Raw genomic sequence first — 232,324 nt, 5'->3', positions numbered from 1 at the left:
CAAAGAACTACCAATAAATTCTTTGTTCTGGATTCATTTGGTTTATAAAACAAACAAGTATTAAAGCGTTGACAAGATCTGCTGGCTAATTGTACGAATTATAATTGTATCAATTAAATTGTTTCAGCTTCATGTGAGATAAGAATCCACTGAAACGGATCCAAACCCCATACTTTTTTCCTTGTTTTTTTATTCTTTGTCATCTAAACCATACATATAAATAATATTGAATGAAGTACAACATAACCAAGAAGTCTGGTTACTAATCTAATCTAAAATATTACGGTAATTAGCAGTAGCAATTTTGTTTACTAAAGTAAAAAATCGAAGGATCTCAGTTTCTTCTATAGACTGCATCAAAAAGACTCTTTTTCTTCTGTGTTTTGATCCCAAGGGAATGGACACGACATGGAATCATGTCAGGTGTTGCAGTACTTTAAGCTAATTCATTATTAATTCTCTAAAAGTCATTAGGGATGTCAAAAATAAAAGTCTCCCATAAACGTGCGGTGCTGGTTAGTGGTACCCTTGCGAAAGATTGAAATCGTTGGAGGACTGGAAGTTGGCTCCCACTACCTCAGAAGTTTGTGTCTTACTGAGACTTCTTTCAAAATTAGATTTGTTTTTCAAATATATTGGAGTGATATGCATATTTGAGAAAATTATTCGATAATTATAAGTTTAAGCTGTTAGGTAATGAACTAACAATATGTATCATATTTTTTTTTTTTACTGTTTTAATAAAAGTTAAGGTGATTTTATTTGTAGGAGCGAAATTGATCAGCAAAGGTTTTCAGTGCCTGAAAACTTGCACCTATGCAGAGATGGTGTGGAAAATGTGAACCATATCTATCATATGTTCGATCCTCTCTCGCCTTCGGATCCTTCCTCGGCTTAGCTCATGAATGAATTTATCGACTAGCTAAATTATTTCCGAAATCCCCAATACTTGTTGCAAATTTCTGGTGGAAATTGTGGCAAGAAAAGAATAAGAGAATTTTTCTATGAGGTATCCATACCCATTTCTCTCAAAATATAATGGATCTCATATTTTTAGGATATCGCTCATGTTCGGCTCGATGGAACACATATATGTAAATAAGATTTAATAACATATTAGATAATCAGTTGACTTAAAATTTTAAATAATTAAATAATTGATCAACAATGCATATCATACTTTTACGAGTTACAGGTGTTGGTTAATTTATTTGGCACCTAAAAACTCTATTATCATTAGCCGTTCTCTTTCATATGGCATAAGATAGAATGAAATCTATTCCTCCAAATAATCCAAGAGCTATCCTATTCCTTCAATAACTTTGAAAAATTATTCTTAATTCCTCTAAAACCATCTTCACTTTTGAAGGCACATTTGAAGTTTTAGTATTACAAGGCATATATGCATTTCTATCTCTCAGAAGCAACACATGATATATATATATACCATTGATCACTCCATGCCTCACCTAGTGATGATCGCATAAAAATTCTAACCCTTAAACCAAATTATCTCTCAACAAAACTCTCTTCTCTCTCTTTCTCAAACAACTAACCTAAGTTCATGAGCAAAGTAGACAAGAAAGAGAACATCCAATTCTTCCACTACCAAACACAAAAAGGTTACAAAAAAAACAAAAACAAAAAAAAAAAAAGAGAAGAAGAAAGCCTTCCTTATGTCCAAAGAGACTCTCTCTTGAGAGGCTCCTGAGCTACATTGCTAGGAGATGCAAAGTTCATGAACTGGGGCATCCCACTGAACTCATTCTGCACAATATACGACTTGTCGCCGGCCGCCGCCGCCGCCGCCACCATCTGCTGATCGACTACTGGCATCTCCTGCTGCGTCTGGATGCAGATGATCTCCGCCTGAGCAACCGCAAGCTGCATCTGCAGCTGAGACACTTGGTTCTGCAAGAACGAGATCGCTCCGACGCAGCCGTACACCGGATCCCTCATCCTCGCATTCGCCTCGTAGACCAAGCTGCTCACCGCGTCCGCCCTCTGATGAACCGGAAGTTCCTGCTATGCATATCATACCTTTAACCGCAATACTAAGAGTTTCGACACCACCTTAATTAGATAAAAGTTGACCCAAAAGATTTAACCCTCAAGTAATGAACTAAGAATATATATATCATACTACTGTTAACAAAGAAGATTGTATTAAAGACTTCTTTCTCTTATTTAGCCAGGAAGAATTTGAAATAGAGGATCGTTATAAGCTAAGAGATGATGAACCTTGAGCATCTTGCTGACGTTGCTTGCGCCGAAGACTTTGTGGACGATGGCGAACTTGTGGGGGTCGTCGGAGGGGAAGAACGGGGCGAAGATGCAGTCCTCGGTGCATCGCCGGCGAAGCAGCTTGCAGGACGCGCATGGCGTGTTACCACCCATGTTTGTAAGTATAGTTGGCCTAATCTTGATGAGGAAGAGGAGGAGGAGAAGTAAAAGAGAGGTGAAAGATGGAGGTTGGTTTTGTAAAAGAGCTTCACAAGAGGGAGAGAGATGAAGAGGTGTCTCTCTATTTATACTGACGACTAGTGCTACTAGTTGGATATATATATATACACACACACACATTATGTCTTTATGATGAAATAAGACTACATTAAGAAATAAAATGGATGTTAATTTTTGCTTAAATCTGGATAATATTCTACTGCCAAGCTAAACATCCCTCATGTTTGCTTTTCTAGCTCCTTCAAAGTATGTTCATCATTTGTTAATTATAAAAAAAAATTTATTCAAAACACTATTTTGCCATTATTATCTTTTTACACATCTTTGTATCCCTATATTTTCCTTTTTCTTGCCTCAAAAATACTCTAGTTAATTTTCAGCTAACGACGACTAATGTAATAGAAAATATTTTAGTACTTTTGAAAATAAAAAACTAAAGTACACATAAAACACCCCTAATTTGTTCTTAAAACTTGGTTTATCTTTTACTCTTAATACCCAAGAATATTAAAATTCTTTTATATCTATAGTTAATTTAACTCATCTATACGATAATTATATGTTAAAAAATTAAGCAGTTGAGTGTTTTTGAGGCTTTAAAAGCAAAATGCCAATAGTGTGTTTCTTGATAAAAAAAAATTTTCATTACCGACGAGCATAAAAGTGAACATAATGAATCTTAATTCAAACTCAACCAATGAATCAATGAGAAATTAGTAAAGTAAAGTTTTGGGAATATGCTACAGTATATGCACGTTTTTTCAAGCACGTGTCCATGTGATGAAGCACACTATGTAGTCAAAATTAACCCTTGTAAACCCTAGAATTCTATTCACACTTGCATTTGAGTTTAATTAGACTTTGAGCATAGGAGTAGATTAGACTTCACTCTAATCATATGCCCCCCAAAACAATTATTATTATTAGTATAGCAATTTATTTGCAGTCCTTTAGAATTCCCTTTTCCCTAGGTCCTTTTTCTTTTCAATTATTAGGTCTAATTTATTCTAAGTAAAACTTTTTGTCTTTGTTCTTCTCGGGGTTGAAAAATTAAGTTAGCAATCATAGATATATTATGTGAAGTCCCTTTCCCAGGTTGTAGAAAGAGCTTACAGTGTTATATAGATGTATGTAAATATTGTTTTTGTTCATTAATTAGGTTAACTTTCTATTATTATGAAGGAAACCTCCTTTTGTATTTCTTCTTCTTCTTCTTCTTCTTCTTCTTCTTCTTCTTCTTCTTCTTCTTCTTCTTCTTCTTCTTCTTCTTGTTTGTCGACAGAAGTACATAGTGGTACTGATCCCGAATTAATTAGCCATTAATAGTGCAGCAATTCCTAACAACGACACCACTAGATTCTTCGTCTCTTTTTTTCGTTTACTATAACCACCATGTGCACTGCACGAGATTAAGTAGAGATGAAGTAATAAAGGAATCGAAGAGCAGATAGTGTACTACTTTTAATATCCTACAAGTTTGCAGTTGCTGGAAGGAGTTAATTATTAATTCCCAACTTATATTTATATATATTCTAAGTGTCGTGAGTGGTGTTGACCAGAGCTACAAGTGACTCTCTCTCTCTCTCTCTCGGCCTCATCTCTTGGATAGGTTTGGTTTGGTTTGGCTCTCATGTTGCCGTCCATCTTGACTAAGTCTTTACAATGATTCCCTTATCTCCTCTCACGTATAAAGAGATAGAGAGAGAGAGAGACAGAGACAGAGAGGTTAATTAAATAGGTTGTGTAAAAGTGACACAAAATTCTAACCATAAACCCTAGGGGGAGGGGGAGAGAGAGAGAGAGAGAGAGAGAGAGAGAGAGAGAGAGAGAGAGAGAGAGAGATGAGAGAGAAGGGCTCGACGTGAATGTTTGTTGGCAGACATTCACGTGGGCACGTCTATTTTTTTGTTCTCCATTTCGAAATGGTAAGTCTAGGGCTTCTTCTTCTTCTTCTTCTTCTTCTTCTTCTTCTTCTTCTTCTTCTTCTTCTTAGCTCCACACCCAAGACAAATGATTCTCCATTGTTTAGCATTTCTCCCCCGACCCAAAAACAAGAAAAACTAATAAGGATTCCATAGTGTAATCCATGTGTAAATAATGCTAACATGCCAAGCTATTTAGAAAATAGAATGATCGTATATATCATCAGTATTGAGCTCAAGTTATAGTAAAAGATGCCAATAACATGACTCAATCTTGAAACTTCTTTTTTTTCGTTTGTGTAGCACTTTATGATATATATATATAGGGAGGCCACACAGTGGCCTAAACTATAGTAAATTCAGTAAATATCAATCTAGTATTTTCGAAGTAAATCGAAGCCATGATCTTTATTATTATAGACTTATAACCACATTATAAAAAAGAAAGAAAGAAGAAGAAGAAAAAAAGATTAGACAAGTTGCAAGCTGTGCCAACCTATGATTGCATTAACAATTCACCCAACAGAATCAAATGTAAGAGGGTCTTAATGAGCCCTGACATGGCATACATAGAGATTATAAAAAATAAAACAAAAGCAAAAGCCCATCTTCAGTTGAAACCCACAAGTTTCCACTACCCAAGTCCTATGCCCACAACCCATGCATTAAATGCTCTCACATGCATGACAGCCTTCAACACCACTCTTCTTCATCTTCTTCTCCTTCTTCTCTCTCTCCCATTCCAAGAGAGACTAATTGCACCTCTCATCTGGTGCTAGCTTGTCATGCCCTGGTGCTCTTTCTTCCTGCAGTCTTACCTATTAAAAAAAAGAAAAATATTTAAGAAAACAAGAAGGTTTTGTGGGGGGCATTGGAAACTCTTCATCTTATAATGTTTGCTTCCAAAGCGAGATACCTCTCCTTCAATTGTTAGCTCTAAGCACAAGGAAGAGAGAAACAGACATCTTTTTGGTTGCTTGGGGAGAGAGAAAACATGGCGACCTCCGATGCAGCAATAAATGCATCGTTGTGAGGAGATTCGTTTTGGATTAGCCAACCATTTTTATTTTAAAGCTTTAGATGGAAGAGTTAGTTTTTGTCTGCTTCATCGTCACAGCGGTGGGGAAATGGTAAGAGAGAAATGGGTGGATGTTACGTGAAAAAGATACAATGTATCTGAGACGTCCTTGTGCATCGTGATTGTGGCACCCTCGCATGATGAGCTCAATGAGTTGAATACTCAAAAGGGGCTCCATTTTATTATGGAATAATATAAGCTTATTCTAGCATACTAACCAAACAATAACAGTTTATCTCAATACTAATTTATTATTATATATTTCTATCCGCTCTAATTTTTCACTATTTTGCTTTCGAAAAGATACCACAATCAACCATCATTTCAACAATTATCTTTTCTCTCTTCTCTCCACTCTCTCCTCATCCATCCACTAACAATTTGTATTTTGGTTATCTAAATTTTAGCCCCTTAAACTTGTGGTGCCACCCTCAACCCTCAATAAAAAAATAGAAGTCCCTCTTGCTCCCTCTAGCGATCATTAGACAGACCTCGAGCCTCAAGCTCCACATCCCCCACCTCCACCTCGCACTCTCCAAGCAAGGAGCTCCCCCGATCCCACTCACGAGGCTGGAAATTTGTCTCCTCTGACCTCATGTCCTAGGCCTAACTCTTCAAAAATGACTGTGATTATCGATGCCTAGCTATCAAGGGTGTATCACCCTCGTCGGGCTCCCTCTTGTAGAAGGTTAAGGGGAGTGCGGCTGGGTCGGTCACAATCAATCCTGATCCGTTAGTAGTCAGTCGTGAGAAATGGCAGTTCAGTCTTATTGGTGAGTTCATAGGCCACCCCCTATATTGTTATACTTAACCAAGCATCAATAGGCTCCTCGTAGGTTATAGATATGGTTGCGAGTTTTTTTTTACTTTTAAATTCTTTAATAAGGATGAAATAGTTTGTGTCTTAATTGGTGGCCCATGGACTTTTTGGGGGCTTGTCCTTAACCTCAAACCTTGTGAGCTAGATTTTTAACCGTTTCGTGAAGAGATCACTATGGCCCCTATCTTGATTCAATTTGCTGGGTTATATTTTGATTACTGGCCTCTAAATATCCTCATGGAAGTCGCCTCTAACTTCAGGAGACCGATAAAGGTCGATTCTTATATCCAGGCCAAGGTCCATGGTAGATCTTTTAGGGTCTGCATCAAAGGTTGGCTTATCTCAACCTCTAAAGTAAGGCACTGATCAAGGGCCCCCAAGCTAGCAATTATTCAATCTTCAAACATGTTGCCTATGAGAATGTCGTTACGTTCAATAACGTTACCCCGCCTCATCCAAGCCATGGTAAGGACATTGGCCACGCACCCAACTTTTCACTAATGTCTCGGGCTCCCACTCAACCCCTCTCGTGCAGTGGGCGGGCCACTTGCTGCACATGTGGCAGATCCGTCACTAAACGTAAGTTGAGTACTTCGAGACGTGGAGTTAGTGGAGAATTTCCCTCTCCTCCAGCTTCTAATGAAGCCACGTGTTCTCAATTGAGCACCCCAATATCTTCAACTGTTAGCAAAATCACCACATACAACCCTAAGTCATGTCACCCATACTTAGTCACTCGCTCCTTCACATCTCATAAATGTTGGTCAGACTGCCTCGTGCTTAGTCCTCAGCGATGCACGATTGTTTCCCAAGGGATCCTAATCCCTTTGATTGTCCCTATGGAGCCAAATGCATGCTAGGTGGCTATGCCTTGTTTAAACTCATCGGATACTAGCGCAGATTCCTGCCACATGCCCTTCTTAGATTCTATTCCTCTCATCCCTAACTCTAACTCTCATCCCGTCAACCGCTCACCTTCCCCGATTCATTCCCCATCTTTCTGCTCTCTCCCTCTCAACCCTCTATGATGTCTCCCACTGCCAACCCTTTCACTTCATATCATGGATGAGCCGACGGACCCAATCCTTGCCTTCCATTTCAATGGACGTCTCTTAAGCAACACCTTGCCTCCCCCACTAATTGTCAACCTTAATGTTGAAACCTAAGCCCAATCCGAGTAAGTTCAAAGGTCACAAGCTCCAAGTTGCTAAAGAACTGCTTGGTTCTCACGTTCTCCCCTCGTCAATTACTGCCTCTGACCACATGGTTTCCTAATGAAGCTCATCTATTAGAATTATTACAGCATCACCAAGAGAGAGGGTCGCTTATTTTTCTTAAATTTGTAATCTATGCACTCGTCTGATTTTTTTCGTTCGTCTTGAGACTCATCTCATTGACCGCGAGTCTTGATTCTTTCTTCGTAGGCTCTGGCCACTATGGGTTAGAACTTTTATCCTGGGAACTAGACTACAAGCGTCATCATAATCAATTGGAAGGAGACTTTCGCTCAAGTTTTTGAAGTCCTTGCCTTTGACTGGGCCATTCATATTATTGTCTCAGCACCAGGTAAATCTCCTTTTATGCTCTCGGCCGTGTATGCTAGTACTACTCCTTTGATTGGCTTTAGCATAAGCTTAGCTTGCTTAATGGTTTTAACCTTAAATTATGATAAGGGATTTTAATTGTATGAAAATTTGCATAGAATACCCTATTTTAAAAATAAAATTATGGTTTATACCCTATATTTTTATTATTTGTAAATCAAGTCCTATAATTTAGTGAATATGTACAGAAAACACCTTGCTATGAGATCAATTAGTTTTAACCAAATCTCTAAGTTAAATTAACTATACTAAGAAAATTACAAAAATACTATCAACCAAGTCATTAAAGGCATTTTAGTTATTTAAAAATAATGATATTTTAGTCATTTGAGAAATAAAATCTCTACTTGACGGAATATTCGCACAGTGCTAGTTCAATTCTAACCTAGTGTATTTTATGCATGCAAATAGCGAAAATATATGGTATATAAGTATATTATAAAGCAGGGTTTTATTTTCTCTTAATTGTATTATAAGTGCTGAGGACAAGGTGGGGTGGGGAGGATCCATGATTTCTAAAAATAGCATTATTAATGTGGGTTTCTTTGGATCCTCTTATACTTAATCTGTCATGGGGACCAAAGAATTTTGAGTAGACTTGATAGAGTTTTCTTTAATCCGACTTTTCTTGACATTTCCTTGACCTACTATGTTGTGCATCTTTCTCGGATTGATTTGGATCATTGTTCGATTATTGTTTCCCTTGATGTTTTTGATAAATCCAAAAGTGGCCCTTTCAACTCAAATAGTTTTGGTTTAATTATCCGGAGTCTTGCGGACCTCATTAGGTTCCTTGATTAGTGTGATTTATCAACATGGTGCCTACCATTCCACTTTGGCTGCCGAAACGCTCAACCTTTGTGAGGCACTTCGCTTCCTCCACTAGCACGGTGTATCTCACCTCATCATTGAAATTGATTTTCTTTTGCTTGTCAACATTTTGAAGGGTCGCCATCCGGCTCCTTGGTCTAAACTGCAATTATTGATGATTGTTTGTATCCTTTTATCCTATTTTGACTGTTGATGTTGGTGGAAATTACTGTACAAAGGGACTTTTCTTTTTTAAAACCAAAAAAAAAACTATAAAGACCATTTTAGTCATTGGGTAAAAAAAGTATCTTAGATTTATTACTTTTTCATGTCACATTATATTATACACCTATACTAAGATTACAACCAAACACAATAATATTTTAAACCAGGATAATCTTTTTTTTTTTCTACAAATGTAAGAAATGAGTATAATAAAATAATTTAAAAGTTATTCCACAATCAAAGGCCGTTTCAAGATTTTATTTTATTTTATTTTTTATTTTTAAAATAAATCGATGCAAATGAGAAATCGATGCAAATAAATTTGTTTATATCTTTCTGTTTTTCTTTCCATTAAATGTTGAGAATCAATTTTGACAGCCACTGAATTGAAGTAAATATTAAAATAGTGCATATGAGTCTAACTTAGCCTTTAAAAGAAATTTTTATGAGATCTATAAACTGAGAACTAACTTTTATAAATACAGTTATTTTAAATACATGAAACCAAAAGGCACCTCAGAGTTCAAAATATGTTTTGATGGTTTTGCAACCAATCACAGGCTATCAAATACCCCAACACTACTAAATCCCAATATTTGGGTATCATGGGATCTCTCAGAACACAAGGTTTGCAAATTTTGTTCAGAACTCAGTTTTTTGCTTAAAAGAAAAAATCGATGTTCATATTGAGATATGGATTTTTATTTACCCAAATGCACATATACTCAAACAGAGGGAGTCCAATATAAATTTTGAATTGCTCGGGTCAAAATCAATCTCTAGCACACGATAATTCCACATTCCAATTTCCAAACAAAGCAAATCCAAATCAATAAGGATGCTTCTAAGACAAGGTATATCTGAATAATAGATTCATAGGATAAATATTGCATTGCGAGAAAAACAAAGCATATTATTAATAGGCTTTCATGTCAAATTGACCAGGCCTACAACCAAAGGAGAGGGCAAAAAGATTTCACGCATGATCCAAGGCCAATACGGCCAACCAAGGCCTGAATAGACTGCATATAACTTGAATCACACTGGCCACCATCACCACCAAATCTCACATGCTACCAAGACACATGCTGACAGCGCGAGTGAAAAAATGACTACGCACAGCAGTCAAAAGGATTAGATGGAGGCACCACAATGTGAGGTTTTCTATGAGTATATCAAGAATTTTGTGGAGTGGAAGGGAACTAATTGTAATGCAGCCCAACAAGAGAGAGATAGTACTACACCTAAAAAAAAGAGTGATATAGTACTACAAATCTCTATTTTCCGGCCCCAACTAGTCATGTCATGGAGAAGGTAGGATAAGGGTAATAGGAAATAAACTCAGGGGTCTTAAGAACACAAGGTTTCATTATTGCCGCTGCGAAATGATCAGTGCTTGATCGAGAGTCTTTTCGGCACACTTATAAAATCCCCAGGCTCACATATGCCAATTCTATCACTTATTTGGACAGCCTAAAAGGTCTGAGAGTGCCCCAAGCTTGGCTCTCCAACCTACATAATCAAAACAGAAACAGCAATTTTAAGTTCAGCATGAACTATTGAGATATAACTATTTGGGTAGATTCACCAGCAGTGACCTATATTGCATTTTACAAGCATACCGTATGCTTCAAGAAGCTTAATTTACAGTTATCACTACACTGTCCGCTGTCTAAGACCTTATACTTTTAAGCTGAAGCTAAAGAGAGAACATTTTGTAATCTACTGAATCACATTCAGGTTGGCGTGTAAAGTATAATATTAAGCGGCACAAGCAAAAGCAATTCGTGACTGAAGAACATGCAAAAATGCATTTACTGCAATAGAATGATCAAAACATGAAGTTGCATGTAACATGTGAATAATAGGAGAGGTCATGCAAATCAGTGAAAATTCAAGAAAGAGCAGAACTCACCTGGAAATCTCAAACCTACCAGCAATTTTTCAAGATTATATCCACCTGCCTCCAGGAAAACATTGACATAATTCAAATCAATTTCAGGTTTAAGGAACTAACACTCATCAAGTCCCAGGAAGAAGAGAGTAAAGCTCCCTAGGGGAATATGGCCAGCCTACCTTAAGCTCCTCTATGATTACAACTTTGATGAATAGGAATAGTAACAGATTCTCATAGATCAAACTGTTAAGTGCAAATAACGAACATCTTTTCAGTATGGACGTGAGCGCTGCCCCCCTCCATAGTTTCTATCAGGCCCTGATCCTCCACCATCATTGAAACTGTCCCTGCGCCTGCCACCACCACCACCACCACCACCATAGCCACCTCTCCCGCCCCTGTTCCAGAACAAGCAGATTAAACAAAGAAGGCCAACAATCAGTATCGAGCATTAATGTGATAAAAATATAAAATGAGCAATACCATAAACAGTGAGATCCACAAATATATAGCTAATCACTAGAATCAAGACGTAGCATAAAAAGAAAAGTGTGCAGTCAGGGGCAGGCAAATAAATAATGCTCTGAGACACCAACAGAACAATCAGATGAAAATATCAGCATTTTCTGTGGAAGAGACAACACTCTGTCTGCTACATAAATGATTTTTTAGATGTGGTACAATAGGCTTTTTTATTTACCAGAACTCATAAGTTAAATGGGCTAAGACAATACAGGGTTATCTCTCTCCAAATACAAGTTCTAAATGGGCTGCACCATCCATTCAACATCACCACTACATCCTGCAATTTCCACAATCCACATAAACCCCCAAGCACACTTGTTGCAGGAGAGAATTTGAACACATGGTTGGGGCTACCCAGAACTCATGCTTTGCTATTAAGACACCACCTTGGTGGTAAACATGACATAAAACTTTATCTGACAAAATAATATTTAAATTTTTGGAGACAAGACATCCAACAAATCTTCCTTAATTAGATCTTCAAACCATAACCAAAATTAATATAAAAACTAAAGACAAAGTAAAGAACACTTTGCTACAACATTAGAGTGAATAACTTGCTCATTTAAAAGGATAAGACACTCATTGCCATAGTACCAAGTAAACTTATTCTTTTGACTAGTGGAAGAGATACCTGTGAGAAAAAGGTGGGGGAGCTTTAGGTGCAGATTTTGCGGCCATTGCAACACCTATCTTATGGCCTCTCAAATCATAATCTAAACAAAAATAACCATTTGTATACATCAAACTGAAATTCAATGAAAATGATTGGCAAGTAAAACATAACTACGGTCATGACAAAGATTACTGTTGTAAAATCCGCCAGCTGAATGTGCTGCAGAGGGATCCTCATAAGACAGCACAGCATCTCCTTTATTTCTTCCGGATTCATCGGTATATATTTTTATATTCCAAGGCCACTGATCCTTGTAGCCACGTTTCTGCTTGATCCTTCCAACCTTAGAAAGAATATGAATTTACTCAAAACCCATGATCAATCTAATCTGAAATAAAGTTCTGCCGAGATACAAAACAAAGTACCTTTAACAATAGTTTGTTTCTAGTTGTGGGAAATGTAACTAAATCCATATTCAGTGTAAGCATTACATATGCATTCTAATTCATATTTAGGAAAAAGAACTCTATCAAAGCATTATGAGTAAATAAACAAGGGCTATGAACTGTGAAGGAAAATATTAACAAAATGAGATTCAAACTTCAAATAAGATTCAATTTTACATATTTAATTTGATTCTACAAAGTGTAGACTACCCAAGATTAGATTTAAGCTGGATTCAAGCTTGATTTGAAATACGCTTGAATTAATTTATCAAGCAGTTCAAAGTAGGCTCGAGCTCGCTTGAACTTGAAATAGGCTCAAATTAAAATTAATCAATTCAAGCTTGATCTTTTGACTTAGGTTGAAATTAATTTCCAACAAAGCATGAACAAAGCTAGGCTTGATTCCGCCCCTAATTTTATATGAGACTATTACATGTGCAATTGACATTCGAGAAATTCTTCTTCTACTGACTTTCATAACAATGTCCATGTCAAGTGGCTCATAATTATAGTTCAAGTTCCAATTTCATTCTAAAATATGATTAAAGAACCATCTAGTCCTGTAGAAAGTGTCAAGATTACTAGAAACTTCTAGTGCATGTTGTGATAGAGCAAAGCGCCCTCACGAAAAATTCTAGTGAATGTTGTAATCATGGTTCCAAGTTTCGGCAACTAGTCTACTGACTGATTTCGGGCAGATATCGACCAATCCCGCCTGATACGAGCTCTCCCTCTCTCTTCTCTCACTCTATCTCTTTTCTCTCTCTAATTTTTTTTTCATTTCTTCTCTCACTTATGCCCCATCTCTCTCATTTCTCTCTACTCTCTCCCTCTCTTTTCTCCAATCTCTTTCTCTGTCTGTCTCTTTCTCCTATAATCTCTATTACTGCAACTAAAAATCTACTACAGTAAGAGTGAGATAGAGAGACGAGAGAGAGTGGAGAGAGGGAGAGAGTGAGGAAGAGATTGAGAGGGAGTAAGAGAGAGAGGAATAGATTGAGAGAGAAAGAGAAGGGACAGAAGAAATGAAAAAAAAATCAGAAAAAAATTACCTCGCGATAGTAAGAGAGGGAGGAAAAGAGTTAGAGAGAAATAGGAGGGAGAGAAGAAATAAAAAATTAAAATTTGCCTTATGACAATAAGAGAGAGCAGGTAGAGATAAGAAAGGAACAAAAATTAGAAACAAAATAAATTTCCCTTGACAGTAATTGAGAAATGGAAGAAGAGAGAGAAGGGTAAAAAGAAGGGAGAACCAACAACTCAGTATTCATCAAAGTTTTAAATAAGTTAATATAATTTTTAGCTTTTAGACTTCATATATAAATATTTCTTATTTTCTGATCATTTTCTAAATTTTTTAAAAAAAAATTCCTATTTTTAAATCATATTTAGAATTTGTATGATCTAAACATAGTCCGATCCAATACGGGCAGCCAATACGTATTGTTTTTCTAAATGACTGATTTTGATTCCGATTCCGATTCCGATACCGAGTTTTAAAACCTTGGTTGTAATAGAGCAATATGACCTATTTACCTCTAATTATTTTGGTAACTACCATACAAGTAGCAATTGACTATAATACCAACACAAAAAAAGGACAAGCAGAAAAATTAATTTGACAAGAGAAACATGTTATACCGAATGTACCTGATATATAATTATATTTCACTATATTAGGTAAACTAAAATATTAGAAGTCATTTTCAAAGGTGCTTCTAATCAAAAGGACATGATCATGCCAATAGGAACATAATGTCCAAAGAATGCCCCTAAAATAAGGATGTAAAGTAAAGTGCCAATCACAAGGACACAATTTCCATATCATCAAACAGTATTTGTAAGGCAGCAGAATTATTATAAATTATTAAAGCATTGGATCCTAAAGCCTAAAATTATGAGACATGCTATATTCTAACTTCTAGATATAAGCTCATCAAGCCCAATCCTAACATAGAAAATATACAGCAGATCCTAGCTCCCCACGTTAATCATTTTCTTAACCACAACAGAGAAATAACTTAAAACCTTTCAGAGATAAATTGAAGTCAATCATTAATTCATTACCACATAAAGCTGAAGACCAGAACTAATACACAGACAACCAATACTACAGTAGGAAAAGAAAGCCAAGAGATACCATACTTGTCCAATCCCTCCAAAAAGCTCATGCAGCTCCTCAATAGTCACATCTAGCGGCAAATTTGAAATGTAAATCCTTGAATTGTCACATGAGTCATCACAATTTTCGTCACACTGCTTAACCTTGACAGAGGGTTCAATAGAAGCATCTCCATAAGGAGCCGACGCACCACCACTGCCACCACCATCACGGGCACTAATTCCACGACCACCGTAACCTCCACGACCAATAGCAGCCTCACCACCATAAGAGTTTTGAGGTGGAGCACCATAGCTTGGAGGAAGAGAACTATTCCCACCATAAGAGTTTGGTGGAGGCGGATAGTTCCCAGCCGAAGGTGGAGGAACCTGCGAATAGCCCATGCCCTCCCTATCCGGATTCCCATAACCACGCTCTTCCCTCCCCTGGCTACTGTCGCCGTAACCCCCTCTTCCGCCGTACCCACCACTCCGACCACCACGGTTCTCATCATAACCCCGGCTTCCACCACGGGAATTATAATCTCCACCACCTCTATTATATCCACCACCGCCTCTGCCTCTATCGGAACCACCGCCATTGCCGCCCGGACTTGGAGCACCACACTTATTGCATTCTACTCTTCTAGCAAAGTTTACGTTCCCGCAACTGATCCAAGTACCAGACTTGGTTACACAGCCGAAAGAAACTCTAAAACGCAAAGATCAAGACATATTTAAAAGACTGACCTTGAATTAGGGCAAACCCAGTCCCCATCACGGTCACCTCCACCGCTACGGCCGCCTCCACCGCCTCGATATCCGCCTCCACCTGTAGAGATTAATATTTCTGAATCTACTTAGTTTGCCAAACCCTAATTCCAAGAGGAGAAGGGATTACGAAAGGTGGAGAAAGGCCGACGGACCCCGATTTCCGTAACCGCCGCCTCCACCTCCTCTGCCGTATCCGCCGCCTCCTCGCGGTGGCCCCGCGTAATCGCCTCCTCCGCCGCCATACGCACCCGACATGGATTTTAGGGTTTTAACTTTTGAACTCCCGAAGAGAAAAAGAAGAAATTTTTAAGATCGAACAAGGAGCGGAGGGTTTATGTATTATGAGAAGTATTTTTTACATTATACACCCTAGCAAATCCCTATTTGCGTATACGTCCTTGTAAAATTTGGTAATTAACCCTCTGGATTACTGCATTCATGTTTAGGTGCTTTAACATTCGTCCAAATATTACCTCAAATTTAATGATACACACACTAATAAATATCCGTCCATTATCTCACGATGTAGATCATCAAACACACATCATGCACGTAATAACCATTACAAGCAAAAGGAAAAAAAAAACCACTTGCAACTCCAAGAACACCAAGGATGTCAAATTTCAGTTCACCAAATTCTTCCCCGGCCCTGAGCCACCACGGGCAGCAGTCGACGATGGCCCCAGTGCAACCGGCGGTGCGCCGGAGTTGTTCACAGAGGAACCACAGTACCCTTGGAGTATGTCTCCTTCTTGGGCCGTGAGCCCAAGGCCCATGAACATGGCGTCAGCAGCCCAACAACGGTGTTGGATTACCCGAATGGCCCGACAGCAGCTCGGGCCGAGGTAGGTCTCGCCGTTGAGGAAGAAGAGGACCATCTCCCCGGTGCATGATCGGAGCTCCATCAGAGCGTCCCAGCACTGCATCACCCCGGCCGACTGCAGCCGGCCCACTAGGGTTTTTGGGCTGGGTCGGGCCACAGTCAGGGGCGGCATGGAAGAGAGAGTGCAAGCTAGCAGCAGTGATACAGAGAGGAATAGCTTGAGAGAAGCCATGAGGACAAGTGTGGGAAGTACTTGACCGAATGAGGTATATTTATAAGGTTTCAGAATTAATGATAATGTGAGAAGACTTGCGTTTAAGAATGTGGAAAGGTTTACAAGTAATAATAACCTGTTTAATTTTTTCAGAGTGATATGAGAAGTGGAAGAGAAACCAATGGAACGAGTAACCCCATATGGAACATGAGAAGTTTCTATGCAGCATATCCAATAATGTGAGAAGACTTGCCTTATGAATCTAATATGGTTTTTGGTTGGATATTTCAAAGAACAGAGGTTATCAAAAGAAGATATATAAATGGTTCTCAATCTAAAGAATTCGAGAATATTAATTAGTCTATCTACATATGAATGGTAGAAAAAGAGAGGAGAACAAGCTTACAAACTCCACAAAACTGACAAGATTTGATCACACCTGAAGATATAAATCACAAATCATTGAGGAAAATCATTATGAAGTGAGAAGCAATACCCAGATCTCAAATGGGCCAAAATTATCGAAACTTCTCTAGAGTAGAATATTTCACACAAAACTTTGATGTGTTTGTAGAAAGACAGGAAACCAGTCAAGCAGAAATATATGGACTTCTTATTTCTGACTGAAACTGAAAATTAGATGTTGAAAATCCTAACCAAGAACAGATGGCATATCGCAGCATGAATATTGTTTGTTAGTATATATCCAAGAAAGTCTTTTTCTTCTTAGAATAACAAATAGTTCAAGATAAATGCAACTGATTATTTATCGAATCCCCTTAGCATGAAGATTCAACTGCTAAAATCCATCACAACCAACTACAAGCAGGAAGCTTGAGAAAACGTAGTTGGGAGAATTAAAACAATCTGAAATGAAGTTGTAATACAGCTTCTACCAGCACAAAGGCTATAAAAAAGCTCTCCTTAGCAAATAACCCTGACCATCACAAGCAGTACTTGTCCAAGTCAAATCAGTATCATGAGAAAGTAAACAGATAAAGGGAAACAAAGGCACTTAAAAATATTGTAAAAAAAGGAAATTTCCCCTGAACAGAAGTAGAGAAGGATGTGCGCAGTGTGATAGAAAACGTGCAGTCGCCTACAGATGGATCAACAGTAGTTATCAAACCGAACCCACCAAAACTGCAGCTATCTTCGCTTTGATCATGCTGCTGATAGTAGTTGTTGAATGCATAAGATACATTCTCAGGCCAACCTATCCCAAAGCAAGATCCTCCAGGTGACATAGCACTGCAGTCTGCCTTGGAGCATGCCTCTGAAGCACTAGCTGAAACACTTGACATATCCAAATTGTTGTTTACCACACACCATTTGGGAGCAAGATACTCCACATCATGAGCATTGACAAGACTTTTTGAACCCTGGCCCAAGTCCATATTATACTTTGCCTGGCCATCGAAGGTGAAGATGCCCCAGTGTCTCTCATAGTTTCCAGTTGCTATACTACGCTGATCTTCATCTAAAAGACTGAAGAGATATGTTTCAACTGGAGGCCTTTTCGGCCTAAGTGGAGTACCAGATTTGCTCTGCAAATGATTGACTAAACCTTGCATAAAAGTCTGGGCAAAAGGAGACGTGGCATTTACTGCTCCATCTGTAGGCCATCCTACTCTCCCAACTATGATGTCCATGTTGCCAAACCCAATCTTAGACAAAGATGAGACCAATGCGTCGATGCTTGCATCAAAATAGTTGTTATACTTATTATGACCATCAGTTATAGGACGCGACTTTAGTTGGAAGAGGACATAGTCCATGGAAATATTCTTCTTTGGTTGAAGGCTCGAAAAAGGATTGATGTCAACCACAAAGGGTGAACCATGTTTACTGAGAAAAGCAAGGAGCTCGATCATGGTCTTGTTAAGATCAGACCGGAAGTGACCCTTTGAAGGGAGATTAGATTCAGTCTGGTACACATCAGAACTGCAAGGTACAATAACTTTCATCTTGTCAGCTAACTTAGCAGCAGTCAAAGCTAGCTGAATGTTTGTTGCTGCACCAACTACAAAATGTTGGAATTGTTGCCCATAGCTGAGGAAGAATGGCTCATCCCCGACGGCAATGTACCTGTAAATAGTTTGCTAGTCCACTGAAATGGTTCATTGTGTAGTAGTACTTTAAAGTTTGCATCCCTACCAGCGAGTGATGACATAATATGATACCTTCTATCAAACATCATTTAACAAGATTATACTAGAAATGGAAAATATATGAGCAAACTGGCAATGAACACATAACACTTCAACAGCCAAGATATATTGGTAATGGTCCCAATAGTGAATCATAAATAGCGCAAGCATAAGGTAACCACAACTATAAGCTGCTTAGAAACAAAATACATAAATCTGACATAACAATCATTCCAACAATGTCAACTGACAAACGTATATGCTGACAAGAGGATTTACATTTAATCAATACCATACAAGCTGAATTACAGAAGAAAGAAGTTCCATAACATTAAAGCTATCTCCGGTCATTCGGTCTTACAAAAGATATACTACAATAATTCTGAGTTTGAGATTGACTAGAAATTATATAAACCAGAAGAAAATAGTTCATATAACACCTTCCAAATTTACGAATTTCAAAAATCCAGCCATATTCAGTTATAATAGCAGGTCCATGATCCAAGAGAAGTCTTTTATTTCCAACAAACTAGTAACAGAAACATTTGAATATCATTTTGCAGCAGTAATTGAAGTTTTACGGTGAATGAGAACAGCATTGTCTAGCTATTAGATACTAAAAGCAGTGATGTTCAACTATGAAGAATTGTAATAAACCACGTTGACGTTTGGAGTGTCATATTTGCATCAAACTCTTAAAAGATGGCATAGATCTGGAGAGAAAGTCCTATCTATAACTGAGATACAAGTATATCGTGCAAACAAAAATCAAGAATAAACTTTTGAATATTCCATTAACATATCATTCTACATATATAACTAAGATTAAAAGCATAAGTCTCTTAGCCCAGAACTTTCTTGCATGAAGGATGTTTAGGAAGTGGGAGAAAACAAAGTAACAAGTAATTTTTTTCTGGAAAAATCGCACTTTTAACAACTGTAGTGCCATAAATACCAAAAGAGAAAATAAATAACCAAATTCTAAAGTGTCCTACTTCGCAGACATTTCAACATAAATTTAAATGACATAAATGCAAACAACGCAGGAATTTCTAAAGATCCAATCGAAACCACAAAGCCATTAAAATAACCCAAAAATCTAACAAAGTGAAAACAGAAAAGGGTACAACCAAACGGAGAAGTAAAAAACCTACTTACCTTTTTTACCATTTCCCACCAAAAGCCCAAAACCTCACAAAAATCTTCAGAAGTTAAAAATAAAGAAAACTAAATGCCTTACTCGATCCGAACTCCTCCGCCGGAGCCGCCGGGTGGTAAGTACCGGGTGACATTATCGTGGACCCAGCTCGCGGCGGCCTTCTTGGACGCACTCAGTTCTCGGAGCATCTCGTTTCGGACCCCCACCGCGACTCCAATGCCCGAACCCGAGAGGCTCTCGAGGACGGCCGGGTCGGCGTCGGCGAGCTTGATACGAGCGATGCCGTTGGGGAGGAGGAGGCCGGAGACCACCTTCGACGGGGGGAGGGGGTGCGAGGAGGCGGTTCCCCAGTTCACCCCCAGGACCGTGGATTCCGCGAGACGCCATGGGAATGGGGAAGAGAGAAGTAGGAGAATGCGGAGAAGGAGCACCGGGCGGTGAGCGGACCGCATTGAAGCCCTCCCCTTTCCGGCTTTAGACAGTGATGCTGCTGGTTCCAGACTTCCACCGATGTGCTCATGTGCAGTACCTCTAGTCGACAGGAGTGAATGGGTAAAAGCAACATTTGCATAGACGCTCCTAAAAATTTAAATATTACGATAAAGGGCTTTGTTTGTGAACCTAAGTTTTTTAACATAATTGCCACTGAAGAATGAATACTATTACAAAATTATAATCGTCACCGTATTATATTTTTTGGTAATTAAAGATAAATTTTATTACCTAAATAGGGCATAAAATAAAAGTACTTTAGGAATCTCAAATAGATACCTAACCTCTCGTTTACTTCAGAAATAAAGTTAATTTTAAAATATATATTCTTCTTTGTTATTTTTAAAATAAAATTTTTATTTTAGAAACATTTATTTATCTTTAATGTGATATAAAGTGAATAAAAAGGTAAAATAATAATTTTTATTATTTTTTATGAAATTAGTATGAATAAATTTTAATTTGATATAAAGTAGATCGATAGGATTAATAAAGATAAAATAGTAATAGTATTTATATTCTAGAATGTGATTATTATAAAGCGAAAGAGAGATAAAGTATTTCAAGAAGAAGAAAATGGTTGAATTTTTCACAGGGGAAAGCCAACCAAATTATTGATATGGATGTAAGCATCAGATCTAATATTTGAATGGGAGATGATACTCAAGTGCAGGTACAAAGGTAAAGGAACTGTGTGCATCATTACAAAGTTTCACAAATATATGTGAAGACTCTTCTATCAATCCAGATAGAAGGTATGGTCATCTAAATTTTGCCACATTGATGTTTTTGCATAAGAATGAACATGGTGAATGTGAATGATTTACCTTTAATATCAAAGAGTGGCAAATTGTGTGGAATTTACATCAATGGATCTATAAAATGCACTTGGAGAACCCTTTTTAAGTTAGTAATTAAATCATGGAGAGCAAAACAACTACCAATGTTATCAGTATGTGCATGCAGACACATGCACAGGCCCTCACTTGCTGGAAAAACTTATCTTTTATCATTCATTGAGAATATCTTCGTTGTTCTCTTATAGGGGACCTTTCTAAATTAGTTCAGTAATCAAATATTTTTTTTTTATATCTAATAAAATTTACTCTTTAAAAAATTAAGACTAAAAAATAAGATTAACTAATTGAGTTCGAGACTTAGTCTCAAATCAAGCAAACAAGGCACTAGGCTGGCAAATAAATAGGGTGGCAGAGTAAGAAAAAATAGAACTATTGGAAACAACAAGATGCATGCTCAAAGACAAAGAATTCCAAAGCCTATCTATTAACTAGATCTGACACAAAGGCAATAGATGACAGAACTCCATATAAAGCATGGTATGGAAGAAAGTCTATGCTTATATACATGAAAAAAAGGATATAGACTTTATAATCCAACAAAAGAAAATGAATTGTCTATTAGTCGAGATATTATTTTCAATGAAGACGATGCTTGGATCTGGAAAGACTATGATGCAAACGGTACTCGTTTGATTATTAATAATGATGATGGTGATTTTATTCCTATGAATGAGCTTCAAGCACTGCCTTCACACAGAAAGTTATTCATCTAAATCACCTCCAAGGAGTGTAAGAAGCCTTTCTGATGTTTATGAATCTATGTGGCTTTGCCTTGTTTTCTTAATATCCTCTTATTTTTTTGAAGATGCAGCAAATAATACAGCATTGTATAAGACAATGAAGGAGGAAATAAATGTCATTGAAACAAACAAAACATAGAGAATATATGATATATATACATGTACTTATTTGCATTATTTCCTGGGTATGCAAGTTACTAGTGGCATATTTCTTTCTGAAGAAAAATTATTCTAAAGATCTTTTGGAAAAGATTGGTGTGTAACATTGCAACCTAGAGATAACCCTAATAGAAAAAGCTCACTTTAGAAAATGACATAACAAAAGCAGATGGACAAGCCCACAGAAAATTAATTGGAGGATTAATTTACCTTAACATACACACAGGACTTGGTATAGTGTTTGTAATAAGCATCTTATCTAGATTTATGCACAATCCAGCTAGACAACATTTGGGTCCAGTGAGAAGAATCTTTAGATATATTTGTGAAACTTTGAATTATGGGATCAAGTAGATAGTAAAGTGAATGATTTTATTCTTGCTTATACTGATAGTAATTGCGCAGGAAAAAGTACTCTAGGATATGATTTGAGATGATATCATGGGCAACCAGATTGTAAGATAATATTGCATTATTAATTTCTAAAGTTGAATAAATATATATATATATATAAGTATTTCTTGTGCGCGAACCAAAACACCATCTAAGATATCTTAGAAGTGTTGCAAAGCTTCACTCAAGGGAACCAACCACCATGACTATGATAATGTCCACAGTGATAGGGCAATAAAAGATCTTCTCTTAACATGCTATACCCTCTCCCCTTCAAGGTGGATGTGAAAAAAGAAACTAAAAGAATGGTTAAATATATTTTTACCTGGCCTCTTGTATTTTGAATGAAAATTATTTTATCGTCTAAATTTTATTTTATATTACTAATCCTCTTGAACTTTTTTATGACATTATAACTACAAAATGCTACCAAGAGAGATGACAAAATGACTTCAATAATTTATATCTTAAATGCTAACAATTTCTAAGATAAAAAAGCATAAACTTTATTACTATCGTACCGCCAAGAGGTCAGGAAAAAAGAAAGAAAGAAGAGAAAGAAACTGAAACCAAGAATTAATAGTCTTTTAGTCAAAAAGAATGCAGCTGTGCCCTTTGGATGCTGCAAAATGTATGATATATGCTGCACATTGCTGCTCAAGTACTTCATCTCAGACTCCAGTCAGTCTTCTTTTCTTCCTGTCATTAAACTGACTGCTTGTTGTCTGGAAAGACAAAAAATTCTGTTTGTATATCGCCGCCTACAGTCTTGATTTCTTTTATTATTAAGTGATAGAGATCCCATGAACTAATCGATACATAAGTTGAAAATATAGATCAATCCTCCCAGAAAGATAAAAACATAGATGGATTAAATTACTCCACAACTAAAATAAACTCGCAAACGTTTAATCTCGTAATCTCCTGTTATTGATGGATATATTCTTGCCATTATACTGCAGTGGTGGTCGTTCCAGTCTAATCTTATAATAAGAGTCGTTTTCCTTAGTATATCTATGAATCCTTAGTATATCTATGAGTTGGCTCTTCTTTATGAGATATATTTGTAAAATGGAAACAGCACTGAAAATTGATTCTCTAAGTATATTTTTTTTTTCTCATAAAGACTAGAAGGAAGAGGAAAAGAATATGACCTTAATGTTAGAAGAACAGAAGATATCTAGCAATTAAAGATACTTTATTGAAATATTAGTAGATAGATTTTGACAGAACTAGAACTCCCAAATTTCTTTTACTTATCTAGTACACTTCAAAACGAAATACAAAACTAAATGTGTTTTGCTATGTTAGTAAAATCGTTGATCAGATCGATGACTTCTTGATATAAATTGCTAATCAGGTTAGCTATTGATATGAAAATTTAAAACTATTAAAAAATTACTAAGTCTTAGAGAATGAAATTTTCATACAACTCATTTTTTGGTTCAACAATTTATATTTTAAAGTAGTTTAATCAAAAAATAACTTATATAGAAATTTCTTTTCTTAAGACTTAGCATTTTTCTTAATAGTGTTCACGTTTTTATATAAACTACTCGTTCGGTCAGCAACTTATATTTGAAAGTCGTCATCTCAAAAAGTAAAAGGTTGAAGAGAATGCTTCTATAAAATATGAAACTTATAAATAATATTTTATTCACACCGTTATATATTCTAAGTCATGGGTCAAAGAAGTCAAATAAAAGACATAAAATATTATTTTTTTGTATTGTTAAAAATATTAACTGAGAGTGATATTTAATAAATTTTTTACTATAATATTATATGCGTGTAATTTAATCTTATTGCGACTCAGTTATCTAACTTATATATTGACAAAGAATTAAACAGTAAAAGTATAACAAAGGAGCACATTAGATCTATGGCGACAAAAAATAAATATATAAATAAAACTCAAAAAAGCATAAGGTGACCTAATGGAAGCAAGACAAGTATCCCAAAATCCAAAATCTCCAACCATGCCAAAGGACCTCAACAACCATAAACAAACTAGAAAATGGTTGGATTCACCAACTTAACAAATACCATTCCTCCCCAAACTTCCAAGTCGCCAATCATCCCAAGGACTTGAACTACACTTTAACAAAAACCCTAATACCACGCTACACTTTGACACTTGGATCCAAGTATCACCTGCACACTTACATGTGGGGGACAAACCCCCCTCGCCAAATCTAATGCTCCAAATTCCAGACCAACCCCCCTTTCTTTGACTGTCATCCATCCCAAGAAACGAAAAGCCTACTTTCTTTAGGAATAATGTTTGGGGTACCCCGATCTACCCCAAAATGCCGCTATTCCTTTTGTACCCCAAAGTTTTAGTTTTAATTTAAGGGTATTTTATGACATACCATATATTTAATAATTTAAATTGCTAAAATACTCTTAATAGTATTTTTCTTCTTTGCTCTTCCTATAAAGAAGGCAGGAGTAATTTAAGTATTTTATAAATTATAATAAAATATTTCCTGGTACCATTTAAATTAACGGAGGGTGTTAAATAAGAAATATAAGGAAAAAGTAGGAGTTGGTTTAAAATTTTTTTAAAGACGGAGTATGAATAACAAAATAGATAAAATATAGGGTGTGATTTATAATTTTTTTTTAATTTAAAAATCCTCATTAGATATAAAATTATAAATAATTTGATAAGCATATAAAGTAATATGGACTTAATTTCAGATTATAAATATATTAAACAGATCATCAGTAATTTAATGAATGCATTGAAAACTTATCCAATCATTTATAACTTTGTTTCTAATAAAATATTTAATTTTATCAAATAGAATAATATGATATAATAAAATATAAATTTTCTTAAAAAATAAATATCTCTTTTTTACTGGGATAACCTGAGTTGATCCATTCAATATTTGTAAATAAAAATAAAATTTTAGATGGTTTATTTTTCTTCCGCTCTCTCCCTATTTCTTTTTCTTTTAAAGTTTTGTCAAATATAAAGGTTTATCTAAACAAAAGAAAATTATTCTTTTTATTAAAGAAAAAGTTAATATTCTAGAGCTAAACTTGTGGAGGAGTTTGCTTGGAGAATAATATGGGACTCCTTTTATTCATAGTTTGTAGTCATGCATGGTCTAAATTTAGTATAAGGTCAACATCTAATTTATACCTATTTCACTATTCTACTTGGGCTATTCTACTTAGGCCTAGAATAAGAGAAAAATATTTAATCTTATTTCAGTTTAAAAATTACAAAAACAAATTGGTTTAATTCAGGATAGCTTGTGGACCTTGTGGTTGTTCCATTAATTTTTTTTTAAATTTAGTTCTATTTTTAATTTAATAGTAAAAAATAAAAATATAAAAAGAAGTGGTACACTTTGGTGTATTCCAAGCTATATTTATCTTTTAGTCCAACGTTCTAAGGCCCATCTCCTCTCTGACCTTTCTCTAATTCCAAAGAGAGTCAAAACCCCGAGAGGGACAACCTGAGCTCCGCTACACTCGCGGAGCAACTTACCGCCCCCTTCTCCTACTCCTCCTCAACTCTCTCTTTCCCTCACCTGTCTCGCAAACTACCCTCTTTTTACTCACTCCAATCACATCCCTACATCTTACCTTACCTTTCCCGATTCACATCGCCAACTTCTTCTTCTTCTTCTCCGATCACCTCGTGGGTTACCGTTGCCGACGTAGTGTTCCCCAACGTCGCCGGCGCCGATGAGCTGAGATGGGCTGCGTCCACGGGAGAGCCGCCTCTCCTCCTCTTCCCTCTCCTTCAGCTTCTTTAGATCGGAGGAAGGAGAAGCCGCATCGCCGCCGCGAGCCTCCGGCGGCCGTCGAAGCCCGCGTGGCGGATCCTGCCCCGGAGAAGGTACAGGATCCGGATCCGGAAAGCAAGGAGGTTGCGCAGCCTCCGAGGAGGCCGCGGCGGCGGGCGCCGAAAACCGACCCGAGACTCGGAAGCTTCGCAAACCATCTCCGCGGCGAGCAGGTCGCTGCCGGCTGGCCAGCCTGGCTCTCCGCCGTCGCCGGCGAGGCCATTAATGGATGGACTCCACGAAGGGCGGATAGCTTCGAGAAGCTCGATAAGGTAGAGCTTTCTCTTTTCTTGATACATTACTGACTTCGTGATTTGGGCTTTTTGCTAAAGGTGGGATCTTGGTGACGTTTTCTTTTTGGTTTCTTTAGATCGGGCAAGGGACGTATAGTAATGTATATAAGGCCAGGGATATGTTGACCGATAAGATCGTGGCGTTAAAGAAGGTACGATTCGACAATTTGGAGCAGGAGAGTGTGAAATTTATGGCCAGGGAGATCCTTATACTGCGGCGGCTGGATCACCCCAATGTGGTGAAGCTGGAGGGTTTGGTTACTTCTAGGTTGTCTTGTAGCTTGTATTTAGTGTTTGAGTATATGGAGCATGATCTAGCCGGGCTGGCCGCCAGCCCAGAGATCAAATTCGCAGAGCCCCAGGTTAGATCGTACCATAATACACTATTTACATGGCATTTCTGGTTTTAAGTTTTCATCTTGGAGTTGTTATACGAGCAGGTGAAGTGCTACATGCACCAGTTGCTGTCTGGCCTCGAGCATTGCCACAACCGTGGTGTGCTGCATCGCGACATCAAAGGTTCGAATCTTCTGCTTGACAATGCCGGTCTGCTGAAGATTGCAGATTTTGGGTTGGCAAATTTTTTTGATCCGAACCATAAGCAGCCGATGACTAGCCGGGTGGTCACTCTTTGGTATCGGCCTCCGGAGCTACTCCTGGGAGCAACTGATTATGGGGTGGGTGTGGATCTTTGGAGTGCAGGCTGCATTCTAGCAGAGTTATTGGCTGGGAAGCCTATTATGCCAGGCAGGACTGAGGTAAGCTGTAGCATGGTTCAGTTTTGCAATCAGTGAGTTTAAGATTCCTCAGGTAGCAGGCTTATAAAATCTTGATCTGCATCTTCCTATTGGTCCAAATGATTGTAACTTTGCCGAGATATATTCTTCGATGACATATTGGATATTTTCTTCTTTCTTTTTCCAATTGTAGAACCTTATTTAGTGCGAGATAAGAATGAAGACAAATAAAATATTTGATGATAAGAATGTTATTAATTATAAGTTATCATCTAGATATTTTGTAACAAAAAAGTTATCATCTAGATCCTATAGTTGGGAATTATTTGACCGACGCATGAGGAAGAAAAAATTGATTAAGGGAATTTAGTTTTGTAGGTTCTAGAAGTTTAATAGGTTCATGTTCTCTGGGATAATCAATTTTTTTTATTCTCACTGGAGTAAATTTCCTTCACTGTTTGCAGACTGAAGGTAACACTCAGAAAAAAATCAAATAGATATTACCTTCATTGTTGTATATTATCTCACCTACCCTAGTGGTTACCTATGGAGAACATAAAAGTTTTAATGGTGCTGGTATGAGATCCCCTTTCTCATTTTATTGATGTACAGTCTTTTATCATGGGATTTTATATAAGATAATGAGCAACTTATCTGATATTTTTCTGTCATACATAGATTACCATGTCCTTGTGCTGAGAGAAAGCTTTGTAATATTTACTGAGAGTTATGAAAGAAGACCAGCATTATTAGGCTTCCAGGCATATTATGCTTCCAACTTGAATTAAGAAGTGCCTAAGTCAGGGTATATGGAAAAGAAAAAACAGAAACTGAAGATCTTTAGAATGAAAAGCCCAAGTATTCATAAATGCAGCTTCAAAAACACTTCAGAAATAATATTTTCTCTGCAATTCACTGTTCCTCTCAAGCACTCTTTTTGACATCAAATACAAGCGATAATGCAGAATTACTATTTTTCTTGTTTGGATCTATGTAGTGTTGTGGTCTCTTCTGCAGTTCAATTATGTGGTTCCACTCAGGCATTTTCTAATGATTCCAAAATACTCAAATCTTGTGACAGTCCCTGATTCAATTTAACTTTACGATGCTAAAGGCTGATAGTCAATAAAGTTCTTCATAATGGAATTTCTCTCATTACAAGTGCATACATAAACTTACAAATCTGTAGTATGTTTGTAACCATGTCTACCTCTATTAGGTGGAGCAGCTGCATAAAATTTTTAAGCTATGTGGCTCCCCTTCAGAAGAATACTGGAAGAAATCAAAATTGCCTCATGCAACAATATTTAAGCCCCAGCAGCCATACAGAAGGTGCATAGCGGAGACATTTAAAGACTTCCCTCCATCGTCACTTCAATTGATTGAAATTCTTCTCTCAATTGACCCAGCCGACCGTCAAACAGCCTCTTCTGCACTAAAAAGTGATGTAAGTTCTTTCTGATTCATCTTGGTGTGCCCTTTCTATGTCTATAATCCATGAAATTAGGTGGAGTTGTGCAACTTTTGTAGAAAACGAGGTTTTACTTAGTTGTGGTTCAATGCAGTCATCTCTAAATCTCATTCTTTGGGCTACTAGACAGTATAGGTTAACTTTAGAATAGAACCTCTTATGATTCCAAGTTATGAAACAACATTTAATATTCTATTCATGTTCTAAAAAGTTTTTTTTGTGGGCTGAAGTGGTTCATTTGAGTAGGAATAAGTTCATTTAATTATAGAAAATGTACAAAAAAAGTTCTAATGAGCAATTGTCTGAGTTCTCACTGTCAAGTTCTGGTGGTTTCAAAAATTCATATTTTAAATAGATTTTAGTTTCAATACTTAGTCATATACGCCTTATTTTGTAGTCTAGTTCATATTTTAACAGAACATGTGGAGCAATATTGAAGGTAATGCTGGTGAGAAGAAGTTACCTTTGCTTGGTCAGTTTCATCATGTCTTTTAATTTCTTTTTTGTCCAATATTCCTCATATTCTCTTTTTCTTTCATGAATCTCCTTTTTCATGCTGAATCTTGCTTCATTCCCAACAAATCTTTCTCTCCCTTCCTATATCCCAAGTATCAGCTCTGAGTTATCAAGTATGAACATTTTTCATCCAATTCTCTTAATAATTGGGAAGTTTCACTTAATAACTCAACCTTTGGACTCATTATAATCTAGGCCTTTCTTTTTTTCTCTTATCCAGAATGAGTAAATGACCAATTTTGTCTTATTTTAATTTCCAAAAAACATCCTGAGTTAAACTTTAACCACAATTGAGAATGGCAGGTGATAAGAGAATATCGTGTCAACTTTAGAGGAGAAAAGTAAGATTAGCCAATTGCAATTGGGTTTGTAAAAGACTACTGGTTGGGCAATCACAAGAGGATGAGGGTATACTTGACATTTCTCGTCCTGGTTAAATTAACACAACATTTTAGTTAGCTTCAATCTGATCTTTATGTCCCTCCCTTGGGCCTATGAGGGAGGGAAGGCATTGAACCAAACAAAAAAACAACTAGCAGTAGCCACTGGCCATCAATCATTGAGATTATATCAGTTTAGGAAGTACAGTGTCAAATTTGGTTTCTGTAACATGTTTTGGCACAATAAGTGAACCTGGGACTCTTCTTGTTAGTTTTGAGAGGATTGGCTTTTTGCATTTCATTAGATATATGTCATACTCGACTGAAAAATCTTTGGCTACCTTGCTTTTACATAAATCTAGTAGCAGCAGAAATAATAAATTTGAGGCAGTCAGGAGTCAATTTTTTTAGATTGCAATAAACCACATTGTTTTTTAACCTACATGTTCTCTTCATAGAAGTATACAATTCATGTTTGCTTGCACTTCTTCACAAGAGCTTATTTTCCTTCTGATTTTTCTTTAGAAAACCATTCAACATGGATTGGGATTTTGGTGGACACATTCCTAACCTTGATAGTGCCAAAAGGTTAGGGTAGACCTATCCAAAAAGAATTTTACAAATAAAACAGACAAGAGAAGAACCTTAAACCTATCATCCTATATATCGAGCAAACTGATAGATAGAAAATGGAGTCACCGACAATATAATTTTTTCACATCCACAAAAGACAGAAAATGTAATGTTAAAATTAGAACATCTAGTATTCAGAGAAACAGATAACCGATAATAAAATGTATTCCTCTTTGTATATTTGACCTTCAGATTAAAATGGAACCGTATCTGCATTGCTCTCAAGAACTAAAAGCCTTGTCATATTGTAGCACAAAGTGTTCTTCAACTTATCTGAATATGTAATATGCCAGTTCAAATTGTCAGTGGACTGAATAAAATTCCTGTTACCAGTGAAATCCCCTGCTAATCCTTTCCTGTCACAACTTTCACTAAGTTGCCATTACTATTAAATTTTTTCAAGTCTTACCTATTTTTCGTCTTTCCTACTCTCGTCTCTCTCTAATTTGCTACAACTAGATGGACATCCTTTAATTTCAAATTAGACATGAATATTTTGAAACTATCTTAGCAAATTTAGATCATCAATAAGACTTATAGATGTCCTGTGAAGATGAGCAGCCTAGAATAGTTCGGCATAAGTGCACATGAGCGGAAGGATAGTTAAGAAACTAGACGGGATGGAAGTGGTAAGGGAGGATACAATTGATTAATTGATTAAGGGGTTAATCATTTATTATATTAAAGTTAAACGATTATGGACATATCAAGCTGAAAGTGATTGTTCTGATTGAATGCTTATTGTCTGTTTACTACTACCACCCTTCTATTCTAAATCATTTACAGGACTTTCTCCATACTTGTGTGACTTTCTTCTTTTTAATGCAGTTTTTTACAACCAAACCTTATGCATGTGAACCATCAAGTCTGCCACAATATCCTCCAAGCAAGGAGATTGATGCTAAACGAAGGGATGAAGAAGCAAGAAGGTTCTCAACTGCTGACTTGTTTGGTTCTCTAATTGCATATTCACATGCTACTTTTTGAAGTCTTGTTGGCTCTATTTTGCTTTCTATATTTTATGCAACATCTTTAATAATCATCTATTAACATCTTGATGATCCAGGAAAATAAATAATAAGGACAAAACATAGTATTACATTATAAGCTTAAGCAGTAGACTATCTGACCACTTTTCTCTTGGGCATTTAGTTTTAATTTAATGGTTAACCATATACACCAATTATGAACATTTCTTACTACCCTTTAGTAGGGTACTTTGTTGTTTCAATTTATAGTACCTCTAGTAGGTCTTGATCCTTGTATATGTTTATTACTTGTAGACATGAATTTGCAAAATTTTATAAGATTTTTACATGCTAGCCAGAAGAGTAAGCTGAGAAATTCAGAATAGAAATATATTGGCATGTACTTATTGGGTATCTATATTTTTTATATTTGCAACAAATTATATGATTATATCTGCTTAAAATGAATGTCATTGAATTATTTAGGTGTGTGAAAGGTAATTTCAAGGGTTTGAGAAGAATATATGCAGTTGTAAATTTAGGTGGGCTTGTATACAGTTTTATCTTTAGAAGAATAAATAACTATTGAAAATTAAATCTGCAAATATTTTTCTACTCTCAAAAGTTTGTTAACTTGGCTTAGTAAAACAAACAAGGGGAAAATGACAGTCAAATGAAAAAAAGGACTGATCAAGTATAGAGTGGGGGCAGCAAAACGAATTACTGAAAGGAAATTGATGTAAAGGAAAAATAGAAACCCTGGATACATGCTTTGTACATAAGATTATAAGAAGTTAATCTACCTGTTGAAAGATGATACAAAGTTTAGAATATTGATACTCAAATTCAAGAAAGTAAATGATTAAAATATTAAATTGATATTATTCTCAATGTCTATGTTGAATGTCCACAGTAAACCAGCCTAGGAAATTGCTGATTTATGTAATTTCTGAAGTTATTCTCTATCTATCTATTGCATCCATGGCACTCATTTAGCTGACTTCTATCGAAAGGAAGTGAGCTTCTCACTTCTAGTAATAGCATAGTTCCAAGTTTCAGCCGATCTCGATCCATGGCCGAAACTAGTCGTTAGTTTTGACCAGGTATCGGCCAATCCCGCCCAATACAGGCTCTCCCTCTCTCTTCTCTCTTTTCTTTCTCCCTCTCTCTTTATTTCTTCTCACTCTAGCCTTTCCCGCTCTCTTTTCTTCCTCTCTTTCTTTCTCTAGAGTTAGATAGAGAAAGTGGAGAGAGGAGGAAGAGATTGAGAGGGAGTAATAGAGAGAGCGAGGAAAAGAGAGAAATGGAAGAAAAAAAGGAAAGGAGGGAGAGAAGAAATGAAAAAAAATAGAAGAAATGAAAAATGAAAAAAAATTAGATTTTTTCTTTTGCCTTGCCTGTAATAGAGAGAAACGGAAGAAAAGGGAGGGCGGCAGGTAAGTTAATGCATTTTTTAGTTTTTAGACTTCAGATGTAAGTAATTATTATTTTTTTATTATGTTTATAAATTTTCTTGTATTTTTAAATACTATTTAGAATTTTACGTAATTAAAAAATAGTCCGATTTGATACGGGCGACCAATACACCCGATATGTATCGTTTTTGTGAATGACGGATTTTGATCCCGATGCTGAGTTTTGGAACTTTGAATAAAAATTTATCCGGTTTTGAGAGATAATGATCACAGGATTGGAAATTATCGCAGTTTTGGATAGTGAGAAGTGGGCGTTAATCAATGTTGTAGAGGCTTCAAAAAGAGAAGAAATCACTGGAAAAGGGTAAAAAGAGGTTAGAGACAAAAGGATGGAAATATTTTCTTGTCTGATGTCTCGCATCCAGCTCTCCAATCCACTTCGCGTGGCAAAATATGAGATAATAGGCATAATGAAGTTGAAGTTTTGTTTGTTCATGTCTTTCAGTTGCACCATTCTCTCCTTTATATAACCTATACAATCTAAAAAGGAGACAAAAATGAATAGGACAACAGAAATAAAAGGAAAGTAGCATGATCTCCCTGAAGTCTTCCTTTTCTTGTTATTTCATATTATAGCATAACAATCTTCAGTAGCTCCTTGATATCTTCTGATTCTTCTTAAGGGTCTTTCTATGATCTTCTCTTTGTTTCTTTTCTTTTGTATTGACTAATTCTTTTTCCTCTCATTTTGGGCATAACAATATTTGGTCGACCACAGCAGAACCTTTATCAACATTATTCCACCATTTCCATCATCCCATTAAGTTCTGTTACGTGACAACATATTCTATGATGCAAGACCTCCTCTCAATTTAATGATAAGCATAAATGTCAAGTAAGGACTCAAATAGATCAATTAATTTCCCAATTATTCATCAATATGTGGTATATATGGAAGGCACTCACTCCAATTTAACTCGACGACTTCTTATTGCTAGAGTAATAATGGGAACAATAAATTTCTGGCAAATAAATATTCAAACTACGTAACTATCTTCTTGCTTAGATATGTTACTTCCTTTCTAGTCCACATTATAGGATTTATCTTTTGTCTGTTGGGAAAGAACTTGAATGACAAAGGATAAATAGGACGTCTCCTATAATGTGGATAAATCTTGTTGTTTAAGGAACATGCCGGGAGGTCAAGGGCTATAGACATTGAGAGGCATATAGACAGTAAACAATTTTAAATTAGGTTTCCTTTTACTGGTATTTGACAGAAATTTAGATTATCTTGTTGTCATATAGTTGCGCACTCAGCAAATAAAAGTCATGTCATGTGATCAATTGGCTGTAGTTTGACCATGTCATGCATACTCTTAATTTAGTCTTTGATGTACTCCTATATTTTGTATTTATTAGCCATGAAATTTTTTTCTGATTCTGAATGTCTTCTTGGAAGTGTGGCGTTTATGTTATCTGGGGGACATTTGTGCAAGAACCCTTAAGTTGCATATATATAGAAAGTTAATATCTTGCAACACATGATATGTGCTTGTTGAGGTCATTATCAGATCAGAGAAATACTTGTCAAAAAATTATCATTTCAGTTTCTTGCATTTTTGACATGATTCTTACTTCTGATGGAGTTTGGCATATATAACATATATGAACGTACTAGGCTAATGTTTCCTAGCAATGTAGGTTGAGAGCTGCTGGTGGAAGGGCTAATGGTGATGGAGCAAAGAAGACGCGGACACGCGATCGAGCTGCTAGAGGTGTTCCAGCTCCAGAGGCAAATGCTGAACTACAAGTGAACCTTGATGTATGCCAGATTAAACTTCTTTCCTTTTTTATGTCATTTTCTTTAATTTGCTGAGCAACTCACTGAGTCATTCCTTTGTTTTAAGTACATGAGCAGTTCTAGAGCTTTAGTTCTTATTTTCTTAGAACAGCAATCCTCATTAAGTACATTAGAAAAGGTCACAAAAAAAAGGAACCACCTGAAGTAAAAGCTTACAAGTGGATCTAAAACCAAGATGCTTGCATGGCTCAAGGACTAATGGTTCTAGAAAGCAGTTGTTTATTATACACAAACATGCTAGATGCTTATTATACGAGTGCAGGTACCATTTAGTGTGATGGTAGGCTTTGCTACTGGGCAACCATGCAGGTTTAAGTCATGAAACTAGCTTCTTCAGCAATACACGGACGTTGACACACACCTTGACTTTCCTAGACCCAATATGGGTGGTATCATCGTGCGTTAAGACTTAAGACGTTCCTTCATGCAAGATTATGTGCACATGCTCTTAAGCTGGAGTATTCTCTTACACATCAGCTTCTACTAAGAAAGATGATTGATTTCTTGCTTTTGTTAGTTGGATTTTAATGGAAAATTGATTGAGTGATCAATTAGAGTATGAAAATTTTCAAGGGCCCTGGTTGCAGTTTGTGGGGTTGGTGGGTGCTGTAGAGTGAAATTGTTTTTACTTCAGCTATATGAGAACTTGTAACTATTTTTGGTTTGGATTATCTTGGCCCATTCTCTAGTATAGTTGATCATTTACGTTATATTCATTTCTTTGCCTTAGGCTAACAATCTGCCACAACAGATGTATTCTTTTCCTTTCCCTTCCCTGAGCATATGCTGTTTTGTGTTAACTTCTCAATATCGCTGTTTGTTCATCTAGTGTATGATTTACATTCACTGACCTCGTTTCCTTTGTGCATCAACAGAGAAGGCGGTTAATCACACATGCAAACGCAAAGAGCAAGAGTGAAAAGTTTCCTCCGCCACACCAGGATGGCACCGCTCCAGTGGGTTCTTCGCATCATATGGACCCTACATTTGATCCCTCGGAAGGTCCATATAGCACAATATTCCCCTGCCACAAAGGCCCTGTGTCAACGTGGTCTGGACCGTTGGTGGATCCAACGAAGCGGAAAAAATCTAATCGCTCATCGAAACAACCTGGTACTGCCCGCGTTCGATAAACGAAGCTGTCTTTCAGTTGGCACAATTGACAACAAATATATGTTCTGGAAGATTCCTTTTTTATGATATATTTCTCCATTTTATCCATCCACACCCGGAAGCCTGTCAGCAGTTGGTGAGGTAAACATGATTTTTCAAGTAACTTCTTGTTTCCTTAACTTCCATGTACTATTTTTTGAACCGCAATGTATAGGCTGGATAAGAAGCTTAATTAAGTTATTATGTATATTAGATTCTCTTCTATATTCTTATAGGCAGTCCTTTAGGTGTTAGTTTGATTTCAATGTACAAACCCTTCGGATTATTTGTACTTGTGGACATCTTCCTGGTACCTTTCTGCAATTTAATTTTAATAACTGGTTAACATCATCCCTTTGTGTAAACAATTCCAACAAATTTGGAAATGGTTCTCTATTTGTCATGTTAGGGCTATGGAAAGGTAAGGTCCCTTCAAGAAATTCTTCTCTCAATTCACTCTTCTTAAAACACAAACAGGGTTACAAATGTCACTGACACTATTATTTGTCTCCTTGCTTAGTATAAGACATAACTTGTGGTTTTCTTGTTGAGAAGAAAAGGGTTATGAGATTAGAATGTACAAAAGGAGAGAGTTACAGTAGATAGGAGAGGAGAGTAAATTCCCACTTCCTCCTTAGATGTGCTAACACAAGGAAGAAACTTTTGGCGCCTAAAGCTGATAAATTAAATATTCTATTGTGTTGCTTCTCTCTCTCTCTCTTCAAGTTTTCCATCAAATTACCGCTAATATCATGACATCACTTATGCTTAATATCTATGTAAAAAGATATTTTAAAAATCCTGCTACGAGCATTTCATGATTAATGTAACATGATTTTACTTTGGGATAATTTTATTTAGACTCTCTAAACTATCACTATATTTTATATATATTTTATGAACATTTTTTTATCACATATACTTTCCGATTTAGAAAGGTTTTTGACTTAAATATCTGTATAGGTTTTTTGTTCTTAGTATAAGATGTATATATGTATATATTTTTTTTTATTTAGAGATATATGTGGGTAATAAAAAAGTTCTGAGAGTGTATTTGTAAAATAGTGATAGTTTAGATGGTCTATATAGAATTATTTATTTTACCTAGAAAATACTTGGGACCCTTTGTAATGCCCTTTAAACGGTGTCTTAAGTTGCAAGATTAAAACAATAAACAGTCTTATTAACTCATACACTATACACTTGGTATTCCAATTAAACTGATACCTCTTGGATTTAAACTCGGATTGCTCAGCCTTTTAACTATCTAAGAATTGTCTCATTTATAGTAGACTAAGCCTCCTGTTTCACTTAGGCTGTTCACTTTGTGAAATAAGGGTGGAATAGATAACAATTCTATTTTTTTTAATATTAAAAAAAGAGAGCTAATATTAGTATAATTATTTTAATGTTTAGCTCAATACCAAGAGTAATAATTATATTTGATGTGACATAGTATTGATATTAAAGTATTAAAGAATAATAAAATTGTATTATGGATTGGTTTCTAAATTTAATGACGAAATACCTTGAGTATATGTTAAAATAGTAGTAAATAGTTTTTTTTTAATAATATTTTTTTTATTAAAATTGCGGAAATACTTTGTATATTTGCACTACAAAAAAATAACTATACACTGCAGGGTAATACAGGGTTATAAATTCGCACTATAAAAAAATATCGTCGCACTCTTTATATAAAATAACCATGCATTAGATAAAGAGACATTACAGGGTAAATACCGGGTTATAAGCCCACACTAAAATAACATTGCACTAGAGGATATAAAAATAAACTACGAGGTAATGCGAGGTTATAAGCCTACACTGCAGTGTTTTGCAAGGTTATAAGCTCGCACTTTATGTAAAATAACTATACACTAAAAAAATAGATAGGCACTGCGGGTTAATAAAGTGTCATAAGCTTGCACTCGTGTAATGTGAAGTTATAAGCCCGCACTCTATATAAAATAATTATATACGAGAAGGAATAAATGTGCATTACGGGTTAATACAGTATTATAAGCCCGCACTACAGTGTAATGCGAGATTATAACACACTCTACGTAAAATAACCATACACTAGAAAAAAATAAATAGGCACTGCAGATATATACAGTTTTATAAGCCGGCACTAGAGTGTAATGCGAGGTTATAAGTCCATAAGCACTATAGTGTAATGCGAGGTTATAAGTCCATACTCTATGTAAAATAACCATGCACTATAAGAAATAAATAAGCGTTATAAGTTAATACAAGATTATAAGCCCACACTGTGGTGTAATGCGAGGTTATAAGCTCGCCTTGTGAGAAAAGTGTGCGCGCTTGATATTTTTTATTTTTACTTTTGCAGAATTAACTAGTTCGAAAAAAAAAAAAAAATCTCAACTATAAGTAAGATAACTAATATCTAAAATAAGAGATAGATGAGAGAAAACCTAATTTGTAACTGAGATGACCGATATTTAATAGAAGAGATAATTGAGAGAGAATCTCAACTGTAGCTGAGATGATGTGTAATTAAATATTATCTAATTTAAGAGCAAAATAGTAATTATAAATTATTATTAAATTATTTTTTAAAAATTGTATGAAATAAGATAAAATAATAAATTACAATAGCTTATACTAATATTAGCTCTCTTCTTCTAGTATTAAAAATTAGAATACTTATGCCTATTCCACCCTTATTCTACAAGTGAGCGGAGGGGGCTAAGATAAAATGTTATTTAATTACTACACCAGATTTAAACTTATCTTTGCATAATTAATACATAAATCTCTCTCATCTTCTTTTCTATATGATACTTTTAAAATTTTAGCAATTACTATCTTACCTTTGAAAAAAATATCCCTTCAATCAACTAACATTTCAATTACTCTTTCTTCTTTCTCTCTTCCTCATTTATATATTATATAAAGTATTTTAACTATTTGTCAAACAATCATTCAATTATCACATCAAATATATTATTACATACTAGGTTCATATACAACTAAACATTAAAATAAATTATACTAAAATAAACTTTTTTATCCTAGTATAATAAGATAGAATAACTATACTAGTATTAGACTAATTCCACAAGAAAATGAAGCTTGCATGTCATCAGCTGCTCAGATGTCGGCCCTAAGATTCTGCTAGCAAATCTACAGAGAGATATGCTCTTTCCCACACAAAACAGTGAGTTAGCAACCAGTGTCTACTCTCAGAAACGAATAGCTAACCAAATTGAGGCTTCCACTGCTTCTAAACAAGTAATTAGATTGTGTATGCCCATCAATCAGCCCATGATATCCATGTTTAAACAAATTGCAAACCAACTAAATGAAAGAGAAAAAGAAACATATTTTACCCTTCAAAATACCTATCAATATCCGAAAAAGGGAGCCCATGTCTCATGATAATATCCAGAAATGGCAATGCACTAATTAAGGCATGGCAATGAAAACAATAATATTCCAGTTCTCCTCTACAAGTGTCTAATACTACATAATTGTGGAGAGGAGAGGGAAAAAGGATAAACACAAGAAAGACTAAACTAGTACACACAGTTGTACATATCAAATTTCTTAGGCCAAATCAGTATTCAGATAAATATGTGAATTAATACATTACATAACCACACTACATCTATCTCTGTCTGAATAGATAAGAGTACACTCACTCTGTCACTCAGACATGCAATTTAATAATCATTCCTAGTATTTTCATAACAAAAATGTTACAAAATAATCCAAATTTATTAGGTGGACTATCATATCAAATCATGAAAGCTCAAGACGTTGGACCTATTGTGGAGGCCTTCAAAATCTCGCCTCACCAAATTGGAAGAAAACAACTTCACGCCATATTTCTCAGTAACCCCTTTAACATAAGTTTTTACCCAGAAATTGGTGCAGGCATGCAGCATCAGGCTGGCTTAGTCCTCACGCTTCTTGAAGGCGAAGCTCTTCTAGATCTACTGTAAGATCTAGCCCCATGGTTAGCAAGGAAGTGACCATTCTAGGGATGTCAGTTCTTAATGATTCTGCTACAGCCTGGTCATATATAGAAAAGGACGAAAAGTTTAAGAGGGATTACGGAAGGAATTGAACTTTAAAAGTGATGAGCTCTTAAGCAGTAGTCCCGATGCAAACTAGAGGAAATAACAGAAATATTATTCTTTAGTGTCAAGAATCACAGTTCTACTTTTGTCATTAGACCGATTACATAGACATACTTACCACTGTCAATGTTGATTTTGATATCTATATCTAGAGGTACAAATTTCTTCGAAGCCAAATCTGTTTTGAGCATCCCTAACATATCAAACTTATTCAGGCATGTTAGTAAATTCCGGCGGTCACCATTATTCCAGCAGAAATCACCAGGGTTTATTACAAGCTAAGAAATTATGGATCAGACTTGTTGCAATTAATAACTCATAATTAGAAATTAACAGGAAGAATAGAACCTCGCCTAATAAGCCATGGAAAGACCTAATAACTTAAAGAACTTCATTACTGAACTTCGTTACTAGAAAATCAGAAGATAATATATGACTAACTATAAATAAATTTTCACAAAGTTAATATTATGACCGAACTTTTGGGGATCTAATTTGACATTGTTTTGCAAATAAGTGGCATACCAAGAAGATCAAGTTGTACAGTGTCCTGAATTATGCTGTGGAATTAAAGTGCTCTTACTTCATGTTATATTACTTGTAGCACTAAAATACCCAATCAAAGTTACCTTTCTTTCTTCTTTTTTCTTTCTTTTTACCACCTCCAGTGGCCATTCACTAATAAGCTTCTGAAGCTCATCTTTGACATCTGGTTTCTTCCGGTCAGACAGATTCTGCATCATATATCGGTCGATTTTCACAAAACATGAGAAAACAAAATAAAATGCAAATGGACCTGACCCACCATATTCACTGAATTCTTGTTTTGTCAACAAGAGATGTCGCTTTCTTATTTTATTTTTTGACATAGTAAACAATATATACATATTTCTAAAGCCACAATCAGATTAAAAACACTACAGCCTTAACCCTTGCATTGACAGGAACACCCAGGAGTTATTAGAACCTAAATGAAGACTGAAAAAAATTTACCTAGAAAATCTAGTAAAATTTGGCGTTACAAAAATTGAAATACAAAAAGACTAGTAGTATTCTAGGGTCAATCAGGGCTTAAGGAAAAACAAAACAAAATATGAGAAGCTTCCTTAGTTCTCCGAGGATCAAATCCCAAAGCTAAGCAATACATAGACATGGTTATATGACTTTACGCTCAATATGTATGCTGTAATTCGTTGGATATAAAGATAATCAAGCATATGAATTTCAGTATCACCAACAAGCATTTCACATATTAAAATAGGGTAAAATGATTCAACCTGGTAGAGAAGTTGAATGGTCGCAGCAGCATTCTCCGGGTTACGTTCTAGAAGAAATCCCTACAACAATTAAACAGAAGTTAATTGAAGCTTATATAGCCTTATGAACTAATCGCTAATAATTTCTAAATTGATATGTGAAATTATATTGTTGCTCTTCACATAGGATGATGACACACTGTTGAGCAGATGGACTTTGATAGAGCATAGCATGAAGTCTGCAAAAGCTGCAGAAATGTCTAATCTTAAAATAAACATTCAAACTATGTGATGTGACAGACATTGAGGAGAACCTACATTCTAAATGGCAAAAGATCTGGAAGAAATCAAGCTAATGTGTGGTAAACTCCCGAAATGAAGAGGAAATAATCACAACGTTACTCGAAAATGAACATGGAATATGAGCAAAAACAGGCATTGCTACTTTATTCACTTACCCAATATACCATATCCTGTGCATGAGAACTGTATAAAGAAAAGAAGTGACAACAAAGGAAGCAAAGGGAATACTTGCAATAAATGATGAGGCCATATACTGGCACGTGAAAATATGAAATGGCAAGGATTGTGCAACTTTTCCTTGTGCAGAACACTTTGTCTCAACCATAATTGATCAAAATGCAGTCTACTTCTATTAACCCGTGGCAGCAGTGACTATATTCATAGAAGAATGACATTACTAGCAGAGTATCTCAAGTCAAGGCAAGTTGTCAGGTGCCTGATATGTCATAATTATCAGTCATATGCAAGTTTTTCTAGAGCCCATAACATTGACTAGTTAGGTTTTCCTAAGAGAAATTCAGAGTAACATTTATGAATCTACATTAGTCATAAGAAATTAATTTAAAACGACAGAAAGGACAAATCCAAAGATCCTTATTATGTTATTGCAATAATAGGTCAGATAGTTGAAACACAATGGGCGGTGGTTATAACATCACAAAATTGAGGAACATCACGAGAAGAACATCAACCTCTGGGATAACATCACTATTGGAAAAGTACATTAATAATCCAACTAGCTCAGCATTATGAGACCTCATTTGGGCAAGAATATGCATGGAATTGATACCCCTTAACTTCCACATCTTAACTTATACGGCACACCATTAACCTTAACAAGTTAATCTGGAAAATTACCAGAATATCTGCCCAATCACCTTACTGTATGTGATTTGGACACAGGAAATCATGGATAACCATGTCTAATGAATTTCTGATCCCCAGTCTTTGAACAGAGAGCAATTAAAAAAGTAAATGCTTTCTGTAATTACCACTTTGAATATATAGCTCGAAATAAAATTTAATCATGAAAGCATTTTTAAGTTACCAGTGTGAAAAGTGATCACAAATGTGCTCAAGATGTGATGTGGACATAGTAGAACTATACCAAGCATTCTTGAGACATAGGATTGCCGAGTATGCAAAAGAACACTGACCCTCATAAAGACAGTGTTTAAGTAGACATTCAAAGAGAAAGGGTTCATCATTTGTTGGTAATCTCACATGATTTTACCAAGAAACAAGATGTAATATCTAGAATCTCGGTAGTAATGTGTGGATACTGTTTAGAATGATTACCTTAGCACATGCAAATCCAGTTCTGAGTGTATGCAATTTTACAGACTTCGATCTTATCACATCAATCTGCCATATAGATTGAGAATCTCCTGTATCACAACAGCAAAAGATAATTTATGTCTGCAAACTATATTTTCTGAAGTTTGCCTTTTATGATTAGGAATTCCTAACTGAGGGACATCAGAACTAATAGATGTAAGTATCTGTTCCCTGAAAACAAGTTATATATACCTAATATTTTATCTGTTAATTTATTGACATCAGCAATCCTTAAATTTTTCCTATTACATTCCAACACATGTTTTTCCCTTCAAATATACTAAAGTGCGTAAATATTAGTTTCTCTGTATTGCTCCTTTATTCAATTAGTTTCCAGCATGATCTACTTGAGGGGTGAGGTTTACAATTCACAGTTTACACAAGAAAAGTTAAAGGATAAAAGAAATTAAACTTCAAGCAAGAATCAGAGGGCAAATAAGAATGAGGTTTCCAGATGTGACCACATCGGGAAGTTTTAAGCTGACTATATTTAGACAACTAAAGAACAATCACCAAAGCTTTAAAATTAAGCCGTAGTATGTGAGAATATAATGGGCCTGGCCTCAAAATGTTCTCTATAAAGATCGATAGTAAAAACCAATAATCTGGTTCATGACAGAATTGTGAACTTTTTGAATCACTTGATGGCAACCTGCAGGAATTGCATAAAATCATGTAGCGCACATCAAGAAAAATTGGTGACTTTGCTTCTTTCTTATATGCAAATAAGTAACACGGCTAATGAATTGGAAATAATATCATGAAAGAGAAAGAACCAGGTAGAAATTTTCAATTGTAACCATACTTTCTCTAAGTATTGGTGATTTTGTTGATATTTGGATTGGAAGACTTGAGGGTACGTGGATCGGTAGAAGCCCTTCAGGAAACTTTGCTTTAGATGATTTGTCTTGGTTTACAAATGAGAGAAGCCTTACCTTTATAGGCCCTCAAATAGCAAATCCACTACCCAATTAACTTGACAATTACTCGTGAGTCTCTTTTACAAAGAAATCTTTATGTTGCCTTTCATCCTTATGTTTCTCATGTATTTAATAGATAAGTTAGAGAAGTTTCTCTTGATGTGAGAGTTAAAGTGCACTTATTTCTAACAAATCTCGCACTCACTATGCAATAGACATTGTTGAGTACTAGGAAATGTCATTTTCTTCCAGCTAAGGAATTAACTGTTTTTACCCATTTTTGCAGCAAACTCCATCCAAATGTCAAATGCAGTCCGGTGAAGTTTCACGCCAGCCTTTATAAACCTTCTTGCATATTTTGAGAGCAAATCCCATCTATCAGAGCTGCAACATATGCTGTAGAAGGCAGCATAGTATATGATTGCAATAAGAAAACCGATAATAATCTAGAAAGTATGAAATAACTATGAAAATAGGAAAAAAGAAGGTAACATATTACCTATTACATTATGAAATCTAGTCTACAATATGAAAAGGTTTTGGAAATGATTGCTATTAACATATACTGCCATTCAGACAAAACAAGTGAATATTCTTGTGGAGGGATTCACCTATATGAGTAAGGCATTTTTAACCAATGAATCTACTTATATCGAAATTATATCATTCTTTCTCAAAACCATTTTGAGTAGCATCATGCTTCCTTTATGAGTACCTCAACTAGGGACTGGAGGCACAGGACATGCACTACCCTTCTCCATTTACCATTATGACAATAAAAGTAAGAAAAAAGAACAATGGTACTGATCAAACAAAGGGAGGGTCCACAAACAAAATAACAATCGTCCTTTTATCACTTGCCCTCTAAACAATATAGACATGCCATTAGCCATTATCACTAGGATGTTAGATAACATGTTGTCTCATTAGCAGCTTGAGTTCCACTGCTTTCTAGCTCGGCTTGAGCTTGCTTGTCTACTAAATGATCTCGAGCTCTGACTTTGAGCTTGCTTAATAAAGAAGTCAACCTCAAGATTATCTCATCAGCTTATCAATACATATGAATTTGTTAACCCAATAAAATGTCAGTTAGAAGGAAAAACTTCAAAATTTGGCTGTCTGCCTATATTGTACAAAAGCCGAAAAGCAGTTAGAATGTATACCTAGCATAGCAAGGACATTAATCCTGTAGCCTGTAGTAGATATGAGGTTAAATAGAATAAAGTTCACAAGCCAGTCAGAATAAAAAAAAATTCTAGTGATGGAGCGCTACTAACTAAGAAGCCACTCCCAACATCATCCAATTGGCTCCTAGAATTGCATTCGACAGAGTAGAGTAATAATTAAGGATAACTCAAAAGAACAAGGACATAGATTGATGGAATGAAGGAAGGAGGGAGAAGGCAGCTCAAAGCAAATTCAAAAGGACTTGTGAACGTTAATCAACTCAAAACTCAAATCAAAAAGCAACTTATTTTGTTAGAATAAGCAACACTATGATTTTATAAAGAAAAAGAGCTATACTAAAAAGATTTGATATATCAGGTTTCATATTCCTGTAGCTTGATAGGACACCAAGTTCATGGTAGTATTAACAAATCCTAATTCCTAAGCTGAGTTTTTAAGTTTCTTCCTTTATGATGAAATCTCAGACTATATACAAATATAATCTCAAAGTATCTCACATGAAAGCTAAGATTAATAATTGATATGATAAAATTAAATTACCCAAAGACTATGTCAGCTGTACCCGGTTGCAGTGGCAAGAAATTCTTCTGAAGAACTTGCATAATCCTTCCCATAAGTTTAGTGTCATTGTGCTCTTTTGCATATAACTGCATGAGACAATTAGTCACAACTTAACAAGAAAATGCCAGACCAACCAATATCATTAAGTACCAGTAAATAATGAGCAGAACCGATGGTTGGAGTTAATCCATAGACATTATGCTTCCATAAAGCCTTCATCCCTGTACATATGAAGTAAAAGCTACATTAAGGAAAAAGTCCTAACAATATAATAGGTTAAAATAGATAACAAGAGCTCTCACAATTACCATTATTAATCTAATCCTCTCTATGTGAGCTATTTCAAAAAGAATAAGCAAAATTCATGATCTAATTAAGGCTTGTCGAGCCTTTTTACTATCGAAAATGTGTCCCCCCAAAAGGACCACCCTCATAGATGCTCTTTCATGTGGAGAAGCATCATCAGATCCTCCGAGGCTTTTTTCACTGGGGTCATTTTCTATCCGGCTGAAGGGAACTGGACCAAGTTCTGGATGGACGAGTGGGAAGGTGACTTCCCTCTTTCGACCATGTTCCCAAGGGCATTCGCTGTATCTTCCTAATAGGGCATCTATTTCCGGACAAAAGGTCTTTTCGCTGGCCCAGAAGAGTAGATCAAGTGACTTCCTCAAATTCTGGCTCTTGAAGGTCTTCTAGCGGTGCTTCCTTCTCCCACTAGGCTTCAGCTCAATCCTATGGAGGTTCGGTACTACCAATGCTTTCTTTTTCAAGTCCTTCTACAAAATCCTAAACTTTGGATGCACCCTGTTCCCTGGTCCTAATCCTTTGGTGAGCCTTGCCCCATGACAAGGTTAGGATCTTTCTTTGGTTGGCAACCATGCCAAGGATCTCCTCGCCATCAAGAGAATACTTGAGCCCCTTGTTTGCCCCATGTGCAACAGGGATCTCAAATCGATTGGCCACATTAATTCCAATTGCTCCTACAGATCGAAGTTCTGGGCCTCAACCCTCTCCAAGCTAGGGACCTCAGTAAAACTGGACTCACTCGTTTCCTATTGGATGGACTGGTGAAAACTAGTTATCCCTCGTTGGTTTAGGATGGCCGTAAATTTGCTTTGGTGGTTAATTTGGAAGGAGAGGAATTGAAGGATTTTTAAGTCTGAGCCGCGCATTCCTTCTCTGGCAGAAATGGAGCTCTCGCTTTTCCTCAGCCTCTCCTGTTGACTTCGACTCCTCCCTGTTCTCTCTGTAAGTATTAGGGTTTTTGCCCAGATTTTCCTCCTTTCCTTTTAATAAATCTAACTGGGCTAAGCTCACTTATTCTCAAATTCATGATCTAATTATACGTGCTGCAAACTTTATATCCATTTAAGCCAAGATTGCAAAGATGTTATGGTTATGCGAAAATGGTGGATTGAATAAGCAGAATGGAAGAAGAAGAGTTTTATCTCCAAAAGCTGCATCCTAACTAAGAAACCCAACAACAGGATTAAAGGCATACCAGATCTCTTATCAGAAAAAAAGTACATCCCAACAAAGATGCACAATAACAAGAATGAAAGCACACTTTCTTATCATCAGTTCTTTAACTTCTCTAACTTCTCATTTTATCAAGTTATCAAGAATCAAAATTTAGACTACAAAAAATTACAAGTAACGCGACTTACCGTAGTCAAGGGCACCTACACGTGCACAAGCCTCAGAAACTCTCATACAAAGATGACAATTAAAATTTGCATGTATCCGAAGATTTGATAGTCTCTGCATCCAAAAATTTCTTATGGTAATTATAAGTCCATTAATATGCAAACAGAATATTTCTACCTACAAATTTGCATGAGCTTTACAATGAAAATGCCATAATTCTCGAACACTTTCAAATCTAGCAAGCCACAGACAAAAACAAGTTAATGATCCAAAAGCACAAGGAATTATGTTACTCATCAGCATTTATCTAGGAAGTATGGATACCTCTATATTGAGCCATATCATATCTATCGGAGACCATATCAGATATGACACTCGTTGGACACTTACAAGATATGTGTTGAATACTTCCTTTACATATCCAATGTTTCAGAATAAAATTAGAAAGACAGATATTCTTGGATACTTATAGGATAGTTGGATACTATTGAGAATACAAAGCTAAATCAAATTGGAGATCCCCTATTATGCAGGGAAGGAACTAATACAATAAAAGTAGACTGTAAATATAATTTTATTCTGGGTGACTTATGAACTTAAAGAAGACCATATTAGGATTTCAAGCCACATACAATTCATGATTTAGCAAGTAACAATTTGTTATAAATGGTAGCTTTGTCGATGAATAAATTGGAAATGTGCTTGGCATATACTATCACATGTCATAATTCAATGTTATACAAGCATACAAGAGTATATTCTTTTTGCAGAGCATATGTGTGTATGTGTATGACATATCATTTGAGTATCTTATTCTTGTTTTCAAGATTTTTCCATATCAATGTACCTGTATCGTGTTGCATCCATATATTTGTATCTCTATGCTTTATTGAACTCAAATAATTCTGACCATGCTAATTTCTATTACAATTGGCATTTTAAATACAATGTATTTTCTGCATACATGGTATTACCCAAGGTTTTGAAACTCGGTATAGGGATCGGCCGTTAGAAAAAAAATAAGTATCGGCTGTATCGATCGTATCGACCGTATCGGTTGTATCGGCCGTATTGACTGTATCGGCCGTTCGTATTGGATCGGACTATTTTTAATTACGTAAAATTCTAAATATTATTTAAAATACAGAAATATTAATAAAAATTTATTAAAAAAATAACAGAAAAATAAAAAATAAAAAATAGTAACATATGAACTTTAAAAACTAAGAAAAATGTCACTTAAAACTATAATGAATTTCGACTTGAATTAGATAAATTTTTATACTCGTAAATTATTACTGCAGAACAACTCTAAAGAGAGATATTTCTTCTCTGTTGTTCTATGACAATAAAGAAAAGAGGAATTAAAAAGTTGGTGAGAAAAAAGAAAACAAATAAAAATAAAAAACTCATCCGAGTTCACCAAAGTGTGGATTAGCCAAAGGGGCTCATCGGCATGGCCACTAAATGAACTCAATGAAGTGTGATAGTGAGAGGAGAGTATGTGTGAGAGATAGAGAGTAAAAACTGAAAATTTAAAAAGAAAGCAATTGATGACATCAATTATTAATGTCCCCTGGGTTAGATACATTTTAGATTCTACCTGAATCTTAAAAAAAATTATTTTCAGCCAATATTATTGTTTTCAGCCGATACGGCCAAAATTGGCCGATACTGGCCGAAGCCGACCAACTATCATGAAGTTGAAATACTACTGTCTTTTAAAAAAGATATATCTCATGTGAGATGTGAGTGTTGTCACTCTTTGCTCAATCTGGGGAACTTGTGACATACATATATATAAAAAAAAAAACATGATATCAAGTCTTAAGTAAGAGATCAAGAGTTTGTGCAAAGAAGAATGGTTATACTTATAAAGAAGATGGAACTAACAAATGTTCTTAGTTTCTGCAGTATTTGAAATAGAAGCTTTATGTCCTCCCGATTGGAACAGTTACTAACGAGTGACCACAACCAAGCATTTGGAGGCATGGTTCGGGCTTCAACTGATTTTAACATTTTTTGGTATAGCTCCTGTACAACTTCTGCATGATAATAAGAAAGGCATTAGCATTGTAACTGAAAACAATCACAGGATAAACCAAAAGGAGATACATCTCTGCAACAACCAAATATGTAGCAAATCAGCTGAAAATGTAAACCAGCTGGTGAAAGGATGCACTATTGATAATTAGTCACCAAAAGAATAAGTTAACAATTAAGCTAAAAGTACTGAAATTGACTTCAAGGTAAAAACAGAGTAAAAGTAAACCAAATTAAAGATATTTCTTTTGATAGTCAAAAATTTCATATAGATAATTAGTTTATTATCAAGTGGTATGATCATAAGGATGACCTAAAAACTTCCCTAACAATAGAAAGAGCTGTCTAAAACACTGGTAAATAAACACTACTGTGCAACTGCGGGAAGGCCCACAGTTAGAGGTGAAAACGGATTGGATAATGCTCAACGCATATCTGAATCTATATTTTTGGTTCAGATACGGGTTTGAATACGAATATTGAACAAATAGCAAAATTTAAAATCATATTCTAACTAAATGGATACGAATAATTTTCGAATACAGATCGGATAATTTTTTAATAGAGAATCAGATCTTAAACAGATGCAGATTGAATTTTAAAAGAATTATGACATTTCTTTTGGAGACAATTAACACAAAATATTAAGAGTTAAAAAAAATTATTGCATGTCAAATATATATAAAGTTAGCAAAATCAATTTCTACAAATTATATATAATACATTATTAGTAACAAAATCAACACTCACCATTTAAATAAGCAAACTAAAAATTGTAAATCATTCAAAAAAAATATGCGAGTAAGCGGATATCCGAGGAAAATTATATTCGACATGTATTCGTATCCAAATCTATATTTAATTTTTTTTCAAAAATTCTACTTGTATTTGCATCCGTATCCAAGTTGGTAGGAATTTTTACCTAAATCCGATCTGAATCGAATTAGATAGCCGATCGGTCAGAGTTAATCTCACCCGATTTCACCTCTATTCTCACTAGTGATATACGGTGACAGTCTGACAAAATAGCAAACAAACCATTGCACGTCAATAGTCATATTTGCATGAAGAATTCTACTATGCAAAAATTGGTGAGGTCAAATTCAGGGCTTCAAACATTAGTTATAGTTCAAGTCCAAATCATGCGTAGAAGTTGCATATATGAAAGTTAGCATATAGAGACATTTTGAGAAAAATTGTAGATAATATAGTTCCAAGTTTCGGTCGATCCCGAGTAGGATTGACTGAAACCAATCTACGACTAGTTTCGGATAGGTATCAGCCGACTATTTTTTTCATTTCTTTTCTCATTTCTCTCTCTAGCCTTTCCTTTTCTATTTCTTTCTCTCTTTCTTTATCTGCATGTCTCTCTTTTAATCTGCTGCAATAACAGAGAGTAAGATAGAGAGACGAGTAGAGAGTGGGGGAGAGGGAGGAAGAGATTGAAGGGGAGTAAGAGAGAGAGAGAGGGAAAGAGAAAGGAGAAAGAGAAAAAATATAAAAAATGAGAGAAAAAAATTAACTTGTGGCAATAAAAGAGAGAGGAAGAGAGAGAAAGAGGAGAGAGAAGAAACGAAAAAAATAAAACCAAAAAAAATAAATTTTGCCCTGCATAAGAGAGAGAGGGGGAGAGACAAAGAGAAGGGAGATAGAAGAAAGGTAAAAGAATTAGAATTTCTTTTTTGCCTTGGCAATAATAGAGTGAGGGAAGAAAAAAGAAAAGAGGGTAAGAAAAGACGGCGAAATCAAACAACACCTATTTGTGAGTTGAGGAAGAGGAAGGGGTTTAGGAAAATGAGCAATTTGGTTTCCATAAGTTGGGAGTGTTGGCAACTGGCTAGTGTGATTGACCAGCTAGCCTAAGCACTAGGCTAGTGTGATTGATGGCAGCTGGCCTAAGCACTAGGTTAGGGTGATTGATTGCAGTTGGCCTAAGCACTAGCTTTATACTAGTGCACCTATTTCTAGGAGAAAACACCCTCATTTTTTTCTCTAATTATTGAGCTTGCCAAAGAGTAGGCTGCAAATTTCTCTATCTAAGTGCTGAATAGTGTGAATTTAATAGTATAATTTAATCTGATTAATATTAATTAGTCTAATAAATTTACATATAGAATATATTATATCATATCTAAGTATATTTAATTGTTTTACATAAAGAATGCTAGATCGTCCGCAACCTGCGGCCGACTTTCAAAACATTGTTTAAAATTAAAAAAGTCAAACGAAAATAAACATAAATGGCACCTCATCAAATTTCCAAAAAATTTAATAAATATTAGGTGATTTTCTAGAACTGCTTCCGAAAAGATAATAGTAATTAAATCAGGAGTCCAAACTTTAGTTCAATAACTTTAATCCAAAATGGCTTTGAAGTGCACAATCACCATCCTTCTTGGTATGCAAAGCATAGTAACATACTTTGAATTTACAAGACAAAAACTACAGACCTAAATCAGCTAGTCCTTGGCAGTATATGCACCTTTCGATGCAAAGCCTGTGCAAGGAACTGTTGATTGTTGCACATGCTCATCTACTAATGACTTGACATAGGCTAACTTCATATTGCATTTTGATTCATAACTAACTTCACATATACAATGCAAATGAAAAAAATGAAGGATATGTCGGATACAATCATACAACTCTATATGTCCAATAAGTTGATACTACTTTATAGCAGGAGCATTATCAAGTTATTGAGGATACCAATAGAAAGAAAAGCGACATCAACTGCAACATAGAAGATTCATAATAAGAAATTAACCTGTAGGATCACTGGTCTCATTACTCGCCACTGAAGAGAAGGAAGCCCCAATCACTGGAGAATTTATAGGATAACTTCTCTGTTGCCAAAATGCAATGGTTGGAAGAAGCAATTTAGCATGAGTAGCGCCTAGAATACATAAATACATTGTTAATGAAATGCAACCAAGAGAAAGTACTTGACTGGAGGCTAACATAATCAACCTTTTAGGTTTCAAAATTTCCTGTTATCACCATTTTAAATTAGCAGCCACAACTCATGCATGTGTTTTATTACAATATCAGGTGAAATAAAAGTTACTTAGGTTTCATTATCTGATGATATCAAATAAAAGGAGATCAAAAAAATGAAGATAAAAAAAAGGTTACATATGATGGATAAGAAAGGCAAGTACCCAAACAGAAAATATTAGCAATCAAGTGGCAAAATTTTCTGCTCGGTCTCTTTTACCTACCTTCATTTACCTCAAGCAACGATACAATTCATTGAACTTCTACTCATTAGTTAGACGTCACTAGTATATCAGTTCAAGTAAAACAAGTTTTCTCGTTCTAACCAACAGTAGTTTTGCCTGTGGTTTGTTTTTCAAAACTGCCTGGCAAAGAGAAAGATTAAGGTGAACTATCTAACAGATGCAAGTAAGGTAAAGAATTTCTATAAATTCCACTATCATCCCAAAATCCTACCGTTGAACTTGAATCAATATTGTAAGAGGATTAGATGCATGATCAGAACTTTCCACATAAAACACTATAAATAGACCATTTGAGAAAATTTATTGTACCCAAGAGAACAAAAGGACAGTAATAGAAAGTAAAATGACCACTCAATGTTCAGAGAGAGAGAGAGAGAAACAGAAGGGTTTTGGCAGCCATAAATCACCAAACAGTTTTAGATCATGTAATCAGGGTGTACTCCCTAATATTCTCACTGCACCTCGAATTATTTCAGCACATGTCAGGAAGAATAGTAACTTGGTATATCAGAAAAGGAAGTTACTTTCCAATACTACACTCATAACTCATATAAAACTCGTCCCCGTAACAACTTATACACAAGAAATGGAAAAACGAAATGGGCCACAATTATTAGCAACAAAATCCCAACTTTGCAAAGAAACCAAGTAGATGGATTCAAGAAAAGGTTCAAAAAAGGACAGGAGAAGAGATTTACCGAGGGAATGGGGAGGCTGAGAGGAGAAACTCCTGGGCCGAGGACACTGCCCAGAGACGGGAAGGACGTGGAGGCTCTTCTCGATGTTGCCCGAGGAGACGGCGAAGTGGGGGCGGAGGAGAAGGTTGGAGAGTCGCGTAAGAGTCACTGGAAAGCGGCGCGCGTTCGAGAAGGCCTTCATCATTTGGCGGCGGTCGGCGGCGGAGGAAGATGAGATCGGCCGCGAGGGTGAGGAGGAAAGAGGAGAGAGAAGACGAATAGGAGAGGGAGGAGGGAGGTGAGTAGTGAGCGAGGGACGAGGGTTTTAGTTTGCGGGCCGAGGTGGGGTTTTGGTCTATCGGTCGAGTCAAAAGAGACCGCGACACCAAAGCCTGTCCGTACATATCCAAACCAACAAAGATCGAGTCAAAATCTGGCCCAAGCCTGCTTTTGGGCTCGGCCCGATTCGATCGGAAATTCTATTGAACTGGCTCAAATTGAGGGGTTCCAAAACCCGGTCCAACCCAACCTCGTAGCTCTCGACCCATCCATTAGAGCTCGAGTTGATCTCATATGTAATGGCCCCTTACCCTACGCCCACGGCCCACTTAGGACTTTAAGATTTGAATTTCTAAAGATTTATGTAGATGGAAAATGGCAACGTATGGAAAGGAACAAAGTATTACGATATCTTCTGATATTTATTATTAGTTAATTTGATGAGTATTCTTATGCTTACAAACACTTCACAAATATTCTACAAATACTCTAGTTTATCTCTCCATTTTATAACCATCACTATTAATAGTTGTAATGATGCCACGTCGTCTATTTTTAGAATATTTGTAATCATAATATTTATTCTAATTTGGACTCTTGATTTATATGCTTTTATAGAGTTTTTGATCAAATTAGTTCTCCTTATAACTTTATTTATCAAGATAGATTGCACTCTAAATTTAATAGCAAAATATATTTATTTTTTCTAGCTTAGCATCTACGTCATCAACCTAATAATAAAATGTTGAACTCGTCGTAACTTTTCTTTTTATGAAAACATCTATTAATTCAACTTCTCTATTTTTTTTTATTAATGATCTAGTCAGCATTTTATATGTGGCCCACCAACGCAACATCTAAGTTAGAAATTAATAAGTTAGATGTAAGTATTGTTGGGGTCAAACTCTTACACCCTATCTAAACCTAAATACCGATTTATGCCGAAATATATTTGAATCATAAATAACTTAAATAAAAAACTTTACCTAAATTCATAGAAGTTCCATGAATCAATCCAATCTTTTGAGAAATCACCAACCGTCCTCGTAAGCATAGGACTCGTCTCTAATGGCAAAAGACTAATTTTATCAAAACACTAGAATAGATATTCCAAGACTTCGAGATATTGCTCTTGAGAAATTATCTCCAGATTTTCTTATGGATCTCTCTTTTCTCTCTTAGATGGTGTAAAAGAAAAAAAAGTAATAAATCTTGTATATATATGAATAACCTTTTAGATTCTATCTTTATATTATCTTGTGCTTCGAGGACCAATCCATTCAAATATTAGTCTCTTAAAATTCTAGAAGTTGACTAAGTTGACTCCTCTTATTTGCAAATCTCATAATCAATATATCAATGATTATATTTTTGCCCAAATAGGTTTATACATATATGAACCGTACCCTAATAAATACATAGAATGCCAAATAATTCTTAATCCAAATTGATCACTTTAGTAAGATAATCATATATGACAGTATGCAATTCATAATTATATTATATATTTGCCCGATGTTGGATACTATGATCCAACAATCTCCCATTTAGGCAATATGTTAGACCTTTTAATTATGCAATGCTTAGACCTTATGCGTGCACAAACTTCTTTGTCAACTTTATGTATTTATAAACCAATTATGTCCATCAATTATATTAACAAAGAACCAAAGTAGCTTTTATTATATTTATTCGTAACTCAACTGACAATGATCACATTACTGATATAAATGAATGACATGATTCATGATGTGGATGTGTAGCATAGAAATTTTACAAAAGTATAATGATGATTAATATATTTTTGTGTAAGGAGGAGTGTATTAGTCCTTTGGGCATGATTGTGAAATCGAATATAGAGTGTAGGGCGTGCATAATGGTCTAATATAATTATGATATTTAAAGATGACATTGATGATTAAGATATTAAGAAATGTATTAATTTTATTATATTTATATATATGTGTGTTTATCAAATAGTTATCGTGCATTATATGTTGTTACATTGAAAATTGTCTACACTCGATCATAATTGACATGTATCATATGTTATAATATTTAGTAATATTATATTTTAAATACACACACACATATATATATATATATGCTCATTCATACATTATCCCGTATATATTTTACTTTCTGTTTGACATCCTTAATTTAGAGTAAGATTTATTTACTAAATTTTTTTAGCTTATGCCTTCCCTTATTTTTATAATTTTTAAATATATGGTACATGATAACAAAAAGAAGTACCATGAATCAATATTGCATAGCAAGGATGATATAAGTTAGAAGTTAAATGATAAAGATGGCAGTGATATAGAGATAAATTTGTATTAAAATTATATTTTTGTATCTTACTATGAGACTATGATTTATAGAATAGTGACATTATACATGTTGGAATATATTTTTATTTAACTAAAAGTCAAAGCAAAGTCATAATTGCCTAAAAATAGGTATTACGTCAAAACAATCAATGCTTTAATTGATATCTCTTCCACGAAAGAAAAACTAGAGGATAAAGCTCAAATACTTTTTTTTATTGTGATGACTGATGAATGCTAATTTTGTGAAATAATAAATTATATTTGGAATAATTTAAAATATGTAGAATAATAAATTTTATTAATTCTGAATTTTGCAATTAATAAGTATTAATGTTGAAAATAATAGTTATAGATTCAATAGCTATTAACTATATATTCCCAGACACTAACTAAAAATTCTATAAATAATAACTCTAAATACACTATGTTATAAATAATATAACTCATTTTATGAAACTCAATTCTATATATAATGACTAACAAAGGATTTTATAAATACTAAAAGCATCTCCAACCGTGGCTCCATATTTGGAGCCCAAAGACTCTAAATATGGAGCCAAAAATGGAGCAAGAGCCCGGTGCACTCCAATGCACTGGGCTCTATATATATTAAAATAATAATATAATATATATTATTATATTAGCTATTTTAAATTATTTAATAGGTCATCTTAGCATTATTATTTTTTAATAAAAAATATATGGTTAGAAAACTCTCATCGAGATCTTTAAAATAAGACTAATATTTAATAATTTTAAAAGTATTTTAAATTACTAATTTTTTAATTAAACGCATCGAAATTATATTACACGAAATAAACATCGAAATAAGCATTACATGTCATTAACTAAAAATATTAAAATTACATTACATAAAATAAGTAGAAATTAACCAAACATAATAAAAATAATAGATGTTTAATATTCTGGTAAGTCATCTCCGTAGCCACCTGTTCCGGTTCCGTAGCCAACGGTTCCGGTTTCGGTTTCATTTTTAATGTATTTCATATTTGATGTATTTCATATCTAATATATTTTAATATTAAATATTTATATTGGGAATAATTTTGAGTAATTAAATTTTAGGACACATAATTTATTAGACTCATTTTTATAAATAATAAAAATTTAAAATTTAAAATTTAAATTAACTAAAAAATAATTTAATATGACCCATTTTAAAGGTCTCGATGAGATCTTTCCAATTATATTATTTTTGTTAAAAACCGATTAGTAAAACTAATTATATACTCAGTTTAACTAACTAAATTATTTAATAAAGGATACAAATAGAATTAAAATTATTAAATATAATAATTATTGAGTAATTTTGGTATTTCAAAAGGTTGAAATGATAAATGGAGCCGGGCTCCATTTTCATGGTGGGGCTCCACTATTGCTAGCTCCAAATTTGGAGCTAGCTTTAAAGCCTCATAGGAGCTTAACCGGACTCTAAATTTAGATTTTGGAGCCCGGTTGGAGTTGCTCTAACTCTACACTACGGAATACAAATTCCTCTAACACAACTTGCAAAATACTATAGGAAAGTACACATGTCCTGCAACATAAAAATATATATTATCTAATACTTATAAATATGAGTTCTAAACAATAGATATAATGTATTAAAAAATATATTGATAAAATATATATATACAAATTTAAAACTTTAGGTGGAGAGTTTTACTTTAGTGTATGCTCATGATTGTATATTTTAGTAAATCTAAGAATAAATTATAAACAGCATATATTAGGAATATTAAAATATCTATGAAATTCAGAATTATAACTATCGAATTCATAAATATATATGGAATATAAAGCTAACATTTTACATAATCTAAAAATATAGAAAATGTCTTTAATTATGTTAACTCAGTTTATATGTAAAATCATAGACTATTACGGATCAGAGCTGGACCGATCCGAACGTAAGCAAATTATGAAATTTTAGCTAGTGGTAGCCTCATAAGATATGATTCTTATGACTTTAGTTTCATGTCAATCGAATTTTTGAATGAAAATATATAATTAAAATAGTAAAGTCAAAATGTGATAGAACGATAAATATTCGATTGCGGCAGTCGTTGAAGGGTGGCTGCTGAAGATGATGGTGGCTATGGGTTAGAGGTAGAATTATAGTTTATAACTTATATTTATTTATAGAAAAATAAATGATTATGATTAACTTAATTCTACTCTTAGATTATTTTACTCTTAATCCTAAGATAAACGTAAGAATAAAATAATTTCTCAATATTTAGATGCTTGGATGAATAAACAAAAAAGCCTAGCCCCTATATATATAAAGGTCGGGTACAATAAGTCATTCTCGAACTTAGTCCTAAAGACTTATACAACTCAAATTATGATTTGCCTTAAAGGTTTACATGACTTAATTAAATTTATCTTAGTGACTTACATGATTTAATTGAACTTGCCTTAATAGCTTACATGACTTAACTAGACTTGTTTTAAGGGCTTACATAAGTATGAACCAATTAAATATAAATAGACGATTCAACTTGAGTTGATTTAACCCACATAGTTGGATCATGATATGGGACGTCATATGTTACCAAAGGAGCCATGCCCTCGGATCAAAAATTATTTTTTCCCTCTGAACTTTGTTTTGTATCACTACGACTCTTTATTCTCTTGATTAAATTAAAAATAATAAATATTATTAATAGAAATAATAAAATAGCTTATATGGTTATGTTTCTGTAAAATTGTTAAATAAATATGTATATAGAGCTTAGTAATATAATATAAAAGTTTAGATGGATAAGATTTTTTTTAATTAAAACTAGTAACAATTTTAAACTAAAAATACATGAAATCTTTAATTTTGGATATAAAACGTAATCACTAAAATTTAGTCAAAAAGTTTAGGGAGAGAGGCATAATAATTCAAAATAAAGTTCAGCAGATAAAAGTGATTTTTATTCAGACTTCAAGCCCTGTTCACTTTTGAAATATTTTTTTTTCCCAATTTAAGAATATAACTCCTTATTCTAAAATAATAGCTAAACATTATAATAACACAATCATAGAATATAAATACTATTCATAAAAACTATATTTTGATATCGTAGGTACTAATCTAATTATTAATTTACTCTTAATTTGACTAGAAGTTTTTCTTGAATGTCTCATCATAATTTATTATTTTTTTATCTCTTTCAAACATTTTATCAAAATTTATCACTTATCTCTTATCTCTTTTAAATATTCCATCAATGTCTCATCATAATTCATCACTCTAATTATATATATCATATGATATGATATGTTTGTAATATAATGTTACTAAATATGATAGTATTATATTTAATTAGACATATGATAGTAAAGACAATGTAAGATAGGAGTTAGATGATATAAGTGATAGTTATATATGAATTGAGTTGTAGTAAAATTATATCTTTGTCTCTCACTATATGAGACAATGATTTATATAATAGTGACATTATGCATGTTAGGATATATTTTTACTAAACTGAGCTCTTGCTAGGGTGACAACCAGCTCACTAATCTCTCATATCTTTTACTTTGTACATCATAAAATCATATCCATAATCTAATGTTTATAATATTTTTTATTTTAGACTAAATATATAAAATTCAACTTAAACAATATAAATGTTATAATTTAATATTCCATGGAAATACGTATATTTTATAAAGTATTATTATTATTATTATTAAATATTATTTAAATATACTTATTTAAAGTATAATATTAATAAACCAATATGTTATCAAATTAAATATTTATTCAAAGATAAAATAATATATTTACTAGTATTAATCTAACTAGATCTTTCTTTTTCTGAATAGTAAAATAAAAAAATTTAGAAAAATAAATAAATATGTACAAGTTTACATATTTTAATATTATTAATGATCTCATATTTTAAGATAAAATATAAAATATATGTAATTTTTTAAATCACACATTAAATTTTATCTATTTTGTGATTCACACTCCGTCTTTAAAAATTTTATAATTAACGTTGACTCAATTACTAAAATAGTTACACTGCCCTCTAATCTCCTCGCTATTCTTCACCATCTTTCTTCATCTTCCTCGACCATCTCGTCTTGCATACATAGAATATATTAATATATTTATTGTTTATTCTATTAATCTTAAGGTATTTAAGTTTACATTTACTTTATATAACATTAAATATAATTATTATATCCTTATTTTAAAAAAAGTAAATATTAAAATAATTATTTGTAGAATAAATATGTAATAATAAATAAGAATTGCTTTTCACCTCTATTCTATGTATGCGAAGGAGTCCTAAATAGGGGCAAACTATTTATAACCATTATAAATTTCATAAGAGAAAAGGATACTTTTGTCATTATAAGAAAAGAATTGAGTGATTAAGTCCTTTCCCATAGTTTAGGGTTTATAGCTACCGCTGTATCACACATCGAAAACCCTCTCAGAAAGGTTGCTCTCTTCCAGGTAAGTGTCGCGTCCTCCACCTCGATGTGATCTCAACTTCGTTCATTTTTTATGATTTCCGTATTCTTATTATGATTGGTTTGAAGCCAAGGAGAAGTAAGAAAAGGATAATCCAAGGAGCTTCGCAGTAGTAGAAGAACCAATGAGGTATTGGATCTTATTTGTTGTCACTTTACAGAATCCTATTTTTATTATATTTCCGATTGATCTTTTTGTTGGTAGATCTGACTGTACGTAGTTACTTGCTAGGTATTGGCAGTTTAAAATAATGATTGACTGGAGAAGGAGCTGGCATTCCCTCTAAATTAACTATCTAGTTGAATTTACTAGCTTGATTGATTCCTAAAGAATGTATTAGTTGTCTATCTCATGATTTTATGGGTTATTGTTGCTATTGTGAAAGTAATAACGCTGATGGAGGCACATTTTGCAATCTGATTGGATTGCAACAATGACCTTATTGATTGATCCTGAAAGAATTTATTACTGATTAACTAATATGATTATTCAGATGCTCATAACTGTCTCACTACATACTTGTTTTCACTCTTTAAGTTGATAGCAAGCTTTGCCATCGTTTTCTTTTAATAAATATGATTTCTCTGACTAGGGATTTATTTAGGTTTAGCTTTCTTTAAAATGATGCCAAAACATGGTACTTATATTTCCACTGTCATTAGAATGTGAGTAACATGAAACATGATTATCATGTTTGTATTTTCTTTCATGGTAATTAATATGCTTCTTAATACCCTGTTTGGAATCTCCAAATTGGTGGAATCTAATTGATATGGAATTTCATGTTCTCCAAATTCGTTGTTTGGACAACTAAGTGATGAGATTTCAATGGATTTGAATGGATTTCAATACATGTTGTGAAATCTGATGATTTGAGGTTGGATTTGGATAGAATCTAGTTGCCACTTAAGTTACTTTTTTCAAATCTCAAAACTAACCCTGTAACCCTTATCTGGTTACATTCTTTTTATAGCCCATGGGTATAATAGAGAAAAGGAATGCAATGAAATGAATTCCTACCCCGTTCCAAACAACAAGAATAGATGAATTTCATTTCAATTTCATTATTTTTCCAAACAGCGGAATTCATTTCCAAATGAAATTAATTGAATTCTATCTGAATGAAGTCAAATGAATTATAGCTCTAATTGGTTCCAAACATATCCTAATTTTTCTGAAATGTTTTTGCTAGTCAGATGCGCCCTCACTGCTTATAGGAGTAGAAATTGAGGATATACTGCAGGAGTTTCAGTAGTTGAATAGAGTGGAACATTAATTCTAGTGGTTAAATGGCTGGTTTTTGTCTTTGTAGCAAGCTGCAGAGTGATGTGTTAAAAGAGGCTATCTCTCAGATTGCTAATGATTCTCGGGAGAAAAAGCGCAAGTTCACGGAGACCATCGAGTTGCAGATTGGGCTAAAAAATTATGACCCACAGAAGGATAAGCGTTTCAGTGGTTCTGTGAAGTTGCCTCATATTCCACGTCCAAAGATGAAGGTTTGCATGCTTGGCGATGCTCAACATGTGGGAGAGGTAATATGACTTGTAATTACATTAGCTGTTAAACTTTTTCTTTTATGCTAAGTTCTTATACTTCCTTTGTGAAGAACTGGACATTCATCGTTGCACCATATAAGACTGAATAAGAACAAAAGCACATTGTGTTTCGTTTGCTCTTCTATATGTCCAGTGTTGCAACAACTTCCTTTGTTGTATTCGTCCTAACATGAAGAGTATTCTGCCCATTAGATTATTTTATGTTGGTCGGGTTCCACTTCTTTATTTTCTTAAACCTTATGATAGAAGATGTGCAAGAATGAGAAATATGAGTTACCTTGTCCTTGTTGTCTTTTGTATGAGTCTGCTCAATCTGAAGGATAACTAATTGTAACTTTATAGATTTTGTTAATCATTCTTTGCATATACGTATATGATTTACAGAAAGAGCTCTGAGTTTTGCAGGCTGAGAAAATTGGATTGGATTACATGGACGTTGAAGGGCTTAAGAAAATGAACAAAAATAAGAAGCTGGTCAAGAAGCTTGCAAAAAAGTATCATGCCTTTCTGGCATCAGAGGCTATTATTAAGCAAATTCCTCGACTTCTTGGACCTGGTCTTAACAAGGCAGGCAAGAACCTCTTTTCCTTGGTTTTAGTTATAGTTGAGTAGTGATTTGACATTTCTCTTAGTTTTAATATAACGATTGTCAAGTAGAATGTTACTTGTTTGTCTAATTTATTTTGAAGTTGTAGTATGTTAGATTAAGCCTACTAAAAGTTAATCCATTATTGTGACTTGGATCTTACTTTAAATTCACGCCAATTAAATAAGCTTTCTCACCAATCTGCAACACATTGATTCACATTCTGTGTTGGAAATGATTTCTAGTTGTGATACTAATTTAAACCTGATATATGGGGATTTGTATTAATAATTGTCAATAGACTCCATTCTGAAGTTACTCATTCTTTTCTTAGAAGATAACAGAGCAGTGATATCATTCTTAATTATATGGATCTCGGTTCTCTTGGATCTAATTGTGATATTAATTTAAACTTGATATATAGGGATTCATATTAACAAGTTTCAATAGATTCCATTATGAAGTTACTCATTCTTTTCTTAGAGGATAATAAAGCAGTAACATTCTTAATTATATGTATCTCATTTCTCTTGAATCTATATTCTTCTTAATTTTTTTATTGTTTCAAGTATCAATTTTTCTCTAAAACCATATAGTATAATTTTTTCATTTGGTTCTAAGCTATTATATTTATCCTTAATAAACACTTTCTTTATAAATGTATAATCAATGATCACTTTCTTTATAAATGTATAATCAATGATCACTTTCTTTATAAATGTATAATCAATGATGGTTGTGTCGATCGACATGGGGTGTGCTAGTTGGCAATTACCATGCCGACAGCGTACAGGCACGTGGCACAAGGGGTGCTGTGCAACACCTCTCCTAGCAGCGATCTGCTCCTTGTCGAGCTTTCGTCGCCACCGACCTTGCCGCCGCCATTGCTCGTCGTGCTGGAGAGCTCCGTTGATGAAGGCGTTGTCGCGTCCCACGCGGGGATGCCTTCATCTCCGACAGCGAACGATGGCGGCGAGCGGCGATGACAAGGTCGAAGAGTGAAGCGTTGCTAGTCTCCCTCTTTTTCTCTCCCTCTCTTGCGGCACGGATATCCATGTGTATATAGATTTTAGGCTCACATATTGGCATGTCAACTGTCTCCCAATGGGTTTAGGGATACATGTCTTTTCAGTTGGCAATGCATAACCCTCACGAGCTCCATATTTTGTAACCAACAAACTTTACAACCTTGTGCATTTGTTAATTAGTTATTTGTCCTGAGCCGAAATCGCTAGTTTCATGTGTCTCATAGGTCAATATGTCCAATTTTGCACAAAGAAAATGAAAATTGTGAAAGGTGTTTAATTAAGAAGAGGATGGTTCGTACTTCTTGTTTAAATTAGGTTTAAGAGCTAGGTTCATGAGTCGAGCCAAGCTGGATTTTTTAGCTCAAAAGGTTAATCGAGCTGAGCCGAGCTAGAGTCAGCTCGCTTGAGCTCGACTCGAATAGGCTCGATATATAATATGTGAGATGATATATATATATATATATATATATATATATATATATATATATATATATATATATATATTGAAATAAATGTATAAATGTCATATAGCATAGTTGGCTAAAACAACTTCTATTAATCCAGCCGACTTGGGTTTAAATCTTATCCTATACCATTCATTCTCTATTTTTTTTCCATAGACTCTTAAATGTTTAGTCCCATAACGGAAATTGGGTAATGTAGATATGCCTTTATAATTATCTTTCCCTTTAAATGCAATGAAATTGGTTGCTAGATTAGCCTAATATAACACTTAGATTTTGGATGGAGCCGTTAGCCCACGTAAGCCCATTAGGCCCACGAGCCATCAAGTTGAGCTCGAGCTCAAGCTCAAGTTGAGCTGAGTTTTTCCACCTCTTGAGCGGAGCCGAGCTGGGCCCAACCCAGCTCATTTACACCAGCTAATTATGCTATTGGGTCATAGATTACTTCGAGGGCTTGCTTGGTTAGATGGAATAATGCCTTTATTTCGGAATAAAGCCTATTATTGTGGAATAAACATGTCAAACACGGGATAGGGTTTTGGAATAGGAAAATGGAATAAACACCTCTTATTTTGGATATTAATTTTTTTTGGAATAACTCACCCCACTTATTCCAAAATCTAAATAACACATTTGCCTCTTGATAATATATTGGAATATGGTGATATATTATGGTTTAGATTCAAGTTGAACAATGTACTTTGACTATAATATAATATTTGTAGTAAAAATATTTTGATATAAGATGCCTATTTATGATGCTATTTGTGATGATATTTATATTATGTAAATTGTGATGAATTAATAAAACATTTTTTGGGCAAAGAATTGTAAAAATAACCATGTGAAGATAATAGAATAGTTGTTAAATAAAATTTATATTTAATTTTAAATCTATTTCCTATCTTTCTTAATAAAAAAAGAAATAACAAATGTTTACTTACATTAACGTACTAAAGGACAATAAGTTCAGTTTGATCATTTTTATTCATTGTTTCAATTATTACAACTAAATACTAACTTACCTCATATTTTTATTCCAGCGCTAATCCCTTTTTTTGCACCCGAATATCAAATTGTAACTGGGGTATTTTTTTCCTAAATGAGTTCTTATTTTATTCAATTCTAATTTTTCTTTATTCCGCCACCAAACAAGCTCCTATATAATTTTTTTGGTATAATGCACTATTAAAATTTCTATATATGCTCTATGTAAAGGCCCAAATACAAAGAATGAAGGTACGACAACGCTTTTTAAAGGCCAAAGGCTAGGTTGGTAGGTAGGACTTCGATTCTTTCTTGCTTTTTTGATCTATGGAACCTTGTGGATCATTTTTCTTGCCCTAAGATGATCCTTGACCATTCTATGAGAGCTAGACCATGAAATTAGGGAATTTTCTGAGGGTAGACCACGAAATCAGGGAATCTTAGCACACTCAAGGAAAGCCTAAGCTCGGGATGAGATCGTGTTGGATTAACTCCGACTCGACACGCTATTAAACCCTATTCGGATCGGATTCGGGTAAAAAATTCTTACCCGACTCGGATATATTTATGGGTAGAATTTTTGAAAACAAATTTGGATACGGATTCAAATATAGGTAAAAAACTTGGATACAAATATAGGTCGGATAAGAATTTTTGGATATAGATATCAAATATCTGTTTATCCGCATAATTTTTGAATGATTTACAATTTTTAGTTTGCTTATATAAATAGTAAATATTTATATTGTTATTAATGATGTGTTCTATATTGTTTATAGAGATTGATTTTGCTAAACTTATATGTATTTGACATGTAAATAAATTTTTTTTGAAACTCAATATTTTGTGTTAATTGTCTCCAAAAGAAATGTCGTAATTCGTTTAAAATTCATTTTGCATCCATTTAAGAGCTGATCCTCTATCCGAAAATTATCCGATTCATATACGAAAATTATCCATATCCATTAGTTAGAATATGGTTTTAAGTTTTGCTATTCGCCCAATATCTGTATCTGAACTAAAAATATAGATCCGGATATAGGTTGAGTACTATTCGATCTGTTTTCACCCTAATTAGATATGATAGCAAGATAGGCCCTTAAGAGAGTGAGATTACTGCCTTGTTGTATCCCTATTCCCAATTTCACGGAATCCTCCAATTGTGGAATCATACTGCAAGAAAAAATCTTTGGGACCAAAAGAGTTGTGATATGAACTGTTATATGAAATGCAATTGCTCGATGAGGATCCTTCGATTTTTTTTGAGGAATTTCAAATATTACCCTTATATGGTATAGAATTAGTTTTAATTTTTTATATATTAAAAATGCTAGACTGCTAAGACACCTGGATATGCGTTTGTATACCGCCTAAGCGCTATGCAGTATGGTGACCACCTGCATTCTATGGGTGCGTTTCAAAACATTGGTTCCCATCCTATGTGAAGTAAATTTTATGTAGTAATAGTGTTCTCATCTTGTATTCTTTCAGGGCATCTTTTGTGGTCTGCATTTTAACCATTTCAATCATCATTTTGATGACCTATTTTGTTATATTATTTGAAACATAGGCAAGTTCCCTACATTAGTTTCGCATCAGGAATCATTAGAGGCCAAGGTCAATGAGACCAAGGCAATGGTGAAGTTTCAATTAAAGAAGGTTCTCTGCATGGGAGTTGCTGTTGGGAATTGCGCAATGGAGGAGAAACAGATCCAGCAAAATGTGCAGCTCAGTGTCAACTTCCTCGTGTCTTTGCTGAAAAAGAATTGGCAAAATGTAAGTTTGGTTCATCTTTCAGTTCATTATGATTTCTGGTAGGTACAACATAGTTGCTTGAATCAGATTTTTACCCCTTAGTGTGCTGTAGGTTAGTGACGCACAGAGCGATTGGGATGCTTTTTGGTATTATTACTTTGATATAATTTCTTCATGTTTTTATTAATTTATATTTAACCAATTCATGGTTGTTCCGGAGGCAAAAAGAAAAAGGGAACTATGACTATCTTGTATTAGACCAATTGGATACTTCACTATGAGTTTCCATTGAGATTATACAAGCTGGAAGGTCACTTTCATGATTCATTTGCATTCCCTTTTCATCGTAATGGCTTTCAATAATCAATATTTGACTTGTTTTCCAAAGTTCTCACCAGATTGTCATTTGCTGTAAAAAAAAGAAAGAATTTTCCTTTTTGAAGGGGATAATGCTGATTTGGTTCGTGATCCTAATTCCTCTTTCAGTATATATGAGTTCTAAGTTTTCATTTTAATTGTTTAGATTTTTCTCATATCCAAATCTAACTTGGCCGTGCCTATGAAGTTTTTTATAACATACAGTGAATCGAAAGTTAAACTGATATTGTTCCTCTAGTCAAAATTTCTCTTTTGAAATCCTGGGCACTTGCGCAACTTTAGATTAGTATAACTTGTTTTTTTGTGACTATCTCTGTTTGTTAACATGGAATATTCCATGAATATACCTAACTTTGTTTTCAATGATCCAGGTAAGATGCTTGTACCTGAAGAGCACTATGGGCAAGCCATATCGTGTGTTTTAAGAAGCTCTGTTCCATTTGATAGTTTCAAGAGTTCAGAGGAACACTCGAGCTGCTTATTTTGACTGTGTTGAGGGTGTTTGGTCATTTTTCGTGTGTCAAAATTTCTTTTCATCAAATGTCAGAGATTGTGTAGTTTATTTTTCTGCTTCTGGACTTGTTCAATTTTATCAATTTCTTCACATCTGCCTATTAGTATAATACCATGGCATATCAAACCGGGCAGCATTTACCAGTGAAATATGTGATCATATTTTCAGATGGAGTATATTAGTTTTAAGAGTTAAATATATTTTATCTTCACGTACTTATGTTTAAAATTATTTTATTTTTATATATTTTAAAAAGTTTTGAATTAGTTATTATATTTACAACTAAAGGGAGGTTCCCTTATATATTTTTCTCTCTTTAAAGAATATTTATATGTTTTCTTCTCTTGTTTTTCCACCAATGAGGTTTCTAGGTTATGCTAACTAGCCAACTATATCCTAAGTATTATTAAACTTCGGTTTTTATGAAGTTTAGGTAAGTTGTATCTTCAAAGACAATGAAGATGTGTTAAACAAAATTTAGATTAAATTTTTTTTATTTTAGTCGTAAGTACAAGTAGATTAATTTTAAGTATATAAATATAGGAGGGTAAAATATATTTAACCATAGTTTTAACTTTCTGAATGAAAAATACTTTGCCCACAAATATTTTATTTGTAATGAAATATAACACAAATTAGATAATTTTGTTAAAATATCAAAATATAATTAAAAAAGCAAGTTAAGATAGTTTCTTTTATGATGGTTTAAAAGCCAAGTAGGCGTGATTGTAAGCAAATACAAACTTTGCAACATAAAACCAATATATCTTATCATTTTAAACGTTTTTTTAGAATAAAAAACTTTACACTTTGCTTAGAAATGAAATAATATAATATTTGTTATGCAATTAAAATATGTTAGCTACTGATGTTTAATCTAATACAACAATTGTAATGATTATGAGTTTTCTAAATTTGCCAAAAAAATGAATTAACAATGATGACATCAAAGTGCAACCTCTTTTAACCACTCATTTTGGAATTTGGATGCAATTGTCACAAAAGACAAGTGGTTGTTTAAGATACTCATAACTCGTCTCCAAAAAGTATTCTGAAAGCAATCCAAGAACAAATGCCTTAGGTAACAGGGTGGGGAGCTTTCTGATACAAACTTTAGTCACAATTTGAACGTTCCAAATGATCCAATTGCAGATCAACTGAGCAGGGAGCAGATGGGCAGGAAAGCATGATAATAGAGCAGGCCATAACCATACCATTATGGTTATCAATCTAGAATCATTCATCATGGATCAAATTAATGTGTAAGGGGATAGCAAGAATAATATCAGAAAAAAAATAATTCATAGGATTGAACCACAAATTTAAGCGCTCATGATTTCATACACCATTGCAAATAAGTTCAATGATTCTTTTAGCACATAGATTACAATCCACATTTCATATATATTAAGAGGTGCTACTTTGTTTTAATATAAGGAAGATGGGGAAAAATTGGTTTTCTTAGTTGTGAAGGATGAAATGTGGATCCATGTAGAGGTTAGGTGAAGGTTTAGAATTATTTATTATTATTTTTTTTTTAAATTTTGCAAACCAGAAATACTTTTTACGTTAAGCGAATGAATGACTTTAAGTGCACTAGAATAAAGACGTTTAAACTTTTAGGGGTTGTTTAGTTGGATGCATTTCTAGGTGCTCAATATATATATATGCAGTATTGAACTCAAAAATTATTATTTGGTTTAGAGCACCCAACCCAAAATATAGCATCTTAAAAATACTTAATTAGATGGATGTAACGTTTTGACACCAACATGACCGAAGTGGATGTTAAAAGACTTCATCTGGCTAAGCTTTCACTTCTATCTCTTAATATCAAAACCTAATTATTTTCATCCCCAAGCTCAATGCATCTCACTTCTCCCGTTTTCATCACAACTCCAATCCATCTCTCATCTCTTCTCATTTCTACCGGACTGTTCTTCTTCGTCGCTGCATCGCTCACTCTCACCCCCCTTTATGGCTATGATAAGTGTTGTCGTCCACTTGAATCTTTTGTTTAATTAAAGAGAAGGGAAGAACTTAGTCATTTGTGTATTATTTATTTTGCTTTTATTTGCTTTATTGGCTCTTATAATCTCTATTTAACTACTTTGATGGGTGGTGGTGGTGGTGATGATGTTGGAGAGTAGTGGGTTTGGTGGGATTAGTGTTAGTGGTGGTGCTGAGTAGTGAGATTTGGGTACTTGTATTTTATTTTGTTTCTTTTTATTTTCTCTTCTCTTCTTGTGCATAATTTATTTGTTTACCTGAAGTCAGTCCAGTATATATCCTTTCTCATGTTTGATGATATTAATTTATCTACAAAAGAGTTGCAAGATTTGAATCTTTAGTGTTTACTCTGAATACTCTACTACTTTTTCCATTGGATTTTTGTTGGACTTCATACATGAATAATTTCTTTTTTGACTTTATAAAGCATGAGATTAGATTTAAAATCATTAGAATTATATAGCTGAAGCAAAAGAAATATGCTAGAAATTTGAAAGAAACATTCAATACCATTTAAGGCATAGGGTGGGATGAGAAGGAGAAAAAAAATATACAGTAATAAATTATATATATATATATATACATAAATTATTAGTTTTAAAATTTACTTACTTTTATGTGATGCTTATCTTATAATGTAATATCTTAATGTATATGAAATAGTAAAGATGAGACTTTATTTAACAAGCTTATTGAAGATTATGATTTGTTAGCTATTTTTTGTGACAATATTTATGTCATCAATCTACTTGGTGGAGGATTAGAGAGCCAATTAATGATGAACCTATTGGAATCCCTTCAAGACCTAATGAAACTTGTGATGAAAAATTACATAGCATGGAAAATGAATCGATACAATCCGACTTCTCCAGGAAGGGCAAGAATTTGAAGAGATTTACATATGCTAAAATAGATGTAATGAAAAATATCTCAACATAAAAGGGCTTATATTAGTAGAGTACAAATCTCCAAAGTAATTTATAGCTATTTTATATTACAATCTTCTTTTTTTATGGAGTAGTATGTGTTTTATATTATTAGATAGTAAAAAAATTTATGAGAATTTATATAATTATAATGTTCAAAATAATATTATGAAATACAACCAACCAAATACTTGTTTACCAAATATATTATTATGAAATACAACAAACCAAATATGTGTTTAATAAATATAATATTATGAAATATAATTAACTAAGCAATTCATTTATTTCTTTAGATATAATATCTAGAGAAACATTATTTCTTAATACATATGTACTTCTAAATATAAGAAACTAAACAACCCTCAGCACTTTTAAAGATGCTTAAAATTTAAGCAATTTTATAATAAGTCTCCAGTTTATCGTTACACTGAACACTTTCTCTTATATGGGAAAATAAAACTCTAAAAATATAAATAGTTTAGACCGATTATTAAAACAATAAAAAATCTCTATAGATAGCCCATCTCAAGCTATTGGAAGTTTGAGCTGTAAGCCTAAAGAAAAAGTAAAATGACTTAAAACACTATTATGCAACATACCTATTGTAATATAATTCAATTGGATTTGGTCAAAATTGGTTAAGTAGGATTTTCTTTTTTTCTCCATTTTTTTCTCTAATTAGTTGAATAGTCAAAAACTCAAAATTGAGATTCTCAATTCAAATTACAAACCTGATAACGAAAAAAAAAAATCAGGAAAATAAGTCATCGAAATATATTATATCAAGCCAAAGGCACAAAAAAGATATTAGAAAGCACACAACCTGGGTAACAGCATAGACACAAAGAGTGTATGTTTAGTTGCTCTTTTGCGACTATTGTAAATTTGGGCATGCGTAATTTGTGGAGCTCTATAAGAAAGCTGCAACGAGAATTATAGACATAAATACTAATAGGAATTTTTACAAATTATATCATATATTTTACTTATTTTATGATTCAACCCCATCTTTGAGGATTTTGTAATTTTTACAAATCATATCCTATATTTTACTTATTTTATAATTTTATTTAATATCCTAACGCTATTTTGAGTAACTAACGTCGACCAAGTTATTAAAATACCCTCACTATTCGCTCTCATTTTTCATATCCCTCCGCCATCTTCCCCACCTATGTTACGATCCGACCACATGAGTTAAGTCGAGTCAAGTTAGTTACTTAGCTTTATCTTACTATTTTGAATTTCAAATAAATCGGATAATTCGCATGTGGATTAGATCCGCTAGGGATTTTACTCCTATAAATAAGAGTGGACATGTGTTGATAAGGAGATTGAATGTAATTGAATGGAATGTAATGAATCTGAGTTTAGCCAAGTTATTATTTTCATTCTTATTTTTTATCGTAACCGTTAGATCGTTTTATCTTTCTAGTAGTAGATCATAGTCGTAGAAGTATTTCGATCTTCCAAACCTTAGCCGCCACCTTTCTCCAGCAGCCACCCTACTATACGGCCGTCCGCCACCCTTCGATGACTGCCGCATCATCGCGTATTTACCGTTCTGCCCTCTCTGATCTATCTCCACTATTTTATTTTTAATTTTAATTTTGACCTCCGATTTAGGTGAAACTATAGTCATTAGAATCCTAACTCATGAAGCTACCTCCATCTAAATTTTCAATTTTCTTACGTCCAGATCAATCCACATCGATCTAGATCTAGTTCGTAATAACCTACCTCCTCCACCATCGCCACCTTTCCTAATTTCCCCCCTCCTCCCTCTACTTCTTTTCTTCTTTTCTTCTCCTTCTTCATCTTCATCTTCTTCTTCTTCTTCCTTTTCTTTGGAAAGAGAAAAGAGGGTAAAGAAGACATATATAATTTATGTATTTATAAATTATTTTATATATTATAATAGAATATTTCTTTTCTAGTATCGTCTAAGTTAACCCAAGGTGTTGAAAGAGAATTATAGAAAAAAAATGAGAGATCTAGTTAAAAAATTATCAAAGATGAGATATGAATCACAAAATAAGTAAAATATAGGGTGTGATTTATAAAAAATCTCTATACTAATAACACCATTAATAGTTTATCCATAGTAAGGGGAAGAATAATATAGATAAGAGGCAAACAAAGAGATATGCAACAATAAAGAGGATTAAAAAAACTTTCACTCTCCAAATCCAAAGGCAACCCAACAGAAGACAATAAAACTCTTACGACTCTCAAACCACCATCACCTCTTCACTTATAGAGCCCATATCCCTTATGTTAGAACCAACAAGGAAAAAAATGGCAGTGCTCGAGCTCCTAAGGAAGGGGGAATTTCTCATTAGACTCTGACACCGCAACAAACTTGAATATGAGGAAAAAAAGGAGAAAAGGAGTGGAGGGAAAAGCTAGAGAGACCTCATAGGAGAGGAGAAAAATCTCTCCCCTCCTCCTAGCTAGAGTGGCTAGGGAGCATGAGCATATAGGGAGGTCGACATTGTGGTGATGCATGGAAGATCTCTCACAAGGTGGGAGGAGAAATGAAGCCCTAGTGCTTTGCTAGGGCCAATAATTTGTAGAAATAAAGGAGCTTAGAAGTCCAATTTCTTCATTCGGTCAATTTGCATTACCTCTGAATTCTAATAGAATTAGACCTTAGCCACATTTTATCTAATAGATCATGATCCCGTAGACTAATATAAGTTAGATAAAGAGGCTAGTCCTTTCTAATATATATATTGGATAACTAGTTCAATCTTTTCAAAACAGATCATAAAAGATTTAAACTATGCGCATATAATGCTCAAGTAGAAAATTAATTAAATAGCAACCACAATATCTACATGGGTAATCAGATTCATAATATTTGTCATAGTTTGATAGAACTCAATCACCATGCGACATCGGTGGAAAAGCTAACTCAAATCCATCTTGGAGCCAAATTACAATTAGACCAAATTGAATTCTAAATAGTGATAGGCTAAATTAACAATGATAGACTAAATCAATCGAATCATTCAATCATGCAAACCATGTTATTGGTCAAAACTAGTAAATCAATGTAATTATAAACCATAAACAGTACTTCATGAATAGTAAATCAACTCGATTAGGTTTGAGATGCTAATTTAAATTAGTCTAAATACCAAATAATAAGGTATTTGGTACTTAGACTAATTTAATTTAATTTGACAATATCCAACTCTTGTTGGAACAAAAGAGTTAATAATTTCATATTACCACATTGTAACATTAGTTATGCCATCAAATTTGTGCTATCATCTTCTTCTTTGTCTAGTAGATTTTGAAGATGAAAATATAAGATGTATATTGGATTTGTTGCCTTCTATTTTGTATTTCTTTTATTGGGTGGGCGAGGAGGGAATAAGAGAATAAGAGATATGATTTATCCTACTACCCAAATTACCATAATTTTAGCAAGACATATATGTAACAAAATTCATGTCACAGATAACCAATTACTCTACAACTCAAGACACCAATGTTCATGTTTTGGTTCTTCTGGTTCAACTTCTAGCAAGAACCAACTCTACATAGTGCAAGCCACGCCATAGAGAAATGGAATTAGTGACCTTAGTAAGTAAAAATACAACCTAATACTTCGTTTATCCTTCACATTATTACTCTCTTTCTCTCTCTCTCTCTCTCTCATTGTGATCTGATTGTTTACCCTTGGTATCAAAAGGGTGGCCCACCTGGGCCAGGTGGACCTGGAGGCCCACCAAAAAGTGGGCCACAGCATTCTTGTAGCAAGCAACAGCAGCAGAGGAAGTAGAAACTGTCAACAAGAAAAAAGAAAAAGAAAGAAAAGAGAAACTCATGTTAGTTCCTCAAAATGATAGCAAATTCCAATCAAATTGCAGTAAGATGTATGCAATATATACAAATGATTCATGCAAACAAGCTAAATAAGATGCAATAAAGAACTACATACAAATATCAAATTTATAAGAACCATACTCGTAAGTATAAAGAGAATTCCAAGGAGTATGCACACAAAAGGCCCTCATTTAAGCACCAAATTTAAGAAGAAACCACACAAGATTGTTAAAACAAATTACTGGGTCAAATGAAACTAAGGTTCAAAGAGAACAAACCATGATGGAAAGAATCCACCAAATCCAGGTCCCCAGAATGGCCCTCCAGGTCCAGGTCCCCAGAATGGTCCTCCAGGTCCAGGCCCAAAGCCAGGAGGACCTCCAGGTAGAGGAGCCCAGCCAGGTCCTCCAGGTCCTCCAGGTCCCATTCTAGCTTCCAACACACTACTAACCAGAAAGAAGAAAGCAAGGAGAAGAGGAACTCGGTGAACAAATTGCTTTCAAGTTTCATCTATCCTTGTGAATATTTATATGCCTTTGTGGACAAGCACCACACGATTCATGGCTGTGCATGAATAGCACTACCATTCTACACCATCCAAAGCCTAGCTGCTGTTCTACAACTAACATTCAACAATCTTGCCACTTAGTAGTAAAAGTGGCAAAAAGTATGGCACAGTTGCAAACTCTATTTAATTGGGTATGCATCCTTTGAATATAAATATGTAGGATGGAAAATTAGAGAGCATCAAGAGTTGCTATCACACTAGAAGATGTTGAGAAATGAATGAAGTTTCTGGAGATTACCTACTATTCCTAGAAGCCAAATTGTCAAGTACACATATCCACTAGAGAGATGGATCTAATCTTGCTTTCAACTCCTCATTTATTTTTTGTTTCATTTTGACATCCTAACTGTCTAAAATCACCTAAATGGAGGATATATTATGTGGCTAATTTTATGCACCATTGGAACCCTCGTATCCTTATTTTAGAGGAAAAAGGGAAAAGATAATTAGACAATAAAATGGTCCTTAGATTTTTTTTAGATAAATTAGAGGAGTCTAAATGTAACTAAATCTTATATTATTATGTTAGATAACTTCTCACTACATGCATAGAGCAAGCTATATAAGATGCAATAAAGAACTACATAGAACACCCAAAATATGCTGAAATATAGAAATCATTTAATCAAATATTACATAAGCATACGAAGCTATGTTCATTTCTAAGTTAGCTTTATGAATTGCTACCAGTAAATATCATAATTTATGAGTTGTTATCGGAGCTTTTTTACTTGCCTACTTGTCGGATCCATAATTTCAGATCCATATTCGTTTTCAATCGGATTATGGCCTAATCCTCTTTATCCAAGATCTTACCCGTCTCCAAGTCGAAGTCCTTTATTAGTAATTATTAGGACTTTACCGACCCATCAATGTTCTTTGGCTCGCTAGTCGCTAGTCTCTAGTTTCTACTCCAAGCTCGCTGCTTTGCCGCGATCCTCTCTCTCATGGCCATCTCCTCCTTCTCCTCGACCAAATCCATCACCATCCCCTCCCTCCTCCTACTCTCGGCTGCGTTCTTCGCCCTCCTCCTCTTCCTCCTCCTCACCTCTCTCTCCCCGTCTCCTTCTTGCTCTTGCCCAACCACGACTTCCACTTCCACCACCACTACTACCATCACCACCACTTCCTCGCCCAACCCCACCCCCGTATCTACTACCCAAGAGGACATCTCCTGGCTCAAGTCTCAGCTCTCCCTCAACTCCCTCCGCGACCCCCCTTCCTCTCCCGCCGCTTGGCATTCTCTTCGGAAAGGCATCAATCCCCGGACTCGCGCACAGCAGCTCGAGGATCTCCAAAGGTTGGATATCCAATTCGTTTCTCTTTCCTTTTGATCCTACTCATCTGTAAATTTTGGATCTTGGACTGTTTCATAGATTTAGAGCCATTTCCCGCAATCAAATGGGAATGATACTCCTTTCTATTTCATTTAGATCGAACCTATCTCGAAAAAATTGATCTTAACCTATTTTTTTTTTTTCCTTTTCAATGGATTTAGAGGCATATTCCACTACGAGGATAGTGACGGCGCTCGTCTCTTTCTTTCATTTGGATCAAACACCATTAGATCTTGGGCTTGTCTGTCTTTGATTTGTAGTCATTTTCCAGCATGCTGTTCCACTCTCCTTTTCTTTTTATCAAACCCTCTCTAAGAATTGGATCTTGATTTTGTTTGTTGTAGATTTAAAGGCATTTCCCACTATGAGGATGGTGTTGCCGTGAACCACACTGCTCTCCCCTGCCCAGGTGAGCTCCTGGTGGAGGAACACCACAGTAACTATGGGGAGCCGTGGGCTGGTGGCCGCGATGTCTTTGAGTTTCTTGCAAGCGCTTCCCGCATTACCCCTGCTGATCATGTTCTTGAAATTGGCTGCGGCACGCTCCGAGTCGGTCTCCATTTTATCCGATATCTCGATCCTGGCCGATTCCATTGTCTGGAACGTGATGAGCTATCTCTCATGGCTGCTTTGCATTATGAGTTGCCTTCGCAGGGTCTTCTTTACAAAAGGCCGCTGATTGTCAAGGGGGAAGATATGGATTTTAGCAGATTTGGTGATGCGGTTTCATATGATCTGATATACGCAAGTGCTGTGTTCCTTCATATGCCTGATAAGCTTGTTTGGTTAGGGCTTGAGAGGCTAGTGGGTAGACTAAAGCCTGAGAAAGGTCAGATCTTTGTGTCCCACAACATCAAGTTTTGTTCCAGGTTGGGTGGGGAGGAATGCACGAGGAGGCTCACAAATTTGGGATTGGAGTATGTGGGAAAGCATACACATGATAGCTTGCTGTTTAACCACTATGAGATTTGGTTTCAGTTCAGAAGGCTTAAAGCCTAGATTTTGGTTAGGTGGCTGTTAGATTTCTTCTCTCTCATTAATTTCTCGGAAGTTAAGAGCTGAGTCAGCTTCAGCAATATTCCGTAGTTTGGACCTTCACCACAGACATCAGGTTGCAGTTTCACTTGCTTTGTGGATTATGAATTCGCTTTGATCTAGAAGTTGTGATCTTCAATGGAAAGAAAGGGAGAGCATTCAAAACTCGACCAATTTGTTGCGAATTGCACTTGGTGAGAAAGTTGGTCCTTGATCTTTATCTTGTTTCTTCCTAAACATTCAGTCAAATGTAAGTTTTGAAGTGTTATTTTCTGTTGCATGAAATATGTGCAGTAGAAACTGATATGATTAATAGTGGATTTAGCAATTTAGAGATGTTGTCTTCTTGTGGCTGTGAGGGATGGATATGCTCACTATGAATTTGCTCTTTATTTCCTAAGAAAACATAAGCTTTCTTGGGTGTGACTATTACCTGGTTTCTCCTTCCATATGTGGATATTCAACTTAATAGATGAATATACACTATCAGAAGTAAGAATTCTCATTTAACATGTAATAGTTCACAGCAATGTTCTTTGCTATCTTAGCTTGTCCAATTTTACTCCATGCCTTGATAATTTTATGAGAGCATCATAAAGTTAGTTATCCTGTAGCAGTCAGTTGCAATTTAAATACTGCAGATTGAGAATGGTATAGCTTGATAAGTATAGAGCTTGATATGATGATCTTTGTAGCATAAGTTCAATGGAGGGTACTGTTGTCCATTCATGCGCAAATCTGTTTATACTTTTGAAGTTTCTTTGCAAATATATGTACAAATATAACTTTTAGTCTTCCTATTCCTTTTTCAGTTTCAATAAATTGATCTGGTTTTAACAAGGAGATATCACAAATTTGTTATCCAAGGTCCAAATTGTTTCTCATTTTTGGCCTTTTTAGTGGATCGACTCCAAAACAATATAAACATACTTCTTTTAAATTCTGTTCTTCGAAGATCCAAAGTGTTTTTTTATTCATGCTATTTTTAAGTGGACTGACTCGACCAAAATATAAATTATGATTTGGTTTTTATATTAATGTATGTTCATTTTTTGTCCGGTCTTGTAGAGTGTAGAGATATTTTTCAGGAAGTAGAGTGTAGATATTGCTGCCCTAGATTATGATGAAAGCTATGCTTTCTCTATTCAGCTCTATTTCCATCTTGGCTAATGTCATTTGTCAAAATAAGCATTTATTTTATCACCATTTTCAGCTAAATTAATGTTTCCTACCTCTCCTTTGGAACGCTTGCCACCTTAATTGAATCAATAGTCCTTACTAGTTCTCTATTCTCTCTTTGTTGGAAGTGTCTGATGTATATCTTCTCGCTTTTACCATCAAAACGTGGGTTCTTTCCTACCCAGAGGTAGAGAATAGCTCACAGGAGAACAAAGAAATACAGTCAGAATTGATTAGCCTCGTAGTAAACAAAAGTGGACCTTGATGGTATTCAAATTAGAAATCGTAGTTTGGATATTCCTCAATAATGTTGTAGAGCCACCGTGCAAGATGCATCGTCTCCATTGATGATGTCAACCAGGGCTTTGCAAGCCGATTCAATGACAGTGGAGTGGACATTCTTCTCCAAGCATTGCGAGGAGTAGTGAAGCCTCTGCTTCAGCACACAGGTAGGGCCAGCAGTGATCACCAGAGCAGCACCAGCAAGAAGAGGGGAGCCGCTGGCGGACAAAGCCAACCCCACCGGGCGGACAGCCATCGAAGTGAGCTCCGTCACAGTTGAGCTTAGTTTGATACCTCTCAGCTATCTCAACTTAATATTCTTTTGGTATCTTTCTAAAAGACAACTTGACAACCATACCAGTATTAGACCACAATTGCATTCTTAACCATTATAGAAGTTTAGAGGGCTTGCTTATATATTTTTTCATAGTCGATGCATATTTGATTATAAAGAGAGCATAAAATTTATATATGAAATGCACTGCTATTAGGCCCCTTCGTCTGTGAATAAGAGGTCCATTTTTTGCGATAAATGCTGGTCAAATTCCTCCATCTACTTTACACTCCCTCTTGATCCAGCATAAGCGAGTTTCTTGTTGTGCAACCAAACATAACCTCATTAAAGAAGCAACAGAGTGAAAAAAAAAAATGTTGCTAGGGAAAGATCTCAGACTACTAATTCATCAATCTTTTGTGAACCTCTACTTCGAATGGTTTTCACACTGACATATCATGATTATTTTTTCTTGCTCGATTGAAACTTGTTAGTTGTAACCTCTCAAATATATACATCAATACCTTTTGGTTGGAGTTATATATTGATAAGTTTATTAGATTGCATCTCTCTTGCCTCCACCATTGTAACTCTGAAAACCCTTTCAATCTAGGAGGATTTATTGGTAGCGTTTTTCTTTTATCTCCAAAGAGTTGTATTTCTTGATGCAACTACTATCCATATTTAAATACTTTTGATGGAAGGAAATAGATAAGTTGAAGAGGAGACCGACATAAACAACAAGTTAACATCTCAATAAGTGACATCTAGGAGCTGCCATGAAATTATCATTTGCCCTGTCATATTGCTATTTGTTTTCCTCAATCTTTTTTTTTCTCAAAACGTGTATGAGATACCGGAGGAAATCCAAAAAAGTAGGACAGAAACTCAAACACCAATAGAATTAATACGTATCTTTTTTATAATTAAGGAAGTCATAGGTTTAACTCCAATTCCAAGTAATACCGAAAAGAATTTGTTTGTTGATTTAATAATTTGATTTAATTTGATTAACGACTCGATAATATGGAAGAATAGATTTTTTTTAAAAAAAAAATACTCTTTTAAAAGAAATTAATTATTGAGTAAACGAGTGTTGTAGCTTTATTAGAAGATGCTCTCGACCAAATTTACAAGCTCCGGTCTTTCCTCTGCCAGGCTAGAAGATGGTCTGCTCTCCCAATTCTTGCCCAGCCATCCCATCTCTTATCACCTTGGAAAAGAAATCCTCCAATGTATCCTTCCCGTAGCTCGGCGTCTTCTCGGCGCTGTACTCCCCTGTCTCAGGGTCCAGAACAAGCATACTCTCTGCGGCGTAGTACCTCCCGATTTTCCCAAACTCCGCTGCATCCTCTAACGAAGGGAACGCCTTTGCGAGGAAATCAAGCACCCCGATTGCGAAATCCATCACCCCGATTGGCACTTTCAAGAACTTGGGCTCCCGGCCTAGTAACCGGAAGAGGATCTCCCCCTGTTCCATTGGCGTCAGCGCCTTCCCTGGGCCACCAATCGGCAGGATCTTGCAGGCTTTGTCGCCGTCCATGACGCAATCCACAATGAATGCCGCGAGGTCTTCCTCGCTTATCGGCTTGCAGGCGCAGAGCCGCCCGTCCCCGAACATCACGTAGGGCTTCCCGTCCTTCACTGACTCCACCTGCCCGCCTAAGCTCTTGAAGAATGCGGTTGGCCGGACGATGCTGTAGGTGAAGCCGGGGTCCTCCGCCGCCTCCTTCTCGAGCTCGGCTTCGAACTTGAGCTTCGCCTTTTGGAACTCGAGGAGCGGCTTTTGGACGCAGATGGCGGAGAGGAGGACGAAGTGGGAGGCGCCGAGGCGGCGCCCGGAGACCAGGCTGTTGCGGGTCGCCTCGTAGTCGATCTTCCACGAGTCCGAGATACCGCCGTTGCGGCTCGCGAGACAGCAGACGACGGCGTCGATGGGGCGGCCGATGGCGTCGAGGGAATCGTTCAGCGCGGCGGCGTCGGTGACGTCGGAGAAGCAGACCGTCGCGCCCGCCAGGTGTTTGACGGTTTGCTCCCGGTCGTTGCGGCCGCGGATGCCGCTGCGCTCGCGGGCGACGGCGATCACGTTGAGGCCCCGGCGGAGGAGCTCGCCGACGACGAATTTGCCGATGTAGCCGGTGGAGCCGGTGACGAGGACGGTGACGTCGCTTGGGTTTCTGGTTCGGAAGGAAGGGGAGGAGGAAACAGAGGTGGGTTTGGGAGTGGGAGGGGTTTGGGAGCTGGAGGTACGAATTGAGAGGCGTACATTTCTGAGTCTGAGTTTAGAAATGGGAAGAGTTGGGATGCGGAGTGAAGAAGGGAGAGGAGAGAGGAGAGAGAGGTGGGTTGTATGGTAACGGAGGAGAAGGGGGTGATGGTAAGAGGAGAGGGACATCATCTGGTGTTCGATGAATGGCCTGAATGAGTTTGGAGTCTGAAAGAGGGAGTGAAAAGGTTTTGCTTCTGGCATCTGTGGTGGTTGTGGCTTGCGAAATCTACTTGCGTTTGTCAGTCCAATGGATCCTCCACAGCCACTAGACTACAAAAAAATTCCTATTGGTAAATGGAATCATACTATTTGCCCATCAAGTGTGATAAGTTTAGCATTTTTACTCCACATCTCCACGTTAATCGGATAACTTTGCTGTTATGGAAAAATGGACTATCATAAACTAGTCGATTAGAGCATTTTCAACCGTGGCTCCACTAAAAATGGAGCAAGAGTCAGGTGCACTCCAATATATATATATATATTAAAATAATAATATAATATATATTATTATATTAGCTATTTTAAATTACTTAATAGGTCATCTTAGCGTTATTATTTTTTAATAAAAAATATATGGTTAGAAAACTCTTATCGAGATCTTTAAAATAAGACTAATATTTAATAGTTTCAGAAATAATTTTAAATTACTAATTTTTTAATTAAACGCATCGAAATTACATTATACGAAATAAACATCGAAATAAGTATTACATGTCATTAAATAAAAATATCAAAATTACATTAGATAAAATAAGTAGAAATTAACTAAACATAATAAAAATAATATATGTTTAATATTCTGATAAGTCATCTCCGTAGCCACCGATTCCAGTTCTGTAGACACCGGTTCCGGTTTTATTTTTAACGTATTTCATATTTAATGTATTTCATATCTAATATATTTTAATATTTTATATTTACATTGAAAATAATTTTGAGTAACTATATTTTAGGACACATAATTTATTAGACTCATTTTTATAAATAATAAAAATTTAAAATTTAAAATTTAAATTAACTCAAAAATAATTTAATATGACTCATTTTAAAGGTCTCGATGAGACATTTCCAATGGTATTATTTTTTGTTAAAAACTGATTAGTAAAACTAATTATATACTCAGTTTAACTAACTAAATTATTTAATAAAGGATACAAATGAAATTAAAATTATTGGGTAATTTTGGTCCCCACTATTGCTAGCTCCAAATTTGGAGCTAGTTTTAGAGCCCCATTGGAGCTTAACCGAGCTCCAAAATCTAATTTTGGAGCCCAGTTGGAGTTGCTCTTAGAAGAACTTTTCTGTAAAATAGATTTATTTTTCAGACTCGCTTTGCAAATAAGTGACTACTCACCCAAACTATTTGCAAAAATTAGTAAACCGCTTTTGGTGAAAGATTTTGGCTCTCAAGGTAAGTGATTTTATACACATAATTATATGACAATAACAATATAAAACAATACGAAGAGAATATCCAAGCACCTAGTTGCCCACTTAAGATAATTCTCTGGAATCTTAAAATCCCTTCCAAAATCAAAATCTTTCTCTAAAAAATTTGCTGGGAAAAAATATCTACCAAGATTTATCTAAACTACCTCAAAATAACTATTGACAATCTATGCCCTTTGTGATCGTTGGAACTGGAAACCATCCCCCACTTATTCTTCTCTTGTAGGGCTGCTATTACCTTATGGGAGCTATTGAGAGTAAATCTTAGTGTAAATCTCAATTTTTGGGATGAGTGGGTTAATTATTTCTAACTCTTTGAAGAAAATATTCCGGATACTAGAACTATGCCTTGGATGAGAGCTCTTATTGCGGTTACTTTATAACAAATATGAAAATACAGGTGATCTTTAAAAATGAAAGGGAAGAGATTAAACAGGTATGGAAGCGTTTGGTCCTTTTGACTAATGAATACTTTGAAAATCTCTCTGCTGGCACCACAAACCCTCCTAACCCTGAGCACTTAATGCGCTGTGAACTTCCTCCGCCAACTTGGATCAAGGTCAATTCGGTTTTGATAGTCGAAGCTGCTGCTATGCGGGAGGCTTTGCTGTTTTTTAAAGATAAAAAATTCACCAATATCTGCTTGGAATCTAACTCTCTCCTTCTCATCAACATCATCAAGGGCATCTCTCCGGCCCCATGGTCGGTGGAATCCATCACCAATGATATCCTTCTATTAACTAACAATTATCATAATTGTGAAGTTAAACACATCTTTCGCGAGGCCAATTCCGCTGTTGAATGGCTCGCCAACTTGGGTAAATCTTTAGGTTATGGCTATACTTGGGGTAGTGGTTTCCCCAATGATCTTTTGTCTATTTTGGTATCCGACTCTAACGAAGCTTTTTGTAACCGTGGCTGATTTATAAAAAAACATTTCCTTTTCAAAATAAAAGTTTGAAAGAATAAACATAGTTCCCTAAAAACTTCAGCATTAGAATTAATGATAGTTCATACAGTGTGCTTATCGGTAAATACATTGTCAACATTTTTAGGAAAGATTTTGCATTTTATCACAACATCTTTTGTGGGAATAGAAGGTTGAATGGATGATGCAGGATGCCAGAATGCAAATCGAGTACTTATCTGTTATTTCTTGGGCATGATATTGTTTTCAATTTCATAGAATTGCTCATTGTAGTTCTAGTTTTACCACAAAGAGATAGTATTAAGCCTTATAAATTTGCAACTTCTAAAATTACTCCCTATGACCTAAAGCTATCAAGAGTAATAATTGTGGTAAAACAAACCATATGCAGTGTTCCTAAGTTTGCAAATCCCATAGATCTCTGTTATAAAAATGAAACTATAAGAATCAACTACATAATGTTGCAACACACATGGATCTCTACAATAAAAAGAGTAATGATATACCCAAAAACACTTTACAAATGTTCCACGAACAAGATAATGTGGCAATATTTTATCCATTGATAGTTATCTCTCCATCTCATAGCCATCACTATCAATGGATAAAATGATGCCATATTAAAAGTATTTATATACCAATCAACTCTAATAGAGTTGGTAAGTACCTTCCACATGACCAAGACGATTATAAGTTCGACTCCAATCCTAAATAAAATATTATAAAAAAATTATTTAATAATTTGGCTCGGCAATGTGATTAGCTTGGAAGAACAACTCGACAGCACAACAGCTTAAAGTAATGATATACCTAAAAACACTTTACAAATGTTCTATAACAAGATAATATGGCAATATTTTGTCCATTGATAGTTTCTCTCTCCATCTCATAGCCATCGCTATCAATAGATAAAATGTTGCCATATCAAAAGTGTTTATATAGTATTTGTGAGCATAGCATTATCCTAATAAAAATATAACCATATGAAATAGTCGCAAAAACCTGTAAAACCACATGGATTTATTTACAATTTTTCCCTTTATTGCATAAAAATTGCTTTTGAAAATGTTATGGGCGAAATCATTGCATTGATCATCAGTATCATGGTTAATCATCAGTATCAATATTTCCATAATCTTCCTCATCATCAATATCAAATTCACAATTCACATGGGCATCATGAGGGTTGGCCTGCATCTCTTTAAAATGGCCAATTACATTTCTTGCTTCAGAGATGAGAGCAGCCTGGGCAGCTCTAAGGACTCCAGCTTTTGGTTCGCGGTTGGCCTTGCTGGGCGTTGGAGTGATCAATAATTTCCCAGTCTTAGCATGAGTTTTTCTCCTTGCTTCTCTACAATGCAAGTGGTCAATGTACTTCTCGTGCAGTGCGACATTCTTGATCTGCTTCAGAACATCAGGACTGGGGTCTGTTTGGTTTGTTCTGAATCTTGACATCACTTTCTTATGGGCTGACGAAGATCTCTGGTTGCACTTCTGGAGGAAACCACAAGACTTCAACACAGAGCCGGGTGTTCCTGGAGAATCCAGGAGTGATGGATCTTGCGATGTTTCAAGCACTGAGAAATGGTCGACCTCCTCACTTTGATCCATGAGGCAGTGCTTCCTCAGTATATGCCTCACTGTTTTCTGTGCAGCAAGAGTCTTTTGTTTAGTGCTCCTATTCCTTTTGGGTTTTGATTCCACAGGAGCAGGATAATTACAGTCTAATAAGGTGGCATTTTCTGCTGGAGATATCTCCACTTTACGTAATCTTGTACGAGGTCGAGTTGGAGGTGGAGTCACATGGTCTTCATGGATTCTGTTAAAGCATTCTTGCATAGACTTGCCAGGTACCTGCAGATGTTAAAAAACTGTCAGAAAGTAGCTCATTACTTGAACAAATCTAAGATTAGTACTCATTTATGGAGTGCATGCACAAGTACTGCAGCAACACATCAAATATGCAGTAAATAAACTGTTTCAAAAGTCCACGATGCAACCAGGCTGCTCTGCCAGATCATTTAATTATAGAACTGAAGTCCCAATACTTGAGTAACATGTCACCATATGGTTCACTCAGAGCTGCACAACACCACAAGTTTTAAAGTAACAACATAGAGTATAAGACCACAAAATGCATTAATGTTCACATCATCATATTGTTACATTTTATGACAAGGCAAGAATAGCGCTGACAGAGTTATTCAGGCAGCTATGGTTGTTTGGTCATCAGGAAAATGACTGTCTTTGATAATAGAAGTGGACCATGAGGCGACAATCTCATGTGTGTGAATAAAGTGGTGAACCATTTAACGGATCTACCATCTCAATCACTTTCTTTGCTACATATATTAGAGACATACATCTTGATGAGGACAGGGAGCAGCAGGATCTCATGTACTGCATGAATTGCATGCTACCAGAAGCACATTTATGTGGGTGGCTGCGGATCACATGGGCCAATCAATTCCCACATTTGCATCTTGATACAAAATAAATCAATTCCTTCTCTAATAGAACATCTTGAACCTAAAATACTGTCCTATTTAAGTATGTTATATGACTATATTTGTACGTCAGTATCTTTGTGTCTTTTGTGTGCATGCATGTAGCAAACATGCATGAAGAATATGAGGTCTACAGAACATGCATACCAATACAAAAGAATATGCAGACATCAGTATAAAAATCTTTGAAGCATATGATACAAGTCTGCAGGTATGTGATTTAGTTGAATCTTAAGATAGTAAAAAATGAATAAACCATTACTAGTTTGTTCTTCATCAATTAATTTAAGTGATAATCCACAGGAAAATGTTCAACACGCTATGACATCAATAAGATGGAATATCATACATGCAAAAGCACCTATAAATCGTGACAGTTAACTCAATAGCGAAAAAAACCCAATTAGGAGCATTCAAAGTCATTAATCATATATCTTTCACTGACAACTACATTCTGAGGTTGATAAGAAATGTAAACTGACATGAGATCATGTTCAACGAAAATGATGATTAATCAGATGAATGGCAAGTCCATTACCAAAACACACTTTCCTCTTCTCACTTAAATTTCACATTTCCAAAGAGATCAGTATAATCGCTATTACTTTCATGGTGCAAAATGACGGCAAGCCTTTACTGTCGTGCATTGGACCATTTCCCCAAATATCCAATATGGCAAAAGGAAACTGTCCCTTGAAGTGACCGACAAACTGTGCCTAATCATCTTCCAAATGTACTCAATCTAATGTATCAGTACCAGATACTATATATATATATTTGATTTGGATAGCATGTGAGTATCCATGTTTCATAGCACCTAACAATTTACAAAACGAGATCTGGCAGAGAACAATGACAAATTGAGGTCTTCTCCTATGGTATATCAGTCAACGCCCCATAAAGTGCATCTCTGAAATACAAGGTTTAACCAATTAATTTGAGGACTTTTTCATGTGCCTCCATGCAGGAGAATACCAATTTAACTCTTATAGCAACACATGGATAATCCTTTAAAGGAGCAAAAATGTTTGAGGCAAACCTCCCTGTGGGAAAAGTTTCCGGTACCGGCCCTTTTGTGTAGGAGGACCTTTAAGGCAAGGTAAGTCATGAAACTAGAATGATTTGATTCACCAACAGTACATGAATGCAGTTTCACTTTTGTATGGCATATCTAAACCATATGAGAAATGGAGCACTTGGTTCAACTAAATCAACCTAAATTTGGTAGATCGACTCCTGCAAAGCTATGTAGTTTGGTTGAATAGTGTTCACCAACAGTTGTAAGTCTGGTTGATTTAGATACCTTAGATAAGATTAATCAGGTGATCAGGTCAAATTTAAGATGGACAAACTCTTATCAAGCATGGTTCTGAACTTCAGATAAATGTGGCAAAATTTCGTACAATGACTGATCCATGGAATGATAAAATGCTTGTTGGATAATTGTGAAAAGGCATGATGTAGGGAAAATCTAGGCATTATGGTAGGATAAGGGCAGTGATATTGTTAAGTCTAGCATATAAGATAACAATTGTACTTTGAAAGTCCAAATACAATGGTGTAAGGTATATTTGTCCAAACTTCAGTCCTGAATATACACATGCTTTAACGTTAAAATAATTCATGTCCTAGTGTAATCTGCATTTTACTATAAAATGCAAATGACAGTTCAACTACATAAACCAATATCTTTAAAGTTTAATCATGTTTGTTTGCTCTTCAGCATGTTGCCATGTCCTCATAAAGGGCATATATTTGAAGCTAACCTAAGTCAGATAAAGTCTTCTCTAATAGATCCTTTTATAAACTTCCCAGCTATAAGTTTGTTGAGGAAGAAAGAGAATGCTCCAACTTCTCTTTCTTCCAACATTATGGACAAAGTACAACATTTACATTTATATTGAAGATCACAAAGAGCATATTATAATAATTAGTAAATTGTTAGCGAGCACATTAGCCTGTTCAAAAATAATGAATGTGACCCTTACCATAACTCTCCAATGAATTGCCATGCCATAATCGAGTATAGAGACATTAAATGCCACTATGTCAACATAAGGGAAAACAGGCACTTTATTTGGATAATAGGTTAGCTGGTCCCGAAAAAACATATTGAAATGAAATATCAGATATGGCAGTCTGTATTATCTGTATTCGACAGAGCTGAAACAAAAATAAATTAATATTTTAGAACAAGAAGGAAAACAAAAAATATGACAGTGGCGTAATTCAATCAAATGAGCAAGCTTAAAAATTAGTAAGTAGAACTTGTAAGACACTTATGAAGGTTTGATAACTTCTAACAGAGATCAAACACTGTTAGGAAGCTATAATACTTGTAATAAACAAAAATAATTATGTGAAACATGTAAATGATAAAAGGGACATCTAGAAAAATACCATTTTAGAAACCTTCTTCCAGAAATGTGGTGAAGGCCTAGCTAAAAAATATGCCTTCTGCAATGCCATGTCTTGCTCTTTTGTCCATTCCTCAGGAGCACAACCTTGCTCCATATCTCTTGTTTCTGTCTCAATCTCCTCTCCAGAATCTGCCACTCTCTTTCTAACCCTCTTCACATCCACTTCCCTGTTCACCAAAATCAAGGGGCTACCTTCATTTCCTATTTCTTCTTCCTTAGCCTTCTTACTATCCAACCCATCTACCCTGACCTCCACTTTGTCCACAATTCTAGAGCAACCTCTCCTATCTTCAAATTCTATTCCACAACCGGTACTTCGGCTGAAAACACAAGATGAATCAGAAGTTAACCTTTCAGATCTTCTTCGATTAATGCAGCAATCAGCAGCACGAGAAGATGCTAAATCAGCATCTTTCTTAGAGGCCAACCTCGCAGATCTTCTTTGAACCCGAGAACATTCATGACTAGGAGCCAAAAATGCCTCTTTTGTGACCTCATAAAACTTAGATGTCGAAGTTTCGTGAGCCGGAGAGCATTCTACCATTTGGGCATGCCTCAAATCGTCATCAGAGGCATTAACCAAAACAGTTGGTGGGCATCGCTGAAAATTAGCCTGAGTTTTCTTGGCCATGCCAATTTCTTCTGAATTAATCGATAATGTCCTACAAGCTAACCTTAACGACCTCCTTCGGCTAACACAACTCTTGCTACTTCCGGAATCCTTGGTTTTGATACACTCCAAAGGTTTCTTCTTGCTTCTTGTGGAGAACCCGTGTTGGGTTTTCTTGGCAGTTGGGGTTTCTTCAGGATTTGGGGAAAAGGAGGGTGATTTGATGTGGATCTTCTCTGAAGAGGGTCTTTTATCCTGCTGCTTCTTAGAACTGGGTCGCTTCTCGACGGGAGTCTCACCCTTTTGAGATTGGAATCGTGGAGACCTTCGAACAGCGGTGTTCTGAGAGCGGAGACATCGACTACTACTACTACTACTGCCACCATGAGCGGCGGAGTTGCTACTAATAGGAGCTTTCTTCGACATCTGGGTTTTGGTGTTTGAGGGCGAGAAATATCAAATGGTTGGAGAAGAGGGAAATTTGCCTATGTCGTGGAGTTCAAAATCCTTAACCCTTCGAGGGTGAAGAAAAGAACCGGGTTTTGATTCTGGCAAACTGAGCCAAGTAAAACCGGTTCAGGATTTACTTTCTGCTTGCATGATAACTTGCAATATATATATATATATATATATATATATATATATATATATATTAAATACATTTTATCCCACTTTACCTCCTAAAATTTGTGATCTTATAAAATAACTTAAATTGCTCAGATTTTTTCTGTTAAATAACTAATATATTCAAGAAAGTTTAGTGGCTTAGTAATACAAAAATATAAGTATGAAAAAATAAAAATAAATTTTGTTCAAAATAAAAATAAATTTTAATTAAAAAGTCACAACACTATTAATTTTAGTTGGAAAACATAATAACTATAACTTAGTTAAAAATACAAGGAGGCATAATAATACAAAATAAAGTTAGATAAGTAGGTTAATTCTCCTGGTCATAATAAGCTCAAAGTATATGCATATAGTAAGAAATAGACTAGAGAAAGAAGATAACTCTTTTATCGCATAGCATAATAAGCACTAAAAGTTTACACCACTGTCCCTTAATAAATTATTTAGAGAGACATTAACCTTCCACTAATACTGTGAAGCTACACCAAATGGAAGTCCCTACGCTTAAATCATTAAGAAATGGCCTAACTCATCACTCACTCCATGAGATATAGTCTGCCATAATGGACCGACAGGTCAGACTACCTACAGACTTTCGAGTCAGATTAGACAGACAAAAGCTAGCGATTTCCTTTGAAGACTAACTCTCTTAGGCTCTCTAGAAGGGCTAATGCGTTTCCAACCAGCACACTTTCGTAGTTATCCAAAACAATAATTTGTCCACAATAAAAATTAGTATGGATTTGACGGCTCTAATTATATTTAAAAAAAATAATAATGGAGCATACTCCAATCTGCCGAAGCCACGCCAACTCTCTAGATTAACAAGCGGACAATTTGCTCCTGTTAAAATGAGTGACAGATCCATCATTTTAACGGTGAGAATGGTAGCTCCAGAAGAGCAGACGTTGAGAGTTTTGGACTGGTAGAAGGGTTATCAAAGCACCAAACAGGGCCTAACCTACTCCATTCCTCTATATATTAACATTACCACCTCCTAATATAACATTTAGTTTCTCTTAGCAAAACACACACACACACTCGTACAGATAGAGAGAAATGGGACCAGGAGGGCCTGGTGGTGGACCGGGACCCGGCGGGCCGCCGGGCTGGGGGCCGGGACCCGGCGGTCCGCCGGGCTGGGGACCGGGACCCGGAGGGCCGCCGGGCTGGGGACCTTGTGGCTGTCTCGGCTCTTGGTGTGTTTAAACTCTTCTTTCTTTGTTGTTTGTTTTTATGTTGTCATCTCTCCTCAAGGATTGGTTTTTGGTTATTTGATTCTTGTTGAAAGAATTGAGATTTGTGAGCTGTTGTTGTTGGTATTTGTGGTTGCAGCTTCTACTTCCTGTGCTGCTGTTGCGTGCTGCGGGAATGCTGTGGGCCATTCTTTGGTGGGCCCCGCGGACCACCAATGTGATGGGGCTCGCTAGGCCGTTTGATCGATGAGGCTACGTAATATGTAATAAAGGGATGCTTAGTGCTAAGTTTCATTTGAATATGTCTTTGTATAAATCTTGAATCCTTTCTCTAGGGCCAATTTGCACACACACACAAAAAAAATTGCAGTAAAATTAAGCTCTTATAATTGACTGCGTTTATTTATTTATTTATTTTTACATTAGATGCACATCTTTTTATAATAATGAGTGCATATAATTTAATATATTTTTATTATTTTAAAAAACTAAAGAATTCCTTTTTTTTATATTATACAAATGCCTCCTTTTTTTCAGTACCCGTTTAATGGAGGTAGAAGTCTTTTATTTATTTTTATTAGAAACAGATCTAATATCAGATATGCCTATATTTATTTTGTGAATGTATAAGAACTTATTATATAATTACTGAATTATATAGACGATCAGTAAGTAAGTATATGCAGTAGATTAGAGATTGATATATCACTATTTTAATAATATTTTAAATTAAATGATAAGTGGATATATCAATTTGGATATTATTTTTCAACCCATATCTATATCTGCATAGACTATATGAATATGGTAGGAATTCAGAAATACATATACATACACTCCAATATAAATCTAGATCATATTGAATTTAATACGACTTGTTTTCACCCGTAGTCTATAGTCTAGGATGATCTATATAGTAACTGTAAATATGATTTAAATTGTTATTTACTATCTTCACAACTAAGTGTTATGCGCTTTACCACTCCATGTTTGGGTCAAGTTTAGGTCTATTTTTTTTTAACAACTTTAGTGAAGACTAATTTAATTTTGTATTCAAACACTAGTTTAAGGTAATATGGGTTCAACACAACCTAATTAAATACATTCTTCTTTGTCGTTATTCTTCTATCCAATTATGTTTTATTTACCAACAAAATCCAATTATATTTTTCCTCGAAAAGACATCACTTCCATTTCAACTGTTATCTCCCTTTACTATTGTCCAACCATTCTCTCCTTCTTTGCTATCTTCTCTCTCCTCTATTATGAAGTCCATAAGGTGTGTTTTAGTTGTTTGACATAAAATACTTCCTAAATTCTATCTTTCATATCGCATTACTTTTATTATGACACCACTTGAATTGTGTACAATCAAACACCCAATTTTTGGAATTAGTTTAAGGTTAACTAGGCCAAAACAAGTTTTCGTTGGCCTCTTTATACACTGCTATAAACTATATAAGCACCGATGAAAACTTACACTAGCATTTAAATAAATATTAGGTAAACCTAAAATACCCGTCTCTAAATGCATGTGTTTATCACTTGAGTAAAACCTACGTGGTTTCCACGATATATGTTGGTCAATATTTATATATATTATATAAAATAAAAGCTCAAATTTTTTACAAATAACTCAAGTAAAAAGAAGTCCAAAATATCATAGATTATAACAAGCCCCAAAATACATATATATACACTCCATCTGATACTAATGCCCGTGCAAAGGGCTACAATCCATCGGCTTAATTTACAAAAATAAAATAAATAGCTGAGTTATAAATAATCCTCACCAGCTCCTCTACGAACTTGAGATTATCTACTAATTTACAATTTGCCCATTGTCCATAACTAAAGGTTACATGTATTAATAACAATAAACATGTTATGCATTATTCCAAGCTATCAAATTCTCTTTGACTCAAGCTCACGTAGAGCCACAACTATAATAACATTAAATGCTCATATTGAGCAACACAATCGAGGAGGAAAGACATCTAATGGTGTTATCGTCTGCTCATTATCCAAAGAACAACTAACTACTTATCTATTAATGTAGACTAAGTATCTCCACTATAGGCTCATCACCATCACATGGATCAGCATCACATGCACCCAAATACTACCCACACATGCCCCAACTCATCATCACCATCATGGAGCACTAGGATCAACGCAACCATAGAGCACTGAGCTCACACAAGCGCCCTCACCTTGCACCCATCGGATACCGCTAAGTCCAACAACCCCTATCCCACAAACATAGTTTATATATCATCTACTATCTAGTTTTAGTACTCAATAGTTTCATGCCTGCTTAAACTAGCATACGTGATGACTGATAGTCCCCTCGGAGACCTAACGACCTCAGACATTAGTTAATATAGATATAGGTAGAAGATATATTTTGCCTCCTAACATTTGGCTGAAAAAGTAAAACGCATTACCGAGGCAAGACTTAACTATATGTTCATGTGTAAGTAGTGTAGAGGTTAACATCGGCAATCATGTGACATACAAATCATAGTTATCATACCCAAGAATGTATTTAGTATTTCATCCATAATTATAAAGCTCTAAATAAATATAATTATGTTGACACATAAATAAGTATCTGCACATGCATAGTATGGATGTGATAAAACTATAAAATAAATATTACCTTATTAGTAAGTACTCCCAAACTATGGATGATTTACTTTGTTTGACACTGTTTCTCAGTTAACTTACTTTTTTTGCGCCTCTCGTACAGTAATGGATCAACCATGATAATGAAAGTAATAGAAGTATAAGCATAAGATTTTATCTGAAACTAATTATTTAAATGATCCATAGGCTGTCGCTATAGGTTCAGGTATGCCCACTTAAATTTTTTTTATTTATTGCTCAAGTAAAATTGTTATAGTAATAATAACGATTTATCATGTCATTAAGAGTAATGAATACAAATACATTCATATTCAATATTACACTAATTATTGCCAATTAATAGTAAATATAATAGATAAAATTTAAGGGCCCAAGTTGACATGGTTAATTAAATAAAATAAATTAGAACAAATTAAAAAGCAACTAACACACTTTGGCCAATCCGATGCATAACTCAATGGTTGGGTTGCAACCAACCCAAACTCCACAACACCACCCCATTAGGTTGGTCAAAAAGCCCAACCCAACCTATGCTAGGTCGCAACCCAAACAAAGGCAAAACTAAGTTGGGCTAGCTACAACTAAATCTAACCCACCTTAGGTTGAACCACACCTAACCAAAGTCAACTTAGGGTAGGCCCAACCCACCCTAACTTGGGCTAGGCCTCACCCAACCTAAGCCAACTTGGGCTGAGGTACTTGTAGCCCCACTCGCCACTTGGGTTGAGTTGCACCCAACCCAACCCAAGCCCAACACCACCTCTCTCTCTCTCTCTCTCTCTCTCTCTCTCTCCATAGAAAATAGCTAAAAGAGAAAGAGGTGGCTACTAGCAATCACCGCCACCAATAGTCAGGTCAGTCATCGACAACTTCCCACATGCTAGGGAAGAAAGCATGAGGCAACAACTCCATCGGAGGTGAAAAAAGGGTCTCACCTCAAAGAGGAGAAGCTTGATGATGAAGAGAGTTGTCAAGTGATTTTTGCTATCGACTATCTCAATCGGCGACGTTGAACCCATTTTGGTGACAATGATGGTTAGATTCACCCTCGAAAGCTAGCGGAAAGGGATCACTTGGTGTGGCCTATCCCAACGGTATGAAGAACCCAAGAAGGACAACGACCGGAAGAGCCTCGCAAGTCGAAGCTCCTCCGACCGACATGACGTCGAGATGAGGTTATTGATCAGCCAATTTTTTTAACGAAGGCAAATAAACTAAAGGGAGAGAGATAAGACTATTTGTGCTAATTAAATAAAATTAAATAAAGATGAAAATTGGGGACTCTCCCATGGATCACTCGGCAACATTGGCATACTCTAGCAACGACAATTGCATAGCGAGAATGAATGGGAAAAGGAGGGTTGTAAGATGAGAGAGAAGGAAAGGGGGGTGGGATGTCACACACGTGCCCAACACTTGTGCTATTTTGCGGATCAGTAAACATTTTTGCCAGTATTTATTTGTAAACATTTCTTTACTAGCGCTTTTACACGTCGGCCAAAATGCTTTCCCTAGTGGTTAACTACCAAAAGAAATATATTAGCCAACATATGTATACACCTCATAAGGTACAAAAATGTTTTACCTGGTGGTTAACTATTGAAAGAAATCCATTAGTCGACACATGTATATACATCGACAAATAGACACACCAACATATGTTGATTGATGTTTATTAAACATAAAAGATTTTTTCAGTAAATTTATATGCTATAGAATTTATATGCCGATATATAAAAATGATAACATATGTTGCTTGACAAGTATATAAACAATTCAAGACAAGTTTTGAATTTTTTTTATACATAATTAAACCAAATATAGTACTAGGATAAATAATTGATACTTCATATTACTTACTAGATCAACAAAATAACTAAATAATGGCAAAATAACTAGTCGCTCTTAATTCTAACAATTTGTGTTGGCATTTTTATACAAACCCATTATATTCTATACTTTCCCATGACATTTCCTACATACTTCAATCTAAACGCTATATACTCTTCCATTTGCCTTAATGGTTTTTTTTTCTTTTTTAACAAATGCTAGGATATCACTAATTAATACCAGCATCTCTTACAATTCGTGTGCCACCGCATATACTAGAAAATATGATGGACATTGCAAGTTAATTATTTATACCTACGTTCTTTGCGATCCACCAATATAATTTTTCACTGGCATTTATATGCTACAAAAAAAATATATATATATATATATATATGTCAACGTATAAATATGCTACCATATGTTGCTCGATAAGTATAAAAACAAGTCAGACAAAAGTTTTGAAATGTTTTTCACATAATATAAATAAATATATTAGTAGGATAAATAACTAATACTTTAAATTACTTACAAGGATATTGCTAATTTATTCCGGCATTTCTTGCAAACGTGCGCCATCGTAGTAGTATATGCCAGAAAATATTGCAAGTTAATTATCCGTACTGGTGTTCTTTTTGATCCACCGATATAGATATAATTTGATTTTTGAAGTTAAAAAAAATATACTAGCCGGTTGTATTTTAGTTCGGACCACAAAAATATTAAATACTTATATTAAAATTATAAAAGAAAAATATATTTTACACTCTCGTAATTTATTACTTTGCCCTCTTGTACTTTAAAAAATATTAAATTAGTCTCTATAGTTATAACTAAACTGTTAAATTTTTTTATTAAACTTAATTTAATAATGCCAAAATATCAATATCATGTTAGTTAAAGACAACATACAGATTTTAAAATAATATAGTTAAATGATCAAAATAGGCATAAACTAGATAGACTAATTTTTTGAATTAGAGGAGGATTAAGTGATTAAACTGCGAGATCAAGATGATAAAATGAAATTAAGCAATTTTGTAATTACCGGATGCGACACGTCGAGCCAAAGCCTAGTCTAGAAACGGGGACAGCACAGCATGGATGAGATTCTTTAATGGCACCATGATTGCCCAAGTTGCGTGCCACCTCAACCATTGCCCATTAGTGACTCTACTGCGTTATCCATAAAAGAGAGACCCGCACTCCACCTCCTCGGCGCGCGGCCAATTGGATGTTCGGGATCTACAGAAGCCACACTGGATTATATGTGCGGTACGCGGATCCAAGCAATCAGGCCGGAGTTGTCAGATCTTACTGTCCTTCCGACATCCCTTCTACATGACAACAAACCAACCCTAAGTTTGGACTTGGCTTCGTATTTCCACGCTTACACCGTCTACAACAGCCCGTTTGGTAGAGTCAAATAAAAGGGGTTAAGTTATTATTATCCACAAAAAATTCTATTTCGGCTATTCCCCCTGGATTTAGTAGATAAGATCAATAATTTGGATATATTATTCCATGCCCCAAGGTATCTATCTCTAATAGAATTTTTCAAAGCATCAAAAACGTGGCTTCAGTATTCCAATTTGTACTGCCAACCGCTTCTCGGTGTGGTCCAATCTTTCAACTAAATCCATCATCATGTCGGACTGCCACCTCATCCTCACGTTACTCTTAATGTCGCGAGGATTCTACGTGGAACAAGTAAATAGCCACGCGTCGGCTAGCCATCGGGCCGTAGCTTAATTGAGGCCGAGTAGCAGATCCGCGGTAAAAACCTGTCAGAATCTCCATGTTATCCTCCACCGTCCAAAAACCACTTCCCACGACGAACATAATACAAAACAAAGAGATGTTAATTACCCAAAACGCCCACGTCCTCAAACAAGAGGAATAGCGGTAGGACCCGTTATTAAGACAAAGGCTGAGGGCATAAAAAGAAATAAGCAAACCCGTGGTATTAAGTGGAACGCAATACCATACAAGCCCTTTGATTTATTTGCGGCTAAGGATGAGCATGCCACGTGGCCTCCCATTTTACTCTTTTTTATATCCGCGACCTCTTCTTCCTGGCCTCTCCAAACGCAAACCAAACTACCAAATTCCCCAAATCGAATCGAATCAAATCAAATTAAATACTTCCTCTTTCCCCTCACCCTCAATTTTTATCTTTACATCCCCTAATTTTTTATCTTCACGTCGCGTTTTCTATTCTTCTCTCTTTGTTCGAATCCATGGAGGGTGTATTGATGAGGTCGACGGAGACCGTGGCGAAGCCGGGAGCTCTTCCGATGAGGAGCGTTGGCTTCTCCGAGTCGATTCGGATCGGATCGATAATTAGGAGAATTGGATTCGGATCCGCAAGGAGAAGGGCGACTCGAGTTGGGCTCAAGAGCGTTCGAGCGGAAATGGTGGTGGAGAAGAAGAAGTCGCCGCCGAAGAAGAACTTGGTAATCCTTCCCTTCCTTGTCACATCGCGGCCTATATTATAGTAGATTGTGGGAACCTCCTGTGAAATTTAGGTGTTAATTTGTAAAAAGCCCTTCTTTGTTTTCTAATTATTTTGGATTTTTATTAGGAAAAAGGTACTCCGATCGAACTCTTCGTGGGCCTTCCACTAGATTCCGTCACCACCACCGTCAACCACCCCAAGGCCATCTCCGCCGGACTCCGAGCTCTTAAGCTTCTCGGGATCCACGGCGTCGAACTCCCAATCTTCTGGTCCATAGCCCAGCCCGACTCCTCGACCCAATTCGAGTGGGCCGGATACCTCGCCCTCGCCGCCATGGTCCGAGCCGCCGGGCTCCGCCTACGCGTCTCCCTCCACCTCCATGCCTCTCGCCGGCCCAACATCGCACTACCCAGTTGGGTCTCCCGCGCCGCCGCCGTTGACCCGAACATATTATTCACGGACCGGTCCGGTCAGCGCCACATGGATTGCCTCTCCTTTGCGGTCGACGAGGTCCCGGTGCTTGAGGGGAAGACTCCGATCGAGTGCTACAAGGGGTTCTTCCACGGATTTCGCGAGGCGTTCGCGGAGTTCTTCGGTTCCACCATTACGGTAATTTATCTACCTTTTAACAAAAAGCGTGTCTTTTTATATTCAATGGAGTAATTATGTGCTTTAGAATTGTGCTGATTGCTTCTTGCTCTTTCATCTCTAGGAAGTTTCCGTTTCCCTCGGCCCCAATGGCGAGCTCCGGTACCCATCCTTCCCACCTACCACCACCTCAACACATCCCTTCACCGGCGTCGGAGAATTCCAATGCTATGACAAGTACATGATGTCGCAATTAAAGCGCCATGCCGACGAATCCAACAACCCACTTTGGGGACTCTCGGGCCCCCACGATGCTCCGGCGTACCATCAATCTCCAGATTCCACCGACTTCTTCAAGAACAACGGTGGCAAGTGGGAGACCCCTTACGGTGACTTCTTCCTCTCCTGGTACTCCAAGCAGCTCCTTAACCACGGCGATCGCGTCCTCTCAGTTGCCTCCAAGATGTTCGATGAATTGCCTGTTCAATTATCCGCAAAGGTGCCTCTTTTGCATTGGTGGCATAACACCCGGTCGTGTCCCGCCGAGCTAACCGCGGGGTTTTATAACACTGATCGGAGAAATGGGTACGACGCCGTCGCGGAGTTGTTTGCACGGAATTCTTGTACGATGGTCATCGCAGGGATGGACTCGTCGGAGTCACCACCGCTGCTGTCTCAGATAACGAGAGCGTGCGAGAAGCATGGGGTACGAATCGCCGGTGAGAACTCTTCGCTCGGAGGTTTTGGAAGAATCAAGGAGAATCTCATGGTGGAGACTCTGAGCGTGGGATCTTTTACCTATCAGAGGATGGGTGCAGAGTTCTTCTCTCCGGAGCATTGGCCGACGTTTGCGGAGTTTGTGGGGAGCGTAAAGCAGACAGAGATGGATTCAGATGATTTGGTGAGCACCGACAACAAAGACAATGGCTTGTCTCTTCCGATTGGTTCGGCGGCGCCGGCAGGAAACGATCGGGAGATGCAAGCAGTTTAAGGAGTATGTATCTATATATTTATATCTATATATATATATATATAGATATATATATACATACATACATATGTTCTTCTTTACTGTTAATACTCGTATGCATTATTATTATTTATGGACTGAGAAATACTCAGAGGCAGTAGTTATGGCTAGATACAAATGTAGAGTCTAGATATAAATGTAAAATAATTTGTAGTAATGTGTTATTATTGAGGCATCTGAAGACATGGCTTTTATTTGTACTTCATGATTCCTTATAAAGTTGATATTTATATGTATTTCTTTTGTAAAATATTTAGTATAGTTATGTTTACATATTTGCAAATATTTTAATACCCCTCTAAAATTTATAATTTTAACCTAATGACTATAATAGTTAGATTTTAAAATCACATTCGGAACAAAAAGATTATATTAGTTAAGAAGATTTAATTATGTGTGCCTAATTTTTAAATTACACGTTTTCTTTTTCTGTGAAGATTTCTCTTTTTTAAATATAATTGTGATAGATGAGATCATAGCTTAATTATAAAAAATATTATTTAATACTACACAATTTAAATTTGATTATTTGGTGATAGACTTTAATTTAAATATAATTATCTATCTCTATTTGTTATTAAATTAAATTTAAATTAATCTTAAACTAATAAAAGATATATGTAAATAATAAAAAATAATCAAATGCATTTAATTAAAATTTCAAGTTAATTATAAAAAGACATCAATACGCTTGTTCTGATATATATATATATATTACTTGATATATTATTAAGATAATATAATTATCAAAAGATAATGTGCAAGATAATATATTTAAAAAATAATAATTACCTATTGAACTGATAATATCTTTTGAATTTTTCGTATTCCTATCATACCATTAAGTATCTTAACTATAACACCTAAATCATAAACACGTATATGGCACGAGCCCATTCGGTACGTGTAAGGCATATGGCAACTTGGTTAGTTGCCGACAATCAAATAAACATATATCAAAACCTCTAAGGGAGTATCTTGCTCCACTTGTTCACTAGAATTTTTGAAAAGGAGAAAACAAAAAGAGTCATGAGCTAAAGACTCAGTAAATAGACTTACCCCAAATTAGTGATGCCAAAAAAAAAAAGAGTAAATCATGTACTGAATAATATGAATTAGAAAGAAGCATCATGTTATGAATGAACATATAAGCAAGTCCTAAATAATCCCAGATTTATAGTAAATGTCATATTATAACTAATCAAAAACACAAACACTTCACAATGTATAAATAAATATTTATGTCATACTATCATCGTATCACTCTCAAATATAACACATATGATGTATGCCGACCATGTCATGATGTCAAATACAATTGTATCTAAATTATGATAGTTACTCAATAATCATATGCAATTCTCAGTATCACAATCATTACTGACATCTTAGTATAACACCACCATACTAGACTATTATGCACAGTCAACACTCGATACCCGATTTCATAATCCAGTCCGAAGGCTCAGAGCATACTCTACCAACCGTTAATGGTATCTTAATCATATAATCATACCCTGCCAACCGTTAAGGGTATCATCATCATCCAAATCCAAGTACCAAACTAGTTGATAAAAACCACATAAGGATAACTCGCCACATATGCCCTAGCGAATGGCATGTGTCCGAATGTCTGCTGTGCACACAGACTACTGACCTCGGATGTAAGGTTATAGGATTATCACTGTTTCGAGCGGTCAATCAACTCCAGACACTCCCTAACCCTCGCGCCAACTCGGTATTCTCGTACTTTCTACCAACTATCATATCCATGAGAACTCATGCATTTTCTTCTAAATGATAGATCACATGCTTTTTATTCAGTATTATAACAAGTCATGCATATTAGGAATTTAGGTAGAAGAGGAGTCAAAAGAAATGTATAATGTGATGAAATCTCCAATGGTACATATATCACATGCATACTCATGCTACATATCATCTTGACATAATATCATAAGAGTATAATCATCTCTAATTATCTCTATATATCATCAATATACTCATATCTAGGATAAGTCGACTTACATAAATGATAAAATATGCTCGACCGAAATCATTTTTAGATAAGATCATATAATCATGTTGGAGCCCAAAACATGCATATACATAATTATATAATATATCCTAATTTAATAAAGACGTCTAGGAAATAAGACTATTCACTACAACTGAAATGATCAAACAACCACTTGTTCACGTTGCCACAACGACGATCAGTCCTCAATAGCTAGGTCCACGGGGTCTTGAACATGGGGGGGGTCGGAATCTCAAATTATTTATAATATAGAATGCCAAGTCTTTTCACTATTAGAACTAACTTGACTAGAAGAAAATTTTTCGTTGTAATCATATACTCTTAATTCCTATATTTATTTTGTTATTTATTAACTAAAATTATATTATCTAATAATATATATAAAACATAATTATCTGCCTATTATTCTCTTTGATAATTAAGAAAATAAGAATTAAATTAATACAAATAATTACATATGAATATATGTACATAACTCTAATAATTACTATATCTAGCTAGGATTAATATAGTAATTTATATTGCAGGTATTTTGCTAAACCTGATATAGTTAGATTTAATTCATGTAAATTAAATATATTAGATTAACTATAATAATTAAATAACTAATAATATAATCAAATATAATTTAAATAGTAACTAATATGCTTTTGAAAAAAAGAAACTACACATAGTGTTGGTTGGGCCAAGTCCAGCACCTTGCCATGCAGCCAGGGGCAATGTGCTTGAGGAGAGGAAAGAAGAAGAAGAAGAAGAAGAAGGAGGAGGAGGAGGAGGAGGAGGAGGAGGAGGAGGAGGAGGAGGAGGAGGAGGAGGAGGAGGAGGAGGAGGAGAAGGAAAGGAGAAGAAGGAAAGGGAAAGGGGCTGGGCCATAGGGGAGGGGAATGGCTGCTGGTGGTCACTCAGCAGTCGGCCTCTTGCGATAGCCCCGAGAGGAAACCGTGAGAACTAGAGAGAGAGAGAGAGAGAGAGAGAGACTCGCCGGCGGGTAGAAGGGCTGACGATGGCTCTTCCCGGTAGTCGGTGGCTGCTAGGGAACTAAAGGGAGAGAGAGTGAGAGTTAGAGAGAGAGAATGATAGAAGAGGAAGGAGAAAATTAGAGAGAGAGATGAAGGGAGAGAGATCGGAGTGGTAATGTGGTGGCGACGGAGTGGCTAGTGGGCTCAGTCCCACCTCCACGCGTCGCCGTGACGTGGAGAAGAGTGGCTCAATGGAGATGCATGGCACCTCCACCACTGCCACAGCATGCAAGGCATACTCGGCACGGGGCCGGCCACAGCGTGGCCGGTCGTGTCGTGCCTAGCTTTTTTTTTTTTAGTACTTGGGTTAATTATTATATTTTCTATTAAATTTTCATCAAACCGATTGATAAATAATTACCTCTGTGGTACGAAAGAAATAATCTATTTATTATATATGCATAAAAGAGGTTATATTAGTATAGTTATTATGGTGTTTTTTTTATAAAATGATATAGTGTGCAGTAATTACACGAGTTTAAATGATAGTTTAGCAAATAATTAAAATATTTATTTATAATGGATTGAGAAGAATAAACGATGGAAATGAAAGTTAATTAAAGTAATGTCTATATAAAAGTAAAAATAGTAATCCATAAATATAAACGACAAAAAATAAAAAAAATGAGAAGAGAGAAAGTACTAATAAACTAGTATATTTACTTACTATACTAATATAAAGAGATTTTTTTAAAAAAAATTTTACAAGTGAACAAGGTCTTAGTTTTTGTATGGATACCGAGACATTTGCACCAAAAGAAACTTTCAAAATAATAAGATGAGACTCTTATTCGCACCTCTATATAAATTTATGCAGGTTCCATTACAAAAGGTATGCATTTAGTATAGAGAATTAGCCCAAGCTCTATCTTATTATTACTAAAACTAAAAAGACTTTCTTAGTGCAAATATCCCAAAGGGATACGTCCAAAAACTCTTTATTTTTGCATGAAGGCAAATAACAGTTAAATTTTGGTTTCATATAAAAGGAGGACAAAAGTACTCATATTCTTTTTTTTTTGTTTACATTTCTAAGAAATAAAGTGATTCCTATATTACTGCTTCTTCGATAGAACATGATGTCCAGTTTCTGGGTGCTGGATTAGGTGAGTAGGTTGGACTGAGGATTATTTACCAGCAAACAGGTGGTCCTCGGGAGAGGCACTCTTTCCCCAGATCCGAATACCACCCAAAAAAAAATCTATTTTATTTCATCTGAATTGAGTTCTATAGCTATATTTTCATGTCATGTAGTTCTTTTAGGTATTATGTTGCTTACTTTTACTTCTATAGTTATATCTTCATGTTCCATTGTAGTTGCATTGTTTCTCTATTCTAGTTATATAGTTATATCTTCATGTTTTCGAATTACTTTACGTATTAACTTTGTTTCTATCTCTATCTCTCTAAAATCTTTTAATCTTCTTATAATTTTTGTAGAATTACTTTTACTTCCAACGTATTTCTATATTACTTAGTGTATATCATGCAGGGATATCTAATCCGTGAAACTAGAAGGTATTATGCTATTGTTACAAAACTTTTCACTTCTATTAGAAGAAATTCTAATAGTTATTATATTACATTGTCATTAGAAAGTATTTCACTATTGCTAAATGTATTTCGCTATTAGAAGTTATATCGCTATTATTACCAAGAATTTCATATTTTATAAGCCTTGTTCATTTCAGGAATAATTTTTTTCTTATTAGCTAAACATCATAATAACTATATTCTAGAATATAAATACTATTTATCAAAATTATATCTTATACCACATACTAACTCAATTACTAATTTATTCTTGATATCTATCTATTAATCTGTTTTACACAAATCAAAAGGTATTTACAATAACTTTATAAAAAATAAAAAAATCTTTTTTCTATCATTTTTTTTTACTTTATATCACATCAAATATAATTATTATATAATTATTTTAGAATATAAATAAACATAAGAATAGTTGTTTATTAAAAAAATACATATTCTAAAATTTATATTATAAAAGTTGTTACTAGTTAACCCAACATAAGCATAAAGTAGTCCGTTATTTATTAATGTAATTTGTTGATTTTCTATTCAAATTTTCTTTTGTTTTGGCTAACCAAGGAGGAGAAAAGAAATTTTAATTGAGGAAAGGGTGGGCCTCTACCTTGGAACGAAGAAACCAGAGGGAAGTAGATCAGAGGGCAGATGACCAGGCTAAAGGAGGAAGAAGGTAGATAAATGTCAATAATCAATTTTTATTTGATTTATTTACTTATTTTAGATCGAAGAAACGAGAGGGAAGTAGAATTAGATTATTACTGTCAATAATTCAACATTAAACACATCAATCTTCTGCTGCTCTAGGATTGTGGCATTTGAACGCCATTGGCCGAACGATAGACTACAAAAGCTTGATGCATACTACAATAAATAGATTCTATTCAGCGAACCCAATCTCCCTCGTGAGGTGGCTCGACTAGGCTTGGATCACATTAGTTAAAGGAACTCACTTGTGAGTGTACATAGATTCAAACTATAACATCAATCTAATTTTAGATATTTTTTATGCGCGCTCTATTAATTTGGGCAGAAAAACTATTAGTCTCACTTTATTCGCAAGTATAGAGACTAATTTGAGACTTTTTTAAAGCACATGAGATAAAATAATTTTAGATATAAATATAAAAGGGTAAAATATGTTTAACTCTAAAAATAATAACAATGACATTTTTGTTATTTGACCTATTAACTGCTTCAGATTTTAACATATAATTATCAAAAAGTTACTAGAAGGGCATCATGCAAAAACAACATATTTTGAGGGATATCCATACAAATACGAAATCTAGAGTCAGTGTATACAAGCAAATAGGGAGCTTATGAAGGGGTATACATGTAAAAATAGAAAACCCTAAACAAATTCTTGTCACTTCTCAGTTAGGTTGCTATTAATTTTGTTGGCTTTGTGAAGATAAAAACAGTCATCTTGGTTTTGATCAGAAGCAAGCATTTCTCAGCATGTATAGATCTTGGACTAGAACTATAACTCAACTAGTAATGAAATTATACAAAACCAAATAGCAGGCAAAAGATGAAGGAACCCAACAAAGTAAGCCTACATAAAGTTTAGTTAGGTCTGTACAGAAGCTGAATTTTGTTGCTACTAAGTAAACCCAACATCATTTGAAGTTTGAACACATTGATGGCTAGAGAAATATAACATCTACTATGCAACCAATTTTTAAACATAAAAACATAACTAGACATCCAGAAACTAATCCTACCCTGCTAGCTTGAATGCTTTGAGTATCTTAACACATGATGGCATGAAAGAATAAACTCTCTGGACTACCAATATCTTGGGCCAAAAGAGCGAAAACGATCACTCAGGATTTACATGATCGACTTCAAATTTACTAGTACATACAATGCAGGTATCAATTCAAACAAGAACCTGACCGTTAACATTTGATTACAATTAATTTACACAAACCAATACTGAAAGATTACTTCAGTTATCAACCAAGTTAAACAGCAGCCACAACATTACCTTGTAACATAGTGACAAACTGATTCCTCTATAAAAGCCGTGAAATTGCATGGCAGCATTTGCATGTTTTGGTGAAATAAGTTAAAACTGGTCTATCGTTCTAGTTGTCCTCACACAGGTGAATGACCCAGGTATGTGAGGATGACAAACAGGATTGAGCACACCTTCAGAACAGTTATGTACAGAATACATTGATTTCTAACAGGTACAGGATATCAAACTGGCTAAAATCTTCTACTTTCGCCTTAGTCCTCAATTTGTGCCGTCTTGCTCTTTCCCAAGCTTTATTCAGACGGTCCACCATTTAGAAGTGCCTGTGGATAAAAAATGCTTAGAATGGAACACAAATTCACTATAACTTTGAGAAGTTTGAAGAAGTATTCCTACGAAATATCCTTGATTATGTGTGACAGTTATTGCAATATCATTAATCTCAAGTGAAATTAAATATCTCTAATGCAGAATGTACGATTATTTTTATCTTTCCTATGAATTTAGTCTATATATATGTAAATCAACAAAGCAGGTAATGCAGAGAGATTAGAGTTCAAGACTAGCCACATTTCTAGATTTTCTGATATTTTCCGATGAGCAGACAAATATATATATATGCAGTTGGGATAATTCCACTAGAACCCCCTAACTATTGTATATTATCACATGCACACCCTCATCCACATTTTGGAACATGTTGCCCTCCTAAACTATGAAAAACCTCTTACGCTCCTTGACGGAAAAGATAGAAGGACAAATTACTCTCAACTTATAGAGTGAAATTAGAGCTCTCTTAATTAAAAAGAATTTTTTTTTTATTTCCATCTTTGCCCTTGTATTTCCAAACTTAGTCAATCTTAAAATACTCTCTTCTCCTTCTCTACTCTCCTCTCCTCTCCTTTTTCTCTCCTCTACCACTCAAAGACATCTTGCCTTTGGGAAAGAGGAAGTATGAGAGAGCGAGGCTAAACCTAGATATGGAGGAGGGAAATTTGGATATGAGGTTAGGAAGAGGAAGAAAAGGCCTTTGGAGATGTGGGACATTGCAGAAAACTTGGATATGGAGAATGGAAGAAGACAGGTTTATTAAAAAAGGAGGAAAAGTAATTTTGCACATAAGAGCTACACTTTCTTTCTTCCCTCCAAAATAAGGGTATAGATGTTAGAAAGGTGGTCATGTGACTAACAGGAAGCTAACCGAAGTGGCATTGGGAGGTTTTGCATGATTTAGGGGAATATATATATGTGAGGAGGTGTATACGGAAATGGGCAATAGTTAGGAGGTCTTACTGAAATATTCGCTATATAGTTGTCAATCATTTCGCAATAAAATACTAATCTGAAAATGACATGCTATTGCAATTAATGATTAGATATACACACAATAACAACAGCGGAGACTTATTATCCATTAATTTGGGTGCCACTACTTACATCCCTTCGCCTTGATTCCATTCTACCTAAGTAATACCCTCTGACTTTATGAAGTCATCACAAGACTTGATAAAGTACCTCTACTTTGGTTATATCTGACTTTATGAGAGAAACAATACAAAACTTGATAAAACATCAAAGAAGAGCTTAACTTTTTAGTGACGTTCTTTTTTTCAATACATGTTTACTTTAGTAGTTGAACTGTTGAATGTGTGCTGATTAAATAGATAGTTCTTAATTTCTTTTCCCAAACAAGATATGTCAATCACTTAAAAAGTGTTCCTGCCAGCAAGAAGCTCTCTATAACCACAAGCGTAAAACTGGGTCTAGTAAAATAGATACCCCTAGAAGCCAGCTAGTTTACTAATTTTGACTGCAAATCTTTCTTGCCTAACCTGCAATAGTTGCAAAATTTGACGCACTCATTAAGGATTGGCATCAAGCTAAAAGAACATTAGAAACATTAGTTAATGCATGATTGCACCTGTAGCAACCTGATATCGATGGTTAAAGGACATGAATGTTAACGCTAACAATCATGATTCATGACGATGATATACATTAGTTAATGCACAACTGCACCTGTAGCGACCTAATATTGATAGTTAAAGGACATGAATTATAATGCTAACAATTATGACAATGATATAGTGCATGCTAAGTTGCTAAATAGTGAATACAGTGAGCTGCTATGGGCCCACTTTTGAGTTTTGACTTGTTCTGAAGCTGACCCAGGTTGATGTCAAAAGATGATGGTGAGAACATTGGTGCAGTACTACGGGATAACTATGTAAGAAATTGGGAAGCTAGCAGCATTCTGATAAGCATTGACCTTTACATTTGCCCAATTAATTTTGCAGAGCAAGATGTGCATCCAAGAAATGAGATTCATACCTCGACTTATTCACAGGCTATTTTGGTATCAAAACTACTGAGGCAGATAGCAAATGCTTGAAATGCTGACAACGGGTAGCGGTAATCCATGGTGAATAAGTCCTTTCCCACCTTTCCAAACTGAAGAATCACCTTATCATGCTCTTGATTGGCTTGCCCATTCTCTTCTGAAGCCACTAGCTGGAAATTCTTCACAGATGCAACTGTCACTCGTCCCCGGAAATTCAGGCACCAGCACTGAAGCTGTTCATGCCATCTTGGAGCTTTGTTCTTTAACACCAACTTTCCTTCCTTTTGACCGGCAGATGGTAATGGCAACTGTTCCACATGAGCTGACTTGGATCTGAAGAATGGAATCGAAGAGAAAGAATCAAGACTGCCGATAGGGAAGTCTGTCTGTGTGGGAGCCACCCCTCCTGGTTCAATTGCAGAAGCAGGAATCGAGTCCATCAAACATTGCATCCTTCTAGGACCCCTGTTTACAAGACAATGCAGAATAAATCATATCACAATGCCTGTGATTTATCTTGATTCTTGATTACCATGCTACTATGCTAACCTGAGGATTTTGAACAATGCATGATTTTGTCTTTACATGGATTTTGGTAAAGTTCACATGATATAAACTACATAAAAGCCTCTATGCTCATCAGATTGTTTTCTTAGATGATGAAAGAACAAAAAAACAGGTTAGCTAAAGTACCTAATTCAAATATGCCTAATTATATATAAAACAACAATTTAAGGGATCTCCAATGCTTAACCTGGTAAATTATAGATGAAAAGGTAGCAGTTAACTTGGTTAGAGAGACAGAATTACCCAGAAGCAAAAATTTCTAATTGAAATGAGGTGAACTATACTTAATGATAAAAATTGTTATATCCCTCGGTAGATAATTTGTAATAGTAGTAGCTTTGTGCATGCATATGTGTGTACATGCCTGTGCTTGAGCATGACTGTCTGTATGCAGGTCTATTGGACATATGCACTTCAAAGTTCAAACACACATGAAGTGAAGGGTCATGCAGAACCAATCATTTTCTCTACTATCAATTGGACTACCAATATTCCCTCTTTGCAGAAAACCATTTCCAAAAGGAGATGATAATCTCCTTTGAGCCCTTTCTCCTATTTAAAGTCTAAACTGCATGGTGCTATGTGAGAGTACAAACTAGATAGTCAACTAAAGTACTTGCATAAGGGAGAGTATCACTCCCGTCTTCCTTTTGAAACTGACAAGCACATAGAAACACTTTAATCAAACTTATCATATCAACATCTTCATTCTACTGGTCTTGCCTTCCTATGTAAGTCCATATTATGACATCGAAGGTGTTACAAAGTACAAGTGGGACTTGCAAAGTGAGAATTAGGCAAGGGACACAATGGCCTCTAACATTTTCTATTGTCAGAACTACCATTATAACATTCTAAAAGTGTTGTTGACTAACCTCAAAAACATACTGACTTCTGAAAGTGCTAACTCATGGTTTGTGGGACTAAAGGAAGTACTTGTATTTCTTTACATTGTTGAAAAAGCTCTGATTTTTTTACTTTGAGTTTACTGAATGTTGGGTGTCTATTAACCTATCCATATTATATATAAACACACACACGTCTACATGGCATATATATATATATATATAAGCACACGCACATGCACACACCAACACTAACACATCTACATTATATATAGATGTGTGTGTGTATCTGGAGTGAGAGAGAGACTAAATATTTTATGTTTAAACATATCGAAAAGTTTTAACACTCTTTTAGCACTGGCTGTTCCTTGATATTGTAAACATTAATCCCAAAGTGTAGACAGATGATAATTTTACTTTTTCTCATTTTCTGATGAGTGTGTGTGACCATATATACATCTTGCTCATTTCTGCAATTAATTCCAAGACCAACATGAACAACAGAATGAAAGAAAGACTAGATTGATGGAAGTGTAAGAATCTGAGTTCCAAGTTCCAACACAATCGTTCTAGAACAGAGAATAAGCGGTGGTATTGGTACACAGTACATGTATAAAGTAAAAGGCTAAGGTGGAATTGCTTAAAAGCTCTGAATGAAATTTGTGAAGCAGAAAAGGCTCAGATTGATGGAAGTGCAAGAATCTGAGTTCCAACACAATCTTACTAGAACAGAGAATAAGAAGTGGTACCAGCACACAGTACATATATAAAGTATAAACTAAGGTAGAATTGCTTAAAGCTCTGAATGAAATTTGTGAAGCAGATTCATCACTTTAATAGAACAACAAGCAAGGGAAAAAATCAAGCTACAAGCTTAAATTTTAAGAGGTCAATATTAGTACTTGGTAGTAAGTGAAAGCTTTAAGAGTACAGATTGCACAACCACAAATAAAAGATTATTTGTACCTTGAACCCAACACATTAGATTCATAAGCAATGTGTGCAACAGGGTAGTTTCCAGGAGGAATTCTGGGGGAGACCTGCTTGGAACCAACTAAACGTGTGGACCTACTTTTTGAGACCATGGCACCAGCATAAGGAGGCTGAGCATCATAGGCTGTAAATTTGGTTCCTAAAAAGTTTGATCTGCCATTAGTAGAGAAAGAGAACAGTTAGTTCGTCTTACAAAATTCAATTTTTCACAACCTTTTCAGATTACAAAATGTAACACAATTCTCCTACTGAGAAATCCTAGTAATTATTCTATGCAAGCACATTATATTGTATATAATTTCATTCACAGTAACTTTTATTATCTGTTTACTTCTCAGATACAAAAGTATAGTTTGTGCAGGTTGACCATATAATCTGTGCACTGTTATTCTAGCCAGCCAGGTTTAGCTGCAGAGAGTTAGCACATTTAAGATGCTTTAAATTAAGTATATAGATTAAAAACTACTGCCGAATTTTCATTTATATTTACAAGAATTCAAGACCCACTTATCAATTATCTTTCCTAATGATGAAGCGAAGGAAACCCCTTCACAAATTTATAGTTACTTATTGGAGCTCTATTTCTAGAATTAGAGGGTAATTGATAATTCACTGTTAATGTCTTCAACTTAGAGAATTCTGCAAGAACATTCATTAGAAATGTAGAATAAGGAAGATGACTATCTTCCTATAGCACTTCAGGTTGTGCATCTTTTATTTCCTCAATATAAACATCAACCACTTTAAGTCACTCAGTTTGGTGATATTTGATTTGTAAATGAGAGTTACTTATTCATAAATTAAGATTTTTTAAATACATTTTGCAACCAAACATTCACTTCTGCATATTTTGGTCAAATTTTGTATAAAATAGGTCACATAGCAAATTATGCATAAAATATTATCACATGTAGAAGATGTGATAAAGTTATGTGCATTTTTTAAGCAAGACTTTTAGTACAATCAATATACTAATTCATAGCTAGTAGCTAAACACAAGTTCTTATATAAACTTATTCAAGGTAATCATTGCGCTTTACAACCAAATAACAAAATGTGAGTAAAGTTATAGATGCACCTAATTTATATTTAAGAGATGCACACAAAGTTATCTTTAAAAAACTTCATGCACGAACAAAACGAGGCCTTTTAAGTTTTTTGCTTATATTTTAAGTTGTTAGCAGGTAAAAATTAATGCAAAGATCAAATTTAAAATACTAAAAAATATGACTCTCAACACTCAGAAACAAAAGCCGAAAATATTAGAGCCACAGCCCACCTTAGCTTTCCGATATAGGAACCACTTCCCTTTGACATGTTCTCCAAATCAAGGGAAATAAGATAGTCAGTGCAAGTAGGGCGTCGACATTTGCGAGCAGCAAGAAGGAACTTCCCATCATCTGTCAATGCTGGAGAAGTAATTACCCAGTAAATAGTAAGAACATAGAGAAATAGAAGAGAGAAATAGGTCATGTAAATTCCTGGACTGCATAGCAAAATGTAAAAAATATTTGACATGCCAACATACACAAGGCATCGCATTGCATGCACACTTACATGGATGACTTAGATTCTATAAATAATGAACAAATACACAAGAAAAGGTTTTGACATACCTTTTGTAATCAAATGGCCTAAATTAATTAATATGACTAGGTTTAAATAAACATCTTTTCCCCGGATGCCTTAATTCCTTAACAAGAGAAGGATCTAGCTCAACACATTCTTCTAAGCAAGCCAATATTCCAAGTTCCAAATCTGATCCACTGGATTTCATTAAATTTATGGGATGATTCCACTTAAACCCTCTAACCTATTGTCCATTTCCACATACAACCCCTAAACTTTTTTTAATACAGTTAGACCTCTTAAACTATTAAAAACCTCTGACCCTCCTTGACATCATTAATGAAAAAGATGAACTGACAAAAATGCCACTCTACTTATAATAAAATTTAAGTATATTAATATTTTTTTGTCTTTCTTCCCTCCAAAAATAAAGGTATAAAAGGTCATAAATTTAGTCGCGTAGATCATGTGACAACTTACGGACAGAGAAGTAACAAAAAACTAACATCAAGGGAATTTGAGAGGTTTTTAATAGTTTAGGGGGTTTGTGTGTAACAAAAAATAAATCATTAAGTGTATATAGAAATGAGCGATAGTTCAAGGGGTCTAAATAAAATTATCCCTAAATTAATATAATAGGATGTAAATATACATTTTTGCTCAATTGCCAAATTTGATCCTTTCATTCTTGGATTACCTAGAACTTGATCTGTTCAAACGCTCACTGCTTACACTACAGTAAAAGAGTGTGACCTGCCACAACCCTAATAAGACTATGTCAGATAGAGTGCAAGGCCTACAAAACACATTCCACTATATTCTGTCTATAAATAATGATACAATAACTGAGTTTCTTTTCCAAGTGAGCTAAGCATAGTAACCAAAATTTCAAACTAATGCAGCAGCAAATTTAAGCAAACTTCTGTACATCAAATAAAATTTTGCTATAATATTTACGACAAGCCAAATGTTCTATACAATGTCAGAAGCTGCGGTTCTTGAGATACACATACAAGCCACACGTTTCCGACACCTACTCTCAATGGCAAGTTTGTTGACTAGAACTAGGATCTCTAACAGGAACAAAAGGGGTGCAATCAAAATATTAAAACTTGAGTAGACTGCATCAGTCACCGCCTGTAAGTTCTTCCATATGGTGCTTGAAGACGAGAAGGAGGCTACTGACTAACCGACCAAGAGCTTTTATAACTGTACCACAAGTACCAGGGGAAGACCAAACTAAGTAAAGATTCAATAATATTTAAATTACCATATAAATAACCCGAAAAGTTGGAATAGTAGCTTTTCATTATTGTTGTAGTGTCTGATGTAATAGGCTAATAGCAATTCATTAGTCATGATAATTATCCTGCCAAGTGAAACTAGTAGACAGAGCACTTCACTCGCTAAAATATTTAGGGCTTTTGAGGAAGCATATCCTTCTTAGCATGCATAATGGTCATAGAAAGTACAACTACCAGTTGTGTTCACTCTATATCTTTCCCTAATCCCTCTATCCATTTTTATTGTTTAATTATGTGCAAACCATCTTTATGAATTCTACCTCTCCTAGTGGAAACTAACTCAGTTGTTGGTGTTAATATATGTCCTAGTTTCCAATCCTTTTGATGACCAAAATTTCCTCTATACTAGCTATACAAAAGATAAAAACACAGAAGACACACATTAAGTGCAACAAATGGAGCATCTATGATGAAAAATGGACTTTAACCCCCCCAAAAAGACAATCTTACCTACATAACAACAATAGTACATGTTACAAAATGCAACAACTATGTGAAGGTCAAGATAAGTCACTATTGCTCTGGAAAACACAAAGAAAAATGAAAACTGAAAGTACTTATTGCAGAAGGAGGGTTACAAGCATACCTTGGGTGAGGCCAAGATATAGGTAATATGTCTGCGCAGTTCGGTTCCTCTTAATGAAGCACTGAAGAGTAATATCCCTTGGGCCAGGCTGCATACATGCAGAAGGCTTCAAAACATTGTGCTAAAACAAAAAAGATGATTGGATAGCGAAAAATTTACATTGAAGAAGTAATAATGGACATATTTCAACCTAGATATTGAATTCACGACACCTACAAACAGAGAACCTACCTCATCATTCAGAAAAAAAAAAACATTTCCTAATAAAACGTAAAGAGGTACAATCTTATTCCAAAAACTTTCCTCCTATAAGATTGTCTTAAGGATAGGATACCAAATCAAACAACAAAGGCAAGACAAAGATTTCTGAGAACACCACATAATCAACAGTGATTGAGTAGTAATCCAAATTGCAAAAGAGAGTAATTCATAATTGGATATCAGAAAACCTGCTTCAACGAGATCGGAAAAGTCAAGTTGTTGGACAACTCCGGGGTCTTCACGATCTCCTTCATGATATTCCTCCAATTCCGGCACACACCGGCGCAGGCCACCACATCCTTTCGAGGCGGCCAAGAGTCCGACGCCTCCTCTATCCTCATTAGAACATCTCGCAGGAGCTCCGGGGGTATGTTAGCCCAACAACTCTGCTTCAGAGCATCGACCAGCGGCAGCCCCGACCCATCGTTCACCGCCCGATGCGACCTCGATCGCAGTCCGTATCCAAGCTTCACCTCAAATCCCTTCCTTGATATACTACCAATTTCATCCCTCATATCCTGGATTATACTCCTAAAAGACATTGCTTTCCCCTCCAAAATACCCTAAGAATAAGCGAAATCTAATCTAGAACCAGCCAAAATCTCAGTATCTACAAACTGGCTGCTGATCCTTCCTAATCCAGTAGGGAATTAATTGCTGCAGCCCCCAAATGGAAACTACCCAGTTCTACAAAATATTGACATGGATCTACACATCTACGGGAAAAGCTCAGACCTTTGTCCAAAATAAGAGATGGGTATTACCACCGTCACCTTCACCATCGCTTCAAAGCTTCAATTGACCAAACCGGAAGCAAATGTGAACGAGTATTCAACCTAAGCTTCTCGCGAATTCAACCCAATTGAGAAACTTCCAGATTGGGGAGTAGGTCAAGAAATTTCCACGGCAGAGAGAGAGAGAGAGAGAGAGAGAGAGACAAAGACAGACAGACAGATATTCCGTCATTTATTATTTCATCTTTTTACCTAATTGCCACTGAAAACTTTTGAAATTTCATATCTGCCATTATAGTTATCAAATATTATAATTGCCCCTAAAAATCTTTTGGCTTATATTATAATTAGTTTTTAATATATATTCCAAAGAAATTATTATTAAAGTCAATAAAAATATCCTTTTTTATGTTTAAAATCTAAAATATTTATTTAATTATTTTTGTCTCAAAAAATATTCTTTTTTTTTTGTTGTACTGCAACATTAGGTAAACTATTAAATAGTTTTTGAACTGTTTTAAATAAGCAAAATAATTTGATGATAATTATCATATTAAGTAACACAATGGTAAAATTATGAATATTTTGAAATTTTTTGAAATTATGTAAGAATCTCATTATTTATGCAATGGTTGGAAAATTTAGGGCATTTTTGTCTTTCTCTCGTATCTAATCAAAGAGTCTAAATCTTATCCAATTCTAATAAATGCCAAAGCGGTGTCCATCTGCCAACAAATCTGACAACTTAGGCTTAGCCCAAGTCGGCTCATCTACTTTGAGCTAGATCATATAATTAAATGAATTTTTTAATATAATTTATCACTTAAAACTTTTAAAATATCATAATTACCACTATATCAGTGTGCTCTTCAAAATTATTTAAATTATTAAAAAAAATAGTTTAAAAGCCATCCAACATTATACCCAGTACAATACAACTACGAAATATATCTTATTTTATATGAGATAAAAATTATTGATAAATATATTACACTCTAAATTATAAAAAAAAATTAGTTATTTATATATCTTTAATAATTTTAATAATAATTTGTTAGAAATATTCTGTTAAAAAATTATTCGTAATAGAAATTTTAAAAGAGTCAAAAGAGATTAACGGCAATTCTATTACTTTAAGAGTTTTCAATGGCAATTATGTAAAATTTTCAAAATTAAAATACAATCCTAGACTCGAACTAATTAGGACAATTAGGACGCCGCTTTGGCACCACTATAATATATATATATATATATATATATATATATATATTTTTTTTTTTTAAATATGATTAGGAGTTGAGTAGGGAAAAAGGTTTGTGGAAAGATAAAAGGCAATATTATTTATATGGAGCACTTGTATAAATATTTAATGAATAGGGGTGGGGGTGGTTTATAATATTATTCTCTTGGAATATATCATGGCTTCCTCTGACTGGGTCACCGAGCAGTCAAGATGCAATTATGCTGTTCTTATTAATATAACTAGATATGTGAACAATTGGGATTAGATTAATAATCTCTCTGGAGACTCTAAAAAAGCTTCTTTTCTAAACTCCATTCCTATTAATTCTGGTGTCACATATACCTTTCTGTTTCATTTGGATAAATTACTCGTTTACTTTCTTGTGATTCGGAACAATTCTTCTTTTAGAGAAACTTAAACCCGTGTAGTTTAAACTTCAGTACTTAATTACCCTCAGAGAAAATACAATCCAATATAAGAATGGTAGAGATAGTTTAATCATTCAGCAACTTATTTTTATGGCAGAAAATTTTATCATATATACTGAACCTGATTATGGAATTCTTGTTGGCGGTAACAATCTGATTCCAAAGAGTCACAATAAATTCGATCAAAATAATATAAATAACTTACAGAATATAAAATTCTGAATAGTCGAGTCTAGTGTTGGACACTATCTCCTTAAGACCAATTCGCCCTCCACCGATTGCTTCTGGAACAGTGGACGTCGGTCTTCCAAGATACAACGACTGCCTTGCATTGGAAAGGAAGCAGCTTTCTAATGCCTTGATTGAATGTACTCTCTTTCGGATGCAGACTCGACTCTAGAAGGAATGAACCAAGTTTTTCTTCTCTGATGTTAAAATTGGACTTGACCCATGCGTGCGAACCGAGCCGAGCCGGGCGCGTGTGTGAGTTAAGTTGCATAGTAACCTTTACCCACAAAATAGGTACCCCTTTTGGGGCCCAAAGCCCATAAGAAGTTTATTACTTATATACCATACTAACATTTCTCAAATATCCAATATGGTACTAAACTTCATTTTTCTTTATTTTTCATTGCCATGATACCTACTTTAGAGCCAATTTTCATTCACTTCTCTTCATAGATTTGACTAAGTAAATATTTGACAATAAAGTACACTTTGAGCTAAATTAATTCCACCATTAAACCATCATTAATAATGTGTGGGCCCCACTTAAAACTTAGCTCAAAGTTACAAAAAATTTCATGTCAAAAACATGAAATTACTAACAATTCTAACACTTGCATAGTTAGTTGTGGATCAAAATTGGATCCATGAATGCAGTTTCAGTCTTAGATATATCAACCAATCTTTCTGAGAAGGAGATCATTAGTATCCTTTGAAGAGATAGAGATGCCATCAGTACAGAAATCATGGAAATTATATGCCTGATGGATTGAATACTTCTGGATCAAAACTAGTAAGCCACAAATTGAACTGTTCTCTGATTGATATATTTGCATACTTTTGACACTCAAAAGGAAATACAACTCACAAGCCCCTAAAAACATAACCTAAAAAATAGAACAAGAGAACGCCGCAGGACTACAAAATTTTACATATATGTCAGACCTCTCTGATACCGAAGTTCTAGACATAAACATCAGAAAAGGAGAAAACAAAATTACATCACCTATATAGAATACACCATTTGAATCAAAGCTTGATACAAAATGTAAGGAACTATATAAACACGCATAGAATTAACAGCACTCAGATCCAAGAATACCAGACTTGGTTTCTTCTTCTTTTCAACATTTTGTAGTACGTCGTTATTTTCCCATTTCAGCTTATCGCCAGCCGTTTAGGGTATCTTCAGTGGGTGATCCAGGCACAAATGGAACAAAACCTCGGCCACCAAATACAGGTCGCATCACTGCATCATCAAACTTGCGCCAATAGTAGTGGACTGTGTGAGTCGGCTTGCTCAGGAGCATTCGAAGGCTAGAAGGCCGAGATATAATACTTCTACCAACTTCCACTCCAGACTCCTGGTCATTTTCGAGGAGGGGAGAAAGGAGTGATTTTGGTGTAGTCGGCTCAGAGGACAAGGTGCTATATTGCTTCGAAATGGGAGGCAATAAAAGCCTTATCAGAGGCTTTGTCATCAATCCAAACACCTAAAAGACAGAATTACAATGGTTAGTACATAGTACATACATGATTGCAAAAATAAAAGCTAAGCTCTCATTTATTTCAGGATTATCTTTTTCTATTATAGATTGGAAAAGAAACATTAATTTATTTTCTACTCTAGATTTGAAACATTATTTAAATTATTCTACACATAAACCCAATTACAATTTTACTTTTGATTTGACTAAAGTTATTTTAAAAAATCATCTCTTATCTCTCCTATCACACACCTATCTTATTCTACAAATTAAAAATGATTGCCCAATTTTTCTGCTCAATTTTCCCACCAGTATCCTCTCTCCTATCACCTACATATCTCATCCCATACTTATAAGTATGTATTGTATATCGATAAGAAATAAGACATTTTATTATAAATTTATATGTCAAATCAAAGGTATATAAGTTTAGCTTTTCTTCTTATTTGTACTTTATCTTAATTTTATGTCACATCAAAAGTAATTGGCGCACCGCTATTCTAAATTACAAGTGAACATAAGAATACTCTGCTCTATATTAAAGGTACAACTTTATAAGTAAAAATCAAGAATAACTATTTTAGATTTCTCTAAATCTCAAAGGAAACGAGGCCTTAAAAAACAACTATGGAAAAAAAGAATTTGCAAGCAATTATTTGACTAGGTAGCTTCAGATCTTCTATTTCAGACTTTCAAGTGTGTTGGTATAACAGATCATAGGGTGCAATGTGAATGCATATGAATATCCATTGGCATGAGCATTCTTACCACAGTGCTAAATAGTACAACAGTGATAGTACTAGTGATCATGATCGCATTGCCTGACAGTTGCGTATGACCGCCTCTTGTAAACTGCAAATGTAGGTCGAAATGTCAATTATAGGACAGCTATGATAATATTCCAATAACGAGAGAATTATAATGCAGGAACTTGGAAACGACATAAGAGAGCGATCATATGTTCAAGGAAAAAGTAGAACACTCTAGGAAGAAAACCACAAACATGAGAAACTTCAGATGAAAAAAAATATTTAAAATGCTTTAGGTTGCACATTTTTTATTGTCCGAATAAGTCTTATTCAAGAAAACTAGAAGTCTTTAAATCTATACAACTCATCACATTCTTTCTTGGAGATTATTTCCATGGTAAATCTTTCTTTTTTTTATAGAACTTGTGAAAAAGAGCTGGATTTAAGTTCATATACATCAAACTTGATCCTCCTGTGACTCTACTGTCATCAAGGTAAGCAACCATATCCTAAGCAACTTAGTAGGTACTTAACATGCTTTTAAAACAGCAATGACAAGGTGAATGATTTTCTGGGAATCAAATTATTTCTTATATAAAGAAATATTGTTGTCTGCATGTTAGTAAGTGATTTTTGGAACAAGAAACAGTCATCTGGCTGATCATGGAATGGTGCCTTAGACTACATATGATATAGTAAAGTTGACGAAATAACATCATTCGGGATAAATCTCAAGCTGACCTGGTTGTAAGCAAGAGCAATTGACACTGCACCTCTCATAAGACCTGCCCACCATATTGTAACCTGACAAAAGAATTGCATCAATGTTTTGATAAAGAAATTTTAAGAAAAGTAATAACCCATGTGTTTGAAACTCACTTGCTTCTTAAACGTGATTCTTTCATCTGGGGACTTCTTTGTTAAGTTGGATAAAAAAGAGAGTGGGAAAACAAAAGCAGCTCTTCCAACCAAAACCAAGCCTAGCAAAATTGAGCTCACACCAATTGATTTTCCAGGGCTGCAGAGAAGAAAGAACAAAATATGATACTTTCAGAAACAGTAGAACCTATCAAACAGTAAATGTAAATGTAAATTCAGTTAAACCGAGTTACATATAAGGTTCAAAATGACTTGTTTTAATTCTTGTAATGCTTCCAATGAACAACATTCACCGTAAGTTTTAGATTCGACCTGGATTTTCTACATGTGATATCTGAAAGTGTGCTTCAAGAGATGGAGCAAGATTTAATCAGGATACCGATAAAATTGGCTGAAGATGCACAATTGATATGGTGCTCCCTGACACTGCCTCAATGGCCCATACCATTGAATCTATAATTATATCTAGTAAAGAAGGATACCTAAGAAGTAAAATCTTCAATAATGCACATAGATGAAGCTAAATAATCTGGTTGAGTACTTGAATCAAGTATGTATTTTGAACCTAGAATGTTGAGTACTAGGATTCCTCTGTCTCATCAACAGTTCCCTACCGTCCTTCCCTGAAACACCCATTTGGCTGAGGATCTCTACAATCCACATTTTTAGGATGTTAAAATACAGGCAAATCAGCAACCTAAAACCACATTATTCTGGCATAATGATTTTGATGGCTGTCTATAGGATGTTCCTTTTCATACATAAAGTTACTTCTGTAAACCTTCTACTCTGTTATTCAAGAGGAAATGCTACTTTCTATTTGAATTGCTAAAGCAGCAGTCATGCATTTAGCAATAAGTTATAAATTCCATGACACAATATCAGCTAAAATAAGATGACAGGAGCTTTCGTGTCTTACTCCACTAAGATATCATAGTTCTGTTTAGAAGACAACAAATCTGTTTTATTAGAAAGTAATTACTAATGTTAAGAAAAAAACTTATACCTGTCACTGACAAACTTCCACTTTTCAATGTCTAACGCATCCATCCCAACATAAAGGAAGAGAAAGATCTCAGCAATAAATGACAAAGTCGCAAAAGCATGCCTGCAAAAAGCAAGTCAAATGAAGAGAGGAAAAATTAACTGTACTGAGATTAACAGGTGATACTGCAGCTCTATGCACAAAAGCACTTGAATAAAGTCAATCGAATAACATACTTGGTAGTGATTCTTGAGCTCTCTGTCACATTATGCCAAGTATAATGTGACATAACTATCCCGCAGAAGAAGACTGTAAGAATACCACTTAAATCTAGTAACTGCAACAAAGATAAAAGTCATTATAAGTTATAACATGTTCAATTCTGCAAGGTTTTTTTAACTTAGTCAGATAGCCTTTGAAAGTTGCATACGAAAGGCATCAAATAGATAAAGAATGACACCTCAGCCAGCATATATGAAAGGTAAGCCATAAGTATCATGAGTGCGACTTCACGGTCCGTAGAATGTCTGCATTTAAAATATTACTCGGTGAGTAAAACTTGGCTATTGGCTGCGCACAAGTAAACTATGCATCATTAGACATTGAATGAAGATTAAGTGCTTTTATAAAACGAACCTTGCAAAATACAATTTTTTGACAATGTATGCACTAAGCAATCCAGCCTGCAGATGATATAGCAGATATCACCAATAGAACATTGACACATATATTACAGAATAAATGAGAAAGCATCTGTCAAGATAAGTTCTAATTTCTAATGTCATCAGACTTATAAGTAAATCAACTTACAAATGCTCCAAGGAAGGTGCTTGTCAGAAATAAATAGAAGAAGTTCCCCACAAACTTAAATACAAACTTTGCATCAATGTTAACAAGATCAAAATTCTGGAGTGCATTAAAAAGCACAACTGATGTGGCATCATTGACAACACCTTCGCCAAAGACCAAGCTATATAGTAGAGGTGTTTCATCCTGATTAAGAACCTATTTTTGAATTCAGAAAAAGAGAGAAATAATGAATATCGCTGTTTATAGAACAAAACAAAACAAAAGGTTCTGAAGTATTTAAGAACCTGCAATGTACAAACAGAATCTGTTGCAGAAAAGATCGCCCCAATTGCTGCAAAGATGGAGTATGTATAAAAAGTAGGACCCAAAATTGGAGACAGTAATAACATAGAACAATTTATTTGGATGCCAAAAGTGGTGGAGAAAGGATAATATGATCCTGAAAAGTTCTTACCAAGATAATCTCCAATATCTAGGGAGCCAATATCCATTTTTCTGAATAAGCCAATGGCCCCTGTATCACAAAGAAATTTTACTTTAGTCACATGCAACTACCATTATGACAGCATGATTTATCCAACAAACTTGGTTTTGACATCCAAAATTTTGGACAAAAGAGTAGGTTTTCTGATAATGTGTTGCATGATTAGACACTCTGTCCTTATTAAATGAATAAGCACAATATTCCAGTTTGATGACAAGGGATACTGTAAATTCTATTAGAAGAATCTCTGCGCTCTTATTTTCTATAGCTGGTAGCAGTCCACATTAAACACATAAAAGATATCAACTTTGTATAAAAGTGCTGAACATTGATTTTCATCAATACATAATTTAGAATTTGTCTGGCATCCGTAAATCTAGTCAACCAACATAAGTTCACATAATCTTAAAAATTAATCATCATGCCCAAACATCCAGTATTTTTCTGCAGAAATTTGTTTCCTGAAATTTCCAATTTTACTTGATAATGTCATGACATTTTCTAAACATCTTAATAATGCTGCATTGCATAACAGTCAGGAAACAAGTGACTGGACATAATATGCTCACCTAAATGTTAATAGGACTGTTATGGACATGATGGATCAAATCAGCCCAAAATCCTAAATGGAGAAGATCTTCAGTACTGCTGTTATATTGGGCCTTCGGCCCAGTTTAAACCAGCATTTAGTATCTCTATATATTTTGACACTACCAACAGAACCCTAGACATAGACAATGTGGAAACTGAATGAGTTGTGACCAGTCAACTTGTGTATTAGAGAAGCCAATACACCAAATGATTAACACAGCCAGTAAAATTTGCATGTACAACTCACAGAGTGACAATTTCTTCAGTGGGTCTACCAAGCAAGATGTTCATAAAATCATGGAACTTACCAAGAGAAATTATGAAGAATGATATTAGTGTTCCGACAGCACCAAACAGTATTATTGTCATGAAATTGCGGAAGAATTGCTTCTTCTTCACCTGGAACCTGGTGTAAAAGAAAAATGAACAATCAATACAGACCTAACATGGTACTTTCGATCTATCTTTTCCAAGGAACTAGGTTATTAACCAAGAGATAAGGATATTAAGCATCACTGGAACAATGGTATTATGGTAGTGACAATATGACTGATACATGTAATTTTCTGAAACGAAGCATCAAATGGACAAACAAGATAGAACGATGAACAATTGGTAAGTGATGTGACATTAGCTTATGCTGTTAGACTACAACATTCCCTTCGTGCTTGTGAGGTTTCATAAGGCACAACCTTAATCTCATAGCTGCATGTTTCGCGAGTTGTTCTTAATAAATTGAACTTTAAGAAAGAGACATAAAAATCAACCACCAATATTTAAAGAACCTGAGAATGACCCATGTATCAAGCTTCACATGAAAACATGGTAGTCAAGTCAATGAAGATGTCAACAGGGACTGCTGTCACCAAGAAAGCATGACTATAAAGCAAAAGGCTATAAAAAATAAATAAAGTTTGCTGCTTTTCACATATCCAAACACTCCTTAAGGTGCTTCCACAGTCTTTGTGATTTCTGAAGCATTTATATCACTTTATTTGACCGTTACGAAATATAAAAGAGCATGCATAGGAAACGCCATTGAATAAGCTTTTCGCCTTTTACAATCTAGAAAATTTCAGCTTAATCTAACAAAAATAGAGGAACTATCTACTTGATACCAATAACCATATTCAATTTGATTCTTCCAAATAGAGATCATGCTAAAATTGAAAGCCATCTTTCCCATCATAGTTCCATCTGTTAAAGATGAAGGGATTCACATGTACACCCAGATGCAACAACCAACCAAACCATTAAATAAAGTATCCACATGCACAGAAAACTGGGAGAAATATTAAAAAAATAAAAGGAAAACAAGCTGCTACAACTAAGCTTAGAGGATTTAGAATTTACCCAGCATTAAATATAATCGGCGGTAAAAGGTAAATGAAGAAGAGGTCCTCGCTGAACACAAGAATGTGCGAGCTCTTCCCTTTTGTTGTCCACAAAATAACCACCCCTGTACACAAACCCTGTCACAGAAAAGATTTGTTTTTTTAAAACACTCATTTAGATTCGAGAATCAATTCTTTCGTCAAAAGATCTCATTCTTCGAACTTGGTCGAAGAGAACTCACAATGGTGAGAGCCGTAATGGATTCATTCATCCATCTCGTCTCCTCCAACAGGTGGCCTAAAACGATGCAAGCGCAGAGGAGAGCCACGAAGAGGTTGATGGAGACCACCGACGCATGATCCGAGGTAGACGAAACAATCCCCAAACGCACAAGCTGAGCTCCCAAATCGAAGCCCATGACCAGCTAACTGTCTTCCTCTCCTCCTCCCCTCCAAATATTAATCAAATAACACTCTAAAAAAGCGAAATTTAGCAAAAAATTAAAGGGTACCAAGATCGCTTGTGACACTTAAGAGCGCATTGCCAACGATTTTACCAAAGATTACAGGGATTTCGAGGGAAAACAATGGGAAATTTAGAGAAAAGATCCAACAGAACGAAGGGTAGGAAGTCGAGAGAGGATTCCAAGCCAAGTTTGATCAATGGCGTTTGTCTCTGCGATCTCGAGAGAGAGAGAGAGAGGGAGAACGTATTAAAGCTTCTTGCTACTCTCCTCTATTTCGCGGTATCTGCTCGAATAACCGGGAGTCCTTCCTTCTTCACCCCTATGGCCCTATCGTATAAGTAGTTTAGTAATAAACGAAAGGGTTTTAAAAAATCTTTTCCTTTCCTCTCAATTAACCTACAAGGTGAAACGTGGGCCTATCCTACTGGCTGGGACCGGTGTTCGGTGTGATTGGGGAATCCTAGACTTGGTTCTAGGTGTGGATTTCGTGTCCATGTTGTCGAAGTGTCCCGCGACAGAACAGACAACTCTACGACTGTCCTAGTGCGGGTGCCCGCAGAATAAATCTCTGCGGCTAAGCCGATTCAATCTATAGGTACGCCTCTTGGATATTTATTTATAAGGTGTCTTTTTTACTAACTAAAAGGGATCTATCTATTCACTATTCACTATTCACTATTCACTTATTATTCAGCAGCAGCAGCAGTAGTAGTAGTACTTGAACTCAGGAGTCTTAGCACGCCATCGATGTAGATACAGTCACAAATTGCATCAGAAAAGGACTTCTCATATTAAAATATTTTTATTACGAATATATTTTAATATATTATATTATAATCACGGTGCATTTTGGTAATTTGTGTTTTAGGATAACCTGGTAAGATACTTTTAAATTTTATCATAAAAACTAGGATAAAGATATTTATGTAAATGATACTTATTCGCTCTATTTTTTATTTGCTTATCTCAAATTTGGTGTGACTTTTTTGGAATAAATTGGATTTTATTTCAGATAACCTTCTTTTTCTCTTGTTCATCGTCCTTCTTAAATTCAACCAAATTAACAAATTAATCCTCATATTTTCCAACATTAAAAAAAGAAATCCATATGCTTGTGATTACCAAATGAAACACAGTTTGCTTGTTCTAACTTCCAAGAAAGCCTTCGTCTTGCATTGAAGTAGAATCGTGTGCAGATTAATTTCTCTCATTTGGAATTAATCACTACCTATGACCGTAGAATTTGAAGTGGACGCCGGACCGTTGAAACAAAATCCTACGCGGACCTCGTTGCCTCGTCCATATCCCATCAAAGAGTATTTTGACCAAACTAGCTCATCTCCCTTCTTCTTCTTTTTTTTGTTGTTAAAAAGAAATCTAATTTAAATATCTTAGCTGCTTCCATTTGGGGCTAGTAAAAAAGATCTAAGGCTTAATTACATTTTTCTAAATACTCTCTCTAGACTTTTAAAAAGTTATAATCAGTTAGTTAGACAGTTAGTTAGACTTCGTTAACTAGATATTCTAAAATTATCTTTTTATTCATCTATTATTCATTCATTATCTACTATCCATCGAGAGAAACTCCTCTCCGTCTCATTTTATCCTCTTCTCTTCTCATCCCATCTTCTTCTTCCTCTTTAACTGCCACTCTTATTCTTATATAAAGCTTTCCTCTCAATTTTGAAAGATGTAAAGTTATACACCTCACGTAACATAAAAGAGGTAGGATACTTAATATGTGGAGTATTTGGTATTGTTGCTGGTTATGCTAGATGTCATGCAAGAAAGATATAGAGAGATGGGTAAAAAGAGTAGGTCTTTTGTAGTTCATTCTTAAGAAGGAGATAAAATTATCCAAGAAATTTTTTTTTGACCTCACTATTTGTGAGGGTAATTTTGTCTCTCTAAAAATAACACATTGTTCACGTGCTTAGCGCATGTGAGCGATATTATGTTAAAATATAGGGGAGCAAAGTATAATTAAACGGAAAAATAAAAACACTGAACTCTAAACCCACTTTAGAAAAATTGATATGTACTTCCCACCACAAAAGAGGTCGTATGATCAATTCCATCTCTAAATAATTATTACGATTATTATTTAATATATTTTTTAAATACAGCAGAGATGTCCTATAAATAGGAAAAAATTTAAAGAGTTTTATATTATTCGTAGATACATTTTCATATAAATACTATTTCATACTTTTCAGTACTAAAAAAAGAAATAAAAAAAATAAAAACCTACGTAATGATAATGATGTCAACCTTCCAAGTTGGTAGGGCCATTTTATGCGGACGACCTTAGTTGGAGGAGGAGGAGGAGGTGGTTGACATTTGTTTTGGATTCCACTTCCACCACCACTTATGTTATTGTTGGGTCGGCCATCAGGTTTGTTCCAGAACAACCTGGAACTTAACTGAGGAATAATTATTATTTTACTACAAAAGATCTCCAGACAAAAGAAAATTATAGAGAGAGAGAGAGGTCTGCTCCAATCCTAACAACGAGGTAGCAGTAGCATCCATCCAAGAATGAATGGTATCACTTCTTTTCTTCACAAAAAAAAGAAAAGAAGAAAGAATTAGTTCGAATTTAAAACGTGTTCATCTGACTACTTGAAACACTGGAGCAACAGAAGAAGTATAGCAAAAGAACATATATATATTATTCCAGAAGAAAATGTCCATTCTAAAACGATGGGAAGAAGAAGAAGAAGAAGAAGAAGAATCTGTGGCCCGGATTGACCAATCTCTTTAGCCCTGACGGCGTATTCTTGATTCAGTAGCCCATCACATCGAAGAATCGGTGGACAATTTCTCAAGCAAGACTTAAACCAAAAAAATTGAACCTCCGTTCAGGTCAATCATCTCATGCTGAATATGAATTGATTGATTCGTTTGTGGGGTTTGGGGGTATTCTTTTACTTAGAGAAAATATAAATATATTCTTTAATCAAGTTCAATCTGCATGGAGACATATAAGTTTAGGGTAGACTTAACTTTGATTTTTATAATTAAAGTACTATTCAAGCTTTGATTCTTAATCATTTATTAAATCCAGTATGATTCAATTTTCCTGACTAAACTAAATAGTTTTTAGTTTTTGATTTTTTATCTTCGACTTGGATTTTACTTTCTATATTTCTAAACTTAGTCGAACTAAGAATCTCTATCTTCCCCCAAATTTCGATATCCTTTGTAGGCTTTAGTAACATAATGATACTTGTTAAAGAATATTCATGATGGATGTAAAAGTAGTGGTTTTCCAAATATTCCTTGAGAAAGTTGGGACTCAGTTTGATGTATGAGAAAGGATATATTTTTCCACAATGAATCAAAAGCCTGAAAACATGATACTTTTATAGGCAGTCTTAACTTTAGGAGACATAACAAGTGCTCAATTCTAGCTTTTGTATATTTCTTCACTGATCTTGTCCCGCATGGAGATGTAAAAGGAGTCTGTGGAAGAGAAGAATGGAAGACAGTGTGATTACTCCACCTGCAGGTTGATCTGATTCTGGATCAAAGGTTTCAGGCCCACACGGCAAGGAGTACTAATACATGCACTCAGATCTAGCAAGAGGTAGATGTGATTAGATTCTTAGTATCACTGCCATGATAACAAGACCCGGACCAGCTTAAATATATATATATAAAAAAATATCCCTCGTATGATTTATGAATAATACTATGCTTATTTTGTGTTTGGTTGCGATACTAGGATAGAATATAGTTTAAAAGATAAGGTAAGTTATTATTTATATGATCTTATAGTAACTTACCATGAGTTAACTTCAGCTAATCAAACGACCCCTAACAAAATAGAGAATATATAGATTATTTACACCCTTTTTACATAAAATGCATGAGCCAAATGATAAATATTCATATGATAAAAAGTGTGAATAAGTACAATAAAAACAACTTGTGATGCTATCTCTATGTGCTTAGTTTGATTCAGGAACATGATGCTGTTTGATGTCATGTGCAATGGAGAATATTGCATGTGGTCTAGAGTCATTAGACTTGTGTTAGTCACTCTACTATATATATTGTTTATAGTATCATGATCTAGCTAACGATTGGCTTATGTATATTGAAAAGAATGTATAATGATGCTTAATTATAGCCAGTGTAATCCTTGTGTTTTGGCTAAGTATACTATAACCATGGATTAGATCTAGATTTAAGTTTAATTAAAGAACAAATATCATGTGGAGGAGTGACTGCTCATCAGCTGTTTCTCTGGTATACCTCACAATTGTACTTTGTAAGTTCATTAATAAGATTTGTCCTTGCCTACGGATCTGATAGTTTTTTATCCATCCCTGTGAAATGGAGTCACTCAACCAGAAGCATGCTTGGAAAGAAATATATATATATATATATATATATATATATATATATATATATATAGTCGACTTAAAATTAGATTTCAGCTTAAGTTAATTGATTGAACTTGACCAGTTTGAAATACTATACAGCTCTGATCAGCGGGCCCGGCTAAAATATTTTAATTCATTATAGCCCACTAGTCCTTAGATATTGGGCTTGGATTAGGTATAATGAGTCTAATATAATGCGTGAAATATAAAAAATATTACATCTTATTAGGCTAAATTTAATGGACTTATATGAAGATATTTTAGTTATCATTCATAAAAATATACTTATATATTAATATATATATTACTAAATATCTAATGTGGAACTAAAAAAATTATAAGAATATGCATTCAATATTGGTGGGAAGAGGCTTAGCCCATGCCACCCACTACTATTTCGAGCTCGAGTTGGGTCGGGCTCAAATCGTCTTGGGCTAGGATTAGCCCGATTAAAACCAAGCGGGTTCGAGCCTAGTTTGGGCAGGTTGAGCCTAATAATCATCTCTATATATAGCAGAGCTTGATCGAACCTTATCAGGCTAGTTTGATTATTTTGGAAAACCTAGTCTTCTGTCCTTTTTTTTTAAGTGTTAATTAATTGCCCCAATTACAAAAAGAAAAGAGTTTTTCTAAGTACAACCAAAGTCTATATTTTTATCGCTATAAGAAATTTAACATATAGTGGTATTTACTATTTTGATAGTCGCCCAAATATCACTATAGTCAGTTTCATCGGCATTTATTATTAACTGCCGATATAAGTAATATTTAAGTGACATTTTCTTAAATGTCACTAATTAGTTATAAAATGCCGTAGTATTTAAATTATAATGGTATTTATAAATACAGAAAAATATTTTATATGCCTTTCATAATTTTTGATATTTTATAAATATCGGTAAAAATAGAAATAAGTGATTCTTTAAAAATATTATTATTTTGAAATGAAATGTGGCCTTATTTATTATTTACCAGTATTTTATAAATGCTGATAATAATAAAAATTTGGGATATTTTTAAAAATACTACTATTTAAAAGTGAAGTGGTACTAGGAATAGGCTCATGGGACACTCACATATCAATTTTAATAAAATAAGCTGACAAATAGTTAATGAAAGAATCATTTCAAAATATTATTTTCTATTTTAAAGGAATCAAAATGTCGCCAAAAATAAATGAGTGAGTCTTTACGAAAATCTGCAACAGTTTAAGATGTGTAATTGTAATTATTCATAGAAAATCGTATCTACACAAAAATGTTTAATATAGAAATTATTTTTTCTTAGTATACTTTTTTTAGAAACAAATATATAAAGCCAAAATACCTATCAACACTCATGTGAATAGAACCCATATAGTACTCACATGATCTGTTCATCAAATATTTCAATAAATTATCCAAAAAGAATAAAACAAAATTTATCAAAATTAATCTAATAAATATTTCAAATTTATCACAGGTCGTAATAAGTCTCTAAAATGCATGCCCATAATATAACAAATAAAAGATAAATACTCACGCAGAGACAACATAACTAATACCAAAAATTAAATAACAATCTAGCTAATCATCACCTGTTTCTCCATGACCTTTATTGTATCTATTAATCTAAAAAATATTTCACCAAAGTGTGGTGAGCATAAAGCCCACTAAGCATATGCTTCTAAAAATTAAATAACAATCTAGCTAATCAACACATGTTTCTCCATGACCTTTATTGTATCTATTAATCTGAAAAATATTTCACCAAAGTGTGGTGAGCATAAAGCCCACTAAGTATATGCTTCTAAAAATTAAATAACAATCTAGCTAATCATCACCTGTTTCTCCATGACCTTTATTGTACCTATTAATCTGAAAAATATTTCACCAAAGTGTGGTGAGCATAAAGCCCACTAAGTATATGCTTCTAAAAATTAAATAACAATCTAGCTAATCATCACCTGTTTCTCCATGACCTTTATTGTACCTATTAATCTGAAAAATATTTCACCAAAGTGTGGTGAGCATAAAGCCCACTAAATATATACTTCTATAATATAAAAATAACATAAAATAAAATATAATAATATAACTCATGCTTAAATGACAACATATTATTAAACTCATAAATTTAATAATGAGGGATCATCGATAAAATAAAATCATAATCATAGCAACATATTTGTTAGTTTTTTTTGTAATTGGCAAAATTTGAGAAATCAAAGTCTTTCATAATGTAAATTCTTTAGATTGATTATAAAATTCAATAGCATAACCTCTTCCCATTTGGAAATTGAAATTGGAGCTATTTTTGTTTAAAGAATAGTGTTGCAGGAATTCTATTTGAAATCCGTTCGAACAAGATTAAAATCTGTTCGAACGAGATTTTCTGATATCTCACTGTATCTAACATGGAAAATCTGTTCGAACGAGATTTTCCAGCGAGCTCACTGTATCTAACATCGGAAAGGCATTCGAACGAGATTCAACCCGTTCGAACGGAGCACAGAAAACTCATATTTTTCAGTCTGAGTTGTCACCAAATAGGGCTTTTGGAGAGCCTATTTTTTGTGACTATAAAAGAAAGTCTTAAGGAAAATATCAAGTGCTTGAAAATATTTTGGGAGAGCAAAAGGAGAAGAATTGAAAGAGTTGAATGGTGAAGCTTTTGTATTATATTTGAATGGAGCTCTACTAAATTCAAGATTGGGTTTGCTATTTCTTCAAGATCAAAGAGGCAGGTCTTCAACCTTGAGAGTCACTAAGGTTGGACATCAAGCACGAAAAACAGTGTACAGAGGGGAGTCAAGCAAATCACTTTAGAGATGGTTGTGGGTAACAACGGACGGTCTGTAAGTGTTTTATAACTGCTGATTATTATAGTTACTTAGTTTGGTCCCGAGGAAGGGATTCATGGTTTTTTTTACTTTTGTTTAATAAGGGGTTTTTTCATATTAAAAATATTATTTTTATGTGTGCTCTTGTATTTCCTATTTAGCTTTTGTTTAGCATTCTAATTGAGTAAACATCTTCTAGCAAGTAATTAAAAATTTTCTATACTCTCTCAAAGTCTCAAGTTTGTGCCAATAAGTAATATTATATGCTCTCCCAGAGCCTCTATATCATATCAAAAAATATCATCACAAGTTTCTCGAGAGCTTTAATCAACGAGGAGGAATAGACATCTAACAGTAATATCATTCTTACATGCCTGACAAAACTGCATATGACCAATTATTTGTGGCCTTAGACTAAAGACCTTAGTCGTAAACCCATCCTCACATTCATCACACATCCAGTGTGAGAAATCGCAAACCCCTAACTCAGAAAGACGTCCTAACCCTACGTCATCGGGTATCGCTAGAGTTATAAGCCCTAACTCACAATTATTATTGTCAAGATCAGCAAGTGTACCTCTATACTCAGTAGTAATCACGCCTACTCAAACCCAACGTATAGTTTACCCGATTATCCTCCTAGGACTAACGATCTTAAGTATAGACTAATATATATAAAATATATACACTCTGCCCCTAACCCGGCTGAGTGAGTATAAGGGTACTGTCGAAATGTGATCTAACTACTTTGTGATACGTATACGTGGTGCAACATCCAATACGTATAGCATGATCATCATAGCTAAAACGCATACAATATGCAAAACAAGTATGCAAGCCTGATAATACAATCCTCATAAAATAATAATATATAAATGCTAATAAATAATACATGAACATGAATATCATAATATTACTATAAAATTAAAATACTAGCATCATCGCATCACATTCATACTTATGGCATAATCCCAAAATTATCTGAGTTTTTTTATATCCTAATTATAGTCTGTACGAATTTCAAGATGCCCACTATTGTCTTGCTCTCTCCTTTTCTTCTCTTCCTCTCCATCCTCTCTCTCTCTCTTACGGCACTGTTAACCATAGTGTGCCGACCCATCCTCCTCTAATGGGGTTTTCTCCTAGAACTCTCTTTTTATAATTAATATATATATATATATAATAAAAGTCCTATTAAAATAGAGATTCTAATCTAACAAAACTAATTCGATTTAATCCAAATCCTAAAGGATAACCTTAAATCTCTTATTATCTAAATAATTATTTCTAATTATTTATTTATTTATTTGAAATTCTGGTTGTTACAGTAGGCCTCACCAGGTCTGAACTAGTTTAATTTTTCTTTCTTTCTCTAAATTAATTTTTCTTTTGATATCTGACTAGATTCAAGCATGGAACTCTTGCTCAAACAATACGCCTATGCTCCAAACTACTAGAGTTTGACCATGTGATACGATCACCATAAGTGATACGATCAAGAACTAGCTGTCTGACTCTCATTTAATGCGTTAGCTTGGTAAGTTTAAAACTATGATCTTTTATTAGAAACTATCAAAGCAAAAAGAAACAGCTCACTCCCTTCATTAATTACTAGTCAACACCCCTTATCTACTTCCCTCTTTCCTCCTATATATACCACTCCTTTCTCTCTTCAAACCCTACTTCCATTTCCAATCCTCATCAAAATGGCTCAAACCCAATCCTATCCCCTTCTTCTTCTTCTCCTTCTCTTCATCGCACTCATCTCCTTCTCTCCACTCCCTTCCACCAAAGCTAAACCCTTAAACCCTCGCATGAGAGCCCTCGTCTCACCCATCACCAAAGACACTTCCACCTCTCTCTATTCCATCTCCCTCAACAGACAAAACTCACTTGTGTTAGACCTCACAGGCCCCATCCTTTGGTCTCCTTGCCCTCCTAACCACCCAACTTTCCTCTGCAACACCACCACCTGCGCCGCGGCCGCCGCCGCCGCCGTCTTCCAACCTCCTCACTGCCCTCGCGTCAAGATCGTCACCAACCCATGCACTTGCATTGCCTACCCGATGAACCCGGTGACCAGAACATGCTTCTTTGGTGACCTAACTTCTACTTCCATCCAGATCTCCACTACAAATGGCGATCACCTCACCTCCAGCATCTCCATCTCCGGCGTGGTCTCGTCGTGCGCGCCGAGAACGCTTTTGAGCTCACTGCCGGCCGCCGCCACAGGCGTCGTCGGTCTCGCGAGGTCTCGCCTTTCCCTCCCTTCTCAGCTCTCCAAGGGCCGTTTAAACTCCAACCAATTCGCCATCTGTCTCCCGAGCGTGACCGCCGCCCCCGGCATCGCCTTCTTCGGCGCCGCGCCCTACCGCCTCCTCCCGCCGACGCTACCGGAGATCTCCACACTCCTCTCCTACACCGCCTTGCTCAAGAACCCGAAGAATCCCGCGTACTTCATCGACGTCAAGGGCATCGCCGTCAACAGGGAAGCGGTCCAATTCCTCGCCCGCGTGCTTGACTTCGACTCGCTCGGCTACGGCGGCGTCATGCTCAGCACCGCGGTGGCTTACACCACTCTAAGGACCCATATCTACCGGCCGTTCCTTAAGGCGTTTGCTAAGGCTACGAGTGGGATCCCTCGGGTTCCGAGAGTGAAGCCGTTTGATCTCTGCGTGAACAGTAGGGCTCTCGGGGTGACGAGGATAGGGTATGGAGTGCCGCAGATCGATCTGATGCTTCGAGGAGGGAAGAATTGGACCTTCTTCGGAGCGAACTCGATGAAGCAGGTGGGGCCAGAGACGGCCTGCCTCGCCTTCGTCGACGGCGGGGCGAAGGCCGAGCAGGCGGCGGTGATCGGTGGGTTCCAGATGGAGGATAACTTCTTGGTGTTTGATGTGGGGAGGTCGACTTTAGGGTTCACTTCGACGTTGTTCGGTGTCAGGACTACTTGTTCCAACTTTAACTTTACTTATGGGAATTAATTAAGGTGGAAAGCTACGTGGTTTTTTTTTTTTTTTTTTTTTTTTTTTTGCTTTGGAAGATTGCATTGCTTCTTAGCTGGTTAATTTATTGATCCGAGAATAATTAGTTGTTAATTACTCTTCTCGACGTTGGCTCTGCGGAGAACGTTAATTATATACATTTAATTAGCATCCTTTATAAACGGCGTCTATTTTGCCATGCCATCCATGATGGGGTCAGCAAAGGACAATGTTTATCCGATAGCCATTACGAGGCATAAATACATTTTATTTTATTGCATATATTAGAATAAGACCTCTTATTCTGTACTCTTCATATCTATCTATCTTCTAAGGTAAAGCGAGATCTAACCTTAATTGGTATACTTATGGGTATAATAGAAATACTGAAATTTAAGTCCTATAGTCCGTTCAACATGTGGCTACTTATTTTTAAATTATAATTTCCAAGTCACCACTATTTAATGATTTCTTTTGTATATAGACTCAATTTTTTTTTATTTCTGTCTATATCTTTTTAAATTTCATATTCATGTATATATATATATATAATTATAATTTTTAATTTTTTGATATTTATATTATCTTATAATTTATCATATGAAAAGAGTATTAATGTGTGTGTATATATATATATATCAGAATATGAGTATTGATATCTTTTTATAGTTAACTTGATGAAAATTTAAATTAATTATATCTCTTCGATTATTTTTTAATTACTTACATATATGTCTAATTAATTTAAGATTAATTTAATCTAAAATTTGATATTAGATAGAGATAGAAAATTAAATTTAAATTGAAATCTATCTTCTATATGTGTAAAGAATTAAATTTAAATTATATAGTATTAAGTGATATTTTCTATAATTAAGGTCTAATATTATTTATCATAATTATATCTAAGGGAGAAATATTAATGGAAGAAAAGAACCGAGTAAAATCTGGTTAACTAATATACTTTTTCCTCGTAATGCGGTGGTTAATAGTTTATAATTATAAATTTTAACGAGAGATTTGCTTTAGAATAATTTTTCATGTTATATACTCACGTAGTTCATGCGATTATAAACTGATGGAAAAAAGTTGTTAAAAAAATGGGATGGTGCTTGACAGCCCATTATGTGCCATCTTTTTATCACCGAGAAGACTAACTACACAAGAGGTTCCTGTTTGCTACGTGGTGGCACGTAAAACGCGTACAAGGATCCACAGATTTTGTCCAAACTATGTGATATATATAAAATTATGCCACTTATAGGCCAGGCCTTTCAAGTAAATCTGTCTCACCATATATATTATTTTTTTAATGTATATTTATGGACACACACATCTCCATACTCAGTTCATCTCTACATCAATCTAACTTGGTAGTCGTCAATCAAAATGGCTCAAACTCAAAACCACTCTCCTCTCCTCCTCTTCTTGATCATAACCATCATCACCTTCTCCACAACATCACCACCTCCAATCCTAGTCCAAGCCTTCGTTCTCCGATCCCTCGTAGCCCCCATAACCAAAGACCCCTCTACTTCCCTCTACACCATCTCCATCAAGGACGATAACAGTAGCACCGCCTCCAACCTCCTCTTAGACCTCGCCGGACCACTTCTCTGGTCTCCCTGCAACCCAAACCACCGCACCTTCTACTGCAAGACCTCCGCCTGCGTCGCCGCCCGAGCATTCGGCCCCCGCGACTGCGGCGCCGACACGTGCCCCTACAACTGCACCGCCTTCCCTGTCAACCCCGTGACCGGCACGTGCGCCTCCGGTGACCTGACCGACGCCGGCTACACAATGGACGTGGCCGACGGCGTGAATGCGCCTTCTGCCAAGGTCACGCTCCCCATCTTCCTCTCGTGCGCACCGCCGTGCCTCCTGAAGTCACTGCCGGTCGGGACGGCCGGCGTCGCCGGCCTCTCTAGGGCAAACCTCACTCTCCCGTCTCAGCTTGTGACCTCGTTAGCTATCAAGAACCAATTCGCAGTCTGCCTCCCTAGCTCCACCACCAACGGCCCTGGCGTCGCGTTCTTCGGGAGCGGGCCGTATAATATGATGCCGCCGACGCCGTTCGACGTCAGCTCCATTCTCTCCTACACTCGTCTGATTAAGAGCAAAACCAACCCGGCGTACTACATCAACCTCCAGGTACGGGTGACCTTCATGATTCCATATCCATCTTCGTAGCTGTGTACTAATCTAGTCTAAATATTATGGAGACAGTGAAATAGAAATAGTAATAGAATAATTATTGTTCACGAATCTCTTATAAAACAGGTTCTAATCTAAAAGGCAAATTACTTTGTAACCCCTTAGTAGTTTGGTCCCATTTTAATTTATCCCCTAAAATTAACTTTAAACCTAAGCACGTCCATGCCGCGTTATAATTCTAGGATTTCTCATCCAAAACTAATGATGCAAATATTGAAATCACTGTGGAACGTACATTGGCATCTACCATCCTAAGAACAACCTATCCATATAAGTGTTCAAGCAAATATATACGGTGACCATTTTTGTTGCTCGTCTACCATCGATCAGGGCATCGCCGTGAACGGCGCAAAGGTGCCGGTCTCCGTCGGCCGCGGCGTCATGCTCAGCACCACCATCCTCTACACGCAACTCAGGAGTAGCATCTACAGACCATTTCTTGAATCCTACGCCAAGGCCAGCAAAGATATTCCACGGATGCCCTCCGTGAGGCCCTTCGACCTCTGCTTTAATAGTAGCGCGATGGGGACGACAAGGGTTGGATACCGGGTTCCCTTGGTTGACCTGATGCTTCCTAAGGGGAAGAACTGGACAGTGTCTGGTGTTAACTCCATGAAGCAGGTGGCCCAGGACACGGCGTGCTTGGCGTTCGTCGACGGCGGCGAGAAGGCGGAGCAGGCGGTGGTGATCGGTGGATTCCAGATGGAGAATAACTTCCTGTTGTTTGATGAGGCTAAGTCCAGGCTAGGGTTTAGTTCTAGCCTCTTCTTTGTTAGAACTTCGTGTGGAAACTATAACATGACAACTATTTGATATTGAGATGCATGGATTTGTTGAGCTCTAGTAGTCTATATGGTCTATGAATTGGGAAGTTTGTATAAAGAAAGGATTTGTGATGTGTAATGTTACTAATGTCTAGTAACGTATAGTAAATAAGAGTTGAAGATGAGATGAATCACTGTATCACTTTGATTTTGAGTACTGCTACAGCTAGATATTTTGTAGCAATTATTTTATAGTACTGATAAATTTTAGCATATAGCAGTAATATTTATTAATTGCTGCTAAAAATTCTAGCAATATTTTTATTTTTATTGCTGACATTAACATTTAGCAGCCGCAAAAGTTGAATATTAATAGACTTTAGGCAAATTTATCAAAAGCACTTTATATTTTATCTTTATTTCCGTTGACACCATATCATATGGATATTCATCATTTGACCATATATTTTGCTAAATTTTCTCAAAAAACACTATGTCATTAGTTTTCTTAATAGTAAATTACCTTGTAGATGAGTTAAGTAACTAGAAATGTAAAATGACTTAAAAACCCTTAGCTATATTTTTTCCCATAAAAGTAAAAATAAGATAATTTGATCAAAAACACTATACATTTTGCTTTTATTATCATTTATACCTTACCTTATGTGTATTTATCATTCAACCCCTGCATTTTGAGTTTAATAATTAGAAATACCCCAACATTAGTTTTTCTTAATTGAAAGTAATCATATGCATTAGTTAATCTTAACCTTAGGTGTAAAATAATCAAAGTGACATGGGTACGAAGTAAAAAAAAAAAAAAAAAAATTGGAGCACAACTTATATTTCATCAAATTTAAGTTTGGTAGTCGGATATATTTCATCAAATTTAATTTTTCACAAAATGACCAAAATAATCTTGGGTTGGATTGGATTATGTCAGGTTATGTTTAGCTCATGTGCTATCCAACATTTGACAACCAAACAATAGATGGATTAAAAATGAAAATTTTCATAGTGTTCCTAATTCATGCACTTTCAAATCCACGAAGGAAAATTCACTTGTGGAATTACTTCTATACTAGTTTAGTTATGCTCAATTTTTAAACTTACGTGAGAAAACTTACATTATTACGGTGTTCGATTGTAAATCAGAATAGTAATGTAATTATTCTAATTACTGTAATATCAAAATAGTCCTTAGAATGGATGGATGAAGAAAAGAAGAGAGAAAATTCTTTTGTTTCTTTCCCGCTAGATTTTTTTTTTCTTCTACCAAAATCTTGACCTCAAATTCGCTCTATAAAATCCCAGAAAGAAGGCCATGAGAGAAAAGATAAACAGATAGACATAAATTGAACTTAGGCTCCGTTCACTTTTAGTATTGTTTCAGACACAGCTTGACCTCCATTTATCAAGCAATCCTTAGTATTAACAACTCCTTTCAAGTTTCAACATATAGGAGCAGTAAAAGGAAGAATACTCGTTAAGATCGAGTGTGTCCGTCGTAGTACAAATTTAGGACAATATCCTTCCACAGATGAGATTTTTTTCTTATTTTTTCCCCTTCTAGGAGGTACTACCACCATTAGTTTTAAGAGGGTCAAAGCTCTTATTAGTCTTAAGTTAATTGTTTCAAATATATATTTACTATTAATGATGTTTAGAATTATATTTGCTTAAGTTTTTATTTTTTTTTATTTTTCCTTCTATGAGCAACTATCTGTTTCCTCAAATTAAGCACTCCAACCTGACCCCAATTGACAAAAGCAATGGAAGCCATGTCTATTCCTTTATATATACTTTCGAAAGTAATTAACGTAAATATTCAATTTTGAGTTGTTACTAGGTTGAAGCAGATAACCAACCACATCTTCAAAATTTTAGATACTCGGTAGGCTATAATTAAACTAGTAAGTCATTAAAGATAACAAGAATTGAACAATTAAAAGAATAGTTTCATCACACCCATAGCTTGCCAAAGTGATCCACGCTATTCGTTCTCCTTTTGTCGTGCAAAAAATAGGGTACTACAGACTGATGCTATTATAAGCAAGCATCCCATGAGCATATGAAATGTTGGTTCTCTACCAAGGAATGCAACACTCAACAGTTGTGATAAGATTACCTGAAAACGAGTAAAAAGCATTAGTTGAAGGTGTCTATCACGGAAGGTATAAACTAGTTTTTGCAAATTGAAAAGCTTTAATATGATCTGGTATAATCAGAGGAAAACTAGGAAAACATTAATCAACTTTTTAATGTAATCTTCCGACCATCATGAACATTTCAAGTAAACATTTCTTTTCTTCAAAAATTAATTGTCTGTCAATCAAAAGATCAAAGCGAACAATTTTGTACACAATGAGAAAAGTTGATCTCAGTTTAACACAAACATAGAAAATCCAAATTAATTTGAAGCAGCAATACCAAATAGCCTGTTGACAGTACGATTCTACAAGCACGAACAAGTGCTGAGTGAAGCATCCATCAGGTTAGGGTCATGTAAGGGATCATAATACAAAGTCATTCTTAGAAGGCCTTTTCTTTTGAAAATATAGTAACTGTGACTAGTGCAACATCACATCTGATGCTATTTTGTTTACCCTTTGATACAAGAACAAGCTGTTGTACATTAGAAAATCTGAATAAGGCTCTATGGGATTTCCAAACTTGATGGTGGAATCTTTTTGGTTCAGTTCAGTTCAGTTACTAGAATGATAATAGTCCATGAGTAGCAGTAGCTCACTCTGTGTCTAATAACAAGATTTTGAAGGTTTTCATTCGCATTGTCAACTGGTAGGGTGATTGCCTACTGTCAGTGCAAAATATTGTAATGTCAAATTCAAAGTATTTATGACATACAATCAAAGAATTATGTATGATCAAGACGCATTACATATGAAAAGGTGTTATGTGCAAAAAAAATCAAAGATTCAAATGAAAAGAAGCAAAATTCAGAATTTCAACATTCTGATAGAAATGAGCAGGAAGTAGCTGAAGAAAATGCAGAAGAAATGGAGCCCATCTGGACGCCAACACAGAAAAGCCATATTTCACATAAGGGAAACCATGTGGTGTCCGGACGTCACCCCATGGTGTCCAGATGGCGTGTGCGGAACAGAAAAGGAAAGTGATTTTCTCAAATTTTAAACAAGAGATACTTTTGGAGATTTACCAAGTATGAATTACAGAGGTTCTCCACAGTGGCACAGTCTATATAAGAGGTATTCACAAGGTATCTAGTCAAGCAAATTCTTCAACTCATCATTAAATTCCTCACTTAAGCTTTCAATTTTCTATCAATTGTGCGGAACTACTTGAGTCTGAGTGCTAGTTAAACATCGATATAACTTGTAGTACATCGGTGGAGATAAATCAGAGGTTAGAGGGAAGCCTTCATCAAAATAGAGCTCAAAGAAATTTAAGTTCCACGCTTAGAGAGATTTCGGTTTCCTTCACGGAGTCTATTTCGCATCAAGGGTGTTCGAGTGTTGGTCTACAACAGAGGTTGATCATCAAACACTGCAGGAGCTAAATCAAGTTGTCTATATCAATATATACTACCATAACAGCATGAGGATTGAGAGTTGATCCGCAGCTCGGATGGTTACCACAAAAATGCCTTCTACTTCACAAGAACAGTTTAATCACACAAATCACATTCAAAATATTACTTAAACACTCAGGCATTGGAGTGTCGGGAGAGGTTATAAGTAAACCTTATTTCTATTGCTTGGTGAAATAGATCGAACAATTTTGGGAGTCTATGGTTTTTTCTACTCTACATGACAGATAGCTTCCACGTTAAAAAATTGATTTTCAAAATTCAAATCTAAATCGGGTATTTTTAGACTTAGTAGGATTCAGTTTTTCTAAACCAAATCGATTTTGATTTTTAACTTTGATTTTGACTTTCTATATCTTCTAAAAATCTACTCAACGTAGGACTCCTCTTTCTCTCAAAATTTCAATTGGTATCAAAGATTCACAATTTTTCACCTACCCTAAAAAAAATGTCAGGAAACCAGTATGCATTTTGGTGTTTAAATCACTGGTTTTGATGGTTTCTACGGTTTCAGCCCAAATCAATCAAAAGTAACCTAATGGATGATTCTAAGTCCAAAGTTAGGTTATTATGAATGGATTTTGGGTTTTCTCTACCCTAATCTAGACCAAATTTGAACTGGAAAACCAATTATTGGCTCCCTTTCCTCCACTTGTAATCTACATCCAATCTATGAAGTGTCACCGGGTCTTGTTGTGAGTTGGAAAACATAATGACAATCGCAGTCATGTGCTAACCGAATGGACCATTCACTGATGCCAACAGTGACTTGTTTCCATTCTCATATAGCTGAAGTTAGGTATACATAGAAAATCTCTATAAAATGGCAACATTCATGTAGGAAAAAGTACAAATTAAGAAAAAGAATGAAGTGATGTTGTTCATCTATGATAAAGGTTTTTATTTTAAGCTCTCATGATGGAGGTCAATTCCCCTTATGAAAAGTGAGATTGATATTTAGTGGATTTTCTATCATAACGTTATATGCGCATGATTTGAGCTTGTTTTGGCCTGTTTTTTTGGGAGGATTGGCTTAGTTATCTAATTTATATATTGATGGCTGTCTGGCTTAAAACCATATGGGCTCTTGATCAATAAAAGAAAAGGATTCTACTTTGTCTTTCTTCCTTTTGGGGACGTTGTGCCTGCCACTATTGCATGCAGCAGTTATTACATCTGCCTTCGATATTTTCATGACCCCCCCTAGAGTTTGTTTGTATCCTAGGTATATTTTATTATGCCAAGTAATATAGATTTCACAAGTTCGTCCAATCTTTCATATTTTTATGCTATAGTTTACTCTTTTATTTTTCTAAATTCATTTTGATTTGTATATGTTAAGAAATGACTGGAACTCGAACCTCTATTATGTTAAGAAATGACCAACACTCGGATCTCTCAAACAGAGGTGAAATGACCAAAATAGACCAAATCTCTGAAATTTCATTTTCTTTACGGATTGAAATTTTGAACCTTACTACTAATCTTGCTAAATATTTTGGGTGCTTTATGATCCTTGCATTACTTCTGAATCTAGATTTGCTCATTATCGATATTACAACCTCAGTTCCATAAGTTTTTCTCTTTGTCCTCTGTTGTGCACAAGTGCATAGGTGACCATAATTATACTTACCAGATAACTTACCTTTAAGTATAAAATGTTTGTGATTTTACTAATTCTCTCAAGCTGAAGTCCACGTGCTGCTAACATCTGTCAAAAGAGCATATGTTAGGAGGCATTTATCTGCATTCTAATGACATAAAACTGAAAGAGTATATTCAAGTCTAACAAAAGATGTCTGAAAAATATAACCTTAGAAGAATCAAGTTATGAGGTCTAAGAGAATGTAGAATACCTCTGCAAGGAATGCAAGAATACCTAGAACAATCATGAGAACAAGAGTGAGAGGACTGGGTAGGACAATTTCCTGCAAAGAACATGAAGACAGTCTAAGTATTAAATCAAATTAGAGATAAATAACCTATATTCTTTTAAATCAAAGAACTCTAGCTTGCTACAAGAAAATAAACTAAGAAAGTTTAATCGCTAAAAGATGTGTCGGAAGTAAATAAACTAAGAAAGTATATGTGCTAAAAGATGTGTTGGGCATGCAGAAGTGATCAATAAAGAAAACACACTAGCAGTAGCAAAAAAGATTTACGTGGTTCGGCTCTAGGCCAACGTCCACAGGGGCGTGCAACTATTTTCTTTTTCACTATGAAAAAGGAGAAATCTGTACAAATAAATCTACTCGAAAAGTCTCGAGTAAAAACCCCACTCAAAACCTGAGCCAAAATCCCTTATACACCCTCTAAATAATTCCCAAGTCTAGTAAATAAGAAAACCCAAGACTAACAACAAAATCACCTTGTTCTATATCTTGATCCCTCAGCTTCTGCACACAATCTATAAAATTACTGTGCACTACTTAGCCGATGCGCCTCTCTCTCTAAATTCTCTGCTCGACTCGTCTGACTCATGAGTGCACCCACCTTTTATAGGTGTGAAGTAGATATGTTGTTGCCTAGTCACGATAGGGCTCTTATTCTAAGCCCTACTGGGTATTAACCTCCAAGTCCTGTTGTATTAGGCGATAAACACAAAAAGACTGCAACTCTAGACAGGATTTGTTCCAACTGTAGCAAACCCACACAAGTAGGAAACCTTTTTCATAATCCTATTTGGATTCAAGCATCAATTAAAACAAGATGCCTAACCCAGCACGCATGGGATTTACCATATGTCATTCCAAGGTTACGTTTGCATGTCAAGTCTCAAGGATAACTATGCCTGTTGCAAGGGGCATACCAAACAGTAGTTATTCTTTACATAAAAGCTGATGATACAGTGATAGAGGGCACAACTTTATTACTGGAGGTACAATATAAATGGAAGAAAATAAAGGATGAAAAAAGGGCTGCCTATAGATGTCGGCCTCTCCATAGTCCCTCTTTGAGTCCTTTTGGGTGCTCAATGTCATTTCCTCATTAAGCAGATAGACAAAAAACAAAGAATTATTGTGTTGAAGGCATGTGCCTGTGTGCCAGTGGCACGCCCCTATGTATCAGAGAATTGGACGTGCTAGCAGCACACCTTTAATACATCTCTAATATAATTTTTAGGGTATTTATTGATATTTTTTTATTTGAATATATGTTTTAAAGCCTACATTACTTTCTTATACATTGATTAATTTTTTAAATGATCTATTTTATTAAGGATATAGCAATGATGAAGTAAATAGTATTCAACACATAATATAATTGAACATGTTTAATAATTGACACTAATTCCATGGATGGCCGTGTCGACCGGCACGGCCGGCGGAGTACTGGCACATGGCACGAGGGGTGCTGCTGCACGGCACCCCTTCTAATAGTTCTGCCACTCGCCATCAACCTCGTCGTCGAGCTACCCGTTGCCGATCGTCGTCGTCGGTCGCCGTCGCCCGAGCGCATTGGGTGCCCTAGCCCGAGGGAGAAGGAGAGAAAGAGAGAGAAAGAAAGAGAGAGAGAGAGAGAGAGAGAGAGAGAGAGAGAGAGAGAGATAAGGTTATCAGTTAAAACTTAAGTTGCGGATATGACGAAGGCGAGCGATGATCAGCGACGACGAAGGCGAAGGCGAAGGCGAAGGTGAGTATCTCCTCTTTTTTTTCTCTCTTACGGCACGGCCGGCACGTGCCGTGCCTGTGGCACGACCATCGTTGAATAATTCAATAATTAAAAACCAATACCTAGTTGTACGTAGAATGACGATGATTAAAAACTTTATTTGCCAACACAAAAATAACACGAAAAATGTTGCATTAGATATTGTCGATAATCATCAAAAGTCGTCCATTGGTAATATTGTCCATTGTAATATCTCACATAATCTTTATACAAATATGAATTTTGCAATCCTAGTATGACATGATATGCATGTTGAACATCCATGGAAATGACCAGCACAAGCACACAATAAGTATATACATTTTGTGGATATGAAATATAATAAAAGTTTTATCACTTTAGTAGGTATAACTGATATGATAGCAATGATGAACTTACATCATCTAGTGGGCGTGCATCCTCTGATATCCTTCTTCTTATAGACTCAAGTCCTTTTTATCAAAAAAAATCTAACATGTTCTTGTACCAATTTTAATCCAATTTAAATGAATTTGACATATATAAATTTCGGATTTTTAGATTACGGGGAAAACCTAATTTTTCCGTTGCTTCCTATTTTAAAGATATTTTTCATATATATAGCACAAAAATGCTAGATCTATGTAGAAAGACCCTTACAAATGAAAGATCTAGCGAAATAGAGCTAGATCTAGTTTTTTTCCACCATAAATTAGTTTATGAAGTATAAAACAAAAGAACCAAAAAAAAAGCACTTAAGAAAATGAAAGAAAAAAATTACCTTTTGATGGGATTTAAAGAAGAAAACTTAAATTCCTCATTAATTTCCTCTTTCTCCTCTCTTTCACCTTCTCTCTCGCATTCTATCACTTTCATCCCAAATTTAGTAAAGTGTGGGCTGCCTAAGTGACAAAGAATGAGACAAAAGACTAACCCTTAATGGGTTATTGGTTTATTGGAGCATCATCACTAACCTTTTTCCCTTAATGGGTTATTGACTTATTGGAGGCTCCACTAACCCTTAATGGGTCATTGGCTTATTGGAGGCTCCAAAACATCATTTGATTCATTATCAATTGATAAACTTATTGTGTCGACTCAGCATGCACTCGTGCCGATCGGCATAGGGTTGTGTGGCTCGACAAGCACTCATGTCGGTTGGCATGCCCCCCCTACAAACTAGCAAGCCTCGGCATGGGGCTGTGCAATCGAAATACTCCGTGCCAGTGTCATGCCCCATCAGTATGGGGCATACCAATTGGCACAATAATCTTTACAAGAAACCCACAATGAACATGGAGAATAATGAGAAGATAAAGGATGAAAACTTGACAACTTCAAAGAAGATCTCTCTAGGGACTCCACAATAGTTTATTAAGAGGAAGGGAAGACCAAGGGCTGAGGGAATTAAGGGTCCAAAGGTTCTTTGGGAAGTCCAAGGTTTAAAGAAAAGTCTGGTTTTGGGGGAGTCAAAAAGGTTTTAGGCAACCCACTAATAACTTTAGTCATCCACTAACCTAGTTCAAATTGACTATCTAACCTAATAATGTCCAATGATCTATCAGTTGTCGCAACTTGCAACACAAAATGGTGCCCACACATTAGGCTAACATAAAGATTGTCTTGGTAGAAACAAGTCGAGGTAGTAGACTGGATTCTGATGGAAACTATTTATCACATCAACTCCTCTGGGGTGGAGAAAATTTCAACTTCGACAAGATGGCTTATGTGTACAGCGACAAGATCCTCATTTAACTCTTTCGCTCAGCTTTGTCTACTCAGCTAGCATCAGACACAATGGCTAATGTGATCGTCTAGTGTTCCTATCTAGCATATGTTGAGGTCTTTTGGCTGGTCACGAGTGTCAAGACATCCTCAGATCAAAATAATGTATGACAATATTGACTGCCAGTGGTGGCTCTCCATGAATTTCAAACAGATCAACAAAATTAAAAATTGGCAAACTTGGCATGTCTATTGGAATTCTATGAGATTAAAATTGCTTCCATATTTCTTCAAGATGTGACAGGAGATGAACATATTCTGACTAAATTTTCTGTCTCCCTAATGGAAATTGTTTCTTCCTGAAATAAACCATAACTAAGAAACTATGGAATAGCTCTATATAGTAATTCAAAGTTGATTTTCTAAGGATCTATTTATGGATCTCTAATAGGCAAATTTAGCTTGTGTGTAAGATCAAGTCCTACTCAGACGGTGTTTCTCCAACTAGACATCTTAATAGATTGTCCAATGATCAATTCACAACTTCGTATAGACTTTAGACCATCCGCCTAGGGACGATATGCACTACCAAATTGCAATTTAATCTAATTTTAACTTAATGCTGTCCAAACATGACTTAGAATGACATAGAAATTTAGTGTCCCAATAACATGAATGATTTTGGAATGTTGTAGATGAACAACTTCCAAAACAAAATCTGATGTATGAGATGCATCAAAGGTCTTTTCACATGCAATGGAATGGGTCATTTTTGCACACTGATCCCTAAGTACAAATACAAAGTCAATTCTATGAACAGTTAAGAGCAATCCAAGTATAAAATCCATAGTGATATCTTCCCAAGGTGCTCCACGGATAGGTAGAGGATTGCACAAACTAGTGTTTTGTATGCTCCATTTGAAATTAGAATTTTCATTCAAACCAGTATTTTCCACCATGTACCATGTTATAATACAAATTGTGCAATTTCTTTTTTTCCCTCGTTTGTGCAACAATGAGACTACTGAATTAACAAGGAGTTGATTAGCAAATTCATAAGCAACTGTAATAATTTGTATTACAACTTCAGATCCATACCTGGAATGTCAAAGCACATAGTGCTGAGAGAGGACAAACGAGTATTCCAAATGAAAGAACTGTATACCTGTAAAACGTACAGCAGAAAGTACTCATTCCATTTAGTTCTATGTGATACTACAGTTGATTTAAACATTTAAATTAAGAGTACAGGTTCATATGAAATGATAGTCATATATGTTGCCTACTTAAAGGAAAATAGGCCATGCTGCTTTCAAACAGTTTCTTTGTGAAGAAAAAATGCTCCTGCTGATGTAAGAGATGCAAATGAGAGATCACATTGCATGGATCTTATTTTATGATTTTGAAATGATTGGGATTGGACCTAGTTATTTCGAGCTGAGTCTCTTTTGTTTTTTAAAGAATAAAAAAAAATTCTAACTGTTGCGTTCGAATGCAGGGATGTTGTGTTCGAAAGCCTGCATATATTTGCAAATACAAAGAATGTATTTAGCGAGTTCAATGTCATGTTCGAACGTCTATATACGTTCGCATATACAGAAAAATTATTTAGTACGTTCGAACATGATCGACGAAACTGCACTATTTTTAAAGCTGTCTTTTGACTGATTTGCTTGTTAGGTTAGCCTATAAATATGTGGAAGGCAACTCTATGATTATTATTGAATTAATTGAGTTTCTTTCCCAAAATTTTCTCTCTTTCTCTCTCGTTTCTCCTACCACGGCTACGCCGCCTCTAACCTTCTCGACTGGCATACCCCCCGAGACCCTTAGGGAAGGCCCACTTTTCCCTCTTCTTCTATTCTCCCTTCCATCCAAATCTTCCACATTGAAACCGAGATCACAACAGATTTATGGATCCCACTTTCCAAACCTTTCCACAGATAAGCTGTTAATGATTGATTAAATATAAAAAGGTTCACCTTTCAAACAATGAGCTGACTCTAAAACTAATATCAAGTTAATGTTCATATGATCAGTCAAATAATTTTTTTTTCAAATTAACCTTTCTTTACTATTATGCTCAGTAAAATCTAGAATCATTTATTTGATGATGAATAAACCACAGTTGCCAAATGGAGATGTTTCTTACTGATGGACCTTGAATATGGCCAAGGTGGCAACGAAGGGACCTATGTGACAGTTTAGGCCACTATAGTTTCCAAAATAATTGTTCCAACAGATTGTATTTCTATCTCAAGTGGTATAATTGGCAAATTTTTCCACCTGTTAGTTTGTCAAATTAGTTTTGTGCAGTCTTAAGTAATAAATATAAAATTGTTGCTAAAACATTCTACAAACTTCTAATTTTTTCTTACAGAACAGTGCCTCCTAATGTGCAACTGCATGCACCTGTAAGTCCACAAAGAGAAAGGAACTGTTCTTTGACAAAATATTTCAAGTATGGGGAAAGCATAAACAGTTGAGGCAGACATTTTGTTCTAATAATAATATGTTGTTTACATTAGTTGCAAAATTCTACGGAAGCTTTATAGCATGTGCCAAAACTACATTCTCAATATGATTCTATTTGTGTAGCATCTCCTCCTCCTTAAATACACCATTTATCCTACATTTTCCAACAATTAATAGAAAGATCTACCCAAAGAAACCAAATTTGTCCTTATTATTTTGATAATTCTAGATATACTATGTAAGAACCAGAAAAAATATATATATATATTTAGGGGTTGAGAGAGGAGGGTGCACGTGCTCTGCACGTGCAGCCCCTCCCCTCTCTCTCTCCGGCACGCGACGAGGCGCAGAAAGGATTCTATCTAATCTGAATCGAACTAGATTTGATCCTCTTTTAATCTATAAATTAAACCCTAAAAATTTGTCTCTTTGCTTAATCACCTCAACCTTTTCTCTCTTTTCTTCCTCCCCTCTTTCGCCTTCTTCTTCCTCACCGACTGAGTCACACCGTGGAATTGGCTTGCCGGAGCGCCGCTAGAGCCAGCGGAGACCACCACGTGACTCCTTGGTAAGCCTTCTCCCACTCCTCAAATTTAATTAAAATTTAATAGGGTATAGCGAAAATACCTAAATTTGGGTTTTTCGGCTTCATCGGCAAATCAGGCCAGCCGGCGGCTTCGAGTCGCAACAGCATCATCACCGGAAGCTTTGTGCTCTAAGCCCGGTGTCGATGATATCTTTTAGGGAGCCCTTGTGGCTCCAATCGACGTCGGCCTCGACGTCGGCCGTCGGTGGTGGGTTCTCCTCCATCTCGTGAGGACGACGAAGTAGAGAGAGAGAGAGAGGGAGCCGGTCATAACCCGCCGCCAGTAGAGTCACCGGCGGCCACTCTCTCTCGATTCTTCCCTTCCTCGCGTCGGACGCGAGAAGGGAGAAAAAGGGTTAGGCTCGAGTTTAACCCGAGCCAACCCCTTTTTCTTTTGAATTCGGGTTCGGGTTTCAGATCCACAGACCTGACCCGAACCAATTAAATTGGATGGGTTGCGGGCTAAACCGCAGCCTAATCCATTTTCTCGGCTGGGCCTTGGCCCAGCCCGATTAGTTCCATTTTTGGAATGGGCCGGGCCAGAAGTAGCCCAGCCCAATCCAATGGGTAATTAAACCCATTTTAGTTCTTTTTAGTTTTTTTTTAATTTTAGAAATATTGATATTATTCAAATTGAAAATTTTATTATTAAAGGTGGTGATTTTTAGTACGTGAGCTAGAGATTTGAGATTTCGGTTGTCTTGCCTAAACTCAGGTGAGTGGATTCACTCACATATTTATTTTATTATATTTCATATCTTTGTCGGACCATGTAAAATTTTCTGTGTGAAAAATTATTATTATTTTCATCCGTACATGCAAAAATTTAATTGTTACATTTTCTGTGTGTATTTAATCATTATACTTAGTGCATCACTATACTTTGTGCAAATATTAAAATTAGTGAAAAGAGAAACGAGATTAGTATAGTTAGTGCATCACTATACTTAGAGAACAGTCCCGGTATAAATCGCTTGCGATTTTTCGTGGTGACTCAAGTCTATCTTGAAATCTAGGGGAAAGTCTTAAATCAGATCATTACGGTGACTTTCTTAGGTAACTCTGGCTGGGTTAGGGAACAGTCCTAGGATGAATGAGAAATTCCTAGGTGATTTTAACTTCTCTCAACGGTTAGTGGAAAAGACAGAATGCGTTGACCACATAGTGATACCATCTGATGATCATAACCGGATCAGCTATGAAGAAAAATCCCGAGCGTCATCTCGAGGTGACTTCTAGTTGATGTGGATCCACAGGGTTTAGACCCATTAAGACATATGATAGTATAAATATTGAAGAGATGTTAATATGTGGAAACCGTGAAAGATTACAAGTTGTGACTCTCTCTATTATTATCATTGTTATTATTTTAAGAGCATGCCTATTGCATATTGTTATGGATATTGTTGTTTTTAATTTAATTTTATTCAGCATTATTATGATTTAAGATTTATTTAGTTTTCGAGTGGATTCCACTCACTGGGATATAGTTGTTGGCTCATGGATTCTATTTTTCTTTTGTATTTATTTATCTTTCTCAGGTAATAGTCAGCGACACGACTGAGCGAGATGTACCCGGATTCCACCTCCACTTAGGATTCACCTATTTACTTTTTCGCTCTTTTGAATTTTATGCTTTAGATCAGAAGATTTATTTATTTCGTTAGAGACTCAAAAACAATAATATTGTTTTATGTTTATTGCAATTAGTTTTAAATTTTAATAAAGTAGATATTCATTTTATTTATTTAATTGCCATCGTGCTCGTAGAAAGTATTATTAAGGCTTCGTGTATCTCAAGCATATTGAGATGTATGGCCGGTCATGATTCCTATTTCGGGTCGTGACATACTCCATCTAAATCACCTTTATCTTTCTTCATATTTAAATATCGATCTCGAGGATATCTAATGAAACACCTCCCAATTTTTTTTATACCTAATATGTATTAAATTGCACTACATGATATCATGGATGGTCGTGCTGGCACGTGGCATGAGGGGTGTCGGATGCCTAATAGTTCCGTCGCTCGCCATTGACCTTATCGTCAAGCTACCCGTTGCCAATTGCCGTCGCCCGAGCTTGCATCGGGTGTCCTAGCCCAAGGGAGGAGTAAGAGAGAGAGAGATAGAGAGAGAGAGAGAGATAAGGTTAAGTTGTGGATCCGAATAACCTCATCTCTCTCTCTCTCTCTCTCTCTCAATCTCTCTTCCTCCGCCCTCAGGCTAGGGCACCCGACGCGAGCTCGAGCGATAGTGATGACGACGGTGAAGGCGAGCAGCGATTGGTGATTGCAACGACGAAGGCGAAAGTGAGTATCCCTTATTTTTTTCTCTCATTCTCTTACGGCACGGCCGACAAGTACCGCGGCACGATCCGTGCCTGTGGCACAGCCATCGTTGCATAAAATAAACAACCAGAATCTCTGGAATCTATTGGATAAAATGAAGGAACCTTTTAAGATAGGTTGAAACAAAGACGTACTAGTAAAGAAGATTCAGGAATTATGAAAAGTAAGTAAATACCTTTAATAGTAAAGAGATACCAAGATCAAGTACTATCATATGAGAAAAGAAAAGAATCACAATGATTGCACAATAACTGCTACTACTGGAATCAAATCAAATGCAGGCAGACGTAAGTATGTCATTAACAAAGAACAATAACAGCAAGAGCTCAGAAATGTAACTAAGGCTAAATGCTCAGATGAATAGCAACTTGGGAACTTGAATATTAGATTAGGAAAAAGGGGAAAAAAAAGAAAAAAAAAGTATGACTTGCAATCGCATTACCCCAGTAAATTGGTAAAAAGGTGAAAACAAAGAAGTCTTAATAATTGGATAAAATTTGTTGTATCACTGCATGCTATAAGAGTTCTGAAGTTTGCCAAGTTCAAGGTCATACACTGGTTGATTAGATGCTTTGGCCCCCAATCGTATCAAGCAGCAGCTTATTCCACCAAGTAATGATGAGAATACACCAGCTAATATTGGATATATAAGACTACTAGTACTAGGTATTAGAGTTTTACTTGCTTGATCAGGTTCATTCAGACTCCCTGCATGAATTCTAAATCAAATTCTACATGGAGGAAGAATAAAAAAGACTCAAAAGAGCATCAATAACTACATGATATCAAATTGACATAAACAACGTTAAACAAAGAAGAAAAGGAATTGACTATGAAGTAAAGAAAACTAGGTATATTACATTACTAACATGGAAATTCAAAGTAACTTTCCATGATATTTGGCCCATCGATACAGATTTATGAGTTAGTCTCTCATATTCAATGGCAACAACCATATACACAAAGCCATTAATCTTGACATTTGTCCAGTGTCAACAGTCATTGTCCAAAGGAACATGACAAGGCAAACTTTAACAAATGATATGGAATTACTATGCATTCTGGATGTCAATTCAATAAAGGTTTACATCTCGCAGCACAACCCCATTGAGAGTAATGAGACAGACCGACAACATGGCACATGTTGTGTAGCACTCAGATTGAGGAGGGAGAAGGAGAAGAATGGGAGTAGTGGAAGAAGAATGGAAGGCAGAAAAGAAAAGGGAAGAAAGGAGGGAGAGAGGGGAAGGGAGGAAAAGATGCAACAGTATGGGGACTCGACTCGCATATCTATGGTAGGGAGGAAGAGGAAAGGGTTCTTAGTTTGGGTTTAAGCCCAACTCAAACCGGAACCCATCCCTTAAGTTGATTTAAGCTAAAGGGTTTTGATAAATACATGGAAGTGCCCTTGGAATATTGCTTTTACTAGCTTATAACTCAAAAGCGTCTTTTAGTTCTTTCAGTAGGCTTTTCTAAGTTGAGCTTCACGTTATAAAATAATCAAATATTGATTAATCTTCACTTTTTATTGCAAGAATGAAGTTTAAAGAAGTTGTGTCAACCTGTGTGCACCAGAAATTGTAAAAAATCCAAGTTTTCAGGCAACAAATACACTAAAAATTAGGTTTTGGATGCGCCAAAACAGTGCTGCCCAACCTACACAAGATCCAAGGGGCGTGCAACCAGGTGGGCATCCAATCAGAAGCATCCATGTCGTCGGCTACACCACTCTCCAGTGCCCGCTGCTGCAACAGATCCGCGCTGATGCATGGACATGCTCCACCACGCAGTGCGCTCTTGTGCTGTGACATCACTCGGGCGCATTGATTTCCTACGCCCAGGGCTCTAGCCGATCCCATCTAGTGATTCAGTTTTTCTTCTATAAATAGAGGAAAAAAAGGGAAAATGGAGAAGAAAGAGAAGAAAGAGAAGAGAAAGAAGGAGAGAGCAAAAGAGAAAGGAAAAAAAACCTAAAAGAAAAAAGAAAGAAGAAAAGCTACCCTGAGTAGCTAAGCATCTGGTTCAGCAGGGCATGCCTTTCCTCTACGTGATTTTTTACTATTTATTTTTTAATCTTGCAATCTTCAAATGCTTATATAATTTTAATGGTTGATTTATTCTATCATATATAGATAATTGTGTACATAATATGCTTTATAGATTTAGTCATGTTTTTTCTATTGAATGATTGATTTACATGATTATGTCCGGATCAGTTGGCGCCTATTAGTATTTGATCCTCCACTGTAGTATTGCCTCCCGGTACATCGTCGACATTGGACTATACTAACTAAATGCTAACTGCATGCTTAGTAAGTGATAAAAAAAACCATTAGAATTGCTTTAGATTCCCCATATTATAAATCTAAATCATCCGATTTGGAGCTTTGGGATATAATTCCCCCAAATTGAGTTATTAATAGATTAAAAATGAGAAGATCAATCCAAGTAGCAGGAGAGATCCCGATGTCTAGTCTCTCTTCCCAAATTATATTTTCGTACTTGTTTACTATTTTATTAACTCTTATACAACAACAATCTACTCATTATTTATTTAATGTGTGTGTAGTGGATTCTTGCCACCATCTTTCTATAGACTCGACAATCCCAACCTGTTATACAATCGACCAGTATACTCGCGAGTACTTTTTCGGCACACCCAAATTTTGGCGCCATTGCCGAGGAGACGGTTCAGCAACGAGCGCTAAAAGGGACAAGCTTACGAAATTGCCATAGCAAAAACGGTAGCTTCGTTCCCTTTATTGTTTTTGTGTTTCCTTTTTTTAAGCGCCGTTATCAAAAAGAAAGAAAAAAGAGATATTTATGGGTTTATGCAAAGGCAAAGGGACAAGTTAGGTAGATTCACTAGAAGGTCTAAAACAAAACCTCAAGAGTATAATCACCTTACCATACTTTTACTCCATTTTGCATAATGAATCCACCAAATATTGAACATTGATCTCATAGTTAGCATGGGCCAACTGATGACATAAAAGCTTAGGTTCTTTCCATACTCCTTGAAGGATCGAGCTAAGAGTTGGCTCTACTCTCTCCATTCACATTCTATAGGCATTTTGGGGAAGATGACTACAGTATTTTTTAACAAATACTTAATCATAAGACCATCGTTCTTAAAATGTCAAATCTCCACCTTCGCTCGGAAAGAAAGTGAAACCTTATATCAAATTTGAGAGAGGTTTAAAGAGTTGCTCAACTTATGCCACCACAGGTATGAAAATTGGTGATCTGTAAGCTATTTTTATGAGGATCTTATGTCTCAAGAGCACCAATTCATCGAAATAATCTGTAATAGCGAGGTCCTACAAAAAAATTCTGAGAAACCATAGAATACTTGAATGAGATTGTTGAAAAAGCTCACATTTAAATGGGACCTAAGTGCTACTGAAAAGAGTAGCAGACTTACCTCGACTCCTTCAAATGGAGGAGCATATCACCTTCAAGAAGATAGCCTTTGGGCTAAGGTTGGGAGTCTGGCAAAGGAATTAGAGGCCCTCAAAATGAAAAGTGCAATGGCCACTTGTGCTATTTCTCACATGAAGGTGCACTCTCACTTATTTTGTTTGTCGGGAGGTAGACCACCTAACTAAGAATTGTCTAATTCTTTTTGGGGTTAAATATATTTTACGCCCCTGTATTTATACCCAAATCACTTTACTCTCTGTACTTCAAAAAGTCTCAAACCAATTTTTATACTTATGACTAAAATGAGACTGTTAATTTTTCTGTTAAATTTAATCAAGTATCATGGCTATTTTGGTAATTTACTGTACTATATCAAAATCTGCATGTCTTCTCTAACAAACACAATAGGGGCATTTTGGTCATTTTGACGTCATTCAGTTAAGTTTAATGAAAAAACTAACGGCTTCACTTTAGTCATAAGTATAAGGACTGATTTGAAATTTTTTGAAGTACAGAGAGGCAAAGTGATTTTGGACATAAGTACAGAGGGATAAAATGTATTTAACCCTTTTTTAAGATAGGAGCACATATGAAGAATATTGTAATGTATTTGAGGTTTACAAGAAACCTTACTCCTCTTACTTAGATACTTACAATCCTAGTTGGAAGAACCACCCAACTTCATTAGAAAAATGAGTAAATCAGAGCAACAAGCTCAGCAGCAACATACACCTCCACTACCGCAACAATATCAACCTTATTTTGCAATCTACCAACCACAACCTTTTTTAAGAAATTCCTTGGAAGGAACCTTGCTATCATTATCGAGACATAAAACAAGACAAACCAATAGCTGGAATCAGTGATCAAACAGGTTGTTGAGAGACAAAAGGATTTGGAGAGTCACTTGTCTATTTTGACAAGCTCTTTGAATATTCACAAGCGAGATAAATTTTCATCTGAAGCTCAATCCAATCCTAATGTTAACATATGACCCACACTTCCGACCCAAACCAAAGAACCTTAAGGAAGTGAATGAGGCAATTACCCATAGCAGTAAAATGGTGCAAGTCCCTGAGGTGTCTCACACACCTAAGAATGTTGTACAATGTCCTAGTGATAAGGGTACACATGTGCTGTTAGAACTCGATGTTACAAAGGCCCTCATTAGGATACCTTTCTTGGAAGCTTTGAAATCCAAATCAAGGGTATTGAATCCTAACAAAGAAAAAACCTTAGACAGTTTAAAATTAATCCTCCACTTTTGCATGTGATGAAGCAAGTTCCAAGAAGACTGTCTTTTTGACTTTCAAGTTAAAATTAATCTTCCACTTTTACATATGAAGATTTTTGTAAAGACGTGCACCGTGAAGTGGAAGCATAATGCTAAGAAGACTTTCTTTTTGACGGAGTAAGTGCTTTAATTGATCATAGAATTCCACCTAAGTAGAAGGATCTTGGATGTCCCACCATAGCTTGTACTGTAGAGGTCCAAGAGTTTGAGCAAGCCTTACTCGATTTAGGAGTAAGTGTGAATCTTATGTCATATTTGATTTACTTGCAATTGGGTTTAGGAAAGATTAAACCAAGGTTTGTCGGATCAGTCGATCTCGATCTAGATCGGAATCGAGCGGTTTTGATTAAAACGGGCCAAATCCATTATGGATTTGACTTGGATCCCCAAGCTAGAAATCTCTTTTTCTCTTTACTCTTTTTTTCTCACCCTCTCTTTCTTTCTTTCTTTCACTCCTTTCTCTTTTTCTTCTTACCAATTATTGACCCGGATTAGCCAGTTTTGATTAAACCAAGCCAGATCCACTATGGATCTGACCCATATCCGACTCGAGGACATGAATTATTGATATCCCTAAGAGTGATATAATGTAATCACTCCTTGGAGCATCAGACCTGAGACATCATTATTTAAAAACTTATAGTGATTATAATGATAGCGACCACAGGGATTTACGAGCTAGCTCAGTATTCATCGAAATTTTGACTTTTGAGTAAGTTAGTACTTTTTTTTAGTTTTTAAATCTATATGTAAATAATTCTTATTTTATTATTTTTGTGTCATGTTTTCTAACTTTTTTAAAATTTTCCTACAATTTTAAATAATATTTAAAATTTTATGTAATTAAAAAATGTCTGATTCGATCCGGCCAATTTAACTGATACGTATCATTTTTTCGAAAGGCCGATTTCCATCCCGATTTTTTGAACCTTGGATCAAATCCACATCGGTGATACTTCAACTGGCTAATCGATTTGTTAAAAACCCACCGGGTGTACTCAAAGACATTTTAATTCAGATTGAGAAATGTTAATATCCTGTAGACTTTCTACCTCAAAAATTTCTATCATTCTGGGTAGACCATTGCTTGCAACTACCAATGCTACTATCAATTATAGGAATGGAATATTGAAGTTGTCTTTTGATAATATGAACCTTGATGTCAACATTTTTCACATTGGCCAACAACCATTTGACAACAACGATTGTCAGCAAACCTTTTTGTTTGACACCCTTATAAAAGAGGAAGTTGCCGCATCATATAATACTGACCCCTTTGATTGTTTCTTTGTTAATTCTGAGTTCAAGGTCATTTTTTATGCAACTACAATAGTTAACAATCCCAAGGACGGTAGAAATAGAAGATCCCAAGGATGGACATATCTTCAAAGTTAACGGTTAGAGGCTTAAACTGATTATCGGGACACTAATACCTGAAGAAGATTCTGTCTTTCTTGCAGACCCTCTTTACGAGCCTTTACCGATGGTTCATTTTTTTATGTATATTTGTTTTATTTTCCTTTTCTTTTTCCTTGGTTTCACTTGGCTTGGTTTGTTTTTGTTGTTGTCTTTCAAGTTTGTGTGTTTTGAGCTATTGCATCTACTCTTACATCTCGGGTGTTTTTCTTCAATTTTGGTTATTTGTGCCTTATTCTTTATATTTCATTACATAAAGGACATTGCAATATTTAAGGGAAGGAGAACATATTGTTTATGATGAGTATTAAATTTTGTTAGGACTCTATTTTGTTTCTACTTGCGTTATCATTTGAGTATTATGAACTTGATTATATTTATATGAAATGCACATGTGTATCATTATGCAAAAATTTACTTTTCCTATTGATAGCATAGTTAATTATTGAAGTATGGATGACATTGCGATTCACATATGTTTAACGGTCATCCTAACTTGGAGGGAACCTAACCTAGAATTTTATTTGAATGAACACCCTTTGTTATATGTATACACTATGGACTTGATTACCTTTTGTTATACATTGGAAAAATTAAGTAATGTCTTACCAACTAACTTGAGGAGTTGTCCTTAGTTTTTACAATTTGAATTGCTAGAGCCTAGAAATAAGTTGGTCGGGGAGTGTGATAAGTGCATATAAGTTCCCTCCGAATATCGCTTTAACTAGCTTAATTTTGAAGTCATAAGCATCTTTTAGTTCTTTAAGTAGGGTTATCTAACTTGAGCTTCACTTTGTTATGTATTCAAATCTTGATTAATCTTCATTTTTTATTGTAAGAATGAAGCTTAGAGAAGTGCCAACTTGTCTGTGCCATAAATTGCAAGTATCCAAGTTTTTAGACAGCAAATGCACCAAAAATCAGGTTTTGTGTGCACCATAACCATCCTACCAGATCCTCGCTGCTAAACGGGATCCAATGTGCCCGCATCTAGACCACTCTCCAGTACACGCTGCTGCACCAGATCCATGTTGACGCATAGACATGCGCTGCCCAGGCGGCATGCTCCTGTGCCGAGACATCACCCAGGCACATCGATTTCCGGCACCCTGGGCTGCAATGGATCTCGTCCAACAATTTATTGAGTCAGTTTTTCCTCTACAAATAGTGGAAAAAAGGGAAAAGGGGGAGAAAAAATAGAAAAAAGAGGAGGAAGAAGGAGAGAGAGAGAGAGAAGGAAAAACCAAAAGGAAAGAAGAGAAGAAAAGCAACCATGGGTAGCTAACTATATGCTAATTACATGTTTAGTAAGTGATAAAGAAGCCATTGCAATTGCTTTAGATTCACTGTATTATAAATCCAAATCATCTGATATTGGGGCTTTGGGATATGAATTCCCTAAATTGAGTACATAAGTTCAAGTAGTGTGAGAGATCCTCGACGCGTAGTCTCTCTTCTCAAATTATCTTTTTACACTTGTTTACTGTATTATTAACTCTTATACAATAATGATCTATTATGTATTTATTTACTTTGTGTGTAATGTATTCTTTGCCATCATCTCCATGTGGACTCAGAGTCACTCGACAACCCCAAACTGTTCTACAATCGACCATTATACCTGCGGGTACTTTTGTGTGTAATGTATTCTTTGCCAGCATCTCTCTCTCCACCTAAGCTTTGTCAACAGTTTCACAACAATACCAAAATCTTCTGGTTTCATTTTTAATCAACTTAAAGTTAGGATCCATATAAAAATCATATCATTTTTATCCAAAACTAAAGCTTAATGGTTCCGCTTGAAACTGTTGGCAATTCCATGACAATATTAAAATGTTCTGGTTTCATCTGTAGTCAGTTTGAAGCTAGGATCCATATAACAATCATATTGCTTTTACCCAAAACTAGAGTTTAATGGTTTAACTTGAAACTACTTCCACTTTTCCGAGCATATATCATATCTTAAAAGGAAAATACATTTTACCTTTATAGTTAGGCCAAAATCTAGAGTGTCTCCTAAACTTTCATTTGTATCACTTGATCCCTTTGTAATTCTAAATTATTTTCAATTGCCCAATAGGTGTCACCTTTAATATAAAAAAAATGCCATTTTTGTTTCACAACGATCAGTTATAAAATTAAACATTTTGTGAAAATCCTTAAGTCTTATGCTTCTTTCATCTGAAATCCTTTTAAATTTTGCATTGTGGGCATCGCAAATCTTCCAAAAAGTGATACTATCTTAAATTGCACTTTCAATTTTCAAATACTACTTCAGCTCTAAAATAATTAAAATTTAAAACATAATTTCTATAAGTAAAATCTAGAAAACAAAAGTAGCATCTTGTATCTATGTGTAAAATGTTACAATCTGTCTGGTTCTTTTCTTCTCGATGTTTTCTTTCTTTTATATTCATCATGTTACCATACTATCAAGAGGTCTTTTCCAATAATTTGAGGTTTGTTAGAATACAAACTAAAGTGAGAGAGCTCCAACAGAAAGGAAATTTTGATTTTCTGCCAATCAAACATCAACCCTCTAGTAATTGATGCCATGATCCTTCCCAAGAAAAATCAGGAGGAAGAGGGACTTACTATGAAACCTATCCAAATATTTGACTAATAGATTTCCCTTCATTCTGGTTGTTATTTGGTAGCAATTTTGTAAAATTTATTCCAGGCGTTGAAACAGTATAGACAAAGAACAAACCTAACAAATTTTGAAATATAAAATTACTTTCATCTCTAATGAAAATTATTATCAAGAATGAAATGAAACATAAACTAGCGGTTTTCTCAAATTGTCAAAATGTAAAATGACAAATAAAATGTACTTCCATATTCTTCTAAATTGTCAAAATATGAAGAAGTCGTGATCTTTTAGGCAAAACTATAGAACCCAAATCTGAAATTGTCATCTACAAGAATTATCAAAAACTGAAACCCATGAGCTTAAGAAAAAAAAAGGCAAAAAAAGAACTGCTTTTAGGCCTTGTTTTGTATGCCAAAAGTTAGGCCACAAGATAGACAAAAGAATTTAGAAACATGTTGCATTCATAACTACTGGACAAAAAAGCAATAAATGCAGCCAAGAAAAAGACCATCCAGTCGTAAACAAGCAGAGAGAGAGCAAAAAAAAGAACAAAAGTTTGGAATGGAATATGTCATACTTTCAAATAAGACATAATATATATATAGCATACATATATATAATCTGTACCCTCACTTGTAAGCCCACTGTACTGCATCCTATTCTTTTAGGTTTTTCTGTATCAACAATTCTCTATTGTGTCGTACCAATATCCATTCTGGTACTGACATAGTACTCTAAGTCCCATTGGTATTACAGTTCTTTTAGGAAAGGAAAAAAGAACAAACACTGTTAACCAATCAAGCACTTAGGTAAGATAGAGAGAATGATGAAAGAATAAGACCCAATAACAATTAACCGATGGTCATTTTTGGAATAAAAAAGCTACAAAAAATTTATTATCCTAAGAATAAATATCTTCATCAAGAATACAATTGTACCTCTTATGAAATGTGTCGTCTCTAATATGATCAAAAGACCAAGGAAGCTGCAAGCAGAACCTGATGAATGAATAAAAAGATGAATATTGTTATTTAATGCAGAAAAAGTAATATACAAGCAAAAAGAAAGAAATTATGTTGGTAGATATAAAAGAGTGCCAAGTGCTAACACATGCAATAACCAATGTGCATTATCAGAGAAATGATAGACCATTGCAATAAAATAGCCACACCGAACTTGGAAACTTAGCAAGGGAACAAGCCACTGAAGAAACTACTTCTCGAACTTGGAAGTTGGAAATTTTTGTCTACAATAAATTATTTAAACAACTTTGGCAGAGCACCAATGAAACCTTTTAAACAATGTTTTCTGATCTTTGTTAATCAATGTAATATAGTTTGGGGTATTATTTGTTGTTTGGATAGAAGTTCAAAGCATGGATTTTTTGAACAGGTTAAGTATATCATCCTTCAATAGGGATCAAAGTAGGTAGAGTGATGTCACTAGGATGATCAACAATCTTAAAGGGAAGTGGAGACACGAACAACAGAAACCCTTGAACAAAAAAATTACATGTTGATTAAGTTCGATAAAACTTGGATGCATATAACATGAACAACCCATGCATATCTATAGATATCTTAGGGCACCCTCATAAATTAGAATGCCTATTTTAAAAGCTGAAAAGCCAAGAGACATATTTTATCATTATAACTTATAAATTCAAAGGTGCAAAGCCAAATGACCACTGCCTGTCCAAATGCCCATAATTTTGCACCATAATTGCAATTCAGGTGATCCTGAGCTCATTGGAAAGAACTGGAAATGATCTATAACTTTTATTTCTGGCAGTTTTTCCATAATCTATCAATTAAAGCTCCAAAATTCAGTTCCAAAATTGATAATTGATATGGACTTGATTATGCTCCCCCAGTTGAAGATCAACTCATCCATGAGTTGTCCCACCCATCTTCACGGTAATGAATTAGATCCGGAACATTGAAGGTAGCAGAAACACCATATTCATCAGAAAGCTCAATTTTATAAGAAATGTTCTCCAATTTGTTTAAGAACACAAAATAGATTGTCTGCTCGGTTATGTAATTTGCTACAACGTCCATGAAGGAACTGATTTTCATGAAGGTGAATCTAATGCAGGAGCATATAAAGGCGAATGACATATTCCAGATTAAAAGTCGATAGTTAATATTGGGTCATTGGGTGTCTTTATTGATTCAAGTCTAGTTAGGTTCAAGTTTATTTAGGTTAATTTACTATTTTCGCTGCTTATTTGGCATATTTATATCTACTTTCATAACTTTTATATTTGCATAACTTTTAGGCTCAGTGATGCCTTTTTGAGTCAATAGGTACTACTTGGTTAGGTTTTATTGGTACCTATATAGATAAGATCTACTTTAACTTAACCCAACCAGGAATTTGAGTATGTTAAGGCTTTCTTATCCACCCTTATTGAAAAATGGATGGAGGTATTTTGTAACGATGCATGTTTGTTTCAAAGAAAAAAGAAAAGAGATGCTCTCTTTCTTCTTCCTTCACGAAGCATTAATCAGTGTGATGTCAACCCTTCGGTGTGATTTTGACAAGCCACAGTGAGTTTGGTAATTGCCTTTTTGTCTAGCCTGTTGTCTCTTCCTTTTTCTTCATTTCTCCTGTATTCCTTAGATATTCTCTTCTTTCTCTACACATCATTTTCTTTGCTATGTTTTCTTATTTCTCTACACATAATATATGGAAACCGTGCAAGGTTACAAGTTGTGACTCTCTCTATTATTATCATTGTTATTATTTTAAGAATATACCTATTGCATATTGTTATGGATATTGTTGTTTTTAGTTTAATTTTATTCAGCATTATTATGATTTAAGATTTATTTAGTTTTCGAGTGGATTTCACTCACTGGGATATAGTTGTTAGCTCATGGATTCTATTTTTTTTTATATTTATTTATCTTTCTCAGGTAATAGTCAGCGACGCAACTGAGCGAGATGTACCCGGACTCCACCTCCACTTAGGATTCACCTATTTACTTTTCCGCTCGTTTGGATTTTATGCTTTAGATTAGAAGATTTATTTATTTCGTGAGAGACTCAAAAACAATAATATTGTTTTATGTTTATTGTAATTAGTTTTAAATTTTAATAAAGTAGATATTCATTTTATTTATTTAATTGTCATTGTACTCGTAGAAAGTATTATTAAGGTTTCGTGTATCTCAAGCATATTAAGATGCATGGCCGGTCACGATTCCTATTTCAGGTCGTGACATTTATTCCCTGCGCAACAACTTGACCCAAAAATATTGCAACGCTATATTTCAATAATTTAGTCAAACTATATGACTGGCCTAAAACTATCATGTCAAATCGAGATATTCAATTTATGAGTTACTTCTGGAAGACTATGGCATATGTTGAGCACAAAATTGAAGCTCTCAACAGCCAAACGTTCTCAGACTGATGGTCAAACAGAAGTTATCAATCACAGTCTTCGAAATCCTTTACAATGTTTACTAGAAGACAATAATAGGAACTAGGATTTCATCCTTCTATAGCTTAGTTTGCATACAAAAATTCCTAATAGGTCTATAGGCATGAGTCCTTTTGAGGTTATTCATGGATTTAGAGCCCGTAAATCTTTAGATTTTCTTCTTATGTCACCACATGTTAGGGTCTCCCACACTGATGCACACCATGTCCATTCATTGCATCAAGAGATTGGTAAGCAAAATTGAAACTAATAATTGTTAGTATACATGGCAGCCCCACCATAGGCTGCATCGCAGGAATCGGCGGAGATCGAACGTCATCAAGCCGCACATCTTTAATTTCTTGCTTAAATTTCATCCACGTGCTCCGAAAATTAAAAGTGACAAGTCCTAAGCTTTGTAACTACTAAGTAACTGCCAAGGACAATATCCGCTTCTCACAGTGCCAATAGATACAAGTCCTATTCCTTTTTATTACAGCATTAGTTCCACTTTTAATATTCATGCAACAAAGGAGTAATTGTCCAAAAGCACCTCCTTGAAATAAAAGAAAGGGAAAAGTGGAAAAAAAATAAAATAGTATCCCAGTGTGTGAGGCTCCCACTGATACAAGGTCATGAAAGGAAATATGATGCAACTTTACCATGATTACTAATTAAGTAAATAGATTGTTTTGAAGATTTGGACCCATAATCACTCAGACTCAAGGGGCAAACATTACCATGATACCAACTATGCAGTTTTGCCACCATACGGGGAATAGATTAACTAAAAGTGAAATTTGCAGGAGTGTCAGTTCACTTGTTGGGAGGATCTCACTATTATTTAATGATTTAATCAAGCAGTAAAGGAGAAATGACCAGAACATACTAATGGTAGCTTGTAATTTTATTTTGAAATAGACCCAGATACATACTTAGGCCTCAGTTATATAATATAAAGTAGTGCAAATATAGAAAAGATTAGCTAATAGAAGACTTTCCAAAATAAACAGTAGAATTCCCCCGGTCAGTAGAATTAATAACAACAAGAAAATTCTCATCAGTTTAGCAAGAAACTTTAGTTAAAGTGAAGATAAAATAATGAAAGATGTAGTCATTTTCTTTTTCTAGAACTTAATAGCAGGCCTCACATGCTTTACTGAACTTCATTCAAAAAATAGTCTTCCATTACATTTTGCACCAGAAAATGAAACAGATACTTCTTTTGTAGTTATACTTATACATGCTATCAAATAGAAAAACATTCAAAATAAACCATTAAATTCAGTAGAAGAACCACTATCATTCTGTTAAAACATACCTACAGTATCCACTAGAGAAAACTTCTCCTGTAAAATGATCTTAGCTCCAAATGATGCAAAAATTGGCATCGCACAATTCAACAGAACAGCATAGGACAGATGTAGATTTTGTACACTGAAAACAAAAAGAAAAATAGTTGCAGCTTTGTCATACATCAATTAGATAGTGGACAGGCCAGATGATACAAGGCCTACAAAACAAAAAGATACAAAGAAAGACGAAATAGTGACCATGCCATCAAAATAGTGACCAGTATTGCATATAAGGAAAGAAGAAATATCAGTAAACCCTTATTGAAGCAGAAGGTGAAAATTTTCAAACAAAATATTGCAGAAAGCACGAGTTAAGTAATGGTACTGCAATGCCGGAAGAAATTGCAGGTAGATATGAGACTATGACTCACTTTTCAAAATGCAGTAAGACCTAATACTTACAAGAAGTGACCCATATGTAACAATTGGACTTATTTTAAGTATCACAAGTTTCCTTCTTTCCAATATAAGAGGAAGACTGTCTTTCATAAGTAGATAGGAGTACCACTTACATAGATCACTTGATGGAGGCTGCAACATGAGGTTGAGGGGAGCAACATGAGATATCTAGTAATAACAAACAAAACTGCAAATTTGAAGAGGATGGGGAGTTGCTGATGGAGAGCTGGAAGTCACTTGCTTTGAACCTCATGTGCAGCCCAATTTATTTGATATAACGATAAAGGATATTAAAAAAACAATGAAGACGAAAATAAAAAATAGAAAAAAGTGTCACAGCATTAGTCATCACAAAGAAACAGTCATGAAAGAGTTTAGCATTAGGAAGCTCCCTCACTTGGAGTTATTAATGTTGCTAGAAATTTTATTCTAGTGAATTAAAAGACGAACAGAAACGCAGGCAAAAGACCATTCTTTATTATTTATAGGATTCGGCAGGCTGCCTATTCATAAGCACCTGTGGTAGCTCATACAGAGAATTGATGGAATAAAGGAAAAGCATCTTCTAGGAAGACAGAGCGCCCACATTGATTTATCAGTAATCCAGTACTCTACTTCAATCGAAGAGCAATTATCAAAGAGTTTGTTCACTTGATACATTCTATATTTATTGTTCACTATAACAGTATTGCAAGAGTTCACTTTCATGAGGTATAATAAAAATAATACTAACAATAATAATAATAATGACATACAAGGTCACTGACCTATAGATGAAACTCAGTAGTGATAAAAACCCAGTAATGGATCTCATTATCATTGTCTTCCTTATGCTTGTTGGTACTAGGAATGGTTGCCCCATCCATCTCAACCACAAAATTGACATGATCACAAGAATGAAACATCTTGTAAATACTGTTTCAAATATGGGTATTGATTGAACTGCACATGGTAGGATACAAAAAAAATGAGATAATTAATACAGTACTTTGATCATTTAATAAAATATCATATATATGCATTCTTTCAAGTAAATGACTAGGAGTTAAACTAATGTTCACATCAAATTTTTTAACTAATGGAACAGATTAGTATTCAACCAAAGTAAACCACCGAAGGAAATTAAAAGCTATTATCGGCAGATAAAAGAACATATATAGATAATACTTCTCAATACTAAGTGCACGTACTATTGATACTAACCAGCAAATATCAAATCAAACAGATGTGTGAGGTGAGGGAATATTTTCAAATTTTAATCAGAAAACATAGGAATATCCCAAATTAACATAAAGAAAAAGATCTTGATAAAGAGCCATAGCACTAGATATTATCTTTGAGACTGATAGTTTGACCTTGGCTGAAGCGCCAATATCACAGAAATTCATTAGATGCAGGACTCTCTAAATACTGTACATGACAAAAGAGAAATAAAAGAGACTCTGGAAACCAAGAAGCCTGAAGAGAAATCTTAATAACGTAGAATCAAAGATAGATGTTGCCCAAATATTTTTCATCAAGCCCAAATATAGGATCCAACAGTAGTATAAATTATATGAAAGCAGCTTCATTCACTAAGGGAGAGCAACAGTCTTGTTTTCTTTTGCAGCAAGTGTGCACAATCCAATGTAATAAATTATCTAATTAAATTGGTAAAATAGCATTGCATCTAAATTTATACCTTTGCAATATTGTTTCTACAAAATATAACTATTTTTCTCTCCTTTATGCAAGAAGAAGTGCAATAAAAAGAGCTCTAAAGCATCTAAGGTGTTTGTAACACCCGAAAACTTATAAAAAAAATTAAAAAAAATAAAAAAAATGACTGACGCATGCGCCGACCCTGCCACCCTTCCCCCCGTCCTCTCTTCTCCTTTCTTCGTCTTCCTCTTTCCTTGCCGTGCACGCCACCTTCCCCACCTCCATTAATCTTATCTCCCCCTCCCCCCACCGCACCATTTCTCCACCTCGCTACCTTTCTCCCTCTCCTCTCTCTCGGATTGTCGACGCCGGAGCCGACGAAGCCGAACGCGCGGATCGCGGTAAGCCTCAACCTCGTCGTTAAATTTCGGCAGCTAGCTCCCCTCCCTCTCACCATCGTCCTCGGTGGCCGACGATCCCGCGTCCAGCCGCCGGTCCGAGGGCTCCGGTGGAAGGAGAGAAACCCTCCCTAGACGGGCTTCGGGCCCTTGGTGAAGGGAGGAAGGACCCCCCATGGCCGCCGGCCATGGAGCATGCCCCGCCATCGTTGGGCCCTCCTCCCCTCTTTCTTTCCCTTCCCTTTTTCTTGCCCGTCGGCCTCGTGCTGTGCCGCCGGCCTCGGGGCTGCGCCACCGGCACCGCGGCCGCGTGGGCTTTCCCTCTCCCCGTCTGTCTCCCTCCTTTGAAGGAAATAGGGGGAGGGATAGGTGTTGGTGGGCTGCAGGCCGCAGCTCACCAACCTAGATTCGGGGTGGGCTGCAGGCCGCAGCCCACTTGGACTTGGGTGGGCTACAGGCTGCAGCCCACCAACCCAACCCCTTAGTGGGCTGCGGTCTGGGCTGCGATCAGACCGCAGCCCACTAACTCAAATGTTGGGTGGGCTGCAAACTGCAGCCCACTAATCCAATCTTGGTGGGCTGTGGTTGGGCCCCCAGCCCACCTTAGCCCACCAAGGCCCCTCTTGCCTATTGGGTTAGGCTTGAGCCTAACCCAATACCCCCAGCCTAGCCTATTTGGGGCCATTTGGACCTTATAATCCTGTGTATTTACTTCCACTTGATTAATCAATCTAACCTAATGACAATTAGGCAAGGGCTTCGGATTCTCCCGCTGTGGGCGGTGATGATTTAGAGAGAGTGAGATATGGGCTTACGATCGGAGTCCTTAGTCTGATGGCCACAGATTACCGGTCACATGCAGTGTTGCCATACATGTGTAGGTGGCATTACCGCTAGATGTGTATATATGTCCCCTCGATGTATGAGATGATGGATGGTTATATGATGGATGATTTTCTTGAGAATATTTACCTTGTGTGGTGAATAGCTTGGTGAGCTATGATGAATATGATTAATGCCTTGGTATGCATGAGATGACTAAACTACTCCTTTATTGCTATGCATAACATGTAAACACTATGATTGAAATTTGTATGAATAAAAAATTGTATTAATCTTTATATCTGTGTGGACTTATCCTGATACGTTTAGGAACTAGCATGTTCTAGGATAGTGACTGGTAATTTTTATCGATTGCATTGATTTAGTAACTCATTGTAAGTTATTTCAACAAGCATATTGTTATTGCTAGCAAATATAGGCATACATTGGATATGCACATGTGATTTCATTATTTTAGATTGTATGGATCTTACTCGTTGGGCTGTGAGCTCACCACCTCTTGGTGGCATTATTTCAGAGCTAGGGGACACAGGTGCGGGTAGCAAGGAGTAGCCGTCTTTCTATTTCAGTATATCTATTAGTTGTAATGAGCCCCTGCGAGGGCATTATGATTGACGATGTATTTTGGACTTTAGCATTATATTTTGGATGTGTATCTAGAAGGCTTGTTGTGGCCTTTGGAACTTGTATCCGGACTCTTATGGTTGAGTTTATTTATGGTCTGAATTTGTGTTGTTGTATGCCTTGTGAAATCCTATTACTAACAGGTCATGTGATGCCCACGCGGTTTACACGTGTATTTGGAGGTTTGAGTGTTTCAGTGTCAGTTTTGCATCCAAAGACCATAATAACAATGCAACTAAGCCAAAGCAATGTCAATCATTGAGATTGGAGGCAATTAACAAACTCCTCAAGTTAGGTAATAATTAATAAATGTAAAACTTAGATCCAGTGTGAATTTTTAAGTGTTTCATGTTTTAACAAATGTGCTATGGGCCATTAATTGAAGTCAATTCCCCGAGGGTACTTCTAGCGATTTTCCTAATTAAGTGACAAATCTAGTATTAACAAAGGACGGGATAGCAATGTAATGTGAAGGATAGTTCATAAGGAGCAACATGCGATAATTGTGAAAAGTCAGGTCATATAGACATGAAGAAGCATATGACATCAAAAACAGTAGGGAAAGGGGAAACACTTTAACACAACAGGACAGTCTAATAGATGGCCTTCAAAAGGTAGAGGTTTTGCACAAGGTTGACCTATTCTGAATCTATGATGAAGAAATTATAAAGAGGGGGTCCTATGCTATTATCCATAGTTTTTAAGAAAAAAAAGATGCATAGGCATTATTCGTGGGCAAATCCCGCAGCATTTGCATTATGCAGACCTTATGTATAGGTAGACAACATATGGCCAGATACGTGTTCGACAAATGCATATGCATTACATATGCATGTGTTTGAAAAGCATATGATAATTAAAGTTGTATCATTGATGTATTTATCTTGATATAGTTTTTTGGTGATTAATACTTTGTTCGTGATTTTCCTTTAATCATATCCAGTGGATATATTTATTTGTTTGTCTACTTGTGTAATCATATGATTCAAGGATTGTTGTGTATGTGGCATGCCATTGGCTAGCAAGACACAGCACGTGCCACGGCACTTGCCGACCGTGTCATCGCCACCACATACAAGAGGAGAGAAAAGAGGAGAAAGGGAGAGGAAGCTTCCACCATCGATGATCATCTTGCCATCAGCGTCATCATCACCACCCTCCTCTCTATTTCTCTCTCACATGTGCCCTAACCCAAGGTTGAAGATCAAGGGTCATCCGCTACTTTAAGTTAGATAAACAAAGTGAATATTTTAGTCTCAACTCATTAAGAGCTTCTAAACCCCACCTCTCCCATCATATGCGAGAGAGAAAGAGAAATGAGGGCAGCGACAACTACAAGGAAAGGGGAGGGAAGAGGATGATGGCTTCGTAGGCGATGCTTTCTGTTGCTACTCTCCTCCAGTTATTTCACAGCGATCGATGCTAAGAGTTAAGAGAAGGGGTATTGTCCAACACCCCTCGTGCCATGTGCCCATACTGCACCAGCACAACAAGGGTTGATCTAGACAACAAGCTGATCTGATTATAATTATGGATGGTCGTGCCGGTCGGCACGTCCCCTGCCAGTAATGACACAACACTTGGTACAGGGTGTGCCAGTGGCACATCCTCATGCCGAGCCATGCTGACCAGCACGCTTGACGTGCCGGTTCAGCACGACCGTGTGCTGTCCGACATGGCCGCATGTCTATTATTATACCATGTGGAACTTTTTTTAAAAAAAAATTCTATTTTCATCAATCATTATTAGATCAATGATCAATTGACCATTTAGAAGGCTTAGATAAAATTAATGATAATAAGACTAGAGATGATGGTAGTGATAATGACGAGACTAAGTCTGATAACGATAATGGAGATGAGACATATATCAATGTTACACAACCTTTATACCAATCACATTTATTATTTTTAGAAAGGATTTGAATCTGTAGGTAGCAAGATATTAAGAGAGGTGTCCCCACAGAATGATGAGTTCATCATCATTACCATCATATCAATCACACCCATCAAAGTCACAACACCTTTATTATACTCTATATCCACAACCTGTATATGCTTATGGTGTGCCTCTGCCAGTGCTGATTATTTTTGTGCATGTTCAATATTCATATCATATCATAAAATAATTATAAATTTTCTATTTGTATAAAAATTATGTGAAACGTTACAATAAACAATACTATCAGTAGATAAGTTTTAAAAAATATCGATATTATTTAATGCAACATTCTCGTGTTATTTTTGTGCCGACAAATAAAGTCTTTGATCCTCCTCGTCATTCTACATTCAACTAAATATTAGTTTTAATTACTGAACTGTTATCAATTGATATTATGTATTCAATTTTATTATGGAGTATTCAATTATATTATGGAGTGCTCAATTGTTAATATTAGTTTTAATGAATATATTCAATCATATTATGTGTTGAATAATATTTATATTTAACTATTGCTTTATTTTTAGTAAAATAGATAATTTACAAAAATAATCTAAAGATAAAACACTATAATGTAGATTTTAATACATATATTTAAAACAAAAACTAAAGATTGTCACACCGAAGATCTAAAAATATCTCTAAATATCCAAAGTGTATTAAAAATATTATAAATATGTGCTAGTGGCACGTAAAAGTGTGCCATTAGCACACAAAGATGTGCCACCGGCATGCAAAGGCGTGCCGTGCCGGGCGCTTGCATATTGCATATGCACTTCGTAGTGGCTTAACCGCTTGCATATCATATATGTGCTATGCAGTGACTTGACTGTCTACATATTGCAAACACTTTTCATAATATCATTATAATCCTTAAAGATAATAAGAGTATGGAGATCTATGAACAAAAGAAAGAAATAATTATGCCTAGATAAACTATTGCCTATTTTTACATAAACCCCCTTATTAATTCATGATACATTGTCCCCCTTAATTATATAAAATCTTTGAAATATCTCTTCTCTTAGTTGTTTTTTTTATTTTTCCATTAGAAGTTATACATAACTATGACATGATCAATTTTAGACACTCTGGGAACCATTTTACTCTTATTTTAGAGAAACGGAAAAGAGAGAAAATTTGAAAATAAGATAGACATTTGACGTTTTTTATTAACACCATCAGAAAGGAGATATAGTTAAGGGATTCAAACTGTTACAAAAGACACATGCTGCGGCACTTGCTGGCCGTGCCACAAGAGAGGGAGAGAAAAAAGGAGGAAGACTAGCAGTGCAACACTCTTTGACCTCGTTGTTCGCTGCTAGAGATGAAGGTGATCCGGATCCGCAACTTAACTCTTTATTCACCCTCCCAAGGTCTTCTTCCTCCTCGGGCTGGGAATGGAGCTAGGGTTAGGGTATCCTCGCGTGGGATGCTACGACGCCTTCATCGATGAAGCTCTCAGGCAAGATGAGCGATGACGGCGATGAGATCAGCGACAAAGCAAGCTCGACAATGAGCAAATCGCCACTAGGAGGGGTGGCACCCCTCATGCCACATGCCGATATGCCGCCGACACGGCCAGTGTTGAAATGTGTAATAGTTCATAAGGTCTAGGTAGCCTAAAAGAAAATATGAGGATAGAACCAATTATATTCCTCACGTGCCAAATGGGGAAAAAACATACCGCATATTGCTTACACATGCTTCTTGAGTACCACTTCTTATGGATAAGAATTAGAAGGATTCACTCTCGGCAAATGATCTCACTGGGCCTCCATAATATGTTCTTGAGAAAATTAAAGTTGTACACTTGTACAACAAAAATATGATATACATCATTAGAAGTGTAGAACATGGTTAAGAAATATTAATACCTATTTTGACTATTAAAATTATTATTTTACCCTTTAAACCTGAATTTCAAATGTTAACATGTTTTTCCTAGAACATGGTTAAGAAATATTAACACTTACTTTGACAATTAAAATTGTTATTTTGCCCTTCAAACTTGATTTTACATGTTAACCCTTTTTTTTCTAAAACATGGTTAAGAACCCGTTATGACTGTTGAAATTACTATTTTGCCCTTTAAACTTGATTTTCACATATTAATCTATTTTTCCTAAAACATAATTTAAAAAATATTAATTCCCATTGTCATCATTAAAATTACTATTTTGCCCTTTAAACCTAATTATCATTTGTTATACCCATTTTTTCTAAAATATGGTTATCAAATATTAATACATGTTTTGTCTACTAAAGTTACCATTATGCCCTTTAAACTTTGGTTTTCACATGTTATACCAATTTTTCCTAAATCATGCTTACCAAATATTAGCACCTGTTTTGACTATTAAAAATTACTATTTTGCTTTTCACATATTATACATGTTTACCCTACAATATGGTTAAGAAATATTAACACTCGTTTTGTCAGCTAAAATTACTATTTTGCGCTTTAAATCTTGTTTTCACTTGTTATACCTTTTCTTTTCTAAAACATGGTTACCACATATTAACATCATGTTTTTCCTAAAACATGAAAATATTTGAGTAAAAATGAGATATGTGGATTGTAGGAAAGAGAAAATTGAGCGGGAACGTTTAGTTTGTCAAATGAGATAGGTGTGTAGTAGAATAAATAAAAGATAATTCTGAAATAACTTTAGTTAAATCAAGGGTAAATGGTAATGGGATTTATGTATGGTATGAGATTTAATCTTGATGAATAGTATTTGTAATCTAAAATAAATTATTTTAATTGTAACATCCCGTACCAAAAAACATCATACATGGCATGTGCGCTATACTATCATCTTTCCCCACTCTCCATGTTTTTCTATTTTTGCAGGTGATAAACATCCGAAATCCTCGATGAGATTTCGGATTTATCATATTTAAATCCCTAGATTTATTTTCCTATCTCTATTTAAAGGGGGCTCTCTTTGTTTCTCATCTCTTCTTCTCCAACTCATCCCTTTCCCAACCAAGATTTCAACAATGATTACTTGCTAAAGGAGCATCGTTACACCTTTTTGAGACCATCATCGAACTTATTGGTATGTGATCTATCATATCTACAAGATAATTTCATTTTGTTAAGTATTTTGTGTTTATCTTCTCTTTTGCATCTTACCTTCACTAACGAAATTTGTTGGCTTATCACCCCCGTTCAACCTCATATCTACTTGAATATTTTCGCCTTATTGTCATCGTCGTATTGGTACTCCTTACCGGTTCCCTTGACCCCTTTGTAAAATTTTACCATGGGAGCCCATTATTGATCTTATGAGCTTTTTTTTCAGCTTTTGGCAAATTGATCCTATGCCACCTTAGATAGAGTATTCTTTTTTCTTTTATCTAGGTGTAAGATTCGTCGTCGCGAAGTAACCGGCGACAGTAATGCCTGTGGAATTTCATTTCCATTCTCCCATGTTTTTACCCTTCCTTATTATGTTTTGCTCCTTCTCTACTCAGGCAAGCAGAGATTTCTTCCTCCTATGTTTGAGGGTGGGGTCCTTTTACCCACATCTCTTTAATTGCCTAAGTATTGGGTTGCAGGCCTAGTGCCCATGTATGCTCTTTTTGAATTTTTCTATTGTCCTAGCTACTTTCATAACAAAAATTATTTAGTTCTTACAATTTTATTAATTAAGTAAATTACCATTAGATTTTATGTTTTTTGTGTATTGTTGTACCACCACTACTGTAATCATAACATTAGGTGTATGAGCTGCCTTTAAGTTTACATAATTGTTATATTTGTTATTAATGTCAAACATGCATTAAATAATTATTTAGCTTATCATCATTAACATCATTAGTTAGCTGATTAGTTTGTACCTCATTTTAATCAACTATGTTATTTTAAGTAAACATAAAATATTAGTTTGGCAATTCAAATCATAATAATATTAAATTTGCTATACTAAGTATTAGATTGTTACATTCATCACTTTCCTTCTTACAAAGTCATGAGTTAATAATATTCCATTCGGAATTGCAGACTATAATTTGGGACCGAAGATCTTATGCAAGTAACCAACATAGGAATCCTATTGGCAATCTATCATTGTTATTTAAATTAATTGTATAAATTAGGATTAGAATTACTCATCAACAATTATATTTGTCATATTGGTAGATCCATTACCATACGAAGAGGATCTCGTGGTGCAACTGGAGTTGGTTAACTAGGAAATTAATTCAAAAAGTGAAACCTCCATAGTGTAGGAGTAATGTAATACTGAAGTGATGTTTTACTTTATAATCTTATTGCATTCATATCATGCATGTGCACATATTTATTTACCAGCCAGCATAATTACGTTATTTTATTGCTTCATAATTATGCATAAATTAATTGGGCGCATTCATGGGTATGATAACTTTGGTGCGTATATTATATGATTTATGATGATGACTACTACACCACTTGCACGTATCACCATGTAATTATATCTCATCTAGGCAGTGCCCGTTAACCCACTTAGCCTAGGGTCAGGGAGTAGAGTGTATATATATTACTTATATTTATATCGATCAATGCCTAAGGTTGTGAGATCAGAAAGAGACTATCAGGCACCACGTGCGCCAGTTTGAGCAGGCGTAACACTACCAAGTACGGAGACTAGACACTAGGTGATTTGAAATTATGATTGGGAGGTAGGAGTAATAGACCTAGCGATACTTGATGACCGCAGAGTCAAGGTGTCCATAACTGTCCTTTTGATTCCACTGTGTGCGATGATCCCACTATATATGATAATTCCGTTGTGTGCGATGATTTACTCAAACGGTGATAATGGAATTAGGATATGAGCTTACGACTATAGTCCTTAGTATAATCGCCACAAACAACCGGTCATATGCAACGTCGTCAAACATGTACGGGCGGCACGCTAGATGTCTATCCCTCCTCAATATTTATTATATGTTAGATAGCTCTTTGAGTATGTAATGTTATTTCATGGTTATGGCTCTATGTGAACTTGATATAAAGAATTTGGTAGTTTAAATGATTCATATTATGTGTTCTTTTATTAATATATGTCAGATATAAATATGAGCATGTTGCATTGACGTATTATTATGATCATGTTGGCATACATACATATTATGTGACATCTTTCTTTGCACTATTTTTAAACTATAGAGGTGTACATTTGCTGGGCTTTATGTTGACCATTTTTTAGTAAAAATATTTCCAAGTTAGTAGATGACTCCAAGTCTGCGGAGGGGTTGGCAAAAACTTATTATAATTTCTTTATTTATTTTATTATTGTAAAATAAGTTAGAAACTGTAGCCACTGCGCAGGCATTTATTCCGATGAAGTGTCTGGATATGTATTTTAGGGCTTATTATGGTCAGTGATATTTTGGACTCCTTTTAACTTCTATTAATTATGAAAATATTAAGTTTTTCTCATATAGATTGAGTAAAAATATTGACCAATATGTCATATGGAAACCACGTGGGTTCTACCTATGTGAAGGGCGTGTGTATTTGAGGGAGGGTGTTTTAGTAATGTTTACTTTGCATTCTAGATTAAGGTGTCCTAATCCAGAATAGGAAAAAAGATATTCTTAAAGTGAACAGGGGCCTATTGCTTAGCTGTATACTAATATAGAGTGTAATAATTATAGATATGAAATAAAGTTGAAATAAAAACTTGGCAAATGACTAAAATACCTTTTATAATGAATGGATAAGGAGGAGAGAGAGAATAGGAAGAGGAAAGAGAGAAAATGATTGAAATGATAGTTGATTGAAGTGATATTTTTGCAAGGGTAAAATAAAAATTGATAAAGATAAAAATATTAGATAGAAGATTAGAAGAATGAGAAATAGGTAATAGAATAGGCCTAAATGGTTGTTTACTTATTAAATTAATATAAGGAGGCTTATACCATAATATATTTATTCTTATTCCACAAGTGAATAGGAGCTAAGAGGTATGAGCATATAGAATGTGAGTAAGTTCTATTATTCTAGCATATGCCCCATTTCATGTACCTTGGAAAAATGATTTGACCCTCTGATGTTTGATATCTCATTAAAATAATCATATCCATGACCCTATACAGCACTAAGGGCTAATTTGCATCTTCGATAATCTAAATATACAAAAGGAGAAACAAATACATGCATAAGTGCTTTGCTAAGTACTATAAAGGTATAGCTAAATATTCCCAATTCCTTAGAGCTTGGCCAGTTGGTCTTATTAGGGGCAGTTACTGCAATATGATCAGTCCATTAATGAGATTACTGATTGACTAATCCAACGATGGTCGTGCCATAGGCACGGACCGTGCCGACCACCGGCCGGCACGGCACGTGCCGCGGCACTTGTCAGCCGTGCCATAAAAGAATGAGAGAAAGAGATAAGGGATACTCACCTTTGCCATTGTAGTTGTCGTCGTCGTCGCCGCCGCTCGCCGCCAGCCGCCGATCCGGATATGAACCCGCAACTTAAATTTTAAACTCTCTCTCTCTCTCTCTCTCTCTCTCTCTCTCTCTCTCTCTCTCTCTCTCTCTCTCTCTCTCTCTCTCTCTCTCTCTCTCTCTCGATCGTCTTCTCTCTCGGGGGCTAGGGCACGAAGCTGGCGGCGATCGGCGGGCGGCGATCGGCGAGCGACGGTGACGATGTCGATGGTGAGTGGCGATGCGTTAGGAGGGGTGCCATGCGGCACCCTCGTGCCACGTGCCGGTACGCCACCGGCACGGCCATCCTTGGACTAATCTATAAGTGACACTAGTAAAAGGAACATAAATAAGAAAAAAAAAATGAGAATGTTAGGAACGATTAAAAATGATTATAATTATAGAAAATACAATGATAGCTAAGAGATGGAAAATTAGTTTCATGCATTTGCCACCATCCAAATGTGATGTGACATTTTGTGTGTGTCCATGTATCAAACATGAATATGAATCATACTCATATATGTGCAGAACCTTAGCCTACAGTAAATGTTACCACTGAAAAGGGATGCACATTTTGTATGTCTATTGTTCAATGATACATGTGATGCTAAGACCAAGGCCAAAAACAAAATAGAACCTAGCATATCAGAACTGTTTTCTTAATCATTGATTTCTGTGACATGCTTAAGATATCCAAGTTCAGAAGGCCTGTTAACCTGGAAAAATGTCCATTAAAACATCCATGATGTAGTAGATGGTGGAAGAGGAAGCCATGCATATAAAACCAGAGTACCTAGAGTCGTTCCATGCCCACCAAATAATATGATTGAGAAATGCAACTTCTGTTTCAGCTGCCCCTGATGTCATGTCCTGCAATTCTAGCACTTAATTCAGATTCTGTGTATGGTATTACACAAATTTGATAATGCTATTACAGTAACACCCAAAAGACCAGTTTCTATTAGGTCTCACAAATTTGGCAATTATCATCAAACTTTTTACAAAGGTCCCCATTAAATAACACCAAGATTTCACAGACCTAGTTTTAACATCAAATATTCTACATATCCATGGCATGTATTACATATATTATTTAAATTATGGTTGATGTAAGTTTTTGTAAACACAAAATACAGGCACATCTTTTGGTTACTGAATTATTGATTTTCATAAAATGATACTTAGATCTATCATTGCATAAGCTTCTGTGATAAGCACTCACAGTATAAATAAAAACAGTTGTTTCACGGAAGCTACTCAATCTGCACAAGAAAAAGTTCCCGCTTAAAGAACTTTGATATTTTTTCTCTACATGGCTTATTGTGCCTCAGAGATGAGTAGATGCCACATAGGGTTCTTCTTATTTTCCTTTTCTTTTAGATTTTGTATGTCCGATATATCGGAAAACTCTAGAGGTGGTTCTTATACACAAAATAAGTTTCTTGAAGCAGAAAAGTAGATTTTCTTCCCAAGAATTCAGCAATTTAATATTAGTCTGGGATGAGTAGACTATGTTGCATCCAGGCATCTATTACAATCTAACCACATTGCTAACGATTCACGATCAAACAAAACCAAAGTAAGAAATCTTAGTTGTAGCTGAGCATGCGCTTTAACTTGGTTTTACTAGTAAATAGACAACTAGTAGTACTTTTATAGGTCAGTCTTTCCAGTTCAGATATCGGAGAATAGAAAGGATTAAGAGATGGGTAAAACCTTGGAATAAGGTTCCTTTCTGGGATAGGAGACGGAGAATATATTCATCCCGCGCGGTTTGCTCCCACGGGGCTCCGCCAGGAGAGGAGAGATCTCGTCGGCGGCGGTGGAGGCGGCAACCTCTTCCTCTGACACCTCCACCACACGGACTCCGATAGGTTCTCCGACGACGACTTCGCCGTCGCCGGCAACGGAGAGGGCGTCGTTTAGAGCCATATGACTCGGCCCGCTTCCTCGGATCCTTGCAGAAGTAATACCAGAGGTCACCTAACGAGTATTGCCGGATCTATTCGCTTAGATTGCTTACAATGATTGCAGAAAGAGCAAGAGGGTCAGTTGGAACATCCGAGTTGTGTTGTTAGGTGACGAACGGGTCGGACCTTCTTTGGTCTAAAATAAATTTAGATTGATTTGTCCGATTTGAACAGATACTGCAATGTGATAGTCTTTCTCAATTACAGATATAGATTGTTTATGATGCGTTTGACTGTAGAACTAGATAAGAGGAATAATTCATTTTTAAGCTTATCTCAAGAGATAAAAGAGATTATCAATCCTATATTACAATTCTAATCTATTGTTTATGGTTAATTACGCGGACACCTCGTGAACTATACCTGTTTTTAGGGAGACCACCTGAACTTCTTTAGGTTACAATGTCACTTCTAAACTTTGGAGCAAAATAAAAACGAGTAATGACTAATTATACCCATAATTTAACTAAGTCATCAATTTAACAAGCATAAAAAAAAATTAATTTATGTAATTACCTATATACACTTAAGGAACTTTTAGTTTCTTAAGGCCCCACTTTCCCCTTTTCACACATTGTGATTGTAAAGGAATCTTCTAACTATTGGCAAGTAATTTCATTTTTATAAGATCCAGATAAGATTTGGCTCTTAAAGTAAGAAAAAACAAAATGATCTCATCATATTGTTTATCTCTACAATGTATTTTGTGTCGTATGTACATGGTAATGGTAGGGATCTCTAGCAACTTTTCGTCATGAAAATCCTAAAATGTATAGTTAAATCTTGTCAATCTGGATATGTGCACTATGTATGTCATGGATTTATGGGGATTGGGATTTGTATAATAAAGATTAATTTTGGCATGCATTTGTAATATCTAGATGTCCCTAAGGGAGTAAAAAAATAGTTTAAACTAAATGAAATGGTTTATACAAGACTATATATGGAATAACTAAATAAAATTACATTATTATCCTCAATAAAAGAATTAGTAACATCAATTACTTTTTATCTCAAACTTAAATTATATCATTAAGTATCATTAGATTAGATTTTAATTCTAAAAATTAAGCACATTCAATTAAAAAATCAGAATTAAAACAAAAAAAAATACAAACAATAGAATAAGTTACATTTAAAATATTAACAATAATAAAAATTGAGTAAATTGTTAGTTTTTGTTATACATACATCTAAATTTATTATTTCTTATATAAGGGTAATATAGTAACAAAATTCTTATCACTCTACCAAGCATATGGCATTTACTATTAATCATATTTATCAATTTCATACCAAATATATAATTAATCTAATCACATCTTTATATCCCTCAAACAAACTCCTTAATAGTGAAGGCTAAATTTCAGCCACCACATTTTAATATTAAAAAAAATTATAGTATTACTTATACCTCTCAAAATAAGAAAGATGTAAGGTTAAACAATCATATTTCAAATAAGGGCGAGATTGGATGCCCTAAATATACAGAATATCTTATAACTATATCATTTTAGAGTTAATATGTAAAAAGGTTATGATGCTAAAAAGAAAATAGAAGGATGTGGAAGGAAGATTGGGTATTTTTGTTTCTGTCAGAATATATAATGAAATATTAATGGATTGGGCTTAGTGAGATATTTAAATAATACAGAGAGTGTATTTGTCTAATTTAGGGTAAAAGTGATATAGAGTAATAGTCGAGGAGATTAAGATATAATTTTAATGTGTTTGTAGTTGTAATTCAACTAAATATTTGGGTAAATTTATATAAAAAAAAAATCATTGCATTTACAATTTGAGACAGTAGATCCACTTAATTTATTTAGTATATTAAGTTATTTTTACTATTTTCATTTTGGACCACCGTTAGAGGGCAATTTGCATCAAAGAGCCCCATAGTTTTCAAATTAGCGGACTTCCCTATTTTCAAATTATATTTTTGAGCCTTTTTAACTAATTTAGTCCTACCAAATCTAAAAAGTACTACTAATTATCTACCAAATATAGAACTAATATCTACCAAATTATCTTATTTACTAATTTAGCTCTAACAAACTAAAAGAAGGACTGTTGTGTCCTAATAATACCCGCCAAATAACTCTTTTACTTCTTTTTTACTATGATTTTTCATAGACCTATTCTTTTCCATTTTCTTCCTCTCATTCTTCTTCCATCTTATTCTATTGCTTACCAATAACAATTCAAATGCTCATTCTTATTTAAAAATAGTCTTATTTGATAATACTCAAAGATAGTTTTTTAATTCAACACCTGTAACAACCCAAAAAAAAAAAAAAATTTATGGGCACGACGCGACCGGCCACACTGTAGCCGACCTCGTGCCCATGCCAGCTGCTCATGCAGCTTGGTGGGGCGCCATGCGCCTGCGGCCGCTGCTGCAGCCAACCGGCGCCGCCACTACTCCTCCTCCACCGCCTTCTCTCTCTCTTTAAATCTCTCTCTCTCTTTCTTGCCCTAGGTTGGGCTCGTCAGAGCCGAGCCGCCGGCAAGAGGCCGACCACTGGCTGGCCAGCAGCGGTCGGTGCCCTCCCCGCCGGCCCGGGTCCGCAACCTCCTCCCTCACCTCCTCTCTTTCTTCTCTTCCTCTTCTCTTCTTCTTCTTCTTCTTCTTCTTCGTCTTCTTATTCTTCTTCTTCTTCTTCTTCTTTCTTTCTTTCTTTTTCTCCTTCTTCCTCAGCTCCTCCTCTTTCTTTCTGCACAGTCTTGGGCTCGGCCCGGCACTAATGGCAGATTTAATTAGTTTATTTATGTTATTTTTTTAGGTATTTTTTTCTTAATTAATGCAAATAGATTATTTATCATGTATAATGTGTCATATTTGAGAGAGAGTTGTGATGATAGTATGATACGGAGATTTGTTTACTCATGGTTGAGGATTATATACTTTTATCAGTTATGACATGTTATCTACTTTTCATTTATATATCATTGATGGTACATTCATATACTCATTTATGACATGATTTACTCTTTGTTTGGCCTCACTGATTTGGGGTAAGGTCTATTCACTGAGCCTTTTGCTCATGACTCTTTTTATTTCTTTTCTAACCCCTCAGATTTGTGGTACGTGATAGCGACCTGAGATATCTTGAGAAGATATTTTAGAGTGATGATGAGGTGAGCTATTGATGCGAGACGGTATAGAAGATAGTTTAACCAGACATTGAATTGTATCGTTGTTTGTTATATTTGTACCTTATTGTATCATATGATGATTTGTATAGTATATGTCAGATTTTATAGCACTCGTGTATTAATTGTTTAGTTCTATCTTGATGGTTTATTGTGGCCTATGTAGGTCCTGCCAAATTATATAGTGGTCTAGTGTATATTATCATGGACATTGATATTCATATGTTAACAGATTTATTTGGTTGATAGTATGATTTATTTGGCGATGAATTATGTGATCATGGATATGTTAGTATGTATTATTTGATGATGTCATGATTGTATGTGTACAGGAGTGTATCTGTGTGTGACGGACCCCGCCCGACCTGTCGCGTACGCTGCGCGTGCCGTGTGGGCGCGTGTGCGTGCACGTGCCCATGCCGGGTGGGAGCGTTACAACACCTCTCTCGTCTTGTTCACTCTGCATCTTTCCCATCTTGTTCTTCTTCAATTGAACTATTTTAAAACAATCTATATGTCATATGCAATGTAAACATATAGATTTTAGGCTGCACCTCGTGCTTTTACATTAAAAAACTCATATAGTGAATCTAGAAAATTATACTTTAATTTTGTAAAAGTCATATATATCACATATATAAATTATGGGTAAAAATTATATAAAATATGCACTTTTATATTAGCCAATATACGCATTGAGAGTAGTAAAATAATATGTGAATCATATATACAAATTATGCACAAAAACTATGCAAAATATGAAGCCTTATTATCGAAATAAAAGGATCCCACTCGAAGAAGAAATTAATCCACGATTAGTTACTACTATTTCAACCATCCAAAGGATGAAGTAAATTTGGGGTCCGGCCTGCGAATCTACAATGGGGTAGACCGTAGACAGACTAATAGACGCTCCCTATCTTACGCGTGTCAGTTGGTGATTAGGTAGAGAAGGACCCCACGTCGGACTAATTTCGGAACGAATTAAATGAAACGATTCTTGAAGGCTGTGCCCGTGGCTTTAGGGGGGAAAGCATTAATTTCCTCTTTTGAATTGCGCTTCAGCCTTCCGTAGATGAGAAGAAGAAGAGCGACAAAAACAATCTCCTGTGCGGCAATTAAAGGTTCTCCCTTTCTCTTTCTCTTCCTACATATTGTTTATGGTTTGGTAGAATGCTAATATACTAGGATTTGGGTAACTGCTCTTATCTGTACCTAGGAAGAAGGGATTCACGAAAGAAGTTGTATCCGGATGAATGAGAAAAATCTAGGTAGTTTCGTAACATATTGTTGAATGTAAGCAATACCCATGTGATATTTTTGGATGTTTTCTCGGTGCCTCTTTCTCTTTTTTGTGGATTTTTGGTCTTTCTTGGATCATCCATGTTTACAAGAAGAAAGCAGCCCAGATCATCTTTCTCTTTGTTATTCCGTTCCCCCCTTTCTTTTCTTATCCTTTGTTAGGATAGGAGAGCATTTTTTTGGCGGAAGTCCAAGATTTCATCCTTTTAAGTTCACAATATATTATGAATCCATTTAGGAGAAGAGAAAGAAGGTTTTCTTTATATGGGGTTAGTCTGATATGTAATATTTACATGCAGATTCTAAAGTTAGATAAAGTCCATGACAAAGCTAGTTTTTTTTTTTTTTTGTTGTTGTTGTTGTTGCTGTTGCTGCTCCTGTAATTAACTTACAACAGATCTAGTTCTTTGTAGGAAAGACGAATAATATAGTTTATAGAATAGGGGTAGGATTAGAGATGGAGCTCTTCCTTTCCGCATTTCATAGGGAATCTATCACGCCCCGATTTTGCGAACATGAAAACTATGAATCTCCAGAATAAAATATGGAGAATCCCAAGCTTAACCATTGATTAGATTCTCGGAGGATGTTGATGCAGTGGAAATATACTCAGTCTTTAAAGTTATCCTAATCAACTTCTTGATTTCCTAAAAACTTAAATCATACTAAGCTAGAGCCTGGCAAGTAATTCTATTATATCTATGGATATATGTAATGGCAAGAAAAATCAATAAATGATATATGACATTTCCTCAAAATAAATACATTGCAAGATTTTTCAATGCTATTCAACTTATAATGCATAAATTATGAATATTGTATTAAAATTATATATCTATAAAATCATTGTACTATAGAAAGACTAAACTACCATCAAAATCAAAGTCTCTCTTATGACGTGTGATCAATGATCTGGGTCTGATATTTGCACTAACTCTCTCGAGGTGGGAGAAACTCGACTCAGTCGAGTGGGACTGCATGCCACTCTGATAGTGCTCCAATATGCTTGGATCAATCTACTGTAGCTTATCATAAGTAATCTACAATTTTTCTCAATCTGGATAGCGTCGCTATCGAACTAGGAAACGAATAACTCCTCCTTCAGTATTAGTTATTATTTGTTCATCTAAAATAGTAACTATTTTTTTCTTCATGTGGATGGAAAATGATAAGTGGTAAGATCAAAAACAGGCAATTCTGGGTGTAGAAGTAGAAGTATCATAAGGATAGTCTTAGATGGTCAAAAGAGGTTTATAAACAACTAAAAATCTTCAATATTTAAAGTAAAACTAATACCATAATGAGAGAGAATATAAATAACATAAATATTAGGTCCTACATATTTCAATATCTAGAAAGGTCCAACACTATGGTTTTGTAACTTCCTTATAGTTCCATATAAAAAATTACTCATGTCTGACATAAACCATGACATAATCTCCAATATGAAATTTCTTAATACGTCTATAAAATCGGGCTGTTGTTTATATTGGAGATTACTAGTTTTAATTGCTAATCTCTTGATATAATGAATGAACATGACATGCAAATGCTTTCGCGAACTCAAAGACCCTAGCATATGGTGACAATGGAAGCAAGTCTAAAGATTCAATGGACTCTTAGTTTGCTTCTTTCTCAAATTTATTTGTAGTGATGATGTGTAACCCCTTTTTGTCAATCATGTCTTTTTTATTACCTTAGTTAGTTGGTTTAGTATGCGAAGGATTAATTTTGATTTTTGTGCCTTCAAAGATGAAAGGACATGAATTCAAGCGTTCACAAATAGTTATGTCTCGATCGAAAAGCCATGAACGGCTCAAGAGAATGTGCCCCACATCCATTAGTACAATGTCGCACCAAATATCCTTCTTATTAAGAAAGAAACTGGATCATAACTAGACATTTTTCATCAATGGCAATAGAAGTAGTAAACTAAGATACTTTGTAAGGATTTGAATGAGTTGGTTTAAGTTCTAAGATGGATACTATGCTGGAGGAAATAGTGTTTATACAACTACCACTATTGATAATGACCTCGCAATCTTTAATTCCATACTTAATATGTGTGTAAGATTGTGCGACGACCCGAAGTCGCCGAACACTGAAATTAGATATTTATAATCTAATTTATTAAACTTTAATTAAATTCATCGGGTGGGAGAAGACTGATCGGTGAGTCTCTAATTGCTCTGGTGGTGCTTCGATGCTCTGATCCTGCAATGCAACTCTGACGGGGAAGGAAAGAAGAAGAAGAGAATAAAGAGGAAAGAGTTAAAGAATGAGATCATGTTAGAGGCTCACAGTTTAGGGTTCAATATCCAACCCAGGCAGCACGAAGATGTATAGAAATTTATGAAAAAAAAATAGAGCTCTACTGCTTTGCCCTAGTAGCTCTTCTGCTTCTTGTGTGAGTGTTGCTCATCTTGCTCCTAACGAAACTCCTCAATGTTTCTCTTAGCAAGGAGTGACATAGACACCATCTTAGGAAGTGTCTGGCACTAAAAGAGTGAGATTCTATCTCTAATGGCTAGCCGCAACTTTTCCTCAAAGAAGTTGACCTTTTATTCTCCACTAGCTACTTTTTGTGGAACACCGCAATAGCTCAGTGAACTTTGTCTCAAAGTTCACCACGAACATGCCTCCCTTTTTCAATTCAAACAACTCATCACGCTTCTTCTCCAAGGCCCAGAGATAGTACATCTCAACGATCTTCTTAAAGTTGTCCCAAGTCAGTTGTGTCTCCCGTCTAATGAACTAACGCTCAGTCATCTACCACCGGTGCTTTGCTTGATTCTCAACATGTAGGTTGTTGAAGCAATCTTCTAGTCCTTAGTGTAGTCTAATACTCTTAGAATCTTCTCAATCAACAGCAGTCGTGCCTCCGCTTTGATCGAATCAATAGTCCTTTTGAAAGCGGGTGGAGATGCCTTTAGAAATTTCTCCAACACTATACCCCTATCCAAACTAAGGAGCCTAGCTTCTGATGTAGTTGGAGTCTGCAATTACTGCTCTGAAATGGCTTGAACAAGAGTCTAAAGAACTGAAATCATGGTATTAGCAACAAGTATATGGGCAGGAGCAGGAATAAGGGCAGATGCAAAATCTGGTTTCGACATAGGAATAGCAGTTAGTGCAAGAGCTGGCTCTTGTCCCGTACTCGCATTAGATGAACTCTGGGCTGTAGCTCCTCGTCGACAATGACGTGTATACATAATAACCTTTAAGATTTACAAAAGAAGATACGAATAAATAAAATAATTTCGTAGCAAACCTGAGCCTGCGCAACTAGACCTCTACTTGACTCTAAAGGGTGACTAAAACTTATGCTTCGATACTAACATTATCACGACCCAAAATTGGAATCATGATCGGCTATATACTTCAATACACTTGAGATACACGAAGCCTTAATAATAATTTTTTTAACTCTACAATGATAAGAAGTTTCAATGGATATCTAACTTTAATAAATATACTCCAACAATAATAAAAAAGATCAAATGTTACCATAAATGTGTCTCCAACCAAATTAAAATAATAGATAGTTTAGAACATAATGACTAATACAATTAAAAGATAAATGGGTAAATCATATGCGGAGGTGAAGGTCCTGGTGTATCTCGCTCAATTGTCACATTAACCAATACTTAAAATATTAGATGAAGGATCCTATGAGCCAACAATTATAGCTCAGTGAGTGGAATCCATATAAAAGTTAAATAAATATGAAATCCATAGATATAACTTTAAACAAATATCCAAGTCCAATGATATAAAATGACAATTTCACTACTAAGTAGGCATTTAACAACAGTATAATGACGACACAAGTAATAATAATGTAAGTCATATCTCGTAACAAGCTTAGTATCAATATATTAAATTTTTCTCAATATTGGTAATGTTATATGTCTCAATTAGATCAATGCCCTATGGATTAACATTAACTAGAAGTCATCTTGAGATAGCATTTAGATATTTTCCTCATAGTTGATCCGATTAGGGTCATCAAAAAATATAATTATATGATAAACATGCTCTGTCTCCTTTTATAAGAGTCACCAGGAGGTATCACTATGTGATAAATTCACTATATCTCTTCCAACCATTGAGAAAGATCAGAGTCATATTAGAAAATGTTTTGTCTAATTCGGGATTGTTACTTAACACACAGAAAATTGCAAACAATCTATGCCGAGACTGTTCTCTAAGTTATATTAAATATTAATTATATTTTTTCACTAATATTCATGGTCAATAAAATTGTTATTTGCACAAAATACAATAATGCACTAAATCATATATTTTGCACAGAATATGATATTTAATTTGCAAATAGAACATGATATTTAGTTTGCACACACAAATCTAACGTTTAATTTGTACATGGAAATATTATATTTAATTTGCACACAGAAATATGATATATTTAACTTACACAGAAAAATAGATGATCATGTAAAAAGCATGATGTATGAACCGAATAAAAATGTGAGTGAAGTTTGAACCTATTCACCCGTGTCTAGGTGAAATGGCTAAAATCTCTTATCCACGTGCTAAAAAAAATCACCACCTTTAATAATAAATATATAATATATTTTAATTTACTCAATATCATAATTTATGATATATAAAACTAATTAAATTGTGAAAATGGTAGGTAGTTGTAACGACCCAAGATAGAAATTATGACCGGCCATGCACCTCAATATGCTTGAGATACACAAAGTCTTACTAATGCTTCCTAAGTGTACAATGACAAGAATAAATAAACGAAGAAGATTTGCTTTATTCAATTTAAACTAATTGCAAAAATTATAAAACAATGTCATCGTTTTTGAGTCTCTAAACAAAATAAATTTAACATTTAATTTAAATCATAAAATTCAAAAGAGCGGAAAGGTAAATAGGTGGGTTCTAAGTGGAGGTGGGATCCGGTATGTCTCGCTCAATCGCCACAATGACTATTACCTGAGATAATAAATAAATAAATAAATAATCCATGAGCCAACAACTATAGTTCAGTGAGTGGAATCTACTCGAAAACCAAATAAATTCTAAATTTTATTAATGTTGAATAAAAACTAAGATCAACAATATACATAACAATTTGCAATAGGCATGCTCTTTAAATAATAACAATGATAACAATAGAGAGTCATAACTTATAACATTGCACAGTTTCAATATATTAACATCATTCCAATATTTATACTGTTATTTGTCTCAATGGGTCTATACCCTGTGGATCCACATCAACTAGAAATCACATCGAGATGACGCTTGAGACTTTTATTCATAACTAATCCGATTATGGTCATCAGATGGTATCACTATGTGATCAACATACCCTGTCTTTTCCACTAACTGTTGAGAGAGATTAGAGTCACCTAGAAAATTTCTCATTCATTCGAGAACCTGTTCCCCAATCCCGTCGAGTCATTTAAGAAAGTCACCGCAGTGATCTAATTTAGGACTTTCCCCTGGACTTCCAGATAGACTCAAGTCATCACGAAAAACCGCAAGCAATTTATACTGAGACTGTTCTCTAAGTCGTACCAATATTAGTCTTATTTTTCTTTTCACTAAAATTTAATATTTGCATAAGTTATGGCGATGCACTGAGTATAATGATTAAATGATCACAGAAAATGTAACAATTAAATTTGCATGTAAGGATGAAATAAATAAATTTGCACACGGAAAATAACATGGTCTGATAATGTTCGAAATAAAATAAAAATAAATATGTGAGTGAACCCACTCACCAGAGTTTAGGCAAGACAACTGAAATCTCAAATCTCTCGCTCACGTGCTAAAAATCACCACCTTTAATAATAAATAATAATAATAAATTTAATTTGAATAATATCAATATTTCTAAAATTTAAAAACTAAAAAGAATTAAAATGTTTTAAATTACCCATTGGATTGGGCTGGGCTACTGCTAGCCCGGCCCACTCCAAAAAAAAAAACTAATCGGGCTGGGCCAAGGCCTAGCTAAACAATAGATTGGGCTACGGGCTAACCTGTAGCCCACCCAATTTTAGTGGTTCGGGTCTTTGGATCCGAAATCCAAACCCGAACCCGAAAACCATAAGAAAAGGGTTGGCTCGGGTTAAACCCGAGCCCAACCAGATCATTCCCTTCTCGCGACCAACGCGAGGAAGAGAGTGACCACCAGCGACCCCGCTGACGACGGTTCAATGACCACACCTCAAGCCCCTCGACTCCCTCTTGTGACTTCTTCGTCCTCACGAGGTGAAGGAGAATTCACTGCAGACGGCCGACTCAAAAGCCGATGATGACTGGAGTCACGAGGGCTCCAAGACGAACACCCATGGCACAAGAGCAATGACAAGAGGCTTCCGGTGGAGGAGAGACAGCGATCCAAAGTCGCCGGCCGGCGTGAGTCACCGACGAAGACGAAATCCCACAAATTATGTACTTTTATTTTAACCTATTAAACTGAAATTAAAATTGAGTGGTAGGAGATGGCTTACCGAGTTGCGTGCTGGTCTCCGATGGCTTTGGCGGCACTCTGGTAGGCTAATTCCACTGCGTGACTCCGACGGTGAGAAAGAAGAAAACGAAGGAGAGAAAAAAGAGAAAGTGGCTGAGGGGCTTAAGGAGAGAGAGAGAGAATTAGGATTTAATTTATAGATTAAAATTAAAATTTTAATTAGATTTGGATTCGGCGAGATATCTGCGACTGCCTTGTCGCGTGCTGGAGAGGGAGAGAGGAGGGGGTTGCATGTGCAGAGCACGTGCACCCTCCTCCCCTTTTTTTATTTTATTTTATTTTTTTAATTTTATTTTCGTTTCTTACAGTAGTCTCCACTACTTGTCTCCAAAGTAGAATTTTAACATTACATATTTTAATGGGCTTCCATTTCTTTTGCTATCTTTTAATTTGCATTAGTTATCATGATTGGTGTAGATAAGGAGGGAATGATGGCACTCAAGGAACTTCCGCAACACTGGTGGTTTGATAGGTGCAAGAATTCGAGACAGTCCCCATGGTTGATATCAACTCTTTCAGGTTTGCTTTTTTTATCTCCATTGGATGGCATACATGCACTTTGCGGACACTCTCTACATGGACTTTTATATTCTATCTGTGTTTGGTAACTGATTTGATGTTAGTTTTGTGTCCTCTATTATTTGATATCTTTCTCTAGATGGGTTAAAAAGTTTTGGGGCAAATCTTGTCTTGCTCAAATGATTGTAACCTCAAAATTTTAAAGAAATTTTGTGCTTGAAGTATCTTTTCTTAAAATTTATCTTTATTACTTTCAACATTTCCAAAACCCATAGGTAATAAGATTTTACGCTTACAATTTAGATTCTTTAAGAGCTATATCCAATATTTTTCTAAGTATGAACTCACCAACTAACTTATTTCTTATATATTGCTAGTAGGCATGTTTAATATTTTCTAAAGGTACGCAATGGTATTCATGTTTCCAGCAACCATGTTTGAGTAAAGTATGCTCATAAACCATTGGGTTTCACACAGGCGACTTATCTAAAGATTATTCATGAACTAAAACTTAACTTTGTGAGTGCTTCTAGCTGATTTGAGGTAGAAAATAATATCCAAGATAATAACTATTAGCTTTTTGTCAAATCGATATGTTGGGAAGGAGTTTGAAACCCAGCTTGTCGCTTAAAGCCAATGTAATTTTTTACAAATATAGAAATGTAGTTAGGACTTAGAAAGTGACATCTGAAATAATCTAATTATAAACATGACTTCACGTATTCCCAAAATTGTGAAACAAAAATAAAATGTCGATGTGATTTCAGTTGGTGCCGACATGAAATTGATATATATAACTAAAACATCTTAGTGTTTAATTGGAAGTGGTTGAAAAGAAAAGGATTTAAGCTGAATGACTCATGGTGCCAAAGCTACCTGAAAACATGTTTCTTGCCTCTTGGACTGGCCAAGGCACTTTAGAGTTTTATCTACGCAAAGACAGTTCTACTTAAGACGTATAAAAAATTAGCTCGAAATAACACCTTCAGGAGGGAAAGGTTTAAATAAATGCTTGATGTTGTGAAGAATCTTATTTGGTCAATACATGTTATTAATATTGTGGATACTAGTTCACTGCCTTCTTCTTTTACTGTATATAACATAATGAATATCAATTTTGCCATAATAATGTAAATTAAACTAGTCTAAAGCATCCTTCTGATAATGTGGAACTTGTGTCTCAACTTTGTTCAAGTTGGTTAATTGTTTCTCTGAAAAGCATAGAACTGCTGAAATTCAGAGCTACACAAAGCTTGGTAAATATTGAAAACGATAGTGTTAATTTGAGGCTTCTAGATCCACTTTTGAGACTCATTTCTGAAGTATATATCTTCAAATTACTGTATGTTTAGAGTTGGAATTGGTACACTATAGCTGTCTGCTTACCTGATTGCAGCATTCTATTCAAGAATTGCCAAATTTTCACATAAAATTTCTGACTTCTACCTTGTTTTCAATCACAAATAGATTTTGTTTCGTGCATAAAGTATCATCTAACCATAGCTTAATTGAAAGATATCATTGGGTTTATCGGATATCTTGATTAAACCTTATAAAGCTAATATTGCAACTATAATTGGTACATTTGGTTGATCTTCAATTGATTGAAGCTTATTTATTTTATATTAGTCCTACAAAGTCCTAAAACTTCTGAGGTTTGATGATCACTAAAGCAAGCCATAAATTCCATTAAACATGTAACAAGATAAACTCGTAAAACCATTTTGTTTTGTTCCTCCACTTATTTTAACCATAGTTCGCCGTATCAGCCGATCCGAATCGGGGCTCGATCCGAATTCTTTCTCTTTCACTCTTTCTTCTTACTTTTTTTCTTTCTTTTACACTTTCTTTTTTTCTCTTCTTATATATAATGATTGTTTCTCTAACGGAGAGATCTAGCTCAGGTGAACTCCGACGAACTTCGAACTCCAGCGAACTCTAGTATATAATTTTTTAATTTCTCTTAGTTTTTCCATTTTTTCCACTCTCTCCCTTTTTCTTCTCATTTCTTTTTCTTCTTCTTCTTCTTCTTCTTTATTGCAGCATGTTTTTTTTTCAATTTTCTTCTACTTACGCCTTTTCTAATCTCTTCTTCTTTTCAATTTTTATTGCACTATATTTTTTCCTTTTTTTTTTCTTATTTTTGGTAAACTTTTTTTCTAAATTCTTAAAAATTCTCCTACATTTTTAAATAATATTTAAAATTTTATGTAATTAAAAAGTCCAATCCGATCCAAGCGACCGATAAGGCCGATCGAGCCGATACGTATTGTTTTCCGATCTCGATTTTTCGAACCTTGATTTTTACTATCTCACTAGTTGTTGTTTTTGAAGCATGCCCAAACAAACTTATGCAGCATGACATTAGATTTGATCACCCAAACATTGGAGATATTAATTTTGGTATTGAAATTTAAAAGAATGTCAGTCTTAGTTAGGCTCATTTTTTATTATGATGTCATTATCTAATCTATGTAGCATCTTAATAAATCATATACTTGATTTTTCAGCTTGTTTTTGTCTATCTTTTTGAATGATATTATGCAATTGTTGTAGCAGCGAAATATAACTAATTTATTGTTAATTGGCTTGGATTTCTGAGATATGTACGAGGCACAACATTTATCACCTAAATTAGAAGCCAAAAGGGAATAATTTGAAGTTGAACTATCTACGGATTTTTCTTATAAAATGTGCACCTATAAAATTTTACATCTTCTCCTTTTCTATATGAAGAACTAGAAGAGAAGACCAAGAAAATGTTGAATCTGATAGAGGAAGATGCAGACTCATTTGCTCGACGAGCTGAAATGTATTACAAGAAGAGGCCTTTACTCATGAACATGATTGAAGATTTTTACCGAACTCACCGCTCATTAGCTGAGCAATATGACCAGCTCAAATCAGGAAGTGGAACGCGTCGCAAATTACTGGGCTCTTTGTTGGATAGAAGCTTGCCAATGAAGGTAAGCAACGCGACGACAGACGTGTCTTCTGTGTTCTCCTCAGATTCTTACAACTCTGAGGAGGAGTCTGAAGTTGATGATCCTGAACAAGAACAAGAAGCTGACAGTAAGTTTAGAGACAAGCTGAATAAAGAGAGCGAGTATGAACTGATAATGCTGATGAAGTTAGAGTTAGCGAGAGTTAAAGAGAAGAACGCAGCTCTCAAGTCTGAGATAGCTGAAAAGGATGAGGAGAAGAGAGAGGTCATCAGACAGCTTGCTTCATCTATCAACTTCTTAAAGGAGGAGAATGCGAACCTGCGGGAATGCATGAAGGATTCTAAAAGGCGATGCAATGCTTTTGAATTCAAGAAACTGACCAAGGAAATATTCTCTGGAAAGATTTTTACTGGGCATTGCAAGAGCCAGATAGCAGCAGTGGCTCTGTAGGTATGGTAGCTTAGAAGTATCACAACCAGTATCTAGTTAACATGAGTAGAGATGATATGTGTAGAGCTAGAAGTATGACCTCTCCATCCTTAGGCTGTGTATTTACCATGAACTTATGTAACTCCTCCTGTAAAAGATTGTTGTGATGTTTCCTTGAAATTTATTTAGGAGATATGCCTTTAATGCCACTAAGAATCTTCCTCCATTCTATGATATGAACTCTAACCGGGAGAATAATTGCACCCCGGGATTCTTATAAATAGGTCCGACAAGTAGAGTATTTTTTATGTAGCAAGTTTTTAAATTAAATAGTGAGTACCGAAATTTGATGTATAGTGAAAAAGTTTTTAGCTAAGTCACTCAAATGGTCATAATTTATTAGTGCTTCATAAAAAATAAAATTATTCGATAAGAAATAGATGATTATAAAAATTATTAATTATATTAAAAAAATTAGAAACTATCATTTTATAGGGGCTTTTGTTTAATTGCATTTGGTTTTCAGTTTAGCATATAAAATTAAATTCATATTTTTTATAGTATATAATTTAAATATTTGGTATTCTGGTGCACACATTGAATGAGCTAAATTTAATTACATGAACACCCGTCGAATGAGCTAAAATAAAAAAAGTTATTATTTTCTTATCCAAATGTTACGAGCGATTGGCAGTTAAAAGCTTTTTAGTTTTCAATTTAACAGAAATAAGTCTCTATTATTAAATTAAAATTTCAAACTTCTTTACTGATTTAACTTTAACAAATCTAAAAAAAAACTGTTGTATTCAAAGAAAACGACTTGCGCCAATTTAAAATATATATTATAATTTTTAATATATACATCACGCATCATTTACGTTCTAATTAAAAAAAAGATATCAAGATTAAATTCTTAGATTGAGTTAGAGAAAAAGTAAATTAATCTAAATCAGTAAAAAAAATTTTAATTTATAATTCAGTAATAGAAAAACTAAAAGAAAAATTCTATTAAATCTACCGCATTTACTTGATAACTTCCAAAAGATATTAAAAAGCATACACTATCTAAAATACTTTTCAAACTTCTGAGAAGATGGAACCCCGGGAGCAAACCAAAGGTTGATTTAGGATTTGGTAAGGGGTGCGCCAGGCCAATGCGGCAGTGCAAGGCAAGGAAGACGCTCGGGGGGCCCCATCAGCAAGCTGACGTGGAGCGGGCCCCTCCCCCAAGAGAAATTAATTTAATATCACGGTGGGCCCATGGCCCACGTATCAGATATTAAACTGATAAGAACAGATACTACACTTGATCTTAGCCAAAAGGCCGAGAAAGGTATGAGTTGCTAAGCTACCGTGCGTCTCCTCTTGTAGTCGGCCGGGCTGCTGGCTAAATTCTCGGTCAGCCGATGTGGGACTAAACCCAGCTCTTTAATTTCGAGCTGAATTGAAAATGATTTTAATTTGAACCAATCTTGACTCGAAATAATAAGCAATTTTAAATCTTAATCAATTCAAGCCTGATTTCAAAATCAATCAAGTTTGACTTAGGCTTAAATCAAACTTATAATGTGACTTGATTCAACTATAAGAACATAAACATTATAAAAATATAAATTATTAGATCAAATATCTAATCATTCGTATTACTCAAACGGAATCAATTTTTTTGATAGTCACAGCCCAATAGGCAATAGCCCAGAAAAGTAGATTAAATACCGATCATATGTCCAAATGTATTCATATTCGATTTGTGCCTCCCTAAATACATATGACATTACTACATTACCCAAGTTTAAGTTTAAGTTTAGGTCACATATAAAGAACCACAAATTGGCAAAGTATAGACATATTAGAAGATCAAACGAGTAATTCCCAATCAGTTTTCACTTCAAATTTAGACATGTTACATTGAAGAAAGAAGAGACTCCTTTTTTTTATTATTATCTTCAACTCACTTAGATTAGACTCGTCATAATATCGTAATCAACCAATTGAAAATAAACACCTGATATTCACTCTTTATGATATGTTGTGATCTGTACAAGGCTCTATTAGAGTTATTAATATTTTGTTAATACTATAATGTGAATTATTCTTAGTTTAGATATTGTAGATGAATTATAGTATTAATACATATTTTATTTAACTGTCAACAACTAACCAAGTTGTTGCACGTGCCGCATGCGCCGAGTAAACACTTTTTTTAAAGAAGCACCCATCATGCATGTTCTGAGTAAAGAGGTCTCCTATTTTGTTCTTAGGCCTTGTGACTCAATTCCACACGATCTTTGTAAACTCCTCAATTCTGATACTTTGCCAGACTCGAATGGGTGAAGTGAGATTTTCCATCTGAATACAACAGCTCTTTATTTGAAAAGAATAATTTGGAACATAAAAGAAAAATTATAACAGTACATGAAGGTAAGGCAAGAGGCCACAAAAGAAGATTCTAATACTAATGACATGTTCTGTAATTGCACAGACAGCACAAATAACTCAGCATGGTCCCATCTTAGATAGGTTTCTTATTTAAAAATAAGTCTACTTGGGCAATGGAAAATGTCAGAAAGATTTTTCCCGACTACATCAGTTGTCTTTGGCCCTGAATCAACTTCATGAAAATCTACAAGATGGCATTATCCTTGGAGTCCAATAATCCCTGATATAAACAAGAAATATCATAAGAATGACATCAGACAATTATCAGCAATGGTCTAATCAATTACGCATACTAAATGTCAAACAAGGAACACCTAGTGAGTTGAAAAACTAACAATCCAAAAATCTTAGATGTGTTCTGCCTAAGGAAGTGCTTTAGACAACCAAAGCAGCCATTTTCAGAAACGATGATTGTTGCGGTAACATGAGGGAAGGAATCAAAGCAACATTGGTGAAAGAATTAAAGATGTGAAGAAAATAGAGTAAATTACCGCAAGCAATTCTCCCACCAGCATTTCCAGTAGACTTACTAAGCTCATGTCCACCTAAAACAGCATACCAAATTTGTTAACTTAATTGATAAACTTTATATAGCAAATAAAATCGAGCAGATAAAAGAAAATTCACTAAAAGAGCAGAGGAGCAGCTATAGACCACAGGTTCTTGATATAATTGGACTGAGAAGAGGGCTCAATACAGAAAAGCAAACTAGTTTATTGTTCACAAATATTAGTACATTAAATTCCTTTGCCTGCTAAAAAGGACTTATAATTCCACTAATGAGAAACTAGAATGGACTATCATTGTAATTTGCTTCCAAGTGTCCCCGCACTCCCTAGTCCAAATTTACTCTTTTTAAACTGAGCTACTTCACATTCACAGCCCTGGATAGGTACTAATTTTATATTTTTATGAAAGCATCAGAAATCTTAGCCTATAATATATTAACTATTAAGATCTTTTACAAGGTAGCTCTCTGTATGAGAATGAAAATTGGGATCCTTCAGGTGGTTAGATCAGTTGATCTCGAAATTGTTTTGTGACTTTTGTCCCTTCGTTTACAGGGGAAGTCTCTGTCATAAATATTTTAAAGCCTTTATGAGGAAACTTCTCTCATAACTTTCTTCATCACAACAGTTAGGATGTAAATTAACAAATCAATTATTTTGGTCATGAAATTCCTGGTCCAGACATAACACAGGAGAATTTTTGTGCATAGTCAGCTCCTTCTTTATCTTCTTAATCTAGAATTATTCTCAAACATGTAAAAGATGATCGCTACAACAACTGAAGGTCAGTGAAGGTGTCAATCTTTACAAAAAATGCTGAACAGCAATCATTCTAAAGTCATGCCGACAAGTAATAGCAGTATCATCCTAACACAATTAAAAGAGTTGGCAGGATGTACCATGAAATTTGTGCTAAAAGGAACTAGACAGTCATGCAGATTTTATGGTTCATGGGAGCATTCATTTTTATGGCATTTGTTTTGCCAACTTAAAGTTTCTACTGACTAAAGTATGGCATGTATGTTCAATGTCTGACTGCTTTTTAAAACTGGGTAAGAAAAATGTATATCAGAGTTGTACTCAACTAGTTAGATTTAACATATAAGAGAAGAATTATAACCCTTTGACCAAATAGATTGCAGATATCAACTCTGGCAAGAGCATACTATCTTCAGAACATAAAGAAAATTAACAATTACCCTTCCCAAGGTCGTCAGGATCAGCATGGACAACAACAGCACGGCCAATAATGGAATGTGGTCCAGAGAGTGGAATCTGTGAGGGAAGAAGCAAATCAGAAATTCAGAATCTTAAAGAGAGAGAGAGAGAGAGAGAGAGAGAGAGAAGAAGAAGAAGAAGAAGGAGACCTGGCTATCAACAATTGTGAAGTTAACAGTTCCTGAACATTAAATAAAATCCAACATTAGAGTCACTGGTGATAAAGATTAATGTGGAACACAGGATAACCCTCTCCAGATACAGCTTGTAAACCTAGGGGAAAAAACAAAATGACCATCAAAATAGTACCATCCTCGCCAGCTGTCACATTTCCAAGATCACCAGCATGGCGGTTCTCCTCATGGGGTGCCCCATGCTCCTTCCCACCAGGATTAAAATGTGGCCCTGCATCATGCAGTATGACGCCTATATCACTAATTACAGCTAACAACTTGACCAAATATCTGGTTGGATTTGTCGAGAAACAAGTACCAGTTGACATGCAGCCATTTGTCGTGTCACCGAGTGCATGAACATGGAAGCCATGAAGCCCAGGCTTGAGGCCGCTGATGCTTCCAGTCACAGTTGTAGGACCTAAAACAATGAAAACAAAATAAACACAGGGAAGGAAATTTTCAATATTATATTTACTTGGAGATAAATTAGCGATCTAATACAGCTTAATCAGGGGTGTTGCAGTTACCCTCTCCTTCTTGGGTGAAGTGAATTGTGCCTTTAACAGATTCATTGGTACCCAACACAACAACAGCCTTCACCATTTTCTGTGTGACCTATAAATAAAAGATCTGAAGAAAATAGTGGTTTGACAAAAGAAAAGAGCAAAACCAATAAGATCACAACAGGGAAAACCTGGGCAAAATATTGAATAGAACTGCATGGAAAAGGTCAAGATATGGAAAATAACAAACACATTCCTTCTTTTGACAAGATATTTAATGCCCAAAACATATATAGATAGATTTTCAGTTATCAAACATTAACTAAGAACAAACTTTCTTTAGAAAAAGTTCTATCTAGCAGCAGGATGTTAATACTAGTCAATGTTCAAATTATATACGGCATGCTTCATCAAACTAGAAATTCAAATAACCTCCTGAAATCGAAACCCGATCATTCAGATCACTGGAAAATTTTGAGAGAATATATGGAACTTTCAACTTATCAGAAACAATAACGTGTGATGCAATCCAAACTAGCATTTATTCTCCAATAAGCTATCCATTATTCGTCCTCCCTAAAACTTCATGATTAACATAAAAGACAGAAACAAGTTGATTTCTACTAATCATTTCGATTTCTGGGTTTTTGATACCTCAATAAGTATGCAAAAAGCTGAAAACTGCATCTAATTCCCCATTCACAACTTTTTAGACAACCACCACTAATTCTTATTCCCTCCAAAAAGTATTCCCCCAACTAAAATTTAGAATTTAGAATTTAGCATTTAAATAATGGTTATCAAGTAAATCCCCTTGCAAAATTAAACACAGATTCCATCTGCAAAACAATTACCAACAGGATACCTATCTCCAATCCATAGAAATTAAACCATTTTCTATCTACCGACCAAAAATTTCTAGCATCATCTTACATCCAAAGCCCTAAAAATAATCCGATGACCATTGTAAAAATTAGATCACCCGATCAGACAAATTCAATCTTACGGTAAAGAAAGAAATCGCGAAACTATAAGCCTTACCTCAGGAAATCCCTTCGTGGAAAAGAGCAAAGAGGCAATTTGTATGTCCGTGTGTGTTTTGGAGGATTCGATAGAGATGTGCGGAGGACGACGACGACCAACTACTACTATCTATTTATAGGAGAGTTGATGGAAGCACTGCGGATGTGGTCACCTCCCATGGTGAGCGGGATCACTCGTGACGCCTTCTAATATTCGAATTCCTTCATCTGCGCGCATTCTTTTTTTTTTTTTTTGTTGAAATTTTACAAATTATATTTTATAATCTTACCACTCTTTTTTGTTTATAATTCTCATTTAATATTATCCGTAATTTAGACGGTACTAACAAAGAAATATAATACTCTCTCTCATTTCTTTGCCGAAAGATTTTGATGAGCCCAAAAGATAAATTTTAATTTAAATGGATAAAATTTTATATTTTTAAATAAAGATAAGCACGATGAAATTTGAACTCATGTTAACTCCTCAATTATTCTAAAAAGTTAAAAGCTTATCGAGGGTTGCTATTCAAACTTAATTACTTGATTTAGCAAAGTGCAGTATTTGATTTACCATCATTATGAGTCTCGGTTCATGAGTACCACAAAATCACTTATATTTTTCATCCAACTTACGTATATTAAAACCGTGGTATTAGAAAGCAACTATACTCGATGTAGCATTAATTGTACCTTAGAGATTATGAATGATTGACTAAGGTGAATTGATTTTAAAATGTCATAATTATCATAATTAAAATTATTTAGCTATTTAAAATTTAATTACAGTTTATTTAAAGAAATAATTTCTGACAAGTGGTACTAGAATTAAAATATATTTAATGATCAAAATACCTTTCTTTGCTCAAAATTTAGAATATTAAATATTCATACGATATTATAAAATTATATGTAAAGTTTTATTTGTACTTATGTAATTAACAAATTGTATTTTAAAATATAATTTTTATTTATGTAATGTGTCTAAATTTTATATGTGAATATATGGGCAAGTTATGATAATTTATGAGATATTTCATAGAGAGTATTAAAGTGGAAGACTAATTTTAAAGTTAAAATGTTTAAAATCGTCATTAAAGTGCTCAAATAATGTCATAACGATTAGAGTAGTATGAAAAAAAAAACATTCAAATGCACAGTAACGATCACTCTACATTCAACTATCCACTCCGTAGTTCGTGCATACCCTAGATATCGTTCAAAATTATTGAGACATAGCCATTCAAATGCTCGCTCGAAATTATAGAGATAATTCTACATATCTAAGTCAAATCATTGGACGTGCATTCAAAAGAGATCATGAATCTTTATACAATCCGTTACTTCGTGAAATTTGTTTGAAGATAATTTTTTATTTTATCTCTAATGTTCTACTTTATTTCTAAAAGGTATATAAAGGGATTTTCATCTAACCCTAGGAGGTCATCAATTATCATCTTGAGATTATCTTTGAGAGGTCATTAGAGATTAATTCTTAGCTTTAGACAGAAATTGTTGAACAACTCTCAACTCGACTCATCTATATCAAATCTAGAAGAATTATGTCTCGAAGGTCACTAAAACGAAATGATCAACTTCGAGGATCACTGATGCTTGAAAATTTTATCACAAAAAGTAGTGTATCATAAAGTATGGCGAGTAAAATTGGTACAAATTGAGTTGCGGAGATCGGCGGATGATCTGTAAGTTTCTACTTAACTATTATGAGTTATAATTATTGGTTTTGATCTAAATTTGAGTCCGTGGTTTTTACATAATTTAGATTTTTTTGAGTAAATTTTTTTATGATTGAGATTATCTTTTCACGCTTTATTTTTTGAATATTATTATCAATAGCGTGCGATAGATTTCATCTCCTAGGGCGTTTATTATATATTTTTAAATTGATATTATAACATACCTAAGGATTTAGGTACATTTTCTTTAGTATCATGATACTTAGATCTTAATCATCTTGTGCTACACAACAGTAGAGAGCCTCTCTAATAATTTTAATAGTAATTATAATATTTTAAATAACATAATAATAATAATTGTGATATTTAAAATAATTTCAATAACAATAAGTAGAATCAATAGTCTAACGGACAAGGAGGTAAGCTTACTCCTCTCATGTCATTGTTGGGTAATCCTGGTGCTTGACTTTGAATGAAATGTGTGAAGGGTATCAAGGTGTGAAATGAATCTTTACCTAACTCTAAATATATGTTCAATATTTTTTCCCACTTTTTTTTTTTTGAAATTGAAGAGCTTCATTCAGCTAAATTAACCCAGATTAGCTAACTAACCTGGGAATCGGTACACAGTAAAATACATAAATCTGGAGGAACAGTCTCCCCCATCTCCAGCCAAGCAGTGGCCCCAACCATCTTCCCGCGCTTAGCTGCCCAATCCGCCGCTCTATTGGCCTCCCTATAAACACACGAAACACTCCACCCCCTGCACTTGCTCAGAAGAGTTTTGCATTCGTCAACCATATTCCTAATACACCACGGCGGGCTCGATTCACCGCGAAGGCACCTGGCGAGCTCCCCGGAGTCCGTCTCTAGGATGAGCTGACAATCCTTGTCCACCATTCTGAGCCCAAACCTCGCCGCCCATGCTTCCGCGTAGATGGCTGCAATGCTAGGGCACGGTTCCCACGCAAGCTGTAACAGCTTGCCTACTTCATCCCGGAGCACCATTCCGACACCGCCCTGAGGTTTCGATGGATCGTAGCTCCCATCTATGTTGAGCTTCACCCAGCCCTTATCGGGAGCATTCCATTTAGCACTTCCCCTAGCCGTCACTTCCTTAGAAGCCTTACCAGTCTTAGCATATTCACTGGCCATGGCTAGCGCCTTCCGGATAACCACCCTTGGACTTAGCTTCTCCCCTCCAAAGGTAACCACGTTCCTTTGCTTCCGAGATCATCCATAAAGCCGTTGCCACTTTGGCCTTATCCTCCATATCCTTCGCCGATCCGCCCGCCACGTTGAGTTCATCCGGTTTCGTCCACCGGACCTCCCTACCACCGACGCAGCCTTGGAACTCTTCCCGGCATTCTCGGCTATACATGCATGTGAAGAAGGATGGTTGATAGTCTCGTTGTGGACTCTGCATAACCCACAGACCGCCTCGTATCCCAGCCCAAGCGCCTCCAGCATCGAGTTAGTGGGTAACCTTCTCCATGATAGCTTCCATACAAAGGTTCTGACCCTAGGTGCTACCTGGAGTTTCCATATCGCCTTCCATCCCGGCCAAGGCGTCCACCATTGCTGGGCTGATGAAGGAATAGATCGACTTCACTTTGTTGGCGTACCCATCGGATGAGGCCACCAAATCCACTTATCTTCAGAGTTGTGACTCTCCGCTTGGAATGACAGGATGTCGAAAGCCAAGTCTTCCTTTGCTTCACGGACAATACGACTATTACTCCATCTTTGTCGGTCCAAGATTTCCTCAACTCGAGTCTCTCATCCGAAGGGAGGTTCCCATAATTCTTGGTTGTCTATTCCAAGGGAACCGAGATCCAAGGCTCAGTTGCCGCGCTGGTGGTGCACCCATTGCCGATCAACTTCCTGAAGCCCATTTTCAGACTTCTAGCCACCCCATTGAGCGCCCTCCACAGCCATGAAACCTGTCGCCCTTCAAACCTGTTCCAAGGCCTCGCCTGTCCATATTTAGCAGTTAGCAATCTTATCCATGGCACCTCCTCTTGGTTCAAGACCTTCGGCGCTAGCTTGCCTAAGTGAGCAGTCCTGGCCTTCCGAAGGTCTCTAATCGCCAAGCCACCCTCCTCTTTAGGTTTGCTCACCGTCTCCCAGCTAACCAAGTGCATTCCACGACCGTTGGCCTTATCCCATAGGAAAGACCTAGCTCTCTTTGTTATTGAGTCCAGCACCGAGTCTGGAAGCCATATGCTTCCTAGCCAGTACGTCGGAATTGCAAGGAGAGTAGCATTGATGAGCGTACAGCGGCCTGCCATGGACAAAACACCTTTCTTCCAGTTCGCCAGCTTCCTATCTACCCGCTCGATCAGGAATTGGTGCTCCCTAACCTTAACTCTATTGCCAGAAATGAGCACCCCCAGGTAGAGGAAGGGAAGTGACGCACACAGGAGTCCGAGCTTACCACTTAGTTCATGGCGCTGAGTAGCTTGCAACCAGGTAGGCAGATACAACGCCGATTTCTGGAAGTTCACCCGTTGATTGGAGAGGGTCTCGTAGTTGCTAAGGCATTCAAGGATGCAGTCCGCATTACTCGGCGTGGCCTGTACAGTAATCAACAGATCATCCGCATATAATAGGTGGGATATCCGCACATCTCCAACCTGAAATGCTTTCAACTCACCACTGCTCACTTTCTGATTGATTAACCCAGACAATATCTGGGATACCAATATGAACAAGTAGGGCGATAAGGGATCACCTTGTCTTAGACCTCTGTGCGGATGAATCCACTCAGATTGTTTGCCATTAATCAGGATCGCATAGCTAGGAGATGAGATATAGGCCCATATCCACCTTCTCCATGCCGCCGGGAAGCCCATATGCGCCATGGTCTCCATGACAGCCTCCCATTTCACCCTGTCGTAGGCCTTTTCCATATCCAGCTTTGCCATCATCACCGGAGGTGATCTCTTGTCTGAGCACATCGAGTGCGCCACCTCTTGGGCCGCCAGCGTGTTATCGACAATATTCCGTCCGGCCACAAAGGCCGCTTGCTCCGTTCCAACCAGCTTCGGGAGCAGTGGCTTAAGCCTGCCGACCAGGATCTTGGCTATTATCTTGTAGGCAACATTGCAGAGCGATATGGGTCGGAACTCCTGCACCCGGGTCGGGTGAGCAACTTTGGGGATGAGCGTGATGAAGGTCTGACCCCACCGTCTGGGTAGGGCGGCCGCATTGAAGAACCGCTGAATCGCCTGAATCAAACTTTCTCCCATAGCATCCCAAAAGTGTATGTACACCTCCGCTTGCAAACCGTCCGGTCCTGGTGTTTTCCCTCGGGGTAGACTCCACAAAGCAGCCTTAATCTCCTCACGAGACACCGGGGCTTCCAGCCTCTGAGCTTCTTCCGCAGATAAAAATGGCAACTCAGGCCAGGGTACCATAGGATGGGTGCTGTCAGCGACCACACCCCATAGCTCCTTATAGAAGGCCGAGAACTGCCTTTCTACCTCCTCCTGCTCTTGCACCCAGGTGCCCGTAGAATCAAAAACTCCCGAGATCTGGTTTCTTTGCCTCCTAATTGTGGCCAGAAGTTGGAAGTATTTGGTATTATGATCACCGTCTTTAACCCACCGTTGCCGCGCCCTCTGCATCCATCTAAGGTTTAGTTGCCTGCTCAGAGCCGCCTTCCTATTGTACAAGCTTCTCGAGAAGGCGAGCCTCCTCGTTTAATGGACCTCTGCTATCTCTCTCCTCCATCTCCACTATATCCTTGCGGGTGCTTTGGAACCGCCTCTCCACGTTGCCAACCTCATGTTTAGCCCATCTTCTAAGGTCCCCCCGTAACAAGCATATCTTGTGCGTAAAATCATGCATGGGACTGGTCTGGCCTGCTCGACTCCACACCCTATCAACCACCCTGCCGCAGCTCTCATTTTCTAGCCAGCTTAACTCAAAGCGAAAAGGCCGCATCACTTTCCCAGGGCTCATCTTGTACCGTAAGTAGCAACGGTGCATGGTCCGATGCCGATCTGTCCAAGTGAAAAACCTTGCAATGAGGGTTTTCCCCCACCCATCGAGTGTTAGCTAGCATCCGATCTAGCCGGACCCAAATGCGGCTAGCCCCGGCCTGGTTATTGCACCAGGTGAACGGGACCCCCACATAACCTAGGTCGCATAGGCCCATTTTCTCAACCCATGCTTTGAAGGCCTTGCTCTTTGGACCCATCTCCTCTCCTCCATTGCTCTTCTTCTCCTGCACTGAGGTGTAGGCATTGAAATCTCCTCCAATAACCCACGGTACATTGATGCTTCTCAGCGTTGATAATTCCTCCCATATTTCCCTCTGAATATGGATGTTGTTGCTCGCATATACCGCCGTCCACATCCAAGTCCTGTGGTCCTTGTTAGTAATCACTAGATGGACTGCATAGCGAGAAATCGCCACCGCGTCCACCCAGCCGACCTCCGTCTTCCATAGCACCATAATACCACCCGACACACCTAGCGCCGGTACAGCGAACCAGCGCCAGCAGCGCCCTAAGGCTCTTGCCACCCTCTTGGCACCTTCCCAGCTAGTGTGGGTTTCCAACAATATCGAGTGCTTCCTTTTTGAGAGCACCCCTACAATTCCATGTAATGGCCTTAAACATTGAATCACTAAGGTAGAGGAAGAGGGGCGCGCTAGACCTGTCTGCCCCGCTTAGCTGCCCCGGGCCGCCCATCATCAGCAGAGACCCCCGTGTTTCTTTGTGGGCTACTCATATCCCGGGCTCCTACCTCCACGATCGCCAGGTTCGACTCCTCCTCTTCCACGTCCATAGCTACCGCTCCCTCCCGGTCTAGCTCAAGCCGGAGAGCCTGCTTCACTGTAGCCACAACGGCAGTGTGGGCATCCGTTGGTTCCTTCATCTTCCCTTCTTCCGGTCTGGACTGAGCCGAGGCAATGCCCATTTGCATGATCTCCTTGGGATACCCGCCAGTCTGCATGTGACCAATAGCCTTTCGTTGTATGGTTTTTACGTAAGGCGAGCGTTGAGATCGTGATCCACCCGAACCCAGCTTTATGGACAGGCCATTAATACTGGCTATCCCGATGCAATGCGTGGAGGTGTGACCCGCCTTGTCCATACGCGCCCCTTTGTCGACAGGTGGCTCGGCCTGTTTCTGAGTCGAAGATGGGTTCAGTAGAGTAGGCTTTGGTGAGATTACAGCCGTACCCCTGCTAGGCAGAGTCGGCTCTTCCTGATCCAGTGAAAGGGGCCCACCACTTGTCCTTTCAGGTAAATTGTTGGTATCTGCACTGTTGGTCATTTTACCTTTTGCTTTTCTGCTGGTAGATGCATCGCCCACCTCACATCTGTCAGCCTCCCCCTTCCTCGCATGTTGACTTTGGTTGGGAACCTTCGCACTCTGGCCATCGTGATATCTTCTCGGTCTCTGCTCCTCTTCTTCTCTCATTTTGGGATAGCCTGTGCTTTTGGCTGGTTGTGCCGGTTGCTTCGTGCCCGAATGAGCTTTCCGACTCTGGTCGGCCGTACCTCGGGTGGTCTCAGCGCTACCTCGGTTCTCCCTCTGCCCTGCTTCTTCACGTCTCCTTTGAGTATCCCCCTTCTGTCTCGATATCTCGCCAGCGGGGGCATATCCTCTTCGAGCTTTACGTTGAACAGTGAACCAGGGCCCGTACACTGACCCTGGTTCCTCCTTCTCCTGCTTCCTCTCCGGTTGGTCGCCACCTTGCGCCGGCGGCATCTCCTGTTCCTGGCCCGCATAGTCTGCACCATTTTTGGAACCAGGAGCCTCTTTGCAACCCTCCGCCTTGTGTCCAATCATTCCACAGAGATAGCAGAACTGCGGAATGCTCTCATAGATCACTGTCTGCTCCAGCTGGTCCTCCTTTGGCCCCAGCCAGACTGCCGTCTTCAGCGGTTGCCTGAGGTCCACCTCGATGCAAACTCTGCCGAACCTGCTGCGTGAATGATCCAGGGTCGTTTCATCAATCCGGAGAGGTTTTCCGAAGTAGGCTGCTACTTGAACCAGTGCTTCCAATTCCCAATATTCTTTGGGAAGATTGTGGAGCTGGATCCACACCGGAGCCGTAGCAAAGGCCTCCATTGATGGCCGGAAATTATTCCTCCATGGTATCAAATTTAGCACCCTTCCCAATATGGTCCAAGGGCCGTTAGTCAATGCATAGGTAAGGTCCTCCTGCCGTTCAAACCGGAAGGCATAAAATCCCTCTTGCATGTCTGAGACCTCGAAACCTTCTATACCATTCCATAACTTAGCCAATATTGCCTTCAGCCTCATTAGTGGTATGCCTCTCCCCAAGAATCTTCCGAATAGGGTGAGTTTCCATCTTTCTCTACATTTTTCCAAGATCTCGGGGTCGATCACCACAGAGTCCTCCAGTTGTGACCGGATTTTTGCCAGCACCTCCGCCGGGATGGGTTGCACTGTCGGCCTCCTCGCTGTTTGTCTGCCGGCTGCTACCGAAGCCCACGACCGACCTTGGGTCTTCGTTCTATCAGTTCCTGCTACATCCTCCCTGGCCCTACCGGACTTCGAAGACGAGGCCCGGCGCTTAAGCACATCTTCCCCCTCATCGCCCATGGATAGCAGTTCGCTTAATAAAGAAGAAAAAGCAAAATAATATCCGGATGGGTGCTACATCGAGTATAGTTGCTTTCTAATACCACGGTTTTAATATACGTAAGTTGGATGAAAAATATAAGTGATTTTGTGGTACTCATGAACCGAGACTCATAATGATGGTAAATCAAATACTGCACTTTGCTAAATCAAGTAATTAAGTTTGAATAGCAACCCTCGATAAGCTTTTAACTTTTTAGAATAATTGAGGAGTTAACATGAGTTCAAAGCTAAAAGCTCATGTTAACTCCTCAATTATTCTAAAAAGTTAAAAGCTTATCGAGGGTTGCTATTCAAACTTAATTACTTGATTTAGCAAAGTGCAGTATTTGATTTACCATCATTATGAGTCTCGGTTCATGAGTACCACAAAATCACTTATATTTTTCATCCAACTTACGTATATTAAAACCGTGGTATTAGAAAGCAACTATACTCGATGTAGCACCCACTTGAGGGGGGGGGGGGAAAAAGAAACCACCTATAAAAGTGTTATTTTTCAACGCCCGATCGTCTGCGGCACCCAACTGCATGGATTTCTTGTAGTCAGGATGCAAACGAAGAGTTGCTTAATATTTTTACTCTCAATTGCTGATATCACAGCCAATCAATGGCTGCCAAGTACCTGATTTGCATGTCAAGCTTCAATCGTTTGTTTGGTAGTGTATTAATTATATTAACTCTATTCATCCTTCTCACGATCTTTAACTCAACGACAAAATATTTATACAACGTTGTTTTATTTGTTAAATATTTAATTTTTAAATTATCTAATACATACATATATATATATATATATAGGGCATTTGCAGACAAAAATATTTTAGTTTTCAAAATAACAAAACTAAGATCTTGTGTATATTTCTTATATGAAAAAATGTGCATCTAGTATAAAAATGAACAAATTCAGTTTAAAGAGATACACATTTTGTTACAAAGAAATGCAAACAATATATATTTACTATGAACAGTAGAGTATATTATTACAAGTAAAGAAACCCCATTCTAAATACAAATTAAATATCTTATATTTATGCGTTGGGATTTTATCTTACCTTTGTATTATTTGCACGCCTTTATCTATATATATATTATTTTTATTATATTAAGACTATAAGGTACAGAAGCTTCTCATCTGAAACAGTGTTATTACTACTTCCCAATATAACATACTTGCAGTAGTCCAAATATTGGAATCAAAGTTAATTCAGTCCTCGACGAAAAGCCCCGCGCTTTTGTATGTGGTGAAAGCTCCATCAACGACAAGGTTATGCCCACTCACATACTTAGCCTCGTCGGAAGCCAAGTACACGGCAGCCTTCGCAATGTCGATCGCCTCGCATTTCGCCCCCACTAGCTCTCCGGCGCCATAAATCATCTCCGTTAGTCGCTCGTCATCGACCCCTGGAAACAACTCCCTCATCGCATTTAACCCAATCGGCGTCGGTATCGCGTGCGGGGAGATGCAGTTCACTCTAATACCATCTTTGACTAACTCCGCGGCCGCCGACCGCACCAATCCTATCAACGCAACCTTCGACACCGTGTAACTAAGCGGCGTGATGCCGCCGAGGATACCGCCGATACTCGCAGTGCATAAGATGCAACCAGAGCGGCGAGGTATCATCACTCGGGCGGCGTGTTTGATACCCGCGACCGCGGAGCGGACATTGGTGACCATGGTGTGATCAAAGCCGGCCAGATTGAGTGCGGTGATGGATGATGTGACGGGGCCGGCGATGGCGGCGTTGTTGAAAACTATGTCGAGCCGACCGTGCCTAGCGACGGCGAGGTCGATGGCGGCGGCGAGCTGTGACTCTTGGGTGACGTCACATTGGATGAAGGTGGCGTTCGAACCGAGTTGGGAGGCAATGGACTCGCCGAGTTGGGTTTGGATATCGGCCAGGATAACTTTGGCGCCCTGGCGGATAAACTCGGTTGCACTGGCTTTGCCTATTCCGCCTGCTGCACCGGTTATGACCGCTACCTTGCCGGATAACCTACAAAAATTTGGATAAGTATGCCAATTTTATCAATAATTTATTTATTAAATAAACTAAATCAAACATATCTGACTTGGGGAAGATGAGAATAGTAAGAATAGATGAAAAAACAATCAGTATAGGTAAAATTTCATTAATTATTACATCAAGAGCAATTATAAAATATAACTTTTTTTGGTTAAGATAGAAATTAATTCTTGCGAAATCACACCTACAATCATCTAATTTCATTATGTGTAGTAAAAACTATTGAAATCATCCTAAATCAATTGAAATTCTCTTATTGAGAAAGTGCCAATTATAGAATTTCCTTCAAGTAGAATTTCGGATTCACCCCCAATCCTTTCATTTGAGGACTCCAAATTGGGTGTAATTCCGATGAGTAAGATATCTATTACGAATCAGTCTGATCCGATCCGCAACAGTTCTAGACTCGATTAGGCTCGTAACTTCCAAAGAGTTCTGCGAACAATCTAACAAACGGATCTTTCTAAATTTTTGATATGTTGTCATTCTAGAAAAGAGCTTGCCAACGAATCTAAGATTACTGAATTTGGACGGTTAAATTTCAAGATATTGGCCAAATAGTAGCCAAAGGTCAATTGAATCCTAGCTTGGTAGCCCTCCAATAGCTAGATAGATGCTAGGTTTGATTCTTGGGGTGGAAGGGGAGAAGTTGTTGTAGAAGAGGAGTGTTAGAAGCTAGAAGAGGCCGACCAAAGACTTGGGCGGTAAAAAGAGAGAGGTGGGAGAATGTGCCAATAGCTAGAGACAAGTTGAGAAGTAGATAAATGCCAAAGCCAATTTCAATTATTCAAGATAAACTCCAATTAGGGTTTCCTCCACATATTTATAGAAACTCCAATTAGGGTTTCCTCCACATATTTATAGAAACTCACCCTAGGGACCCATCAACTAAGTTAAACAAGGCACAATGGCCAATCCCATCTCTTTAGCTTCACAATTTTTGCCGATCGAGCGATTGGCGGTAGTCATTTGTTATGCTTCCTCTCTCTTTCTTCTCTCCTTTTCTATGGTTACTCTTTCCTCCCTAATAACAAACCAACAATTTTCGCCGCGGTGCGTTCGAACGCTCCCGATCGCGTTTGAATGTAGAATTTTAGTTCTCTGTCGATGCGAACGTATGCAGGCGTTCGAACAACCGCGTTCAAACGCACAATTTGTTTTCTCTATTTTTCCGAATGTGTGCAGGCGTTCGCATTCCCGTTCAACGCGGCCCGACAAAAATTCTTTTTTTTTTGCTTCTAATAAAACTCAAATAGATAAATAAGCTCATCCCAATGAACCCAATGCTACGAGTGAAGCCAATATGGATCGAGTCATATCACTCCACTACGCTTCCATTCACCTTGCCCTCAAGGTGTCAGCTCAGGATATCGTTCCATGAAGTCGGATTCGGGCATCCAAGTCGCCTCGTCCACTATGCGTCCTTGCCACTCCACCAAAACCTTAGTCACCCACTCATCTTGGACTCTAGTGCGTCATCGGGCTACAATTCAAACTGGAATAGGAGTACTCGGTTGGGATTCTGACTCATCGACTTCAATCATAATTGGCTCGGGTGGAACAGCTCCAATTGGCTCAATAGGGGGAACTCGAGCCTTAAGGCTTGAGACGTGAAAAACTTGGTGTATCCGCGCCTCCACAGGTAAGTCTAGGCGGTATGCCACATGCATAATCCTCTCGATCACCTGGTATGGTCCATAAAACTTTGGAGCCAAATTTTGATTAGGAATGGGTCTAACCGAGTTTTGCCGGTATGGTTCGAGCTTGATGTAGACCTAGTTCCCAATCAAGAAGGACCTCTCTCGGTGGCGTGGTCATATACTTACTTTATCTAGTTTTGGGCAGCCGCTAACTGCATCTTGAGTCTCCTCAACACCTCATCACGATCTTGCAAAACCGCATCCACCTTAGTTTGGTCGACTCGAGCCGATGGCAAGTATGTATGCAAGGTCAGAGGTGGCTATCCATAGACAGTCTCGAGCGGGGTCATACTAATGGCCGAATGAAAGGTTGTGTTGTATGATCACTCAACCCATGGCAAATAAGATAACCACTGTCGCGGTCGCTTGCTGACAAAGCATCGTAAGTATTGCTCTAAGCAATGATTCAGCACCTCGATTGGTCGTCCGTTTGAGGATGATAGGCTAAACTCATACGGAAGGTAGTCCCTTAGAGCGCAAATAATTCCTGCCAAAATTAACTCACAAATATAGGATCACAATATAAAACAATCAATTTTGGCATACCATACATCTTGGCCATGTTGCGCACATAAACCTCTGCGACCTTCTTTGCCGTGTAAGGATGCGCCAAAGCTAAAAAATGTACATACTTGTTAAGGCGATCTACCACCACCAATATCACGAAATGTCCTTTGGCCTTGGAAAGACCGTCAATGAAATCCATGGCGACATCCTCTCAAACCTTCATTGGAATCGAAAAGCGATTGTAGCAATCCAATAGGCTTTGCCGACTTCGTCTTTGCTCTTTGACACACTTCACAAGCCTTGATATAGGCTTGTACATCCTTCTTCATTCCAGCCCATGTGTAACTCTGACTCAGCCATTTATAGGTGCGCAACACCCCTTCATATCTAGCCATGGAGCAGTCATGAAAGTGGAGTATCAACTCCAAGCGCAAGTAATAGTCAGCTGGAATAATGATCTTGCCTTTGTCCACCAAGAGTCCATCCTTCACCACCACTCCTTGCATACAGCTAGGATCTGTAGTAAGGTCGTCCAACATCCTCATGGTGTCCGAATTGTTCTTGTAAGCCTCCCATAGCTGCTGGAAAAAAGGAAAAATTGGCGCTGAAATCACTGCCAACTCGGCTGGATTCGAGCACCTAGATAAGGCATCGGGGTGCTATTTTTGATCCCCTTTTTATACACTAACTCATAGTCGTATTCAAGTAGCTTAGACACCCACATTTGCTGGACTGGTGTATGTATGCGCTGCCCAAAGAAGTATGACAAATTCCTTTGATCGGTGCGGATCGTGAAGTGTCGCCCGATGAGATAAGGCTCTACTTAGTGATAGCATGGATGATGGCAAGCATCTCTCTTTCATAGGTAGATAGCAACTATGAACGCTCAGAAAAAGCCTTGCTCATGTAGGCCATAGATCTGCCTTCTTGTATTAAAACAGCCCTAACGTCGACTCCAAATGCGTCGCACTCAATGGTGAACAGTTTGGTAAAATCAACTAAAACAAGGATCGAGCCTGAGATCATCACCTTCTTCAAGGCTTCAAATACTTCCCTTGCTTTGTCCATCCATGTGAATGCACCCTTCTACAGCAAGGCCGTGAGGGAAGCTACAACCTTACAATAGTTTTCTACAAACCGGCGAAAGTAGCCGGTTAAATCGAGGAAACTACATAGCTCCTCAGTAGTCTTGGGGGGCAGCCAATCCACCATGCTTTAGATCTTCTTAGGGTTAGCTTCCACGTCATATTTAGATATGATGTGGCCCAGGTAGTCGACCCTTTGTTGCCCTTATGAACACTTGGAGTCCTTTTCTTTTAACTTATATTGCCGCAATAGGCCAAGTACCGTCCGAAGATGTTGCAAATGCTCTTCCCATGTACGGCTGTATACCAATATATCATCAAAGAATATCAACACATATTGCCTCAAATGAGGCCTAAAGATATCATTCATTGAGCTCTGAAAGGTGGCGGGAGCATTGGTAAGACTAAAAGTCATAACAAGAAACTTGTAGTGCCCATTATAAGTTCTAAACACCATCTTGTGCAAATCGAATAGTTTGACTCTGATTTGATGGTATCCCGCCCTCAAATCCAGCTTTGAGAAGTAACATGCACCCGCCAATTCATCCAGCAACTCTTCAATCATTGGTATGGGATACCGATCTTTGACAGTGATAGAATTGAGAGCTCGATAGTCCACACAAAACCGCCATGACCCATCATTCTTCCGCACAAGCAAGATCGGTGAAGAATAGAAGCTTCAACTTGGTCTTATCACTTCGCTGGACAACATCTCTTGGACTATCTTTGTTATAGCTTCCTTTTAGATGAAGAGATAATGGTATGGCCTCATATTTTGCTGAAACCTCCCGGGCATGATCTCGATGCGATGGCCTTACGCCCTAGATGGAGGCAATCCATGTGGCTACTGGAATACATCTTATAATTATTGCAAAAGAGGATTTAAATCAGCGGGTAAGTATAATGGATCGTCCACGTCCTTGGCCCTTTTAATGAGTTGTATGAGAAACTCGCGACACCTGAGTTTCGGCAACCCCTATAGGGACTGCAGTGCCCTTTTGGCTTCCATGCTTGATGTAGCCAATAGCTAGATTGGTTGGCCTTCACGACTGAACTCCATCACCATGGTGGTGAAGTTGAAGGTGACCGGTCCAAGATTCCGAAGCCATTGCACCCGAAGCACCAAGTCAGCTCCTCGTAGAACCAACGGATAAATATCAATTCAGAAGACATGGCCCTAAATTTGCAGCTGGACCTTGCGGCATATGCCCTCCGTTCTCAACATGGTGCCATAATTGATAATTACATCAAAGTTGTTGAAAGGCTCCGACTCCAATCCCAAACGCCACACCATCTGAGATTCCACAAAAAAATTGTGGGTGCTTCCTGAATAAATAAGAATTAGGACTTTATTCTTCGTGATCATACCTTCAACTCGAAGAGTTTTCAGAGTCGACTCGCCGGCAAGAGAATGAAAGGAGAGTTCGGCTTGAATTTCAAGCAATTTGTCCTCTTCGGTGTGGCCCACATCTTCCTCTTGCTACTCCTCAAGATCTTCAATGGGATCATCCTTGATCATCTCTTCCATGAGCATGATGGTCGCGGGCTGTTTGGAACATTTGTGGCCTAGTGTGAAACGCTCGTCGCAATAGAAGCATAAGCCCTTCGAGCGCCAATCTTCAATCTCTGCTGGTGTAAGGTGACGTCCCATCATCTGTGGCTGTCCCCTAGGGTTAGGGCCTGTCCGTGGTGGGGGTGGCCGATTAAGGTTTGGCTGAACCCACCCCAAATGTGCTACACCCGAGACCGATGGTCTAGGGTTAACGCGCGGGTCACTAGTGCTCCATGTTGGACGGTGAGTCGCGTTCAACTTCTTTATCTTCTTTTTCATCATTTGAGCCACTGAAAAGGCTTCCAACAAGGTTGTAGGATGAGATGCTCTGACTTCAGCTTGAATATCTCGACAAAGCTCGGAGACGAAAGTGCTTCTGAAGGCTGAGTCCAACCACCTGTGGACTCGATTGCTAATATTTTTTAACTCCTCTTGATAGGCTCTTACAAAGATCTTTTTGGTTAACTTCGTCAAGATGGCTTGGAAGTCATCATAGTCAAAGGATCCAAAACGCACACAGCGCGTCGGCGAACTCCTTCTAAGTGGCGAAAGCTCGCACGCGAAATGCTGCTTGAAACCATCTCACGGCTATGTCTTCAAGGTGGAATGAGACTAGAAGCATATTTTGGTGATTAGGTGTCCCTTAATAAGTGAAGAATTGCTCTATCTTATAAATCCAATCCAACGGGTCACCACCGCTGAATTTAGGAAAATCGACTCGAATTATGCAGGGTTGTAGCATTTGGTCGCGTCCTTAGTGAAGCGGCTCATTTTGCTGGACCCTTGGTTGATGTGGGGGCTCCTCCCACTTATCTCAAGGATCCTCTTCTGGATGTGGTGCTATAGGTTCCCTTGGGTGCAAAGGTGGTAAGCCAATGCAGCGCCGTGCCGGTTCGTCGTGTTATTGCCATGGTGCCTCCAATATCGGTCCTCGTCAATTCCCCTCTCTAGGTAAAGAGTGATCTTCATGTCTTTGATGACGCTCATGGGTACACCTTGGAGGATAATGGTTCTTGTCAGCAAGGGTGGCCTTGATCTCCAACAACATTTATGCCATGAGTGTCAGGGTTTGCACGTGATCAGGAGGGCCTTCTGTCCGTCCTCATGAGCTATGAGGGATGGAGATCTTGACGGAGCCATGTGGTTTGTCTCCAGCTTTGATTGCTTGCTTGCTTAGCCGCCTTCAACCTTGTGGTAGCCATGATGGTTCGATGAACGTTGGCTTTGATACCAGTTGTTACGAACCGGTTTGATCAGATCCGCAACGGTTTTGGACTCGATTAGACTCGTAACTTCTAAAGGGTTCTACGAACAATCTAACAGATGGATCTTTCTAAATTTTTGATATGTTGTTGATCTAGAAAAGAGCTTGCAAACGAATCTAAGATTACCGGGTTTGGACGATTAGATTTTAAGATATTGGGCAAATAGTGGCCGAAGATCAATCAAATCCTAGTTTGATAGCCCTCCAATGGCTAGATAAATGCTAGGTTTACTTCTTGGTGTAAAGGGGGATAAGTTATTATAGAAGAGGGTGGTTAGAAGCTGGAAGAGGTCGACCAAAGACTTGGGCGGTGGAAGAAGGAAAGTGGAAGAGGGCGTCAATGGCTAGAGACAAGTTGAGAAGGAGATAAAGACTAAAGCCAATTTCAATTATCCAAGATAAACTTCAATTAGGGTTTCCTCCAAATATTTATAGAGGCTCATCCTAGGAACTGATCAACTAAGTTAAACAACTCTACAAACCAACAACTTTCACCGCGGTGCGTTTGAATGCGCTCGATCGTGTTCGAACCCGGAATTTCAGTTCTCTATCGATGCGAACGTATGCAGCCATTCGAACAACCGCGTTCGAACAACCCGATTTTGTTCGAACGCATAATTTGCGTTCTCTGTTTTTGCGAACGTGTGCAAACGTTCGCATTTCCATTCGAATGCAGTCCTGGTAAAAATCATTTTTCTTTTTCTTCTAATAAAACTCAACTAGATAAATAAGCTCATCCCAATGAACCCAATACCGTGAATGGAGCCAATATGGATCAAGTCATCTCAATATCATATATATGATACGGTAAAGTGCAATGCATGAAAAAGTGGTAAGTTTTAGTAGGAGTAAGAGTGCAGTAAATGAAAAGATTGTGGTTTTAATTAAATCAAATAATTATATATATATATACACACACACACGACATAAGAAATCTTACACATTCAACATTTATAAGAACAGTACAAGGACCCAAAGCAATTCCCGTAAGTTTATGAATATAAGGTAGATACTTCACATTAGAAAAATCCTTAAAAAAATCAATAAAAATGTTTCTCTTCTAAACTAGATCTGAAACAATTCATTTGTAACAAAATTATACAATATTTTTATAATTTAAAAGTTACAGATCTAATGACTTTAAAATAAAGAAAACATTTTATATTAAAACGGCGGCTGATGTTGTATGAAAGCACCCGAGTTTAAATTTTAATGGCAACTATATTTAGGGCGACACTTCTCTAAAAAAAATAGCCAATGTCATTTTTTCCAACAGCTAATTAGTAGCCAGGGATAGGTTAGATTAGAGAGCCCACTAATTCCAAATCTATCCTGTCTACATTAGTTGAATAATTCCAACAAAACATATGGCCCATTAGCACCGTGGCTGACTGAAAAGTTGGAATAATTGTAGAATGTTGTAATTCAAATAGAGATAACTAATTTGATTTCAAAATTTAATTCTTCATTTATTTTTATTTTATCTTAATCGTAATAAAATCGTATTCAAGGATATTACCTCAGTAGTTAATTAAACTAATAGCAGTGTGGTTTTTAGCCATTTTAAATAAAATAAAGAGGTTGAATAATAAATTTCTAAATTGTAGGGTGTGAATAGTAATAAAGACAAAACACAGGATGGTTTAGTAAATTTTCCTATAAAATTAATAATTTAGAATTTTAGAGTAGTTAACAAGAAGTTATCATGGTAGGAGGTTTTGAATTTTTAATCCCGTACGTATCTATCATTTAAAATATAAGATCTTAACTAGTTTTAGTTCAAATCCACTCCTTAATGTAGAATCTTAAATATCAAACTTATAATTCTATAGCTTCTCAAGACATAGATTGAAATCTTGAAGGAATAGGGAAATAATTACTCTGTACAAAGATAAATTTATGGGCATAATTATTATTTTGCAAACAATTATTTTTGTATTGTCTTTTAATGGAAAAAAGGAATTAAGAATAGTTTATTACCTTCCCTGCTCGGAGTCAGTGGAGAGTAATCGGTTAATACCAGAAGCAACCATACCACCACTCCTCCATGCACTTCCCTCCCATCTGAAGCCGATAAAGAAACCCCTAAGATTATTATATTTGAGGAAGGAGCACGAATTTTGAGGTTTAATGGGAATTAACGAGAGATCTACGCACCTGAGAGCACTTCGAAGCATTGCAGAGGATGGATGGATTAACGAGATGAGTAAACTTAGAGAGAGAGAGAGAGAGAGAGAGAGAGAGAGAGAGAGAGAGAGAGAGAGGAGAAGGGGGCGGGGCGGGGCGGGGCGGGGCGGGGGAGACTATATAAAGCTTAGCCATGTGTGTTATTATGATACGTTCACAAAAGTCCACAGGTCAATTAAGGCTGCCAAATTAATTACACCAAACTGTTTCATATTAGCTCAAGATTATCGAACCATCGGTTCTAATATTAACTATTTATAAGTAAACCATTAAGTTTGTTGATAGACTTTATTCTCTTCGTTTGTAATATTTTATATATAAAAAAACCTTGTTTCTAGTCGTTTCTTTCGGGATGAGTGTATTTTTCTTAGGCTTGGGATGAAGAAGAAGGTGGGTGAGAAATGGAGGGAGGAAGTGGTGGTCGATGTCGTGGGTGATCGATGAGTTGTTGTTTTCTATTATTATTATTTCTGTTTATGGAGAGGTACAGTGGAGGGAACGAGAGCTTTATAGCAAGGTAGAAAGGATATTTTTTGTTTTCATTTTTGTTGTTAAGGGTGGGGCTGATGTTGTATACTGAAAACGATGGAACGTGTATCTTCTTCATTTGTGATAGTCTTGGTTCACTTATACATGGAATAGGAATACACTTATTCTCATCTAATAATTAAACAATAATATGATAATTTTTTTTCATTATACAACTTTTAAAAAATAGTTAGTATAATTATTATTTAGCTCTTAGATTAGATGACATTTAATTACATATCACCTCAGCTACAGTTGAGATTATCTTTCTCTCCTCTATCTCTTATCTTAAATATTGGCCATCTCAATTACAGGTTAAAAATATAGATCATCTCACCTATAATTGAGATTCCGTCCCTTTTAGACTAACAAATTCTATAAAAATAAAAAAAATTAAGCCGACACTCTTTTTTTTTGTTGCAAGCTTATAATTCCTCGTTATCCTATAGTGCATCATAATTTTTTGACAAGTGGTATTAGAATTAAAATATATTTCATGATCAAAATACCTCTTTTGCTCAAAATTGAGAATATTAAATGGATGCACGATATATAAAAATTATATGTAAGGTTTTATTTGTACTCATGTAATTAACAAATTGTACTTCAAAACATAATTTTTATTCATTTAATGCGCCTATATTATATATATATATATATATATAGGCAAGTTATGATAATTTATAAGATATTTGATGAAGAATATTAAAGTGGAAGATTAATTTTAAAATTAAAGTATTTAAAATCGTCATTAAAGTGCTCAAATGATGTCATATTCAAATGCACATCAATGACCACTCTATATTCAACTATCTACTCTATCGTTAGTGCATACCTTTAGATGTTGTTCGAAATTATTGAGATAATTCTACAGATCTAAGTCAAATCGTTTGAAGTGCATCCAAACGAGATCATGAATCTTTATAGAATCCATTACTTCAAGAAATTTGTTTGGATATCTTTTTGTCTTATTTTTAATATTCTACCTTATTTCTAATATATATATATATAAAGGTTTTAATCTAACCTTAGGAGGTCATCAATTATCATCTTGAGATTACCTTTTAGAGACTATTGGAGATTACTTCTTGGCTTTAAACGGAACGTGCTGAACCACTCAACTCGATTCATTCTATAGACCAGATCTGGAATGATCCGTCCGTAGGATAATTATGAAAATTTAGGTGGAGGTACTCTCATGAGTTAGGGTTCTAATGGCTCTAGTTTCACCTAAATCGGAGGTCAGAATGAAAAAATAAAAATAAAATAGTGGAGATGTGTTAGGGAGGGCAGAACGGTAATATCCGACGTTGCGGCGGTCGTCGGAGGGTGGTGGATGACCAAGGGTGGTGGTGGACGGCCGTGTAGTAGGGTGGCTGTTGGAGGTAGGAGGTGGCTAGGGTTTGGAAGCTTGAAGGGGATCTAGGGTTATGATCTACTCCTATGAAGATAAAGGCAATCTCAGAGTTAATGTAAAAAGATAAGGACGAGAATAATAATTGGCTAAACTCATATTTCTCTCAATGATATTATTATCAACTCATATCCACCCATATTTATAGGATTAAAATCCCTAACAGATCGGATCCACATGCGGATTATTAGATTTATTTAAAATTCAAAATAGAAAGATAAAGCTAAGTAACTAATCTCTAGCAGATCGGATCCATAAGCGAATTATCCAATTTATTTAAAATTCAAAACAGAAAGATAAAGCTAAGTAACTAATTTGACTCGACTCGACTTGACTCGACTTAACCCATGTGATCGGATCGTAACAATCCACCGCACTTCCGACACCTTGTCCTCAAGGTGACTAGTCTCTTGCATCCTTGTACTTATATAACTTGTCATGCCAATCAGTAGATTCGGGTTCGTCTTCTTTGAGTTCGCCTAGGAACATGACGTGGGATGGCTGATGCTTGCATTTATGACTGGGGGTAAATCGGTCATCATAGTAAAAATACAAGCCTTTTCTTCGGCGCTCTTCCAAGTCGTTGGGTACAAAGCGACGCGTGATCATCTGTCGGTTAGGCTGAGCCGTTTGTGTAGTCTGAGTCGGAGCAGATGCCGTCTCTAGTGTGCCATAGGTTTAGGCCGCCTTTCTTCTCTCCTCTTTGGGGATCTGGTTCAATTGATCCAACTTGGACTCCATCAGAACAGCTAAGGAGAAGGTCTCTTCAGAAGTAGTGGGCCTCAAAGCCTTGACCTCAGCTTGAATGTCAGGCCTAAGCCCACTAATGAAGGTACTCTTCAGGGCCGAGTCAGACCAGTTAGTGACTCGATTGCATATCTGCTCGAACTCTTCCCGGTAAGCTTAAACTGTTGTTGACTGAGTTAGCTTACTCAACATGGCCTGAAAGTCCTCGTACTGAGTTAGACCGATTCGAGCACAAATCACATCTGCAAAGTCCTGCCAAGATTCAAATGGTCAAGTCCGCTCAACCGACTGGTACCACCTAATCGCCATGCCCTCCAAGTGAAATGAGGGTAGCTGGTCCTTCTGATGGTCGGGCGTGCCATGGTACGTGAAAAACTGCTCCACTAGATAGGTCCAATCTAGCAGGTCTCCTCTAGAAAATTTAGAAAATCAAGCTTGATGGTTCGAGCTTGGATCCCAAAATGTGGTCTGTCATCACGGGCGAAGTGACCTCGGGGTTAAGGCTGGTCTCGTGGGTCATAGGCCCACGGGTTTGGCTCATGTCGCCCCCGGGCTGCACACGGGTTTGGCTCAGTCTAACGACGCGGGCCCACCGGTTCATTCCACCATTCTTCCTCGGGCTCGTACTCATGCTCGGGGTTTTGCTCATAGGTTCCAAATTGGTTTGCACGAGGTGGTCAAACCGGTTCGCAAAAATTTGGCTTGCCTCAAAAATCGTGCACTTCATCTCCTTTATTCCAATAACCTAACCCTAGGGCTGAATTTGGAATTCGGCCTAGGGGTGCCGCCACAAGGTTGCATGGGGGCGGCGGCGGCTAGGCTCGGTCGGGGATCACCAGCAGCCGACCCCTGGCTGGTCCTCGCGGCGATGAGCGGCGGCGGTGGAGGGCCAAACGCGAGCTCGGGCTCGAGCTGTTGCAGCGGCGGTCCTGGCGTGTCGTCGGCCGGTCCACCGACCCCCTACGGCTGCGGAAGGGACCAGTGGCCCCACTACAATGGAGTAGTGGCGGTGGAAAATTGTGGCAGAGCTACCCCGACATAGGGGTAGCCTCCTGCGGCTATGGCTGTCGAGTTTGGCCACCTAACGGTCGTCGATGGCTGCGGCGACCACCACTGGCCGACAGTCGGTCCTAGGAAGCTAGCTGTGGCTGCCGGTGGCCGTGGGAGCGTCGGCCCTACGGCCACCAGCCGCGAATTTGCTGCAGCACGAACCACCGCGGCTGGCGATCTTCTAGCCGCGAAAGGCAGCTTGGGCTCGGGTGCGGGGGCCTCATGGAAAAGATCGGTCATGGTGGTAGGGGTCGTGAGCGTCTGGATAGCCGCTGATGGGAAGCTAGGGTTTTCGGCCCTAGCTCCCACCACGGTTGGGGAAGATGATCTCGCAGACGCTGTTGCTGGTGGTTCCGATGTGGCATCGGCATTTGGGAAGGTCTGCAGGGCCGGAGGGGTCCCCACCGTGGTCGGAGGAGGGGTTGAGGCCGCAATTTGGGCAGGCTCATCCCTTCTCTCACGGGTTGATAATGGTGATTTAGTTTGGCTTTGTCCTGTCGTGGCCAACGGCGTTGGCAGCGAAGGTCGGTGGAGGCCGGCTAGTAAGGCCTCCGTCAAGGCCTGAATCGAGTCTTTGAGGGCTGTTTGGATCTTCGCGTTCTCCTTCGTGTTTTCCTTCAACTCGATCGAAAATGCTTTAAAAAAGCTTTTGCCCACGCCGGTGGCTCCTCATTGATAATTGCTGGGATTGGAGGGGGTGGCCAGATCAACTCCCATAGGAACGAAGATGAGATCATGGTCCTCCTTGGTCGATGCCTCCTCGTTGGCCTTGGAACGCGTGTTAACTATCTTTCGAGGAATCTATCTCTGATACTAATGTTACTGACCAGATCTGGAATGATCCGTCTGTAGGATGATTATGAAAATTTAGGTGAAGTAGCCTCGTGAGTTAGGGTTCTAATGACTCTAGTTTCACCTAAATCGAAGGTCGGGATGAAAAGATAAAAATAAAATAGTGAAGATGTGTCAGGGAGGGCAGAACGGTAATATTCGACGTTGCGGCGGTCATCGGAGGGTGGTGGACGGCCGTGTAGTAGGGTGGTTGCTGGAGGTAGGAGGTGGCTCGGGTTTGGAAGCTTGAAGGGCTTATGATCTACTCCTATGAAGATAAAGATAATCCCACAATTAATGTAAAAAGATAAGGACGAGAATAATAATTGGCTAAACTCATATTTCTCTCAATGATATTATTATCAACTCATATCCACCCATATTTATAGGAGTAAAATCCCTAACAAATCGGATCCACATGCGGATTATTAGATTTATTTAAAATTCAAAATAGAAAAATAAAGCTAAGTGATCGGATCCACAAGCGGATTATCCGATTTATTTGAAATTCAAAATAGAAAGATAAAGCTAAGTAACTAATTTGACTCGACTCGACTTGACTCGACTTAACCCATGTGGTCAAATCATAATAGAATCGCAGCAGCTTGAGGAGGAGGAGGCGGCCAACATTGTGACATCACCGCACTCCGGAATGCCGATTCGGTCGCCCTCATCCCATTTTCCTCCTCTATCGCTATTGCCACCTTGGCAGCAAGTCGGTTCTGAAACGGATCCATCTCGGCGGGTGAATCAAGGAGCTCTCACGTCCTCGTCGTCACTGCCATAGTTCGATCGGTGCTGCCTTCATTGTTAGAATCTACCTCAAGCTTGGCGAAGGAGGATGAGGCGGTCGGTAGCTTGTGGAAGAGGAGGAGGTGGCTGACACCATGGCATCACTGCACTTTGAAACATCCATCCGGTCGCCCTCATCCCCCCCTCCCTCGCCCCCCTGTCCTCTATTGTAGTTGTCACCTTGGCAGCGAGTTGGTTCCGGAACGAATCCATCTCGGCGGGCGAATCGAGGAGCTCTCGCATCCTCGTCACCACTATCATAGCCCAATCGGTGCTGCCTTCGTCATCAGCATCTCCCTCAAGCTTGGCAAAGGAGGATGTGGCGGTTGGCACCGCAGCATCACCGCCCTTCGGAACGCTGATTCGGTGCCGAAGGAGGAGGAGGTGGGCTAGGGACAGACGTGGGATTTGGACATTTGAGAATAGGGTTTTGTAATAACTCTATTATACCGATCCTATCGAGCCGAGCTTGAGCGAGCCGACTCTAGCTCAAGCACGGCTCAATATTAATTTCGAGCCGATTTTGACAACTCAAGCTCGTCTCATTTCTAACCAAGTCGAGCCGAACTCAAGCTTCAGCTGAGTTGCGCCTGCACCCGAGCCGCTCGTTTATTTTTACAGCCCTACTCTTAGGTCATTTATTATTTTTTTAATTATTATTATAACATACCTAAGGATTTACGTACATTTTTTTTAGTATCAAGATACTTAGATCTTAATCCTCTTGTACTACACAACATTAGAGAGTTTCTCCAATAATTTTAATAGTAATTATGATATTTTAAATAACATAATAATAATAATTGCAGTTATTTGCACTGAAAATTTACTTGGTTTTCAATTTGATAGCCTATGGTCATATTTTTGTTTTCCTTGTACTTGAGGTTGTTTTCTTACTTTTCTTTCAACTATGACCTGTACTTATCTTCTACTTCATATGCTGCTAATAATTATTATTATTCTTCTTTCCTTCATCTTCTTCTTCAACTGCTCCTTTTTTTTATCTCTTTTGTATAGAAAAAAAAAGAGAATGATTAAAAGAGACTTGTATAGAAAGCGTATAGAAAAAATAATAAAAATTGTTATTATATTTACGAAAATTATTATTATATTTATGAAAGTTGTTAATATTTTTTTTTCTTCTTATTTTCGATTGTTGCTTCTTTTTCTTAATTTACTTCACCACTAAAGATGAAATGTGTATAGAAGAAAAAAAAAGAAAATTATTAAAAGACAATGAAATGTAAATTTTCACTACTATCTCTAATTAATCTCTTACTTTATTAATTAAAGAGTGATAAGAGAGACTTGTATATAAAGAAAAGAATAAATAAGGCATAGAAGAAGAAGAAAAAGAAGAAAAAGAAGAAAAAGAAGAAGAAGCAATAGTAGAAAAAAACAACAAAAATTGTTATTATATTTGTGAAAGCTATTATTATATTTGCGAAAGTTGTTAGTATGTTTTATTCTTTTTCTTATTTTCTCTTGTTTCTTTTTTCTATACAAGTTTATCTATTTAATCATTAATTAATAAAGTAAGAGATTAATCAGAGATAGTGATGAGTCAATTATGATTAGTTAAATAACCAAAAGTATGAGTCTACATGATTAATATTTATTTTTATGTAAATTATAATTGTAAAGTATGTAAATTCTATAATGTATAAAAAAGAACAAAATTTGTTAAAAATAAATGAGAGTTGTTATTATATTTATGAAAGTGATTATTATGTTTTCTACTTTTTTCTACTTTTTTCTGTTATTATTTTTTCTTCTTCTATCCCTTAATAATTTTTTTTTCTATACAATCAAAATATGACTCTGTATGATTATTATTTATTTCTACATAAATTATAATGATGAAATATGTAAATTCTGTAATGTATAGAAAAAACAACGAAAGATATTAAAAATCAATGAAAGTTGTTAATATATAGTTTTATTTTCTACTACTTTTTTTTTGCTATTGCTTCTTCTTTTTCTTCTTCTTCTATGCCTTATTTATTCTTTTCTTTATATACAAATAAATTTACATTTCGTTGTCTTTTAATAATTTTTATTTTTTTTCTTCTATACATATTTCATCGTTTTTTAACAACTTTAATGGTAAAGTAAATTAAGAAAAAGAAGCAATAATAAAAAATAAGAAGAAAAAGAAACATATTAACAACTTTCGTAAATATAATAATAATTTTTACAAATATAATAACAACTTCCATTATTTTTTCTATACTTATGCGTTGGGATTTTATCTTTATCTTTGTAGTTCTAAGCCTATGGATTTAATACCTTTTTATTATTTGCACGCTTTTAACAAGGAATATATATATTCCTTTTATTATATTAAGACTTAGTTCACAATACAAATAAGGTACACGAGTTTCTCATCTGAAGCAGCGTTATTACAACTTCCCAATACAACAATACTTGCAGTAGTCCAAATAATGGAATCAAAGTTCAGTCCTTGACGAAAAGTCCTGCCCTTTTGTATGTACTGAAAGCTCCATCAACGACAAGGTTATGCCCACTCACATACTTAGCCTCGTCGGAAGCCAAGTACACGGCAGCCTTCGCAATGTCGACCGCCTCGCATTTCGCCCCCTCTAGCTCTCCGGCGCCATAAATTATCTCCGTCAGTCGCTCGTCATTGGTCCCTGGAAACAACTCCCTCATCGCATTTAACCCAATCGGCGTCGGTATAGCGTGTGGGGAGATGCAGTTCACTCTGATACCATCTTTTACTAACTCCGCGGCCGCCGACCGCACCAATCCTATCAACGCAACCTTGGACACCGTGTAACTAAGCGGCGTGAGGCCGCCGAGGATACCGGCAACACTTGCAGTGCATAAGATGCAACCGGCGCGGTGGGGTATCATCACCCGGGTGGCGTGTTTGATACCCGCGACCGCGGAGCGGACATTGGTGGCGATGGTGTGATCAAAGCTAGCCAGATTGAGTGTGGTGATGGATGACGTGATGGGGCCAGCGATGGCGGCGTTGTTGAAAACTATGTCGAGCCGGCCGTGCCGGGCGACGGCGAGGTCGATGGCGGCGGCGATCTGTGATTCTTGGGTGACGTCACATTGGATGAAGGTGGCGTTCGGGCCGAGTTGGGAGGCAGTGGACTCGCCAAGTTGGGTTTGGATATCGGCTAGGATAACTTTGGCGCCCTGCCGGATAAACTCAGTTGCACTGGCTTTGCCTATTCCGCTTGCAGCACCTGTTATGACCGCTACCTTGCCGGATAACCTACAAAAATTTGGATAAGACTGCCAATTATAGTGACGGTAATATTTCCTCACAAGAAAATTAATTTGCGAAATCACACCTAAGATCATCTAATTTCATTATGTGTAGTAAAAGCCATTGAAATCATCCTAAATCAATTGAATTTCTCTTATTGAGACAGTTCAAATATATAATTTCCGTCTAGAATTTTAGAGTAGTTAACAATAAGTTATCATGGTAGGAGGTTTTGATTTTCAATCCTGCACGTATGTATCATTTAAAATATAAGATCTTAACTAGTTTTAATTCAAATCCACTCCTTAATGTAGAATATTAAACATCAAACTCATAATTCTATAGCTTCTCAAGACATAGATTGAAATCTTCCTCAGATACACAGAATTAATTTGAAGGATTAGGGAAATAATTACTCTGTACAAAGATAAATTTATGGGCATTATTATTATTTTGCAAACAATTATTTTTGCAAAAGTAATCTCCTTGCCTTTGGGAAGTTCTGATTGACACGTAGTACATATATATATATATATATATATATATAAGAATAGTTTATTACCTTCCCTGCTCGGAGTCAGTGGAGAGTGATCGATTAATACCAGAAGCAACCACACCACCACTCCTCCATGCGCTTCCCTTCCATCTGAAGCCGATAAAGAAGCCCCTAAGATTATTATATTTGAGGAAGGAGCACGAATTTCGAGGTTTAATGGGGGAATTAATGAAAGATCTACACACCTGAGAGCACTTCGAAGCATTGCAGAGGATGGATGGATCGACGAGATGAGTAAACTTAGAGACTGTTTCAGATTAGTTCAAGATTATCGACCTTCCTTGGAAAAAGACAAAAATAGTCTTAGGTCATCCGTCAATTCAAATTTAAAATTGATTCATTCTGTTCATCAAGTACCTGCCCACTACTACTACTTTTTGTAGTTTTGCATCCAATGTGCAACGTTAGGATTCTTGATGTAAATGTGTTGCATGTGAAATTAATTACACTGTTACGCAAGGAATAAATGAGAAGGTATTATCATATTTATATATTATCAGCAAAGTTTCAAATAACATCTTACATTTTAGTCATTTCCTGAATAAATATCCCATTGTAAATTATGATAGTGTAATCCTTTTTTTCTATCATATTTATATAACACCCTGTGGTAATTTAAACTAACTAATCTCTAAGAGCATCTCCAAATGACTATTTATATATTGTATTTTAAATTATATAATAAGTCCTCTTATTTGTATTATTTTCTAAAATAAAATATATAATTAGAAAACTCTTATTGACATTATATTATACAAAATAAAAATAAAAAATTTAAAATAACTTAAAATAGTTTAATATTAGACTCATTTTAAAGATCACGATGGATCCTTTCCAACGGTACTATTTCTGTTAAAGACTTATTAATAAAACTAATTATATATTCAATTTAACTAACTAGATTATTTAATAAAGTATATATACGAAATTTAAAGTTTTAGATTATATTTTTGTAGAGCAAAATTAGATTTTAAAAAGTTAAATTGTATTCTAGTTAGGCTCCAAATTCTCGGAAGAAGCTCTAAATTTAGAGCTCCACCCTGTTCTGAGATGCTCTAAGAAGTGACATCTAATAGAAAGATTCTATTAGGATAACTAAGTTTACTTTTTAACATGTATAAAATATGCTTGCACAGAATACTATTACGGAAATTCAATCTTTTTGAGGTTATTTGGGTAAATTTAGGTAGAGTGATATTAGGCTAGAAAATGTCTTAACGGATTAAAAGAAAAACAGATATGTATATAGTAATTGATAATAAATGTGGTTTTTTAATAAATATTTCCATAGCGAATAAAAATAGTTATCTTGGTTTTTTATTTGGCGAGCGAGGATTTTATTTTTATTTTTATTGCACTGAAAACTTATCTTCTTCTTCCTTTTCTTTGTTCTTTTTTGTACTTAAACTATAAAATTCTAATTTAATATAAATTTTTAAAAATATTTAAAAGATAATTATTTGACCTCCAAATATTATGAAATCAATTGGATAAAATCGGTGGCATCATGATCTATAACTTTTGTATTCTATATTTTTTTTTTTTTCAGATTATGAGCAAAATAAATAATTCCTAGTTTAAATATGAAATTATGAATTATAGTTAAAATTTCGTAAAATGCATAATTTTAATTCCGTACATTTTAAAAAAAATATATAAAAGTAAATAATAATTATTAAATTGTAATTGTAAAGTATATAAATTCTAAAATGTACAGAAAAAATAACAAAAATTATTAAAATTTAATAAAAATTGTTATTATATTTGCGAAAATTGTTATATTTTTTGTACAAGTTTATCTAATCGTTCTTTAATTAATACACTAAGAGAATAATCAGAGATAGTGGTGAGATAATTTTGATTAGTTAAATAACCAAAAGCATGACTGAAACACCCACTTCCATAATTCATGTGTTCCTCACGTGGAGCATGTCCACGTGATTCCCACGTGACCTGTTAGTGAAATAATCTCACTGAATATCTGAAAAAGTCAAGAAATACCATATTAATCCAACAAATAATCCAGAATTATAATATCACAGGCCTCAACAAGCCTCTAGGAATACAAGTCCATCACAAATTTGATAAAACATAAATACCCTCGGAGGGGCTAAGTCTAACTGAAATAATAAAATAAACAAATGCTAAAAATAAAGGAATGAATCTGCTACTCCTCGATGTCCGCATCCTCTATAATCAACTCTGAAATATTTCCACCAAAAATGGCGGTGAGCACGGGGGCCCAGCAAGTAAAATCTAATAATAATCTAAGATTATTACATAATAAATAAATATGCAACTCATAACATGTTAGAAAAAATGTACATTATGACTTTTAATAGCTTTAATCATTATAGCTCATTTTGCATAGCAATCCACACAGGAGTCGAGTCACAATGACATATCTCACAAAGCACCATAAAAATCGAGGGGGACTAGTCAACTAGCGGTATTATCGCCCATACATGCATAGCGACGCTGCATATGACCGGTTGTTTGTGGCCATCAGACTAAGGACCCAAGTCGTAAGCCCATCAACACCGTTCTAGTAATCATCGCACAAAGCGAAATCATCACATATGGCTGATAAGAGCACACAGCTCAAAAGACGCTCTGACCTTACGTCCTCGGGTACCGCTAGAACTACAATCCCTACCTCTAAATCATCTTTTCTAATATCATACTAGTCTAGTCTCCAACTAGGGCAGTGTAATCACTTGAATGCTCCACCAACTACCGACCTCAGGTGTGGGCCGCTAATATAATACTATATAATATACACTCTACCCTTAACCCCGGGTTGAGTGGGTAAAAAGGGCATTGCCTAACTAGGACTTGACTAACAGTGATATGTGCACGTGGTGTCATGACCTCTATTATTTAACATAATCATCACACTAACAGATATTATAAATAAGCATAGAGTCTATCATACATGTGCATTAAGCAATAAATAATGCAAGTAAGAATTGACATATAATTAATTGCAGATATGAAATGTCATATAAGTTACACAAGTAAGAAAACGATATTTAATTATCACAGGTAAGAAATAGCATAAGTATGCATTTTTCATAGACTATTATAGAATTCTACTTGCCTGAGATATTTCTGGAATCTGTCTTACTCTCCTAATCAATCGGCTCTTCTTGAATTTCAAGATCCTTCCCGCACAATACTGAATCTAATAATTTATAAATAAAATAAACATAATATTAATGGACTTATAAACTAACCATCTTGTTGTGTAAATTTAAGTTTGATTCTCTAGGTCTGAGATATTATTTGTCTTAATTAAAATAATAATGGTCATTAGAGCCGTTCACATTGTAAATGTGAAGATAATTGAGAAGACTAATAAATTCAAATACATATTTTGATTTTGTATAGTTCCTAATTTTGTTAATAACATGGTTGAGAAAATTATAATAATTACAATTTAGGTGGCTAACAGAATTTAAGAAAAAATAACAGACTCATAATTAATTAGTCTAGGGTTAAAATGTTAAAGGTTGGGCTGGGCTCAAGGCCCAGCAAATTAAGTGAGAGTGAGAGAGGGAGAGTGGGCTGCATGTAGGTTTGCAGCCCACTGGACCAACGGTAGTGGACTGGGCTCAAGAGCCTAGTCCAGCAGGGTGAGATGGTGGACTGGGCTCCAGAGCCCAGTTCGACAAAAATAAGGAGGTGGGCTGCGGGGCCTACCGCAGCCCACCAGAAACTAAGGGGGTGGACTGGGCTCCAGAGCCCAGTCCACTGAGACCTTAGAGAAGAGGGGACTGAGGACTTGGGTTGCAACGCACGCCATAGCCCAGAGAGAGAGAGAGAGAGAGAGCGGTGGGGG

At 36.1% G+C, this 232,324-nt stretch overlaps 19 protein-coding genes, 2 long non-coding RNA genes and 1 other non-coding gene across 33 annotated transcripts; 7 read left to right on the top strand and 15 right to left on the bottom strand.

Annotated features, from left to right (window-relative positions):
- Nucleotides 1-1,358: 1,358 nt before the first annotated feature.
- On the bottom strand, nucleotides 1,359-2,485 carry LOC140791129 (LOB domain-containing protein 12-like). Its single transcript, XM_073141533.1, has 2 exons — nucleotides 2,242-2,485; nucleotides 1,359-2,022 (listed from the first exon to the last, which is right to left on the bottom strand). Exons 1-2 carry the CDS (start codon nucleotides 2,395-2,397, stop codon nucleotides 1,675-1,677), a joined length of 504 nt encoding a protein of 167 aa, XP_072997634.1. The 5' UTR covers nucleotides 2,398-2,485; the 3' UTR covers nucleotides 1,359-1,674.
- A 7,329-nt stretch (nucleotides 2,486-9,814) lies between these two features.
- LOC140791513 (transcription initiation factor TFIID subunit 15b) lies at nucleotides 9,815-15,577 on the bottom strand. 4 transcript variants are annotated; one of them, XR_012109579.1, is made up of 7 exons: nucleotides 15,408-15,562; nucleotides 15,257-15,338; nucleotides 14,552-15,176; nucleotides 12,153-12,303; nucleotides 11,979-12,060; nucleotides 10,999-11,217; nucleotides 9,815-10,886 (listed from the first exon to the last, which is right to left on the bottom strand). XR_012109579.1 is itself a non-coding variant. In XM_073142125.1 (6 exons), exons 1-6 carry the CDS (start codon nucleotides 15,533-15,535, stop codon nucleotides 11,091-11,093), a joined length of 1,170 nt encoding a protein of 389 aa, XP_072998226.1. In that variant the 5' UTR covers nucleotides 15,536-15,577; the 3' UTR covers nucleotides 9,815-11,090. The 4 variants fall into 4 exon arrangements, 2 of the variants coding, with proteins under 2 accessions (XP_072998226.1, XP_072998225.1); XR_012109578.1 differs by having other exon boundaries at nucleotides 9,815-10,882; XM_073142125.1 differs by having other exon boundaries at nucleotides 9,815-11,217; nucleotides 15,433-15,577.
- A 326-nt stretch (nucleotides 15,578-15,903) lies between these two features.
- On the bottom strand, nucleotides 15,904-16,335 carry LOC140791165 (egg cell-secreted protein 1.3-like). Its single transcript, XM_073141579.1, has one exon. It carries the CDS (start codon nucleotides 16,333-16,335, stop codon nucleotides 15,904-15,906), a length of 432 nt encoding a protein of 143 aa, XP_072997680.1.
- An 816-nt stretch (nucleotides 16,336-17,151) lies between these two features.
- LOC140790065 (glucan endo-1,3-beta-glucosidase 9) lies at nucleotides 17,152-20,163 on the bottom strand. The gene is made up of 2 exons (XM_073139978.1): nucleotides 19,708-20,163; nucleotides 17,152-18,405 (listed from the first exon to the last, which is right to left on the bottom strand). Exons 1-2 carry the CDS (start codon nucleotides 20,076-20,078, stop codon nucleotides 17,295-17,297), a joined length of 1,482 nt encoding a protein of 493 aa, XP_072996079.1. The 5' UTR covers nucleotides 20,079-20,163; the 3' UTR covers nucleotides 17,152-17,294.
- A 5,544-nt stretch (nucleotides 20,164-25,707) lies between these two features.
- On the top strand, nucleotides 25,708-35,856 carry LOC140791145 (probable serine/threonine-protein kinase At1g54610). The gene is made up of 7 exons (XM_073141552.1): nucleotides 25,708-26,348; nucleotides 26,447-26,731; nucleotides 26,810-27,127; nucleotides 28,326-28,553; nucleotides 30,935-31,035; nucleotides 34,194-34,314; nucleotides 35,229-35,856. The coding sequence occupies exons 1-7, from the start codon at nucleotides 25,986-25,988 to the stop codon at nucleotides 35,484-35,486; spliced, it is 1,674 nt and encodes a 557-aa protein (XP_072997653.1). The 5' UTR covers nucleotides 25,708-25,985; the 3' UTR covers nucleotides 35,487-35,856.
- A 3,218-nt stretch (nucleotides 35,857-39,074) lies between these two features.
- LOC140791279 (uncharacterized) lies at nucleotides 39,075-53,133 on the bottom strand. Its single transcript, XM_073141764.1, has 11 exons — nucleotides 52,811-53,133; nucleotides 51,638-51,766; nucleotides 48,721-48,872; nucleotides 46,848-46,941; nucleotides 45,331-45,401; nucleotides 45,160-45,266; nucleotides 43,706-43,827; nucleotides 42,473-42,561; nucleotides 40,892-40,951; nucleotides 40,244-40,348; nucleotides 39,075-39,546 (listed from the first exon to the last, which is right to left on the bottom strand). Exons 1-11 carry the CDS (start codon nucleotides 52,992-52,994, stop codon nucleotides 39,436-39,438), a joined length of 1,224 nt encoding a protein of 407 aa, XP_072997865.1. The 5' UTR covers nucleotides 52,995-53,133; the 3' UTR covers nucleotides 39,075-39,435.
- A 6,676-nt stretch (nucleotides 53,134-59,809) lies between these two features.
- Nucleotides 59,810-67,322, top strand: LOC140790679 (large ribosomal subunit protein uL1-like). Its single transcript, XM_073140870.1, has 6 exons — nucleotides 59,810-59,887; nucleotides 59,974-60,034; nucleotides 61,218-61,437; nucleotides 61,867-62,032; nucleotides 66,097-66,302; nucleotides 67,031-67,322. The coding sequence occupies exons 2-6, from the start codon at nucleotides 60,030-60,032 to the stop codon at nucleotides 67,082-67,084; spliced, it is 651 nt and encodes a 216-aa protein (XP_072996971.1). The 5' UTR covers nucleotides 59,810-59,887; nucleotides 59,974-60,029; the 3' UTR covers nucleotides 67,085-67,322.
- A 6,236-nt stretch (nucleotides 67,323-73,558) lies between these two features.
- LOC140790045 (uncharacterized) lies at nucleotides 73,559-74,452 on the bottom strand. Its single transcript, XR_012109307.1, has 2 exons — nucleotides 74,228-74,452; nucleotides 73,559-73,908 (listed from the first exon to the last, which is right to left on the bottom strand). It is a non-coding gene; the product is annotated as an uncharacterized lncRNA (long non-coding RNA).
- Nucleotides 74,453-75,388: 936 nt separating this feature from the next.
- On the top strand, nucleotides 75,389-77,225 carry LOC140790207 (uncharacterized). The gene is made up of 2 exons (XM_073140176.1): nucleotides 75,389-75,817; nucleotides 76,199-77,225. The coding sequence occupies exons 1-2, from the start codon at nucleotides 75,465-75,467 to the stop codon at nucleotides 76,851-76,853; spliced, it is 1,008 nt and encodes a 335-aa protein (XP_072996277.1). The 5' UTR covers nucleotides 75,389-75,464; the 3' UTR covers nucleotides 76,854-77,225.
- A 2,477-nt stretch (nucleotides 77,226-79,702) lies between these two features.
- Nucleotides 79,703-81,236, bottom strand: LOC140791487 (divinyl chlorophyllide a 8-vinyl-reductase, chloroplastic). Its single transcript, XM_073142082.1, has one exon. It carries the CDS (start codon nucleotides 81,092-81,094, stop codon nucleotides 79,784-79,786), a length of 1,311 nt encoding a protein of 436 aa, XP_072998183.1. The 5' UTR covers nucleotides 81,095-81,236; the 3' UTR covers nucleotides 79,703-79,783.
- Nucleotides 81,237-84,292: 3,056 nt separating this feature from the next.
- LOC140790985 (uncharacterized) lies at nucleotides 84,293-89,346 on the bottom strand. Of its 2 annotated transcripts, XM_073141325.1 has the most exons (3): nucleotides 88,629-89,339; nucleotides 88,181-88,520; nucleotides 84,293-85,127 (listed from the first exon to the last, which is right to left on the bottom strand). In XM_073141325.1, the coding sequence occupies exons 1-3, from the start codon at nucleotides 89,234-89,236 to the stop codon at nucleotides 84,381-84,383; spliced, it is 1,695 nt and encodes a 564-aa protein (XP_072997426.1). In that variant the 5' UTR covers nucleotides 89,237-89,339; the 3' UTR covers nucleotides 84,293-84,380. The 2 variants fall into 2 exon arrangements, with proteins under 2 accessions (XP_072997426.1, XP_072997425.1); XM_073141324.1 differs by having other exon boundaries at nucleotides 88,181-89,346.
- A 974-nt stretch (nucleotides 89,347-90,320) lies between these two features.
- On the top strand, nucleotides 90,321-91,025 carry LOC140790429 (uncharacterized). Its single transcript, XR_012109403.1, has 2 exons — nucleotides 90,321-90,639; nucleotides 90,776-91,025. It is a non-coding gene; the product is annotated as an uncharacterized lncRNA (long non-coding RNA).
- Nucleotides 91,026-97,113: 6,088 nt separating this feature from the next.
- Nucleotides 97,114-99,427, top strand: LOC140790960 (inactive beta-amylase 9). Its single transcript, XM_073141281.1, has 3 exons — nucleotides 97,114-97,571; nucleotides 97,700-98,182; nucleotides 98,286-99,427. The coding sequence occupies exons 1-3, from the start codon at nucleotides 97,356-97,358 to the stop codon at nucleotides 99,150-99,152; spliced, it is 1,566 nt and encodes a 521-aa protein (XP_072997382.1). The 5' UTR covers nucleotides 97,114-97,355; the 3' UTR covers nucleotides 99,153-99,427.
- A 6,171-nt stretch (nucleotides 99,428-105,598) lies between these two features.
- Nucleotides 105,599-115,181, bottom strand: LOC140790579 (tubby-like F-box protein 6). The gene is made up of 6 exons (XM_073140711.1): nucleotides 114,435-115,181; nucleotides 113,986-114,073; nucleotides 111,806-111,935; nucleotides 110,500-110,679; nucleotides 108,112-108,586; nucleotides 105,599-106,103 (listed from the first exon to the last, which is right to left on the bottom strand). Exons 1-5 carry the CDS (start codon nucleotides 114,786-114,788, stop codon nucleotides 108,118-108,120), a joined length of 1,221 nt encoding a protein of 406 aa, XP_072996812.1. The 5' UTR covers nucleotides 114,789-115,181; the 3' UTR covers nucleotides 105,599-106,103; nucleotides 108,112-108,117.
- Nucleotides 115,182-117,670: 2,489 nt separating this feature from the next.
- LOC140790815 (sodium/hydrogen exchanger 1-like) lies at nucleotides 117,671-124,999 on the bottom strand. Of its 2 annotated transcripts, XM_073141094.1 has the most exons (15): nucleotides 124,753-124,905; nucleotides 124,438-124,670; nucleotides 124,215-124,333; nucleotides 123,170-123,267; nucleotides 122,241-122,300; nucleotides 122,071-122,117; nucleotides 121,787-121,981; nucleotides 121,613-121,659; nucleotides 121,437-121,503; nucleotides 121,213-121,313; nucleotides 120,998-121,099; nucleotides 119,992-120,130; nucleotides 119,854-119,916; nucleotides 119,132-119,215; nucleotides 117,671-118,369 (listed from the first exon to the last, which is right to left on the bottom strand). In XM_073141094.1, the coding sequence occupies exons 2-15, from the start codon at nucleotides 124,612-124,614 to the stop codon at nucleotides 118,040-118,042; spliced, it is 1,629 nt and encodes a 542-aa protein (XP_072997195.1). In that variant the 5' UTR covers nucleotides 124,615-124,670; nucleotides 124,753-124,905; the 3' UTR covers nucleotides 117,671-118,039. The 2 variants fall into 2 exon arrangements, with proteins under 2 accessions (XP_072997195.1, XP_072997194.1); XM_073141093.1 differs by having other exon boundaries at nucleotides 124,438-124,999.
- Nucleotides 125,000-133,576: 8,577 nt separating this feature from the next.
- On the top strand, nucleotides 133,577-137,885 carry LOC140791164 (uncharacterized). Its single transcript, XM_073141578.1, has 3 exons — nucleotides 133,577-134,855; nucleotides 136,236-137,009; nucleotides 137,403-137,885. The coding sequence occupies exons 1-3, from the start codon at nucleotides 133,581-133,583 to the stop codon at nucleotides 137,883-137,885; spliced, it is 2,532 nt and encodes an 843-aa protein (XP_072997679.1). The 5' UTR covers nucleotides 133,577-133,580.
- A 1,711-nt stretch (nucleotides 137,886-139,596) lies between these two features.
- On the bottom strand, nucleotides 139,597-180,064 carry LOC140791281 (probable transport protein YPL264C). The gene is made up of 11 exons (XM_073141768.1): nucleotides 179,985-180,064; nucleotides 179,678-179,918; nucleotides 178,678-178,831; nucleotides 166,848-167,022; nucleotides 165,648-165,763; nucleotides 161,835-161,894; nucleotides 152,725-152,878; nucleotides 147,858-147,924; nucleotides 143,261-143,332; nucleotides 143,050-143,115; nucleotides 139,597-139,964 (listed from the first exon to the last, which is right to left on the bottom strand). The coding sequence occupies exons 1-11, from the start codon at nucleotides 180,020-180,022 to the stop codon at nucleotides 139,830-139,832; spliced, it is 1,278 nt and encodes a 425-aa protein (XP_072997869.1). The 5' UTR covers nucleotides 180,023-180,064; the 3' UTR covers nucleotides 139,597-139,829.
- Nucleotides 180,065-184,089: 4,025 nt separating this feature from the next.
- On the top strand, nucleotides 184,090-195,031 carry LOC140790209 (protein NETWORKED 3C-like). Of its 2 annotated transcripts, none has more exons than XM_073140178.1 (3): nucleotides 184,090-184,211; nucleotides 191,330-191,431; nucleotides 194,168-195,031. In XM_073140178.1, exons 1-3 carry the CDS (start codon nucleotides 184,163-184,165, stop codon nucleotides 194,824-194,826), a joined length of 810 nt encoding a protein of 269 aa, XP_072996279.1. In that variant the 5' UTR covers nucleotides 184,090-184,162; the 3' UTR covers nucleotides 194,827-195,031. The 2 variants fall into 2 exon arrangements, with proteins under 2 accessions (XP_072996279.1, XP_072996280.1); XM_073140179.1 differs by lacking the exon at nucleotides 184,090-184,211 and adding an exon at nucleotides 184,214-184,358.
- A 910-nt stretch (nucleotides 195,032-195,941) lies between these two features.
- LOC140791590 (U2 spliceosomal RNA) lies at nucleotides 195,942-196,142 on the bottom strand. Its single transcript, XR_012109598.1, has one exon. It is a non-coding gene; the product is annotated as a U2 spliceosomal RNA (small nuclear RNA).
- Nucleotides 196,143-197,146: 1,004 nt separating this feature from the next.
- On the bottom strand, nucleotides 197,147-200,780 carry LOC140790156 (superoxide dismutase [Cu-Zn]-like). Of its 4 annotated transcripts, none has more exons than XM_073140104.1 (8): nucleotides 200,692-200,780; nucleotides 199,675-199,777; nucleotides 199,464-199,565; nucleotides 199,281-199,376; nucleotides 199,121-199,152; nucleotides 198,953-199,028; nucleotides 197,736-197,789; nucleotides 197,147-197,464 (listed from the first exon to the last, which is right to left on the bottom strand). In XM_073140104.1, the coding sequence occupies exons 2-8, from the start codon at nucleotides 199,748-199,750 to the stop codon at nucleotides 197,442-197,444; spliced, it is 459 nt and encodes a 152-aa protein (XP_072996205.1). In that variant the 5' UTR covers nucleotides 199,751-199,777; nucleotides 200,692-200,780; the 3' UTR covers nucleotides 197,147-197,441. The 4 variants fall into 4 exon arrangements, with proteins under 4 accessions (XP_072996205.1, XP_072996206.1, XP_072996207.1 ...); XM_073140105.1 differs by having other exon boundaries at nucleotides 199,675-199,762; nucleotides 200,692-200,778; XM_073140106.1 differs by lacking the exon at nucleotides 200,692-200,780 and adding an exon at nucleotides 200,083-200,208.
- A 9,291-nt stretch (nucleotides 200,781-210,071) lies between these two features.
- Nucleotides 210,072-219,479, bottom strand: LOC140790839 (momilactone A synthase-like). 2 transcript variants are annotated; one of them, XM_073141130.1, is made up of 3 exons: nucleotides 219,292-219,479; nucleotides 219,115-219,198; nucleotides 210,072-210,996 (listed from the first exon to the last, which is right to left on the bottom strand). In XM_073141130.1, the coding sequence occupies exons 1-3, from the start codon at nucleotides 219,309-219,311 to the stop codon at nucleotides 210,204-210,206; spliced, it is 897 nt and encodes a 298-aa protein (XP_072997231.1). In that variant the 5' UTR covers nucleotides 219,312-219,479; the 3' UTR covers nucleotides 210,072-210,203. The 2 variants fall into 2 exon arrangements, with proteins under 2 accessions (XP_072997231.1, XP_072997230.1); XM_073141129.1 differs by having other exon boundaries at nucleotides 219,115-219,219; nucleotides 219,292-219,471.
- A 7,512-nt stretch (nucleotides 219,480-226,991) lies between these two features.
- Nucleotides 226,992-228,831, bottom strand: LOC140791504 (momilactone A synthase-like). Of its 2 annotated transcripts, none has more exons than XM_073142105.1 (3): nucleotides 228,669-228,831; nucleotides 228,490-228,594; nucleotides 226,992-227,933 (listed from the first exon to the last, which is right to left on the bottom strand). In XM_073142105.1, exons 1-3 carry the CDS (start codon nucleotides 228,686-228,688, stop codon nucleotides 227,141-227,143), a joined length of 918 nt encoding a protein of 305 aa, XP_072998206.1. In that variant the 5' UTR covers nucleotides 228,689-228,831; the 3' UTR covers nucleotides 226,992-227,140. The 2 variants fall into 2 exon arrangements, with proteins under 2 accessions (XP_072998206.1, XP_072998207.1); XM_073142106.1 differs by having other exon boundaries at nucleotides 228,490-228,573.
- Between the last annotated feature and the right edge of the window lie 3,493 nt (nucleotides 228,832-232,324).

This window comes from Typha latifolia, chromosome 6 (genome assembly GCF_019914945.1).
Source record: "Typha latifolia isolate L0001 chromosome 6, TyphaL0001v2, whole genome shotgun sequence".
In the NCBI taxonomy this organism is placed as follows: Eukaryota; Viridiplantae; Streptophyta; class Magnoliopsida; order Poales; family Typhaceae; genus Typha; species Typha latifolia.
This window is presented reverse-complemented; position numbering and strand designations above follow the sequence as displayed.

Bases quoted from the DNA above. Each gene is read 5' to 3' on its own strand.
- LOC140791129 (XM_073141533.1), bottom strand. From the start codon at position 2,397: ATGGGTGGTAACACGCCATGCGCGTCCTGCAAGCTGCTTCGCCGGCGA. The intron at 2,023-2,241 runs GTTCATCATCTC...TATGCATAGCAG, and splicing joins ACGTCAGCAAGATGCTCAAG to GAACTTCCGGTTCATCAGAG.
- LOC140791513 (XM_073142124.1), bottom strand. From the start codon at position 15,522: ATGGCGGCGGAGGAGGCGATTACGCGGGGCCACCGCGAGGAGGCGGCG. The intron at 15,177-15,256 runs GTCAGTCTTTTA...TACTTGGATCAG, and splicing joins TGGGTTTGCCCTAATTCAAG to TTGCGGGAACGTAAACTTTG. The intron at 11,218-11,978 runs GTATCTCTTCCA...GTTCTGGAACAG, and splicing joins CCCCCACCTTTTTCTCACAG to GGGCGGGAGAGGTGGCTATG.
- LOC140791165 (XM_073141579.1), bottom strand. From the start codon at position 16,335: ATGGCTTCTCTCAAGCTATTCCTCTCTGTATCACTGCTGCTAGCTTGC.
- LOC140790065 (XM_073139978.1), bottom strand. From the start codon at position 20,078: ATGCGGTCCGCTCACCGCCCGGTGCTCCTTCTCCGCATTCTCCTACTT. The intron at 18,406-19,707 runs GTAAGGCATTTA...AACTATTTACAG, and splicing joins GGCGGAGGAGTTCGGATCGA to GTACATTGCCGTCGGGGATG.
- LOC140791145 (XM_073141552.1), top strand. From the start codon at position 25,986: ATGGGCTGCGTCCACGGGAGAGCCGCCTCTCCTCCTCTTCCCTCTCCT. The intron at 26,732-26,809 runs GTTAGATCGTAC...TTATACGAGCAG, and splicing joins TCAAATTCGCAGAGCCCCAG to GTGAAGTGCTACATGCACCA. The intron at 28,554-30,934 runs GTAAGTTCTTTC...TTTTTAATGCAG, and splicing joins CTTCTGCACTAAAAAGTGAT to TTTTTTACAACCAAACCTTA.
- LOC140791279 (XM_073141764.1), bottom strand. From the start codon at position 52,994: ATGATGAAGGCCTTCTCGAACGCGCGCCGCTTTCCAGTGACTCTTACG. The intron at 43,828-45,159 runs GTAATTTAATTT...TGCCTTCTACAG, and splicing joins ACAGCTGACATAGTCTTTGG to CATATGTTGCAGCTCTGATA. The intron at 40,349-40,891 runs GTTGAATCATTT...TATATGATGCAG, and splicing joins CCATTCAACTTCTCTACCAG to AATCTGTCTGACCGGAAGAA.
- LOC140790679 (XM_073140870.1), top strand. The intron at 62,033-66,096 runs GCAAGAACCTCT...TTTGAAACATAG, and splicing joins ACCTGGTCTTAACAAGGCAG to GCAAGTTCCCTACATTAGTT. The intron at 66,303-67,030 runs GTAAGTTTGGTT...TCAATGATCCAG, and splicing joins TGAAAAAGAATTGGCAAAAT to GTAAGATGCTTGTACCTGAA.
- LOC140790207 (XM_073140176.1), top strand. From the start codon at position 75,465: ATGGCCATCTCCTCCTTCTCCTCGACCAAATCCATCACCATCCCCTCC. The intron at 75,818-76,198 runs GTTGGATATCCA...TGTTTGTTGTAG, and splicing joins CAGCTCGAGGATCTCCAAAG to ATTTAAAGGCATTTCCCACT.
- LOC140791487 (XM_073142082.1), bottom strand. From the start codon at position 81,094: ATGCCAGAAGCAAAACCTTTTCACTCCCTCTTTCAGACTCCAAACTCA.
- LOC140790985 (XM_073141324.1), bottom strand. From the start codon at position 89,236: ATGTCGAAGAAAGCTCCTATTAGTAGCAACTCCGCCGCTCATGGTGGC. The intron at 85,128-88,180 runs GTATTTTTCTAG...TAACATCTGCAG, and splicing joins GGAAGAAGGTTTCTAAAATG to GTACCTGGCAAGTCTATGCA.
- LOC140790960 (XM_073141281.1), top strand. From the start codon at position 97,356: ATGGAGGGTGTATTGATGAGGTCGACGGAGACCGTGGCGAAGCCGGGA. The intron at 97,572-97,699 runs GTAATCCTTCCC...GATTTTTATTAG, and splicing joins CGCCGCCGAAGAAGAACTTG to GAAAAAGGTACTCCGATCGA. The intron at 98,183-98,285 runs GTAATTTATCTA...TTTCATCTCTAG, and splicing joins TCTTCGGTTCCACCATTACG to GAAGTTTCCGTTTCCCTCGG.
- LOC140790579 (XM_073140711.1), bottom strand. From the start codon at position 114,788: ATGTCTTTTAGGAGTATAATCCAGGATATGAGGGATGAAATTGGTAGT. The intron at 111,936-113,985 runs GTATGCTTGTAA...TTACTTCTCCAG, and splicing joins ATATCTTGGCCTCACCCAAG to CATTGACAGATGATGGGAAG. The intron at 110,680-111,805 runs GTGGGCTGTGGC...TACTAATGGCAG, and splicing joins TCCTATATCGGAAAGCTAAG to ATCAAACTTTTTAGGAACCA.
- LOC140790815 (XM_073141093.1), bottom strand. From the start codon at position 124,614: ATGGGCTTCGATTTGGGAGCTCAGCTTGTGCGTTTGGGGATTGTTTCG. The intron at 121,982-122,070 runs GTTCTTAAATAC...ATTCAAAAATAG, and splicing joins ATTCTGTTTGTACATTGCAG to GTTCTTAATCAGGATGAAAC. The intron at 121,314-121,436 runs GTGTCATTCTTT...TCTTTGTTGCAG, and splicing joins TTTCATATATGCTGGCTGAG to TTACTAGATTTAAGTGGTAT.
- LOC140791164 (XM_073141578.1), top strand. From the start codon at position 133,581: ATGGCTCAAACCCAATCCTATCCCCTTCTTCTTCTTCTCCTTCTCTTC. The intron at 134,856-136,235 runs TAATTAAGGTGG...CTAACTTGGTAG, and splicing joins TTAACTTTACTTATGGGAAT to TCGTCAATCAAAATGGCTCA. The intron at 137,010-137,402 runs GTACGGGTGACC...ACCATCGATCAG, and splicing joins CGTACTACATCAACCTCCAG to GGCATCGCCGTGAACGGCGC.
- LOC140791281 (XM_073141768.1), bottom strand. From the start codon at position 180,022: ATGTTCCAACTGACCCTCTTGCTCTTTCTGCAATCATT. The intron at 143,116-143,260 runs GTATTCTACATT...CTCTTTTGACAG, and splicing joins TTCTTGCATTCCTTGCAGAG to ATGTTAGCAGCACGTGGACT. The intron at 139,965-143,049 runs GTAAGTTATCTG...ACTCGTTTTCAG, and splicing joins CAAACATTTTATACTTAAAG to GTAATCTTATCACAACTGTT.
- LOC140790209 (XM_073140178.1), top strand. From the start codon at position 184,163: ATGAGAAGAAGAAGAGCGACAAAAACAATCTCCTGTGCGGCAATTAAA. The intron at 184,212-191,329 runs GTTCTCCCTTTC...TGATTGGTGTAG, and splicing joins CTCCTGTGCGGCAATTAAAG to ATAAGGAGGGAATGATGGCA. The intron at 191,432-194,167 runs GTTTGCTTTTTT...TTCTATATGAAG, and splicing joins GTTGATATCAACTCTTTCAG to AACTAGAAGAGAAGACCAAG.
- LOC140790156 (XM_073140103.1), bottom strand. From the start codon at position 200,106: ATGATCGGGTTTCGATTTCAGGAG. The intron at 199,153-199,280 runs GTACTATTTTGA...TTTAATGTTCAG, and splicing joins TGTGACAGCTGGCGAGGATG to GAACTGTTAACTTCACAATT. The intron at 199,029-199,120 runs GTCTCCTTCTTC...CTTCCCTCACAG, and splicing joins TCACAATTGTTGATAGCCAG to ATTCCACTCTCTGGACCACA.
- LOC140790839 (XM_073141129.1), bottom strand. From the start codon at position 219,311: ATGCTTCGAAGTGCTCTCAG. The intron at 219,220-219,291 runs GTGCGTAGATCT...TAATAATCTTAG, and splicing joins ATGCTTCGAAGTGCTCTCAG to GGGTTTCTTTATCGGCTTCA. The intron at 210,997-219,114 runs GTAATAAACTAT...AAATTTTTGTAG, and splicing joins ACTGACTCCGAGCAGGGAAG to GTTATCCGGCAAGGTAGCGG.
- LOC140791504 (XM_073142105.1), bottom strand. From the start codon at position 228,688: ATGCTTCGAAGTGCTCTCAG. The intron at 228,595-228,668 runs GTGTGTAGATCT...TAATAATCTTAG, and splicing joins ATGCTTCGAAGTGCTCTCAG to GGGCTTCTTTATCGGCTTCA. The intron at 227,934-228,489 runs GTAATAAACTAT...AAATTTTTGTAG, and splicing joins ACTGACTCCGAGCAGGGAAG to GTTATCCGGCAAGGTAGCGG.